This window comes from Bombyx mori, chromosome 13 (assembly GCF_030269925.1).
Source record: "Bombyx mori chromosome 13, ASM3026992v2".
NCBI classification, from domain to species: domain Eukaryota; kingdom Metazoa; phylum Arthropoda; class Insecta; order Lepidoptera; family Bombycidae; genus Bombyx; species Bombyx mori.
Genome location: NC_085119.1, coordinates 9,337,964 through 9,613,645, shown reverse-complemented (window position 1 = coordinate 9,613,645; position 275,682 = coordinate 9,337,964). Strand labels below are relative to the sequence as shown.

General features: G+C 37.4%; 1 protein-coding gene across 1 annotated transcript; it reads right to left on the bottom strand.

The window, feature by feature from the left end:
- Window positions 1-66,520: 66,520 nt before the first annotated feature.
- Window positions 66,521-254,443, bottom strand: LOC110385536 (uncharacterized). Its single transcript, XM_062671953.1, has 8 exons — window positions 254,385-254,443; window positions 253,089-253,341; window positions 185,471-185,711; window positions 160,266-160,403; window positions 159,169-159,282; window positions 157,302-157,460; window positions 70,393-70,492; window positions 66,521-66,614 (listed from the first exon to the last, which is right to left on the bottom strand). Exons 3-8 carry the CDS (start codon window positions 185,691-185,693, stop codon window positions 66,521-66,523), a joined length of 828 nt encoding a protein of 275 aa, XP_062527937.1. The 5' UTR covers window positions 185,694-185,711; window positions 253,089-253,341; window positions 254,385-254,443.
- Window positions 254,444-275,682: the final 21,239 nt, after the last annotated feature.

Sequence of the window (275,682 nt, the reverse complement as noted above, 5' to 3'; positions counted from 1 at the left end):
TATTATTGTTGACTAGCTGACCCGTAGACTTCGTAGTGCCTTAATCTATAAATAAAGGACACATCAAGGGGACACATCAAAGGAAAAACAAAATTGTTTGTTTTTATATAATTCCGAGCTTTTTTATATTTTCTCACCTTTTAAATCTTCCAGGGACTTCCACGAATAATTCAATTCAAATTAGCCAAATCGGTCCAGCCGTTCTCGAGTTTTAGCGAGACTAACGAACAGCAATTTATTTTTATATATAGAGATTTTGATGTACAGGCTAACTTTAAAAACAATCATACCTAGTTCCGGAGTTGCATTAACAAATTTTATAGTTACATTTGAAATAAGACATTCTTAGATAAACCTGCGTTAAAACTGTAATACAGAAAGTATTACACAATATAAACGATCCCCGCGGTAAAGTGCTGCCCGTATCAATCTCTGGTCAATAAATTACTAGTCGAATTGTAGATTCGTTGGTACGTAAAATCACGAACTAACGAATACACCGCCGTATTTATTACAGCAGAACGTTGCCAAGTTTAATGTTTATTATTAAAAAATCCTATGGGTTAATCCAGTTTGTAAATTACCTTTGTGCGAAATTTCATTCTACCCCGTTCGGAGATTTTGCGTGATTTAGTTTAATAGATTAGTCGCATTTATATTACTCGTATCGATGATGATCGCGTAACTCGGTTGAGTTGTTCATTTGAAACCCATTCATTTATGGGATAATCGATTTACGATAAATTAAAAAATCGATTTTTTTTGAATTAAACACAGCCCGGGTATTCGATGCTATCTTGCGACACTGGCTCTATCGCTGGCTTGACAAAAACAAGGTTGAAAAAAATTGATAGAGGAACGTAAATCGGGGCATTTCTATTGAAGACCATGACGCTGCATAACTGTCGTCCGTGATTGTTGTGTGTCACCGCACGACCTCAACTCAGCCGGGTATGCGCCTTCAGATCTAATGATAATCCTACAAAAACGATGGAACGGCTAACCTTCTTACGATGAAATTATTAGTGCTGAAATATGGTATATTCAGTTCCTAAGTCTCATATTTATCAAAGGCTGTAGATAAGTTGTGATTTTTTTATGTGCTTTTAGTTGTCGGAAATATTCTCGGAGCTTTCTTCAAAACTGCTAAAAATTTCGTTCTTACTGATATTTTTTATCTCATATCTGAACATAAGTACGTACATAAGAAAGTACATGATGTTTTTCTCAAAGCATAGAAAGCCTGATTATTATGTATGTGTAGGTATGTATCTATGTATTTATTTTGGCAATGTAACTATAACCTAGTGTTTACTTTTACTCATGTCTACTATAATTCTTTAAATTATCGCCATGTATTAACTTCATCACAGCTACGCACTTCTTGAACCTTTCACTTCATCAACGAAGGTTAACTGGAAGAGAATGCATGCGTGGCGTTAAGTTCGCCTTTGTTCAATCTTTTTGTACAATTTTCAATCAATCAATCAACATACCAAGAAGCATTCATGTAATGGTGTCTTTTTTTTTTTTTTAATTTATTGCCTTTTTAGGCAGACGAGCATACGGCCCACCTGATGGTAAGTGGTTACCGTCGCCCATGGACTTCAGCAATGCCAGGAGCAGAGCCAAGCCGCTGCCTACCGCTGTCTATGGAGAATATGTCCGATATAACACAACGTTTTCTTTTTACCTACAATTTACATTGCATCGTATCGCATATACTGCCAGTGGAAGTGGGTCAATAGATGCGACGTCGCAGTACATGGCTTTCATGTTAAATTACGCGAACATTTATGAATGTAGTCACCGTAATCATATTTGCAATCAGGCTTCCGAGCTTTCAATGTCGTTGGTATATTTTCTAATGTGAAATTCTATTTTCTCATCTGATTACTGAAAGGTTGAAGAGTAAAAGCCTTATAGCAACTCAATTTTCCTTTAGCGATATATATTTATAAAGATTATGTTTAAATAAGTAATCATTACTTTTTCAAGTAAATTTTACAAGTAGTCTGCGTACATTTATATTACTTTATATACACTCACTTATATACTTTGTACTGTGTACTATATACTTTGGATATATAATTCTTTCATTACATACTTTAAGCGGTATTGTACTGTATGATAAAACTTGGATAAATTTTCAACTGAAAATAATTAAATTCTTGTATCGTGTTAAAATGCTAGTACATAATATTAAATTTCACCACATCACAAGCATAAAATCTAGATCTGCTTAATGCAAAAAATCACGCATTTGCACGGATTCGCGTGTCTTTTGTCTTTTTCTTTGAGCCACCTCGACCTCTAGACTAACACTTAATTATTTAATTCAATCTAATATTAAAATAGATGTCTATAATAATTATTTTGGAATTAATTATAATTTGCTACGATAAAATCGTGGATATGCCTCTACTAATATTTACGTTTCTTCAATAGTCTGCTCTATTAATTCTGACGTCTATAATTTCATCAAACAACCGAACGTTTGGATAGTGTTTCTATGAAACAGAGGTGCAACGTCCATTAGGAGGTTCCGTGGGGCTTATTGAATTAGAACACGGTCTTAGTGCTCCTAAATCTAATCACACTTAACAAATAAGGATACGATTTTGTTTAAGTAATAGCATAGCATGAGCATAATATAGATAGAGGCAGATAGAGGCAAATAGCGTAGAGTGGTCCGTAATGGACTCTTGTTGCGAGGAGGTGGTCGCGATCCTCAGTATTGAGGAAACCGAAGCAAGAAGAAGAGCATAAACTTTTTGTCTCTTTAAAAAAAACATATATCATTTGAAGAGTAAGTAGAATAAAACAGTTTAAAATTACAGTTTCATTCACATCTGTTATCCTAAATCTCACATCATAGAGACGGCTACTGAAATGAAACAAAAAAAAATATTAATAATAACACGAACGAGTCTTCATAGAATTGCGTTAGATACGCTTTTTATGTTAAAATTTCAACAATACCCGCTATCATCGGTCCGAATGAATAAAAATGTAATACAGTCTAAAGCCGCTAATCTTTGTATATTCAGTTATTCAATTTCAAAGGTGTACCGTCGTAAAAAGTTAAGCAGCACTCGCATTTCAATAGATGAATAAACCGTCAGACTACCTATACAAATTGTAAAAAATAACTTGTTTGTTCCCCGTGAACAGCTCACCGTTTTAAGAGAAACAGAAGATAAGTGAAATCTTTGATTTATTTATTTATTAAAAAAATCTAAAATATAAATTTACGCATCACTTTAAATGGTTTTTTGATGAATCAAATTTGATTAATTTTTTTTTTGTAGATCCCAACAGTTAGAGAATACACTTGAGATTTTGACCTTAAAAATAACTGCTGAACCAGTGCGTTTCACGTTTGGGTGTCTGGTAGTCTTCCTTAACCTCTTAATTGCAGGTAGACTATATAGCAATAGGGTCCACAGCAATATAAAACAAAAAATGCTCAGTTGCGTTGGAAGAATGACTACTATTCAACAGTTCAGTAACTGCAGTATCTTGAGGAGGTCTAGAATTATTTATGTTGGGATAGGCAGACGAGGTTGCGGCTCATCTGGTAGTGAGAACGGTAGCCTTTAGAAACCGTAACATGAATGCCGCCAGCCACTTATACTATGTAACTTTACTGGAGACCTTAGAACTTATATCTCAAACTGGGTGGCGCATTTACGACGTAGATGTCTATGGGCTCCGGTAACCATTTAACACCGGGTGGGCTGTGAGCTCGTCCACCCATCCAAGCAATAAAAAAAATACCTGAAATCCTCGATCGAAATCTTATACCTATTATATAGTGATCGTCTCCTGCAGGATGTATTGGATAGCACAATGCGTGTTATCTGTTATTGGGAAAAGTTAAATTTTGAATAAAAAAAAAGGTTTTAGGAGCGCATATATGTATTAAAAAAATTGGCGTCTGCCCTATGAGTTTGTTGTATGGAATAGCAATATACATCTTTCGGAATAATAACGTGTACGATTCCCTGACTTTAATATATTATATTATGTTTCTAATAATATTGAACCTTGAGTTGTATTCTAGAATTCACAGAAGTAGGATAGTGTTTAGGTTTATCAAATGTACCTTTTTTTGATTTACGTATACTGAGATACTGAGGATATCAAAATCATGACCTAAAATATCTAACATTTAAAATGATATTACAAAACTACATCGATTTTTAGTGTAAAATATATTTTTATATCTATTTAAAAAAAAAAATCAATCTAATACTGTTTTTTTTTTTTAAAAATCATCTTTTTTTTGGATATTAAAGACAAGTAATAAAAATAGTAAGGGGGTATAGTTAAAGAACCAAAAAAACGTGTCTGAGTCTTGGGGATCACGATAGGCTAATATCAGCCCACTCCTGAGCACGGTTTTCCGCCCACGCAATCTAAAGAGTAGTCCACGTATATTAGTTGGCAATATAAATTTCGGGAGCCAATTTTCACAGGCAGAGAAGTCCGTCTTCACTAAATTGGCCTCACGGGCCATAGATTCGACTCAGACTGATTGATTACAAAAAGACAAAATGATGGCAGGTTAGCGTTACGATTTATGAGGGCACGTATTATTGTGCCGACACTGATTATTCTTTATGGAGATTTGGCGTACTAACGTGCCGCGCCCTACATGCTCCGCTTACGAACACCAACGGGTTGTATGGACGTAAAACTTTTATGCCTCCACCGCGTTTTACAGCGGCCTTTTATTATTTAGTGAAAGGAACGACGGTGATGTCATAAATCTCTGCTCCTGCGTGAACTTTCGCCTCTTATCTCGGCAAAGAAATTATGGAACTTTCTGGCTTCAACTAGACAAAGTGTTTGGCTTTCGGGATCCTGGGTCACTAAAAGCTTTCATAAATTAATAAAGATTTTCAACGCTACAGATCAATTTGAAACGTGAAAGAACAAACAATGTCATTAAGTAGTAATTATTAAAGTTGAGGCGGAATACTGTGTAATCATAAAACGGAATGGAAAGTCTGATAGTGAGAATAAAATACGATTAAGTCAGTAACTGGACATAATCTTGTATCGGTATCGGTATGATTCATTAATCTTATATTAACTAGTTTCTGTGTGGGCTCAGTGACAAGGCTTACATGTAATTAAATTACGTTTAACGTTGACCGCCAACGGACCTATCTCCTTAAATCATAACGTTAATACAGAATATTGGATTTGTGCAAGTTGAGAGAGTGTATGGATTAGTACAACATAATCCTTATTTTAATATGAAATAGATTGTTATTTAAGTTTTCGGTTATATATTTAATAAGTTTTTTGCAATTAAACTTTATCAATGAATTCCTGGGCACATTTTTGTCTTCTAATAGACGGTAATAGGTGATAAGTTTTCAATTCAATCGATCTGTGATTAATTTCAATTTTGCGATCAACTGCTTCACGCTAATGATGTCCGTGATGATCAGTTAATTAATCAACATCAAACAATGAGCCCGTATTTGGGCCTTTGATCACATGTTTCAATATTCGCGGAATCTTTCATTTTATTATTGATATGTAATTATTTTGACACTGGTAATTGCTCGTCATATTGAGCTCTTATCTTCATCTAGGCAAATAAAAAACTTCCTCAACAAAGGCAAATAGGGACAACAATCAGTGAGAGGGTTGAGTTACGAAGCATGGTGAAGATGCTATTAGTTCGTCAAATAAGGCATTTGCGGAACCAAATTTAGGTCAGTATTTTGTTGTGACGCGAACGGAAACCAGAAACTTTGTAATATAAGAAAACCTTGTCGTAATTTTATAAAATACTTAACTATACTTCTATATTAACTGGTGATAAAACCAGATTATAATATAAATGTCATGGATGATACGGTGATCATGTGCAGTAGACTCGCCTAAAGTTCCTACAATTAAACAGATAACATAAAAATAACGAAGCCGACTCGTAAATATAGTAACTTTATTATCTATAAAAGTCACTAATTAATTAATTGAATAATGATAAAGTGTTTTCTTTAGTGATGTCGACCGGACCGCTTGGGTCGCTATCGGCAAGTAAAGTTGCGGGCGTAACGCGGTTGTTGTCACTTTTACCTTATTAATTCTGTTATCTGTGATGTGGGTCCAAAGGAAATGCTCGTTATTTTAGTACTTAAACAAATTAATACGACACCATTAATATTTATAAGCATTCCTGTGACGAACACAATACTTGCATTGTTCATAACATAAATACGGTTATAGGTACTAAATTTTACTTAACTTTATTAACCTTCCGTAAATCGTACGAGAGAGGCGTTTATTATTTAGCGGTATTCGAGGCTTTGTAGCGGAGTAAATCTAAGCGCTTGACGGCACTTAATGCAGTCTACCTAGACTTCGGAGATAAGCTAACAAGCCTCTTTAGCTAAACAAGAGGCGGCCAAACAATAAAGGCGAGTTAAGCGTCGTGAAATATGGCAGAGACGAGACGCGATAACTCAGCTTGTTCGGTGAGGCTTCTTTTTCCCTAATTAGCCATTCAATTCCCGTAATCTTGTTTACTCGTCGGGGCGGCTCGCGCTGCCCAGGTGCGATAATGGCCGAGCTATTTGCATGCCGCCATATTGTTTCCCCGTGTTCGGCTCGCAGCCTCCGATTCCGTCCGATGGTGATGCGACCCCCCGTTGTTTTGGCCGAGCTTATTGGATCCACTAGCGATTACTTTGTATTGATCTCGCCGTCCATTATCCACATTCCTTTATTTTTGTATCAGAATTATGCAAAGGTCTCATTTGTCCAAATCAAATGATGTACTCATGTCGTTTTCTGTTATACTGTATTATTATTTGACTAATATTGGTCAATTAGTGTTAAAGTATCACAAGTTTATAAACGTATAAAAATACGTGTAAAATCTATAAGACCAATATTAAAAATAGCTTAGTATGTCGATGCGAGGAATTATAGTTGGAATTTTGTTTTAAAGAAGTTGGATCTAATCATTTTAGAACAACAATCAAAACTTGATCAAGATTCATTGAGAATATGAGGTAGCTGCAAAACTTGTTTGTTCTACAGACAAAGTTTCTTGCAGTAAAAACTGCCAGTGGCTATTCCAGACATTTAATTCGAATTATCACTGCTTCGGTCTCAGAGCGGATTTTACTAATCTAGGAAGCATATACTGTACACGAAGGAATAAATGAGTCATGAGATTATCTTATATTTATCTCGCCGCATTTATTTATTTCTATTTAATGTCGGCCACATAGGCAGCACTCACAGCCAACCCAATGTAAAAGGCTAACTTTATTTACTCCGAACAACGCGAAAGACCTTAACGTTAAAAAAATGCCTACCCTTGTGCGTCAAATTGCAAATTTCATGCAGATGAAACAGCGAGGCACACCTAGTGCATGATAATTTATTTCAAAGACAATTAAGTAATGTTATGTAAAGATTTTAATGTTTCAAGAAAATTAATTTAATTGAAATCGCGGGTCTAATAATGAAATCAAAAGTGATTCCGCTAGATCCCGAGAACTCTGTACGAAATAGTTGAAGATTGGGTTTTTTTAATGTGTATTTGGTTTGTTAGTGGTGTTAATTTAACCTCAACGCAATAGTCGTAGCCTAAATTCATATACAAGATACAACTTTGTAATATAATAACAACTTGCGTGTATGTAGGTGTATTAGAAAGAAAAAATATCAAGTACATATTATATTTGTGATAGGTTCAGGCACTTTAGTGTTTTCAACAATTTCATATCTGTCAATTACTTATAAATAAAGGGCATGTTTATATATAGGTAGAACTCAATATGCGATAAAATCCCGTGGAAACTATTCAACAAAATTCTAACATAAATACATTATTGAACACGGTTCATTACTTCGCTATCTTCATTCAATCCTATTAGGTGCGTTCGAAACTTTCCTTTCTCGTACGAGCGTTCTGTTTTAGAAGGCCATTTTAAAATATAGTACTAGGGTTGATAATGGGTTTAGCAGGGGCACCCCTTCCGTATCTATGTTAGGTCGTGCCGAGAATTCGGTGAGCTCAGTAGATATGCTAAGCCGGCGGAGCGGTCCGCTGACGCCGCGTCTGGCTTGTCGATGAAATGCGATAATTTAACGACAACGCTCCGAAGAAGATTCTCCTACAAGCGCCGATATTGCCGATATTACGTCCTCTTTCCACGGACCGCGTTTCATAATTTAGACAGCCGTCAACTTGAGCGGAATCACATTTATGCATTATATAAATTTCATGCAAATGTTATGATATTGAAAGGATTTGTCGTTACACGTTGAATGCTTTGAGCTCAGGTGTTGATTTTGCAAGCTTTAGGGTTGCTTCCGCTAGATCAGGATAGATTTTATAATTTTTATAACAGAGTAATTTTTAAATGAACTTTAAGGTTCTTTCTAACGCGATTTAAATGCGTTGTGATATCATATGTGGAATAGAATCTGGGATTCGCATGTCGTTTATTACTCCGCTGTATGGCGTGCATATAGCGTGAACCTGTATAATTAGGGGTGTCAACACAATGCTCCGAGGTATGCACAATATGGCTGCACAAACCACATGTCAATTTAATTTGACCCCTGTACCAAGATGGCGCCTTACCCTCGTCTCGCCGCTCAAATCTCCCGAATGCCGGTGGTTTTCGGTTGCTTACTAATTGACGTGTTTTACGGAAACACTGCATGGTTTGTGTCAGTATGGGATTGGATTTATTTAGATTTTGTTTCTATTTTAAAGTTTAGTTACACGGAAGGCGTATTGGAATGTGGGATGTGAGATAGTATTGAAGTAATCGAATAGAGTGGAAGCATTCACATTCTAAATTAAAATTAAAATGTTAGCAAAAGAAACATTGATAAAATCAGTTGTCTGAAATTTGCAGTCGTAAATTTTTAGAGCTTCTGAGTAGATTGTCGCTTGTAAAAACATATTTGTATACAAAAAGATATCAATTATTAAAACAGCGCTTTGTGACGTATGGAATGAACTCAGTGGTATTCAAGATATATTTAATCCAGTGATGTATACATATTTTTAGTAATATGTAGTCAGTTTTATTTAGAGCAGTTTAAAGATCAAATAATTATTTAAGCTAGTTTTTCGTTTCTTATATAATTTCCTCATTCTTTCATCATTTCCAAACTAAATATAACTTAATCATAATTAATCAAATGTAATCAAGTATTGGTTATTTATTTTCTAATAAGTGTAGATATTAAAAATTTTGTTACTTAGTGACAAAGATTAATCTGGATTTCATATTTTTTTAAATTACTCATTGTATTTTTACTTTTCTAGTTTCAAGATGTTGTCAACTATTGCATTATCGATTGCATCTATAATTAGGTGATATCTGTCATGTACTTATTGACAATTAGTCAATGTTTTGTATTGATGATCACTTTGTTGGTGCAACTAAATAAATAAATAAATACCAAATCACTGTCGTTTTAATTAAGAAAACCCTAAGATGAAAATAACTTTACTTCAAACCGACCAACATTCGCTAGTGTTAGAAGAACGTTATTATTGAAAAGACTATTATAAGTGTCACTAAAATAATTTCCGTGAAATCACACATGCGGAACGATGAAAACCCACGCGTCTTATTTTATGAAGTATTGTATAGCGACGCAACAATATGGTGTCTATTTTCAAATCGAGACCCGGAGGCCGTCAATGGATGCGAATGACATTAAATTGGTTAAATTGCTTCACCGAGCTTGGCTGAGTAATTCCTTTGGGAGGTGTCGGTCTATCGTGACGCGCTTGTTTCACAACACTAAATCGATTCTTATACGTCTCAATTATATTTATCTGAATATTATTATAGAACATCCTTCTCATTCAATCTTATACCTTTAAACGAGCAATTCTTGTATATTAATATATACTTATATAATCTGAATCTCGGAAACGGCTCCAAACGATTTTCATAAAATTTTGTATACAGGGGATTTCGGGGGCGATAAATCGATCTACGATTTATTTTCAGAAAATGTTGTTTTATTCGTGTTTTCAATAATCAACTCTTCCCGACATCTATTGGCGAATAATAATACTATTTTTCTTAATTGAGGGCAACTAACCAAGACGGCGTTATAAAAAAATAAAAAAAAATAAAAAAATAAAACTAGATGATGACCGATGATCATCTAGTACATATTAAAGAGGTCTATTGTTGTAGATTACGTGTGCTGACAGCCCAGCTGATATTAAGTGATTACCAGAGCACACAGTTCTCGCAACGTGGATGTCGTCATTCACCTTGAAACCGGTGTTGATGTTTTTCACATAGGAAGACTTTGTTGGTTTGCTCCAAAAATTACCAGGATAGTGGTTTCTACAAATATAGACCGTAATACGAGCTATCATCAATAAATAAAATAATAAAAATACAATGCAACTAACACACCTACGAAATAAAGGTAGTTTTGCTATGTTTCGCTAATTCATTTTAGGATTTTGTGGTGTTGGACTAAACGCATTAGCCTGGTCTGCTAATAGATAGGAACACGATCCAAACCAATCAATTAGTCCATCGAAGCATCGCACGATAAATGAACTCTTCCCTCTAAGCGTGCGATCCGATAGACAATTACAATCGCAAACCAAAAATTACATACGACATTTAATTTTAACTGTTGGACCCTATTACGTTCCACAAAGCCGGGTCGGTCGCATTCGATCGACGATCTTTGCCGGACGCGGGATTAACTCGCAACGGAACACAATGAGTGCCTCAAGAGGAGACGACTAGGGAGGGGATGTATTAATAATGGCCTCCAACGTGAATAGAGCACTTACACGGTCCGTCGGGAGCTGAATGTGTGACTATCGCGTTAGAGCAAATCGAATCGGTTCGGTCAACTGGTCGACGCACCGAATTCGTCGTTTGACCGGAAATCCCAGGAAGGAACATGAAGCGGAACTGGTCAACATGTCTACTTGTTAGGGCCTTGTTGACCAATGTAAGACATAAATTACACGTTCAGACCTCCATAGTATGTTATTTCTAATTTAATAATTCTTCAATGTAATTCATTGAGTGTCGTTAGAACGGACGGTGCAATCATTGTAGGTATTTTAATATCTACTCAATTGTTATTTTTGTTGTTGCATACACGCGTTATCGAGCTCACGCCTCATCTAATATTAATTGGTTACCGGAACCCGTAGATCTCACAAAATAAATGTCGTTTTTCTCGTTGAGACATGAGGTTTAAATCTTAATCATATAGTATAACTGCTTTTTCCTACCTAAGCTGATAACCTTGAGAGACTATTTCAGCGTAAACTTAACTAGTAGGTGAGCTCACGGGGCTCAAACCTGACGACGTTGCTAACACGAAACCTAGTAAGAGCCGTGCTTCGCAGAAACTACCACCGGATCGGAAACGCGACCCACTGAGAAGATCCGGCGAGAAACTCAGTGGGCTGTATCTGTTGTGCAAGCCCTTGAAACAAGAACGTAGGTATGCCTGATTCATGTATTTCGTGAAGATTTTTTAAGTACATACATTATTACAAAAATTTATACCTGCCTGCGGGATTTGAAAAAAGGTTCGCGTCGCTTGATACGAATGCACTGAGCATGCTATCCCTTAGGCCACGACGACTTCACAATGTTTCAATTAAAACTGTTTTATAATAACAACAACAAACTTAATAAAACTTTACATTGCTGAATAGTAATATGAAAAGAAATCGAATAAGCTAAAACATTAATATTACTTAGGCAGGTATCGGAAAAACGTACAATGTAACATCGGATTCGTCGCAGCTCAAGTTTGTTAGTCTAAAAGGAAAATACGCAAAAAGACGAAGTCCATTGGAAGTCGATTTCCGAAGTTGTATACACTCTAAGGACGCGAACAGCATCGAAAGTATTTGAATGCGCGCTTCTAGCATAGCGCTAATATTTCGACTGAGTACACAATTTTCAAAGAGCGTGTGACGGGATCAGGACAGGAATCAGGAGAAACTAAAATTTCATTTAAATGGAAAATAATATTAATATACAAAACTCTACGTGAATGTGGTGTCGTGAACCCGCAATGTAATATAAAATGAATTTGCGGATCAACGAACCCAGTTTAATTGTAACGGTGACGTCTATAGGATAGAATACTTTGATATCAAAATATAGCTGCGTGACAATAGCTTAGACAAAAAATTATGCACTCAAGGGGATATGTAAATTTCTTGCTTTATATCCAGGCTAATAATAACTATCGTTACTTTTAATCGATTATCAGTATATTACACCAGTTACCAGGACAGTTTAAGGTCCTAATTCCTCCAGAAGGGGCACAGGGCTTCGACAAAATTTTGCCATCGAAATGGGCCTTGAGTTGTACTTCCGGCCAGTTAGCCCCATTGGCTTCATGTCCGCTGCTACAGTATGCCACCAAGTCTGTTTGAGACGGCCTACTGCCCGCTTGCTCTGGGAGGTCCACTCCAGAATTTGCCTCGGAATGTGGGTAATAGATCCGTAATCAGTATAAAAGTAATTGTCGTTCAAGCCATTAATGACGTCAATAAGCGTAAATACAATTTTTTAAGGCTTATAAGAACTGCCGGCAGCGGGCAAGAACATTTGTAACCACATATCGTCTTAATCATTTCCACATAATCTGATAACTCGCATAAGTGACCATCGCGACTTGGAACACGTAGACTTCAGAAATTTTAAGACTGTTATATAGCAGGTGTTATAAAATCATGACCTTCTTCGTAAACATCATAATGTCGCTTATCGGGTACCAGCTCACCAGGTAGGCGGAATACGACCATATCATTGACACCTCAAGATTTAAATACATTTTATATTTCCTTTTTTGTTTTGTTATCGACATTATTTATTGTAGAAATTTAAATTTATATAAAGAAAATCGGTTGGTAATCAGAAGAGAGACAGGTAATGAGCTGTTTTGTCTTTGCCTATATTTGTTTGCAGATTTATGAGTTTTATATTGAGTGTGGTAATTTGTTATCCGCTTTCACTAACAATAACAGCCTGTCATCATTTTCATGAATCTTTGTAACATCTGGAATATGCATTCGATTGGTACGAATCATTTCTGCTTCATTTAAATATCCTACATTCAGAAGCCTTTAAATTACAAATTAAACAAACACTTTTAAGGCTCACACCGGACGTCCAGGTTATAAAGGCCAGGTGCGATGGCCGCGTGCGCTTCCGTTTCCTCATCCCTACTACGCCCTGGTCAATACAGACAGGTGGTCATTGTCAATCGATCAGTACAGCAGTTACTGTTCATTACTTATACGCTTTATTATGCATACAAAATGTCAGGTAATTTTTATTTCGATTGTTATGATAAACAGAAAGTGTACATATGTATTTTATGTTGGTGTCAAAAACGTGATCCCATTGTTTGGGAGGACTAAATTCAGTATTGGTTCTCCTGCACTACGAACCAGAATGTACGGTTGGATCGTGGCAGAAATACGTAGATTTGTGATACCCTTGAGGACTTATAATAAGCTACCAATAAGCTGATAAAACTTTACTAGCATTGAATGGAGTGGCTATAGGCTTGATTATACATATATTGGTGCGCGGCTACATAGTTGCGGGGCGAGAGCGGCGTAGCTTGGCAACACCGCAGACACCTCTAGCAACCATTGAATGAGTACAACTTCAACAAACTTTACTCACTTCAAAGCTAGTCCAAATTACATTTTAATTTACGCTGTTTTATTATATTCTTTTTATTCTTTTTTATTATATTCATTATTTTCATTTTATTCTTTCCAACGTTCTATACTTTACAGTTTTCATAGTCGCAGACGAATGAGGTTTTATTCTTCTACATTTATTGTCTGGTAACTGCGCTCTAAAATTATATTTACGTTACGTTTTTTCCACACAGAAACAATATCTTGAGTTCTTGCAGTTTGTGTGACTTGAGGTTTCTTTATCACGCAGTGTTAAAAATGTGTAATTTTTTTAAATATTTCTAACAAAGAGGCGTGTTTGGATTTTTAAAATTTATTCATTATATCGCTTGTGATAATCGGATACATTTGAGGAATGTATCGGAATAAGCTGGACTCTGGACAACTGGTCAAAAGTTTTTTCAAGCAAAAGCGGATTCATTAAACACTTAAAAGAAACTGGTTAATGTTTAATGAATCTATACTAACGTTATTCATTACCGCTTCAACAGCAAATGATGGAAAAGCTCGCCATTCAATAACCGAAAATGGTCAAGCTTTAGTCTAGTTTTCTTAAAGGATAATACAATTAAAGTTATAATACCATGAAATTACTATGCAATAGTATCAAAAGTAGCATATTAAAGTTATCTGGTTAAGTAATTCGCTTATTTGCTCAGACATTAATTAATTCCTCGATAAAAGTATTAATATGTAGAGGGAGCCGTTTTAATATCTATTTTTATAGGCACTTATTTTGAATGCTTTCTATTTATAGCGTTGCGCATCAGTGTGATTCGTTTTTTTAATAATGAAATTGGGTTGAGAGTGCGTGAAACATGCTCAATTCATTTTTCGTTTTTAAATTCACTGTTTAATTAAATCAGTAATTACGCAGATTTTATTAACTTTGTACATTTAAATTTTTACTATCCAAAGAGCAAGGGATTCGTGGAAACGTGCTAGTTACGGATTTAGTGAGTCGGAAAATTTAATAACTGACGTAAGATTTAAATCCAGGCATATTCATTACTGAATGCGAATACAACCGAACGCGTATTATCAAGTACAAAACAAAACCACCTCGTATATATCAAATATCAAGAAAACGACAATCGTCAAGCAAAAGTTGGAAATGAGAACACAACACACGTTTCACGGAACATGGTCACGTGGTAGGGCGTCTTCATGTTGGAATCGATCGCGCCCGTTTTAATAACATTCCACAGGCTACACAACACGAGTATAGAAATATATTTCACGCAAAGGTCGGGACTATGTACATCACTTAGCCTTACACAATGCTACATGGGGGATTTATTGTGTACATCGAACGAGATAAAGCTTAGACAATGGCCTATCTGATAGAGAGGCGATCGGCGGGTACACGTGTATGCTTTTAGCTCTAGTCTTGGCCACCCAATTACGTAGACGCCCATTGCGGGCATCATTCATCACGGAAAACGAGCGGTTTTTTATAAATTTTGTGTGAAGAAAAAACGACGATCGTTTGATGAGGAAATGATAGCCCCGAAATATTGTTAACGTTTATGAATGGGATTCTTAATATTTGATAACGGCTTCAAAGGTTTTGTACCCGAAAATTGATAACTTTTTCAACCAAAAGAAAACGAATTTCATCATTTTTTTTGTTGTACTTTGAAATACTTTCTTATCGCCTTATAAAAGTACTTCAATTGGGTTTTATTTTCTTCTATACATGTTTATAAACTTCGTTACGTTTCAATTCGTATCATTAAAAATCTATTATAGATAGAAGATTAGCAGATGTTTTTAGAATAACCTAAATCTTGCCGTCGATATTTTCAAGTTCTTTATAACAATATTTGGACCAACGGTTCCGATCAAAAACTCCAGTTCGGTGGAAGTACTTCCGTTCGCCGTTTCCTCCTAAAGTATGTATTAAAACCGTTCCGGAAAACAGAAACAGGTTGTTTGAGGTGATGATTCTTAACACGATAATACTTAAGAGAAAGCGAACGAAAAATTTCATTTTCAATACTTGCACGCAATGTAACTCAAATAAAAGGACCGGATTTAATGCGGGGTGGGCCTAACAGCTGTTTTTTCAATACAACGGGGAGTACACGAAAGTGGGTGGTACTAACCTGACTAATGCTAAGCTTTTTAAATAAACGTTATCTTCCGTTCAAGTTAGATTAGTAATTTACAAGCATTTCAACATCGGACACACTTTGCGACCAGTATATACTTGTTTATTCTCTAAATTAAAAATCTTTTTTTATAATGGATAATAAACCCAGTTATTATTAACAAAAGTACCTTATTTACTATCTTTTACTACGACATCGGGGAAGTGACTAGGAGTAGGTAGGCCTATAAAGTTTTTATATTATTGCGCCATCAAAGTTTATGATTAGTCCCGTCCAGACGCAGCCACTGAAACGAGGCCAGGCCAAATTGTACGGCTTATTAAAATACTCTTGCCTGGTACTCCAGTTTAGTATCCATTTAAATGAAAACAAAAAAATAATTTGAGTATATCTTTACTATGCGTGTTTCGAAGCTTCTATTATATAATATAATAACGCATTAATGTATCTTAATGTTTTTCTACTGTTTAATGGAGTACATTTTTTGATTGTCGTAATCTAATTGGCTGTTTAAAAAACATTAAATGTATCATACGATACGATGCGACAATTAAATACAACCATGCTTTAGTATATAAAATATCTTTCCAATTAACGTAATGCGCGTAACTAATTACGTCATTCATAAAACAAAAACAAAAAACACAAAACTTAACTGCCGACACTCGCTGTCCATCAACTGGAGGGTACAAGTTAATTGTGTAAAGAATTTCATAAAAGCTATAAAACTCGCGTTGTGTTATAAAAAGGTGAAGTTGAAATCGTAAAAAAATTGGGGTGTGAATCCACCCCCGAGGAGTGTGTATCGTCGATGTTATTACCGCAGCGCGTGCGATCTCCGAGCCGCGAATGCGTACGACGAATCAGCCGAGTGCACTTCGTTCACTTCACACATCACTTACTCGAAAAATACTTCCAAACTCTTTCTACTCAAAACAAATAACTGTGTATTAAGGTTTTGGTGAAAGTACATTGACTTAAGTGTCAAATAATCTATACATATAAATAAAATTGGAGTGTCTGTTTGTAATATTGAAATAACCTCTTTATACTACATGCATATGAATATAATATATATACGGTACATACACCAAAATAACATTTTTTACAATTTTTGTCTGTCTGTCTGTCGGTCTGTCTGTCTGTCTGTTTGTTCCGGATAATTTCTGGAACGGCTGGACCGATTTTGACGAGACTTTCACTGATAGGTAGCTGATGATATAAGGAGTAACTTAGGCTACTTTTTTGAGACTAGCTTCGCCTCGCGGCCTCACCCGCGGTAGGGCAATAACCGCGGGTAACATCGCGGGACTCAACTATCAATAATAAAATTTAATGTTTCCGAAGCGAAGCGAGGGCGGGTCGCTAGTATAACATAAAAACTGTTTTTCGAACTAGATCTACTGATTGCGATATTTTATAATAGCGTCATCAGGCGTACTGCGGGCAAAAAGGCATTAAAAAAAAACAAAAAAAATCAATAAGCTCAAAAAGTTACGTAACCTAATACAAAGTTTGAAACAAAAACAAAATTTATCGTCGATGAAGGTTCGATAGCTTGTTATCTAGGGATCAAAAATTATTTTAACTTCTCAAAGTTGCGAAATCAAGTTTGTTAGTTTTGTTTTCAGGGCTTAGATCGTATATTGGATAAAATAATATTTCTTCTTGCTATTTTAGGACTTAAATTTAGAATAAAGCAAAACAGTACAAATAACAAACTGCTGAACTGTAACCTTAAATTTATATGAAACTGATTTTAATCGGTTGAAAGTTATTCGTCGCAAGCTAGATGAAATAGGGTGAGATTTTATTTGTACAGTATGAAAAGTAATATTCAATGGATACGGTCTAGATTTTTGGTATAATTAAATTGAGCACTGTTTAAATTAATCAGCCCGCATTATAATGTAGATACGGTGGAATACAATCAATTTGTTTGTCGTACAAAAATAATAGTGAGTTCGACGCAGGCTTTTCCCATGTGACATCTATCGGAGCGGCATCGTGTGTCACAATGCCGATAGACATCAGTTCTCGTCGCTTCGTAATGCTGAAGTGATTTTTATTACATTCGATTCGGTTGCTTTGTTCATATTCCCAGCCCTTCGGTGGCAATAACTCTTGTGTGGTATTGTACTGGAAAATTGTATCATATTGAGATATTAAATTTTCCTTAACACTGAAATCCGATCTTCGATCGAAACGGTCGACAATGGAAGGTTATTAGTTTCGTTCCGAATAATGAAAACAGCGTAGTTTTGTGAATCTTCTACAATGTTTTCTACTCTTTAGTGTGTATGGTGGCGAACGAACTGCAGTACTGTCGCGTGTCTAGGTGCCATAAGTTTTGCTGATTGTTTGCGCGTGTCAGCTTGCAGTTAGGACAGAAACCTTAAGATTATCACAAGCTGTCGTTTTGTCACACGTGCACCGTATTGGCACATGTTCGATTTTATGTGCAAGTAAAAAATACTGCCACTCTTTCTAAAAAGCTATTGCTGGAGCACAAACGATCTGATTAAAATGATGAAACCGGTTAGCAATGATAACAAAAGTGAGTACATACCTACCATATAACAGATGCGCAAAAATTTCTAGTTGAGCTAACATTAAGCTGAATATCTGAGGTGTAGTTTGAATAGGGAAACGTCTGAAAGTGGCAGTTGAACATAAAGGAATGGAGAACGGTGTGCCTCGAGATAGGCACTCTGAACAGGCTTGTAATTTTAGATATCGAGCCTCCCCGTCACCCGCCGAATCCCCCGGCTCATCCCGACTCCACTACGGATTAGAATGAAAATACAACGCTTTATTATCTTTTCTTTGACCGTATATCTTACCTTCGCTGATCCACTGTTTTCCTCCTTCGCTTGTCGAGCAAGGTGAATGAATTGTTGATTTCTTTTTGTAATCTACTTTTCTGTATTTAATTATCCTCACATTGTTTAGTGAATAAAGAAATTACACGTAATGTAGACAGACACGAAGGTATAACGTTGTTGCGTCTCGGTTTCAGGTGGAGATTTACCTTGATTTTAAATGTCGAAGTGCTGTTGAGGCAAACGGGATGCGACACCGAGCTGTATTTTTATTAGAAGCACGTTCCTACTAACAGTACATCCTGGTACAAGCGACATTTATCTTCCGAACGGTACCGGAGCGCGAGGGCGTCTTTTAAAAACGTTTGCGGATGAAAGATTTTTCTTCCTCTTATTATTTCACATGTAATTTATGATACTTTTTATATTCCCGAATTCTTGGAATAAAAAGTCTTTTGACTCTTAGATACGCATTTTTAATTCTGATGTCGCTTTTTCGGTTCTGATTTTAAATGATATTTAATTGTAATCTTTGATTCCGTTGTTTCCTTCTAGTTTGAAAATAATTTACGGTTCCCGTTTTATATCTCCACAATTTCATGCAAGCGAAGTGCCGAGATCAAAGGGCCTTATGCATTATATTAAAGTTTTATTCGACGCCGCTGCGCGAACCGGCATCCCGGCAATTTCCTTTTCAATTTTGCCTACTTGAAATAAAAATACAATTTTTATTTAGACGGTGGTAATTAAAAAGGGATTCCGTAATGAAAAGGTATACCCGCCAGTTCCGGGCGCTCCTCTCAATTTCAGTTCCGTTTGTTTGTTTCAGAGGACCACGCCTTAGGGGTTGAGGCAAAGGGTTGGTGACGTGCACGCAGTTACGTGCCGGATGTGTCCTCAAATATTCTCCACGTCACCAATAAATTAACGATTTTTTTTTAAATTGTACACATAATTGAATGTGGAAGTTTTTTGATGCTATAACAGCTATCCCACGTATTCAACAGAAATGCATCTGGACCGCTCCGCGGTAGTAATTTGAATGATGGTAGTACCTTCTCGTGCGGGCCTACAATACGTCCTGTAATCAGTAATTATGCAATTTATAAATTTCGCGAGTTTGATTTTTGTTATACGACTAGCTGTGCCCGTCCGCTTCGCCGGGAATTTAAAATTAACATTATTATTTCTCACCCCCACAAAGATTCTCATCATTAACGCCCCCGCAACTGGTGTAGGGAGTCCAACGCTCATATAAATATTAGCCTATTCATTAAGTACATGTATTTTCTACATGGATACCAAGTTTCAAGTCAATCGGATGCACGGTTCAGTAGTTATAACGGAGCATCCGTAAAAAACAACTGTAGATTTATAAATTAGTATAGATGTTATTATATATTTGTCATAAAAGTCGTCCGTGAACACGCTCGGTCAGACACGTATTTCGGAAAATTGATACCTGCAGTTGGGATGGTAGTCTGGTAATGTTGCATCGCTGGATACGAGTACATCTCCTTATCCTTTAGGATTTGACTACTTAAGCATATACACTCAAAGCCCAAAAAGAATTGTTTTTTCTTACATAGTTTTCCTAGTTGTATTCCTCTAATATTCTATAGTATTCAATTATTCTATAGTACACAAGTTAAATGACGAAAAACTATTATTGTTAACGCTTATGTTTAAATATATGTCGGAAATAGCTTCAGCAAAACCACTGACGGATGTTCGATCGACTGAAGACGAGGAAGCAGAATCCAACTTCCGGTGCCAGAGGAAACGTGTTGATTAAAAACTTGTACTGTTGCAGTTCGAACGTGAATAGAGTCATAATCATCCATGGATTGGATTATGTAAACGTATATACACATATACTGGTGGCAGGACCTCTTGTGAGTCCGCGCGGGTAGGTACCACCGCCCTGCCTATTTCTGCCGTGAAGCAGTAATGCGTTTCGGTTTGAAGGGTGGGGCAGCCGCTGTAACTATACTGAGATCTTTGAACTTATATCTCAAGATGGGTGGCGCATTTACGTTGTAGATGTGTATGGGCTCCAGTAACCACTTAACACCAGGTGGGTTGTGAGCTCGTCCACCCTTCTAAGCAATAAAAAAAATATATATATATATATATATCGGTGAGGCTTCCCTCATAATGACCTGTGGTACATACAACGAGCTAGGTCAATAGCATCGGTTTATCCAGGAAACTACACTTTACTTCGTCATTTATTGATTTTCTTTATCATCAATAAACTTGGTGGATTATTTAACTGTGGTCTACGATTACATGGTGTGGTCAGTAGAATATATACAGACTAATCGGCCATATATCTATCAATTTTATTTCTCTTGACTAGTTAAATGCTGTGACTGTTGTTAAATATGTTTATTAAGCTCTTGTAGACGGGGGACGGATCGCCTTTTGTTAAGGAACGTTAATGACGCTATTTCAGAAAATAATCCGCAAGTTACCAGACTCGAGACCTCAATAGTAATTTTACCAGTTTTTTTATTGCAGTCCTCAGACAGACGGTGGGGCCCGATGTTACCCTTGAAGAGTGAAAGTCCTTGATGAGCGTGATAGACACGTATTAACTTAAAAAAAAAATAGTTCTGCTATAATATTTGAGCCGCGCTATGTTCGTATCAAGAAGTCATTCTTTTCCCATCCGTTCCCGCTTAATGTTAGGATAGAAATATTGATACTTCGATTCTTAGTATGGGTAGTGGTATTCATGTCGTGATATCATAGAAATCCAGTAACGGCTTAAAATAAAGTGAGTACTGAGCTTTGCCCATTTTAGATGTTTAAAAATGCTCTTTCAACCTAACATATTTTGGTCGATGAGAAAACATTTTTCTTTGTCTTTGAAGAGTAATACTCTTGTCAGAGTGGTCGTGCACGTCATTCAGTATCATGGCTGTGCCTCGCGAGCAATCGCTTCTTCTCCGGATTTGTGGTTGTGAGCGAGAACATATGATGATGAAAGTCAAGATGTATATCGTGCATTAGGATCATTACAGGCACCTTGAATGGAATTTTCAATGGAATTATGGATTATGAAAATGGTTATTGGTAATAAATAAGTTTTTTAACAACAAAAATTAGAAGAAGTCCTTTAAATTGAACACTCAGCACGGTGGATGTAGCTTTAACCTCAAGAAAAAGTACCTGAATATTATGGGCCGTTCATAAAATATTAGGAGGTAAATTATATGCGTCCGTGGCAAAGAGTACAACTAACGGTGCTCGCGTTCAATATTAATACGACAGTACGAAGGATATAACGTTCAATGTTATTTATGACATCTCGCAAACAGGTCGTCCCACAACGTAAAGGTATAGCTCTCCCTTTGAACTTAAGAGATTAAGCGGGATTAGTTAGGTTTTGCTTATGCACAAATAAGGTTTTATTTCGTTTTTTTTTTAGAATTACAGATTAGGCTTCTTAAATTTTTAAACGCAATCTATTATTCTATTTGTATTCGGAATTTGTTGCATTATTGCTTAAAGTTGCTCGCTCCAAGATATAATGCACGCAAGTCGAATTTTATTTTTGTTGATCTATAGGAGTCGACGGCACGCTTGGAGTTAACACTAATCATACCAACATTTACTAGTACCTGTTTCTAGCGTAGCTGATATATAACGGTACAAGACAAGTATTACTCAAAATAAACAAAACAAAACAAACAAAAAAAGTATAATAACTGTGGATTAATTGGTAAGAAAAGTCATAAAGTCAAATGTGCAGAAGCAATTAGATGATACGTGCATTTTGAATTCAAAAGTTCAAAATGGGTCATTTGACCCGTTATGCATAGTGTTAAAGCACCCAAACATAACAACGAGGATGTTGTAACCGACCTTGGGATCTTAGTCGACGTCTCATTTATATTACGGCCAGCCCGTTATTCAAAGAGGAATACACCACCGCTTCTCGGTAGAAAATAGTTTATCGACTATACAACATTTGAAATTTTGATCAATTTTTTTTTAATTTCTTGAAGTTGTTCGATGTGTGGGCTTATACCACGACTCTAACTTAGACGTGAATACACTGACGATTTTTATGTGTATCAGTTTATTACGCCATTCAAGGCACAAATTCAATTAAATAAAATTGTACATGTTCTAGATATATTGGTTGACCTTACCGAACATCTTATTAATTTTATATCATCCATGAATTGGTAGGAAAGACGTTCGTGTCTAGTAATACGACTATATCGTGGTCCGAATTTTAGAACAAATACCAGTTTTTCGACGTAACGTATCTGTGATATGTTGATTATCAGCTTCCACGATCACTAAATAGTATCATTTAATGAACCCAAATAAGACTAAGAATATTATCGGGTCGTCGCGTTCCCTTACGGGGGCGCGGGACGGGCCTCGGGGCAACCCCTCTACCCGGGCTTGTGACTCTATCTGCCTATTGAGGCAAGGGTGATGCGCTGAAGGTTGGTGAGAGGCAGGCTTGATTTTTAATATAGGTGTGAACGACTTCTTTCTTCTCTCTTGATCTCCTTCTTCTTCTGTCTTCTTTCTTCGTTCTTCGGGGCGGCCGCTTCTCTCCTCCATATTTAAAAGACTAAGATTTGTTAATAAAAGTATATGCATAATTTCAAAATATATCACGCAGAGCGTTCTCAACGAACCAGTCGCTAGCGACGAAAGGCTACGCAAGTAAATTAACCCACAGACACAGCCCATTGAGTTTCTCGTCGGATCTTCTCAGTGGGTCGCGTTTCCGATCCGGTGATAGATTCTGCGAAGCACTGCTCTTGATAAGGTCAGTGTTAGCAACTTCGCCAGGTTTGAGCCCCGTGAGCTCACCTACTCGTTCGGTGACGCTGATATAGCCTCTCAAGGCTATCAGCTTAGGTAGAAAAAAAAACACGCAGAAGACATCACTAAAACTCACTTACGATTTTTATTTAAGGTTTATTCTTATTCGTTCAATTGTACGACACCTAAAAGTTTTTTTAAAAAAATTCAGTAATTCTATTCAAAATTATGATGCTTTATAAGCATTTTGATGTGTAAAGCGAATCGAAATAATTTTATCACTACTCTATTAAGACCTTTTATAATGTAAATACTCGACATATCTTTCATATTACTGAATAGTTTTGACGGGCACTACTAGAGGTTAGACGTCTGAGGTCGCTGACACTGAGATAACTATAGTATTTACGGTTGGTGTTCTTCTTTGAATGTTTTATCGCGAGATGCTGTGAACGCATAACATTGAATTGCAGATTGTCTCAACTTAAAAAAAAACTCGAGTGGAATCAGATACCTATATATTAAGATATATGTATGTATAATATTATCATCAAGTTAGAGCATTCAATTTTTAATACATATTTATAACTTTTATAAAATGGAAAAAAAAAAAACTGTAACTTGATTCAGAGGGATTAAACGAGGAAGGAGTATTGAAAACAAGTTATCTCTAAATTTCTGGTAAATCATACAGTTTTAATCACAAGTGCTTACCTGAACCGAAGGACAATTTATAACAATTTGAAAATAATACTTAATTAGAGGGAAATTAATGTGAAGGTGGGATTAGACGATGACCCTGCAAGACAGCAGGTTTAAGTAGATCCATATTAAACTTTAATTTAGAAATACAATGAAATACTCAACGAAATCTTGAATTTTATGAAGAGATAATGTCCTCGAAACGGCAGCGACCCTCTGGAAATATTCTAAGAAATTTGCGATTCAAATACGTAAAGCCGTTTAAAACGCCTAACAAATTAAAGGCGGACTCGTTAACGCAATTATTACTGATTACATTATGAAATAATACCGCACTGTAGATATGAGAAATACTCTAAACGATTCCAGTAAAAATGTTTCGGGATTATTATTATTTTTTGTTGAGGGAATAAATTTTATAAAGTTTTTGGATGATAAGCTTTTTATTTACGTTTCGTATATATTATACATGTTAAATATTTTGTTAGTCTAAATTTACGTTACAATATTTTGCGAAGGAAAAATAAATAGTGCCCATTACTTTGTTTGTTTGATTATGTTATTACAATTTTCATCGGTATTTGCTTGTGTAATATTTAAATTAACCTTCAAATATAGTTAAGTTTCATTTATGTAGTTTTTTATTACGAAAAATTTGTTAGATTATTTGCCAAGCCTTGTCGTACTGTTTTTGGTAAGCGTAAAGCTAAAATTATACGGTAGAGCGTAGGTGTCTCTCTGTCCCTATATCTGTCTGTCCCTATGTATGCTTAAATCTTTAAAACTACGCAACGGATTTTGATGCGGTTTTTTTTAAATAGATAGAGTTATTGAAGAGGAAGGTTTATATGTATAATAACGTCCATTAAACAGTGGAGAAATCAATAATAAATTACAGTTTCCGAAGCGAAGTGAGGGCGGGTCGCTAGTTAGGAATAAAAATAAACGGGTTCATCTTTCGAGATTTGATCTGTGAACATTTCTCCGTCAGTTTAAATAGAAGTCGCAGGAGACGGCGTCTTATCGGCGCGGCCGGTACCTATTTGCCGAGCCGCAGTCCCCGCCCGCACCGCCGTAACTTCCCTTGTTTGCAAACTCGGATTGGATCCGCGTTCTACTTTCCTGAGGACATCCACAATTTAGTTTTATGACTTTAAAATGTAAGCGCTGCCGTCCTAAACGAGTGCATGACTTTTAATCTTCGTTCTGACTCTTCAACGTAAATTGCTTTGTTTCGTGCAACAATAAATTTGGTTTTTAAATTTTATACTCTTCTTATTCTTTTTCTCCACCTTATCCCATTAGGTGGGATCGGCACAGCTAATTTTTCTCTTCCATTCTCTTCTATTAGCCGTCATCTCAACACTCACTCCTCTCTCTCTCTCTCATATCGTCATTCACACACTCCATCCATGTCTTCTTCGGACGACCTCTTCCCCCTCTACCTTGCACTACCATTTCCATACATCTCCTAGTCACATGCATCTTCTCTCTACGCATCACATGTCCATTCCACGCTTCCATTCCATTCCTCGTATATGTTACGAAATAGATTATGCCTTTCTAAGAAGCTATTGATGTATAGGATTGGCGGGCGGAACGATGTCGGCGACATCACAGTGGGAGTTCAAACTCAACAATGGTATCCAATAGCTATTTCCTCGAGCGCAAGGCGACTATATGAATGCATAAATGACTTTGACCAATTGATTTAACACCGCTTTGTGCTCCGACAGAGACCGATGCGGTGTCATGGTTTCGTTGTATTTACTTATAACATTCAAGACGACTCCGGCCTACATTCGATACGGCTTTTTTTTTCACAACGGGAATCGTATACGTAAACGAACCAAGCTACATTTATTAGGCAACTAAACCATGTGTTTAAAACTGTTTAGCTCTTTATGAGATTTATTTACGTGGGAGGACAGTCAGTGTAAACAGTGAAAACGTAAACAAACGCAGTCGTAGACATATGTTAGTGCACAAGTGCATACGCAGTGTTTACGTAAGGCAGGGCGGAGAGAAGTACGGACCGCGGGAGACGAAGCGAGGGGCCTTTGTTTGGAACATAAAATTATACGACAATAATAAATTCTTTGTTTACCAGCTAAATGCGTGAGTTGTCGACTCGACATTCTTTTGGGTAAATCAACTCTTACGTAAAAGAATACACAAAAAATAATAAACGCGTTTTGTTAAATCGTTATCTAAATGAAGCTTTAGTTCAAAAACGCCCTGTCAAAACACTCGAGTTCACAAAAGTTTAAAAGCGAAATGTCAACTCTTTTTGAGATAATTCCCATTGTCTGGCTTACCTGAAGACGGCTTTGCCCAACAATGGTTACGTTGGCAGATGTCTCTGCAAAACAAACTTTACGAACCTAAATCATAGCGGGAGATAAAAAATCCCGGATTAATTATACCTCATAGAGTTTGTATGTCGGGTCTAACAATAAATCGTCATCAATGACGTGAATCGCGGTACAAAATGTTAATGCCGCTTATTATGTCCTGACAACAATGAAGCATTGTGTGATGAATTCGGGAACCGCATGTTGACGACAAAAATTACAAATGTCGTGATGTTTCTGTGCTTTTTTTTTCTAACCGTGAAGATCCACCGTCGCGACTCACTCTTATTTAAATAAAGTATCAAGACCATTCGTAGGATATGTGGTATTTAGCTTTAGGGACTGCAAGAACATAATTAAGATACGGGAACATTAATGCAGATACTTTATTATGTTAGCTAGAGGAACATACTTGGTAGTGCCAATTCCGATTATTATTTTAGATCTGTTGTGTCCGACCACAAAAGCGCCAAGCCAACTCATATTTTCCCCCGGGTGTCGTAAAATCTACTAAGGGATTCACCGGAGAACTAGTAGTAGCTTTTTTTTTTTTATTCCTACCTAAGCTGATAGCCTTGAGAGGCTATTTCAGCGTAACCGTGGCTAGTAGGTGAGCTCACGGAGCTCAAACCTGATGACGTTGCTAACACGAACCCTAGCAAGAGCCGTGCTTCGCAGAATCTACCACCGGATCGGAAACGCGACCCACTGAGAAGATCCGGCGAGAAACTCAGTGGGCTGTGTCTGAGAGTAGTAGTAGCATTATCTGAGCACTGTATCGCCATACTGCGATAGCCAAGGCACATTTACTAGTGGCAGGGCGTAATTGTTAACCCATACGGGTAAGTGGATGGCCTTGGATGAGTAGTGGTTACAGAAGCCCTTAGACATTATATATAAAATTACGCCCCTCAGTTTTTAGGCAGCAACTTGGCTCTGCCCATTGCTGGCATCCATGAGCGACGGTAACCATTCACCATCAGGTGGGCCGTATACATGTCTACCTACAAGGGCAATAAAAAAAACCGGACCACATGACTGCCTATGCGGTTGGCATAGGCAGGACGATGATACCTACCATTGGCAAAGGTGGGTGACGACATTCATTTAAATCATTAGATTAAACAACCTTAACAAATATAATTATTATATAAAGGTTTACGTTATAAGCATAACAGAGAAGCAGCTCTTTTCAAAAAATTTATATACGGGATAACTTGTAGACGTGGAAGAACATACGTATAATGTATCTATGTATATACCGTGCATTTCGTTCCGCCTACCTGGCGACAGATAAGTTGGTTCTGGCACTTCGAAGGGGATTACGAATCGTCCTTCAGTCGTCTTTATCCTTTAAAGGAACCGATATTGTTGCTTATGCACGGCCGCTCGCCGAGACCCGACTTCTTTCTTAAGATGGATTCCGGAATATTTGATTAGGCAACATCCTTATTTGGCTTTCACGAACTATTAACATTTTCTGCGCTTCGGCGAAAGGGCTTGTTTGGAATGCATTGTGAATGACCATTTAGATCACTTCTTCTCGATTGGTTTGTAGTCTGAATATACATAATTTTATTGTGCAAGATAAGAAGAAAGAGCTTTCTTTTTTTTTTTAGGTTAGCAGCCCAATATTCTAATATGAGGCCGGCCAGCTTAGAATTCGGTATTTCCACAACCAAATATTATTAATCAAACTTCCTACCAACTATTTGTTTCGCATACAACAGAGATTTAAATCTTAATTTATAATAAAATAATAATAATAATACTTTACTTACTAGGTTGTCCAGTCAAATCACTAAGTTGAAAATCTACATAAATATTTTGTACTTTTGGCGAGGCAAAATAATTTAGAATTGTTAAGTCCCTAGTATAGTACTTATTTACAGGTATGTAAGTAAGAATATTACATTCCTGCGTAATGTTTTGGTTGCTTCATTACAGGTTGCTCGTCTTGAAGTTACGGTCATGTTATTAGTTGAATTCGAGCTCGTTTCCAGATGTCGCCCCACTTCTAATGGGTAACTATTACTCTGTACCCTCCGGGCTACGGACGAAAACATTCCAATAATACAGCATAATAATACATCTGTTCTGTATATAATCTTATATTCCTACGAATACTGGGTCGCTGCATGAAATACAAAAGGATTTATCTCGTTAATTCACGTATATTATTTACGATTCGTTTCACCTCTTTAGCGGGACCTACGATAAGATCGATTTACGATACGGCCAATACTGTCTCATATTACTATTGTCGAGAGGATAATCGTAAAATTACTTCGATGGTGGGCGTCGACAGACTATTCGAGAAATTATATCAGCTCAGCAGATGTGAACTTCAATAACATTATACACGACATTGCAGAATATAATCAAATCTTCGAAGAATGATTCTATATTGAAACTCAAACAACAGAAATTGTCTACAACTAAGTGTTATTTGAAAGGTCGCTTAATCACTCAAGGGCACGGCGACAGTTCAAACACAAATATTAATTAATGCGGCGATTCCGGCTTACCTAATTCGAGAAGTTTCCCGTATCTGAATAAACAATTAAACTAGAGAAGTGTTGAGACAGGGATCGGGCGCCGGCAAGGTTCCGAGGTGAGATCCTTCACCATTACATTTACTATATTTTAAAGACATTATAAAATGATGATATGATTTTAGGTTTTGAAAACTGATTAGCAAACTAAATGACATTTAATGTCGTCGATTAAAACTAACTAAAATAATATTCTGTGAAAATTTATTAATGATTTTTACCGAACTCAAGATGTAATTTAAATATTTTTGATAAATGGCTTGTTTTGCTCAACTTATTAATCACATTTAACTTAGAATAATACCTGTATTATAGATACACACTCAACAAAAAATTACGTATTGGTAAATTTACGTATTGGCAACAAGGATGTGACCCCAACAGGACGAAACGTGTGTCTGACGAACCATGCAAAATGATAATTAAGAGAAACCGCTCAGTCATCGTTAATGCGATAGCCGCCCATGTAAATTACATCGACAGGCAGACCCATGTTCATAACAATGCCCGCGTCGATGGATTTCATTAAATTGAACATAATGAAAATGCAAACCGTATTTAGAAATTAATAATTGATTGAATCAGGTTCTCGTTTCGATTTTATTAACGGTATCGACACATAACAGGTAGTTAGATCAATAATAAGTTAGGTTCTACAATAAGAGGCTATAAAATTTTTGAATCTATTTTTTTTGTGATATCGTGTCATAAAGATGTCATGTTCATTACATCCACACAACACGAGTACACGCAAATAAGAATGTTTTACTTAAAAAGGGACTCTGTCGACGCTTTAACGGCAGGGTCCTGAGAATAAAGAGTAATTGCTGCAAAATAACTTTTACAGTGGAAAGACTACTGTCAAGTTCTTTTATGATGAGACGTTTAATTTAAAATGTCAACACAAAAAAGCAAAGAATACGTTGCTTTTAATTTAAAATAAAATTGATGTTTCGTCTGTTATATTTTGTTTAAGTCTTTTTTTTAAATGTATAATTGAGATTAGTTGCAAAACAACGTTAATGACAATAGAGGTATGTAGTAGGAGCATCTTCTTATCTGTTCGAGTGCGTTCAGTTTAATTTAAAAGTAACAAAAATTCATTCAATCAAGAAAATTCCTTTTCCAGATTTGTAGACCCACGAAAATACATTTAATATTATAATTTTGATGATATAAAAAAAACCATAATTTTCATTACAATTGCAGAGCACCTAGGTACACTGACTTCTTGGTTGGCTTTAGTTTGTGATACTGTTGAAAAAGTTTTGTAAGCAACACATTTTCCTTAAGCGTCACATGACCGGTTTGTTTCTTTGGCATATTTTTGGTTTCATGAACGAAGTGCAGAGAGGCTGCGGGGCCGCGCGTAGTGCTTGGAGTGTCATTTCGCCAACACATTGTCTAGCGTCATTGTCTGTCGCGACTCTCTCGTTACAGCGACGTTCAACTTTTTATTTACGCCCAAGTGCACTCCGCCTCTGTCACGACAAGAGCTGAATTAAGTTTCTCAGCGTTGATATGGGATCATTCAACCCGTGGATATCGAATTACGCAGCGCACTGGGCACTTTGTTGTTCACTTGCACGTGATACTCCTATTGTGTTCGAAAGAGAATATGACATTCTCCTCTTATTGTTATATCTTTCTCGACCGTACTAATTATGTGTCCTATTTGAGAAGTGTGGCGGACGCATAAAGTACGAACAAGATGCTGAGCGAAGCTTTGTTCGGCACTTAAAATTGTTCGTCTCTTGATTTTGCTGTAAACTTTTGCTATAAGTTTGCAAACAACTGCAGAGTACAACTAGCAAATTAATTATTGAGAACTTTCTTTCCTCCATAAAAATTAGTTTAAAAAGTAAAGAGAGTTAACTGGTGGTAGAACCTCTTGTGAGTCCGCACGGGTAGGTACCACCACCCTGCCTATTTCTGCCATGAAGCAGTAATGCGTTTCGGTTGGAAGGGTGGGGCAGCCGTTGTAACTATACTGAGACCTTAGAACTTATATCTCAAAGTGGGTGGCGCATTTACGTGGTAGATGTCTATGGGCTCCAGTAACCACTTAACACCAGGTGGGCTGTGAGCTCGTCCACCCACCTAAGCAATAAAAAAAAAGAGTATGATTTAACTCAGATGAACGAATAAATGATGATGATGATGATTCATCCGACCGATTTCGGCCATGGCGACCACTTTGACTCCTATCCGTCGATTTGGCGCTCGTGCGCTCGAAGATGGCTTATATAGCCTATCTTTGCGGCAAAACTCCTTGCGCATTGAGGGCACGTAAGCACGCCGTTCTCATAATTATAGGTTATGGCAGCAGGTGGGCGGGCCTTCAACTGGTCGCGTTTGTAATCAAGGTCAGCTTTACGCTGATCCTCGAGCTCGCGTACTTTGCTGTTCACCATCCTTCTCTATTCTGGCCACTGTGCTGCCAAGCGCTCCCATTGAGAGGGCTTTATATTACATATCTTCATGTGTCGTTTCACGACATCCTCGTACCGCAGGAGCTGTCCGCCATGCTTTCGCTTGCCATCCTGCAATTCAGAGAAGAAGATGCGCTTCGCCACTCTTTCCTCCGCCATGCGTGATATATTGCTGCTATTGATCTCATCATCAAGGTCACACTTGGATGTTAAAGTGTTCCCCAGATAGCGAAATTTATCCACCTGCTTCAACACATCCTCACCAAGCTTTATGGTTAGTGTCTCGTGACCGTGACTGTCCAGGGACATCACCTCCGTCTTATTGACACTAATCTTCAGGCCGAATTTACGGCAGGCTTGGTGAAAAACGGACATCAGCTGTTGCAGGCCGTCTGGAGATTCTGCTAAGAAGCACAAGTCATCAGCATAAATGATCTCAGTGATCAATGCATACGAAACTTTGGTGCGAGCCTTAAGTCTAGCCAAATTGAAAAGGCTGCCGTCCGTACGAAAGCGGATGCGGACTCCTTGGGAAACAGTTTGTAAAACCTCTCTAACTACGACCGCAAAGTACAAGGCGAACAGAGTAGGCGCTAAGACGCATCCTTGCTTCACCCCACAGGTAACGGGGAAGAAGCCCGTCTGTTCACCATCTACAGTGACGCAGCATTGCGTGTCGTCATGCAGGAGTCTAAGAAGCGCCACAAACTTTTCCGTGCATCCGAGTTTCCGTAACACCAACCATAAGGCTTCGCGAGGCATGCTGTCAAAAGCCTTCTCCAGGTCAACAAAACAGAGGTACAGCTGACGACCCTGTTCTCTGCTCTTTTCTTGTAGTTGACGCACAGAGAAGATCGCTTCACATGTGCCTCGATCCGGTCGGAAGCCAAACTGAGTTTCGGGCAGGATCTTTTCAGATAAGTCCTTTAGGCGGTTTAAGAGTACCCTAGCAAATACCTTTCCGGGGGCCGATAGGAGCGAAATACCGCGATAGGAGTCGCAGTCAGATCGGTCGCCTCTGTTCTTATAGAGAGCAGTTATGCGCGATACTTTAAAAGCTATCCGGAACGCGCTTTTCCTCCCACATACGAACAAACAGTTCCCAAACCAACGTGTGCAAATCCTCTCCACCGTACTTGATCAGCTCTCCTGGTATAAGGTCAGCGCCAGCCGCCCTTTTATTTTTTTTCCGTCTAATGGCAGTAACAGCCTCGTCACGCAATAGGGGCTCGTCCAGCTCAAGGGCAAGAGGGAGTTGAGGCATTAAAGCGATGCTTTGCAGATCTGCTGATTGATCCACATTCAGCAGGGCATTGAAGTGCTCTGCCCAGCGCTTTAGTACATCCTCCTTGCTTGTTAAGAGGTGCCTACTATCCAGAGACCTTAAAGGAACCTTTGCATGGTTGGATGTACCCATCAGCTTACGCACCTCGCTATAGAACTCACCGAGCTGGTTTGTGTCAGTGAGCCATTGCATATGAATAGCTTTGTCCTGCCACCACTTGTCTTTTATTTGTCGAGACAGCTTGCGCAATTCGAGGTCACTAGCTTTGACCGCCGCAACGCTTCCTTTACGCCTTCTGTGCTGTCGCAAGAGATCACGGTGTTTGTCGAATGCCGCCCGCAAAACTACATCATTTCCATCAAACCAGTCTTCATTGCGACGGCATTTCCTACCCAGTGCAATTGAAGCGGTATCCATGATATGAGATGATAAAGCTCCCCAGTCAGCATCAACATCACCTGTCTCATTAACTGGCAACAGGTTCTTAGACAAAATTTCAGCATAGTTCTTCCTCACCTCAGGATCTCTTAGCTTCTCTATGTCCAAAGACGCAAGCTTTTTCTTAGGAGATCTACGCGGGCGGCGAAGGCGGAGTCGTAGCTTAGTGACAATAAGTCGGTGGTCAGACCAGCAGTGCGCACCACGCATAACGCGGGTGATCTGCACTTGGCTGAAATCTCTTTGCCTTACGATAGCATAGTCGATCAAATGCCAGTGCTTGGATCTTGGGTGCATCCATGTTGTCTTGTACTTAGCGGCAAGTCTAAACATAGTGTTCGTAATTGCTAGACCGTATTGAGCACAAAGACTGAGCAGCAACTGACCATTGCTGTTCATGTTGCCGACTCCATGTCTACCCAGAACTCCAGGCCAAGCCTCATAGTCCCGACCAACCCTGGCATTGAAGTCGCCAAGCAATAGTACCTGCTCTCCGGCGTTTATGCTGTCAAGGCAAAGAGTCACTTCCCCATAGAATTTGTCCTTAATGTCATCAGACTTGTCAAGCGTTGGAGCATAGACACTGATGACATTAAAGTAATTGTCTTTGTTCAGGTGAACGCGCAGTGTGGTAACGCGGTCCGAGATATGTACAGGGTACTCCTCTAATCGCTTTACTAAGTGATTCTTGATGGCAAATCCTACACCTGAATGTCGCGTTTCAGAGGAAGCGGTACCTTTCCAAAAGAAAGTATAACCAGCACCTACTTCCACCAGCTCTCCTTCATCGGCAAGATGTGTTTCGCTGAGAGCAGCCACATCTACGTTGTAGCGATGAAGTTCCCGAGCTACTATGGCGGTCTTGCGTTCAGGGCAGGCGTTGCCATCTCGATCAAGAAGCGTTCTCACGTTCCACGCGCCAAATGTCATGATAGATGTTTTTATAATACTTCTTTTGCAACGTCGACCACGATTTGACTGATGCAGTGGCAGCCGCGGTTACTACCACTTATCAAATGGGACGAGCAATTTTTAGGGCACCTTTTCTAGCCCCCTCCCCGGCTGAGCGGGGAAAGCAGTGCCTCCCTAAACAGGGCTGCTTTGTCATCTCGGGTGCTGCCAAACCCACGCTGTCGCCCCAAACTCGCAGCGCAAGAACGACCACGGTGTGTACTCACACCCCCGAGACCGCCTATGTGCAGGTATCGGACAAAGCCTAGCTTACATCAGGCTAGACCTCTCTACTTCTACCCATCGCCACAGGACTTTTGCTTATTCGGAGTCCATTAACGGAAGCGGTCAGATACGCAGGATATATTTAGGTGCGCAAACGTTTGCGCTCACGCAGGCGCACACCCTCGTCCTATCCCTTCTTGGATCAGTGGAACGGGAAACCGCTACGACTGAAGAAGGGGTTGGATGTTGTGTCTGGCCGACGGTGACTACATGCCCTCCACCATCGCCCTAGGCCATCCACCTTGCCTTGCTGACCTGCCGAGTCCGCCAAGTCACGTTGCATATCTGCGTTGTGTTGCCTTCCTCGCCAAGTCAGACTTTGTGTGTTAGGCGGGAGGGAGCCGCGTGTAGGGATGGGTATTAAAGAGATGAGGAGAAGAGGGAGTTAGGAGTAGGAAGGACAGGATACTGTAGCCACGGAAGAGTAGGTTGAATAGAATTCATAGAATGAACAGTGAGAGTAGGTAAAACGTGGATGTGATAAAATGTGGATTTCCCATATTATCATTTAGGTTCTAGAGATTTAAGAGTGTAAAATTTCAATACGGACATTGCCCGTGAATAGTGGACTTATTACGCGACCGGCAGCGGAAATTGAATCTGGAGCAACGCACTTTCCGGTTGGCGCCGAGTTTCCGACTTGCTTGCTCCCCAGCCACCCCTCATGTTAGCATTTGTTAGCATTTACCTTTTATTGCGAATTCAAGTGTTTGTATACGTTGATTGTTTAGTGTTTATTGAATTTCTTCTTCTTAATATTTCAATCGGATTTGAAGTTTTTATAACAATTTCTATATATAGCTTTCACGCAGCTTGTTCGCATTTCTCTTGATAAATTTAAACACATAACTATGAAGTAATTATCTGTTTCGTAATTGTAATAAATTTTAGTTGAATAAGTAGCCATTAAATGTTTTGTGGATCTCATATAGGCTCACACGGTCCCCTAAAAGAGTTGCTCAATCCATATATATTATATTTAATACGAACCTATATTAAGCCTGAATTTGTTTCTAAATCACGTTCTAGTATTGTTACACTAAATTTATCAGTTTCATTGTGAATTCACGAATTCTTGGTTATATTGCTAGAACAATTCATCGCAATTGCTTTTGTATTCAATAGCCACGGCTAATTATGCACCTTACGTTCTAAACATTGTATTTGTCTTTAGCTTTAGTACATATTAACAATTACTTTTTTCATTCTTTATTTCGGTACAAATACGACCTGTGGACATCGGTCATTGTTGGAAACTACTGAACCAGAACGATTGCGTAAATGAAGTGCATTTTGTAAATTGATATTATTGTTTGTTGTTTTATTTTAATGTACCTTTGTTTCGTTAAATACTGATGACTGTGATAAATGAAAATATGTAGTAAAAGAGTGCTTTACAAAAATTAAAGTCGTAGTGTAGGTTTGTTTTAGAAAAAAGCAAATGGTCGGTAGAAAATTCTAAATATACAGAGTGTTCCACAGTGGGTAAATAAAACTGAAACTTGATGTAGTACAAGCAATGTAGGCCATGTTAAAGACATTTAAAAAAATCCAAGTCGTAATTAGTAGTTTTTTACAAAAACTAATTTATATAAAAAAATTGTTTAAAAAAAGTACTGTCAGGCCGTTCATTCAACGCTTCAGAACGAGATAGACAAATTGGTTCAACTCGTTTCAAACAATGAATGTGACAAAGAAGAAAAGACAAAAAAGACCTTCTTACTAAATATAATTAGGCTTAAAACTTTCTGCAAATTTCAATCATATTACGACAAATGTTCCTACTAAATTTCACCTATATTGCAAAGGGAAAAGAAGCTGTTTGATATGCCGACACCGTCGAAGCGGACTATCGACTTCGTCAAAGTCTGTCACTGAACCGAGACTTTTGGCGAGATTTGTGTACCGGAACTAGGACTATTATTATTTTACTCTTGTAGATTAGTTGATGAGTTGACACGGCTTACCTATTGTTATGTTGTTACCGTATATATTATATTTTGAATAGCACTGCTTACTTCAAGACACGAGGTCGAAATATCCAGCATCCTATCTTATGTATGAAACCTATTACTTGATACAAGTAAGTACGCCATCTACCCCGATCGGAGTTCGATTTCGTCTAATTAACTAAATAACAAATTAAATAATTTATATATATAAAAATGAATTGCTGTTCGTTAGTCTCGCTAAAACTCGAGCACAACTGGACCGATTTGGCTAATTTTGGTCTTGAATGAATCTTAAGATAAATATGAAAATGCTCGGAATTAAATAAAAATACAAATTTTTCCTTTGATATAGTATCCCTCCCATCCGACGGATTCCTTTTGTTTGTTTTAAGTTTATTCTATACAAAAGTTTAGATCTTTTATTTATCGATTGAGGCACTAAGAAGTCTGCCGGGTCAGCTAGTGAATAATAAATTAAAATAGTATTTTATTAAATTTAACATAGTACAGTAGGCACAAAACTCAATGTTTTATAACGTTTTTAAGAAAAGCGATGCGAATCTACGAAATTCGTATGTTCGTTCTATAACTGTAGTTGCGTATAAATGATTCAAAAGCAATTTATCACAGATGAAATGTTTCCGATACCGGTTTCGGAACGTTGCTGGAAATCGTCAATTTCTCTGAAATAGACGCAATGTGCCTTCGTACATCCCAATACTACGCTGTGACTAGCTCCTGAATGTAAGGGAAAGTGGTGTCGAACTTGGCACAGCGCCAGCACGTCAAAACGCAACTAAATAAATTTATTCCGCCTGGTTTGTGAAATAAAACTCAGAGGATAATTAAAGTTTTTGCGTTCCATAAAATTTGAAACGGCTGATAATTTGTCATAGTGTTGATTGCAAAATATTGTTTATGCGAATACTTTTTTTTTATTGCTTAGATTGGTGGACGAGCTCACAGCCCACCACAGGGGTTGAGTGGTTACTGGAGCCCATAGACATCTACAACGTAACTGCGCCACCCACCTTGAAATATAAGTTCTAAGGTCTTAATTATAGTTACAACGGCAGACTCACCCTTCAAAACGAAACGCATTACTGGTTCACGGCAGAAATAGGCAGGGTAGTGATACCTACCCGCGCGGACTCATAAGAGGTCCTAACACCAGTAATTACGCAAATGATAACTTTGCGGGTTTGACGATTACATTATGTTATTCCTTCACTTCGACTTCGTGGAAGTCAATCGTGAACATTTGTTGAGTACGTATTTCATTAGAAAAATTGGTACCCGCGTGAGATTCGAACATCGAATCATCGCTCAACACGAATGCACCAGACGTCTTATCCTTTAGGCCACGACGACTTCAAAAACAAATACAATTTTATGTCTAGTAAAAGCCAAGTGCTTACTGGAAAAATATGTATATAACGTTGTAACATAAACGTTAATTAACTTAGCATTTAGTGTACAATATTATCACATCTTCGAGTGGCGTTTTCATATTAATTACCTACAAAAATTGGCAGACACGTATATGAATTTCGATTTTGATCCGTGCTTTAATTTAAATTCAAAGCATACAACAATGTGTCGCTGAATCAACAGAATATGTTTGTTTGTGTAGGCCGCGGCGCGGGACTGTCAACACCGCTCGACGCGCTCATCGTACGACCCTGGTACTTTGGCGCAGATAATACCTGGATTTCGTATATGCATCTCGTATATATAGAAAATAAATCGAGATAAGCTGGCGAGACAGCCATTCGTGCTTACTTCGAAATGCAACGTAACGACGCCAATCTATAAAGTATTCATGCACTGATGTCACAGACTACGTCTCGCGAACACGCATCGTTATTTTGATTTCATGTAGACTTATTTTAACTGAATAATACGACCATATCAGATTTGTATATAAAACATCCTTTGAAAACGTACAAGAAAAAGAAAAGTCATTACGATATGAATAAAAAATATACAGCGCTGGCAGTTTTCTATGTTTATGTGACAACGTAACAGATTTCCAATCAGAGTCGGCGGCGCGAAAGAGATTCTAATAACATTCAAAACTCGTCCCGCGGGAGTCGGTGTCAGTTTAATTACGGGCACGGCACAGGCTGGGACATCGCGTCGTCTCGACTGCTATCACAACGGATTTATTTTTTCACTGGGACAAAGGACGATTAAAAAAGTTCGTAATGAAAGCCGTCCACCGAATGCAAAGGGTGAACTCACGATAACAACAGAGAATACTTGGATTTCGACATATTCAAATTGAACGAAAGTTGTCTAGATTTTAACAGAACAAATTCAAAAATGCAGAAACTAAATTATTCAGTACGTTGAAATGAACTTCATTTTGTTTGTTTATTTGGGATACATTGGTAAATGTGCCACATGTTCCAAGATCCTCTATATCATACAGACGACTTTAACTAAAGTACAATTTCTATACTTAGCTCTAATTTAATAACTTTTAAATCGCTCAGGGTCTGAAAGGTGTAGGTGTAGCACTCTATTGTGCTTCGCTCCAAGACTCACGAATGAATTGGCGAATAAATCGGCGCACAATTTACAAAGCTTTGTTGACTATCAAGAGGTGCGTTCAACTTTCATAACGTCGCAAAGCTATTTGCTAATGCGTTAAATTAATTATCATTAATTGGGCTCGGATCGAAATTGACGTCAGTATTTGGGTTCATAGACATGAAACTGCAAACAGAAAAGGAATTTTTTGCATTCTTTTTTCTTTCATGTAAGTGAGTGAATATGAATGTTACTCCATTCAATCGTTCAATATGCTTCCTTCTCTGATTTGTCCGTCGGCGTATTTTGTGTAGTTAGTCGTCTTTTTGCATTTACGAGCAAAGCTAATAGAAATCCACATCAAAGAGATGATTCATGTAGCTAAATTGGTTTGAATTATTTAGATAAATCCCATCCGCCTTGCCGTGTTGCGATAATTTCATATACATATAATATGTTCTCTAAAAATAAATGACAGTGGAAACATGATACCTGAAACAAAAACGCAAAAGTTTAAGGAGCTTATATTTAGGCTTTTAGCTTTAATAGTTTTTTCAACGCATCGTCAGCATGATTCGAGATTATACCTATACTTTTTGCTCTGCTCTTCAGTAGAAAATAATAACAGTATTACGAAATGAGTGGAGGTATTGGAAATTTTATATTAAACCATGCTTTTGTCGAGAAAGAAGTAGGTCACTTGGGTTTTATTGTGTTATTTGAAAGTGTTCTAAAGTCTTTTTAGAGGCTGAATCTTCAGGTCGTCTTTAAGTGCCTCAAAAATTTTCACTTAATTTCAAAGCTACGCAAGCCTTGATTAGAATTCTCTTCATTGCTTGTGTAATGTTTTATTTCACGGAGATGCCGAAATTGCTACTTGAAAGCTCTTTTCGCCAATTCCTTAAGTTTGTTCAATGGAATACGGACAAAAACGTTTTATTGCCTAAATTACGCGAATTTAACTGAAATTTCTTGAGTAAGTAGTTCATTGAAATATTCAGATGTCGTAACTTTTATTCGTTTATGACTTGAAGTAAATGAATTCTAAATTAATGTGTAGGTTGGACATTTATGTTTTAAATAAGGTACCTTCATAAAAATGTCGGACTTTTTTAAAGATATATATTTTAGGAATTCGTGTGTTGACTTCCTACTTTGTTATGATTTATTTTAATATAATTTCAGTTGACTTTTTGGTAAGCTCAACATCAGTGGCTTATTAACAGAAATTATATTCGCTTTTTCTTCGTATGTTCGAATACTTAAGTACACATTTACTGAGAAAAAAAAGGACAAGTTCCAGAATTCGAATTAATTTCTAGAGCTTAGATAGACTCTATTTCAAACACCGAGTATTTCAGTTACAGATGCTCAAAGTTTGTAATTGCTGGTACTACCTCCGAGGAAAGTGTGTGTATAAAGCTTCAATGCTATTTATAAGTCAAGTGTAATTTTAGTTGAATGTAATTAAGTGTAATTTTAGAAAAGGCCTACTTGGAAATACATTTTTATTCAATATGTTACAATCAACTTAATGTAATTTACGATTTTATTTAATTTTGGGCGGCAGTGGATAGATAGCTTCGCGGCTAACAATTTCAATACATACATATGTATTTTTCCTTTCTGTGCAGTAGTTTATATGCATATACCTACTCTTTCCACTTTCAAAAATGATGTCAAAATCTCGGCAGCTTTGTGTCTCGGATATGCCAACCTTCACACTACTAATTTCCGGGATTTTATAGTAGACATTGTTAATGAACTCACTGAGCCCCAACATAGTCGTATCGATTGATACAAATACATTAAGTCTCATGCTTTGGGGAGTGCTCTGAGGAATTTACTGGTGGTAGGACCTCTTGTGCTTTTGTGCTCCCTGCCTATTTCTGCCGTGAAGCAGTAATGCGTTTCGGTTTGAACGGTGGGGCAACCGTTGTAACTATACTGAGACCTTAAAACTTATATTTATCTTTTTTTTTAAATTTTATTGCCCTTATACGCAGACGAGCTTACGGCCCACCTGATGGTGGGTAGTTACCGTCGCCCATGGACTTCAGAGATGCCAGGGGCATTGATTCCATCATCTCGTATATACCATCGCACCGCCCGCCACCGGAGTAGAGTTCATCCATACTACCGGCCACTGCATTCATCCACAGTGCGTTTCCACAGATCTTTTTTGCCACGTACCATCCGGCCGAGCGCTAAGACATGTCCTTCTTCAAACGAGGCTTGTGGAGAGTACTTAACGGTAGGCAGCTGCTTGGCTCTGCCCCTGGCATTGCTGAACTCCATGGCCGACTGTAACCATTCATCATCAGGTGGGCCGTGTGCTCGTCTGCCTACAAGGGCCATAAAAAAATATCAATACGTAATAAATCATACAGCAAATCCAATTATAAACATTGTTTTGATAATAATAAGCTTGGCCTTTTTCCTTTAAAACACTCTTTAGGTCTACTGATGTATCCATATCAAAACAGAATGTTTAAAAGTATTATTTATTGCACCTGTATTTCATCACGAGTTTCCGATGACCTATACGTATATGAATTCAAATAGCTATGTATTAAAAAAAGACGTGTGGCATTCAGGGACTGCCGCGGTAAAGTTATTGCAAAGCATTTTTTATCAACTTATGCAATTACAATTAGACAATAATAATTTAATATTAAAACAATAATAAAAATAAGACCACGCTATATTTATAAACATTAACAAAAGCAAAAAATTTACTGTCCCCTTCACACTCATAAGCTAGACCGCGTGAGAGAGAGATGGGCAGACTTTTCATGATGCTCATGCAGTGCGACGTCACGCCGCGCGCTTATTCACAAACACTACATCAGCGCAACGTGTGAATGTGTTGAACGTGAGCTACATAGTAGGCGTAGTGGGGGTTTCAGGTTCTTTTCGTTACGAAATTTCTTGATTCAGTCGCCGCGCTCAAGGCCCGCGATAGAAGCTATGCAATAGCTTAAAAAACAGATATGCAACAATAAAACTACTCTATATACTTCATTTCATTTTAGGATAAAGTAAAAGATTCATTGACCTTTTCGAGTATTGCGATCATTGCACTCCGTTCTCTCGTGCTGTTCTGTATCTACTAATACCGAAACTTATGAATAATACATCGTACCTCCTTCAGATCAGGAGGATTTGTACATGAATGCGTTGCGAGTGCGCCCACGCGAGTGTGACGACGACGCGACTTTACTTGAGCCGAGCAAACGACAAATGACATAGACGTTCTGAGAACAAACTACCGGGCTTATCTGATACAGCCACTTCGTGACGAGGCTTCTACGGCAATTCAATTTTAGTGAGGCCCCTGCATGACTGAATGGTATAAAGAGGATTCATGCAGATATTTTGCCATTTTTTCGAAATTCCTAAAATAAAGGTAGTTCTCGGAGAAATAATTCACTTGAATTGATTATTGAAACATAATTAGTCTATTCGTTCGTCTATACTAATATTATAAAGAGGAAATATTTGTTTGTTTGGTTGTATTCAATAGGTTTCGAAACTACTGAACCGATTTGAAAAATTTGTTACACTGTTTGGAAGCTACACTATTCCCGAGTGACATAGGTTATAACCTTTTTTGAAAAAGTTAGGGATCCTTATTAAATCTCCAATAACGTAACCCAAGGTGTAAAAAAATTACCTAAAATATTCTTTACATCGCGCGCCCTGCGAAAACTATTGATGATAGAATAAAATAACGTACTAAGATTTTGTAGAACACATTATTATTTAGAAAAAGTGTCGCGACAGCATAATATGTCTAACTATTATAGTTATGCCGCAATAAGTGTTATTTTATTTAAAAAAATAAAACAACGTCAAATATCGTTGATATTTTTGTTAAAGACCCGAGCGGAGCCGGAGCGGGCCACTAGTAAGTTAATAAAGTTACACAACTTTCTCCCAAAAAATCTAATATTCGAAATAACTGGTTAAATTAATTTAATTACAAGCTAAGACTCCTTACTATTATTAGGACGGTAAGTCAGTGGACTCACACAAAGGCGCGTCGCATGCGACATGTTTACGCTCTTATCAGTATTTAAGTCAACACATAAATTAATGCCAAAGCACGTTTATTTATAGCACGAAAGTTGAGTATAGTATGGCACGGACCCTTTTCAAATCCAAAGATAAGGTTGCGTGTAATCCTAAAATGGAAATTTAAAGTATTTTTAATTTAAAATAGAATTATGATTTATATATTTTTATTTGAATAAATTTAACACTCACAGTGGCTATAAAATACCTAGGCGTTTAATGTGAAGCGTATGAAACGTTATAATTTCCTTGAGAAGTCACTTTTTCTTGAATATAGTTGTTGATAAAACTTCGTCGTCGGTTTAAACGAGAATATGAGAAACAATATCTATCTATATATTTTAAATCTACTTCTGTCAAAATATTTCAAGGTTATTATTTATAATATCTTCAAAATAAAAACAATAATTTCAAAGAAAACTTTAGTAACTCTTTCAATCAATAATATTTTTGGCAGCGCTTAACGTTTCCCAGAGCCCATATTAATCTACCTATACTTAAGTTGTAACGTCCACAGCAATGGGAATGGCAAATAGTGCGGTGACTAACCTAGAAAAAATATGGAAAAACTGTAGTATTCGCCATGAGACGGAGATTAGACTGGTGCGTGCGCTCTGTTCTCAATTTTTCTGTACGGTGCTGAGACCTGGTGCATAAAGTGTCGCGAAAGCAATAAGATTGATGCCTTCGAGATGTGGTCCTAGAGAAAGATGCCAAAAAAAAACCTACACCATGGACTGACATGAGGTCCTTTGAATCGATCCTCCAGGAACTCCACATCAAACGATGGCTCTCCACCATTTGCCAAAATCGAATACTCAGCTTTTTCGGAAATATCATGCGATATCCTGGCATAGTCCGAAAAAGCTTGAGTGGTGGAGCGGAAAAGGTGGAGGGAAAACGAGCTAAAGACAGGGCGTCAGCAAAATTGTCGGATACTGTAAGGAGGGCAGTTGCAGGCAGCATTCAACAGGCTGTCCACTTCGCAGCGGAACGGTGTTCATAATTATCATCATCATCATTATCCTGCCCTTCTCCCAGTTACCTGGGGTCGGTGCAACATGTTTTCTCCTTTCATACTCTTCTGTAATATACCATTTCTTCGCTCACTCCCCTTTTACCCATATCGTCTTTCACGCAATCCATCCATTTCTTCTTAGGTCTACCTCTTCCTCTATATCCTTCCACATTCATAGTTAACATAGGTGTTCATAATTATATGATTATCAAAAAGAATCCATTTTTTAATGCAACTGACAATGCGATACAAAATCCCTTCGTTTCTGGATCTGTTAAGCAATGCAAGGCAAACCTTAACGCGTCCGTCGCGCCGGCGATCGTTCAGTTCGTGTGGCATCCACTTATAAAGTTTTTTTTACCTAGCTAATTTGACGCAAATGGACCAATATTATTTTGAAACTAGCGTTGAAAGCTGCTGCTAGCTCAGTGGCAGATTAGTATCGTCAGTTTTCACTATCGCTTTTAATTCGTGGGTGTTGACTTTTATTTTTGGGCGACCACGCGGCTTATTTTGTTTAGATCGAAATTTCCATGACGAATGCTTTCAAACCAATAACGAGTCGTTCGTTCATAATGTTTACTCCGTACACGTTATTAATGTTGTGCCCCGTTTGTGTGACATTGCCACCACTACGGATCTCGTGTTACATAACTACTTGTATTTGTTATCATGTCCGTATTGATGAAAATAATACAAACTAGATGTGGCTAATATAACCAATAACCAATAAATTTACCGGTAAAAAAAATTAACACTTCTATTCGATAAATAAAATTACCCAAAACGGTTAAAAATACCGTTTAACAAACACACTGCGTGTAGTGGCATAGGCAATTATTGGAAATTATATTTATGCAAGTTTCAACTTTATTTCAACACGTAAGATTCATTTTCGCCTTGCAGATGTTTTCAACTTATCATATAAAAAATATTGAATTTTATGATTTCATTGTATGCTCTATACCCCTCAAAATAAAGCACAATATTTAAGTTGGTGTATTTTACAGTTAATGATAATTTTTTTCGTTAAAAAATTGAAATGAAACGATATTTTTACCGAACGCGAAGATGACGTGATTGGTTGATTTTTTAAACGTAATATTTTGTTTGGTACTTGACATTTTGGCGGCTCAGTGCATCTTTTCTATTATTTTGGTAAAGTTGTGTTTTTGTATTTTAAGAGATTCGTACTTTGTGTTTGTGTGTTTTGACTTTGTTTTTGTGTGTTTGAGACTTTGCTTACTTTGTTGTTGTGGATTTTTAAAGTGTATATCTAATTTAAAATGCCGAAACGCAATGCAGAAATATGGGATCATTTCGAAAAGTGCTAGTACCATTCAAGTTTAACATTAGCAAAATTAATTTTTCAACGAAAAGATTTACCGGTATTTTCAACCAATAAAAATATCGGTAATTTTTTTTATCAATTACCAGTTAACAGATAAATAAATTCAACCGTTAACGCCATCTCTAATACAAACGTAGTGAAAACAAAACACTAATCATTAAACAAATGACTAAATTTTAAAATAGAAGTCCATATTTTTTAATTATAATTTATTTAAATGTAGATGTTATTGCTACCCATACATAAATTGCGTTTCAAATGGCCAGTATCCTAAAACGGCAATTTCGTACAGATCTATTATTCATAAAAACACTAAAGTTAATCTGGTGTTCTCAAATATGCGTTTCGGTTTGAAGGGTGGGGCAGCCGTTGTAACTATACTGAGACCTTACAACTTATATCTCAAGGTGGGTGGCGCATTTACGTTGTGGATGTCTATGGGCTCCAGTAACCACTTAACACCAGGTGGCTGTGAGCTCGTCCAACCATCTAAGCAATAAAAAATAAAAAAGTTAACGTAAAATAGAAATTGTGCACACGAGACAAAAATTTTAAACTGAAATTTAAATTTGACTTCACTTGTAATTTAATAATACAAAAACTTTCATGAAAATGGTGACCAAACGAACCGTTGCATGGCAACATAAACAGGATTGGAAGGGCGCAATTTGGTCGGTATTCAGAGCCGCGCCACTGTAAAAGCGCGCTGTATCTAATTATCGTTGGGTTACACTGGTATTACCATGGAAATCTCAAATATTCCGACTCGACCAACAATATTGGTTTATTAGTCTGTAATTTCACTAATTTTACAAATAAATGTTAAATGTTTTCAATTATCTTACTTTCGCTGTAATTCACTTTTAGATCTTAACTTTCGGGTCGTATCTACATACTTATATAATAAAAAAAGATTTTTGAGAATCATTTATCTATCTAATCATTCTTTTTGTATCTGATATTGAAATATCTTAGTAAAAATTAGTCTTTAAAATAACTTGTATGACGTAGTTAATTCGTTTATGCCGTGGTTCAATGAGATTTTGAAAGTTATAAAATTAAGCTAAATCTAAATGCGCAGCTACGGAACATATTATTTATGAATATTTATGCATAAAGACTGTAGCTTGAGCTTAATACATATAGTACTTAATACATATAATATAATGACATGAGCTTAATACCTAAGGTATTTTATACCAAGTTACTTAATTGACCGGTGAATTACATTATTAATTACATTAATAATTTTGAAATGTCTGAAATAATAACACCCTGAGAACTACAATAATCTATACCAGTTTAAGATTTTTTCAAATCGGATTGCTGTTTAACATATTAAATCGATAAATCAGAAAACTCAAGCGAGAACCTTTGAAAAAACAAAAGCTTTATATTAAAAATAACTTTGGTATTTTTGTGATAACTAAATTGCTATAAGCACACATTTCAGCAGACTACTTTTTAAAACGGATATAAAAAAGTATGTTGCAGCTTGAACATACATTTATACTGAAGAAAAAAAAAACTGCTTATCGAATGTTCTTTTTCTCGTATCCACGCGGTTGTGGCAGAGTATGTTCTTGTAGCGACATCAATATTCTATGTACCATATCTGTTATAAAACACCTCTGTCAACTAAAGATGATTTTAGAAAGAAAATGACGGTGTTTTAGTATATACTTTAGGTGCATTTGAATGATTTGAATGGTTACTGATGGCCATAAAAATGCTAACGCGAATACCGATAACCTCGAAGCATGAGGTCCAAGTTTGAATTTTATCGTAAAGCCCCTTCTATCTCTGCTCAAATATGTTCGTATATCTTAACGGCAGAAATATACACAATAGTGGTACCTACTCATGTTATTTACCATTCGAGCATCATGCAAACGTCACTAAATTCCATCCATTCAAATTATTTTTGTGTTTACGATTAGACATTTATTTTATCTTGCTAAAACTACCGGATGTAATCAATCACAATATAAATCAGAATCAAACATCACATCACTAGTGGAACTCGTCTCATCATTGAAGTATTTACACGTTTTACTTATTCTAAATACTAGAGGTCCCGCAGTAGTCGAAATTCGACTATAATTAATTGGAATTGTAAGTTTGTACAGTATTATGATTGTATTTTATACTTCTATAATCACAAATTTCGCCAAGACTACAACTATAAAACTATAAAAACTATAAAAAGACTATAAAAAATATTAACAAAGACAAACCATATTCTATTCTCAATTTGACAACAGACGTCAAGAACAAAAGTTTGACAATAAATAGCATGCATGCGTGTGTGCATCAAATACATGGTATGTAGTGTGTGTAATGTTTTCTTTATTGATTTTATGTATCTTTTATACATTATTGAAAAAAAATATTAGCATTGTGCACTTCTTCTCTATATTCTCTATAAGTGTAGAAAAATTCATAATCCTCCGTCCGCGCAATTTTCTTAAAAAGGGATACAAAGTTTTCGCTTCACGTATTAATATATAGATAATGCGAACAGAGCCACGAGATGTATGTACGTAATCAGCGATAAAGATATTTTCCTATTCTTTAAGATTTATTGATACGCCTCTAAGTCTCGGGGTCTCAGTCTAGGATTTCTAGTGGCATCTAAGGATAGGTTGTTGCGAGGTTCTAGTTACGGGAATATTAAAGGTATTTTTAAATGAAACGTAATTTATTTTATTTCCAAAAGTGTGAATAAGATTTATTTTAACAGCAGTTAAAGGCAGAATGTCTGACGCTCAATTTTATCGTAGTCTTAGTGGTTTATGATTATTTTATTGCTTACGTGGTTAAAAAAGCGCATAAACCCACCTGGTGTTAAGTAGTTAATGGTATCCAGAAACCACAACAACGTAAATGCCGTTCCCCACCTTGAGACATGGGTTCTAAGTATCAGTTTTATGCGGCTGTCCCACACTTCAAGCCGAGACGTATTTCTGCGTCACAGCAGAAATAAGCGGGGTGGTGGAACCTACGCGTGCGGGCTCTCAAAACACTCTACCACCAGTATGAAGATCCTAGGAGTACAATTAAGCCACTCTTCTCTCTCTCTCCCTTCTATTAAAAGTATGTAACGTAGTTTCTTTGAGAAATCTGCGTTACCTTTAAAAAAAATTGTTTTTAGTGTTGTGAGTCTATTTAATAGTACTAGTGATCGCCCGGTAGTCGAAATTCGACTATAATTAATTGGAATTAATAGTTTGTACACTATTATGATTTTATTCTCAAAGACTATTATACTTTTATAATGAAAAATTTCGCCAAGACTACACTATAGAAAAATATTAATAAAGACAAACAATATTTAATCTATTCTCAATTTGACCACAGACGTCAAGAACAAAAGTTTGACAATAAATAAACAGTATGCATGCGCGTGTGCGTCAAATACATGGTAGTGTGTGTAATGTTTTTTTTATTGATTTAATGTATTTTTTAGGCATAATTTAAAAAAATATTAACATTCTGCATACATATTCTCTATAAGTTTCGAAAATTTCATTTTTCTCCGTCCCCGCAGTTTTCGTAAAAAGAGATACAAAGTTTTTGCTTCACGTATTAATATAATAATATAGATAATTATCATTAGTTATAATATTTTCAGGAACGTACACGGAAATCTTTTTCAATATCGAGATTCGATTATTGCTCGCATAAAATAATTTGGGCGAGCGTTTCAATCAATCACTCTTCACCAATTTAGTGTGAGCGTCATTTGGCAAATTCGATTGCGTCTCCCATTGACGGCGGACCGGTAGTGAGAGAATAAAACAGAACGGCTGCCGTTGACGGTTGTGACGGAGCCGCCGCACACCATCCGCCCGTTCTGCGTTTAATTAATCTCTTAAACTAAATTTAAATAGGTATGTAGCTATGCTATTGCTAGCTCGACTCGACGGCACTCGTCCGGCTAAATTAGATCGGGTATTATTCAAGAACTCGGGAGTGCTCGTTATGACAAGCGTCATATATTACCTTCGCACTTCCGTTCTGAATATGAATTTCTGAGATTTCATATTTCATATGATTTGAAAAGATTAGAACGGTTATTGTGTGTGATAGTTCATTAACAAAAAAATGTTTTTGTCGTTTGCAAGATCTTTTGTAATTTATTCGTTATTTTGACAATTATTTTTATATAATTTAATGTCACAATTCAAAATGATTGTCAAAATACTACATGAGTGGCTGACAAAATAAATTTAACTATTCTAGAGTAGGGAAATTTTATTGTTCCAAGAGGTTTCTTTTTCTTGAAAGATCAAATCAGATCTCCTGATAAAGTCAGTATCTGTCAAGTAAGTCAGTATCTAAATTCTGTCAAGAACAGATCATGACTTAGGCAGCTTATTTGGTCGAACGTTCATCCAAATAGAAAGGGCTAAGTACCTAGTATAAGTAAGCGCTGTAGAAGTAAGTAAAAGTGTACCTACCTATTTTTACTAGTAGTCATGCGTTCTAGCTTCTAATAACCTCATTGTAGTGTAAAACATTAACTTCTTTTCTCACCTAACTTCGTCCAATCCTTTCCATTATTCTTATTTTGTCGACATATTGGTAATCACGTTCGCTTTAGTATGGTGGAATTATTTTTGCCGTTAAGGTGTAGAGTTATTTCAAGATGGACGAAAATATTCACGCTGCGACATATAAGGAATTTATTTTAAGATACCAACCGGGTTAGTCATAGGCTCGTCTGCCAATTTAATAAAAAATCACATATATTAATCGCATAATATCATAATATTATGAAATGAAACGTAAACCTATCAGTAGTTATTAGTAAAATATAATAGTGCCACTCATTAATGACTGTTAGAACATAATTTTTCACTAGCTGTGTATCTGTGTATTCACGCTGCGACATATAAGGAATTTATTTTAAGATACCAACCGGGTTAGTTATAAGCTCGTCTGGCAATTTAATAAAAAAATCCCATATATTAATGGCATAATAACATAATATTATGAAATGTAACGTAAAACTATCAGGAGCTATTAATAAAATAGTACACTTATTAATTAATGTTAGAACATAATTTTTTACCGGTTGTGTATCTGAGTACAAATGCATAGTTCCGGTATAAAACATCGGTATTAACGTTGAACTGGCGAAATTCACACGGCTCAGTTGACGGTACGCGCGAACGCCTCCGCAGCCGATCTCATTACTGCGAACCCCTCGTCTCCATTGCCACTGAACAGCAACGATTTTTTTAAAATTGTTTTAAAATATTTTGCTTTTATAACGCCTAGGAGATGTATGGAAATGGTAGTGCAAGGTAGAGGGGGAAGAGGTCGACCGAAGAAGACATGGATGGAGTGTGTGAATGACGATATGAGAGAGAGAGAGGAGTGAGTGTTGAAATGACGGCGGATAGAAGAGAATGGAAGAGAAAAATTAGCTGTGCCGACCCCACCTAGTGGGATAAGGTGGAGAAAAAGAAGAAGAAGCGCTACTATATTTTTGCTTGTCTGAAAACTGAAATTGAAAATCGAATTAGGTTCAGAAATGAGTTAATTAATTTAATGAAACACTTAAAATGGAGCAATCGAATAATATTTGTCTCATATCTAATTCATCTTCGACTCATTGTGTGAGTTCTGATAATTTTGAATGGATATTAAAATTATCAAAAGGTTTTAGTACAATTGAAACTCTGAATTCTGTAAGGGGACAAGGTGACTGTGACCTCACCGTCTGGCTCCTGTCGGGGACATTAAGATGTACTTATTGATACTCCGTAAAGATAAGTATCTCTGGTACGTACCTACCTGATACCATTTAATCCTAGAACATATTAATAATTATAATGGGTAATTTGTTTATACTCCCACTCCAAGATTTAATAACAGAAGGTGCAGGGTTTCTTATTTGAAAAAAAAAAGCACAATTATTGTTAAATTCAAATATTGCACTAGTGAAAAACCTTTTGCCGTTTTTCATAACGTCAAAATTGTATTTTTTTTTTATTACAACAAAAGAAAATTGCGAAATTTCAGTGAAAGCGTTCTAAAGTAAATTTATTACTTTTCTTGGAATAGCAATGTCTGCATCGGATACTGAAATACTAAAGTTGAAATTCGTCAAATAAAAAGCTCACAGAAGTGGGTAATTGCATTCGAAACGTACGAATAAAGAATTCATTGAACTTTAAGAGACTGTGCTTTCTTTGCCCCAAGAGGCTTATTGCAAATAGATGATTCTGTTTTGTTTGATGGTACTTAATTGGACCATATCGGTTGTAGGTAACCAAATCAACACAAAATTTATAGTAAAAACTACAGTTTTAAAACGCAATCAGCTTATTAACATTTATATACAACAAATGAAGTAGTCAAGTATTGAACAATTTTATAATGAATAATGAAACATTTTTGTTGCGATTTTACTGAACGTGCATCATAATCATGAATCATAAGCGTACTTGAGCGTTAAAGCATTTTAAATAGCACGGCTTTAAAAACACGTGCTATTTCTGTGGTTACGACCTGTATTATTAAAACTAGAATATAAACGGAATTGCTATTTAAGTAAAATCCTTTGACATCTTATTGGTAAACAACAAAATATATGAATACTATGCACTTAGCTAGAGTTTCCGATAGAAACTTTGCTGTAAAGCCATAACAGGCGTTTATAGTGTGATACGAAGCGATACCAACGACCTATAAAATTGACATCTTTATACATTGATATGAAATTTCTATGAAAGATTTTATTGGCTCTCTATTTTTAAAATGAATTCTACTTTTATGACTGTATGTGCTGCTTAGATATCTATCTCGCGTATTTATTTATGGACATCTTTAAATCGTTCAAACTATCCATACATATATATGAATTACCAGAAGCTAATTCTAATTTTAAACTAATTCAATACAAATAAAAAAGTTTCAAACTAATTTGACGACGACCTAATTATATATCCAACACATGTGACAGTGTTTTGCTCATGTGCGTAGCGCGTTAATGAGAAAGATTGAAATACAACGCTCAATAAAATATACTAATGAATAGTAATGCCGATATGTCGTGTTGTATCGATATATCGTAGCTGGTCGTATCGACATGATCAAATCGATATTCTAGCGAATCGAAATCACCAAATATTATGGTATTAGGATGGATACAAAAAAAAGCAGTTAGTTTTATCACTACATCAAAATTTCGGTACACATTAGGTATTGTTAGTAATAGGTATTACTGTAATGCGCGAAAATTTTGAGGAATGCAATGAACTGAACTCTACGATTCAACTGGTTCAATTATTGCCACAGTAACAATCTATACTAATATTATAAAGAGGAAAGATTTGTTTGTTTGTTTGTTTCGAATAGGCTCCGAAACTACTGGACCGATTTGAAAAATTCTTTTTCCATTAGAAGCCGACATTGTCCCTGATGAACATAGGCTACTTTTTTTAATTTTTTTTTTTTTTGGTTTCATGTGTGTTTTAATGTTTCCGAAGCGAAGCGAGGGCGGGTCGCTAGTATCAAAATAAATTGTGAATGTGAATAGAATAAGTCAGGGCTTAGAATGTTGGATGGGGCAATTGGCAAATTGGTCCAATAGTCAGTCAAACTGGGTCATAGGCAATTTAAAGTTTTTGTGGAATAAAATGCCAAGTCAAAAATTCTTGCACGCTTACTATACATCCGATACATGACTACACAAATTGAAATAAACTGGGACACAATGAGTTATTTTAAGAGAATAATTTAAGGAACAAATAAAATTGGCCTGCATTCAAGTATCCGAAATGGAAAACAATCGTCTTGTTTGTTTTTCGTTGCAAAAATTAGTATAAATTTCATAAAACACATAAGTAGTCAGTATTTGTTTTAACCTAATAGAATTTTAAAATTTCTTGTGGATTATATACTGCAGTTGGGCAAATGAGCTTGCGGCTTACGCGGTATTAAATGGTAACTGGAGCAAATTTAGTAGATTCACTAAATCAACATGACATAATTTAGAATAAATCACTTGCATAATTTCGTTGGAAAGTTAAGCTACAAACTGTGAAATTAACATGAAAAATAAAGCAGGTTTCCTAAAAGTATGCAAATACATAGTGTGTTCTCGGCGTAACAGTACCACTCTAGATTGTTCCACGAGGGATTTTTTCTTATTTTGGAACGAATAGATTGCCGAAGCCTTGACCCGGAAGCTTTGCCGCTTAACCAGTACAGACTTGAGAGCTCAGTCCGGAGGAAAGTTTTCCAAGAGTTTGCAAATTATCCAGGCACCCCCGGTGGCCTAATAGCTCAAGGGATATTGCTTCGCGAGGACATCTATCACAGGATCGGTATTGTGACCAGCTAAAAAGATTCAGTAGGCGGATGCTATAGAACACATACTGGCAAGCGCAGTGTAAGACGGCCAGCTACCAGATGGACGGACGACCTTTTTTTTTTTATTGCCCTTGTAGGCAGACGAGCATACGGCCCACCTGATGGTGAGTGGTTACCGTTGCCCATGGACTTCAGCAATGGCAGGGGCAGAGCCAAGCCGCTGCCTACCGCTAAAAATTAACCTGGTTATGCTGGATGTAGGTGGCAACGGACCGGCCGCACTGGAGAGCGATTGGAGAAGCCTATGTTCAGCAGTGCAGCAGTGGACAGCTATAGGCTATGATGATGATGATGGTGCTATGGACAAAGTCATGTCACGTTGAAATCTTCGGCGACAATGACTAGTACAGGAATCTAAGCTTTGGTTGTAGCTGGTATTGGTACTAGTAACTTCAAAAATATCTATGGAAACCGATAACGACTTAATATAAATTGGACCATGAGAATATCTACCCATCTATATAATAAACTCGTATATAAAAAAGATTAAACCATCTCAGTAACTTTTAAAATCCTTCAATACGTATTGGCAATTAATTATTGGGCTCTAATGCCATTAATTAATTACATAACTAATTAAATCTGTCTTGTATTTTCAAAATAGAAATTATACTACATAACAAAAAAGTTATTTTAAGGAAAATTAGTCCTGCTACCAACTAACTTGATTTTCAGTTTTGTATTACATTTTAAAAGGCAATAAGGGAAAAGGAAGCCGCTGTTAAAATGTCCTTTGAACTCAACGAATTTTCAACGGGCACCTAACAAAATTGTTCTTTTAGCTTTCATAAATGTGCCCGTGCTTTCCCCCAAGTTTTTTGTAGTATGAAAGTGAGTCAAAGCGTGACAAAGAGACTGCTGTTGAGTTTTCACAATACATTGTGCTGTGAACTGAAAATGGTAAGTACGTTTTATTTTTAAGTTCGAATTTTGTTTTTGTGAAAACGCGAATTTCTTTTGTCGCTGAGCACGCGGGTGGAATTGATAGTTCATTAGTGGTTCCTTTCACCGTTTTAGATTTACTTAGGTTATATATAATATTATACATTTTTTTAAATATTGGAAGTGAATTAATCTAACGTTGCAATTTGATTATTCAAATGTTTTAAAATATCATTTTATCTATTAAGATTATTTCGACTAATCTATACTAATATATAAATCTACAGTGGTTTTTATGGATGTTCGGTTATAACTACTGAACCATGCACCCGATTGACTTGAAACTTGGTATCCATGTAGAAAATACACGTACTTAATGAATAGGCTAATATTTATATGAGCGTTGGACTCCCTAATAATAATGACAATAAATTATAATGTTAATTTTAAATGCGCAGCGAAGCGGGCCAGTACTGCTAGTAAGCCTATAAAATTGTAAACTTCGATAAGATTAATAAAACTCTTATACTTAAGTATTAAATGTTCACTTTGCATTTTCAACCAATTTTCTCCAGGGCTTATTCCATAAACATAAACATTGTGTATAAACTTAATTACCCTATCTCATAATTGCCTTGTTTTGACGTCTACCCTTTGAGAGGCCCTCGCTTATTTTCAGAGTTGTCTAAAGATATTAATAACCATCGGCTGTCTACTATCCCGCAGTTCGGTCGTGTACTGAGTCTCCACCACTCAGTAGGGGCTCGTGTTTTACGCTAATACTCTTTTAGAGATTATAAGATGATGGCTTCACAAGAAGTAATTACCCGGGACCAATTATCGTTATAGATAGATAAATATAGACGAAACAGGGACTCGTAGAATGCTGGAACATGTTTTTGATGAAAATAAATGTATCTTAGATTCGATTTCTATTGCTTTAGATTAATTATTTAATATAATTGTTTTTTTTTTAATTATGGCTGATTATCTAAAGAAAGCTTACTGTATAAAAATCAGTATGGCAGCATAAATTGCAGTATATTGAAGTCGTCGTGGCCTAAAGAATAAAACGTCCGGTGCATTCGTATCTATGAAATACGTAATTCAAAAATGTTCACAATTAACTTTTACGGTAAAGGAATAACATCGTATAATAAAAATCAAACCCGCAAAATTACAATTTGAGTAATTACTGGTGGTAGGACCTCTTGTGAGTCCGCACGGGTAGGTACCACCACCCTGCCTATTTCTGCCGTGAAGCAGTAATGCGTTTCGGTTTGAAGGGTGGGGAAGCCGTCGTAGCTATCTCAAGGGGGGTGGCGGAATTTACGTTGTCGATGTCTATGGGCTCCGGTAACCACTTAACACCAGGTGGGCCGTGAGCTCGTCCGATCACCTAAGCAACAAATATATATCTAAGCTACGTAATGAGATGCTTATTGCTTAAAATTAGTAGTGATAATAATGACTACAATCAAAGTCTGCAAATTATTAGTGAGAGCACAGGACTACGTGGGCACGAGCGAGACGGGGGCGGCAGAGGCACGGCTACTGAAGTGCGCTACTCTGTAATTTCAGGGCTGACGTGCACCGGGCGTTTGCCAACTAATTTGTCATACGAATATCAAATTACGCGCGAAATGGCGCGTAACAGTACACTTTACGCTCCGATACCGTAGTTTTAAAACACAAATTTAACTCGCCGTCTGGTTGCAGCAACGGAATAATTGCGACCTGTGTTCGTCGGAAACTAATTGGAAAGTTAATTTAGTAGAATCGCATTTTGGAAATAACATTTGAGCTTGTCGTATTTAAGCATTCTGTTACATTTGATACGCGTATGAAATATCATTCACTAAATTAAGGCTTTGATGGTACAACAGAGTCCTTAAAAGTCGTTTAAAAATGTGCGTGCACGTGGAATTCTTGTGCAATGCGTGCTCCTTTGAGGATGAAAAAAACTAACAAGGAAACCATGTGATAAGTAAATTACGACTCTTTCTTTATACATACGTTTTTTTTTCAAGCCCTCGTGTTGTTATTACCTCCATGGAGCCATTACGGTACAATATGAGTGCCAAGGGGTCTTATTGGCACAGATCTTACGATGCACTAAGTGAATGCCATCGATGCTATACACGTGCCTATGGCAACGCTATGAGGGGGAACCACATGTAACAAAACGTGCTCTTAAGTAAGGAGATGGTTCCCAAAATGCGATAAAAATGTGGGCGGTTATTACAATTTCAATATATTTTTTCATTAGAAATAGCAATGAATTTAGTAGGAGCAGAATATTTAGTTTTGCCCAGAAACAGCAAAACAATTTATAACAAATATACTAAATGGATAGAAAAATAAGCCGTTCGTTTCATTTGGCACAGCTTTCTGTATTTGAACATCATAAAATATAAGACAGCGATCTATTGTTGTGAGAAAACGATGTTTTATCATTTTTTGCTTTAGACGAATAGACGAACTTACGCCCACTATGTAGTTATATTGTAATATATAAGAGCTGTTCGATTCTTCGAACTGAAGCGTAAGACTGCTTCGTCGCAGAAAAAGGTATGATAATTGTACCTCTCCGAATGCCGGTACCAGTAAAATCTTTCTAGCTTCGGTTTCCTTCGGTTCCCTCTGTATATTGTATCGTATGTTCCATGGGGAGTGCTGTGAGGAATTGTTTGAGATGATCCCCTCATCTCCTTTTTATTATCGCACCTCCCGCTATCGGAGCAGAGTTCATCCATATTATCTGGAACCGCTGCGTTCATCGAAAGTGCCAGAGGTCTTTCTTGCCACGTACCATCCGGCTATGGAATGAGCTCCCCTCCACGGTGTTTCCCGAGCGCTGTGACATGTCCTTCTTCAAACGAGGCTTGGCTCTGCCCCTGGCATTGCTGAAGTTCACGGGCGACGGTAACCACTCACCATCAGGTGGGCCGTATGCTCGTCTGCCTACAAGGGCAATAAAAAAAGAAATAAAAAAGTCTAATCTGAAAGCGGCTTGTAAATGTAACGTAACAAAGTTTAGAATTCGTCCTCTTGCAAAACAAATAAAGGATAATAACGAAGATACTCATTCTTATCATCAGTATTAGGAGTATATCGAGCCCGAATTCGTTCGCAGTTAAGTAATATCGACAAAAATAACGAAATGTAATAACGAAGCATTATGGGGTCGAGAAGCGCGTTGCCAGGGGAACATCGCCCCGGGCCACGGGTTCCGGATTCACACAATGAAACGGCATAAGAAGTAACGACATCTAATTAATAACGTCTATCATATCTCTATTGCTCGGCTTATGTGTTCTTTGTGAGGGTGCGGCTTAACGTAAGAGGATTGGTAGCGGACGCGCGATTTGTTCCGGAGATCGTTAACGATCTAATTTTTTTTTATTCGTTATCACTGTGCATAACAGCGGTAAATGTTAATTTTACTTTGAATCAATGCAATATTTGATAAAAGCTTTACTTTTAAATATAAGTAGGCATGCTTTTGTGGTTTCCAAGCTGTTTCTCCTTTGGTTTACCTGGGTGAATAGACTCAGTATCTAAGGAACTCCTATTCTATTAGACTTAGCATTTATCTATGACAGGAAGAAAAACTTTTATTCTCCATTAACATCGCAACCCGTTTTGACAGTTTTAACAACAACTTCAAACTTAACAGTTGTTTTATTATTGTTTTATTCAAAATGAGCCTCATTTATCACAAACATCAAACAAAAGGCTGTATTAGGTATTTACATATTGTCCGTCATAAATGATTACACAAAAGGTCGATAATTAGTGACACGGCGTAACATCAGTCCAGCTCCAATGCTTGACATGTTTCATGTTAATTGGATCGGCCAGGACAATGGTGGTACAGACAACGCACAGAGGGACGGGTTGCAGTTATTATGACATATTGTTCTCGTATCGAACAATTCTGTGATTTTATCTGACCGAACTACGGTGATGCAGTTTTTTCGGTTTGTTGTTATATAAATTCGAACAAGTTCTGGTGGGTTTTGGACACGATAAAATTCATGTGTGCGGTTTAGTCTTCATTTACATGACAATACAACGCTAATTGCTGTCGTGAAACATTGAATCGTTTTGAATTTTCACACAGTATATTTAAGGTATCAAAAAATCATGATCATTCGAAAATGGTCGAGCACCTACGAATGGAACGACTATTTTAAATTCTATTTCAATGTTCCAGTTTATTATCGCAAGCAATTTCCAGCTGTTAAAGTTAAAGACCGTGATAAAAGCAATTAAAACTTTAGCAGCATCAACAACCACTATACTTCCGATATAGTCGCTCGTATGAAATAAATTTTACCCTTTTACTAATAAAAAAAGTAGTCTATTAAAATATTTAAGTATTTTTTTGTGTGATTAAAACGAAATATCAAAAAAAACAACACCTAAATATTTAAAAAAAAATCTTTTGTTGCTTGCTGTTTAAGAAGTTTTCCATTTCGGAACAAATTTGTTTTTAGCTTTTATGACAGATAATTTGTCAAGGGTAGCTTTGCGCAAGTCAAAGATAATTTATCTGTCTCAACCGCTTTATTTATTACAACGCTTTTGCGTCTTCGTCGAGCCCTTAAAGTTAGCGGTTAATGGAGCTTCTTTAAAACTAAGACATCACTTCGTTGACCGAGCCAAGAGTACGCGGAGAGGGAGACGCCGCATGTGGTCAGGTCCTGAGACGATACAAAAACTCGACTTATTTTTCTTTTCCCCTCACTAGAGACAAGTTAATGGAAAACGAATGGACAGTGACTGTGAGACAGGATCCAGATACACGTGTTACCATTTTGCCGTACCTGAAAAATTGATCCGTTTCATGTTTAAAATAATTAAATAAAATAATAATTATATATGGCGGCTTAATTAATTTTTCCCATAAAAAATATTCCATTTTAAGAAATAAATCTTTTGTTTTCTTCATAAATAATACGGAATGTTCAGAATATTTTCGGGATAAAAGACGTATTTGCTTAGAAAACAATGCTTCATCTCAACAATACAATAAGGGAGGTTTCAGTAAATATATGATTACCGTAATTAAGCTTTTCGTGAAATCCATATTACGGATTATTACTGACAAACGGTTCAATGAATTATCACAGAGGCCTCGTGAATTCTGAGACTGATCTTGAGACATGAGGTCATTATCCCAATTTTATTTTAATAAGAGTTGTTCTTAGTATCTACCACAACAGTTAGACAACAGGTCAGTCGCTTTGGACCAAGTAACTTACCCATTACACTAAGGATACTTCAAAATACATATTACCGCATAAAACATGATATGATAGATTTTCTTCATTCGGTGATAAAAATATTGATTGTATAATTTTGGCAATACACGAAGGAAGGAGCACAATTCATTATTTATATATATTTTATTAACAAATTTACGTTTGTTAAAAAGAAATATCTTCTTTTCTACGTATTAATATTTTACGAATTATAGCAACGCACATTTATGAATATGTTAGAGGAAGTCTGAAAGTGGCACCTGTGACAGAGAAGCTGAGGAGTGCGCGTTTGGGATGGTATGGACATATGATGAGACGAAATGAAAATGAGGTTGGTAAGCGAGTGTTAACTATGAATGTGGAAGGATATAGAGGAAGAGGTAGACCTAAGAAGAAATGGATGAATTGTGTAAAAGACGATATGGGTAAGAGGGGAGTGAGCGAAGAAATGGTATATGATAGAAGAGTATGGAAGGAGAAAACATGTTGCGCCGACCCCAGGTGACTTGGAGAAGGGCAGGATAATGATGATGATGATCAACGCACATTTAACATTTGGTAATTAATCGAATAAAGAACTCACTATATTAAAAACTCTAGCCTTTTCAAAAGAATAATTAGTGAATGAAATTTTGTTAATTGTTTGAATTCATTTAGAGGAGGTAACTGTTAAGGGAGGAATTATGATTGATGATGGAATATGATTCGTTTCCACTTAACACATCGTGAAGGGGTTATTTTATTGCCCCCGGCTCTTGTTCCTGTGAGGTCAGTGACTAATGAACACAATGACTAAGCATTTTCAAAATAGTTGTTTTATTATACGAAGCTTATTTTATTGATAAAGGTAAATTTATTAACCATTGTTGTGAGTGCAACCCTCCCATCCCATGAGTTATGTTACGTCCAATATAAATTGTCGATGTAATTTGAAGCTAAAGTAAATTGATGATTGTTGAAATTAATTTTAAAATTTGTTTATTTTTCAGGTATAATATATTTTATTTTACTTACTTACAAGCAAATCATAACAAAAAACGAATACAAAAAATAAATCAGAGTAGTAACACAATACGTAGGTATTATAGGTTGAGTTTCAAAAGCCATTAATTAATATATTCCTGAAAATAGGAAGTGAATCGGCAAATATTTCAAAGCTGCTTTTCGTTTTAATAATAATTGTATACTTCTAAAGGCTAGCCAGAGTAGTAAGCGAACGTTTGCTAAATTAGTTCTGCTAAAGTGCGGGCTAAAAAAAGCATTGAACAGCAATGTGGTTAATTTATTATTATAACATTGATAGTAAAACATTTGTTTATTTTTAAATTGTTTAGTTTTTCAACAGGATTTGAAAGATTAATATCTTATTAACTTTACAGAACATTTGTTTATTTATTATAAATTAATAATAATAAAAAAATCATAATAATAAGATTAAAATAATATTGACCGTTGACAAAGCCTACGCAAAATAAATTAAGAACGCACATTACCCATGTGAAATCTATTTACTCTCACGATCGACAAATTAATTTTGTATATCTGAAATGAAAAGGTAAATACGGCTAACAAATCGAGTCTTTAAGGACATGTAATATATTATTTAGGTTCAATTTAAAAGCTAACGCGTTCGGAAATAGCGGGTACGTATCGTGAATAAGCAAAATCGGGCATGGGCGGGGAACTTTACCCCTGAATGTATTAATGATCCGTAGGTACCGCGTCCTGCCATTGATGTGTTAGACCAATATATTTAAAGTTTGAAGGGGTGACAGCCGTTATAAAATACAACAGAGGCTTTGATCTTACGTCTCAAGTTGGAAGGCGACATTCATGTTGTAAATCCGGTAACCACTTAACTTTAAGTGAGCCGTGAACTAGTTCACTCATATTTATTATAAAACTACATGCTATTTGCTTCATTAAGCCCCACCAACACTATATTTACGCAAATATATAGATTGTGCGAATTTGATTTTTACTACAAGATTTTTACTTTATTCGTCGATATAGAATTTGTTTGTGAGCATGTTTCGCTACTTTCATAAAAAACTACAAAATAAAAATGTTAACATTTTCTGCGGGATATGAACATTGGCATAGTCGCATCACTTGATACGAGCACATTGGATGCCTTATCATTTAGGCCACGATGAATTCTATTCTTTGACTTTGATTACATACACCAACCCGCACAACTATAACCTCCAGACTATATCTTCCGCGAAGTTACCATATGCCCTGGCTTGAAGTGAAGATACAAAATATATCTCATATTTTTGGTTGTACTTTTTATTGCTTTTAAATGCAAACAGGCGTATGGTCCATTTGATGGAAAGTGTTCATTGACGTTCATCCACATCAATGATTTAATGCCGACTCTAAGCTTACCGAAGCTATCCATATGTATGGTATGCTGTGGTCTGCTGAGCACGCTGGCCTCAAATTGGGACACCGATGAAGATGATACGCAAAACGCCGAATTTATTTGAAAGCTATTAAATTCTGAAAATTCAATTTCGAATTCCACGACCACGTTCATTTTGACATAAATGCGGTGAAAATACGAAAACCGCAATTCCAGCCATTAGAATGCATTCCGTTGCTAATTTAAAGAGATAAAATTTCGTTTCGGAATTTCGCAAAAAGTAGCCAGCCAGTGGTTACGGCGGTAAATAGATTCACTAAAGCATTTTCCGTGTTTCCGTGACGCGCACGGCGGCAGCCTCAAATACTCTGATCTCGTTTCAGTGCAAACCATGTCCAAAACGTGAACACGCTTATTAAGAATGAAAAAAAACTCTCTAATCGGATTTTCCCAGAAATAATTAGCCGACGGAATAAAAATCGTGCGATATTAATAACATGTTGCGAACATGATCCTGATTTGATCCAGTTGACTCATCTCTACTATAACCCTAACATAAAACCGTGTTTGCCATGAACAGTTTTGTACTGGTGGTAGGATCTCTTGTGAGTCCGCGCGGGTAAATACCACCGCCCTGCCTATTTCTGCCGTGAAGCAGTAATGCGTTTCGGTCTGAAGGGTAGGGCAGCCATTGTAACTATACTGCGATCTTAGAACTTATATCTCAAGGTGGGTGGTGCGTTTACGTTGTAGATGTCTATGGGCTCCAGTAACCACTTAACACCAGGTGGGCTGTGAGCTCGTCCACCCATCTAAGCATTAAAAAAAAACCCTCGGCAGACAGACTGCTGTAACATAGCCAGTATGATATAATGTACAGAATATAGGTTAACGTATTACTAGCTAGGCGAATGATTCTACTACTCTGCAATATAAAAAATGTACCCAGTCACTTTTTATTTTACTAAAGTGTAATAAAAATTCAAACCTACAAAAGTCATAATTTGCCTAATTACTGCTTTTTCTTTTTTTTGTTGCCCATGTAGGCAGACGACCCACCTGATGGTGAGTGGTTACCGTCGCTCATGCACGTCAGTAATGCCAGGGCAAAGCCAGTCTAAGCAGTCTACTGTTAAGTACATAAAAAAATAATAGAAAAGCCTCGGTTGAAGAAGTTTGGTTGGTTGGAACAGCTGTTAGATACTTGGACCTAAATGGTGCAAGGTGTTTGGTGAGAAATCGTCTCGGCGCTGTTTCCGCAGGAGCGGGAGGGATTTGTCGCTCCCGCTATGGACCCCCCGTCAGAATACGACGGCGACGTCCCTGCTGAGGTGCCCCATATAACGGGGGCGGAGCTCCATGTGGCAGTGCGTAAAATGTGCGCGAAGGACACTGCACCCGGCCCGGACGGCGTCCATGGCCGGGTTTGGGCCTTGGCTCTTGGTGCCCTGGGGGACCGACTCTTGAGGCTTTACAACTCCTGCCTCGAGTCGGGACGGTTTCCTTCATCGTGGAGGACGGGCAGACTCGTGCTGTTGAGAAAGGAGGGGCGCCCGGCGGATACTGCCGCTGGGTACCGTCCCATCGTGTTGCTGGATGAGGTGGGCAAGCTGCTGGAACGCATTCTGGCAGCCCGCATCATCCAGCATCTAGTCATGGTGGGACCCGATCTGTCGGCGGAGCAGTATGGCTTCCGAGAGGGCCGCTCAACGGTAGACGCGATCCTTCGCGTGCGGTCCCTCTCGGATGAGGCCGTCTCCGGGGGTGGGGTGGCTTTGGCGGTGTCACTCGATATCGCCAATGCGTTCAACACCCTGCCCTGGTCCGTGATAGGGGGGGCGCTGGAACGACACGGAGTGCCCCCCTACCTTCGCCGGCTGGTGGGTTCCTACTTGGAAGACAGATCGGTCACGTGTACCGGACACGGTGGGATCGTGCATCGGTTCCCGGTCGTGCGCGGTGTTCCACAGGGGTCGGTGCTCGGCCCTCTTTTGTGGAATATCGGGTATGACTGGGTGCTGAGGGGTGCCCTCCTCCCGGGCCTGAGTGTAATCTGTTACGCAGACGACACGTTGGTCGTGGCCCGGGGGGGGAGTTTTGCTGAGTCTGCCCGTCTTGCTACGGCTGGGGTGGCGCATGTCGTCGGCAAAATCAGGAGATTGGGCCTCGACGTGGCGCTCAGTAAATCCGAGGCCATGTGGTTCCACAGGCCCCGGAGAGTGCCACCTGTCGATGCCCATATCGTGGTTGGAGGCGTCCGTATCGGGGTCGGGGTGCAGTTGAAGTACCTCGGCCTCATTCTGGACAGTCGTTGGACCTTCCGTGCTCACTTTCAGAATCTGGTCCCTCGTTTGTTGGGGGTGGCCGGCGCGTTAAGCCGGCTCCTTCCCAATGTCGGGGGGCCTGACCAGGTGACGCGCCGTCTCTATACAGGGGTGGTGCGATCAATGGCCCTATACGGGGCGCCCGTGTGGGGCCAGTCCCTGGCCGTGGGGGTAGCGAAGCTGCTGCAACGGCCGCAACGCACCATCGCGGTCAGGGTCATCCGTGGTTATCGCACCATCTCTTTCGAGGCGGCGTGTGTACTGGCTGGGACGCCGCCTTGGGTCCTGGAGGCGGAGGCGCTCGCTGCTGACTATCAGTGGCGGGCTGACCTTCGTATCCGGGGCGTGGCACGTCCCAGCCCCAGTGTGGTCAGAGCGCGGAGGGCCCAATCTCGGCGGTCCGTGCTGGAGGCATGGTCCAGACGGCTGGCCGATCCTTCGGCTGGTCGTAGGACCGTCGAGGCGATTCGCCCGGTTCTTGTGAATTGGGTGAATCGTGACAGAGGACGCCTCACTTTCCGGCTCACGCAGGTGCTCACTGGGCATGGTTGCTTCGGTGAGTTCCTGCACCGGATCGGAGCCGAGCCGACGGCAGAGTGCCACCATTGTGGTTGCGGCTTGGACACGGCGGAGCACACGCTCGTCGCCTGCCCCGCATGGGAGGGGTGGCGCCGTGTCCTCGTCGCAAAAATAGGAAACGACTTGTCGTTGCCGAGTGTTGTGGCATCGATGCTCGGCGACGACGAGTCGTGGAAGGCGATGCTCGACTTCTGCGAGTGCACCATCTTGCAGAAGGAGGCGGCGGGGCGCGTGAGAGACACGCAAGCCCGCCGCCGTCGAGCGGGGGCCAGGGAGGCGGATCTCGCCCAAGCCCTGGCCCTCTAAGTGTTTCGGGTCCCCTTCATATGTCGGTCTGGGGACAGGCGAAGGGGGCCTAAGAAGACGACGTGCAAGCTGCTCTGCACGCGTTTTACGCAAGAGCATCCGGGTGATGGAAGGCCGGCTATCCTCGACCCACGCTGGTTCAGACCCAGCGGGGTATTCCGTAGGATAGACCATTCTAACCGGCGCCATCTAGGCGGGCTCCGGATAGCCTGCCGACCGAGAGGGCTGGTGGTCGTGGCGCCGACGACCGCCGGTCCGGCGTCCCGAGGGGGAGGGTGATGGGAGAGATGTGCTCCGCACTAAACGCTTCACTTTCCCCCCTTTGCCTTTGCATGGGTTCTGTCCCATGCGAGGTTCGGACGCGGGTTGTTGAGCGACAGGAGGTTTTAGTCAGTTCGACTCCGACATGCCCCGCCTTCCATCCCCAGGGGAGGGCGGAAGTCCGGCGATTTCCTCCTGACCAAAAAAAAAAAAAAAAAAAAAAAAAAAAAAAAAAAAAAAAAAAAAAAAAAAAAAAAAAAAAAAAAAAAAAAAGGTGTTTGGTGAAATTCACATTGTAATGTCTATCAGTAACCACTTAACACTGGGTGGACTGTGTGCGCGTTCACTTCTCTATAAACTAAAGAATACTTCATATACCGTTTGTGAACGCAAACGTTGTAGTTTTTTTCATTACACACGTATTTCAGAACGAAATAGCTTCATTGCGATAAAAGCCACATAAAGTCGATAAATCTAAATCAAAAGAGTTCTACATTTAAAATAATGAACGTTGTATAAAACGTATCTTTAAACGAACAATGCTGAGAGTTTATTTTTAACGAATGATAATGTTCGTTTATATTGGAAATTGAACGCACTGTACTGGCATTCGAATTACTCGATTGAATAGATTTTAGAATAGAAATTATTGAAACACCGATAAGTATTTATTTTATCTCGTGTTATAACAGCTCTGTACAGAAACAAACTCGAACTTTCAATTAATAATGAATATTTAATATATTCACATTTTGTGTATTTCATATTCATTGTTCTGTTTATCGTGGTTAATCTGCTTGATGAGTTTCTCTAAATTGATGAGTTCATGCAGTCGAAGACTTTGACATTATTTTACACAAAGTTAAAATATTTAAATATCGAAGTAGAAACAAAAACCTGTGGAAAAGTTGTGCCTTTCATATTAAAAAGTCTATGTTTTTAGGCCTCTGTGGACAGATAAGCGTTTGCTTTGAAAGCAAATATTGCCACGCTATCTTAGCTGTTGCTTATGAGCCTTACGCAGATAGCTAGTTGTGAGCACTCGTAAACACACGCTGTCTACAGAAATGACATTCAGAATAATTGAAGTCGAAGTGTTATCGCCCTAGTTTCATACCATACACCACATACAGAATGCGTGTAGGTATAAAAAACCCAAGAATTTTCTTTCTCATTTTTAAGTCGTTTTTTATTGCTTCAACGCCATACACATCAAAAATGTAAATGCCACTACTTTGAGATATGGATTCTAAGTCTTAGTTCTGTACAACAGCTACCCTACCCTTCAAATCGGAACGCTACTTCGCGGCAGAAATAAACAAGGACGTGATCCCTGACTGGGCTAGCAAGGCGTCTTACCACCATTTACCATAAGTAGGTAAATGGGATTGTGGAGCATTTGGTAAGTTATGTTGAAAGACGTTAACGAACTTCTTTTTTTCCTACCTAAGATGATAGCCTTGAGAGGCTATATCAGCGTAGCCTTAACTAGTAGGTGAGCTCACGGGGCTCAAACCTGATAACGTTGCTAACACGAACCCTAGCAAGAGCCGTCCGCAGAATCTACCACCGGATCGGAAACGCGACCCACTGAGAAGATTCGGCAAGAAACTCAGTGGGCTGTGTCTGAGGGTTAACGAACAAATATTCGTCCAGTCAAAGCACGTAGGTCATGCCTAATATATTCGGTTAACGCTGCAACTGCCGGAGTGTGGCAACGTTGCATGCCCGGCCTCATATGTATATGTATTTCGTACACAATATAGAAAAATACAAAGGCCTCGATTCGCCCTATCTTAATCATAATGAATTATGTAGACTCCACACAACAAAGTGAAATAATCAAATCATTTTGTTTAGTCTGTACCAGGAATTTTTAATGACATTAGAAGGGGAGTGGTTTCAAATTTCGTTATTTTGAACTAAATTATTAGCAGACATAAATCCATACGTCGATATAATTAATCATCAATAAACGTAATATAAACATAGAATATTTCTAAAAGTATATAGATTGTTTTATGCATCGTTGGAAAATGTGCAACTAAGTGTTCTGTGCTAGATTGTGCTGTATCATGGATGCTCATGGGAAACGCTGTATGTTAATTACATAAAATTGTGACGTCACGTGGGAGGACGCGCGGTCGACTTGCACACGTGAAGGTATAACGTATGCAGTTTCACAATTTACCGCTGTTTGGCTGCAATTTGATTTTAAACTGCGAAACGAATGAAAGATACTTAGCGAGTGATTGTACTATTTAAAAAAAAGTGATTTAGTGCCATTTTAATACGCTTTTATTAACTTCAGACGTATGTATGTTAGTATGTAACGGAATCTTTGAACATGATTTTGACCTCCTTCAAAACGTCGGATTTACTCGAAATTTGGTATACCTATTAAGGACCGATGACAATTCAATATTAAATTTTTTTATGAAAAAATTGAAATTCAAACAATAGTTTAGAAAAAATGATGTTATTGTAAAAAAAGCGTGGGATGCACGGTATCGGTAGTTATAAATATTTTATGAACAGATATGAGCGGAAGGGTTTTTTTGATAATATCCTGAAAAGCAACCGACGCTTTTTTACAATAAAATCATTTTTTCTTACACTATTTTTAATTCAAATTTATTAAAATTTATTTTCTATTTTTTAGTTGGGTTTTCTATAAAAGCGTATTTTTTAAGTTTTTGTAAACTATTATTTATTTGCCAAAACATTTCTTCTTATTCGATTGTAGCTATGAGTGTGATACTTTGAGTTTCTCCAAAGTTACAATATTATACTCGTATGTATAAGATTGGATAAAGCAACAATTAAATATATTAGTTATATAGCTAGCTCATCACTTTGATTAATTTAGCCGGAATACGTTCAGTATCCATTGAATAAAAATAAAAATTTATATCTTTCATTTCCCAAGGTTTAAAAGCGTGATAAAAAAATTGTACAGAAGTGGGATGATTCGAAAAAAATATAGCTTTTGAGCTTTTAGTACGCGTAAAAAGCGAGGTTAACTTGGTTACAGTGAAGAAGAGTGGGTGCAAAAAATATTCGCTGAACTAAAACACTTTTGCATTCTTTGAACTGAGCGATGAGGGTTGCATTCTCGACTCGGCTGCTCATGACATTTTGTTAATTGAACCACTCTAGTACCAGCTTTCGTTCAATTAAGCCTTTACTTTAGAAAATTGTCAACGCAAATATTATTAGATTTCGGTACAGCGTTCTTTCTAATATTCGTATTGTATTTATATTTTTTTGTCTTTGAAGTTAGACGAACGAAATCAGAAGATGATGAGTGCTCATCGCTGGTCATAAATAATATCAGGCATATACAATGCGCTATATACAACGAAAAACTCTCTTCATATATCTTTTGAATAAGGATATAGACGGTTTGGTTATGCCCCTGGCATCGTTCACGGCCATAAAGGACGGTGACCACTCACCATGAGGTGGACCAAATCCATATGCCTGTCTACAAAAGTAATAAAAAATAGTGCTTAGGAAACTTCACTAGTACCGAAACTGGATGAAACTTGGGAAAAGCGACCTTATTGACAAAGCACTGAGGATGAAAGCGGTATATTTACGTTTTGGAAAGTGACAATTTTAAAAGGCCAAGTATATATTTCTACTCAACCTACAAATCCGTACACTGGATTCTGTCGATTAAGTTTACAGTCGATTTCATTAAAACGATGTTGGTGAAAGATTCCCAAATGCCGACTAAATGAAAATCGCCATTAACCTTTTAAAACAAATATAATTTAAACTTTCTTAGCAACTTCACAAAAAATAGCGCAATTAAGTAAGCCACTAATTCTCCTTGCTTGAGGTTAAATAAACCGAAGTAAACAGAACTGCGATTAAAAATGTAAATTAGAGTACATTCTCAATTCTAAAGTTTCAAGTATATTCTCGCGGATAAGTTTAAATTAATGTGGACCGTCATAGGCACTTTTACTGGCGTCGGTTCCAGTCTCCGTCAATTTTTTATTAGCTTCGAGATTCTCTTCGAGGAATTTAAGGGCTAAAAGCTATTATATTTAATTAGAGACCACACTACTGTCCTTTATTGAATCTGACACGTCAAAATTTGGCTCCTCGTCGCTCCATTCAATGCGATACCGGTATGCAGGGCATTTACGAACCTTTTGATGAGCGCTAAGATTAATGTCGGGGCGTTTTTTTATGTTCAAAGGAAAATTTAGAAGATAAGTGCATTAATAAAGGTTTCAGATAGGGCACTCGATACCGAACAATGTCTTTATTGAATTTCGTCAGCATTTTTGGCGACTTTATTGCTTTAGAGCTTTTTTTATACAAGATGTTCGGCCAACTTTATTATTTGATTATATCATAAAAGCAATATAAAATACTTTCAAAATGATTCCTATAAAGTATCAAAGTTTACGTTTCGTGTTTATATTTAACAACTTATCGAATGAAAGTGGTAAGAAGCGGTAGTAATCCTTCAACATACAAATGTAAAATCTTGTTACCTACTTTTTCATAAGATTTAAGTTTCCGGTGAGGAAAGAGCATTGCAATATTTCAAACCGAACAAAGCGTATAATGTCTGAACTAATTTTAAACTGCGAATACCTGTGGTGACTGGAGCTCGAGTGTCCTGTTGTAGTACTCGACATTGGTGATCTTGCGGGATAGTTTCCACCGCCAGCAGCGCCTTCAGCCATAACGAAATCTGAAGAAAAACAAAGACGAATTTGGTGTGATTTTATTTATCCTTTCTTTTTTTTATTGCTTACATGGGTGGAAGAACTCACAGCCCATCTGATGTTAAGTGGTTACTGGGGCCCATAGACATCTACAACGTAAATGCGCCACCCACCTTGACATATACGTTCTCAGGTCTCAGTATAGTTACAACGGCTGCACCACCCTTCAAACTGAAACGCATTACTGCTCCACGGCAGAAATAGGCAGGGTGGTGGTACCTACCCGTGCGGACACACAACAGGTCCTACCACAAGTAAAAATTGAAAGTTCAAGTTCTCATTGGAAATAGTCTATATATATAAAAATGAATTGCTGTTCGTTAGTCTCACTAAAACTCGAGAACGGCTGGACCGATTTGGCTAATTTTGGTCTTGAATTATTTGTGGAAGTCCAGAGAAGGTTTAAAAGGTAGATAAATGAATGAAATGCTCGGAATGAAATAAAAATAATAATTTTGTTTTTCTTTTGATGTCCCCCGTCGGACAAATTCCTTTTGTTTGTTTTAAGTTTATTTTATTTATCGATTGAGGCACTACGAAGTCTGCCAGGTCAGCTAGTACTTAAATAAATAAGGTTTCTATCAATAATATCTGAAGTAAGTCTACATTGTGTAATACATACGAACATCTACCGTATACACTAGTTAAGTACTTGTTCAATCGGTGAATAAGCTTTTTGTTCGTCGTGGAGCTGTTAGCTGTTGGACAGACAACGGCGCGGCGCTAAACTATCAATCCTTCTGTCAGGCTATCGACAGAGCATTTGTTTGCTCTCACCATTTTTGTCTCAGTGCTTCCTCGGGCCCCGCTATATTTGTGCGGCGTGCGGCCGGCGCCGGCGATCAATCTGCAGGCTGGATCCCTGAGCATGATGGATGTAACACCGAAGATCGCGGGACTGCCGTAAGTCTCGGTGACAACAAACCATACATTTCACCGAAGGTTCTTTTTCGCTTGACTCTAATAATGCTTTGTCCAATGTTGTCGCGGCGATCTAATGAATAATTTAAATACGCGCACAACATCTTATCCGGTGTTTTTGTTTATTTTCTTTGAAACGAATACTACATTTACTCGTAAATCATTATGTCTCCATCATATTATTTCATTTTACAACTTATGTTCTGAATGATTTGTAAATAAATTGACAATAATATAAATCAGTTTATTTTATAATTGACTACTGACCCGCCCTCGCTTCGCTTCGGAAACATGAAATTTTATTATTGATTATTTACGACATTACATTAGAAACGTCAAAAATAACATTATTTCTCTACTATTTAATATATGTTCTTATACGTATAAACCTTCCTTTTTTTTTTTTTTTTTTTTTATGCTTGAAGGATTACTGGTGGCCCGGAGGCCTTTCCAGTTTCACCAGGACAGGTGGGCGAGCAAAGGCTCAGCCAAGAGGGGTAGATTTGCTAACAACTGCCCGAGCGCCTCCGAAGGAGACCTAACAACTCAAGAGCAATTGTTTCGCGAATGAATCTACTACCGGATCGGAATCGCGACCCGCTGAGAAGATCCGGCGAGAAACTCAGCGGGCTGATGCATGGGTTAGGTTGCACGTCGACCTCTTTGTCGAGTTCGACGAGTACGGTTACCGGGGTCCCTAAGCCTGCCCCTAGTATTAGAGCTGAAGGCATCTAATGCAAAGGTTATTGAATCTGATGGATCCGTAAGGACATGTCTAGGGCGTCGACGGTGACTGGCTCCTGCATGATCAGGATTCGGGGAGTAGTCAGCGGCGGCTACGATAAGGCGATTATCATGACGCATAGCCTTATCGAAGTACCGTTCCGACGCTGACTTCATGTATTTCTGTATAGATTCGAGGCCCAGGTCGTCGTGTAGGTCAACGTTCCTCACGAACCACGGAGCTCCGACGGCTAACCTGCAAAAGCGGGATTGTAGAGATTGAAGGGTGTCTATGTGTGTGCGGGCCGCGTGAGCGAACACCACACTCGCGTAAGTCATGACGGGCCTTATGCAAGTTTTGTAAAGTGTCACCTTGTTCCGAAGGGACATTTTACTCCGCTTACAAATCATGGGGTTGAGTCTACCGAGAATAAACGCGGCACGGTCACGGACTGATTTTATATGCGGGCGGAATGTCATCGATGCATCCAGGGTAACGCCCAGGTACTTGACCTTCCTGGCCCAGGGTATGGATTGACTAAAGAGAGTAATCGGGGGTGTGAGATTCCTCCTCCTAATACGGGAGGAAATCCGTGTGGAGCTTCCCCTCTGAAAGAGCACCGCAGTACTTTTCGCTGGGTTGATGTCTATGCGCCATTTTCGGAACCACTGTCCTAGGGCTAGGGCTGCGCTCTGAAGCTTCTTCGCGATTAGGGACTTGTTTCTACTGGAATAGTAAACAGTCGTGTCGTCGGCGAATAAAGCTAAATGGGTCGGCGGCGACCGGGGAATATCGTTAACGAATAAGCTAAATAGGAGGGGTGAGAGGACAGAGCCTTGCGGGACTCCAGCTGTGAGAGGTCGTGGGGAGGAGCGGGTTCCCTCGACTCGATATCGAAAAGAGCGGTTCGACAAGAAGTCCCGTATGATGAGCACGAGACTATCCGGCACACCCATGTTGAATAGTTTGAAAATCAAACCGTTGTGCCAGACTTTGTCGAACGCTTTTGCGACGTCGAAGAAGAGAGCTCCCGTGTATAACGGTTTTGGTCGATTAAGCCCCACAAGAATGTGCTCCGTGAGGCGGTGCACCTGTTGAACGCATGAGTGATTTGTACGGAATCCGAATTGTTCATCGATGAGAATGCCTTTGGATGAGACGAAGTCTCTGAGGCGTTTGTAGAGCAGACGCTCATACAGTTTGCCTAGAGACATGAGGAGGCTGATCGGGCGGTAGCTCGTCGGATGATTTTTTGGTTTACCGGGTTTATGTATGCCGATAACGTCCGCTTCTTTCCACACCGCGGGAAAGATACAGTTCGCCATAGCGGCATTGAAAATAGATGCCAACATCACGATGAGTTGGACGGGTAGAAGTTTAATAACGCGGTTGGATATACCGTCGGAACCGGGAGCCTTGCGAGGACGTAGGTCTTTGATCAAGTCTTTAACTTCCATCGGGGTGACGGGTGGTAACGCATCAGAGGGTGGCAAGGAGGCTCTGCGTTCTACCTCACTGTCTACTAATTCTACATGAACAGGGTCCACGGATTGAGTGCTGGGCGTACACTGGGTTTGCAATGTATCGGCCAGCAGCTCTGCTTTTTCGTCATCATCGAACGCCGTGAGTCGGCCTGAAGGGCCTACGAGGGGGGGCATAGTTACTACCGTATCCGATTTGAGAGTACGAGCTAAGCGGTAGTAAGACCTTTGGGAGGGCGCGAGTCCTTCTAAGAAATCAGACCATCTGGCATCTCGGACTTCGGCGATGCGAGACTTTACGTCGCGTTGTAGGGCACGCATTCGAATACGATTTTCCGCGGTAGGATACCTGTCGTAGGCGCGTATCGAGGCGTTCTTAGCTCTAAGGAGTTCCCTAATATCGTCGGACAATTTGAAGCGGTGAAGGAAGTCCTCCGCTACAACTTGTTTCGATGACCTATCTAATGTCGAGGTGATGTGTGACGTTAAGATGTCTATGGCTTCAGCGGTATCCTGAGGAGACGGGGTAGAGTCCGGGCTAAACGGTAGCGATGGTGGATCAGATTCAGCCAGGCTGATGCCCAGCGTGTGCCAATCCACCACAGTCCTCGTGACGGGAACGGAATCGGGAGCGCGACCGAGCTTAATAACGACGGGACGGTGGTCTGAATCTAACTCTGAAACTACTTCGATCGAGTGTAAGCGCAGAGTTACGTTTTTTAATAACGCTATGTCAAGTATATCCGGGCGATGCGCGATATTTAGCGGGTAGTGAGTCGGGGTTAGCGGAGCGACGATATCGAAGGCGAGATCATCGACTAACGCGTCAAGCCGCCTGCCATTCGGGGTTGTGGTGTGTGAGTTCCACCTGATGTGTTTACAATTTAGGTCGCCCGCCAGAATGACAGAGCTCCCCATACCGAGCAGCGCTTCGATATCACTGCTCAGAACGATCTTATCCGGTGGAAGATAAACGGACGCGATAACGATCGGCGCGTGTCCCGTCAGTGAGATTCGGCACACTGATGCTTCGATATTAGCGAGCGCGGGAGGATCGAGTGGGACGCAATGCAGGGCTCTTCTATAGTAAATGACGGTACCACCACCACGAGCAGAGAGCCTGTCGTTCCTGACCATGTTATAGTTCGCGATTTTAGGGTCACGGCGCGCGGGCTTAAGTAGGGTCTCCTGCACTAAAAAGATATCAATTTGATGGTCACGCAAAAAGTCAGAAACCTGATCACGCTGATTTGCGAGACCGTAAGCGTTAAAAAATCCTATCGTTACGGATAGGGGCTTTATTCTACTTATATACGCCATTGATTACCGGCGGAGTGAGGGGAGGACGTACGTATTTAATGACGCGTATACGTCGGCGTATTCTTGCACAACGGCGATAAAGTGTTGTGCAGTGGAGGCAGAGCGAATGGCGTCGCCCAAAGCGTTAACGCGCTCAAAGTTGATCGACTGAAAGAAGTCGATCGCTAAAGCGAGATTGTCGGACGCGGTCGGAGGGCAAGTCGCGGGAGAAGGTCGAGTCGCGGGGGCGGGACGAATCGCGGAGGAGGGAGTTGTAGCCGTGTTCATGTACGGCAGCGGTTTCGCCCAGGCCGAGACACTGGGCACCGGCGCCGGAACGAACGCTGGCTTAGCCTGCGACACAGAGGGTGCCGAGGCTTTGATGTCTGGGCCGGAAGCTCGGAGGCGGTTTTGGCGGGCGACGCGGCGATTTATTTTCGGGGCTCGGGGGCATCCGCGGTAATTTGCGGGGTGACCCTGTGTTCGACACAGGACGCAGCTAGGCGGTTCCGTCGCGGTTTTTTGATCGCGAGTGCATAGGGCCGTGGCGTGATCGCCTAAGCACTTGACGCATCGGGGGCGCGCGTGACAGTTACGGGAAGAATGCCCGTATAATTGGCAGTTATGGCACTGGCTAGGTGTGCCTTTCTTGTGTGGGGTTTCGACTGCGATTCCGGAAAGGCTACAGACCGTTCGGATGTTGAATATTTGCTTACCCTCGGGGGTAGGCTGGAGGGCGACGAGAACCATATTATATGGCTCCCTGCCGCGGCCTGTGTGCATGCGGTGTACGGAGTTAACCGGTAGGCCTTGTTCGAGAAGGTCGGCCTTGACGAGCTCGGCATCCAACTCTTTAGGGATGCCACGTATAACGGCACGGAGTTCGCGCTCCTCCTGGAGCGTATATGTGTGGAAACTTATACGCTCCTTACGGAGGTAAGAAGAGAGGGCCCTATGGTCGTCGGATGTTCGAACCTTAATTTGAATGCCGTTCGCGAGGTTACGGGCATTCGTGAAATTGATATTTTTGGCCTTAAGGGCCAGGGAAACTCGTTCCCAAGCTGCCTTCTCTTGAAGGATTACCGGGGGAGGGGTCTGGGCTATATTTTGTGCCACCGGACGCGGCGACGGAGTGGCACGGGCTGGAGGCGCAACGGGAGTCTGAGGGCGGGGGCGCGACGCGTTCGCGGCTTTGCTAACTTTAGCGGCCGCGGGAGCTCGAGACTCCGCGGCACGCTTCTTACCCTTTTGCACCAGGGTGAATCCATCCGTCGATGAGGCGGGAGCGAGGTCGACCTCCATCTCCGAGTCAGAGTCGGAGGACGAGGAGGCGGGCGCAGGTGACCTACGAGCAGGTGTTTTGGACGGCGCGACGGAGGCCGCGGATGATCGCGCTGCTGGAACGGTGACCACGGCGGACGACGCAGCAGTTTTACTCGCCAGTATAGGCGACGCGGGAACGGCAGGCACGACGGAGGCTGCGGTGCTCGATGCAGAAGCTTTGCACGCAGGTACAGGCGACGCAGGAGCAGCGAGCTCGGTGGAGTCCACGAGAGGGCTCGCAGTGTGATCGGCCTTGAAGGCCTGAAACTCGGAAGTGAGCTTTGGGTAGCGAAGCCGGAGAAATTCCGCAAATACAGCGTCCATGATGTCTACGTGCCCAGGTGGGGCTACCCTGGGTCTTAGAAAACACTCGCCTTGCGGCGAGGCCCCAACTTCTCGGACCTGAGCGGTTCTATTGAACACAGGTGGCGATGCGGCACGATTACTGCAGGACAAAGAAAAATCACAACAAAACGGAAATAACAAAAAGAAACAAAACAATTAAACACTTCCAGGAAGACAGTTTGTCGGCAGATGTACCACGAATACGGAAATAACAAAAGGAAACCAAACAAATAAAAACTTCCAGGAAAAACACTTGGTCGGCAGATGTACCACGAACACAGGCCGCGCGAACAATGGCCGGGCTAACAAAAGCCGGGCGAACAAAGGCCGGGCGATCGAGTGGTCGATGAGCACGTCCGCGCGTGACGGGTGCCTCTATCGGAATGATAAACCTTCCTCTTCAATCACTCTATCTATTAAAAAAAACCGCATCAAAATCCGTTGCGTAGTTTTAAAGATTTAAGCATACATGGGATACAGGGACAAATCAAGGGGAAAAAAAATAGGGACAGAGAAAGCGACTTTGTTTTATACTATGTAGTGATATAAATCAATTAAACAATGAACCTTAGACATCAAGAAGCTAGATCGTCCCTAAGCTAAAACTCTATAAATTAAAATTACCGTATCGTGTATCATCTTGCAATTTATGACGAAAGTCTTCCGTTTGTGTATTATGTAAATATGTGATCCGAGCGGAAGGAATGAAAACAAATCCAAGGGGTTCTCTTTATTCATTACATGAGTTGATTTGTTGCGTTTGTTTACGTTTTGGATATTTATAGAAGTTAGTCGTCTTTATGATATTTCGTTTGCTTAATAGGTACCCACGAAGGCTGTGGTAGCTCTTGTCTCTCTTGTAAATATAAATTCCAAAGTACAGCATACTGTATGTGTAATCTATTTTGAGATTATTTTTAGGGAAATTAACAAAATGTTCAGAGCATATAACTTATTATTACAGAAGTAACAATAAAGATAATTGGTTTAGGCTTCGTCGGGACGAGCATTACGTTGAGAATTCATAACTAATTGAAATTAAACTTTTGTGTTGAAATCTTGTATTTGTGTTAAAAGAAATTGTTTTTTTTTTATCGCGGTAAAATAACAAGAACCTCACATATGGATTTATATATAAATAGGTAAAGACGAAACAGTGCCTTTAGTGTTTTCTGCGATTTTCACTGGTTGTAGACTTAATTAAAAGTACATTTTCGGTTTAATCTCGCATTTATTTAATATTTAAGTTGAATAGCTTATATAAATTGCATCTAAATGAAACATTAACAGTATTAATGATAAATTTGAAATCTTTTTAATCCATTTGCATTATTATCGTAATAAAATCACTTATACAGTGGAATTAGGAACACAATAAATCATCGTCTCCTTTAGAGGCATTGATCATCAAGAAGAAATTAATAACAACATGTATCGATATACATATAATGAAACGGTGCATTAAATTATGAAGCCAAGCGTCTTGAGCGAGAGCAACTGATTATTTCCCGTGTCGTCGTGAATTCAAACGGAAATCAGTCCATAATAATAATAAAATCCAAGTATATGAAATAAAATGTTGGAAATAACAAAATGAAAATATTATACCGTAAAAGTATAGTACTTTTAATGATACTAGATGATGACCGAGCTTTTCTCGGTTTTTTTTTGATAACGCCATCTTGTTGTGTCTTTAAAGCGGTTAGTTGCCCGCAATTAAGAAAAATAGTATTATTATTCGCCAATAAATATAATATAGCACTATATGTCTTGTTTTGTCGTGCGCACATAACTTATGTTGCAAGCCAGATTTTGTTTCTTTTTATTTGTGTTTTTTATGTATCTTTAGCTTGTGATGTCTATTGTGAGCCTAATAAAATAAATAGATGTCGGGAAGAGTTCATTATTGAAAACACGAATAAAACAACATTTTCTGAAAATAAATCGTAGCTAGATCGATTTATCACCCCCAAATCCCCTGTATACTAAATTTTATGAAAATCGTTGGAGCCGTTTCCGAGATTCAGATTATATATATATTAATATAATAATATATACAAGAATTGCTCGTTTAAAGGTATAAGATTCAGTACTTTTTTCTTATCTATTAACTATTATAAGTTGAGCTCTGATTTAAAAAGATAATACTAATTCATTTGTCGAATATTTGGCGAAAGCGAAACTGTGCTACTAATGTACTAAGTTTTTAATTTAGAAGATGTAAATATTGAAAGTTTTGCATATTTCCTTAATCACTTACAAGCCGTTCAAACTAACAAGTTTACGAACTGTCCCAAACGTAAGTTGTAACTCAGTAATATAATGGAAGCATAACAACAATTTACAGCTCCAGTATTCGGTGTCCCGAAGAAAATAATTTAATCGGGGGAGAATGAAAATTGATTGTCGCTAACTAAGATAAGTTTGGAAAGTTATGACGGAACGAAAGTGCTTCCGGGAGTCGGGACGGTCCGTGGAAAACAAAAATGCTCCTTACCGATTTAGTTTCACAGTAACTAATTATTGTTCAAACAAGAAACCTAACGAGTGAGGCCATTAATCACGGACCATTAATGTCGTTGCTTCGCTACTAAATGGATACCATCAGTAAACACGAAAAAGGGCGTGTGAAATTTCATGTTTTTTAAATGAAAAGCTTTCTCTTTGTATGGAATCGTAATATATAACGACGTGAGTGCAGCGATGATTAAATTTTTGTCGCAGATATATAATAATGTTTTTTAGGATTTATTTGAGTAATTTATTTAATATTCAAAAATAATTCCTGAAAACATTGCCAACGTACTTTCCATCCAGAACCTTCTTATATAGCACGTGTTTTCTAACATGTTTTTTTCAGTTTGTATCCCTTATGGAAGCTGTAAATATTTTTCAGGAAGAAATCATAGAGGCGTACGGCGTATGTTGGAGCCGGATCAATTGAATATCTCTATTGCTCAACCATCCGCGTCCGAACCTCACTATTGACAGTCATTAGTGCCACCCCGATGAGGCAACATACGTGAGGCCTGGTGTTTAGTTTTAGCGTAGTACACATCTTCGCAGCATCTCACCCCACAGGACGCTGGACTTTTCGGCCTTTGGACCAGAATCAACCTGAATCAGTGATACCGTTACACAGTTTTTATGTTTAAAGATAAATGCATAGCATTTGGAAGGTCTTCTCAAGGCTATGTTCGGTTCTCAGGCCGACATTACCGGAGAGTACTTTATGGTAGGCAGTGGCTTGGCTCTGCCCCTGGCATTGCTGACGTCCATGAGCGACGGTGACCACTTACCATCAGGTGGGCCGTATGCTCGTCTGCCTACAACGGCAATGAAAAAAATGTAAGAAGGCCCGAGTGAACACTTAGGGAGGGCTAGGAGTCCGACATTAATTTCTTCTTCGGACACCCGCTCGATGGCGGTTGATAGAAGCGGAGAAAGGAGTTGTCTTTGTCGCGTCCAGCTTTCAGTTTCGTCAAAATGTGCACTCGCAGAAATTAATGATTTTAATTTGTACGGGAATCGCGGTATGTTCTTGGACAAGGCTAATGTCCTTTCTATTTGTGGAATTCATAGGTGAAGTGTAAGTAAAGGTGAAAGGTAGGCCACCATCATTGACTTCCATTAACGGTGCTTTTAGGCACCACAAGCACCGGTCACCGTCCTTGTCGAACCCGTCGCTTGCGACGAAGGGCTCGACGAGCGAACTAGCCCATAGACACAGCCCACTGAGTTTCTCGCCGGATCTTCTCAGTGGATCGCGTTTCCGATTCGGTGGTAGATTCTGCGAAGCACTGCTGTTGCTAGGGTCAGTGTTAGCAACACTCCGGTTGAGCCCCGTGAGCTCTCCTACAAACGTTAGGGCGAAGCTGAAATAGCCTCACAAGGCTATCAGCATAGGTAGGAAAAAAAATTTTTTTTGACTTGAATGTGTAACGACGTTGCAGCAAAAATAAGCAAAGAGTTACTACCTACCTACTATGTGTAGTCAATACGCGCTAGCACCAGTGCCAATATAATAAAGGATACAAAACATCCCTTCAGTATATTTAGCATTTGTCTTACATTTTCAATTAATATGAGTTAATGATATTAAAATATTAATTTTGTAAGTAAGGGAACGCTTGTGGAAACGCTTTTCCGTAACGTTGTTGAGAAGCCGACAATGCCAGAGTAATTTTGCTTATTTCGGCTTAAATTACTTGATCTCGTTTACGGCCTTTGAAGATTGTACAAAGTTTTCACAAAGTTTGTGTCTAATTTATTGTTTACCGTCACTTTCTTGTATTTATTTAGCGTTACTCAACCGTGTAAAATATTTAAGAAATTTTAATTAGTAACTTAGGTCATGATAATTTACTTTTCGATTTATTTGTTTTCGTTGTGTCTATTATAGGGTGATACTCAGTACACAATCGAAATAGTATATGTCCGATTCAATCGGTGGTTTTCACGATTTAAGAATATAATTGATGTATAATTTATATCAACAAATCAGTTATTCAGTGATTTATTCCGTAAGTATGTATTCATATAATTTATTTAATTTCAATGGGTCGAATCTAATCCGAAATGATTTATTTGTGCAAAACTAGAAATTATTTCTAGAAATTGCAAGACATTCTTTTTTTAAATATGACTTAATTTATTTCTTATATACGAGTAATGAGTCGCTAGAATTTTATATAATTTTTCTGGACTATTTAAGTAACCAAGAGTTCAAATTACCAGACGAAAATGGTAGCTACTATGTAATGGTAGATACTAATTTCGTTTGAGACGTCATTATTTAGTTAATACTGTAAACAATATCGAGATTAATTTAGGGCGAATTTAGAATTTTGTAAACAAGGAAACAATTTATCTTATTACTTATCTTATTTTTCATATAAATTAGTTGCCGTACTTATCATTGCGGTGTTGATTTGTGCAAATATTAGTGCACGAATATAACAAAATGCAACAGTAGCGGATGCAATACGGAGAGCTTATAAAATATGTATAAGTATGGTATAAATTGGATTATCAATTACCAAAAAGGATAAAAAAAAAAATTGCTTATATGTGTGGACGAGCTCAGTGTTAAGTGGTTACTGGAGCCCATAGACATCTACAACGTAAATGCGAGACACACCTTGAGATATAAGTTCTAAGGTCTCAGTATAGCTACAACGGCTGCCTCACGCTTCAAACCGAAACGCATTACTGCCTCACGGCAGAAATAGGCGGTGGTGCCTACCCGTGCGGACTCACAAAAGGTCCTACCACCAGTAATTACGCAAATTATAATTTTGCGGGTTTGATTTTTATTACACGATGTTATTCCTTCACCGTGGAAGTCAATCGTGAACATTTGTTAAGTACGTATTTCATTAGAATGATTATATCGGAGGATATGATGCATCCCTTTACTTTTATTAAATATTATCACTTAAATATGCAACAGCTCTATTGTACCTTTGGTACGTTTGGTACAGCCGAGCGACGGTAAGCACTTGCTATGAGAGGGACTGTAAAGTTTTCTAATATTTCTGGTAATAAAAATAGTTGGACGGAATTACATATATCGATTAAAAAAAGCTATATTTTTGACAAGGTGTCCTTTTGGATTTCGTAAGCCGGCAATGTGATGCAGTTGCAATTTACTGTTTAAAGAAATCAAATCATAATATATTAATAACTAGCTGACCCAGCAGACTTTGTAGTGCCTCAATCGATAAATAAAATACCTAAATTTTTGTATAAAATAAACCTAAAAAAGGAATCCGTCCGACGGGGGAAATATCAAAGGAAAAACAAAATTGTTATTTTTATTTAATTTCGAGCATTTTCATATTTATATACCTTTTAAACCTTCTCTGGACTTCCACAAATAAATCAAGACGAAAATTAGCCAAATCGGTTCAGCCGTTCTGGAGTTTTAGCGAGACTAACGAACAGCAATTCATTTTTATATATATATAAGATATCTATAATATCATAAAATCGTAATCATAAATATCATAAAATACTATTCAGAAAAGCCTACTTTCCATTAAATACAAACAGCGCGTCCTATTTCGAATAAGACGTGGTTATTCAATCACAGTAAGAATTTAATCTTAACTTAAATGAAGGTGATTCCCTTGTAACTTTCGAACACAGTCGCTAATAACGAAACTTGCGGTTAATAGCTGGGGTAAAAGGGGAGGGTGCCGGGGGGCAGGAGGAAATTTCGAGACAATTCAATGGGAAAATCTGCCTTTGTGAAAGTTCTATTGTAGTTATTATATTCTAACTTCGTATTATAATAATGTAAGTAGTTTGATAGAATGGTATTTACGCAACGTTATCGTTGTTCAAAGTTGAGGGTTGTTTTAATTTGATAACAGAACAGATAAGCAATCGTAAAATTAGAAACTATCTAGATTACATTGAAAGATTAATTTGACTACTACAGTAAGTAGTAAGTAACTGTAGGTAAAGTGCACGCAGAATATTACATTTTACTGATCTATTTTATATTATCAAAACGAGCAATTACCGTATCTTCGTGTATTCGTTTCTGTTGCTTAACTTACGTTAAAATGTAAACTTATAGTCGAAAACTGTCTTTAATTTAAATATTTGTTTGTCGTCGAATTCTGTTTTCGAAGTCAGCTTTATATTAATGCCATAGGAATCATTTTTTCAGAATAGATGGATGTATATAGTTACATATAAATGTCGCATTATGCATTTATTATTAGTATTGCTACACTTTAATAATGGAGCACCCACTGATTTATATGTTATTATGTTTATATGCGTTACTTTTAGTGTCAGCTTTCAGGGCAGAACCGCGCCGCGCTAACATATCGAATCTTTACGACATCATTAAACATATTTTTACGAGGACAGCACTATGCTCCGTATTATTACTAGAAGGGAGAGTATCATACTAGCTTTTCATTGGTCAGTACGTCACGGAAGTGAACCTTCATAGGAATCGACAACGTTCGAGCAATAAACCATTTATTATTAACGCGCCCGCAACAAAATGAAGTAAGATATACGTCGACATTAAAACGAATTTTATGCGCTATTATTCCCAATACTTCGCCGAGTTCCTGCTTAAGGCGATTAAGAATATTGTATAAACACTATATCTTATATGTATATTTGATCATTAATTGTTTTGCCTACACATTTAGCACTTAACATTTTAAAGGCTTAAATGGATCATATTTCGCGTGTTCAGTGTCGTTAAAAATGTATACTAATTAGGCGAACGACTTCAAAACTTAGGAAAATTTCCCAAGTCTAAACAAAACACGCAGGGAAGCTGACAAAATGCCACGTCAATTCACCAAATTACGGAGTAATTGAACCGAATTTCTGAGTGAAGCTCATGTAATGAAAGCAGATAAAGGGAAGCGTGGAGAGAGTGAGGGGCTTATTCAATTCGTTCGCAAGCTCAACCTGACACTGACTTGAGTAGATAGTTAAGACATAGCCAGGAGCACCAAGTGGCACCCGCTAATGTGTACTCCGAAAGTAGACTCACCCCAAGAATTGGCCGCTTAAGTATCTACGAAAACTTACCATCCATTAGTTACTTCTGAAAACACATTATAGTTTAACTTTCGTTCCTTTTACTCACTGGAAACAAATATAAAAGCCACAGAATAGGTGAGCGTCGGATCTCTTACAACCAATCTTAAATTTTTTTCGAGAATATTTTATCATTTACCTTAGCGAAAATTTATAATTTTGCCACAATTCATATACATTGCAGTATTTTGATGTTTGGACGTAGAATCGTGAGCTCTCAATATTGCAATATAGCTGGTACCTGGTTTCTTGAAAGCAAGTGAAACAATTCAGCGAAATAACCCACAGAGACACGAGGACACTGAGCACTTTATTTGATTGGATCTGAGGTGGTCCCTCCTTGAGACATCGTTTCCATTTGTAATTCAAAAATGGCTGCTAATGATAGTTGAACTGAAACTACACACAAATGCCCCTTATATCTTGAATTACTACTTGTTGAATACTGAAAAGTGATAGTGATCACTTGGATTGATTGAAGTTAACAAAGATAATTTTTTCGTCAAAAATATGTTTTCGTAAGAAGTTTATTTACAGAGGAATAACTTTCCATATATATTTTTTTTCAAGGATAAGAAACTGATCCCATGCATATCTGATTCGATCTTCATTCGTATGTTTGCGTAAAATCTCGTCTGTAAAGGAATCTACATAATCAGAATCAGCGAGACGCTGACAAAATACGAATCCTTCTGTGCTGTTGTATACTTTCCATGTCATATTTATTCTATTTTTGACAGCCAAGGTCACTACACGATTATCTGACGGGTATGGAATTTAAATCACATAATTTAACGCAAGAAAGAATCTAAAACCATTTGGTACATGAGAAATTTATTCTTTTCTTATTGACGAACGAGTATCACGAGAAATCAATACTCTAACGCAATAAAATGTATGAAGCGGGTATTATTCGCATGATCACATTTCCTAATAAGTTGGATCCCACAACGTGTTCAATGTGGCGAAAACTAATACCCGTTCTCGTTGCTGTCACTCCATGTCTTATCGACCGAGCATTTAGAGAATACAGTCCATTATACGTTATTTTATAGAGATAAATAAAATTACTTACTATAAAATTCAACCAAAATAATGTCATAAAATTAAAGAAAGAAGAATACGTTGGTTAATTTTAAGTTTATAATTTCCAAGGCATTCGTAAATCGTTGTAAATGTTACAAATACGCTGTATCAATTTCGTAATACTTCGCTTTTGTTTTATTGCAAACGGAATTAGGTAGACTGTTGCTTTCTGAGAAATGAGCTATAAATAACAATTACCTCTACGCTGTACCTACAACGCAATTACTTTTTACGCCAAGGATTTATACGCAGAATGGCTAAGAATTAGTAATTTTATTGTAAGCCCGTTCCTTTTTATGACTTAAATTAACGTTAAAAAAATCTTGATTTTCATTATTGGACAATTTGTTTCAATGTAAATTAACATTACATAGTTTTCAAAATACTTACTTTTTAGCTCATGTCTCAATAGAAACTTCATGATTTAGGTTAAATCATAATTTTTTTTACATTACCTTTTTACCTAAAGTAAAATTCGATTATTATGTTTTTCAATCAGTATAACCACAGAAAGCTGAACAAACTCGTGTTACGCCTACAAAAGTAATTTGCTAGTCAATAATCTAAGTAATATAGACGGCACGTGTCATTCGTCACAGATTTCAGAGCATGAAATGACATAAGTTCGGTGGTTTGCGGTGAGGCGTGGCTGTGACAGGGCGCGGTCACTTACGATTACGGCTGTGGCATAAAGCTTAAATTACTCTATTAGTTATTGCCTATTACGTTAACGCTCTATAATGTGCGGTTTTATGTTTGTTTTGGCCGACGTGTTTGTTTTACTAATGTTTTCGCTTGTGCTATCACATGATAACATCAGCTGGCGAAGTCAATCATCAAACAATCAAATCAATCAAAGTTTTCAACACTATTAATCAGAAGATACGATATATCAGACTATCACTTAGTCGAGCAGATGGCTACCAGTTCTCAGTAATATGTACGTCCGTAGTTACAATATGTTATGTCATCTTTTTACAACTGAAGAAATCTATATCAATGTCAAGATTGCTTATATCTCAAACTGGGCGCTGTGTACATTCTTGCTGTGGTATCTGACACGTGACAGTTACTAAAGATTTTCACATTGAAGGAGAAACAAATATGAAATAGAACTAAAATTCAAGAGTTTTATTAGGTAAATTAAACTCACTATTTACAAACCTGTTAAACAATTAGTCTTATATAATTATCGTATTATAGTGCCTGTGTATCTACATATTTCGAGAATGATTTAAATCATTGCATAGTACTTAATACGTACATAGAGTATTTAATAATTGGAGCTAACTAAATTGAACTTTGTAATCGGAATAACTAACTAGGTATTTCATTAATGGCGGTCGTCTGGATACTTAAAACACGTCTTGCTTTTGTTCCCCAACGTGAATACAAATGTCCATTTCAGTTCACGCAAGCCTCGCATTACGGAAGGGATGTCAAGTGTCCCTGTCAATAAGCGATGGATAAAAGAAACATTCATATTGAACATTCAAAATCCCTTGTTTTACATTTACGTAATGCGGTGAGTAATGTTGTTGTGAGCATTATTTATGTGTCACATCAAAGTTTGAAATGATAATTTATTTTTGAGTTTAAATCTCGACAACGTTCTGGCACGTGTAAAGTCGAATCAGGTTATTCCAGTAATAGCTTTATCCTCATGGATATCATAACATGTGGTTTGTCTGTTATTGGTGTTGCCATTGTAATTTTGCGATCATTTATTAAAGTATTTTCATTTCAAGAAGTTGAAATGTACATATATATACAAATCACATTATGTAATCTTTCTTTACCAAATAACACGGACGACCAAACGAACGCTTACAAATGAAGTTCAACTTGTGTTTTTATGTTTCGCTCATATTTTTTATTTGTTATAAAATTTTGTATTGCACCACCCCACGTCTATTTTTTTGCTGACACAATTCATGCTAATAACAGTTTTTGTGACACTAAACACGAAAAAAGCTCTCCCCGTTTAACAGAGCGTAAATGTGTACTCCATGTTACCACCGCCCTTAAGCAGACATTATTAGGAGGGTGTCGTAGGAACGTAAAATTTTGTCGCTATTTTTTCCTCTAATACCTTTAGGCTATAAAAGTGTGGGTCACTTCGGCAACGTAATGTGAGATGAAATTACTGCGGATTCAAAATAACAAAATATTTCAAAACTACAATTTTAATTAAGGTAGGGCATTTTGGAAATCATAAAGGGTAGGGGCTCAAGAGTGCTGGACATACTTGCAGGACAAGACTGCTATACAATACGATTGAGACTTTAATCTCATATGTCATGGGTGACCACGACTTGGTGAGTTTTTATATTCTATTAAACTTTAAAAGGGAATCATTAAAGAAAGAATCATATTTAAACAACCTTTTTTCTTAATATTGAAGAAGGTGATTTAGATTCATTAAAACTAAAAGGTTTATTTAAATTTGTACTAGCAATATTGTGTAGGCCTCTCGAAAATGTCGCAATGGGTTGTCGGCGCGGCGGTACCATGTCAAAGGTCTGTCCGAACAGAGCGTAATACAAAGGACTAAAGGCTTAGATGGTGCCGCAGTGAAAAACCTTTCATTAAACATAGTACAGAAAGCAAGATGATAAAAAAAAATTTTGAGAATTAATATCCAATATAATTTCTAATCAGAATTTGAATGTTAGAACATTGGGCACATACTATTATAGAAGACGACTGTATTCTTAGTGTATCAAACTTGTTTCTTTTATTATTTCCGCAAAAAAGTCGTGTATTTCAAATCTAGGAATAAGATTTACATTTTAGTGATATATAATGATCTTCGCCCTCTTAAGGCCAGATATAATGAAATACAACACAATAGATGAATTATCCTTTAATAAAAATAGACGTATTACGGTCCTTAACAAAACTATTTCCTCTTTATATTGAAACAGAACAATGAAACAGTTGTAAGCAATAAAATTGTTGATAGTGATAATAACAAAGGAATGTACGGGCACCGTAACAAAGAGGGTATTTGCGTAGGGATAAAAGGTTAGAGGATTACTGCCATCAAAAGCACACCAAGTGTTGTTCTTGATATAACAGCGTTAAATAAAAAGCTGTTCTCTACGAACAAAGCGGTACGTGAGGCAAATTATTTATGTATTGCCGGGGTCGGTCTAATTATGTGAGGCCTTTGTTCTTGTAGTCCTCCCGACTGCGGCAACCACACTTTACTTGACACATCCTCGTATACCACAGCAGTTACGGTAGCACCGAGATAACAGTAACATAATGAACGTTACTCAGAGCTAAATGCGAGACTGCGTTAAGTATTCACTGAACCGATAGCGCAGTGATTGAAGTGCTGGAATTCGATTCCCACTTCGGACAAGCACTCATATTTACAACTTGTATGATGGCTCTTTTTTTTCTTTTTTTCTACTCATGTTGATAGGCCTTGAGAGGCTATTTCAGCTTCTCATTGACGTGTAGGTGAGCTCACGGGGCTCAAACCGGGAGTTTTTATTTTATTTATTTTTTATTGCTTAGATGGGTGGAAGAGCTCACAGCCCACCTGGGGTAAGAAGTTACTGGAGCCCATAGACAATCTACAACGTAAATGCGCCACCCACCTTCAGATATAAGTTCTAAGATCTCAGTATAGTTACAACGGCTGCCCTACCCTTCAGACCAAAACGCATTACTGCGGCAAAAATAGGCAAGGTGGTGGTACCTACCCGCGCGGACTCACAAGAGGTCCTACCACCAGTGTTGCTAACACTGGCCCTTACAAGAGCAATGCTTCGCAGAATCTACCACCGGATCGGAAATGCGAGCCACTGAGAAGATCCGGTGAGAAACTCAATGGGCTGTGTCTATGGGTTAATTATTTACTCGTCGAGCCTTTCTACAAGCGACAGGTTCGGCGAGGACGGTGACCAGATGATGGCTCTGTATTTGGGTGTTTAATATCTATGTTCATACTATTATTATTAGTCCGAAAGCAACTCTCGTCTGTCTGTTACGTATCCACGTCTAAACCACTGAACCGATTTTGCAGAAATTCGGCGTGGAGATTATTCGGTGTATTTAAATAGTTATGAACATGTTCACGCTTCTCGCTTGTACGTTCACGGGATCGGCCAGAATTTTATGAGACACGTTAATTTATTTTATCAGCAAGACGTGAAATGCAAAAAAAGAAAACACTACATGGCCACGCTCGGGATAAAAAGTCTGTTTGCGGAAGTGATGTCCTATTTTATTTTTAGTCCGACAATAATAATTATTAAAATTATAAAAGGTGCCAAAATGGAATGCACAGATCATGTAAAAAAAAAACATAAATTCAAAACGTTATTCTGCGTTTCGTTTCACGCTATGTAATTTATTATAAACATTTATCAGATCTAAACTACGTGAAAATTGTTATGTACGCGAAGTAATTTAGCACTAAATATTTTGTGGCATTGATAAATAGTTGTATATAGGTCATAGGAACTCATGAGATGGTATTCAGTAGTATTCACAAAGTTCGTAAGGGCAAGTACCGTCCTGCCTATTTTTGACGCGGAGCATTCATTCGTACCAGTTTCAAAAGCTTCACAGTAATTACACAATACAATTGAGACGCCACCACTTTATTCTAGGTTTACGGCGCCATTTAAGCTGTTATTTCCGTATTCTGTTAAGGGTCGTGAGTTCAATCACACATCTTCGAAAAAAAAAGTATACTTATATTATTTTCGCTCCACATTACTACATATATATTTTCATTCATCTAAATCTCCCCTGTTTTGAGGACTTGTTTTATAGAGTATACATACCGTATAACTTATTTTCCCGATATGCAATCCTGCGTTCTAGTCGGAAAAAATGAAAAACCATTCCCTATTGAGATTCCGCCTTAAGGTGAGTGGTAGCACTCATATTGTAATGTTTAAGAGCTTCGGTGGTCGCAAAACGTGACAGCCGATCTGCCTATATACGTCACTAAAAAAACAAACCTAAAAACACCGTAATATTTTCCCCCTTCAACATTACATGATGTGTGCGTAGGGCGAAGCTTCGCATTGAAACCTAAAGAAAAGAACTGGCATATGATATTCACATGTAATAAATATTAAAGGAGGTGCAGCGATTGTAAGCGCAGGTGCGAAGACGCGCCTTGCTCCACGGAAGACGTAAACTGTGCCCTCCAAGTTTTATATGTGGGACTATTTTCAAAATTTGTCGAGTTTGCACGTTTTTTACGGTATGCTTGAGGGTAGCTTTTTTATTGCCGGTTCTTTTTCATAACAGGAAAGGAAGTTTTTGCGCTTGTTAATATTCGTACTATTGTACCGTTTTCAATTGTGTGTTTCAGGTAAGCTATTCTTTGGATTTAACGAACAGAAATGTATGAAATAGAAAACGGCCATATTTTCAAATGAAAAGTCACAACGACTAGTTAACGCTTTAATATTGTACTTGCTAATAACATACCAGAATTTACTGTGTCAAAAAGTAAATACCCTCCATTTACGGAATAAATTATTTTTTTATTGTTTTCTGTATTAGATTAGTAGTGAATAAAATGAATGCACGTCACGCGAAGCCAAGCCCACGATACTCCTTAACCTAATTCTGGTATTCATTTCGCCAGTTCACTCGTAAAATTTTAATAGCTCAAGGAAATGTCGACGTTATAAGAAGGAAAACGAAGGGTTTAGGGATCACCTTCAAGAAAAACACTTGGCCTTATCAGTTAATACGAATAGCAAATTTAGTAATCGCGTTTTATTACGTTTCCACAGTAAGAGTTGAGAACGGGAAATTGTGATGGGCAGGATATTTTAATGATTAAATTATCTTGTGTCATTTATCAAAAAAATTACGGTTCCTAGTACTCCGAGGAGGTTTTATTTTTCGTGAAAGTATGATTTATGCGTGTAAGTTTGTTAAAAAATGACTATATTTCGTATATTGAAAAGGTTTCGTTGCCATGTATTGGATTTACTAAAAACAAGATATATTTATTGAATGAAATTGTTTCCATGTGTGTGTTTTATTTTTATTATAATTTATTAGTTCTGCATATTTTAATGGAGATATATTTAACTATGAATGTTAAAAATTGTATTCGTTTGGAGTTACTATGAAGAGAACGGTGGAAATCGTTTATCAGGAAACTTCTTGCTAATAGACGCCTAAATGGCCGACTAAGATATAGGAATATAATAATATTATCACAATACATTTATTTATCTTGATTATAACATTTACACAAACTAAAATCACAGACGAACATTACCCCCATTTTATTGTCATGTACGTAAATAAAATGAGTCTGAAATAAATCCGTTCTCCGCTCATTTCTTAATTGGATTCTCAAGTTTATTTTATAGACTGATCTACTTTAAATGGTAGTCTTTGTTTTACGATGTTGAATCTGTTTGCACAGGACTGTTTTTGTTTACGGAATAGGTATTTGATATTCGATTTCAAAGCCGCTCATTTTCAAACGAATATAAGAGGAAATCAATGGTTCTGGCGTTGTGAGGGTAGGTTTAAATTTGTGAAAAGTTATTATGTTAATTTCATAATAAATCTAAATGGCTGATAACTTAAAAAATAGTTTATATTGATCAGACTCTCCGTTTGTAGACCAGCTTAGATTGTTTTGATCGGAAGAGGACTTTAAACATGCGCCGTATATCCGAGCGAAACGTGAACCCTATACGGACCTGCGGAAGTGGCCATAAAGTGGACGTTAAAGCGACGAGTCTTTTTATACTTTATTATTATTGCATGTGAATGCCGCTCAGATTCCTGCGCGATTTACCGCGCCATGAAGAAGATACTCTCTAGTTGGTCGCTTTTTTTTTATCGAAAAATCGATATAACTGATTACAGCCGCGAGTAAACGTCATGGCTTATGAATCGGACTTTACGACAAACACGAAATTGCTGTTTATGGTTATTATGCTGTATTTTTGTAGTAATAGATTTTCTTTGTATTAAAATCGTAACATTGTACACTACACCGTATACTAAAAACGCAGAATTTGTGGATGATAAGGATATCAAATTCATCGTTTTCATATGATCACTTGTCAATTACATTATTATGCTAATAACGTATTGTGAGTTATCGCATTGACGCCCGATGCCAGATCGTGGAGATCGAGTTACGCAAGTTTCGGCCAAGTTTTAAGACCCTGCCGAAGGCCTCTCACTAACTATCTTCCTTAACGCCTTAGTTAAGAAGCGCCTTATGAGAACTTTGACGCCGAGATTGAGGAAGCTATTACGGGATCTGTTCAGATATAAGCAGGATGTCACTTCCACGCTCGACTTTGTGAACTTGTTTACTTTGATGATTCAAACTTTCGTCTAATTTATTTGAAGAGACCGATTTCGTTGAAGCTAAGTTCATTAGGCATCTCGATTGAAATATTTTAAAGTTCACTAGAATGAAGCGTGACTTGATAAAACCCTAAATCATAAAAATCTAGGAGTATGGTATCTATTTACAAGAACTCTGTGATAAGAGCTATTGTAAATAGGATCAAATGAAAGATAATATGGAAGATTAAATATTATGTTGAACAAATATTTGTCTAGTGCACTATAGTTTGGTAGGCGAAGTTAGCCATCCGATCGGGCAGTGGTTGCATCCCACTCTATCATTACTTCCGCTCCGCTCTCAACTGGGGCAATCGATAACGGGAGGCGCGAGGGACGCGGGCCCTCCGAAGGTGGTCGCTCCCTCTGTATAGCTTCGCTACGTTCATGTGGCTTCAGTGTGCACTCGCCCTCAGCTATACTTATCGCTTTCAGTGTTGAAAGCGCCTTAGACGTATTTCCAGTCAACGATATCTAAATAAAATAATTCGTAAATCTATTAACTGAATCTGAGTTTACTTATTTAGTGTTGTTTTTTTTCAGCATGGAAATATATTTTGGTTAATAAAATATTCGAATAAAGTAATATAGTGTTCAAGCTGTATAGTATACCATGATTTACAACTTTAAAAGTGCAGAATCCAATAAACATTTATAAATATATTTAAGAATACAGCTTTATTGTTTATATACACAAACAGACACAACAAAATTGTAAAGGTCACGGAACTCAAAAAATATCAGGTCTTACTGTCGTTTCTTCGAGTTATAGAAACTTCAACCCCATATTCCAAGGTGCGCTTAGGTTAATGAGACTAAAATCAAATTATAATGCATTTTTTTTACATTTGTAAACTGACGATATAATCACAAATCATTTCGCCATTCGTCATTTCGTCATAAATCAGCACGAGCATAAAAGGGAAATATAAAATGATACAAGAATATCAAAGCGAGATTGTTATAATGATCTTTATACTACCTAGCGTTATGGGCATGAAGTCGTCTAGTCGTCCAGTGGAAGTAGCCTAATAGATATCTTATCCATTAGGCCACGACGATTTCATGTGTGTTGAAATCCCACAGGCAGATAACATTTTTTTTCATTAAACTTACGTTAACGAATGACTAGGACGATGAAGGCATAACAAAGTGTAATAAAATTCAAACCCGCAGAAATTGTAATTTGCCTAGTTACGAAACTATTGAGACATAAACCTCAATTCTCAAGACTCCGGTTACAAGTTAAGACCAGATGGACTATAAACTCAGTCACAGGACTACGTAATAAATAAGGAATAATTATATATTATAATAGTAGTGTCTGCGTTGTGCCCTTGGCATTGCGGATAGTTGCAGACAACAGTGACCTGATGATGAATTGAGCCGCAAACCCCTTGGTCTTTTGGGACAATAAAAAGTACCCTCCTTTTTTCTAAGCGTTCTTGTCTACTAATTCAAAAGTAGAACCTGAGAAAATAGAAGAATTCAATATGGAAGTTGGATACCTTTTTGTTTACTTTTGTGCTAAAAGCTGTTTTAGTTGCCAAAGTTGCTTTAATTAATTGTTGCGTTGCTTCGTTGGAAAGTTTTAGGGAAATTTATTTATCACACTCTGCGTTTAATACAATGACACTACGGTTAGTACTCATTAACATTATAATACACAATCAAACCTTTGTAACCACATCGAAAGGTGGACACCGAAATTCATTTTTTGATGCTTAAGGCCTGCGATTTTCACTTAATAACAAATGAGTAATGAGCTTCATCTACTCATCTACATATTAGTAAAAATGTAAAATTTGACCATATCGACGATTGAAAGGCAAACGTGACTAAGCGAAAATGCGTGAACTTTACTTTACAGTAGACTAATTTAAACTTGAAATTCCTGAAAAAAATTATATTTTAACGAATCTAGCTGTAGGATTGAAATGATTTTAATAGACCTAGGAATATATATTTTTTGCACATCGAATATGGTTATTGCCTATCATTTATGTATAAAGCAGCTATTGTCGCTTAGTCACGTTTGCCTTTCAAGCGTCGATATGGAATGTTTTAAATAACTGAATATATTGTTACTAAGCAACGTATTTACAGTAGTTAAAACCCCGTAGCCGATAAATAAGTTAGGTACACGAAGTTTTGTACAGGCCTTCAGCTGTTTCGGGTCAGCTTCGCTGAGGGCTGAACTTGGTATGCGGAGCACGCGTCCCGTTTCTTTGTTTCGCCCGCTTATAACGAGATATTGTGATTCCCCGCCATTACGACACCGCATACACAGGATGATGCGAATATCAAACACCATATTAGATACACGTTTTCTTATTAACAATAACACTGGGTATTACGTGAATAATAATAGCCTTATCGACGTATTCTAGTGATTTGTTTACATTTCGGGGAACTCGCTAAGGAAGAAAACAGAAAGTAATCTCCTTTTACACGTACATTTTGTTGGTATGCGGAATTTTAATGTCGCTTATTTGCCTGATCGGCGAATGATCAATCTCTTGACAGAGATAGGAATTTTGGATGGAATAAAACGGCGATAGGATTGTAACTCTTTTACACATAAGATCCCGCTGTCCTAGCTCATTAATAAGATATTCGAAAGGCTGAAAAATAGGTAAATGAGCAGTCGACAAAAAGCACCACCCATCTCTTATTGTGGGTATCGTAAAAGATGATCTAAGAATTCACCGGAAAATAGGCATTAATGCTTCCCGAGTGTTATACTTGAACACTGAGATCACTAACTGGCATTTACTGGTGTTAGGACGTATTGTAAGCCCGCACATGGAATTACCGTCATCCTGCCTATTTCTGCAAATAATCATCTTTCATTGGGGCATTTCATTCTATAACACGGTTTATCTGGAAATTCACTATAGATTCATTCATGGATCGATCGCCAAACAAAGGCTTTTCTATCATCTATAATAATTCATTTGAAACCCAAAAGATGTAAGTTACATTTATTCGACTGTCTTTAAGTAAAGAGGTGGACATGTATCGGCAACTCAAACACCTTCCCACTTAAAATAACTAAAATACTGAGTCTTTCTGATGAGCCAGACAACTTAAAACCGATTCTTTTTTGTTGCTTTGATTAGTGAACGAGCTCACGGCCCACCTCGTTTAGTGTAATTACGGGAGCCGCTGGACAACACCACGTGAAAGCCGCCAGCTATCCTGGATAGCAAGATCAAAGACTTAGTGATACAGTGTGATGGCTGTTGCTGTCAAATCACGTCCATCAAACCAAAAAGTGTGACTACTTCACGGCTGAAATGGGTAGAATGATGATACCTACCCGTCATGGCTTACAATATGCCTTACTATCAGTATAGCATAATCGGAATCCCGGCTTTAAATTCTATTTTGCGTCATTGAACGAATGATAATTCAATAGTAAATACAACTGTAAGCTTAAAGGATATGTTACACTGTAAGTTCATATTTCAAATAGAAATAATAGTATAAGATATTGATAGGGTTTCTTTACAATGCGGCTTTACATCAAAGGCAACACTGGAGCTTTTCAGAACGACTCGACATTCGATATTTTCACCGTGAATGTTGATTCCCGTTCCCAGATTTAAAAAATTTAGAAACCACGTACTTACTAAAACGATGTCCATTTTAACGAATGACTTGTCTCAAACAACATTTCTTTACAACAATTACTCTAAAGCCCAACATTGTCCGTTATCAAAACAAACAAACTTAGTTCAATATCAAAATTACATCTCAAAACTTTATTAAAACCACACGATGTGGACATACAAAGTCCGGCCGTTTGTTAAGAGATTAAATTCAGTGTGGTTAGTTAGAAGCACTTCATGAGCTATATAAGAAACCAACCAGCCGTCTGTACGTACGTAAGTCTCACCAAATATTTTATTTGTGTCTGCAAAGTCTAGGGGTAACTATACGGTTTATTATCGCATATAAATTTTACTATTTGGATCTAAAGTCTAACATTCAAAGAAATTTAATTATACTAATTCAATAATGTTTGAAATTTTTCACGGCAAGAAAGTGGTATTTAGTAAAAAAAATATTATTAAGCTTTCATAATTTTTTAAATTCTTGTTGAGTATAAGTAGTGCCTAAAGCTTGACTAATCTTGTATACTTTGTAAATAGCTGTTTAAGACATACCCGTGGTGATCTCTATATTAAATAAATATAAATAATAAATAAATATTTACTAACAATCACGCCACGTTAACTGGTCCCGTGGTAATTCGTAAAGAACTTGTGTTACAGGTACCAGATAACGGAAATAAATGCAAATTTTTTATTATACACATACATATATTTAAGATAAATCCATAACCCTGGAAAAGACATTTATATTTATCATACAAATATCCTCCCTTGGCAGGATTCGAACCCGCGACCTCCTTGTGCAGTGACCATGTCACTTACCACTACACCAGACGGCCGTTTTTAGCGTTAATAGCATTAATAGCATTGTAATAAAATTATGTTCGCTTTATATGGATTTTATAATATAAAGTTTAGCTTTAGATAGTACCCGCTAGAGAGTAACCGCTTTAGATAGTATTAAATTAGGTAATTACTGATGGTCAGAAGAGATTTGAGTTTGCACGGTTTGAAACTAGCGCACTACAAAAACCTGCCGAGAAGCAATAATTCTGTCCAGTTTTAAGGGTGGGAGAACTATTACACAGCACTTCGATCTCATGTCTCAAAAATTGGGCACATACGTCCGCTTGGAACCTCTGGGTCTGCGGAGGGGTTTTTGTTCTCTCTGTGCCTATGCCGTATGTTCCATGGGGAGTGCTCTGAAGAATTGTTTCAGATGATCTTATTTCATTTTTATCATCGCACCGGCCGCTACTGGAGTAGAGTCCATCCATACTACCTAGAACCACTGCGTTTATCCACAGTGCGTTTCCAGACATCTTTTTGCCATGTACCATCCGGCTTTGAAATAAGCTTACCTCTTAATGTTTCCCGAACGCTATTACATGTCCTTCTTGAAACTAGGCGTGCAGAGAGTACGAAGTGATAGTTAACGATTTGTCTCTGCTCCTAGCATTGCTGATGTCCAGGAGCGACGGTAACCACTCACCATCAGATACGTCGTATGCTCGTCTGCCTACAAAGGCAATTAAAAAATACAAGCTGTGATGTTTTGGGCTTCAGTAAACAATACCAGGAAAAGCGGGATCGGAAAAGTGGGATCGTTTTTCGGAGGAAGTGAGCAGGAAAATCTAACCAACCCACCTTATCATCAGATAGGGAGGAGTAGAAAATATTTGGTAGGATAGCACAGTAAGGAAATTTCTACTTTGGACGGATAATTGAGAAGCCTCGGGCCCTATCTTGAGTAAGAAATGAATTCTCCTATGTTTGTTGTTTTGGTAAATAACACAGACTACTTATATTACAAATTATTTACTGGTGTGGTTCATGTTACATTTTTTCCTCGTCTACACGATGAATAAAACAATAACCATAGTCATTATTGCGAGTAAGAATAAAGCTTATAAATTAATTTCGTATTACAAAATTCACAAAAGAAAGCGCTGAGCACTAATTATGTATAAAAAGGACTTATATGAGGCTTGTTTTCCGGGATCCGTTGTCTCGGAGTAACGCCACCGTGTTACGTAATGCTCGTTACGCAACTCAGATAAGCAAGGGTGAAATCCTATCTTATTTGCGCCCTCGGATTAATATTAAATTTTATAATACCTCAGCAAATCGCGTCGTCGTGCAGCGCGCTACGGCGCTTATTGTGTGAAACCGTAATTTAATTTCGCTTAAAACCATAATTGTTAACATTGAGACATTGTGGTGTTTTATTTTTAGTCAGTTACCTCGTGTTTTTGTCACAAATCGTTTAATCTTCTTTATAATAATAAGGAAAACAATTTTGTAAAAATTAGATATGTATACATCTCAACAACACGAAGGTATAATTTATTATTTCACGTTCAGCAAATCCAATATACCATCCGATATCTCAATTCTGGGAACATGCGAACTTATGCTCTTATTTCAAGTCAATAAAGGCGAATTTCTTGAATTTCGTCACCGATCACATTATGTCAAAAAAGAGATCCTTTTTTTAAGTATATAATCCAGTACAAGATAAATACGTAATTTGAACAGTGAACAAAGAAGGTAAACATACTGTCTGATAAATATGTTGTTTATTAAACACGCACATGGGTGTAAGTGAAATCACCAGCTATAAATACGAAGCCTCAGCGGGCCGGATATCGATACGATAATAACATGTAAAGACCGAAAAAGGAGGAAAATAAGGCAATCACATTGTATGTATCGCATCCGGGATACACGCCTGATAATTCTCCTTTTGCTGGTATTTCATAAATCATACATCAATACGAGAAAATCTTGTGTTATCGGGAAAGTCGCGCGTCGTAACTTAAGCAGCGTTTGAGCTTCACGAGTTCTTTTATAACATTTAGCAAGCGTATTTTAACATCTAACACATGCGTATTATACGAAAAAAGGTTACAAGTAATTCGTTTTCTCGGAATTTGAATGATTTATTTTCGTAATGCTCATTTAGGAAAATTTTGGAGCTGGTTTATGTTTCAAGAACCACATTACTGGAGTTGAAATTGTTTTTAAAACGATCATTTTTTCTATTACTTAAATGTGTGGATGAGCACACACCCTACCTGGTTGTTAAGTGGTTACTGAAGCCTACAGACATCCACAACGTAAATGCGCCACCCACCTTGAGATATAAGTTCTAAGGTCTCAGTATAGTTACAACGGCTGCCCCACCATTCAAACCGAAACGCATTACTGCTTCACGGCAGAAATAGGCAGGGTGGTGGTGCCTACCCGTGCGGACTTACAAGAGGTCCTGCCACCAGTAAAAATAATGATTACCATTATATAGTTGTTAGAGAGTATCTAAAGTTAGACGTAGTGTCATTTATCGTATATACATTCACACAAAACATTAGTATGGTTTACAGGTGTGAATAAAACGATAAATGTAAATCGTGTTTGGTCGTCTCGCGTGACGGTAAACGGTTCCGAAACGCATTATTAAAGTTCCGCTACCGTTTTGTAACGGGTGTTTTAAATAATGCACAAAAATAATAAAGGAAAACCGTAGCTCCAAACTATTTAAGTTGGTAGTCTTTTGGTATTTCACTTGACTTTCGGCGGTGAGAATTGAGAGATTACACGTTACGCTAAATTGGAAAGCTTTAAAAAGCGCGCTAAAATAACGAGCCCTAATTACTTAACTTACGAAAATACCTTCAAGAAATCAGAGCAGGCTTAAAGTAAAACAACATTCACACTCTGATTAAAAATTTTAAAGACATTATTAAAGAAAATTTAATGGTAGTAAGGCGACTTGCATACCCGAACCTACCTGAGGTATGATCAGATATTTCTGTCGCAAAACAATAATCCATTTCGGCATTTACTTTGTTATCTATAGGCTGTGGCAACCACTTAACACCAGGTGGGCCGTGAGCTTGTTTACAAAACAATTTTTCAATATTTGAACGTACTTACATACTGCTTTTTTTTACATACTACTTTACATACTGCTGTCACAATCTTTCAAAGCTGTTTTTATTCACATATACCTACTAAACTTCAAGTATATTCTCATTGTCATAGTATCACCATTTTTAATCTAGTCTGTTATAACATTCATCAACGGAATGGGAGAAATCTGGTGAAAAGCTAAACTGCTAGCTATATTTAGTGGTTCAAAGAATTTATGCAAAGTGCTCAAATATTATATATTTTGCCACGTACCATCCAGCTTTGAAATGAACTTCCCCCCACGGTATTTTGTCAATCTATTAGATATCCTTATTCAATAGTAACGGCTTGGCTGTATACCTTATATTACTCTCCTCGTTTACCTATAAGGGCGATAAAATATCACAGAAAATGAACAGTACCTACGTCATCAATATCAACCACTTCAACTCCACGCACTCCCACAGCTGAACACAAGACATCAACAACGTCGCTAACTAAATCGGTATAGCAGCCTTAACAGATCCATAGCTACCTACCTATTCCTTATTGCACAAACATGGAGCCTAAAATGTTCAACTTATATAAAATCTCATTCAAAGTACTTCACTTGTCGTCGTCTGTTAGTTGATATTAACTAACAAATTCAGATAAAATAACAAAAATCCATTACGTCATTAACTAATACCGTACCCGCATTATGTGATACATATTTTGTACCGAAAGCCTTTCATTCTTACATTAAAGGGTGTCAAAACTCCGCCACTCAAAGGATCGGTCTTATAAGTGTCCATTAGGGATCTGAGACTGATATCGTGTAATCCTATATGTTTGACATTCGCCGAGAGCCTACTAGAGAAAATGGACCTGATAACGGCGTCTCTTTTATGGTCCCCATATTTATTATCAGGTTATACATTCAACATCCCAACTACTCAGTACAACTTTTTATGTATTAAACAGCGATAAGAAAATCTAGGTAATCATACGATTAGAAATTTCATGTTGCAATTTGATTGAATTTGAAAAAAAAACCAACTCAACTCTATATTTACAATAAGACCTCGGTTTGAAGGGTGGGGCAGCCGTTGTAATTTTACTTGAGACCTTAGAACTTATATCTCAAGGTGGGTGGCGCATTTACGTTGTAGATGTCTATGGGCTCCAGTAACCTCTTAACACCAGGTGGGCTGTGAGCTCGTCCACTTACCTAAGCAATGAAAAAAGACAATTTATAAGTTACTCAAAACGGCTTTAGATAAATGATTGGCTTGATAAAGAAAGTTAAGGTCTCGATTACATTGATACACAGGCTGTCTTACCTTCGAATCGAGCCAAGATTGCCCGACAAGAATAGGCAAAAGTGTAGTTAACACTTTAGTTGGACGCTTTACCGTACCGTAGATAAAAAATCAGGTAAAAATTAGAGACTTAGGCAAGGAAATAGATGACTGTTATTTAGGTGAAACGATCGTAAGTAATTGAAACTTCCTTATTAATAGCTAACTATTGACAAAAACTGAGATTCTTGTGAAATTCATTTCTATAAAATTTCTTCTGCATTTTGAGTTTAATTTCAAAAACAAAACTTAACGGATAAAAAACCCATTACGCGTCCTCATAGAAGGTGGGATTATGGCTTCGTTCCTGCGATAACATGTATTTTGGGCACGGTTATGCTCTGAACGCTAGAGCTCAAAACATTTAAGGCGAACATTGTGGCCACGATAAGCCTCACTCGCAGACGTGACCTTACATCCGACTTGAATGTTCTAACACAACGTTTCGCCAGTGAGATAACCTTTTATTTCAAATAATTTTAACGTTTTTATCGTATGTATATATGTATTATGTGTATATTAGCGGCGTTTAATTGTTTGGTTCACGGTTAACTCTAAAGTCCTTTTCCGCTATCTACCTATTCTCGGACAATTTGCCACTCTCACTTTAACCAGTGAATTCTAGTCTGGGACTGTGTGCAGGCAAAGCAACTACCTAATCTAGTTTGAAGATCAGAATAGCAGTATTCTGCCCTAAGACTTTCGTTACATTTTCTTAGTGACGATCACATACATCTCAAAGTTAAAGGCCAAGCTCGAAGTCTTAATTAGCAGCTATCCTATTCTTCAAACCGATACGCAAGACTGCTTCGCCGCAGAAATATAGTGAACGGTAGACTTTACACGTGTAGATTGCCAATCACACTGTGTTGGTATAGTATTCAGAAAACGCCGCTACCCACTCGCAGGTGAATACCTGAGTCGCCTTTTACGACACCTACGGAAAGAAATGGTGTGAACTACTCTTTGATATTAACAGTATAATATCTGAAGAACCTGATATCTTAAAGTGGCTGGGTGGTGAGAAGTTGATGGTATTCACAGTAAGACATGTATGGTCTCCGGTTTAAGTCAGATAGGCCGTGAGATTATGTGGTTATATATAGAAATAGAAAACATGAAAAGATCAAGAGAAAAAATGTTTGTAAAACGTTTGACATGAATTCTTGAAGCTCTTATAAATAGGAAAAAAACCGTTCGCCTCCAATGATATTAAAAAAAATTATGTATAAGATCTTTAGAAACAAAATAAGGCTACCCAGCAAAATATTACATTTCATACGTAAGCATTTCTTTCCGATTTATTTTTATTTTCAACTTAATGATTTCATAGAAGTTTCTTTTTTAATCTGGTAACTCTTGATCGTTCGTAACCGTGAGGGCTGTAAAATATAAGTAATTTCGCAAATAATAAAAGAAAATACTAAACGCGAGATTAACCGTAAAGTAGCTTTAATTTTTTTTTATTGCTTATATGGGTGGACGAGCACACAGCCCACCTGATATTAAGTAGTTACTGGAGCCCATAGACATCTACAACGTAAATGCGCCACCCATCTTGAGATATAAGTTCTAAGGTCTCAGTATAGTTACAACGGCTGCCCCACCCTTCAAACCGAAACGCATTACTGCTTCACGGCAGAAATAGGCGGGGCTGTGGTACCTACCCGTGCGGACTCACAAGAGGTCCTACCACCAGTAATTACGCAAATAATTACTAAACTTTGTTTATTAATTTTTATAACCCAATTCACACAGCGAATAAAACAATCACAATCCATCACGTAAGGATCAGTTCTTTATCAATCACAGCTGACGTGACCTGGGCAATTCTCACTGGGATTGTCGAGAACTATTTGACGTCATTAGTATTAGTGTATTCCATGGAGATATTTGATAGAAAGCTTTTCAAACACGACCTCCCTTCACCTTTTTAGTAAAAGCTGTTAAGAATAGTGTAAGATGTAAGAAGGTAAGCTTCGTAAAATAAAAAGCTTTATTTACTTTTTATAAACTGAGTTCAACCAAATACGAATGATGACAGAATCTACCGCTCAGCCATCCCTGGCGCGCGCCGACATATATATTACGAAGCGTAGCTGAGCTGACCATCGAAACATAAGTTCTAAGTCTCAGTTTTAACAGTACAACGACTGCCCTACCTTTCAAATCGAAACGCTTTACTGCTTCACGGTAGAAATAGGCCGAGTGGTCGTACTTACCCATGCGGACTCAAGATGTCCTAACACCCGTAATTACGCAAATTATAATTTTGCGGCTTTGATCTGTGTCTTCTAAAATCATATGGACTGTGGAATCTCTCTGCTCATTCAGGGCTACATAAAAACAGGATTCTATCCCTTAATTTTTATTTAAACCTAAACACTGAAACAACGAACGCTTGTAATTACAAAACAAAAAGTTCCGAAATTTTATGGACTTTTTACTCTATGGAATTAGACAGTAATTATACAATTAAATTTAAATCCGAAACTCGATTATCATATTGTCTACGTGAGACATTAAAAATCACGCCAAACTGACATGAATTAAATAAAAAATAGTAAATCTAGCACTTTATTACTAGTGGTAAGACCTCTTGTGAGTCCTCACGGGTAGGTACCACCGCTCTGCCTATTTCTGCCGTGAAGCAGTAATGCGTTTCGGTTTGAAGGGCGGGGAAGCCGTTGTAACTATACTGAGACCTTAGAACTTATATCTGAAGGTGGGTGGCGCATTTACGTTGTAGATTCCTATGGGCTCCAGTAACTACTTAGCGCCAGGTGAGCTGTGAGCTCGTCCACCCATTTAAGCAATAAAAATAAAATAAAAAAATAAAAACTTTTCATGGCGCCCACAGTCCGTATGACACTCGCCATTAGTTTACATACAAATGGGCGTCGTTTTACATAATCCATCGTATGCGATGCGATGTCAGTAATTTGTTGCAAACCGTCTGGATAAGCGAATTGATCGCGGCCTTCATAACGCGTATCCGATGGCGTGTTGGGCGGATAATAAAAATAAAGTTTGATGTTATGTGACGCTTTTATATCGCGCGAGTACGTGTTGTCGGTTGTCGAATTCGGGCACCTATTTCATGCATCGTTTTACGTTATTTTATGACATTAGTTAAAAGTGAAATAGCTTGTAATGTCAGTAAAAAGTTTAGGCCATTTTTTATTTTCCGACCTAAGCTGATGGTCTAGAGAGACCATATCAGCGTAACCTTAACTAGTGGGTGAGCTAACGGGGCTCAAACCAGACGATGTTGCTAACACGAACTCTGGCAAGAGCTGTGCTTCGCAGAATCTACCACCGAATCGGAAACGCGACCCACTGAGAAGATCTGGCGAGAAACTCGGTGGGCTTTTAGGCCATGATCAATATGAGCAGAGAGATAAATGCACCGCTTGTGCGCATTATACTTGGTTTTAATTCTATTAAATAAATCCAAAATCAACGGATAGTTGTTTTGCGACAAAATTAATTCTTAGAGCACAGGTATGTGGATTACTTGATGATTATGATGTACTTAGATTTAGTTTTTGTTTAAGAAGAACGATAAAATTTATAAACAACTAATAATGGCAATGAATATTTAACAACATTTGAACAGTACAACGCAAAAAATTCGATAAAACAATTGTCCGTTTTTCACGTATCGAATTTCCATGGACATGACGTGGGCTCAACGAAAGCGTTGAAATGTAAATATGAATAGGTAACTACGAGGTGCAGGCACAACCGACTAACGAACGTGAAGCAGCCAATATGATTTGTCTGTAGCCGCTGAACGAGACATGTACACAATTTGTCTTGTATTTTATTATGGAGTTGGGCTATTGTATTTTATGGTGAAATATAAAAACAATAAATAAAAAGATGTGTGGTGTCCTGGGACACCGGATAGGAACGAAGTTCCGGCAGTAGTAGTACCATCGTGCGTATTTTTGCAATAAGGCATTTAAGCGTTTGGTTTTGAGATAAAGACAAGCCTTTAAGAACAAAACTTTAGACTTCAACGTCTCAAGGCAGATTGAAGGCCAATGACGCTTACTTTCACGCTGCTGTCTGAGGACTTAACTCAAATTACCACGGAATACGAGATTTGATGAGAAGAGCTGGTAATGAAAAATTATGATGATGAATTTTTTTTTATATATACTGACAGTCCGACTTTCGTTTCTATATGTGTGTGTTTTAGATTTAAGACCTGTATAACAAGCCGGAACACGTATGTAGTGTGGGGACGTCTTTTGACCAGGTGGAGCGATGTCTTGAAAAGGTTGGTCGGCAAGAAATTGATGAGGAGCGCCGGAGATCGGACTTCTGATGACGATTCTGAGATTTCAGAACTCGGTGTTCTTATATTGCCTTTAATATTTTCCGTATTTCATAAAAACATTATAATTGTCTACTAAAGAAATAAACAGTTTTTCATATTCAATTATTCTCAGTTCACTGATGCCCTAACTTTAAGTCATCCGTTAGTATTTGTCACGGCTGCAAGAGGCGATATTTCAGCGCGTCCAGTCTCTGTTTGTGAAAACTTTATTCACGTCATCACGACTCTGTCGGGTCCAGTATAAATTCAAAACATTGTTGTATATAAACTCACCGAACAGTTCAATGCACAAAGAACAACGGAGCATCACAGGAGTTATTCTTCTATAAACAATCCTCCTTTATGGCGGTTAAGCCTTTTGTTTATACTGTATTTTGTGACGTGTGACGATTGTATGACGTATGATGATATAACTGAATACTTATGTATGTATGCATGAGGATTAGCGATGGCGGCGACCATATAAAATACTAGCTGTACCCGTCCGCTTCGCTGGGCATTTAAAATTAACATTATTATTTCTCACACCCACAAAAATTCTCATCAATAACGCCCCCGCAACTGGTGTAGGGAGTCCAACACTCATATAAATATTAGTCTATCCATTAATGTATTTTCTACATGGATACCAAGTTTCAAGTCAATCGGATGCATGGTTCAGTAGTTATAACGGAACATCCGTAAAAACCACTGTAGATTTATATATTAGTATAGACAAGCCTGAAAAATATCTAGTAGCTTCTGTTTCAAAAGAGGCGTAATTACGTTTATACTTTTTTTTTATTGCTTAGATGTATGGACGAGCTCACAGTCCACCTGGTGTCAAGTGGTTGTTACTGAAGCCCATAGACATCTACAACATCGATGCGCCACCCACCTCGAGATATAAGTTCTAAGGTCTCAGTATAGTTACAACGGCTACCCCCACCCTTCGAACCGAAACGCATTACTGCTTCACGGCGGAAATAGGCGGGGTGGTGGTACCTACCCGTGCGGACTCCCAAGAGGTCCTACCACCAGTGATTACGCAAATATGTACCATTCAGTTTATTTAGTAGTAGAATAAGGAAGTATGAAATGGAATTTGAGAAGTATTATTATTTTCAGCATCGGAAATTCATAGATTCACAATTTATTTGTGAACGTAAGCAACGCAACGCCTGCAAACGCGACGTGAGGCAGTCACGTGCATGCCTCGCTGACTCCGATCGTACGCGTCACTATTTTACATATAAATGGACGTCGCTCCATAATCCGTCTAACACAATGGCTTTAATTTGCTCTCTGTATGTGTGCGTAGACAAAAGTAAACTGAATTCGAAACGCAAATTCTCATCGAACTCTGAAAAGTATCACCGTCAAATTTAAATGTGGTCTTAATACATTTTATTTCGGCTATGGAGATTGCGTTGGTTAGTTTGACTTCACTAACAGAGAAGTTAAATTAATATGAGTATTTCTAAATGCAAATCCAGTGCACGTTGAGGTGAAACACGGCACCTGCGCCGACAGTTTGTGTAATAGCACGGAACCACAGAATTAATTTACAAAACTCTGACCTGTCTCCAGCGGAATAGTTTTTGATGCTGCTAGTTCGCTAACTGCTCGGTCGAGGGCTACCGGTATAAGTAGGTTAGTTTTTGAATAATTGTTACGCTTAATTATATCACAATCACTATCAAAAGTTTATAATAACAACATGAAACGATATTTAAAAGGATCAGTTAGTACTACTATAACATGTGCGTTTTTCGGGGTTACTACAATTGTAAGAAATGCATGTACGTTTTACTCTTTTGTTCGTTCAACTCTCTTACCGATTTTGGCTTCGAAGTCACATCATGCGTTGTTACCTTTTAATTTAGGAAAGTATTTCTTACAAGACAATCGACATTTTGACCTCATATCTAAAGGTCAGCGCCGGCAAGATCTCCGGTCATCGTTCTCGTCGAAACCATTGCTTGCGACGAAGGGCTCGACGAGTAAATTAACCCACAGACACACAGCTCACTGAGTTTCTCGCCGGTTCTTCTCAGTGGGTCGCGTTTCCGATCCGGTGGTAGATTCTGTGAAGCACGGCTCTTGCTAGGGTTCGTGTTAGCAACGTCGTCAGGTTTGAGCCCCGTGAGCTCATCTACTAGTTAAGGTTACGCTGAAATAGCCGTTCAAGCTTAGGCAGGGAAAAAAAGGCTAGCTCTACTCTGCTTGTTTCTGTCGTAACATGCGTTCCATATTCAAGAGTGAAAGAGTCGCTGTTGTTTTCAGATTCCAGTAAGCACTTCAACACATCGTACATTAATTCGTGAATGATATAAGTAATTTGAGTTCTATGAAAAAAAAAATGATTCCGATGTATTCCAAGTACAACGATAAATAAAACATAAGGTACGTTGAGATAAGAATGAACATATGAGCTTATTATAAACTTATATTTCAAGTTCCATTACACGAGACAGGTGAACGGAAATAAACAGCATATTTATAATAAGCGATCTCCAGCGAAGCCGCAAGCAACTTTGAAACTGGCCCAGCCATCCAGATGGAGATGACATCTCTTTGAAGATAAAGACGAGAGATAATTTTGCAATTTTCGTGCCGTGATGTTGGCGATATATACCTGTCATGTTCCTCAAATTAACTTTTAATAGCAAACGGGCTGAGTAACTTTTGTGGTGGCAAAATTGTTTGAATTTGTCGAGGGGAATGCGATGAGACAGGTGAGGTACAATTTCCAATTTGAACTTTGATCGACGACAAATTATATAAATTTGTTTTCATTGGCTTTCACGATCAAGAGGAGACTTTCATTTCATCATTTTATTTATACATGAAGTCCTTAAATTAGATTTAATCTTAATTTTGTTAACTCAATATCGATTTCCGTATATTTTAGTGTAGCGAAAAAACATAAAACCCTGAACATCATGAGGGTTGAGGGATGACATTCACCTCTAATCTCTCTCAACCCTGCTTATAAGCGACGCGGTCACACGCACCCACGTCATTCATCGAAAATTCTATGAACTAAGCTCACGTCTACATTAATCCCTCTTGGAGTAATATTTTATGTATGAAAAGCATAGTGCCCGAGACATTTATTTTTTTCGGAATCCTATTTCATAAATAAATAAATAAAGATTAAAAGCACAGCAACAGATTATACATTTAATATTAATGACAATTAATTTAAAATTTCTAGTTGAAGGTAACAGTTAATACATAATAGTTTAATTACGAATGCACATCAACACATATTTTATGGCGTGAAAATACAAAGCGACAAATGTACTTGTCAAAACTGACAACCCTAAAACGCGCATTTGTCACTACGATTATGTCAAACACAAAAATAATCCCGTCATCTATTTGGCATGTGGCGCGCCCCTACCATTCGCAACTTGCAAATTTGGGGAGAACGAAGCGCAAACGGCAGGAACAGAAGATTATAAATATCACTCTATAGGTGATCAGACGTCGCTCATCTCGTGATGTTTTGAAAAGTCGTTGAGGGCGAGGGTCGATGGTTGCCATGGTTAATAATACCCGTACGTTGTATTTAATAATATAATAGATCCCGCAAATGTGACGATGTCTTGGACAATTCATTTTCCTGAGCTCACGCACTGTACCGTAGCAACAGGTCCCCTATTTTCTGTCAAAGGCTTTGGTCTTGTGATTTCGTGTACTTTTAACGTACTCTCTGTACTTAAAAAATGTCAAAGCTTATGCTTATATTTTAGAAATTAATAAACTAGAGACTGACGCTGCATACCGTACGCTGCATAAACGCTGTATACATTTGAAATAGATGTGGTAATTTGAATATTACCAAAGATAAGTCCCGTTACCTTTTTTTTTAGTTATTAAGTGTTTTCTTTTTTAATATCTCATGTTTTGAATTCTGAATTTGTTAACTTGCAAATGCTGTTTTAAAATGCGAACGTGAAATTCAATAAGCGTGTCTTTGTGTCATAAAAATGCTCAAGTTAAAAAAAATATACCTAGATCTAAATTATTTATAATATTCTGAGGATACTTCGAAATATTTAATGAAGCCACACATGCATAGCCGAGCCAAAGTAATCAAAGCGACGTCAACGTCAGAGAACAAACAAAGTTAAAACTTTCTGCAAAAGTGGGTGCAGCAAAATTCGAAGTTTTACATTTTAATCAAACAGTGACCACGCCCGTTTCTGTTATGTCGTCTATTTATGAGTTGTAAAAGGGATCCTTCCGGCGCAGTTCACTTTGCGGGGCGTATGGTAATGACGTGGATATGGTGTGACGTGCTCTGACATGTGTCGGCTCCGAAAATGAAGTCTGACCGAGAGGGCGAATATTTTACAAGCACCTCAAATCGTGTCCGCTTAAACATGCTCTAAATAGCATATGCCCTATCACTGTGGTGAAGTACACTATGTATGTTTAAAACGCTTTAAAAATCGCAAGCGGGATTTCATAGCCACCTTAAAACTTTTTTTTTTATTGCTTAGATGGGTGGACGACTCACAGCCCAACTGGTGTTTTTATTTTTTTTTATTGCTGGTGTTAAGTGGTTACTGGAGCCCATAGACATCTACAACGTAAATGCGCCACCCACCTTGAGATTTATAAGGGTCTCAGTATAGTTACAACGGCTGCCCCACCCTTCAAACCAAAACGCATTACTGTTTCACGGCAGAAATAGGCAGGATGGTGGTACCCACCCGCGCGGACTTACAAGAGGTCCCACCACCAGTAAAACATTAAATTGTACTCTCAAATTCATTGAAAAAAGAGTTCTTTATCCTTGACGTTCAGACATAATTGCGTCGTTGCAAATATGGTAGAACAGTGGTAGGAATCCAGTTCCGACACAATACGCCGAATCAATAGAACTTGATTTTATTTTGGTAGATCGATACTAATGTACTATTTAATGTCTACAGGTCATTATAACAGCATAGTATAGACGTAAATATAGACAAGTCACCATATGTATTTTCTATCATGTTACAGAGGTTTTATTTACACACGGTTAAAGTTTAAAGTAACAGAAGCCGAAAATTAATTCAAGCATGATCGTCAACCGCCTGAGAATATTTCAGTAATTTGCTTTACAATATTGGTTTAGTTTCGAGGCTCAGAGTCTGCCTTAAGATTCAAAGCAAATAAGTGTAATAGGGCGTTTCATTGCTTTTTCACTTGGTTACTCAAATGTAGACAGATGAGGTCGTCTCGTCTACGGCCGGGACAATTGTCAGACATCGCTCAATGTCTCTCCTAATTGAAAATTTTCATCGTCTGAATTTGAATCACTATTGCGCTAATAGAACACCACTTTGCTTGCTATTTTCACTTCAATGAATAAATGTATGCGTGAAATATTTAAAGTTATTTATTGCTTGAAATATTTTACGTGGGGAAACATTTTTACTTCAATTTCAAACGCAAACAGCTCTAGTTATTTATTCTATCTGGTTATATATTTATTTCAAATAGCTCGCTTATTTATCATGTTTTAAGTTGACATTAAACATGCTAACTTCATAAACCCACAGTTGTGAATGGCTTTTGATCTACAAAGCAAAAGCTTATTTTTCTTTAAAAATTAAGTTTGTAATAGGGGCATGTGAGTTCACATGGGTACGTACTAGCATCATATTTATTTCTGCCAATAAATAATGATTCATTCCGATTAAAAAGAGGTATAGCCATTATAGTATATATCCAATTTAGACTTAGACTGATGATGCCAATGGACTGGTGGTAGGGCCGCTTGTGAGTCCGCGCGAGTAGGTACCACCGCCCTGCCTACTTCTGCCGTGAAGCAGTAATGCGTTTCGGTTTGAAGGGTGGGGCAGCCGTTGTAACTATACTTGAGACCTTAGAACTTATATCTCAAGGTGGGTGGCGCATTTACATTGTAGATGTCTATGGGCTCCAGTAAGCACTTAACACCAGGTGGGCTGTGAGCTCGTCCACCCATCTAAGCAATAAAAAAAAATAAAAAAAATAAACTCCGGTAACTACCAAACTCCAGGTGGACTGTGAGCTCGTTAGCATTTCTAGTTCAAACTAGAAATTACAGAGCTGAACACATCTGAACATTTCCTCAATATCAGAGCGGACCTCCACAAAATTCTTAAAAGATTATTTTATGTTCGTACAAAGGTAGGCAATTTAGGTAGAAAACTCGTAGTAAAATAAATTCGCTGTACCAATTAAGGATCCCTTATACCTAAATACCCTTTCAAGTGGATCGGCGGAAGGAAGGGGGCGCGAGCGGAAGAAATTCTCGATAACTGGGAGTAAAGAGTGGAAAATTATAAAACGTTAGAAGCCAGACACTGGCTCGAGTGTATAATATTGTGATTTTTATCGTTCTCTTTGTTGTAATAAAAAAAAAAAAGGTAAAATATGTATCTCACACTTCAATACATACCATACAGTGAAACGCTGTATACATTTGAAATATATGTGGTAATTTAAATGTTACTAAGGATAAGTGCCAACATCTTTTTTTAGTTATTAAGTGTTTTCTTTTTTAATATTTCATATTTTGAATTCTGAATTTTTTAACTTGCAAATGCTGTTTTAAAGTGTGAAGGTATAAGTCAATAAACATGTCTTTTAGTCATAAAAATGCTCAAGTTAAAAAATTATATACCTAGATCTAAATTAATATTCTGGGGATACTTCGAAATATTTAATGAAGCCACACTCCAAGGGAAGATGTTTGTATGATAAATATAAAGTGTCTTTTCCAGGGTTATCGATGATTATTAAATATATGTATGTGTATAATAAAAATCTTACATTTATTTCCGTTATCTGGTACCTGTAATACAAGTTCTTTACGAACTTAACACAGGACCAGTTAACGTGGCGTGATTGTTAGTAAATATTTATTATATTTATTTATTTATTTAATACAAAACAAAATATGTTTTTATTCAACACGAACTAACTACCGATAAGTTATGGATGACAGTTTTCTAAGAAGTAGTAACTTCTTTTCACAAAATGTCCGGTTATCATATAGATTAAATTCACGATCTGGTTTTTTTGTATATAAATAAAGTATAATACATTTTGAAATATCCGAAAGATATAGACAATTTTGTTATTGGGTTACAGTTTACATTAAAAAAAAGTGATTTCCACAAAACAAAATGAGATCAAAATTTATATTCATTCCACAGGGAATTCAGCATTAGTGAAAACGTAGATGTGGGTACAAGGACGAGCCGTATTAAAATATTTTAAACAGGCTATGAATATGCAAAGACACGACGCTCTACGGCGCCGGTTAACGATTTGCACGTTTTTGGACCACTCGCTAATTGCAAGTGTGAGCGAACACTTACACCGTATGTAATTGCTTTCTGGTGATAAGCGATTTCTCGTATTCTTTGTTTCGCTGTATTTAATTCTTGACAAATTTAAAAGCGCTGCAATAAATTTTGACAAGCAATATTTTAGTTTTTTTCTGCCCTTGTAGACAGACGAGCATACGGCCTACCTGATGGTGAGTGGTTACCGTCGCCCATGGACTTCAGCAATGCCAGGGGCAGAGCCAAGTCGCTGCCTACCGCTTAATACTCTCCATAAACCTCGTTTGAAGAAGGACATGTCATAGCGCTCGGGAAACACCGTAGCGGGGAGCTCATTTCATAGCCGGATAATTCGAGGGTCCAACTAAAATATTTTTATTACATATAGGCCAACCGGAATCACGGCCCATTTGGTCTTAAGTGGTAACTAGAATGTATTGTAAATAATATTCACTTCATTACTTATACCTATCAAATTAATATATCAAGATAAAACAAAGGTAACCCCGTTAAAGGTAAGTTTTGTTCCATCATTAGCTATCCATAAAAATGGACGCTCTATCTCTCTGAAGGAAAATGCTCTGAATTGGTTCAAGATCAGGCTAGAAGTGCGATACCGTGTACAATATTAGTTGCCTGTTATTCGACGCTAGATTCTATCTGGGCCTTTTGAAGTGTGATTAAGGTCGGATTGAGGCGAGCAACGGACTTATCTATTCAATTAATGCTCAGTCTGGAGGCAGGTTACCCAGTCCCTCAATTTATATTGCATCAACTCCGTAAATTGCCCCTATTTGTACGTACGTAACTCAGCGCCTCCTCGGGCTACGGGCAGCCGTGACTCCATGCCAACAAATTGAAATATTACCTCTTGAAACACTTATGTTAAGAAAGTTATCCGTCTGAATTCATTTTCCTTTTTATTGGTGTTGTTACGCCGGTAAGAGTAAGGCTGTCTATTGCCGAATAATCAAACGAATATCGAAGGATCTAATAGTATCTAGAACGCTCGAGAAGTACAACGCCATCTATTGTCAGATAGCGGAAACACAATACTCGACTTGTGTGGAATATTCTCGATAACTCTAGGGATGTGTTATCGGCTATAAAAGCATTGCAGAGATGGCGCGTAGTCAGTTAGTAATCGGAACTACTCGAAGCGAAACAGCGAACGGAACACCTGAAGTGAAGCGGATGAAGCGAATTGAGGATTTTAAAGTGTTCTGTGTGTGTTCTAAGTGTTGAATACAGTGTTAGCTTGTAATTCGGTAGAATTTTATTTATCCCGAACCCCAACGCGTAACAGTGTAGTTCGGATGACAAGTTCCCAGCTTGCCTGGTGTTAAGCGGTTTCCAAAGCATTAGTATATGAACGACGACGATGTTATGACATGAGGTCAAAGATTCAATTGAAATTAGAATAATAGTTATCCTACCCCCTAAGCCCGAACTTCCAATACCTGCTAGAGTAGGGTAACAACATGTCCCATTACGTATTAAAAATATCAACGATTTTTAAATTTAGAAGTATTAATAATTTTAAGAAATGAATCAAGAATTATTACTTACTTTAAACACGGACTAACACGCAATATTACTTCTTGAAACAAGAAGAGGAAGCGCAACAGTAAGCACTAACTATTGTCTGACTCTATTCTTCGATAGCATTAAGAAATATTTCAGCAAAGCAGCAATCTCCGCAAATAGTCGGCTCTTAGTGGGCCATTTCGCCATTTCAATGCATGCCCAAGTAGAAATCACTACCATCTATTAAGAGGGGAACAAAACTCATTAATCAAATTAAGAACAGGTACAAATAAAATTTGAACCTTATTTCTCTATATTTGTATGGATTATAACGGAATTCATGACCTGTAATTCCAATTGACGGCGGGACTACAGAAATTATTTTAATTTAATTATTGTATTCCAATGAAACATTGCAAATGTAATAATGTTTTATTTTTCGACGTCGTTTTTAAACAAACCTCCCTCGGCTGTATAAAATTGTGTCGAGCAGCCAAATCCTGGTGAAACTGTCTATAAATCTGACCATAAAAGTAAATCCCTGCAATCAAATCGCGAACAGCGAAAAAAGTAAGGCTGTTTGTTGCTATCTCAGGGAACATACATGAAAATAGCTGAGGAACTATTCCGTTGCCGGATAAAAAGGTCCTCAGACCATGAATATAAATATGTACGGGTGTGGCCCGATGTCGCTTAACTATGTCCCAGGGTTGAGACCGCGGATAAGTCTGAGAGAATTTTCAACATAGATATTGCGTAGTGCGAATTATTTTAAAACACTACAGAATGGCGATTTCGAGTAACCTTTTCTTATATTTTGCTAAGTGGACGCGAGCGGTTAAGTGGTTACTGGAGCCCATAGACATCCACTACCTACGTCAGTGCCGCCGCCCATCTTGAGAGACGAATTCTTAACCTCAATTTTTACATAGCTGTCCTTCAAACCGAAGCGGATTACTGCTTCACGACAGAAATAAGCAGGGCGGTAGCATCCTCCTGTGCAGGTTCACAAGACGCCCTACCACCAGTACAACTACATCGGCAACTACTGCTTGCTGATTATTATTATATATGTACTAAAACCGTAATAGTAAATTTAATAATGTTTATAAGTCGCGAAAATCAAACATGATCTATAGTTGAGTTGAATTAATCCATAACGATTTTAAGCTGCTTAAAAAAACAATGGGAGGTATCTTTGTGTTACTTTGTGTAAATATCCGATAGATATGGCATTGTGTTCGTTTTATGAATAGTAGGGGTTGCAAATTAATATGAGTGATTCAATTTATTTGTGAAGCCCGCCAAAAGAAACGTAGTAATAATAAATAAAAAAGATCTTGATATATTTTTATTAAACGCAAACACGTACTACCTGGAACTGATTATCTATTAGAACTTCCATAGAACCGAGACTTACGAGTAGAAATCATTTCTTAAGGTGGGTAGCGGCAATTACGATGATGGTGGGTTAGAACCACTTAACACCAGATGGATTTTGAACTCGTTCACCCGGACAAGCAATAAAAAAACGATATAATACTTTACAATGGTCACAGGCTACGGTAGCCACTTAGTAGATAAGTCGCTGACATGGCTGTTTTCAATAGCAAAAAATAAAAGAAAGCATGATATCAATTGGTAGCAACCCTATGAGCCTACGGGGGGCAAACAGCAACTGTATAAAGGTTATAAAAATGCAAGGACCGGAAATGAATACGCCCCGGCGCAATATACTTACGTATTGTTGCTGTGTCCGTCCTGATTGCCACCAACATACAAGGGCTCAGAAAATGCAGTCATATTAACCAAACAAATTGAATTCATACTCATCAAGCATCAGCACGAAACGGAAAAAAGAAGAAAACCAATATTTTACGTAAGTTTTCAGTGACATAAAATTATTTTTAGAATGACGTTCGATTTTTCTCAAATGGGGTTCGGAGATGTTTTATCCGGTTCTGTGAGTAATTCTAGTGGAGAACGAGTCAAGCTTTCCTGTTCTTATCCATTAACTACACGTAAGATACTGATTTGTTGAACCGTTTCCCGTGCCACCTTTCGTTTTTCGGCACCATGCCAGAAACTGTTCTTGAAGTGACAACAACAACTGTACAAAATTTCATCGTAATCAGATTAATAGTATAGAAACGTTTCTTAACCATCGGCACTAAAATTGTTTTAAAAGAATCGTTTCGAAAAACCAAGATAATTTTATTGATGTCATTAATATATATATATATATATATATGTATTTTATTGCTTGGGTGGACGAGCTCACAGCCCACCTGGTGTTAAGTGGTCACTGGAGCCCATGGACATCTACAACGTAAATGCGCCACCCACCTTGAGATATAAGTTCTAAGATCTCAGTATAGTTACAACGGCTGCCCCACCCTTCAAACCGAAACGCATTACTGCTTCACGGCAGAAATAGGCAGGGCGGTGATACCTACCCGCGCGGACTCACAAGAGGTCCTACCACCAGTAAGTAATAAAGTGGATATTAATGCTGTATATTACTAATTCCTGTCATGGTACCTAATTATATGAATAAATTAATTTTGTGTATTTTTTTCTTCGAAAACGCGCAATGCAGCACAAATTTGCTGATGTGCGGGTCAACTGGTTATGTGAAAGGGCGAAAACCTTGCAGCTGTCACATTGCTTTAGGTTGCGGGTTCTCGAAATTTGAATTTTCTAAAACGTATTTATGTTTAATTTAGTGATGAAAGTTGTTTTCTGTTTACGTTCGCAGCTATTACTGTTCCGGCATTGGGAAGAGCTTTGTTTTGAGAAACGAATACAACTCAATAGAAAAATATTAACTTTGAATTTTTATCGGGATTTTGATTAATATCTCAACTACGGTTACGGTACTATTGGCATTTTTATCGTCTTATGTGTGTAATCGGCTCATTTCAATCAGATTGAAAAAAAACTCAAATTGATTATTTTGAGTTTCGAGATTTTTTTGTATGAATTTTCTGGTTCTCGTTCTACACATTTTTCCTTAATGTGAATTATTTTTTATTGCTTGTATGAGTGAACGAGCTCACGACCCCCCTGGTGTTAAGTAGTTACCGGAGCCCATAGACATCTACAACGTAAATCCCGCCACCCACCTTGAGATAAAAGTTCTCAGATCTCAGTATACTTACAACGGCGGCCCCACCCGCCCTAACCCAAACCGAAACGCATTACTGTTTACGGCAGAAATAGGCAGGGTGGTGGTGATACCTACCCGTGTGAACTCACAAGACGTTCTACCACCAGTAAAAATTAATAACATTAAACATTAAATCTTTTATTTTAGACTCCACACTCTAAACGCCACAACAAAATATATTCGACAGCTTTGTTAACGTTCTCGAAACAGTTACAATCATACAGTGTGATGCAGTTTTATATTAATACAAATACTCACACATTTAATAGCACTGAAGTTGATTGTATCGGTTCTAGCGTTTGAATTTTCAAAATTATAATACTTTATTTAGTACTGCTACTTTATATAGATATCGATCTTTTATTGCATAGACGTCTGAACGGGCTCACATTCCATACAGGTTCCATTTGATGTTAAGCGGATACCCATATACATCATTACGTGGACGCCACCACTCACCTTGAGACATGAGGTCTAAGTTTTAATCGTATAGTTTGAGACCTGTCAAGTGCTGCCACTCTCAAACCGAACGCATCACTATTTCCTACAGAAATAGACAGGGTGGCGGTGCCTACCTGTGGGGCTCACACGACGCCCTACCACAAATACGACTAACAATATTATGAATTTGTTCGTGAACCCGAAATATTGTTTGTATACTGTTAATTTGATACAAGAGCTACGAAGCTGGACGATGCCAAAATAGGTGTTTACTAGATTTATTACCTTCCATTTCGATTTGTTTACTCAGTTGTTCAGATCCAATTACTTGGCACTGTTTCTGTACTTAATTAAAGGGACGCTTGATTACTCGCCCGCTGTGGGGCTTTGTATAATTGCTATTGTTTAGCAAATGAAGACAAATGAAACTTTAATTTAATGACACTGTCTCATTCAGACTCACGGTAGAAGTCCTGTGTTCGCGCCGAACGATCTCATTTGAACTTTTAATTAGGTAACGTTAAATCTGGCCGTTATTGCCGAACTAATATACCGCGGGTTTGCTAAACATATATATAAGTAGTTCTGAACTAAGTTCAAAAACTTAGATTGCTTAGGCGGTGGTGATATGCAGTTTGAATAACACATTGTAAAACTACCTACTTGATTTTTTTTATATATAAGAAAACGTTTCTTTCAAATCTCTAATTCTATCAAATTCTCTACATAATAAAAAAAAAGCTGTGTGGTGTCGTGGGACACCGGGTAGGAACGAACTTCCTTATTATATAAATATTAATTTTAAGTTCTATTCGAGGTATGCAGAAAATAATTATTCGGGTATACATTTTTAATTATGATTTTTGTATTGATAAAAATAAAAAAAAACTACTTTTCAAAGTTAACAACTTTATTTTATTCATAATGATTTATAAAAAATATATAATAATAATATAAAAAGAAACAGCTATTTATATGAATAATAATAATAACCGTCATCACGTAGACTATACATTAGACACTGTATAGCCATCATACTAAGACTATACATAAATAATAAAATCTTACGTTACGGACGTTTTTTTCCGGTTAGGGTACCCCTCCGCATCGTCTTAAGGAACTTTGTTCCAAAAGAATATTATTTAAAAAATGTTCAACATATTTGTTTAAAAATTTCATGATTTTTACTGTAACCGGCTAATAATGCTTATAGATACTTTGGTAAAAATTTGCTCAATTATTCTAACATTCTTAGTTGCCTATTTGTTTGTCTGTTCCAAACTGTAGTCCCTGGGGGAGGTAACTCGATTCGCCATCCGCACCGGTAGGAGACTGGCATACTTTTAATTGGCCGTAACTACGTTTGCTTGCAAGCGTTATTGAATTACCTCTGAAAAGCGCTCAGGGCTGTGAAACTCCTAGATCTTGCATCTATGGCCATCTATTACGGCACAAGTGCTAAGCAACGTTTGACAGTTAAATGAAGTATTTAATACTACCTAGTAATACTAGCTAACTACACACTTTTTTTCGCATGTTGAAAATCCAATAGAAAACTCGGTTAAATTCCAATCTTCGTCCATGAACGAGGAATACGAAAGCATAAGGTTTATTACACAAAGCGATGAATGTGACCCAACACGACGTCCGTAGATAGGGATAAAATTTTATGACGTCATTCATAACGCAACACGCCACAGCTAAACAAGAAACATGTCCAATCGTTTCATATTCCGAAAGTTCATTCTAAGCCCAGTAAATAGAAGCCACACGTTAAGCTGAGCGGGAGCGATGAGCGATATTGCGTTTGTCGTGCATCGGTCATTGTGTTAGTAGATCCGCTCAGGCGAGCCAACGGTAATTACATCAGGGAATACGGCTCCAACGGCTAAGGACACCCTGTTTTTACCCGTTCTGAAACTGATACCGACACTTTTAGCTTTGCTTTTAGACGACCCAGCGGCAGCCGTGATAAATTACTGATAAATCAATCTGGATAACAGAATAAATAGTTTTATGTAATTTTTCATTAATAAAAAAAACACAATAATAGTTTTATCGAATTAAAAAGTACTTTATTTATTTATTTTACTGTAACATATCTTTTCCTTTTATAATTATTATATTATTCCTTATTCTTATTACGATATCATAGAAATCAATAGTTAAAATAAAACAGTAGAATACCGTGTGTCTGTCATTAAAAGAAAGTTTTAAAACAGAAAGACTTTTAGCATTATTTACGTTCTGATCGTCTTTTTGTTTATTTTTTGCGGATTGTCTCATTAAAAAAATCAACCGTTATTTTTGGAATTCACTTTAATACTGTCAGATATTTGGAAACATTAATATTAAATAATACAAAGGCTGCTCTGTCGGTCACTTTTTCACACCCCAAGTAACTTTTTTTTTGTTTCCACAGGAGAAAAGTGTCGGATCCCCATCCGCGCGGCGAGTGGGGTACGTGGGGAGTTCAACCTCACTAAAAACTCCTGCGGCTCACAGCCGGCGCCCTACCCCAGACCGGTCCGGAGCCCAGTCGGAGTGATTGAAACAGCGGGACAGGGCTTTCGCAGAGCATATTACATCCATTCCGCCGGCCCCCAGATGCCGGACCGGCGGCCGCCGGCACCTCGACCCCCGGTTCCCTCGGTCGACCGGCCGGGAGCCCACCTTAATGGCGCCACGCTGCACCTGTATAAAGCGGGTGGAGCCCGAAACTCTTAGGGGGCCGGGTTACGGATGTGACCCCGGTCCCGGCCCCCTGCTCGGCGGCGGCGGATTTATGCGTAGTAAGGAGAGCTTTGCCTCACCCACCCTGCCACCTCCTTCTGGGTACCCTGGGACCCTGGGAAGCAATTCACAATACCTGCCATTTCATTGCTGAGCATAATTCTCCGCCCACGCGATACAATGCGTACTCTATGCAGACGAAGCTGCAGAAAGATAACCCACACAATGCTTGAAAAATACAAGATGAGAATCTAATATTAATAATACGCTAACAGCCAACGATAATCTGTTATAACGTTTAAAACTAATTAACCTAAGCCATTCAATCAAAAAAGTATTAGGAACGGATGATTTGTTTATGGTTTTAAAATTCTTTTTTTTTGTTAGATTGGCACAACTGTTTTCAATTTTGGTGCTCAGTTTGAGTTGTATCTGTTAATGGGATTAAATACAGTGGCTATTTTTAGTTAAATCATATCTAGTGTGTATTGTAAATTTCATAATGAATAAAAGCATCGAACAAGAGTTTGTCTTAAATTTTAAATGGCCAATAGAATGTCCTATTCGGAGTCACTGAAAATGTTACTTGGTACTGAATACTTACGGTGAATCAACTTTATCAAAAACATGTGTTTATAATTGGTACAAAGCGTTTAAAAGCGGCCGAGATGTGATGGAAGTTGGCTCTGGTAGGCCATCAACGTCTGCAACTAAAGCTAACATCGCAAAAATGAAGGAGATAGTAACTGAAAATTCTCATTTAAATATGATCGAGATCGCCATCAAGTTTTCTTTGTCTCACGAGTCGATCCGAACCATTTTAAATAATTTAAAATAAATGTTTATGAAATATATTGCCGTTCGGCTAGTCCCAAAAAAACCGAATTTTCTCCAAAAACTCAATTGCATGAGAGTAGTCGCTGAGGATATTCTATAACGAGACAATCCCGAGCCAACATTCATAAAAGTTCATATCATCATTCGAGTTTACGAGTTTGACATGCAAACTAATCGACAAGCTTCGGAGTGGCACATTCCAACTGAATTGAAACCGAAAAAAACATGCCGTCGAAAAGTCAGTCATTTTGATTGTTATCTTTGACTATCGCGGTTTTGAGCACTCGAATTTTTTTTTATTTTTTTTTATTGCTTAGATGGGTGGACGAGCTCACAGCCCACCTGGTGTTAAGTGTTTACTGGAGCCCATAGACATCCACAACATAAATGCGCCACCCACCTTGAGATACAAGTTCTAGGGTCTCAAGTATAGCTACTTGAGACCTTAGAAATTCTTGCCGGAAGGTCAAACGATAAATAAAAAATAATATTTGAGCATTAAGCAACATTCAAAAGAGCAAATTGGACAAAAAAGACCAGGATTGTGGAAAAAGAATTCTTAGATTCGGCATCACGATAATGCGTGTTCGCACAAAGCCATCAATGTGACCGATTTTTTGTTCAAAAACTCAAAAAATTCTATCGAGCACAACTTTATTCACCAGATATGGTTCCAGTCAACTCTTTTATTGTTTCTAAATTACTAAAAATACCTAAAAATTACCATTTCGTGGCACTGGTTTTCATTCGTTAGAGGACAAAAATGAAAATTCACGGCGAGAACTAAATTCAATTCCGGAAAAGCATTTAAGTTTTTTTATTAATGGATTTTTTTTATTGCTTATATGGGTGGACGAACTCACAGCCCACCTGATGTTAAGTGGTTACTGGAGCCCATAGACATCTACGACGTAAATGCCCCACCCACCTTGAGATACAAGTTCCAAGGTCTCAACTATAGTTACAACAACGGCTGCCCCCCCCTTTCAAACCGAAACGCATTACTGCTTCACGGCGGAAATAGGCGGGGTGGTGGTACTTACCCGTGCGGACTCCCAAGAGGTCCTACTATCAGTGATTACGCTAATTATAATTTTGCGGGTTTGATTTTTATTACACGATGTTATTCAATCGTCGTATTAAGTCGTATTAAGTCAATCGTGAACATTTGTTGAGTACGTATTTCATTAGAAAAATTGGTAACCGCCTGCGGGATTCGAACACCGGTGCATCGCTACACACGAATGCACCGGACGTCTTATCCTTTAGGCCACGATGACTCGTTGGCGTAAGTGTATCATTTTTGAAGGAGCATACTATGAAGATGATACAATAAATTTAGATGAATAACTGACATTTTGTGCATTATTGATCTTTACTCGGTTCTGTCTTGACAGATTAGTACGTACGTATAAACGCAAAGTACAAATTTAAGTAGGTATATACAATAAAAGTAAAATGAGCAGGGTAGAGACAAGGACTATTTCTGGAATGCCACCATGAATACACAAATCAGCACAAGATTATGTGCCTCATGAAGCTCTTTAGAAGGTCAGTACATTATTAGACGACCGTGTCAGAGTAAGACGTTATGATCACGTCAGTGGGTCGCGATTCCGATCCGGTGGTATGTTCAGCGAAGCACTGCCCTTGTTAGGGTTAGTGTTAGCAAAGCTTTCCAAGTTAAAGCCCGTAAGCACAAACTACCAGTCCACGCCTAGTTGCATTATCCCCGTAGGCTACCAACGATTAAGTAGAGAAACTAAGTGTACCGCGATCTTGGAAAATTTTCTAGAACAATAAAAAAACACTGATTACCAAATCCGCATCAATGTATTATATGCAAATATATAAGCAAATTTCAATTGAATAACTGCTGTATGACTCAAAATTTAAAAAAATATGCCCCGAAATAAACTACCAATATATACAGTTAATTCATGCATTACACTGCTTTGCCATGGCGACTAACTAGGGACAGATATCATTGTACTATCCCCCGCATTGATGCTCACCCTTCGACCATTGAAGAGGATTCAAATCCTCTTCAATAATAAATCAGACTGTGAATAGTTTTAATATGGAACGTTAAACTGATGTATTCACACTATGATATCTGAAAAAAAAAGTATTTTTTTGTTTTAATAAACTAAAAAAACAGTATAAAGTCCGAGTATCATGGCGGGGTTGCATACAAAAAAAAAAGATTTGCTCACACGGGAAAAGTCGCGGTAATGCCCTCATCAAAAACGTATTAAAACGTAGTGCCTGAATTCCTCCGGTACCTTTCGTTCGAATAATGAAAACATCAGTGGAATTTCCATAGAAACAAAAAACCAATTACGCGTTCCATCACATGGTAATATTGGACTAATCCTCCAGGGGTATGTGGATTCGGTAATGTTCTCTCCTGTATTATAAAATATGTACATACACATGGATGTGTTTGCACATACATATAGGGATTGTTTGTTTGTTACAGCAATCATAATTTGTACATATTGACTTTGGCTGTGTGATTTTCGATCTTAATTTAGAAAAATCATAGCTTAGTTATACTTGTGACATTATGTAATATTTTATCCTGTAAGTAATTCTCCTAAGAAAAATTGGATGGACTGGGTGAAAGAGGATATACGAAAGAATGGTATTTTTTTATTGCTTAGATGGTTGGACGAGCTCACCGCCCAACTGGCCCATAGACGTCTACAACGTAAATGCGGCACCCCCCTTGAGATATAAGTTCTAAAGTCTCAGTATAGTTACAACGCCTGTCCCACCCTTCAAACCGAAACGCATTACTGCTTTACGGCAGAAATAGGCAGGGTGGTGGTACCTACCCGTGCGGACTCACAAGAGGTCCTACCACTAGTAAAAAAAGTCAATGCAGATATGACATTTTTTTATTGCCCTTGTAAGCAGACCAGCCTTCGGCCTACCTGATGGTGAGTGGTTACCGTCACTTGTGGACGTCAGCAATGCCAGGACATAGCCAAGTCGCTGCCTCCCTACCTGAAGAAGAAGGCCTGAATAAGATAAGAAGAAAGAGAAGTGCTAGACCGATCCCATATAGCGGGATAAAGGCAAAAAGAAATTTTATTCTGCAAGTAGGTATGACACGATACAAGATTTTGTTAATTTACCCCTAAACGCGTTAAACAGTATGACCATTAATCATAATTGAAACCACTAATAAAATTAAATTTCGATCGATCTCCCTGCGCGATATGAAGTCATAAGACACGTAATGGACACCAGCGAAGTTTCCTCATTCAAGTTTCTGACAACGTTGCTAATAGCACTTGAGAACGGTCCAGACGGAACCTAGGTTGCAGTGCGCTTTCATAAAATTTATATTATTAGTTGCTCTAACAAAGAAAATTACTTGTCCACACTAAACATCAAATTAATGCGCGCTCTCTAATAATTCCATTTCAATTATCATGTTAACAAATAAAAAGTAATTTTAATATGATTCAATTGGATTTTACTAGCCATAGAACGGTTTTATCTTTGCCTGTGTACAAATAGAAAAAAATACATATCTGAACTATTTAAATTGTAATAGTGCTCCTTTTTTTTGTAATTGAAACTTCTTTAGGCACATTGAGAGTAAAATTTAACTCGCGACAGATTCGTTACGGCTAGAGAGAAAAGATACAATTTAGGAAGAGCGAGAGTGAGAAAATAGACGGAGCGTCTCGCGAATCACTCGACCGTGGAAAGAGAGAAAGGCCAAAGCGAGCTAGGTCGTTTCTCTTTTTCTCTTAGACACATCCTGTTTACGGGCGTCGGCCACTAGATGGCTTGTTATTAATTTCTCATTGCTTCTGTAGATTGCAGTAACATATTAACTATTTTATTTTTAACGAAGAATTTAAAAATAATATATTTTTTTCTATATATAATTTAAAATAGGTATAATATACGAATGGTGAAGAGGTCGTTTCTCTTATACACGGCATTCCCTATTACAAGAGAAATTTGATTTAAGGATGAAAAATGAAGAAAACTACAATACTACACACCGCAAAAGAACTTTCACTTCTCGCACGCACACTTTTTATTTATTAAATTAAATAGAAATCCTCAAAAGATATATAAAATCAGCTTAACAAACTAAAATTGTTACGTTTACCATGCAAGTTATTCATGAATTAAACCTCCGTCTTCTTGTCTTTTTAGGCAACGAGTATTTTAAAACTTCATGCCTATTCATTTTTGTTTTATCTTTGTACATACATTAATATTAAAAGACGAACCTCAATCTAACAATTCGTGTGACAAAATTTAGCTGCGACTTGACTTAAATTTCAAGTTCTAAAAATTTGTTTGTAACATAACATTTACATAGGCCGCGGTCGGGAAACGGGAAAAGTTCGTTTGCTGCTGCGGTTTGAAGCGAAAACTTGTGAAAATGACTGGGAATATAAAGTATCTAAATATTCAAACGTGAAGGCAGCGTTGAGCTCGGATTGAGATCATTATTTATTTAATTCACTTAATTAAGCCTAGGTAACAAAAACAATTTATTTTTTTGCATTTCGTTAGATTTAAACGTATATTGATTTATTAAAGTAATTTATATTCGGAGCACATCGTTTCATATTTTAGGGTTGAGATATAATTGGATGCACCGAGTCTGCGTCTGAATGCAGCCTTACGTCTGGCAGAGAGCCACGACTTTGCATAATTTACTGTACATCTAATAAATACAATGGATTTCATTATTGAGATATGTTTTGTGAAACGAGAAAAATACAAAAAAGTAACACAAGCTTTAGCGTGAAAGTAGTTTCGAGTTCAAAATGATTTGGATCGAAGTATAGATAAAAATGTGTACAACTGACGATGAACAATGTTCGTTTAGTAATAGTTCTATATCTTGAAAACCATCCAATCTATCCTCACTCTGGGAACGATGAGTAGAAATGTCATAAATTATACTAGCATTTAACTTTGACTGCAAGCCAAGCAATCAGTCACAATGAGAGAACATTTTATGAATAATATTGCAAGTTGTGCTAAAGTTACTATGACCTATTGTACTTCTAGGCATACGAGCATGGTACGAAGTTCTGTAGAACTACAGGTCGCACTTTCAGGTCCCCCCGTTGTCTTTGGGGGGCGAGGTAGCCTCTGACAGGAGCGGGAGCTGGGCGAACGCCCTTCTGCGTCCTCTGGGTTGGCAGTTCCGATACAGTGCACAGAGGGATGAGCTCTCGCTCTCTCGTTTCGCCGCCTCCTTATTCGAAATGGTGGACTCGTAGAAATAGAGCACGGCCTTCCAGGACTCGTCGCTGCTGAGGACCGTAGGCACGAAGATTAGTAGCGACAAGTCCTACTTACAAGACGCGAACACAGCGCAGTCACAATAGTGGCACCCCATAATCGGTCCCCTCCAGGCGACGCGCTGCAAGTAGCGACCGAAGCTATGGGTGTACCAGTGAGCACTTACATCAACTGGAAGGTGAGACGCCGTCGGTCGTAATTCATCCAACCCGTGAGGATCGGGCGCACCACCTCAATGGTTCGAAGCTGCCAAACAGCGAGAACGTCTCCAGTACACACTGCCGTGATTGGAGCCTCCGCACTTTAATGGCTCTTTCGGCGGGACGTGGCTCTCCACCGTCGCGGAGGTCGCAAAAAGAGAGGCCAAGAATCGACCCCTAGAAAAACCGCGCTCTACTGGAGAGTGGAGCATGGCCATCGTGACCAGTGCATATAACCGGCTTGTTCTCAAAGTAAGGCCGGTAAGTAAAGTAAACCGGTGGAGGTACACGGGGGCTCCGTAGTAAAGTAGTGCCACGCGATCACCAACGTGGGGCGGGTGTCCAAAAACATTGCCAATGCATTTAACACCATTCAAAGCCACTCCGCTCGGTTAATGGCCTCGTCAGGGAAGACATGCATGCACAGAGTCGCGTCGATGATAGAGCGGCCCTCTTTAAAGTAATATTGTTCCGCCGACAGATTGTAAGCCGTTCCGGTCAGGTCCATCCCGGCAGACGATACGACAACGACTCGCTCCAACACTTATCCCACCTCGTTCAGCAATGCGACCCATCTGATCGTGAGTTATTACCGCCGCTCATGGACATCAGCAGTGCTAGGAGCAGAGCCAAACCGCTGCCCATCGATGATAACTTTCCGCAAACCTTGTTTGAAAAAACAAGTGAATACTTTTCAACAGTCAACAATAACTCACCTGTCGATGCAACCAGCCCTGAAAACGAATGGCGCTGAAGCCTTGTGCCCAAACACTACAAGTGAAGAATTCCCTTGAAATGAATAAAAGTAATATTAAAACCTTTAATTATTTCATTTTAACTTAAAATTAGTTGCTAGAACTTATTTCTGAAGTTGAATGTTTCAAAAATGTTCTCACGTTATGATAAACAATTATAAACTACCTATTTTAAACCCAATTTAATATTGTGCACGCAAAATGAATGCTCCTAAATTATTCAATGTCACATTCAGCAACATTTGCTGGTCAGATAGCACACTGTCAATTCGACTACTGTATTATTTGTATGCGGAAATTATTCGGATCTACGGAAATAGGCTATGTATTTTATTACGCTTGTTCTTTGTTAGACTTATCCTAAATTAAAATAAAAACTGTTAATCTAGCAGTCAACAACCAGTAAGTCCTTTGACATGCAAAAGCAAACGATTTGATAAATTTATTTTAATTTTAATAACTAGTGGTGAGCAAAGACAAGATAAACGTCGCCTGTATAGCCTAGAATAGCACTAGTCTATCTCTACGCGCGAGTGTCGTAAAAAGTGATCCCGTGATTCTCAGGTGAATGGCCAGTAGCGTTTCCTGAGTATCATATCAGTGCAGTTCGATCGCCAACCGCCACTTATCGACTGGCCATTTCTGTAGTCATGTGATCCGGTTTAAAATATGGGAGGCCGGTACCCAATACAACTGAGACTTTAAGCTCATATCTCAAGATGAGTGACGGCATTAACATCGTGATGCCTTTGGGTTCCGGTATCAACTTTACATCAGCTCGACTGTGAGCTCGTTCACCCATCTTCGCAATAAATAAGTAAAAATACCAGAAAATTTACTGGTGATAACAATATTGTAAATTTATTCGGTATGACTACTTCGGTATGACGGTTATATATACTACATATAACTGTAAACCAAAATGATTGTCTACCGTTAATTAAATGTATAAAACTTCTAATGTTTCTACTTCTTTTACACAAATTGTTTTGAACTTTACAGGGAAAAAATATAAATAAAATAAAAATCAACCAAACCAAGTTACAGTTTTTTAGTTACAGATTCCATAAAAATACTGCAGAAAGTTCAACATCAAACGTTAAACGATTTGATTCCAATATTCCGAATAAACTTCTCCTTCAGTAGAGATTTTTTCGTTTCTATTCTACATTTTACATAAACTAATTTCCCCCTCGATATTGGTCTTGCGACAGTTCTGTAGGCACGGGCGTCTCCCTCGAAAAGAAACTCCGCAATTCAGGCTTGCGACCAAATCAAATCATTCGACCTTATCGATCACCCTTAGAAAACTTATAAGTCAATTTATTTTGCATATACTTACTCATCTAAAAGTCGAACATAAATTCGTTGAAACTAGCTGATAAATTTAAAGTGATTTTTAACTAGACTCCGTATGTGAATATGATACGACGTTAATCCAATAAAGTCGCTGATTTAACGCAATTGCTGAGGTTGCATCCCCAACGCAGGGCCAGTCACCCTTCCCTGAAGGGGAAATGTTAATATGAGGATATGAGAATTTACTGTTTAATCCAGCTGCAGGCCAATTTGTTAATATTTTCATTCAATCCACTTAAAAGCCTAGACGAATGAAAATTTTATACAGATTGTAAATGCACACATGCGAACATGAAAACGTACATCGCTATGACCTTTGAATGTGCCGAATTTAAAGGTGATCTAGAAAAAAAAATCGAGGGCAATAAATTAGTAATTTTTATTGACTCCCACGAGTAAACCACGAAAATGAAACATTGTTTTAAAGCAAACAATATAAATCATGAAAGGGATTTAACCTGATACTTTTGGGTGTAGGTCGTTTGATGTGGCCTGTTGGAGTTGCCACGCGCCCTTTATCAATTACGACTAAACAAGAAAAATGACCGGCGGTAAGCTTACACGAGACTAATTAAAGCAAGTAGGTAAATTTTAGCCAAAGCCGCCGTCACTGTCCCCTCTGCTTCCCCTCTCGCCCCGCGTTCCTCGTTCCTCCCCCTAGGATCAGGTGCTTAATTTTAGGTAATTTCACTAAGAACAGAATATTTTCTGAAAATTAATACGAATATTACTTCAATATAGTTGACAGAAGTGCTCGTTTTACCTAGAGAATTCAAGCCATAATTTGTCGTATTTCTTTGCTAATTTAAATTACATTATGTAATAATTTTACTCTAAATTTCATCATTATAGCGGCATTATTTATAAAAACTATATAATTTGTCGAAACGCATAGCACATCACGTATTGTACGTTGGTAGCAATGTGCCAGAAACCTTTCTTAAAGTGCCAATAACAACATACAGCACATACATTCAATTCAATCCGATAAACGATGAGCGCATATTATAACCGACAAATTAAGATACAAAGTATGTTCATAGTAATAAAAATTGAAATTAATACTTTTCATAGGAATGATTTAAATAAAAACAAATATGGTGATATTGTTTTTACAAGTACAAGTTTCGATGGCAAATGTATTAAGGATATTTCAAAGCATCTATAAATCATTCACGCTAGATTAAATACTAGTTGACCTCTCCCTCGAGAAGTAAACACCATTTACGACTAGCTTAGGGGCGTTCGCATGAAAAATTCACGCTTGCCAAAAGCATGGTTCACGAATTTGTTATTTAACTCACCTAGTAAGGAAACAAAACTTTTGAATAAGTTAGAATTTATTGTTGATGAAGCTATCTAAATTTATCTCAAATTTCCTAGGAATTTTCTTTTTAGAATTTTCAGAAACACTTTATTTTAAGTACTGTTCGAACATAACGCTGAATTTTACGCTCAAAAGAAGATTTAGTAAATGATTTTGTTATTGTAACTAAATTAGCTAAATTTGGCGTCTCGGTGCGTGCGTATCTGAATGGTTTTAATTTTTGCGATAACGTTTATTTTTTCAGAAATTTCCATTTAATTGTAAATTAATGTTGATGGTTGTGCACGATTTTTATGGTACAAAGCGGAACAGAATCTTTCTATACATGTCTCACAATAAAATTACCTACTTTGCATCATAATCGAGTTTCCACAAAGTAAAACAAAATCACGTCGTCCTATTAATATTCAGCGATAGGGCTCGACGCATCGCCATCAAATTGACGTTTAACATGCAAATTGCGATCTGGAAATCTAGCAAATTGTGTGCAGCTAAATATTTTCAACATCATTAATGTAAAATAGCCTGATTTAATATATCGTTCGATTTGAACTCTAAAATACATTTAAATTTTAAGTGGATTTGTGTCACTAACGCCAAATTAGATCGCACCGCCGACTTTTTTTTTTTTTTTTTTTTTTTTTTTTGTCAGGAGGAAATCGCCGGACTTCCACCCTTCACTGGGGATGGAGGGCGGGGCATGTCGGAGTCGAACCGACTAAAACCTCCTGTCTCTCAACAACCAACGTCCAAACCTCGCATGAGACAAAACTCATGAAAAGGCAAGGGGGGGAAAGTGAAGCGTTTAGTGCGGAGCACATCTCTCCCATCACCCTCCCCCTCGGGACGCCGGACTGGCGGTCGTCGGCGCCACGACCACCAGCCCTCTCGGTCGGCAGGCTATCCGAAGCCCGCCTAGATGGCACCGGTTAGAATGGTCTATCCTACGGAATACCCCGCTGGGTCAGAACCAGCGTGGGTTGAGGATAGCCGGCCTTCCATCACCCGGATGCTCATGCATAAAACGCGTGCAGAGCAGCTTGCACGTCGTCTTCTTAGGCCCCCTTCGCCGGTCCCCAGGCCGACATGTGAGGGAGACCCGAAACACTTAGAGGGCCAGGGCTTGGGCGAGATCCGCCTCCCTGGCCCCCGCTCGACGGCGGCGGGCCTGTGCGTCTCTCACGCGCCCCGCCGCCTCCTTCTGCGAGATGGTGCACTCGCAGAAGTCGAGCATCGCCTTCCACGACTCGTCGTCACCGAGCATCGATGCCACAACACTCGGCAACGACAAGTCGTTTCCTATTTTTGCGACGAGGACACGGCGCCACCCCTCCCATGCGGGGCAGGCGACGAGCGTGTGCTCCGCCGTGTCCAAGTCGCAACCACAATGGTGGCACTCTGCCGTCGGCTCGGCTCCGATCCGGTGCAGGAACTCACCGAAGCAACCATGCCCAGTGAGCACCTGCGTGAGCCGGAAAGTGAGGCGTCCTCTGTCACGATTCACCCAGTTCACAAGAACCGGGCGAATCGCCTCGACGGTCCTACGACCAGCCGAAGGATCGGCCAGCCGTCTGGACCATGACTCCAGCACGGACCGCCGAGATTGGGCCCTCCGCGCTCTGACCACACTGGGGCTGGGACGTGCCATGCCCCGGGCACGAAGGTCAGCCCGCCACTGATAGTCAGTGGCGAGCGCCTCCGCCTCCAGGACCCAAGGCGGCGTCCCAGCCAGTACACACGCCGCCTCGAAGGAGATGGTGCGATAGCCACGGATGACCCTGACCGCGATGGTGCGTTGCGGCCGTTGCAGCAGCTTCGCTACCCCCACGGCCAGGGACTGGCCCCACACGGGCGCCCCGTATAGGGCCATTGATCGCACCACCCCCGTATAGAGACGGCGCGTCACCTGGTCAGGCCCCCCCACGTTGGGCAGAAGCCGGCTTAACGCGCCGGCCACCCCCAACAAACGAGGGACCAGGTTCTGAAAGTGAGCACGGAAGGTCCAACGACTGTCCAGAATGAGGCCGAGATACTTCAACTGCACCCCGACCTCGATACGGACGCCTCCAACCATGATATGGGCATCGACAGGTGGCACTCTCCGGGGCCTGTGGAACCACATGGCCTCGGATTTACTGAGCGCCACGTCGAGGCCCAATCTCCTGATTTTGCCGACGACATGCGCCACCCCAGCGGTGGCAAGACGAGCAGACTCAGCAAAACTCCCCCCCCGGGCCACGACCAGCGTGTCGTCTGCGTAACAGATTACGCTTAGGCCCGGGAGGAGGGCACCCCTCAGTACCCAGTCATACCCGATATTCCACAAAAGGGGGCCAAGCACCGACCCCTGTGGAACACCGCGCACGACCGGGAACCTGTGTACGATCCCACCGTGTCCGGTACACGTGACCGATCTGTCCTCCAAGTAGGAACCCACCAGCCGGCGAAGGCAGAGAGGCACTCCGTGTCTTTCCAGTGCCCCCCCTATCACGGACCAGGGCAGGGTGTTAAACGCATTGGCGATGTCGAGCGACACCGCCAAGGCCACCCCACCCCTGGAGACGGCTTCTTCCGAGAGAGCCCGTACGCGAAGGATCGCGTCCACCGTTGAGCGGCCCTCTCGAAAGCCATACTGCTCCGCCGACAGATCGGGTCCCACCCCGACCAGATGCTGAATGATGCGGGCCGCCAGAATGCGTTCCAGCAGCTTGCCCACCTCATCCAGCAACACGATGGGACGGTACCCGGCGGCAGTATCCGCCGGGCGCCCCTCCTTTCTCAACAGCACGAGTCTGCCCGTCCTCCACGATGAAGGAAACCGTCCCGACTCGAGGCAGGAGTTGTAAAGCCTCAAGAGTCGGTCCCCCAGGCGCACCGCCGACTACCGGGAATTTAATCAGACAAGTGAAACTATGACATATGCGATAGAATATACTTGTACTTTGATTGTCACACACAGTATACACTCTGTTTTACAGGCTATTCAAATATAAGTTTGGTAATAATTATTAGTTCGCAGTTAAGTATTAATTAGAAATACATTTAACATTTCGAACCCTTAAGTATTGACCATAATATTTTATATAAATATTGTATAATTATATAGTATTGGTCAATTTAAGACTAGAATTCGCGTTTAAAGTGAGACAAAACGTCTCGGCTGAGAGAGGCCGAGTGATGGATTCGCAAAATAAATCAGATCTCTGGCACTACTCTACAGTGGCCAGATGCGCTCCCTAACTAATATATTACCGAGGTCAATGTTCTTTTCTCTTCAAATAATATTATTTGCATTAATATCAACTCAAAACTGACACATCCAAGAAAGGAATTAGATTTTTTCGTAAATTAGTTTTTAAACACTATATTCGGACTATAAAGTTTCGTTTTCGACAATATTTCCCTTCAGGATGCAGCAGAATTTAATAAACTAAAATATTCTCACTAGTAGAATAATAAGGCCCAGCGATGAAATAGCCTAGCGGATAAGACTGCCAACAACGTATTATATCGATATTATTAGTATTAGAAACAAGACAGAATCGTATGATCTCAACAATGAAAACTGTATAATTGATATTGTAACAAGATCTTGATAGCAGAATTAAATTCGGTAAATTTATTTGTATATTTTTATTATATTTATCGATAATATTGGTTAAAAAAATAATGAAATTTCAAGTTATGATGATATAATCCAATAATTTAAAATAGCAGAGGAACGTGTAAGTTTAAAGCAATAATGCTACCCGCAGTTCCAGTATTGCATACGTACAAATATAAAAGGGAAATGATTCATTCGTTCCGAATTTCGACATATGCTCGAATTGAAAGGTCGGCTGCGAGTGACGTATTTTTAATTACCTTCCACCGCGTTGTCGGTTCACTTCTATATTGAATTTCTACATTGGACAATAAATAAGTGGAGAGTCACCTCGGTCTCGCGTCTCCTGATAACTATCCGACTCATGTGTGAAACGAGCTGGTAATTAAAAAGTCATCTCTCTGTGTAAGCGCCATTACGGCGCGAGTGATTAAAATCGCTCGACAAGAACTCTACGTTATTATTAATAGCAATATCATTCCAAGAACAAATACAACGAATTTCTAACTGAAATTACTTCGGGGATTTGAACTCGAATTTCAGGCTCATTCGTAGATCCAGGGTATATTGGGGTCGGTCGACAACGTGTTTAGGAAAAAAAGCTAGGCATTTTAATTACCCTAATCTTGATCGAATCTCCGTGCGAGCTTGATTGAATTTCCGGACGAGGCTATCTCTCGTATTTGCGGAGCGCTATGGGTGCCTGACGCGTTCGCTCCAGCTCAGTGGCCTGTGACGTCACACTGTCGATTACATTTTTTTATTATTTGCCACTGAAAACAGCCCCTCATAAAGCTTATTTGGCTCGCTTTTTATAAACACCCTTGATAAAATTATAGAATAAAATAGTTTTCTTTGACAACAATTAGCGAGCACACGCGGATACACAATTAAATGCCTTTCAATGTAACATAGAATCTGAGTGGCATTCAATTTAAATATTATATTTAGTACTTATGATATCTCTAGAGCATATAATATGTAAGAAAAATCTTACGAAAAAATACGAAAATTCTTAAAGAGACAACGGTAAAAATAAATCTAATGGTGTAAAATGCAATACCGTTGAAGAGACTCCGATCGCTAGGTAATCTTACACTAAGGGGTACCATGATGGATGTGACGTGTAATAAGAGCCACAAGTATTGCAATTTGTTTACCCTTATCGCTTCAATATACGTAAGGTGCGCACAAAGCGAACTTTTCGTTTCGTTCGTATATTTTATACCGATCAACAATACAGACCCGAGCGGTCACCGATAATTGGAGGAAAAGTCCCCGAGGAACCAATTTTGCTGAGTCCCGAAACTAGGGGGCAGCTATAACTAGAAATTTAGCAATCCATCACCTTCAGCCGTTGACAAATATAATGTGCGAAATGTTTTTTAAACGTTGACGATGACGACGTATTTCAAGGTATCGGAACTCATGCTTGGAGCTCGACTCAGATGTATTGAAAAAACGAAGCTTCATCGCTTCGAATAAGAGTGTCCCATTGCTTAATGGGTAAAGTAGAACGGATGACAGTAGCAACCCAAGGTGACCCATGATATGTCCTATCAGTATTGGAGAATGGAACGCAGGAAGTGAGTAAGGAAATAAAGGCGAGAATGATTATAGATACATGTAACTAACTAACTGTAGCTGAGTGAATCTAAAGTCGTATGTTTGTCATTTTCTTATTGAATAAACTGCTAACATCTATATGATAGCAGCAGTATAATATCGACGCTTGAAAGGCAAACGTGACTAAGCGACAATGCGTGAACTTTACAGTAGACTAATTTAAAGTTGAAATACCTGAAAACAAAATTTATTTTAACGAATCTAGCTGTAGTAGAATCTAGCTAGTAGCTGTAGGATTGAAATGATTTTAATAGATCTAGAAATATATTTTTATTGCGCATCGAATATGGTTATTGCCTATCATTTATGTACAAAGTAGTTATTGTCGCTTAGTCACGTTTGTCTTTCAAGCGTCGATATATTTTAGTCGGTTATAAGTATTTACTGTATCAAGACAAAAATGTTAATGTTAACTTATTTTTAGCGTGAGATTTTAATTTGATGCATATACATAATATGTATTGAGGGGTAAAAGGCTATTTGGTTTAAGCGATTTTTTCCAACTTTACCGGAGAGAGAGACTTAAAGTTTAAAATTTGGAAAAAATATCATGTTAAAACAACTCCTTCACCTATTTGAATGGGGTAAACATTATTGAAGTTCAATTAAAACATGGAATTGTTGATACTAATGCCAAATAAAACGCACTTTTATTTACAAAGATATATGACGAAATGTCGCTTAAAGCCTTTCACCCCTCGATATGTTGAATCTATCAGATTAAACTATTAAGTTAAACAATGTCCAATAGTATCACAGTAGACAGCTTAAATGAGTATAGGTATCAAAATCATCCTATTTCTGGCTGGCTAAATGCGATCGCCCATGCGGTTTTTTTTAATTGTTGATTGAGGGGCACGTCTGTTTCCTTTAGAAAGTTAATTTTGTCATCCACATTAATGTTAATACTCATTTCAAATAATATCTTTTAATGCAAATTCTTTTTAATCAATGATTAAGTTACAGGCGTGTATGCATTATTATAGTTAACAGTAAGACTAGAAAACATAATAAAACTACAATGTTTTTCAGTAAATGCGTATTCAAACCAATATTCTGTGATCAATACATAGGCTGTCTGTCGGCTTCTCCGGGTCGGCACGTGTTCGTCATAAACCTGCTTTCACTCACCCCATCCCCTTTTGGGTAGGGACATAAGGAACACTATCCTGCAGTAAAAAGTGTCTCGCTGTTAAGAACTTTTTACATTAGTAGTTTCAGCAATTGTCGAGGTTCACAGCCATAAAATAGATTGGAGTAGTGGAAATAGAATCCAGACCACTCTATAAAATTATCTTTATCTAAGAAAATATTTCTAAAATTAATTACATCAGTGCTTTTAGTATATTTACTTCATTCTTATTATTTTGGAAAACTCTTGTACTTATTTGTTAACAAGTTTAGGTAGTATTACGTCGTAGATTTATTAGCATTTACATGATAACGCAATATTAAACGCGAACCTGAGTCACGAGATAACATTGAGGTACCAAGAATTTTCATCGGCGTCGTCTTGCAGCCGCCTCGGCAATATAAACGACACACGACAGAGATAGAAATGTTTTCCCTCACACATCCGACCTTAGCAAGAGGGAAACGACAAAATTATCAAGGGTACGTCTTTAATTTCTTAAGGTTTTATTGCATTCTCCGCAAGCTCAGACGCTTAAACTTTATTGCTGTAGGATTAAAGTAATATTTGCTGCGACAAAATGATGTCGGGGCAATTCCGCTATATTAAAAGCTGTCTATGTTCAGGATGAGGTCAATAGTTTGTTGTTCAGAGGTAGTTTGCGTGGTAAAATGTACGGGGAAGTTTCTGTCGTTCGCATTCTCGTGCGTCGACGTGCGATAACAATAAGTACGTTCCTTTTCAACTATTCACCTCAACTACGTAGTCTGTAGCGTCAGTCAGCATTTAGTTGGTTTCCAACCGGAGTTCCTTAGCGTACAGCACGCTTATAAGAATGCGAATTATTTACCATTATTTACTAAAATTCCGAACACTAAAATTCGGAACTTTATAATTATTTGTTGTCAACTTTTAAACTGTTGATCGGTTGGCATGGCTGTTCATTCCGTAAATTTCAGTATCCTCATTTACGAATTACAGCGCAGGGAACGCGTGATCTGCTCGTACCGACCTTAAGAGTTTTAACACAGTGGGAGTGCTAACTAAGAAGCTTGTCTTTGAACGGGACAAATCTGAGGCAGAATTTTATATGAATGAGTTTAAATTATTTCAGTTCAACCGATTGCGTAATTTCTTCCCAACCAAATCTGGCGATCTGGTTAGCAATGGAAACTAAATCTCTAATGCATCTAAAACGCATCTGCCTTTTGGCAGGCCAAAGCTTTTTTTTTATTGCTTAAATGGGTGGACGAGCTCACAGTTCACCTGGCGTTAAGTGGTTACTGGAGCCCATAGACATCTACAACGTAAATGCGCCACCCACCTTGAAATATAAGTTCAGCTGCCCCACCCTTCAAGCCGAAACGCATTACTGCTTCACGGCAGAAATAGGCGGGGTGGTAGAAAGCTAATAATTATTATCTCATATTTCTTGCATAGGTGAAAATTTTAAAAGAACATTTTCCCATAGAATTACATTAACCCTGCTGCATACACAATGCTTCAGAGTGCAATATGTCATAAAGTGAGAAGGCGTTCAATAGGACTTTTCAGTTGAATGATTTGGTAAAATTTTTCCTACGAAGCGTCGACAGATAGCACTGAAAGTCGACCTCCAAGCGAGACGCAGAAAAGAAATCGTAGTTTTCGCCGAATGCACTTTCTTTTGGTGTCGTATCCGAATGTGATCACTCAGGGAATATTCAACTTTCAATGCACCGGGTATATATTCAGATAGACTACATTGCGATTTTAGTATTTTCTTTTTACTGGAAAATAGTTGATAGTGAATAAAGACGAAGATAATGTGAAAAGTATAATGTGTAAAAATAATTAGTAAAATTCATATTATTACCTATTGAGGTTCGTATACAACAATCTCTGGATTAGCTCGCATAATATTGATTAGTATCTCCCTTATAAGCTAAAAGTCCTAAATAATCATATTAAAATACGCGATGTTGTATCAAGCGCTATATTCCCTTTCCATAATTAATCAAATCTTCTCATCTTCTTTTGATTTCGCACAGTATTTCTTCGGATCCAAGAATCAGAAAAAAGACATGTATATAAATGTTTTATATTAACACAAACTTTTTAAATTAACCCTTCAAAGTGCCACATTAAATACATACAGCTCTGTAAGTAGCTCTCGCTAACAGACATAGTTAAATTGACCAAAGCAGATGTCACTAAGGCCTTGGTCACATGTGCCTTGAATTTCTTAACCACAATGTTTCCAACCGCAAACGCTTTACTACTGCGAGCTCTAGACATGAATTTTGAAACAGCCATTGTATTGTGGTACTTATTTGCATTTATTTGTGGATGATCAAGAATTAAATATAACCCTCAATACTGCAAGTAACAAAATCTCGTTGCAAATACAATGGCTAAAATCCGCTAAGATAAGTAAGGGCTGGCACTCAATCGATCTCCTCACACCCTTCAGATATGATTAGCAGCAAATTGAATCCCGGGGTGAGATCCACAGTTTAGTTTTCTAATTTACGGGCCTCCTTTGCTGGCCAAAGCAAAGGGTAGGGTTTAATTTTATGTACCTCGACAACCCTTTGCGAATAAATATCCAAAAAGTTGATAAATGCGTTTTATGTTTGGTGGGAGGTCTTTGACCTTCACATCGGTGATACCACGGCAATCTATAAAATTACATACATACATACATTAAGAAAAAGTAATAAAACTAGAAAGTGGATAACTAAAAACAACAAAAAATAATTTAGAACAGAATATAGAATGTATTTTATTAAATTCGACTATTTTCGAGTATCGTAGTTAAAAAACATTGGAATTTAATTTTTTACTGTTAGATGTAACTAATTATTTAATATTGATACGAAAGTAATTATATTTGTTTATTACTTTTTCACGCCTAGCTCTCCGAAAGATTGTGACGATATTGGGTGTGGAAATAGTGTGAACACTATGAAATATTATATTATAGGGTTCTTTTCATTCTACTGCTTTGCAGAGGTCTCTACAAGTGCGATAAAAAGTGTAATCCACACCGGTGAAGCAACGGAACACAAATTTTATATGTATTTTAAACGCCTTATCCGCTAATCTGCAGGTAAATTATGCCTTCGTAATAAGGTGACACTCTATAAAACTTGCATGCGTACGGTCATGACTTTTGCAAGTGCAGCGTTCGCAGCTGTACGCAGCAAGTAATACAAGCCGTTTTCTCAGAACCACCGTTGAATCGCCATGGTATGTAAGGAATATAGATTTTCACGGTGACAGACTTAGAACCGATTCGTAAGTATCTGAAGACAGCGTCAGAATGCTTCTTCAGGAAGGCAGCACGACACGATTACCCTCTTATTCCACTGGAAACTCCATGGCTGACTCAAATGACGTGACAGCGAACAATCTCCACTGCCGCAGTCATATTTTTCGGATCCTGTCGATCCCCACTCGGGGATTTTTTTAATTACAAGCACTGGGCGTCATTCTCGTCGAACTCGACGAATAGTCCGACGTATAATTCATTCCACTGAGACATAGACACAATCGTTTCTCGTCGGATCTCCTCAGTGGGTCGAATCCAATAGTACAATCAGCGAAGCACCACACTTGCTACGGCAGATTCTTTTAGATATAGCGTCGTAAGCTCGCCTGCCAGTATCAGTAAAGCCAGAACAGCCTGAGGCTACTGGGAGATGAGTAGGCAAAAAAAGCTCAATGCACTTTTTGGAATTTTTTAATCAATAACCAAAGAGACTAAATCGCCTGAAAATATTGTAAATTAAAATATTTGTTGTCACACTAAAAAACAAGCTTTTGTAGCTAGCCGAACTAAAAAATCATTTAATATAGAGAGTTCGTTCTATGGCGAAATAAGGCGAAGTAAGTTGACTGGTTCGTTTTAATAAAAAAATGTCAAATATGTAATCTCTAAATAAAAATTAACATTTAAACAGCACAATTATAAAAGTATATTATATCTAAAATGACATAAAAGCAATAAAATTAGATTACACGATATCACTAAAAAAAATTCAAATCCACTTTAGAGAAAAATCGAATTACCATGATATTGTACTTTATTTATTCATATTTGAAAATGAAAACAATCATCCTAAGTTGTGTTGCCCTGTATTTATGAATACGCAAATATAAAAAATGATTTTTCAACGTATATTTTAGAATAATGAATCAAGATATTGTGTACGTTTTCCAGAAAAAATATTTGAAAATAAACGTTAGCAAAAATTGTGTACAATCCAAAAGTTTTTTTTAGCTAAAGCCCCTTTTTATTGCTTTGCTAATCGGAGGATTTTTGCATGCAATTTGGCGATAATCACTTTCGACTTCGACTTTGTATTCAGACGGTGTGTTCTGCTCCTCCCCTGTATTACGAATTTGATAATAAAGGGTCCCACTTGTGTGCAGCAGAGATAATGTAAATAAGTATGCAAATTACATGCCAAGTTCCATCCAAATGAACCTTTGCGGCTCTTTAAAGTTTTGCTCAAAGCTAACTCTAACAGTGCGATATATCTGGCAGCCGGAGTTTCACCCTACATTTGAATATTTTGAAATAAGGAAATGATGTACAAACACCCGCGGATTCATGTCGACGAACTTTTCCGTCGAATTCTATTTATGAGTTTGCAGAAAGTCTGCCATCCCGAACATTAAGCAGTATACTGTGAGTAAATATGTGATACATGATATATACAAAGATTCACAACTTTGTATAAATATGATGGTCTACGTTAATATTTGTTATTGTTTCAACCCGACTTCTTGGCTACGTAATTCATGCTATTCGATGTGTACATATACATACCTAGTCAGGTTTAATTCTGTCACATGTTTAATGTAAAATAATTGAAACAAGTTTATTCATTATGTAACCATTCATATACCAAAATGAACTTAACAAAACATAGATTCTTATGACACTAAAGTTTATTCAAAATGACTTCCGTGATTTTGAATACAGGCCTTCAATCTGCGCGGCCAGTCGTCTATCGCAGCACGAACGAGGTCCATGTCAATATCGGCGGCTGTCTTAATCAAGGATGTCTTGAGTGACTCCAAATTGGGATGAGACTTTGAACACGCCTTTTCCTCCAAGTGTTGTCATATCTTGTAATCTAACGGATTCAAATCTGGACTGGAGGAGGGCCAGTCTTCGTGCCGGATGAAGTCGATTTCACGCGCCGCCAGCCAGTCTTGTGTGCTCTTCGCTCTATGAGCTGGCGCCGAATCTTGTTGGAATACCAAGTGCCTGTTATTGAACATGGTATGAGAAACAGGTTCCACAAGGTTCGTCAGGACTGTATTTTGATACACAACTGCATTCGTTTTTACACCTTTCTCACAAAAATGTACCTCTGTTAAGCCCCAATAAGAAACTCCCAACCATACCATGAGCGAGGATGGAAAATGACCTCGTTGGACACGCGGAATACGGTTGCTCGCTTCTTCACTACTGTGTGCGTACACCTTATTGTTTTGTTTGTTGTAGTCCTCTTCTAAGGTAAAAATTTTTTCATCCGAAAAAAGAATTTCCCGATATTTTTTTCCCGCGTACCGCTTCAACAAAGCGCGGCATCTCTTCAGTCTCAGGTCCATTAGACGAGCATTCTAACGATGTCCTGTTTTTCTTCGATATGCCCGAAGCCCTAAGTCTTCATTAAACACCCTTTTCACCGTGTTTCTGCTTAACCCCATCTGAAGGGCCAACAGTTTCTGCTTACGTTTGGGATTTCTTTGAATTCGCGCCTTCACAGCTTTTATCACTGCTGGAGTCCTAACAGACCGAGGGCGACCACTTCTTGACCTGTCATGTACACTATAGTCTTCATTGTATCGTTTGATGGTACGATAAACGAATCTTTTGGTTATATTCAAATTTTTCAGTATGTAAAAAATTTGAATTGGCGCGTAACCGCAACGATGCAACGCAATAACTGCAACACGGTCTTCTTTAAGCGTCCACTCCGTGTTTAAAAATGAGTAAAATTCTAAAAGTATACATTTTTATTTTCATGAACAATTCGAAATTCGAATTCAATAAACTTTTTTGTGGCCAGCATTCTAAAAGAAAAGTTTTTACTGTGTGACAATACTTATGACCTGACTAGTTATATGTACATAGGCTTAATTGGCTTCCCGAAAATTAAGACAGTTTTGGTGACTAGTAAAACAAGTAACATTAACAAGCTGCGTCCAAAGGTTTATCCAATTTGTTTTTCATCAAATCAAATTTATTTATTACTGGCTGAGTCCCGCAATGCTACCCGCGGTTATTGTCGTACGGCGGGTGATGCCGCGGGGCGAAGCTACTCTAAAAAAATCTAAGTTCCTTATATCATCAGCTACCTATCAGTGAAAGTCTCGTCAAAATCTTTCCAGAGATTAGATCAGCCGGAACAAACAGACAGATAGATAGACTAAAATTGTAAAAAATGTTATTTTGGTATTTGTACTGTGTATACATACTTACGCATTTAGTAAAAAGTGGTTATTTTATTATTACAAACAGACACTCCAATTTGATTTATCTGTATGTATAGATTTACCCGTAATCTATTTGCCTAAAACTACTTACATTGCACACAATGAAATTGTATTTAGAAATGAACTGACGAACAGAATCTACGGACATGACAAAGCTAGGAGGGTAGTCGCCAGCTGTTTTTGCATTAACCTGACGCGCGGACTCACACGCGTACACCTTAGTAAAAAGCAAACTATTTGTACCTAGTTTAGTAAATGAATTACATTGGTCTATGTCCACTACTTTAAGATTGTTAATTATTCCCGTTTTAGGTTTCGAGAACGATTTTAATTGACCCTGACTAGCTCTTTTTATTGTTTAGATAGTTGGACGAGCTCATGGCCCACCTGATGTAAAATGGTTACCGGAGACCACAACATAAATACAGCTACCCAGCCTGAGACATCAGTTCTAAATCTCAATTTTATAATACAACGCCTGCCGGTGGTACCAACCCATGCGAACTCATTAAACGCCCTACCAGAAGTAATTACGCAATTTTTTGAGGGCTTAATTTATATTACATGATGCTATTCCTTCAGCATGGAAGTCGTTTCTGAGAGCGAGAGAGAGAAAGAATATACTTTATTGCACACCAAAACACAATTAACATTACAAAACAGTCAACAAGCAGATACAACAAGCAAATAGATAGTAGTAGTAGGACCTGTTGTGAGTCCGCGCGGGTAGGTACCACTGCCCTGCCTATTTCTGCAGTGAAGCAGTAATGCGTTTCGGTTTGAAGGGTGGGGCAGCCGTTGTAACTATACTGAGACCTTACAACTTATATCTCAAGGTGGGTGGCGCATTTACGTTGTAGATGTCTATGGGCTCCAGTAACCACTTAACATCAGGTGGGCTGTGAGCTCGTCCACTCATCTAAGCAATAAATAAAAAATATAACTATTTCTGACGGTATTCATGACCTTTTATTAAGTAAGTATTTCATTACAAAAATTGGTAACTGCCTGCGGGATTCGAACACCGGCACAGTCGCACCCAATACGGACGCATCAGACGTCTTAAGCGATCCTTGAAGCCACGACGACTTTAAAATTGACTGGCTATCAGATGGTATATTTTTCTTTAATATTCTATTTGAATACAGATCCTGAATTATCAAATAAAGATAAAGTTATAAAATAATATTAAGTAACTTCGGACAAATGATGAGCAGATGAGTAGTTGAGAGCCAATAAGTCATTCAGAAATTAGTTATCTATACATCCAAATTCAAAATAGACTATGACAATTTACTTAGTAATTGTTTCATTGATTTTTCTCAGTGCTCCAAAATTCTTTGAAACATTTTCGGTGTTCTCGAAGTGAATGTGATGCATGACAGCGCACTGTGACGTCACGAGCTATCAATCATTTATCCGCAAGTCGCTTCCAACGATACCACAGAAAGCTCTAAAGCAACGCCACTTTTATAACATATTACGTTTAAAACCGACTTTTAAAGGCTCCCTCCCGTCTTTATTATGAGGTGAAAAAAGCGATGCAAACAAAAGTAGATTGATACGATCTCGATAAAAGAACATTGAATTTATTTTTATTTTCGTCAAAGAGAATCGAATTTATGATAAAATCTTTTGCATTAAACAAAAATTTTATTTTATTTTTGCTTGTCTCCTTCTTGGTGATAGTACTATGTATAATTATCGCATATGATTGATGATTGTAATATAATAAATAATTTGTTACTAGCTTTTATTTAACGAACAACGTTTTGTTGGATATATTTACATATATGTATAAGTTTTTTATGTCAATTATTTCTAAAAAATAGCTCAATTGTTACATGACCGTTCCCGTTGAGATTGATATCTGATTGATATACCGTCACATATTACATACACAATTCATAAATCGGTCTACTAAAAAATACTAATGTCAATTTGTATGATATTTAAAATTTAAAAAAAATGTTTCAGTTTTATGAATCGACAAATGCTGTATATCTACTCGGATAACAAGACTCATGGTCGCTATATAATTTCCCCAAAAAAGCCCAGAAGAGGAGCATATGATAAGCCGTAATTTGGTATCGATATTCGGGGACGAGCGCGATCCTTTCAGTTCCGAAACACCGTGAATTGGGTTATCAATCAATATTACTTTCCTATCTTCAATTTATGTGGAAATTCTTTATGTCTCCGAAGCATAAACACGCAACGTTGTTTCCGATCATTGGCGCTCAAAATGGAAGTTGCTGTTTTGTTATGATCCATACATTTATCTTTTATGTTCGGGATCATAAACCACGACGTAGACTAAAGTCCGTGTTTATATTTTTCGCGAACACGATTACTCAGTAAAAATAATTAAATAACGTTTATTTAAGAAGCTAGCTTTTCATGGAAATCAACTTGATAACAGAAGATACAATGATAAATAGTGTACTCATTTTTATATGGTATAACTAATGGAAACTGCTAGCATTTCACTATTAATATTAACAAGTGGATTTTCGAAAACAATCGCTTAAAAAAACTTTATTGTTACAATAATGAACACGATAGGAAAAATAAATCAGCTCAATCAATTCAACCGTTCTTAAGTGATGCTCGACCACACACGACGCATTTTTTTATTGCAAGGCAAATGAGCGTACAGCCCACCTGATGGGGAATGGCTACTGAAGCCATTTACTATAGAACTAAAACTAAGAATTTGTGTTTGAAGGTGGGTGGCGGCATTTAAGTTGTTTTCTTTGGACTCCAGTAACCATTTAACACAATGTGGGCTATAAGCTCTTCCCCCCCTATAAGCAATTAAAAAAATGATGAGTTCGTTCACTCCGCATGTTTTGCATCCACATTCTACTTATGTTAATCCATTGAGTTTCTCGCCGCATCTTTCCAGTGGGTCGCGAATCCGATCTGGTGATAGATTCTGCGAAGCACTGCTCTTGTTAGGGCGAGTGTTAGCATATTCTCTCATGTTGAGCCCCGTGAGCTCGTCTAACAGTTACAGCGTAGCTGTAATAGCCCCTCAAGGTGTATTTGGTAGAAAAAAAGTACGTGTGCAATTAGCACTACCCCAGATTTTTATAGGTAGGTCAACCGTTCTTAAAAATATTTGATACTTCGAACTTTCGTATCAAGATTGACGGTCATTATTAAATAATGTTAATGCAGCATTAGGGCATAAATGATGAACCTTTAACTCGTCTACCTCAAATGGCATTTACCACACCTTTCATTAGATTGACATTCCAATCTTATTCAAGTTTTTTAAATATTTGCTAGTATTTTTAATTTTTTACAAACAAACTTGTAACAAAATAGTTTTAACACTTAAAATTATAGTAATAAAATATGCGCTGACAACGTTTTTACAGTAAAAACAAAAATTAGTTCAATTGTCTGTAGACCATTAAACTGGAAAAATTCCTATACGAAATTCGGTAGGTGACGATTACGAAATTATCCGCGTTAAATATTAATTTGAGAAATGCGCCAACAAGGCTCCCCCAATACAAATCGTGTGTATCGATTAACTGTTAGTAAATTTTGCTATGGTAAAATACAAGATGTATAATTAACACTTTGTTAAATCTCGAAATTTTTAGGACATATTTGACATTTTTATTTATTTCTACAAGCATTTGTCGTCATTCAGCTTATAGTTTAAATAGTTTACTTTAGTTTTAGTAAATAATTACTGATGGTAGGACGTCTTGTGAACCCGCATGGGTAGGTATCACCACACGGCCTATTTCTGCCGTGAGGCAGTAATGCGTTTCGGTTCGAAGGGTAGGGCAGCCGTTGTACTGTAAAAACTGATACTCAGAACTCATGCCTCGGGGTGGATATCTATGGGCTCCGGTAACTACTTAATACCAAGTGGGTTGTGAGATCGTCAACCCAACTAAGCAATAAAAAGTAACTTTCATTTGTAGTATCATAGAAGAAGTACTTATGCTATTTATTAGAAAATTATATGGATTATACTGTCTTCGTAAGCAATACGTAATATTCCAAACAGCCAGTGCAGCCTAGTGGTAAGTGATCATCGTCGGTCATGAAAATCAGCAAGAGCATAACAAAGGCATGGTGTATTGTTAAATACACGCTTCAAACCAATTTTGAAAAATTACATATTATGGCACTCAGGAAATAGTGAAGGAAACTCATTACAAAGCCTGATTGCCATCTGGTAGGTGGCAAAAAAGACTTATGAACACACTTTGTGGATGATTGCATTGCTTCTACGTCGTGAAGATGAACCCTGTTCCGGTTGTGGGCGTTACGATACTGTAAAGGAAAACTCGTAGTCACCCTAAGAACCCTCAAACAATTCCTCAGAGCACTCTCCGTGGGACACACACACGCACACATATACACACATACATACAGAAAAAACTAGACCCTCTGTGTTAATAATATCTTCAACAATACACAAGATAAAGACGTATTTTACCTCAGACTAGTGACCCACCCTCGCTTCGCTTCGGAAACTGTACTTTATCATTGGTTTCTCCACTATTTAATGGATGTTATTATACATATAAACCTTCCTCTTCAATCACTCTATCTATTAAAAAAGACCGCATCAAAATCCGTTCCGTAGTTTTAAAGATTTAAGCATACATAGGGACAGACAGATATAGGGACAGAGAAAGCGACTTTGTTTTATAATATGTAGTAAAGACAGTATAATTGACTTTTCCTATACAATTCGATACTTTAGGTTGAGATTAACAGTTTGTTCACAGAATAATCTTTTAGTTTATTAATATATCCAATACAAAACCCTGTCACGAGCAAATCATCATCAATCAAACAAACTCATCGCATTCTCAAATTTCATTTCTTTTCAAATCAATTTGAAATAAAGGTGACGTAACTAAAATACTCGTATAGACAGGCCGTCTGTAAAGTAGCCTTACTAAATCGCGTTTGAGAGCTCTAGACGACGGTGGGGCTACGAGTGTGGAGTGTGGAGATGGTAAGACGCTAAAATGTTCGAATTTCTTCCACCCACTGGCGGTAAGCGTACATTCTATCGAAGCAAACGATTTGTACACAACCTTGTTGTACTTGTATGTTTATACAAACAAAAAACTGGGTAAACAAATATTTGTGCAGCTACATCGTTTCCTTTTCTCTATAATGAAATTTTTTGTTGAAAGCTACCGACTAAGCGGCTCTGATTTATACAAGCCGTATTGAGTAAAAATACTCTTGGTGGATTCCTGTAATGCTTTAGCCAGTTATTCAACTATATGTCTCCGAGTTTTGCGTTACCGCAACTATTTTTCCGTAAACGTTTGCGAGCAAACAAATTAACCGTTCCCACAGTGAATTTTTTGTAGGATATTTTCCACAGCAAGAATTAGCGAAGACTCGGTTATTCTCCAGATGGTCGTGGAAAGGAAACAGGACTATCTTTATGAAATTATAACGAATTAAATGACTATGCAATACTTATTATTTACGTTGTCCCACACTCAATTAATTAATATTGAAAATTCATCAACCGCCTTTTCTCATGTTTCCAAAAACGAATGCTACTTTTGTTGGTGGAAGAGGTTGACTGGTTACGCGCCTGCACTTACTAATTACTACCATCCTGATTAAACAAAGAAATTGTAACTTGGACCTCATGTCTCGGTTTGTGGTGGCACTCACGCTGTGATATCTATAGGCACCTGGTTAATGGCTCAGTCATTCATACAGTTAAAATAAAAAAAAGACGTGTAGCACTCGGGGACTGCCGCGGTAAAGCTATTGCAAAGCATTTTTTATCAACTTATGCAATTATAGTTAGACAATAATAATTTAATATTAAAACAATAATAAAATAAGACCACGCTATATTCATAAACATTAACAAAAGCAAAACATTAACTGTCCCCTTCACACTCATAAGCTAGACCGCGTGAGAGAGAGATGGGCAGACTTTTCATGATGCTCATACAGTGCGACGTCACGCCGCGCGCTTATTCACAAACACTACACCAGCGCAACGTGTGAATGTGTTGAACGCGAGCTACATAGTAGGCGTAGTGGGGGTGTCAGGTTATTTTCGTTACGGAATTTCGTGATTCAGTCGCTGCGCTCAAGGCCCGCGATAGAAGCTATGCAATAGCTTAAAAATAAAAAAAAAAAACAAAAATCTGATTCAATAATCTAACCCAACCATTTTTCTTTAGATTTAAAATTTGCCTACATTGCAATTTGCCCACAATGCATTCCATTCTCACTATTTATTCTTTCACAGCATTTGTGTACGATGTTGAAAATTTTATTTCTTATTATTTCTATTTTTGACAATCGTGAGTAATTGGAAGGCCAAGTATATTTTAGATTCACTTTGAGTGATCAATGTTTTATAATTTACAATACACTTCTCCGAACAGCATTGTCATTGATATTCAGCTCAAATATGAGTGTGTCGTGAGTCGATTTTTTTTTTCCGAGCGAAAGTTTCAAATAATCCTGATCCATCGTTACATAAAAGTTGTAAGTTGTTCGCGTCTCGTCGGATAATCGAGTTTATACTTGGAGGGCCGCCATCAATCATTTATCCGGCCCCGTTCGCGGATCCGTACCGCGCTACGCGGAAAAACTTTAAAGTGTTCCTTCCAACTTACTTGTGACGTATCGCGCACTCGCTCACTTACTTGCTTGTACGACAAGCATTACAATTGTATCATTAAAACAAGCTTTCAATAATAATTGAGCAGTATCAGGTAGACACTTTACTGGTGGTAGGACCTGTTGTGAGTCCGCACGGGCAGGTACCACCACCCTGCCTATTTCTGCCGTGAAGCAGTAATGCGTTTCGGTTTGAAGGGTGGGGCAGCCGTTGTAACTTATACTTGAGACCTTAGAACTTAAATCTCAAGATGGGTGGCGCATTTACGTTGTAGATGTCTATAGGCTGCAGTAACCACTTAATACCGGGTGAGCTGTGAGCTCGTCCACACATCTAAACAATGAAAAATAAAATAAAAAAGACACATTAAAAATTGGAAAATACGTAAGTATCTGTTCATCGAAACGCATATATCCTCATTCCAATCGAAGTATAAATCGCTTTTATGATATCTCTAAAATTTTAATCTTTGCAAATTCCTTATTCCCTCAAAATGATAGTATCTTCTTTATATAAATAAATAAAGACAAAGCAACTCATAGTCCGGATTGAGTACAAAACGGTAATATAATATGTGTTTTTGTTAATCTAGGATGTTATAAAAGACATGAAATTTCATTACCTAATGCAATAGGGTTAAACAACACATTCGAATGTCAACGAAAGGAATACAAATAATATAAAGGCGCAGGGGGCACGAATCCATATGGATACTTGTGTGAGTGTTTTATGAGCACTTCAATGGTTTCCGGACGAAGGATGTTTAAAACTCTTCTCCCACGAGTATCGCAGTGAATCGAGTAGATTCCACTCGAAACATGACATTGTCTGAGTTGATCGAGAAACGAACACATACGGGCGGATATTTTTCAATGCGCGTCTACTTAATATTATTTAAAGAATAGTCTATTTAAAGAACTACTATAAAAATATATATTTTACATACATTATTAACAACACTTTCTTATTCATTATTATCATTATTCATTATTAATAATAGTTTGATTTTTGCTTCTGTGTTTTATTTTTACTTTTGATCAGTTATGTAATATAATGTAAGCGAGAAACAGGTAATGCTCAATAGCATTTATTATCTTTAAACGTATTTACGTGAAACAAAATACCAGCTCTACGAGAAAATATACTTGTTAATATCATAGAAAACTTATCGTGCTATACCAGTGCGTCTACAAATCCGCCTGTGACTTTGTGGATGAAAAATAAATTCAAAGACCCCTCTATTAGTTTAAATTATAGTTTGAATAATAACAGTATGCTGCACGAAGTACATTGAACTATTCTCTAGTTGAGCTGAACGTCTACGGCTACAGTACCAATTAGTATATGTAACATATAAATACATAAAAATATGCATTCAAACTCGGTTTCAAAGGAGTCCTAGACAATTGGCGGTGGATTGACTGTCCCCGGAACTGTCGACTTCCATGTGCGTTGCTAAAAAAACTTTAGAAGCGTATTGTTCACCAGCTATTGGAGGAAATAAAAAATATATCACTCCTTTTGCGAGGAATACCCCTCTTTGTTCACGAAATCACGAAACACCTTACATTCTCCCGGGATAAATAATTATTTGCCTCACACTTTGGACCATAAATACAGTCGATTTAACATAAACTAGTGAACAAGTGACCCCATAGAGCGCCTTGTGGTTCAGTGCAAAGTAGAGGGCACCATGACCAGACCACGTGGAAAGTTGGCCATGCAATGGAACGTTCAACTGAAGTCAGCAGTTGGCAGTTATTGGAATAAATGTTCACCACAAACCGGGAGAAGTGGCGATTTTTTTTTTTATTTATTGCCTTTGTAGGCAGACGGGCATACGGCCCACCTGATGGTGAGTGGTTACCGTCGCCCATGGACTTCAGCAATGCCAGGGGCAGAGCCAAGCCGCTGCCTATCGCTTAATACTCATAAGACGCGTAATTGCTCATGAGACGCGTAACATCTGCCCAGGGCAATGATACTGACTAACGACCACGACCGCTTTGATAAGAGTGCTACGACAAAAAAGAAGAAGTGAGCAACTTGCAAATTTATTATGACAATAATATCCGATGTTGCTCGGCTCTTGACATTTATTCATAAAATGTATTCTATGTTTCAATCCAGATTTGAGGGTAATTTCATCCAAATTAAATATTGAAACCAGTCATTTTTTTGTGACTGAGTAACAAACATTGCAACATATAAACTTTTATTAAAATTCCAAATTTGTACACTTGCAATTGTCTCCGACTATAATGTCATACATATATAAATAACGGACCGAATTAAACAATATGTACAGCCAACAGACAAAAAGTATGACCCTAAAAAGTAGCAGTCATAACTGTACGAAAACATTAAATTTAATGCACACATTCCACCGCTGGCCATAACTCAGTCATAAAAGTGTATTGTGAAACGAAAACATTCCCAGATTGTCTTTAAATGTCCGTCAAATGAAATAGAAGAGTGCCAACAAAGAATACTCTGAGTTATATCAATTTCACCACGATGTTAAACTGAGTAATAACATTTTTATTTCGCCATCAAGACGGCGCAATGAACATAGGAACGTATAAAACGCGATACGGACGTCTGTATATTATAATGAGATTGTTAAAATGCTTTTTATTTTATAGACACAAAAAAAATGCATGCTAGCTTCTGTGATTGAAGCTAGATCGTTCTCGCAAAGCATTCTCATGTAGACAGTTGTTTAACTTTGCCCCGAGCACTTCTGATGTTCATGAGCCGCATAGAGCACACCCCGTCACTATTACTCATAGATAAAACGGGCCAAATGCTATTCTCTATTATGTTTTCAACTATTAATTCATATTGCTTAAAAAACTAGATTAATAATTTTTGTTTGTCACATTTTTTCCATAATTACGACATGAGATTAGACATCTGCAATTTCTAAAACAAACATACATACATGCAACGTTTAATTACTAAACAAGTTAAACTCTCAGATTGTCAAGACGGTTGTAAATTCCACGTTAATATTATTATAATAGCTAAAGACGGCTGTGTTTTGAGTTTTAACTGCAAACAACGCTTCACGGAAGCTCCGGCAATACGGCATCGTAAAAATTAAATTACGCTGAATCTCAGGGGGAGACTCATTTCAAGCAAGAGACCGGTGAGACGAGACAGCGAGTCCTGGTGCAATATAATATGGAATATTCGAGTAAACAACCAATTGTTTATAACGTAAATTCACCTTATATGAACTATTTTCATAAGTCAAATATTTTAATGTGCTTAAATAAATTTTAGAAGATTCCGTTGTCTAATACATTTTTACAATATGCCTGGCATACGCAGGTTAACTGATGCAAACTGTATCGGGGCTTTCGTATGACTTTCACTGGTGGTAGGACCTCTTGGGAGTCCGCACGGGTAGGTACCACCACCCCACCTATTTCCGCCGTGAAGTAGTAATGCGTTTCAGTTCGAAGAGTGGGGGTAGCCGTTGTAACTATACTGAGACCTTAGAACTTATATTTCAAGGTGGGTGGCGCATTTACGTTGTAGATGTCTATGGGCTCCAGTAATCACTCACCAGGTAGGCTGTGAGCTCGTCCATCCATCTAAGCAATAAAAATAAAAAAAACTTCCATTATGAAGACATAGCTTCGTTTACCACTAACTACTCGGAGTCACTGATGGTAGGACGTATCGTCAGCTCGCACGGCTAGATACCACACTAAGAACAGAGAGACTTCAATCTCGTGCTCTGTTCGGGCCGTTATTCAAGACGTGATGCCTACGAACTCCAATAACCATTTTACACCTGGTAGGCCATGAAAACTTCTGCTCATAAAAATTATACCACAAATGTGATTCGTTTAATTTACGAGCAAAAATGTCGTGGCCGTGTAGATGGAGCAAATTAGAGGGAGTGGAATATAGTTTACTTTAAGTTAAACTTATTACGGTCCTCGAGAAACAAGCGCGGGGAGGTTCGGTCGACGTGCGGGTCAAGTGCCCAATTTGTCACCCGCGCAAACTTCCGACTACTTTGCCGGGCCCCGTTCGATTCCATTAAACTTTCAAGACCTTTTGAGGCTATTTTCTTGTTTGAATCAAGATTTGCTTAATTCATTTCCATGCCTACCTAACTTCAACTTAGCAGAATACAAAGTTCCCACGGTTGTTTAATATTTATGGCAAAAAGTGTTAGTTTTTCTCGAATATTTACTAGCGCCTGTAATCCAATTCGTTTCATAGAGGAAATCTAAGTGAAAGTCTCTCAGGGGCGCTTACAATGCGCTATCATAAAAATTAAATTACGGTAAGAGTTTCTCTGTAAGTGCGCGCCGTTTCAACGGGCCGAGGGCACGGCGGGGAGGGGGGCGAGGGGCAGCCACATCAAAGCGACTCATCCTCTGTCAGAGTCTAGTTCAAATCAAATTTAGCAGCTTTCTTCTTTCGTTACGGCTGAAAAACGCGACCGACAATCTGACCTGTACACTGTTAAACACCTGACTTTGTGATTTTTAGCTCTTTCAACTCTTCTTTTCGAAGTACAGAATTGATACATTTGATATTTAAAAAAAAAAAACTTTTGCTAAGTCATTAAGTACACAATCTCAGACGAAGTAAAACCAAGTATCTAATTTGTCAATGTAAGGAAAGTTGGGGCCGCGTAAAACTCTTAACGTTTTCGATTAAACTTTACATGAAGTAACTACACAATTAAAGGGCTTGCTTAACTAGTATTTTACGACCGCATATAATTTCATTACATTAAACGGGCTAGAACGTGTGCTATCTATATATTAATACGTGAAGCAAAAACTTTGTATCCCTTTTTACGAACATTGCGCGGACGGAGGAGTATGAAATTTTCCACACTTATAGAGAATATAGAGAAGAAGTGCACAATGCTAATATTTTTTTTTAAATAATGCATAAAAGATACATTAAATCAAGAAAGAAAACATTACACACACTACCATGTATTTGACACACACACGCATGTATACTATTTGTTTATTGTCAAACTTTTCTTTGCAATCTGTCAGTTATAATCTGTCAAATGGAAAATAGATTAAATATTTTTTTCTCTTTATTAATATTTGTCTAAAGTGTAGTCTTGACGAAATCTGTAATTAAAAGAAGTATAATAGTCCTTGACAATAGAATCATAATAGTGTACAAACTTATAATTTCCATTAGTTATAGTCGAATTTCGTCTACCAGGGAAGTTTAAATCCATAACGTTTTTTTTTTTTTCCACAGGAGAAAATCGCCGGATCCCCACCCGCGCGGCAGGTGAGGTATGTGGGAGTTGAACCTCACTAAAAACTCCTGCCGCTCACAACCGGCGCCCTACCTCGGACCGGGCCGGAGCCCAGTCGGGGCTATTGAAACGGCGGGACAGGGTTGACGCAGAGCACATTACATCCATCCCACCGTCCCACGGACCCCGGACCGGCGGCCGCCAGCGACACGACCACCGGTTCCCTCGTTCAGCGGGCCGAGAGCCCGCTTTGATGGCGCCGCGTTACACCTTCTCCCAGAGCGGTCGGGGGAACGCGGTCTACCATCAATCCACCACGCTATTCAATTTTACAAGCGTACCTAATACATACGTATTTAATTATTTTCGTATTCTAAGTACAACATTACGGGAATAAACATGTATATTTAGATAATTATAAATAAATATTTATTTCAAAAGTATTTCGATCTAGTATTTAAACGAATATGTACAAGCGCACAAACGCTCGCTGTAAAATTTAACCACATTTTACAGAACCCTTATCTGCAAACTTAGATTAAAAGAGAAGTTTGTTCGGGAAGTTTGTTTTCTTCCCAACAAAGGTTAAAAAATCAAGCGGTTTGCATAACAAAATCACCTTTTCTCTCCTTCAAATATTCTTGTCTCGAATAAAATTTAGCTAATAAGAAAAAAGTTATCTTAACCGTAATTAAAACCGCTTTTACGGCTTAGTCTCGCTTCTAATGTTAAATTGGCTAGTTTAATACAAAATAATAATTACTGGTGGTAGGACCTCTTGTGAGTCCGCGCGTGTGGGTACCACCGCCCTGCCTATTTCTGCCGTGAAGCAGTAATGCGTTTCGGTTTGAAGTGTGGGGCAGCCGTTGTAACTATACTGAGACCTTAGAACTTATAACTCAAGGTGGGTGGCGTATTTACATTGTGGATGTCTATGGACTCCAGTAACCACTTAACACCAGGTGGGTTGTGAGATCATCCACCCATCTAAGCAAAAAAAAAAAAAAACAGTTTTCGTGATCACGCACGATCTACAAAAACTGTCTACGACAGACCACAAAAACTGTAAAGTATTCAAAACGTCAGAAATAATAAAATGAAAATTATAAACGTGAAACTAAGCCGTTAATATAATTTTAATATAATTTTAATGATGTCTCCGACTCGCAAAACTTGAAGAAAATATTATACTAGAACGTAACTTTGACTGTGATAAGTATATTTTTATTACTCCAGTTATTTAGACCTTGTACTTACAACGCAGTAATGAAGTGAAACGAAGTCATAAAAATACATAAAACACAACTATGATGTTAACAATAATAGCCGTCTGCCCTTTTGTCACCTTCTAATGTAAAGTCATAAAAGTTATATTCTACCGACGAATGACGAAGAAAACTCCAATATTTTTAATATTATAATGCCTTGACTACATGGCAGATTTAATCTTATTTACTAAATAAGTGTTTAGAAACTCTTGAGAAACGCGTTTATATTTTCTATATTTCTCTTGATAATTAGGTAATCCAATAACGTGCTGAATTTAGTTTTTATGGTTAATTATCATTGGTATAATGTTCAGAGAAAAAAAAAAACAACATTGATGCGTGCTCAATAGCTCATGATGCATCTTAGTCTTGCACTTGTTTCTTGACCTTTGTACCGAAGTCTTAATGCCCTTTGATGTAAAGGTTAAGAAACCACCTCTTCTTACCTTCAGATAAATAAAGACGATCAGGTTCCGCATTCTGTTCGCAAGGTCGATGGCGCAAAGTGACGTGCAAAGATGGCCCTCTCGGAGGCACTTCGGGAGGAGCCGGCTCAGGAGGTGACTCGCATTCACGCTCACCCTGACCCCCAGAGCTTGAGGTACCTGTATAATTAAATTGAATACGTAATTTAAATGTTTTACGTCCCTAGAAAATTTACTGGTGGTAGGACCTCTTGTGAGTACTCGCGGGTAGGTACCACCACCCTACCTATTTCTGCCGTGAAGCAGTAATGCGTTCGGTTTGAAGGGTGGGGCAGCCGCTGTAACTATACTTGAGACCCACTTATATCTCAAGGTGGGTGGCGCATTTACGTTGTAGATGTCTATGGGCTCCAGTAACCACTTAACACCAGGTGGGCTATGAGTTCGTCCACCCATCTAATCAATAAATAAAAAAAAACATAAATACTATAGTGACTTATTTTACCATTTTTAATCATCAATTCTACTTTGTTGCTTTCAATGAAGTTTGTGGCTTAAAATTATTTAAAATTAATATTTGAATTGAAAATCACTTAAGTTTGTAATAAAATGTTTGAAATTAATTTATATCTTTTTAATAGTATTGAAATCTTATGGTAATGCGTTCCCATATTTTAAACAAAATATGTGTTTGTATTCTAGGTATAATAATTATAAAAAAAAATGTCTAAAGTATACCGCTGTCGACCTTAGACTGGCTGATAAACCAAATAATCAAACCATTAGAGCTTTTCTTAGAGTTTCCGAGAAATAGAGAATGTAAAGGATATATTGAAAAAAGCTCTGAAGTCTGCGAGCAATGAGTAAAACGATACAAAGTTCGTTTTATTCCAAAAAATATGTAAATATTGTGTACAAAGATCACAAACAGGGTTCATCACATTTAATATAATTCCTTCATTGTCTATGGTATTTAGGCATGTGGCAAACACGTGCGTCAGTGAAACTATGCGAAGCATCCTTATCAAAGGCATGCACCCACCTCCGTATTAAGCTTCTAACGGATGTACCTACCAACTGAATGCGATGCTACAATAACTAAACTAGGATCCTTAGAATATGTGTAATGCCTTATTTCATACCTTACATTACTGAACAGTACTAAATTATTGATATTAGGCATTCCATAGTGCCGTGTTTAATAGCTACAATTAATTAACATTCTTCACTGCATTAAGTGAAACCAATGCAATTGCAGATTAGCTTTTATTCCAATTTCGTATTTTTTTTATTTGAGTCTTAAACATAACATTGTTTTAAATCGAACAAAACAAACATAAATCACATTAAGCATGTTTCATTTACGTATTTTAATGCTGAAGTTATAATCGCTGTAATGAATAATGTTTTTTTATAATTTCGGACAATGTACATAACATTTATTCCAACATCACCCGCGTTTATTGTCGTACCGCGGGTGACACCGTGAGGCAAAGCTAGTCTAAAAAAGTAGCCTAAGTTACTCCTTATATCATCAGCTACCTATCGGTGAAAGTCCGTCAAAATCGGTCCAGCCGTTCCAGAGATTAGCCGGAACAAACAGACAGACAAAAATTGTAAAAAATGTTATTTTCGTGTAAGTACCGTATATATATTCATATATTCATATATATTCATATTCATATGTAAAAAGCGGTTATTTCAACATTACAAACAGACATTCCAATTTTATTTATATGTATAGATTAGTAAACTTACTTGTTCGTTAATAATAGCTAACATTTTCTCAAATCAAATCCAACATGAAACTACAACTACAGCGACGTACAAGGGAATACTTCCTCAAATGATACATATTATTTATATAAAAATGATTTCTCAGGCTCACCATTATTGAGGCAAAGACGATTGTTCCGAATGTTATTTTCTTGAACGAAGTCATCTCCGCGTCGACGGCGAGACAGGGTGCCACCGCCAACATCCCCACTAAATATTTCCTCACCTACACAAAACAGTTTAACATTATTTGTAACCGTAGTAAAGCATTCGTGGTAGGCTAAATTTCAGAAATTATCATTTAATTAAATTAGAATATCAAATCAGTAATTTTTGGAACGGAATTCCTTTTCGTAGCGGTTTGAGTAGCTAGATCCGATAAAAATGTAACAATAGCGATGAAAAACGACACAGACACAGTCACAGACACAGAAAAGTAACGTCTTCTTGCAGTGATTTTTTAGGCATCCCAATTTACCTATTCACCTAGGAAACTAGAACATTTTACTACCAAGTCAGCTTGCCGTCTCTGTCGAAAATATACATTTTTATTTTATTTTATTGCCCTTGTAGGCAGACTATATCATACGACCCACCTGATAGTGAGTGGTTATCGTCGCCCATCGACTTCAGCAATGCCAGAGGCAGAACCAGGTCGCTGCTTACCATGAATATGTGAAATATTTTTCTTACTAATATTCCAGAAGTTCTCTATATGTTTTAGTCACACATTACTTAATACAACACACAAAATATATATACCAAAAAGAACTCGAACTCCATTCGCGTGTCCATGTCTTATGGACACCCGAATGTCTCTCTTTTTTTATTCCAGGACAATTAACGAAACGTATTCTAGCACCGAGCCCACTATTAATGATTGTGTACATCAAACAACCCAATCAAGGCCAATTTGACTTTTTTATTAATTGTCAACCAAAGTAGACACCACAACATCTCATGTGCCTTTAAACATGAAATTGGGTTTTGAGTTTTGTAACAGTGAAGACTCTCCAGATATTTTCTGAACTGGCAGTACCGGTGTAATTGAACAATGCCCAAAAGCAAATATGTTAGGTATTTTAGGCTTTCACGTCGTAATGTAGGCCTCTACCAAATTGCTCCTAAATCTAGCAATGTACATGCATGCTGCAGATTTTGTAACAATTGTGTTAATTGAATATCATAATATAATTTTATTTTTATAACCTTTAGAGTTCCTGTTTCTTCTATAATAACGTCGATTGGTGCTCTCTAACGGGAATGGTGATGCTTGTCTTTGAGGACTGCTGACGTAACGAGGAGGATTGTCACCCGCTTCCGAGCCGTAGATTCGTCTTTGCTCATCTGTTAAAATCACAAAATTTTATTTCAGTAATGAAAACAAAACGTGACATAACATCATAAACTAATTTGCAACTGCTATAGCAGGGAGAACGGTGTTGAGATTAATTGGTGATAGATTTATTTGAGGTGACGTGTTTTTTTCAGAGACGGTAATATAAGTGATATTTGTATAGAAAATAATTGAATTTGGAATGTTAACTTTTTAAATAAAAGCGGAGTGAAAATTACGTAGATCTTCGAAGCGATATGGAAATTCGTAAACCCTTTCTAAAATTATTTTTTAAAAACATTCAAAATTTGAAATTCGTGAAAAGTGAAAGTGAAATATTCATTTTGTCTGTATTTTCATACTATTCATTGATAAAGGTAAGGTTGGTAAAGGTAAATGCAATGTAACGTAAATTATTTTTATTTCAACGTTCTTAAAATATCTATACTATGACCAAAACCTTTTTTTCAATCCACGTTTTTACTAATATGCAATATCCATCAAGCGATGAATCTATTTATAGATTCTTATATAGCGCAAAATCATCCGATAGTTTAAAATATAAAACTAGAAAACAATTAGCTAGTTTCTTATAACTCTGTCGTATACGTGCAAAGTTTATAAAGGCACCTTGCATACTCCTCAGTGAACGAGGTAAAGAGTAATAATTTTCAAAGCTTAACACAAATAGGTCAATATAAAAGTTAAGGGCGGAAAGTTCTGAATTTATGAGGCGGTTTGTTTAGGTAGGTAATTCTAAACAATAACAAACAAAATGTTTACAGAGGCTGTAGGCCTGTGGATGCGAGGCAAGAAGCCGCGGGCGCCTTCTGCCTCGAACGTGTGTAAACGAAACTGACTCACATAAAAGGTATTTATATTGTACGGTACAAACCTCATTAATGATGAAATATTGTGTTTGATTTCAGAATTTCACTCCGATAAAATTATAAACCTCTTTTCGTAAAGGAATTTCGTATTGTTCGATGACAACAAAGTATTACCACAGAATAATGAGGTATGTTCAATGACAAATTTACTAAGAAGTGAATTTTACAATAACAAAATCGTATAATAATCCGTAAAACATTCAACTCTATTGCACTGGCTATGATATCACAATATAACCGTGTAATATTAATAAAACATTACAGTCTTAATATTTTAAGCACGACCTACTACTACTACTCTGCGTATTTCTGACGTGTAGCAGTACTGCATTTCGGCTTGAAGAGTGGGGCAACCGTTGGTTTCAAGCTGAATGGCGGTATTGGCTCCGGTAACCATTTAACACCTAATAGGTCGTGATCTCAAAAATAATAATAATTACAAAAAACATAACCTGGTAGAGCTTATCATCGAATTAGGAAATCAATTTGCCATTAATATAATGAAATACAGAGTTCGACCACATACCTAACGGTACAAGTAAATGTTCATGTGACCACTAAGGGATTCAGTTACCAGTTTTTTTAAATATTGCATAGGTGGATGGACAGGCTCACAGCCCACCTGGTTTTAAGTGGTTACCGGAGCCCATAGACATCTACAACGTAAATGCCGCCACCCACCTTGAGCTATGAGTTCTAAGGTCTCAGTATAGTTACAACGGCTGCCCTACCCTCCAAACCGAAACGCATTACTGCTTCACGGCAGAAATAGGCAAGGTGACGGTACCTACCCGTGTGGTCTCACAAGAGTTCCTACCGCCACTTGATAGCTTACCACTAGGTTAACTATCAAGTTGTCTGCTTAACTATAGTACCCAAAAAACTAATCATATTTATTATATCAGTATTTCTTTTACTAAATGAGTATAATTTAAGTGACATTTTTTACGGCTTCAAGAGTATGGGCATTACCGCGCCGTACACACTCCTTGGACCGAGATATACGTACATATACGAATGTACCATGCAGTCTTTACAAGGGGTGTCATATATGAAGAAATAAAAAGGTAAAAATATTGAATAAGACTAATAATTCTGATTACGATAAAAATGTCGACCGTTCCGACCGAAGGTATGGTTGAATAGCAAATGAATTATTAAAATCAGAATCGTATTGTTTAATAAATGAATCATGGCGCCGCAATTCCAAGGAGTATCCCTGCAACCTTCCGAGAGTATCGGGATACTTGGGGTCGACATTTCGAGCGATGTCCAGTTTCGGAGTCATTTGGAAGGCAAAGCCAAGTTGGCGTCCAAAATGCTGGGAGTCCTCAACAGAGCGAAGCGGTACTTCACGCCTGGACAAAGACTTTTGCTTTATAAAGCACAAGTCCGGCCTCGCGTGGAGTACTGCTCTCATCTCTGGGCCGGGGCTCCCAAATACCAGCTTCTTCCATTTGACTCCATACAGAGGAGGGCCGTTCGGATTGTCGATAATCCCATTCTCTCGGATCGTTTGGAGCCTCTGGGTTTGCGGAGGGACTTCGGTTCCCTCTGTATTTTATACCGTATGTTCCATGGGGAGTGCTCTGAGGAATTGTTCGAGATGATACCAGCATCTCGTTTTTACCATCGCACCGCCCGCCACCGGAGTAGAGTTCATCCATACTACCTGGAGCCGCTGCGGTCATCCACAGTGCGTTTCCAGAGATCTTTTTTGCCACGTACCATCCGGCTATGGAATGAGCTCCCCTCCGCGGTGTTTCCCGAGCGCTATGACATGTCCTTCTTCAAACGAGGCTTGTGGAGAGTATTAAGCGGTAGGCAGCGGCTTGGCTCTGCCCCTGGCATTGCTGAAGTCCATGGGCGACGGTAACCACTCACCATCAGGTGGGCCATATGCCCGTCTGCCTACAAAGGCAATAAAAAAAAAAAAAAAAATAATGAAATTCAACACAAATTGAATTTCAAAGGTTGCAATTTTAATTGAGTTTGAGAATTTTCTGAACCAAAATCAGGTATTTAATTTCTGAGAGCTCTTCACAGTAAATTGAACGATACAGAAATCTATATATTAATACGTGAAGCAAAAACTTTGTATCCCTTTTTACGAAAATTGCGCGGACAGAGGAGTAGGAAATTTTCCACACTTATAGAGAATATAGAGAAGAAGTACACAATGCTAATATTTTTTTTAAAAGAATGCATAAAAGATACATTAAGTCAATAAAGAAAACATTACACACACTATATACCATGTATGCATACTACTGCATGTATGTATACACACGCATGCATACTATTTATTGTCAAACTTTTGTTCTTGACGTCTTTCGTCAAATTGAGAATAGATTAAATATTGTTTGTCTTTGTTAATATTTTTTATAATGTAGTCTTGGCGGAATTTGTGATTATAGAAGTATAAAATACAATCATAATAGTGTACAAACTTACAATTCCAATTAATTATAGTCGAATTTCGACTACTGCGGGACCACTAGTTCTACTTAATACTTTAATTGTGAGTTCGATTAAAATACTCTTAGTCGCATTCCCGAAATGACAATAATAAAGTCGATAGTGTTACTTTTAAAACATCACGTTGCCCTCAAATATTAAAATCTTCAATGGCAGTTATAGTGGTAGGTTTACTGGTGGTAGGACCTCTCTGTGAGTCCGCACGGGTAGGTACCACCATCCTGCCTGTTTATACCGTGAAGTGGTAAAGCATTTCGGCTTGAAGGGTGGAGCAGCCCTTGTAACTATACTGATAGCTTAGAACTCATATCTCAAGCTGGGTAGCGGCTTTTACGTTGTAGATGTCTACGGGCACCGGAAACCACTCAACATCAGGTGGGCCGTGAGCTCGTCCATCCATATAAGGGTTAAAAAAAATTGTTCTTTTTGTTATTTTATTAATCAGTAATCGTGATTGCATACTGTAAGCTTGTATTCTAAAAATGTTACACAAGATGGTCTACTATAATGTTAAAGTTACAATTATCATGCAAAAGTAATTTAATATGGAAAAGGCGGCATTGTTTGTTCGTGTTGTTATAGGCCTTCGCCCGTCTTTTGTACGATTGAGTTGTAACTTAGTACAGTTGTTGTTGGCACTTCAAAGAAGGTTTCTGGCATTTACCATCAACATAGTCTACGTGGTGGGCGAGAATTTACAGCAAATCTGTTTATTTTGCACAATATTTCGCTATATACATCCTTACTTTTAATTTCTATTCTATCTTTCTGCACAGAATTTTATCAGCCGTAGTTAAGTAGATTATCGATAAGTTTTAATTCAGAGATACAAAATGTAATAGTTTTCAAAGAAAAACTAAACTAGAAATCTGGTAAATCCGCTCGGAATCGTAAACCTTCAGACCTATTTCAAACAAGGAGCAATAAATTCACAAATAGGATAATATTGTCTTGTTATTAGCAATTCTGGTTCGGTTTATGAAATACAATTTGCAAATGGCCACTTATTTATCCAGGTACGGGGTGCGGTTGAAGTTGGCAGACAATAAAATATGGCCGAATGAATAGCAAGCTCGATGCTTTATGAAATACGTTGCTTATTTATTCCATACTAGTGGACCCACAGTAGTCGAAATTCGACTATAATTAATTGCAATTATAAGTTTAAACATTATTATTGTTCTTTTGTTACAGATTTCGTCAAGACTACACTATACACTATAAATCTATACTAATATTATAAAGAGGAAAGATTTGTTTGTTTGTTTGTTTCGAATAGGCTCCAAAACTACTGGACCGATTTGAAAAATTCTTTTTCCATTAGAAGCCGACATTGTCCCTGATGAACATAGGCTACTTTTTTAAAAAAAAAATTAATTTTTTTTTTGGTTTCATGTGTGTTTTAATGTTTCCGAAGCGAAGCGAGGGCGGGTCGCTAGTATAATATTAAAGATAAACAATATTAACCTTTTTTTTTAAGAGATTTTATGACCTGGTAACTAAGACCTTTAAGTCATGTCTTATTTTACTTTATATTCTTAATTTTATGAAAAATGATAATATGGAGCGAAATTAAATGAAGATGATTAATTTGAAACATTAATCAACTGGGATGAAATTTAATGAAATTAGATGATATGGGATGAAATATAATCGCAGTAAAATGGTGGTCATTTACTGAGATTTTTTCAGTGGACTTTTTGGAGGAACCCAAGAAGTTACGTCCAGCAGCTTTGTTTCATTTTCCCACATTTGTGCACTTTCACAGATATTAAACAGTTAATAAACCACCGTTATTACACATTTAAACCTGAAGAAACACTAAATAGACAAAATAAAACAAATCACACAACTTCACTCCTCGCGTTCCCGCCAAAAAGTCCCAATATTAACCTATTCTCAATTTGACTACAGACTTTAAAGTCTAATATAAACAAAGAGTATATGTGCGTGTGTCAAATACATGGTAGTGTGTATTATGTTTTCTTTATTGATTTAATGTATTTTTAATCCATTATTCTGTATAAGTGTGGAAAATTTCATACTCCTCCGTCCGCGCAATTCTTGTAAAAAGTGGTACAAAGTTTTTGCTTCACGTATTAATATATAGATTTACTTACTATTAAAACCTAGTACAAAATTTGATAATTAAATTAAAACTTGTAATTTTCATATTTAACTTTTGAAAATTACATAAGTAAGTTAATTTAATTAGAATATTAATAATGATGAAGCTCGTCTGGCTCAGAAATTCTAGTCTAGAAGTTTGTAACTGTAGAGTAAATTTTTATTATTGTATCGTGTGTAATGTATGTGATTTTTTTTTATTGCCCTTATAGGCAGACGAGCATACGGCCCACCTGATGGTGAGTGGTTACCGTCGCCCATGGACTTCAGCAATGCCATAGAGCCAAGCCGCTGCCTAGTATGTGAAAGGGAAGTGTTAAGTTGTATTAGACTGTGAGTTTTCAATAGTGTGCCTTAAGTAGGCAGCAACCTTATAACATGGATCGTCGTGATCCCTTGCGGGGGCACATAAAGGGCCTCGTGGCAAACCCCTCTGCCCGGACAGAAGCTTCCTGCCGGCAGCAACCTTGGGACGTCTACGGGATATGATGGGCAATGAGTATCAATCAGATGGCCTGTGAGCTCATTCAACGACCTTAGCATAAAAAATAACTATATAGCCTGTGGTAACTGTTTAACATTAGTTTATGCTATGGACAATCATATATAAGAATATTTTCTCTTAACCTTCACGCATATAATACGAGTATGTATATGCAAAAACAAAACAGTTAAGTACTATAATCTCCTCTGTTCGGCAACCGAATTCCCTTTTTTTTAATAGCTATTGTCGAAATTTTGTATTTGATTTTTTTTAACTACGTATTTTTTTTAACAAATACGAAAGAAAACAAAACGAAAAAAAATGTACTAAAAATGGCCCAAAATGTAAGTGAATCTAAATCTGGACGTATAAATGATTTTGGTCGAATTTCTATCGTTGAACTAGAACTAAAAAAGTGTGCCTCGAGCTATAAAAAAAAATCTATTAACTTAGATTACATACGTATGGGAATAGATGTCTAAAACACCCTCAGCTGATATTGGACCTTAAGCTCTAAGAAATAAAGTTCAAGTAAATAGTGCAAACGTTTTTGTAGAATCAACACGACGCCTCCCCTAGTAAACAACTGAAGATTGAATATGAAAATTTAATCGACTAATTTAATCGAAGAGAGGTATCATACAGCTGTCTTCGCGTGAGATATGATAATACCTTAATAACGCTGGCGAAGTTATTAACTATGAATTTGAGTTTAGAATATATAATATTTGACCCACAAAATTTTGAAGGAATTATGGCGGGAAGACATTTCTGACTGAAATTGACTTTTCTTCTTCTTTGATTCTCGTTATCCGAAACATCATAATCAAATGTTAAAAGTCTTTATCCTATAATAAATTTAATGTATTATTTCTATCCGAACCGAAAACATACTTCAGAGGGTGTCCAAAAAAAATCGAAATAAAACAAAATACAATACAATTTTGTCACGATGTCTAGCACTCATTAGCACAGCTTTAAACTTTGACAAGTTAAGTTGCATTTATATGCCAGAGATGTGGTCGCAGTTTGTCGTCGCCCTCAATGGAATTTGCATTTTTCAGTCTTTTGTCTCCAGCCTTTACAAATGCAGCTGTATTTCTGACCAAGATAAAACGAAGATTTGACTGAAACTAGATGAGCGGGAACTATTTGAAGATTTCAAAAATGATTGAGCTTGAAGATTTCACGTGAAAATAGCCCGTCTGACTTTTAATTCGAAGATCGAACTTCGACGAGCTTACGGCTCATCTGATGGGAAATGATAACCGTCGCCCATAGACATCCAAACTACATCAGTGACTCAGATGCGCTGCCTATCCTGGCCTGGATGGGCAGCCTTATGTATGTTACACCGGCTATCCTGTCCTTCAGACCGGAACACAGTATTACTGTTTTGCGGCAGAAATAGACAGGACGGTGGTACCAACCCGGGCGGGCTTCTATACAGAACCCTACCACCAGTTTAAAATTAATTTATTCATTCATTATTAATAAATTAAATTAAGATATTCGAGCCTTACCTCAGTTTTTGCCTCCTTATCCATTATTATCAATAGTTTCACTTAAATTCCTTTAATCCTTCCTCTAATCTCTATCTTGAACACTGGTGGTGAGATTTATGACACCATACACCTAATAGGTTTAGCGCTGATATTCAAATTCATTTAGGCTTGCCCTCGAATCCGTTTTGAAAATTTGGGATTCTTGGAGTCGATATTTGAATCAGTGTTAGTATCGAATTGGAAATGTGATAGATAAAACCATATAGGTTTCTAAAATCTTGGAAATTCTCAAACGAGTAAAGAGGTATTCCACGCCTTTTTTTCGGGCCGGGGGCCGAACCTCCTACGAGGTCCCCGCGCATAGGGGGCGCGCAATGTAATAATAATAATAATAAATACATTTATTTACTCCACAATACATATACAAATAGCTTTTCAATTTATATGCCAAAAAATTTCTAATTCTAAGCAATATTACAATATATTATACTGACACAGTAGAAATACCTACCCAGTGGTCTCGCAAGATGCCATACCATCAACAATAACCTTTGCTTTACGAAGCATAGGACTTGCCTCGCCTGGATTGTTGTTCCAATCTCTGGGCTGGATTTCCCAAATACTAGCTACTATGATTTGATTTTCTGGATCTACAGAAGGAGTTTGGTTCTCTCTGTACTTTGTGCCGTATATTCCATGAGCAGCTCTGAGGATTTGTTTAAGATGATCCTTTTTACCGTCGCACCGCTCGCCGCAGTAACAGAATCCAATCAAACTATCTGAGAGCAATGTGTTCATCCATAGTGCATTTCCAGATATTTCTTTGAATGAACTTCCTTCCATGGTGTTTGCCGAGAGCCATGTAGGTACTTCTTCAAACAAGGTTCGAGGAGAGTTCTTATGAGTAGGTAGAGCAGGCTCGGCTGTGTCCTTGGCATTGCTGATGTCCATGAGCAATGGTAACTCTATCATCCGGCTGATATCAAATATAATCAATTTTATATAATTACGCGACAGCTAGTAATAACATATACGATTTGTTGTGGTGATGGATATCATAAATTGACATAAATCATCCAATTACCAACTAAAAACAGTATGTAACTAAATTAAAAATGTATTAAAACTCCGTCACGAACGAAACAAAGCAGCCTAGAATAATAAACTTTCACCTCCTGCACGTAGCAACAATGCGAATTAACAACCACTAACAGTTGTTTGCAGAAGAGGGAGTTCTGCTTTACTTAAATTATACAACTTAAACATAAAGCTGAAATAACAGAGGAATATATTTCGCTCATAGCTCTTTGTAATCACAGCAATATGTATGTGTTCACAAGAAATGAATTAAACAGGAACAGGCTTTCCTCGAAAATTGTAGATTGAAAGATGTACAAAGATAATTCAAGCGGCATCTCAAACCGGTAATCTATTTACGAACGCATAAAACACATGCTTAAATAAATAGCTAAAATCTTTTCCTTTTAAGTCGGATTTCCTTCGAATTCGAACGGGTCCTTAAAGCCGGTTAAAATATTTGTTGAATAATAGCCTTCTTCAGGGAAAAATAATAGATTCCTTTACTGTTGCGATGAAAATGACCTGAATTAAATTTTCACATTCAATCGTCGGTTGTTTGCCCGAGAGAGCGATCGCAGCCAGTCCCTCCCCACCCGCATCCGTACCTCCTCCCGACTGTCTGCTGTTTCTCATCATACCTATATTTGTTTTCGGTTTAATATCTGTCTGCATTATTTATTATTGATGGAAGCGAATAGTTTTTCTCGTGACCCACAACGTTTGAGTTTTTTTTTTTTTTATATTCGTGAAGTTTCATTCAATTTACGTTCACCTTATCTAGAATATTGGTAATTTTGTTGTAGATTAAATATACCTTGACTTATTATGTATCTGTTTTTCTAGTTTATTGTCAATTAAGACCGTTATCAAAGCTCTTAAAAGTAAGAAATATCATCTCAGCCTGTCCACTGTCCACTGCTGAACATAGGCCTCTCCAAGTGATCTCCAGTGCAGCCGGTCCGTTCCCACCTGCATCTAAAGTGACCCAGCGGTTCTTACCAGGTCGTCGAAAATAAAAAGAAATATGCATTGTGTAATATTTTTGGTAAAGCGTATTGCATGCCGGCACAAGCAAGTACTTTCTTTTATGCTGTTTCTGCTGTGTTTGAAGCAAGGCACAGCTACCTCACTATTCAATTGAGACTTCGACTTCATACTATAAGGTGAGTGGCGGCATTTACTTTGTTGATGTATATGGGCTCCAGTTAACACTTAACATCAAGTGGGCTGTGAGATCCTCCACCCAACTAAGCAAGAAAAAAACCTACACTTATATCGTTTGGGTACCATCAACTGTTTTCCTGTGTACTGATTATAATATTGGACATCACCTTTCCCTCATAAGATTAGCACTATTTTATAGGAACAGTCTTTCCATACACCAGTTTATTGAAGAATAAAAGTTTCTTCGTATTTCCCATCCCACCGTGTCTCACAATTCCGATGGTATTTCATTCGGTTATATGGCAATGACAAGTGCCTAACGGTAAACTAATTAAAATGCGTATGGGAGATTTAAGTCTGTAAATTACACAAAGTAAACCTTAATGACCCATGTGCTCGATTTCGAGACAAACAAAAGCATAAATCTTAGAACAGCGTTAATTTACAAACTAAACATCGTCATCAAAGTCAGATAAAACGCTAGATCGCACAAAAACCACTTACAGCTATTTCCCTGGGATTTCGTGATAGCAACACTTAATTTACAAGCTCCATTTAATTTGAACTATTTGGAGGTTCAGGCTGGAATTTAAATATCTGCAGATAAGGAGCTCACGCGAATACTGCCAGCCACAGCGACGGAGCGTCGGTAAACTTACACCCTAAGAATTAATGTGGAACACGGATAATTCTTTACTTATAACTTATTAGAGATTGGATTTGAAGGCAAGGTTTGATATCGATAATTTTCATAATAAACATTTCAAATTTTTTGTTTAAATAATCTTTATTTTACAAAAAAAATACACGAAAAAAAAAATGAGCAGAAAATGGTTTGTACAAGTTTAACATATACAAGAGTATTTTAAATTAATGTAAAAAGTGTGTATATACTCGCATAATTACGTTGTAAAATATAATACAAATAAACTTGAAACATAAATATGCACAAATTAAATTAAATATTTGAGCAAATAACACAGTCAGAAAGAGATGCTTGATTTGCCTTTTAAATTGGTTGCAATGCAAAAAATAAATTAGCAACAATTTTAAATAATATAACTTCTTAAAACTAAAATTAATATAAGAGCAAAATGATGAAAAACGCGAGATTTGGCAAATAATACGTAGAACTCAACACAGTTTTTGGTAACGATGAGATATTTCGATTTTTCCCGCTTTTAGTTTTTTGTGTGTACAGTTGGTGTTTGTCGTTTCTCATATTTTTATTGGAGCTCTCGAACAGAGCAAAGTGCTGAGATTAGACACCGGCCCCATCAATTACGCGTAATCCGAGGCACGTGCGTGGCGCTCATCACAAACCTATGGGGATTATTGAAATTCTCTATATCTACATATTTACTCTTTATTTTCACATGGGTACCGTATTGTTGTTATTTATCAGTCCTTTATATTCAGAACAACATTAATTTATTTGTATGTACATACATAATTAAAAAAAATCTTCAGAGCTAAATAGTTAAGAAACGATAACAAACTTGCAGAAATGTTTAAGAAATCACAAAGTATTTTTGTATCAGTGGTTTTATTTTTAAATGACATTGACTTTAAAATCACCGGTTTCTATTTTATTCTAATACTTTATTTTCTTATTTATATTATTTAGAGTATCAGAAACAAGTCAGAGAACTAATTTCAATTGATTTCAATGTGACGTCGCCGTGGCCTAAAGGATACGACGCCCGGTGTTATGCGATGCGACCACGGCGGTGTTCTTAACAGATGTTCACGAAAGACTTCCACGATTAAGAAATAAAAGCATGTTTTAAAAATTTACCACCCCCTCCTCTCCCTAATTTCTGATACATACGAATAATTACAAGAGGCAGGGCGTCTTGTAAGCACACACTTGTAAGTAGTACTATGCGGTCATTTTCTAGGGCACAGTAGAGAATTGCTCTAGTTTGAAGGTTATAGAACCGTTATATAATGAAATTTGAAGATTCGACCACACGTATTAAAGCGATAGTGGCAATCACAATGTGATATCTGCGGACTCTAAGCTGATGATAACTCTTTCACCTATCAAAACAATAAAGAAATAAAATTTCTAGGATTAGACCATTTCCGTTTTAAAAATTTGACTACACAAATATTTACTGAGTGCGACGAGGGATATCAATTTTTTTCCGAACCAAGCACTACCAAAAATTTGTGGTTGTTGTTGTATGTTTAAAATTCAAAACGACAAAACAAAAATCATTCGTTTCATTACCAAACCTTTCAAGGAACACTTTAAAACAGATACAGCGGTTCGTACATAGAAGTCATTAATAAAATGAACATCGGGTCTCTCAAATAAAACATAATTTGAACGTTAATGACCCGTTAAAGTTACTTACCTGTTACTGCCACGCTTGCGGTTTCACGAAGTCAAATGCGAGCACTCTGGTAAAGAGGGTAAATGAGGTTGTCTATGGTGCCCTCCCGTGACCTCCCAATGAACAAAACGACAAAGAGAAGTACGGCAACATTTACAGAGAAAATGGCCGTAGGGCACCGGACCGACCCTCTACCCTTTGTTTTCTTATAGAACGATGCCGCACCGCTCGCACCGAACTTTGAGACCTTCTGCAAAATACATTGCGGCTTTGTCTATATTATTAATGCGAATTCCAAAACATGTTTAATAACTTTCCAGCGCTATAGAGTACGTTCAAATAATTTCCGGAAACATAACAGTTAACAAGTAAATAATTTGTAGGTATTCCTTACTTTGTTTAAACAGTTTCATGGCATGTTTGCTAAATGAAATTATTAATAAAATTATTTAAACAAGATGCAGTGACGGCGGAATGATTAACAAATAATCGCCGAGCGGACGTGACGCTGTGTGCTCACCGCTGGAATTTCTAAATCTTCATAAGATAATGGATTGCTCTGCAAAAGAAAGAACCTCTCCGCCTCGGAACTTCGTTGAATTCTTGACTCGTAATTAATAAAATTACTTTTTGGAAGCTTTCCTCGACTTCAAAGAATTTTAGCATAAAAGAAAAAGTTAAGTAGATGAATTATTTTTGAATGATAAAGGGAATAATTCTGGATATTTATACACTTAGAATCTTTGTTATGTTAAAGGTATTTTTATCGAATTAATCTGACATTTTTTTAAGAAAACGTCTCCCAAGTTTAGAGTATAACAATATCGTTTCTATTGTAGTTTCCACCCGCTTCATTTCCACTAACAAAATGTACTAAAACACAAAGCGTTTAATAAAGCAAACACCTAACAATTTCTCGTCTGTTCATACGAAAAGCTACATCTAAAGTCAAAATCAATAGATTTGTAGAATTTTCTCGGTGGATTTCTAGTCGATAATGTAAGTATGAACTTGCATTGGAGCCGATCTTGGTGATTACTGCCGATCGTGAACCAAGCTAAGCTACTACATACCCTTGAGAACTCTTTTCAAATCTCGTTTAAAAGATCATGTCATAGCGCTCCGGATACTAAATTTAAATCCTAACTTAGGACTGTGGAACATTGCTTATACATATACTCGTACATCGCTTGTTTAAGGCATCTTTCACGTCAGCATATTCTTTGATCTCTACAATGTGAAATTAGTTTTAATTTACAATCTAACATTATATAATCAAACCCGCAAAATTATAACTTGCGTAATTACTGGTGGTAGGACCTCTTGTGAGTGCGTGCGGGTAGGTACCACCGCCCTGCCTATTTCTGCCGTGAAGCAGTAATGCGTTTCGGTCTAAAGGGTAGGGCAGCCGTTGTAACTATACTGAGATCTTAGAACTTATATCTCAAGGTGGGTGGCGCATTTACGTTGTAGATGTCTATGGGCTCCAGTAACCACTTAACACCAGGTGGGCTGTGAGCTCGTCCATCCATCTAAGTAATAAAAAAAAGAAATATATATATAATAATAATAATGTAATATAACATGTGTTTTCAATGTCGTGAATTTCATTAGAGCTCTCTAAATATTGTTTAAATGTAATATTTAAAATAGAACAAATACTCATTTATTTGGATAAGTTATTCGCAGTCGCTTTGATCGAATTATCCAAACTCGTATTGAAAAGATTTATTTCTAAATGAAAAATAAGGCTTATCCTTGAAACATTTTTCGTCTAAGACACATTAATAAAACAAATTACAATAGATTAAATCTAATCATCGAATACCTACTAAATTCGATTATAAGCTTGGAATTGAATATTATAAGCTTTGTAAACTTTTGATCTACGATTGGTATGAATAACAGGACAAGTGGTAGGATAAAGCTTTTCACGAATATTCTAATAAACTTGATGAATATCTTTGAGGTAGAAGTTGGATGGTATTCATCCAGCGGCAAAGACTTCGATAGCTTATATGAATGAGTCAATATTTACAAATTTTAATTATATTATTACTATCAAGGAACCAAAATTTTATATTTTACTAGCGACCTGCCCTCGATTCGCTTCGGAAACTGTAATTTATTATTGATTTCTCCACTAGTTTATGGATGTTATTATACATACAAACCTTCCTCTTCAATCACTCTATCTATTAAAAAAAACCGCATCATAATCCGTTGCGTAGTTTTAAAGATTAAGCATACACATAGGGACAGACAGATATAGGGACAGAGAAAGCGACTTTGTTTTATACTATGTAGTGATTTAAAGGGGAGCTTCATGACTTATCTTTTGAAGTGCTTACACTATAGACATCTTCTGTTTAATAACATGTTTCAAATGTTTCTGTTTAATAATAATCAGTGCACGAAACGTGGCGTACGCGACGTTCAATAAATTTAACTATTTCCTACCTTCAGCCATAGTCACGAGAAGCATGACCTGGATTCAATATTGTCTACTAAATATGTCTTCACTGATTACTAGTCAGTGACAAGTTTATATAATTCAAATTATTATTCTGAATATTGAAATAACACTGTATCGTATAATTTTCAATAAAAGAAAATCATAATATTAAATTGTTGAGTGAAAAGTTTATTGCATTCATAGTAGTAATCCAGTAGTAGGTACAAGGCTGACTTATCTACATTTGCGGCTGCGATATCAACCCGCATGTTCGTTAGTGACAGTTTTATTGCCTATTAAGGGAAATTTACATACAAATATTTTATAAACAACGAAAACTAAAGAATAAATTGTTATTAAAGTCAAATTAAATGCTGTCCATTGCATTGGCAAGTGCATCACTCTAGAACGACTGGGAACAGTTTTTGGGAGTTCTTTTAATGTACGTTTTTTGATTATCATTTGGATAATTAATAAAAAATCTGAAAATTTACAAAACTATTATATAACAAATAAATTTATTTAAATATAATCAGAGCTACAGTATAACAACATCACAACATAACAACAACAAAATAGTCGTTATGGGCACGATATTTAGAAGTGTTTGAAAAAATACTATGTAGTGAAGTTAGTTAATTAAACTAAGTTATAAATTTCATATGACCCTTTAAGCAAGGGTAGTTTATTGTGAATATAGCCTAAAGGTTGTCGCTCACACAGCACCACAACTACTGGTGATTTAATTTGTGAAGCCACATGAATGACTGTTTGATGAGGGTTGGCGCTAATTATAATTAGATTTGAACACGCCTCTCGTCGGCTACAAACTATTACATACTTGAATTTATTGGTAATAAATAATAATAATAATAAAAAAACATTATCACTGTGGTTTTAATGAGTGAAGAGCACATCCGGCTTAACTTTATTTCACAAAAAGGTATACAACATCTTTTTTAGAAATGCTCATTTTTTAACTAGAATAAATGGAAAGAAAACTATAATAACTAGTGGTCCCGCAGTAGTCGAAATTCGACTATAATTAATTGGAATTGTAAGTTTGTACACTATTATGATTGTATTTTATACTTCTATAATCACAAATTTCGCCAAGACTACACTATAAAAAATATTAACAACGACAAACAATATTTAATCTCAATTTGACAATAGACGTCAAGAACAAAAGTTTGACAATAAATAGTATGCATGCGTGTGTGCGTCAAATACATGGTATGTAGTGTTTTCTTTATTGATCTAATGTATCTTATATGCATTAAAAAAAAAAAAGTAATAGCATTGTGCACTTCTTCTCTATATTCTCTATAAGTGTGGAAAATTTCATACTCCTCCGTCCGCGCAATTTTCGTAAAAAGGGATACAAAGTTTTTGCTTCACGTATTAATATATAGATATAATAGAAGCTTAAAGGTAAATCAGCAATATGTGATTAGTTAAAAGTAATGAAAAACGTCTAATATAAAAACGTGATTCCCGCAAAGAAGCTACTGTTATTAATGAATACAAAAGTAAAAGCATGCAAATTACACAAATTTATTGCTGTGTATTTAACGCAAAAACTAAAAAACACCATAGCTTATCATCGTTGACTTCATTTTTTAAATATTAATACAACCTGTCAGGTTGATCCTGTCAACCCTGCCCATATTTATGGTTAACTTCCGTTGCTCAGACACGACTCAATAAAATGTCAATAATGTTAGCAAAGCGTGCCTCTCTCATATACCAACCTTTACAAAACCACCTGTCACGGTGAATACATTTATCATAATTCTATCGAATTTCGTCTCAACCAAAGTTTACAAAACATCCACGATATTCCGCGGTGCTATTTTTCATGACACGTCGTTTTCTAGGTCTGACGCTCAGTGCTCACTAAAGCTTCACCAATTTATGTATAAGATTTAAGGAAATTAATTCATCTCTCGTCCCGCAATGACCAGACTCTAACTTAGCAAGGTTTTTTTCATGCGCGCTTACAACACAGACGTCGGCGTACTTCGCTTAATTGAATAAACCTGCTTATAATTCAGGGAAGGCAATATCAGGTGCCTCCCTTCGCTTTTGAAAACAATAACCGAGGAACACGGGGCGGAACCTTTATACAAAAGAGTCACTCAATGAAGTTGCACGCCTAAGAATTTCCATGCAATAACGGGCCGTATCCTATGAAGATTCTTATGGAACGCGACCGGAGATATTGCTTACTTACTGGGCTTGCCTCTAATAATACCAGCAATATCGTTTGTGGAAAGAAAAATACAAAATAAATGAAAGTTGCTGGCTTCGCCATAGATTCCCTCGTACTTATCTACTCCTGTTTGTTGGGTTCATTACTTTCAATGCAACGCTCTTGTAGAAGTAAGAGAACTCCATTTACGATTTAATTTGATTTATTTTATTATATAGCTAACACCCCAACCAAATATATTTTACAGTGCCTTTCTTTTGCTCACTGTCTAAGAACTTGTGTGGTTGTTTTGATTTTAAAACTATATTCTTTTTTTTACCATCTCTTAGCGCACGACAAAATATAATAATAACAGGATTTAAGCTGTGACTTTTAAGTCATCTCTTAAAATATGTGAATTGTTTCTAAATACAACGTTTGTTTCACTAGATAAAACATTTCCTTTTAAAAAAAATTCTTTGGATTCTTTCTTTGAAGGAAAGCTTTTTTTTTCCTACGTAAGCTGAGAGCCTTGAGAGGCTATATCAGCGTAGCCTTGACTAGTAGGTGAGCTCATGGGCTCAAACCTGGCGACGTTGCTAACACGAACTAGCAAGAGCCGTGCTTCGCAGAATCTACCACCGGATCGGAAAAGCGACCCACTGAGAAGATCCGGCGAAAAACTCAGTGGGCTGTGTCTGAGGGTTAATTTACACGTCGAGCCCTTCGAGCCTTCGAGCCCGCAAGCGACGAGTTGGATGAGAACGATACCCGGTGCTTGAGGTACCTAAAAGCACCGTTAGTGGATCGGGAGGATCCGAAATGACGTGTTTGGGGCGACGTCGACTGCTTTCCATTCTGTCCGCAGGATCGGGAATGTAGCTACCGGCGGCCACGATGAGAGGGTTCTCGTGTCGTGCCGCTTTATCAAAGTGGGAAGGAAAGCATGATCGCATTTTACTACGAATACTATATTAAGAGTAAGAAGTTTTTTTCTGTCATTGATTCTGTCTGAAACAGTGTATGTAATGTATGTCTTATATCAATGGCCTGATACAGAAACATACATACGTCTAATACCAAGCGGAGTATCATAAATTGTACTTGGCTTCATGCCTACTTTGTGTAATGAATGCTATCATGGTAATTCGGTTCACTTTACCACCCACATCATTTTAGTATCACAATAATACTAACAAAGACCGGTACTAAATTGATAAAACAATAAATTGCTAAATTGCAAAAGCTGCTGGCAACATTGCCCGCGTAAACACCGCTCGTACATAAATTAGCTTTTAAAAATTGTAAACCTGTGATTTTGTAAATATAATCACTAAAATTCATTGTACCTGTCCTAAATATACAGTACAAGTGTTTTCGATGACAGAAGATAAATATAAGGGTGTTTCGTAAGAAAGAAACGTTTCGTCAACCTTACGTACAAATCAGCTGATTAACAGCTGTGTGTTGTTTACGTTACAACTAGTGAAGTGAAGTGAAAGAAGTGAAGTGTTTACGCTATCAATGCGGCAGAAGAGTCTGAACTTGGCAGCAATATTGGGTATTTTCTAGCTATCAAGTATCCCCGTAAATCACACATCCATCTTCGTAATAACGGGGTGCATCATTACATTTGACTACAAGATACCGTCGATCAAGAAAATATCAATATCATAGGAACATTCACTTCATATGCAAGCAATACGCCTGGTCTAGCGGTGTGAACAATGAAATCAAGTACGCAGTGAAGGAGTTACCGCGTTCGAGCCCATGGTTATATTCGTCAAAATGTCGTTTTCTAATTTTATATTTTTTTATTGTTTTTTATTTATTTAAAGAATAATTAAGTCAATATTGATGTAAAATTTTACAAAATTAGTTTAAATTTTATTTTTTAATTTGCAAAATTGATTTTATTGACATGATTTTTAGTTATTTTGGAATATTATTGTTATCATTCAAATATATTTTATTGGTATTGTTTTTAATTTGACATATTTAAATGGAATTGTTATAGCTTTATTACTATTATCATTTTCTAATTTTACTTTTCTACAATAGTTATTAACTTAGTTAGCTACATGTTAAAGATTTTATAATATGTTTAAAATAATATGTCTCACTCACAACCGCTACCGCCAAATCCGAATACTTTTCCTGCTGGTCTTACTCAATGTGACGAATGTTTACGGTATTTTAAAGGTAATAGGGGTCTAAAAATTCATACAGGTAGAATCCACAAAGCTGAGTCAGTTCCAAATACCCTATGTCCTGGTTCATCGAGGGATAATAGGGTTTCCGTGGTCCCGTTATGGAAGAAACTGAGCCTTTATAAAAACAATTCGCCGGTTGTTAAACGAGTTCCTCGTGGAGCCAGGGTTATGGTGGCCGAGGAACTTAAAAAAAACATTGATCAAGTTTTACATGACAATAATGTCATAAGTTGGGAAGATCTTTTATCATTTGCATATAGAATTTTGCATGTAGATAAACAGAGCAATAACTCCCATTCACTTACTAAAAAATCAAAAAATTAAGGATAATTGTAAGAATAATTCCAATAAGACTTTGTTGGATGATGGGGTAAATTATGACAAGCAACAGCGTCCATTTAATAAAGTTGCAAAAATTGAGGGGAAAGTGAGTGATGGAGATTTAAAGGGTGCCTCACAACTATTATTTTCATCAGATCCTCTAGCTCCGAATAATGCCGACACTCTTCTGGCGTTGAAGTCGAAACATCCTGCACCTTTAACACCTGTTAATGTGCCGCCACCACAGTCTTCCACAACTTTGCCTCGTGTGTCTCTTGATGACGTTCTCACCACAATTACATCTTTTAAAAACGGTTCAGCAGGCGGACTGGATGGTCTATCCCCGCAGCATTTCAAGGATTTAATCAATGTTTCTGCTGGTGATGTCGGGCGGTCTTTACTTAAAAGTATAGTCTCGCTTGTTAATTTAATGCTGACGGGAAGTGTACCTGACAGTATAGCTGATATTTTGTATGGAGCGAATTTGTGTGCTTTGATGAAGAGAGATGGCGGTATTAGGCCTATCGCTGTTGGCGGTACACTGCGCCGCATTGTATCCAAGCTTTGCTGCAAAGAGGTTCTGCCGATATTGAGTGGGATGTTCCGGCCGATACAGTTGGGCGTCGGTACAAAGGGCGGCTGTGAGGCTGCGGTACATGCGGCTCGCACCTTTCTTAAGGGGGGTGGTGCCGAAGTATTGGTGAAGGTGGATTTAAAAAATGCATTTAATTGTATCGATAGGAATGCTTTTCTTAAAGAAGTGAAGGAACACATACCATCTATCTACCCTTACCTTTATCAATGCTATGGTAATCCATCTAAGCTGGTTTATAAGGAGAACCTTGTGGAATCAGCGACGGGTTGTCAACAAGGCGATCCACTCGGTCCGGCGATTTTTAGTTTGGGAATACATCCAGTTTTGAGGGAGCTGAAGTCCAGCCTAAATTTATGGTACGGTCTTAAAGGATTTAGAATATCTAAAATCTGCTTTGGCCAGTTTGGGTTTAGAGCTCAATTTTGCTAAGTGTGAGCTTTTTATCAATGCCTCTTGTTGTTCCGTACCAGTTTCTGACGTTTTTGCAAAGTTTAATACCGCAGCGCCCAACATAAAAGTTGTTGATGAGAATTCTCTGATGTTGCTGGGTGCTCCCATTTTGGATGGATCGATCGACGCGTATATTGATGAGCAGATTGATAAATTTTCTCAGTGTTCCAACAATTTATTTGAAATTAACTCTCATATGGCTTTGTTCATTATAAGACACTGTCTATTCGTACCTAAATTTACATATGTGTTAAGATGTTCTTTCTTATGGAAACATAATAATAAACTTAATTCTTTGGATGAAATGATAAAAGGTGTTCTGTGCAAAATAATTAATTGTAATTTGGATGACCTCTCTTGGGAGCAATGTGTCCTGCCAGTACGTTTTGGTGGTATCGGCGTACGTAAAGCATCAGCTGTTGCGTTGCCGGCCTTTCTTGCTTCTGCACACGCCTCCTGTCTCATAGTCGGTAATGTTCTCAACCCTTGTATGGGTTCCGTAGAGATTGTGGGTGTGTCGGAGGCTGGATCGGCCTGGCAGTCTTTGTGTCAGGCGGATTTTCCTACTTTACCGCATTTGCAGCGTCTTTGGGACACTCCGCTTTGTCAACGGATACAGCAACGGCTACTACAGTCATATGATAACAGCGTGGACATTGCTCGTTTTCGCGCCGTTACCGAAAAGGAATCAAGTTACTGGCTTCAAGCCTATCCATCGTCCAAGACAGGCACGTTGTTGGACAACAACGCTCTCTCGCTAGCAATTGGCTTACGGTTGGGGGCCCATATTAACGTACCACATTTCTGTGTCTGTGGCGAGTACGTCAATGAGCTTGGACATCACGGACTCTCGTGCCAGAAAAGCGCTGGGCGCATTCCAAGACACGCGTCTTTAAATGATATGATAAGAAGGGCGCTCACTACAGTCAATGTTCCGGCTGTCTTGGAACCCATCGGAATTTTGAGGTCAGATGGGAAAAGGCCCGATGGAGTCACGCTGATTCCATGGTCAGTTGGTAGGTGCCTGGTATGGGATGCTACTTGTGTGGATACTGTGGCTCCCTGTCATTTAGATGGTACTTTGTCCCGCCCCGGTTCAGCTGCAGCTTCAGCAGAAATTACAAAAAAGCGGAAGTATTCGGGTTTGGGGTCTTCTTATTCTTTTTTGCCTTTCGCGGTTGAGACGATGGGCCCTTGGGGCCCTGAAGCAAAGAAATTTTTAACAGAAATCTCCAAACGCTTGAAGGAGGTTACACATGATGCTAAGGCTGGCTGGTACTTTGCGCAGAGAGTGAGTCTGGCTGTCCAACGAGGCAACGTAGCCAGTATCTTGGGGACTGTGCCTCCTTCAAGCGCGTTGGAAGATCTGTTCTACTGTGTGGGTTGAGTTATGTTAAATTATTTTGATTTGACTTTTTGTTAATAAAAAATAAATTTATATAAAACAATAAATTTTCATATGAAAATGACATATTCTAAATTGAAAGGTAATGTAATGTTATTGGTATTTTTTATTGTAACCATATTTATGGATACACTGTGTATACAATGTACCTAAAAAGTAGTTTCCCGCCGGTAATTGAGTGTGCTTTACATATACCAACTTTTTATTGTATTTCGACCTACGAGCTCACTTGTTTGTCTTTAAGTGGTTAGCGATGCTCATAGTCTCCTTGAGAAAGTTAAAGTTCCGAATATTGCAACAGTCATTATCATGCCCTTCAAATAAGAACATATAAACGCTTCACGCTAGAAATATGGCATCCTTCCATATAAACGTTCATGGACATCTTTTAAATCTGTTTTTACCAAGAAAAACTGACTCGGCGGTGCAGTAGTTAGTAGGGTCGTGTGTTCGAGTTTCATATCGGGTAAACATTGTGTGATGAACAGGTTTGTTTGTTCTTTGACTGTATGCTTATTATGTCTATAATCTTAGTGCTTATTACGAAGTCGTTGTGGCCTAAAGGATCAGACGTCCGGTGCATTCGTATCCAGCGATGCAACGGTGTTCGAATCCCGCTGCAAGTACCAATTTTTGTAATGAAATACGTACATAACAAATGTTAACGATTGATTTCCACGGTGAAGGAATAACATCGTGTAGTAAAAATCAAACCCACAAAATTATAATATGTAATGCGTTTCGGTCTGAAGGGCGGGGCAGCCGTTATACTGTAAAAGCTGAGACATAGAACTCATGTCTCAAGCTGGGCAGTGGAATTTACGTTGTAGATGTCTATGGGCGCGTATGTACATAACTATTAATATCACAGTGTTATAACTTCACCGAAAATACTAATCCACGTGTTCTTCTAGGAGGATGTCGAAATGGGACAAATTGTACCTTTTTACACCTATTGGATGGATGTCCTTGGAGTGCATTTTCAGATAAAATTTCTTCTGTGTACTAACAAACTTTAAAATTACCTTCCCTCTGTTATCTTCGGTAATTTACGTGAGGCAGCTTGGGTCCTTGATGTTCACAAGCGTCAAAAATGGGGGATCTAAATCCACTCACGATCTAAGAACACATCCGCTCTTTTATTTAGAATTAAGAGCATAATTTCTTCATAATTTCTAATAGCTTCATCATGACCCGTTGAAAGTGACTTATGTCCACTTAATTAAATGATAAATCTGTCATACTTACAAAACGAAATAATCAATTAAAAACATACCGCAAACCGCCCATTAAAATAGCCTAGAATTCACAATTGACAAAAACAAGTGGTTTTATGAAAACATCAAAAATATACGAATCGCTTCTGTGTATTGAAAATTCCAATGGATTGATGCTAAAAATACTCAACAATGTAGCTGTTATCAATAGCATTCAACATGAAACATAAACATAAAGAGAAGGGCACTTAAGCTGATTTTAACGATAATTATAGGTATATTTTACTTTATCATTCACAGTTCATGGCATGTCCCGATTTTTTACGACTTTAACGTTAATAAATAACTAAGATATCGTTAGAGAAAACTAAAGACAAGATAACGGTGCAAAGTAGTTCATCCAAAGTAGACTTTAGAAATAATTTCTCAAACAATAACTTGACTATGGAGTTTCGGCTTTAGAATACATTGCATTATTTTGGGAAGTGAAATATATTCAAAATTCTCTCTCTCTCATACTCGTCTCTCTCGTAATATTCGTACTAAAAAGATATTACATGAATATAGTGATTAAAGACCCTTATCCGAGTGAATGTCTTTGTTACAGAAATATTATCTACAGGATTTGAGTGTTCTTCTTTCGTATGTCTACACAAATAAAGGCATTAAGATAAGATGCCACTTCTCCAATCAGACTGTCTACTAACATTTCCAATATCCTTTTAGAAAAATTAATAAACGTTTGAAAGTGAATGAAAAAGATCCCTCAACAAAACAAACAAAAGCCTACGTAAGAGACAGAAATAAAAGGATGAACTGAACAAGGGGCCGTGGTCGGAGGATAAAACGGATGCGTCTAATAGAGCTACTTAGAAACGGTTCACAGGACGAAAGATAACGCTATTGTTGTTATAATATGGAGTGAGGCAAAGAAAACTAAGCGAGCAATATCTGTGGCGCAATAACACGAGCCTTTATGATAATATTGCCTCGTTGAATGCCTAGATATACTTTGTGCATGCCGAGAAAATACAAAACTCTACTCGAATGTAAGTGGAATGCATTTAATGAAAATCATTTGTTTGCTTAATCACACAGCCTACGACTGTGTATGCATGTATGGATTTGTTGTTTGAACAAATTTATTTTTACGCAAAATAGAATGTGACATGTGATTTTTCAGATAAATTTTGGCACATTTTCAATTTATCTTTAACGAGACACATTAACGTTTATTTTGGAAAACAAATTTCATTTATTACTACAAGTCTTCATGTAAAATTTTCCCAAATTTATAGTGAAAGTAAATGTTTAATAAAATATTTTCCTAATGCATATTTATGGGGTTAACGAAAAGCAATCCTGAATCCCGTGAAATTATGCATTCTCTATGAGTTCATCAAGGCACAGACGGCCAAAGCTACGTAGGGATTGCGTGTAAAGTTTGCCTCACCGCAGGGTGCTCCCCCATCAATTGGTCCCCCCTCCCCATACATACCCCTCCTCAGAGTGCCACTAATGATGCCACTTGTTAAAACACAATGTGGACCTTCGACCATGTCACTCGGCAAATAACTTTGTCGCCAATACCGCTACGCCGTAGAGCGTAGCTACATCTACGAAAAATCGTTTTAAAAGCGATGGTTTATTTCTGTTAATACTTGCGTTTTCATATTGAACTTTTCTTTTTATAACTACAGTATGCTAATTGTTTTCAATAGTCACGTGCTTATAAAATGAAATACGTTTTGTGAACATACGACTTTATAAGCGCTTTTAAAACTAAAGCATTTGAACAATACGACCAAACGGTGATTCAAGATTTATAGTTAATACACGATTGAAATTAGTAGTAGATTTGCTTAAACCTAATGGTTTTTTTTTATTGCTTAGATGGGTGGACGAGCTCACAGCCCACCTGGTGTTAAGTGGTTACTGGAGCCCATAGACATCTACAATATACTACATATGCAGAGATAGACGCGTTTTATTTATTTATTTTTTATCGCCCTTGTAGGCAGACGAGCATACGGCCCACCTGATGGTGAGTGGTTACCGTCGCCCATGGACTTCAGCAATGCCAGGGGCAGAGCCAAGCCGCTGCCTACAAATGGTAAAAAGGCCTAAAGATTTTTTTGGTAATTATGTTTCTATTTACCGTCAAACTGTTGCGTGGCCTGTGCTAAAAGCGAAGCGAAGACTCTGTCTGCGAGCGGCGGCGGCTGCGGCGGGCGGTCCTCGTCACTACTGCTGTAGCGGTCACCGCCCCACTCGAGCGACCGCTGGCGCCGCACGCCGCACGAGCTTGGCACTCCGCCCGATAATCCGCTCAGAGAGCCAGTCTTCGTGCGTCGCCCTGGCCGCTCCATTCTTGTGCTCATGCCATTATGTTAGCACATCTGTAACAAACAGATCACAATTTTGTTGTAACATACATAGATTTTTAAATTTTTTCTTTTTTTTCTTAGATGGGTGGTCGAGCTCACAGCCCCGCTGATGTTAAGTAGTTACTCGAGCCCATAGACATCTACAATGTAAATGCGCAACCCACCTTGATATATAAGTTCTAAGGTCTCAGTATAGTTATATCGACTGCCCCACCCTTCAAACCGAAACGCATAACTGCTTCACGGCAGAAATAGGCAAGGCGGTGGTTCCCACCCGCGCGAACTCACAAGAAGTCCTACCACCAGTCATTACACAAATTATAATTTTGCGGGTTTGATTTTTATTACACGATGCTATTCCTTCACCGTGGGAGTCAATCGTGAGCATTTGTTGAGTACGTATTTCATTAGAAATATTGGTACCCGCCTGAGATTCGAACACCGGTGCATCGCTCAACACGAATACATCGGTCTTATCCGTTAGGCCACGACGACTTCAAAATTCTATGATTTACTACAACACAATTATCCGTTATAAAACTTAAATATAATTTTTCTCAAGTACTACATTCCGAATTGCGAAATATTTCGTAAACTTTATAACCTTTATTCCATATTTCCTGTTTCGTATTATAAAAACAATTTTCATGCCACGTCTAACGAAATGTATCACAAACAAACGCTATTTGTTGACGGCATTGCCGATAACAAATACAATGAACCGATCGCCGGTAACAAGCTCGTGAGCTGAAAAGAACAACTGTAATAAAGAGCCTACAAGTCGTTTGTTAAGCGAACCGACATAAATAGGAAGTTGGCAGGAGCAAACGGCGTGCGTGTTACGGTACTAATCCATAGGATTGTGCCGCGACGCCGCTCGCTCTGCGTGCCCGCCTCAAACTTTGTACTCAATCTTTATACTATTTACTAGAAGCTTAATATGCTCTATTGCCTTATGCCACTATCTCCCATCTGCGCTACAGTAGCTACTATTTTTAATACACTTTTATTAGCTTCAAACGTATGTATGTTTGTAACGGAATCTTTGAACATGATTTTGACCCCCTTCAAAACGTCGGATTAACTCGAAATCTGGTATACTTATTAAGAAACGATGTCAATTCAATACTAAAAAAATGAAAAAAATTAAATTCAACTAAAAAATTAAACATAAATAATAGCTTAAAAAAACTAACAAAATGCGCTTATATAGAAATCCAAAATTAAAATTTATCAAATTCAATAATTTAAATCAAATTTATTAAAATTTATTTTCTATTTTTAGTTGGATTTCTATAAAAGCGTATTTTGTTATTTTTTTAAACTATTATTTATTATCGATAATATTAAGGGCATTTTCAGTGCAAAGTTCTATACTCAAATTAACTTATTTATAGACTATTGAATTGTATGAGTTTCGTATTTTGGAGAATATTTGTATCGGCTTTAAATTTAATTAATGAATTATTCAGGAAGCGAAAAACATATTTTATGGAATACATTATCTTCTCGTGATTCCTGGACATTCGTTAATTATTTAATCAGAAATTAATTAATAATTTTAATTACATGAAACATGAGACGCCGAGTGCGGTACGAGCAATTGTTAAGGTTTACTGCACTCATTTCTCATTTCGTATCGGCAGAATAAACAGAGGCGGTTTCATTAGAGATTCGCCGACATTCCATAGACATAGAAACAATTTAGACAACAGAAATTTAATAAAAAAATATGTTCGAACAAACTTTTGGACAGGAATACTTTCTGCTGTGTTCACAGCTTATGAATATTACAAATTTTTGTTCAAAGTTAGCTTGTTACGTTTCTTTTTCGTACGAATTTATTATTTGTCCGTGTCACTGAGCATATTATTAACGACTTTTCACCTATTTTATCACTGACGCCTTGGAATCTTAAGAAGTTTGCACAGATTTTAATTTAATGAAATCAATGAAACTTGAAAATTTAAATAAGTACATTTTCCATTAAAAAGTTCATAAAATCATTACAATGTGAATGCAGGTTTTATTCAATCACACTTGTTTTTCTTCATCGTGGAAGTCAAAAGTCAATACACGCTAAGTACCTACCTACTTTATTCCTTATAAAAAGGTGGTTTTTTTTCTTTTCTTAGAACACAGATGAGCATACGGCCCATCTAAGCATAAGCAACCATTAGCAAAGCCAGGGGAATGGCCAAGCCGCTACTTATAATAGAGAGCTTTCCTTAAAGCTCGTTTGAAAAAATGGATTATAGATCTTTTTTTTTTTTTTTTTTTTTATTGCCCTTGTAGACAGACGAGCATACGGCCCACCTGATGGTGAGTGGTTACCGTCGCCCATGGACTTCAGCAATGCCAGGGGCAGAGCCAAGCCGCTGCCTACCGCTTAATACTCTCCACAAGCCTCGTTTGAAGAAGGACATGTCATAGCGCTCGGGAAACACCGTGGAGGGGAGCTCATTCCATAGCCGGATGGTACGTGGCAAAAAAGACCTCTGGAAACGCACTGTGGATGACCGCAGTGGCTCCAGGTAGTATGGATGAACTCTACTCCGGTGGCGGGCGGTGCGATGGTAAAAACGAGATGCCGGTATCATCTCGAACAATTCCTCAGAGCACTCCCCATGGAACATACGGTACAAAATACAGAGGGAACCGAAGTCCCTCCGCAGACCCAGAGGTTCCAAACGATCCGTGAGATCTCAGGAAACGCTATAGAGGAAATGCTCAGGAAATGCTATGCATTACGTACATGGTAAAATATTTTTTTGGAAACATACTGTCTATACATTCAGTGGTTCCAAGTACTAGGGCTCATATCAGTTCTGGTTAAGTACTGCAATTAAGGTATAAGCTTTGATCGTCTTTCTTGAAATTTGCTTCGTGCCATTATAACAAATGTCAACGCTTTATACGAATGCATTAGGTGTTTTAGCAAAACTTATACATATCCCAATCACTTTTCACATTAATATAATTTTCAAGTATTACAAAACGCAAAATCAACCTAATTAATACAAAAATAAAACACAAATCTTATTTAATTTATTTGATAAACTAAATAGAGTAATCACTGCCCTGTCTACGATATAAGTTTTAATGAGATCTGTACGTCGACGCAGGCTAATAGCGCATCTGATGGACCGCTCGGTTTAATATAAAGTAGATTCCCTGTTTACCCGGCTGTGTCGCAGCGTTAATAAATACGCCGCTTCCTTTACAGACGCCCGTCTGTTTCAGTTTTTACTCGTTATTTACCCTCATTATATGAAGCATTAACAACATTGTTTACTTGAGATCTCTCTTAAGGACGCTTCGTTAATAAAAATTGAAACTGAAAATGTATAAGAATACTTTTTTAAAGACAATATGTTTGGTCTTTTAAATCTGATCTCTGGTGAAATATCAAGGTTCTCAGGAACCGCAGAAACGGTAAACCAATTTATTAATTCCAGTAACTTATGTGTGTCTTCGTATGTTTCAATCATATGTAAAAGATTTTCTTTATTAACTTAGACAAAGGCTAAAAGCCTAATTGGGTTACAGAATCCATAGACGCAGTGTGGTGAACATTTCTCGGAAGATTATTACGTTGTAATAGTTGCTGTATTAGGCAGACAATCAGCACGCTAGTGGCACCAACTCGTATAGAGAACAGAACTTAGAACACTTCTTACGACTTAGGGGGATGAATTAATATAATCTAGGTAAGTACAAGATATTATAATTACGGATGAATTAAGGAACCATAACAATAATAATTTAAGCTCACCTTGATTTCATATATTCTTTTCTCATTATCTATATCTTATCTTAATTACAGAATAGACCATAATTCTGTAAGATTCCCTGGCCTCTAAGCTGAATGTGTTCAATCTGATGTTCAAACTGTATCGTTTACCGTTAAGTTGAGATATTGTACCCTTTGTTTGATGTGATACACGTTAAAGCCAACGGAAACTCGATGTTCCGATTACATTATTCAAAAATATTTAAAGGCTTTCTCAGAAGTCGGTAATTTAGTTACACTAAACAACAATACAGATTGCTTGTCGAAATTTCGTTGAATAAACTTGTAGGAAAGACAGACAGCGTAACATTAACATAATAATATGTTAAATACCTCGATCGATTTTGTAAACGAATAAAAGTTATTGACTATTCGAGTATCTATATCAGAAGATTTCGAAACACAATCCATTCGCAACGTGATCGAATTTTCAACGCTTAACCGCGATTTAGTTCAGCATCAGACAATCTCGTCACGTGTGGGATGGGTTCGTAGCCTGATGCCGCAACCCTGTTTGCAGAATACGCTGCACTTTGTGTAACTTTATACAAATTTGTGTGACCTTTATGTGACTAAGTTTCGACGACCGAACGTCGATCGATTATGGTCTATCCCACCACGTCCCATGATGGGCCTGACATATACTTTATAATCTTGAATTAGCCGCTAAAATTTTGGTAGTGATAGGGCGTATTATGTACCTACAATCTACCTGTATAGAATCTACTTCAAAGTAGTCAAGCGTTCTTGTCTGAATAGAAAAAATAGACGGAGTTATATATATGTTATATATGTTTTCCTTTTTTCATACCCTCTCTAACCTTAAACTGCTATCTCTTTCTGAACTTAATAGAATGTTGCCACTGCAACAGGCTTAAACAAAATAAATATTTAAAAACACAAACTGAAAAAAACGTAATAAAAATAACACTCCCCACATATAAACCTATTTTATAATTACTTAACATAAATGGTTAGTTATTATACTTTTAACTTAAATCGTTTTGATCATTATTATCTCTCAATTGCAAACTTCATAACAGATATGCTAGAATAATGGTCTTAGCTTTATGCTCTATCTTACCACAATAAAGGCTTTTAACTATCATTTCACTAAATGGATTTAACATAAAACGCATGCATGCTTTAGCTTTTATTAAAAAATAAGGGAAGTTATTGTTTACCGTGGACGGAAAATTAATTAATTTTAATATAGTTGCACAGATCATGTACTGAGAAGTATAGTCTAGAGAGTCAGACAGATAGATCATTATCATGTAATTTTCTCTTATATTTTAATTTAAAATTCTAGCAAGACATTACTAAAAACAGGAACAAAGATAAAAAATAGAAAAAAAAGAACAATTACACGTATTGCAGACTGTCTTGTGTTCTACCTTTTTTTTATTGCTTAAATGGGTGGACGAGCTCACAGCCCACATAATTGTTAAGTGGTTACTGGAGCCCATATACATCTACAAATACAATCTAAATTCTAAGGTCTCAGTATAGTTACAACGGCTGCCCCACCCTTCGAAACGAAACGCATTACTGCTTCACGGCAGAAATAGCCAGGGTGGTGGTACCTACCCGGGCGGACTCACAAGAGGTCCTAACACCTCCACCTACCTACCTCCTATCACCAGTACCTATTAATATCTACTGCACATCAAACCTAATTTTTTATTTATTTATTTATTTATTTAATATATTTTGTACACACAGCTGTTAGAAAAGACACGTCAATAAGGATACAGAGTACAAGGGCACTACTTATTTCATGCTGAAATCTCTTCCAGTAGACCCGCAAAAGGAAAGAAGAATTAGGAACACAAACCTAGTGCATACAGTAAACATTGCATATAGTAATATATACATATTACAAGATACAAAACAATATATATACATACAAATACACACACACACACACACACACACATACATACATATATATAACATACACACATATAGTTACTTTATATTATAATACATACATATATAATTTATTTAAGATGGTAAGGATAAATAATGTTCCTTAACAGATTTCTTGAACGCTGCTATGGTTTTGCACGCTCGTATGCTTGGAGGGAGGGAATTCCAAAGTATAACTGCTTGTACAGAAAACGATTTTGCGTAAGCATGTGTTTTATGAACAGGGCAATTGAGGAGAGTTTTAATGTGTGTTCTACAAGGAGCAATGGAGGGACGGGCATAGGTAAAGCGATCACGTAAATATTGTGGGTAGTTAGGATTATGTAGGATATTAAATAGGAAGCACAACATTCTAGTATTTCTGCGGAAACGGACTGGGAGCCACTTGAGCTTTTTGCGAAATTCAGAAATATGATCATATTTTTTGAGACCAAAAATAAAACGGATGCACAAATTTTGCAAACGCTCAAGCTTATTGAGAAGCTCCTCAGTGGCATCCAAGTAGCAAGCATCAGCGTAGTCCAAAATGGGTAAAATGAGACTTTGGACAAGAGAAATTTTAGTTTCCAAAGGCAAAAAATATTGGAGACATTTGAGTGAATGGAATGCAAAGTTAACTTTGCTGCTAACATTGTTAACCTGCTCATTCCAGCTTAAGAAAGAGTTAAAGGTAACGCCAAGGTTTTTAACAATTTCACTAAATACAATTGGTTGGCCATTCAATATGAGAGATCCAATTGCAGAATGATTTAATGCACGAATAGCATATCTACTACCAATTATGATGGCCTGTGTTTTGTTGGCATTGAGTAAGAGTCCATGAGACGTTGCCCATTCATGAATGTTTTCCAAATCACAATTAACATCCTTGATTGCTCCATCAATTTCACTAGGTGCGCAGTGATGGTAAATTTGCAAATCATCTGCATAAAGATGAAAATTTGAGGATATCAGAGTAGTGACTGTGTTAATAAACACTGAGAAAAGAAGAGGAGAGAGAACACCACCCTGAGGCACGCCAGCATCAACAGCAACCCAGTCTGAGAAGGATTCATTTTGACGTGTGCGTTGTGAACGGCCCCGAAGATATGAATCAAACCACCTTAGGGCAGAAGTAGTAATGTTATGGGATCGAAGAATACCGAGCAGGATATCGAGATCCACGCAGTTGAATGCGTTACTGAAGTCAAGTAGTACAAGAATGGTTAGGGATTGGTTTTCAATTGCCCATCGAATGTCATCTGTCACTTTCAGCAACGCAGACACCGTGCTGTGTCCCGATCGGAAACCTGATTGAAAGTTGCTAAGAATATTATTGGAGAGGAGGAAATTTTGTAGTTGCTTGTGAACAATGTGCTCCAACACTTTCGAGAGAAAAGGAAGTATGGAGATAGGACGATAATGTGACAAAGACGAAGGATTGCTGGTTTTAGGTAAAGGGATAATATTAGCGGATTTCCAGGATTTAGGAAAGGATCCAGATTGTAAGGAATGGTTAATTATGTTCGTTAAACAAGGAAGTAGTATATCCAGAATGGGGATAAGCATTTTAGAGCATAAGTTGTCACTACCTACAGCATGGGAAGAAATAGATAAAATAGCTTTACGAACATCATTGGTCGATACTGACTGAAACTTAAAGGAAGAATGTTTAGGCAAAGGGAGATTAAGTAACGTTTGCAAAGTTCTCGATTTACGACACTGATCAACTGAGAAAGAGGGTGTAGAAAAATGTTTGTTGAGTGCGTTTAAATCGAGACCGCCGCAGGACGTAGATGATGCTTTTCCTATGCCTACGGATTTCAAAAATTTCCATACATCAGAAGACTTACGATTTATGAGAGAATCATGGAAATGGCGTCTCTTGGCATCTCGACATAGGCGATTGCACCGATTACGTAATAGTTTATAGTATGTTAGATTGCGCTCGGACGGTTGACGTTTTAGCCTCTTTCGAGCTTTATCTCGGCAGACCATCCATTGCTTAATTTCAGGAGTTAACCAAGGCGCTGGCTTATGTTTGATTTTGACACGCTTGATGGGAGCGTGATGGTCGTATAATTCTAAAATCGACTCCGTGAAAAATGCTACCTTTCCATCTATATCCAATTCATTGAATAGCGGCCTCCAATCTATTAAGCCTGCATCACGTCTCAATGCCTCCATGTTAATGCCTTTGTAACTGCGAAGAAATAGAAACTCAGACTTACGCTTAGGAGCCCGCACACGGAGAGATAAGAAAATCAAGTCATGGTATGAAAATGAAGCGGTTATTTGACCATGAGTGTCAATACTACTAGAAGAAGATACCATCATCAAATCTAATAGAGAGGGAGTGCAATTTGGAAAATGGTGAGTGGCTGAAACAGGCAATATCCTGAGATTATGAGAACTTAAAACAGATAATAGTTGTTTAGATCGAAAATCATTCTTCAGCATGCAAGTATTAAAATCCCCCATCACAATGATATGATCGGCCAAAGAACAGTGATTAGACAGCAATTCATCAAGACATTCAAAATAATTAACACGAAGATTAGGACTGTAAAAAACACCTAGTAAAATTCTAGTGCAATGCAGTGTCAATTCGATTAAAAGATGTTCAGCGGATTCAGAATATTGAGATGGAGACACACTTACAATTCTGAACTCGATCCCGCTTCGCAAATAGATTGCTACGCCTCCACAACCTTTGCCCACTCTGTCATTACGAATTAATACAAAGCCGGGAATTGCGTATTGAACCGATGGAATGGATGGTTTAAGAAATGATTCAGAAATCAGTAAAGCGTCAAGAGTATTGCTGCTAATAGATGCCAGAAGATCTGAATAATGACGCGGAATACTTTGAACATTTACATGTGCAATATTTAGGTTGTTAGGGAACGAGGATAGTTCAGCAGAAATCTCATCGTGCAGATGTATTGAGGTACATGAATCATTGCCATCATCAGCACTCAAAAAACTGCTTTCAGACGAAGAGCAGGAGAAAAATGTTTCATAACTAAATAAATTATTATTCATAATAATATGGTAACTTAATAATAATAATAATAATACTTAAATAACATACACTATTAATATAATATAACAAAATGAAAATAATACAATTAATATAATAGGTAAACTAAAAACAAATAAACACGTATATAATATTACTCTTAATCAATAAATTAGCAATTAACTCCCGGCTCAACTGATCAATCAATAAACCTGGAAGAGATTCTTTAACATGTGTTAATTACACAGATTTAGACGTGTAGATAGATACATTAACATCAATGAATTAACTTACATGTTAAAAAAGAATAGCTCACAGTGTAGACAGTGACTTGGAAATGTGTTCTTAAATATAAAATTTTTAGTAAAAGAGCATATTAAAATAAGCAACACTATACTAGATAATATCAGAAATTAATCTATGGATATTTGTCGTAGGCTGAAAGTTTTATACGCCAATGCTAAAAATTACAAATATTAAGGTATAGTCTATGGTCACAACTAAAGCGAAGAATCTATGGATAAGTTACTCCTCAGTGCTACCAACCTGCTAACAAAAACCTAGCCAACTGGACTAATTTTTGCGAATTATGTACTTATTAACCGATAATGTCTTATAACAGAAACATATTAGAGCGTATCGGAAATTGCCTTGCTATGTATTAAATCCCAGCAAAAATAAACATGCACTTTCATAATATTATAACGTTTTTTTTTTCATAACAAAAACCATTGGACCGGCTTATGTATCGATTGCAAAACGCAAACATTTTAATTGATTAAAGCTTTTATTGCGATTAGCTGCGTATAGAGCACAACGTAATCCACAACTAGCGCTATCGATTCTGAAGCCGGTAAACATTTAAACAATTGCTGTGAGTGTCTATATTGTGTTTGTATTCACCTAATAGACGTGCCCCGCAGTTTCGTCTGCGTTAAATTAGTTAATCAGAAAGAATGAAATGCATTTCATTGTCCCTAGATAAAGACTTGCTTGTGTCACTCTCTGGCCCATAAGTTTCCAGTCCTATATATAGGAACAGTTACCATGGCAACATTTGTTATGTATCATAGATAATATACTTATGTTATGCAGATCCGTTACTATTACGTATGCGAATGTAGATTAAAAATTCACTTTGAATAGTATTCATGTAAAACCCGTTCTTAGTGAGCGCCTAAATGGCAAACAAAGTTTTTGTGCTAAATTTAAATTCTATGAAACGGATAGCTTCGAAGATCTCCTGATGAATGAATGATAATCCGTGTTTCGTAGAGTAGATAACACTTGCTTTTTTCTATAGACAATATATTTCACAGGCGTCTGTGGCGTTAGCGTAGCGTAGGAACTACATTTTATACCATTAGTTGCTGATTTGGACGAAGCAGGCAATTTCCTCTAGCTTATTTCAATAAATCATTGAAAATTTATATTCGGATAAGTTCAAAGAGCATTTATTTACTATTGAATTTCATAACTAGCGTTCCACCAGGAACTTCGACTACGCGGACTACACTTTATGTGCCGTGGAGAGCCGTGTTCGGCAGTGAAATGAAAGGTAGTATACATATTATTATATTTTTCCAGAATTCGAACCGTTGCCATATTGAATTTCGTCAAAATAGTTAAATAGTTTGGGCGAAACGTAACAGAGAGAATTACTTTCGTATTACTAACATTATTTGCAATTTAACTTCGGACTTCTGATGTAACAGTAATTTTTTATTGCTAAGATTCGTGGACGAGCTCACGGCCCACCTGATGTTAAGTGGCTACCGAAACCCATCGTGGAAGTCATTCGTGAATATCTGTTAAGTAACATCTTTTTATTATAAAAATTGGCACCTGCCTACGGGATTTAAACACCAACATATTCGGATCGCTTGATACGAAGGCACCGGACGTCTTATCCTTTAGACCATGACGACTTCAAAACCTGGCTATTTGTGAAAACTACATCAAAATCAGTTCAGTAGTTCCAGAGATTATCTGTCCTGATGAAACTAGAAAGGCGTCCGGGTCACAAGTAATCTTACAATCCTAAAAAAAAAATATGTACGCGAACAAACAAACAAACGTCAGATGCAAAATGATCCTAAAAATGACTTGTGTATGTTCCCTAATCGTTTTTTAGTTACTCCATTTTTATTTTCATTATTTTACTCCAATGCATAAATACCCCAGTTTCGGTACCTATAGAAAAACATGTAAGTGTATGATCACATATTCATAGGAATCAATAGGAAAATTGTTATATTTTCTGTTCAAGAAAAGGATATTAATCGAAATCCGAATTCGTGATGTGAATTGCAATTCAATCCAATTGTTATTAATATACCTATTTTCTAAGTATGTAAATCAAGACATAATGGAACATTCGAGAGAATGCGCAAATTGACAGACAACAGTGCGTCCGTGACGCTTATTGTATCAACCGAGACAGATGGACGCTATCCAGAATTTGGAATTAATTAATTTATGACAATTCTATATTGCGATATCCGATAGCAGTTTAAATAGTAAGCGACAGCGGTTAATTCGTTTCCGTAAAACGCGGTTTTCAATTATCATTCAGTGATTAATTGACTCGTTACTAATTCGAAGCGCTCCAATGTATAATAAAAACCGCTTTTTTTTATTCCTACCTTTTCTAGTAACTTCGAGGAGCTATTCTAGATTCGCCAAGCTTATAGGTGAGCTCACGGGGCTCAAACCTGACGACATTGCTAACACGAGCCCTAGCTAGAGCCGTGCTTCGCAGAATCTACCACCGGATCGGAAACGCGACCCACTGAGAAGATCCGGCGAGAAGCTCAGTGGGCTGTATCTGTGGAACGATGACCAGATAAAACCGCTCTGATAAGCGAGCGCAAAACAAAATGCTCTACTATAGACGTCACGCAATGGACTCCATGAAGCGGTACTTTTCACAGAAATTTGGGATGTGCTAATTCGAAAGGATTTCACAACAAATAATTCCATGTAGATAATTCAATTAAGACCTCAGGTTTGTCGCCCGAGTGCACGTTTTATTGGTATCACCAGTAGACATAAGAACTCATTCAACAGGTAAAAAATTTCAAAAAAATTGTCAATTTTTTCTCTCACTAGCAAGTCATCTTTGGTTAGTCATTCGCAATACATTTTTGCAACAATTCCACTAATATACCATTACCGGTATAACGTTCATAATATCAGCATGACATTATATATAGTATGTATATGTCATTGCGATAACTAGACAGTCCGTGATGTTAATACGTTGACAGATCTAATCTGCATAGCTATTGAACGGCGCAGTCATATAATTGGATGCATATTAGCTAATATATAACATAGTATGACGTCCACTAATGTAATCCAGTGGCGGGGAGTTAATCTGATATCGAGTCGAGGCAGGCACGGACTCCCGTGCTTCGTTTAATTGGGTTGCGTTTAATCCTCGCAATGCAACTTAAACTCATTTCCCCTGTCTAATAAAGTTTCCCAACGTTAGCTTTTTTTTTTTTTTTTTTTTTCCACAGGAGAAAATCGCCGGATCCCCACCCGCGCGGCAGGTGGGGTATGTGGGAGTTGAACCTCACTAAAAACTCCTGCCGCTCACAACCGGCGCCCTACCTCGGACCGGGCCGGAGCCCAGTCGGGGCTATTGAAACGGCGGGACAGGGTTGACGCAGAGCACATTACATCCATCCCACCGTCCCACGGACGCCGGACCGGTGGCCGCCAGCGAAACGACCACCGGTTCCCTCGTTCAGCGGGCCGAGAGCCCGCTTTGATGGCGCCGCGTTACACCTTCCCCCAGAGCGGTCGGGGGAACGCGGTCTACCATCACCCGGCTTCCTATTGCGGGTGAGCGTGCAGAGCACGCCACCCCTCGTCTGGGTCCCTCCCCGCACAAAACGGGTGGGACCCCTAGCTCTTAGGGGGCCAGGTCACGGATACGACCCCGGTCCCGACCCCCTGCTCGGCGGCGGCGGGTTTCTGCGTAGTGAGGAGAGCTTTCCCTCACTCGCCCCGCCGGCCCAACGTTAGCTTAGTGACTCTTTGAATTTCTTTTTGCCGTTTAATCTCCTAATGAAATCTTTAAACATAATACGATAAACAATAATTAATGATGTCAGTACAATAAATAGTGATGTTATTTTTTTTATGAAAGAAGAATTATTCGTGGCCCGGTGGTCCTTCCAGCTTAACCAGGACAGGTGGGTGAGTACGGGTTCAACCAGGAGGGGTGGGATTTACTAATAGCTGACTTAACAGCTCCAGAGCAGCTACTTCGCGAATGCGCTATTACCGGTTCCGAATGGGGACCAGCTGAGAAGATCCGGCGGAATGTCTATTCAGCGTTAGGTTGGGCGTCGAACTCTTTGCCAAGTTCGATAAGTACGGCTACCAGGCCTAAACCTGCTTCTAGTACCAGAGCTGCAGGCTATAATAGTGTTTGTGGATGAGATGGAGTCAAGCTATTTTTGAAGACGCGGGTATTTTGTACTTTTTTTTATTTTGATCCCTATAATTAATATTTGAACATTCAAAATAAATAAGGATATTCCGAATTTAAAATTTAAACCTCAAAATAATGTTAGATTCACCCACACGAGCAAAAGTTTTCGGTTTTTTTGTATTTATCAATGTTACGCTTAATAAATGCAATAATGTACACCACAGATTATTCTATTCCTACGTAAATACATGGCCCGTTAGCGAATTTCCTTTGAGAGATGGAGCGTTAGGCAACGCGACGCGAGCCGGCACGTCTCTTAGAACTTTGGAATTCCAATTTTGAAAAGTTTCTCAACAAGGGCCCGATATTGACAGCCAGTGTCAGAGGGCCACTCGGCAGAATGCCATACTTGTCCCCTAAAACAACTTTTGAAGCAGAACACAAAATGTATCGCATATAAATTAGAAATTATAATAGTTCATCTTGAAACGAATGGGTCAGGAACCGACTTTTTTTTTTAACAATATAAATAAACATTTGTTAAATTTAATACAAAATGTAAGTAGGTAGTGTTTTAAAATAAATGCATTAAAATGCATTTAAAATAACATCTGCATTGAATTTTTGATACATCACGAGATTGTCATTATGCCTTTCAAGTTGTAGTATTATAATACTATCCGTATTTTATCCGTTGATAAAAATATAAATTGACTTACTTAAAATCTAAAAAAAATCACTTGCATAATATATTTAACTGATTTCTTTGAGATTGTAAAGTAAAAGAAAGAAAATAAAAGGCCAGCATCAAAAATCATGATAATTTATATTTTTGTCATATTTGTCTACCATAAATACCTACATATTTTATGTAGGTACCAAAAAAATATTTGAAGACTCGTACAAGGTACTTTTAATTTGTAATAGCGGCATCTGTCGTTATTTTTGATAACTACGTAACACGCTGGCTCGCTTCTAGCGCCATCTCTTCGTTCTAGTGAGAACTAACACGATCCCTCGTTCATTTTTGAACCAAGGGTTTGTAATTGGTCGTAACGAACTCTTGATATTTAAACACTTATTAACCTAATAATATCAATCTTACAAACAACAGGTTCTCGATGGCGCGTTATGTATGTCTCTTTTTCTTATAACAATCTTTTTATAAACAATTTAATTTATGATAGATTAATACTAAGTGTGAGTGAAGGAACAACATCGTGTAAAAAATCAAACCCTCAAAATTATAATTTGCGTAATTACTGGTGATAGGACCTCTTGGGAGTCCGCAGGGGTAGGTGCCACCGCCCTGCCTATTTCTGCCGTGAAGCAGTAATGCCTTTCGGTTTGAAAGGTGGGGCAGCCGTTGGTTGTACTGAAAAATGGAGACTTTAGAACTCATATCTCAAGGTGGGCGGCGGAATTTACGTTGTTAACGTTGTTAATGGCTCCGGTGACCACTTAACGCCAGGTGGGCCGTGCGCTCGTCCACCCATATAAGCAACAAAACAAAAAAAAATCTAACATGCTTACTTCAAATTAATTTTACCTAAAGATCTCAAGTTGAGCGACGACTGCCTTTAGACTGCAGCAAGCATTTAACTTAAGATTAGGGATGAGCCCGTTTACCCACCAAATACCACCCACCACATTAAAATAAAATAATACCTAAAGATCTAGACAGATCTTTCGATAATATTAATCTATAGTCTACGTTTTTTTATTGCTTAGATGGGTGGACGAGCTCACAGCCCACCTGATGTTAAGTGTTTAACGGAGCCCGTATATATCTACAACGTTATGCCGCCATCCATTTTGAAATATGAGTTCTAAGGTCTCAATATAGTTACAACGGCTGCCCCACCCTTCAAACCGAAACGCATTACGGCTTCACGGCTGCAATAGGCAGGGTGGTGGTACCTACCCATGCGGACTCCGAAGAGGTCCTACCACTAGTAATACCTAGGTATGTATTGAATAACTGACGCTTAGTATCTTAGCAATTACCGGTGGTAAGGCCGTATGACCATAACGTATCACCATCCTGCCTATCTCTGCAACGAAGCAATCATTAGCTCTGATTAATTTGAAAGTTGACAAAGCTGTTAAATAACTAATCTTAAGCTTTTTAATCTTTTTAAACCAAAATATTGATATTTCTTCACATAAAGATGACACGGTAATATGTGGTAACTTTTGCGAAATCGTCTTAATATTATGAGATATGATACCGCAAATTAATCATTCGCTCTGACTTGAAGGACGGAAAAGCCGTTATAAGAATCCGTAAACATATATCTCTTTCTAAAGCAAAAACATATTTTCAAATCGATAACGTAATAATACGCGAGACTCAAAAATATCATAATATATAATAGTTATACACCTATAGTTATTTTTCTTTTCAATAATTAATTAAGGCCCGCCATTCAAAGGGTACAAAAATAAACGGTCACATAGAATCACTCGAGCAGATGTTTCGATTCGAGTGATTTCCAAAAGCTGCTAAACCAAGCGTGAAGGTTGTAATAAAGACTGTGGCCGAGGCTCAAGATTAATTAAGATAGAGGCCCGTAGAGCTTCAAGAACATTTCCACTGACCACGCCTCGTACTTAGTTCCCCAACATATTGCGGGATTCCGTGTCTAATTAAGTGAAAATGAATTGTTAAATATATTTGCGGGATTATAACTGTTTATATAAGGTTACGAGTTATTGTTATATTAAAAAAAAACGTCATTTTCTCTCTCTCTCTCTCTGTGCTTCAATCTCATTTCGAGATATGTAAATGATTTTTTATTTATTGCGTTGATGAGTGGACGAGCTCACAGCCCACCCGGTGTTAAGAGGTTACCGGAGCCCATAGACATCTACAACGTAAATGCCGCCACTCACCTTGAGATATAAGTTCTAAGGTCTCAGTATAGTAAATCGGTGCACGAGGTCATGATCTACCTGGTATTAAGTGGTTATCGGAGCTCATAGATATCGCAGCATGAATGCCCGTCGTCCACCTTATGGTATAAGAACAGTCTCAATTGTATTGTCTAATCGCTGACCCACAGTTCAAAGCGGAATTCATAACTGTTTCAAGGCAGAATTATAGAGGACGGTGGTATCTATTAGTAACAGTTTACAACACGCCCTAAAACCAGTAAATTTCAGTTTTTGATCGCAGTGTGTGTGGTATAGAATAAGTAAAAAATTAAATAAATAACCGGTAACAAGTCACGCACGGTCATCCCGCCCCAAATTAGGATTCCTATGCTATGTAATCAGAGACTGATATACATAATACAGAGAAAACGCTGTTGTCAATTCTATGTTGAATTCGCTCTCGTGGAAAAAGACGGGGTGGTCATTCTGTGCCTAAATCGTATTAGAATGAACCAAAGATAAGTATAGACTTTAGTAGGATTTAGAGAAACCTAAAACGGAGACTATACATTTTCTAAATAAATAAAATTAAGAGCTTCTATGTCTTGTTCACAAAAAAATTCACCTACTTTCCTTCTTAGATTAGTACTATTGTTGACTTGTATGCTTACTATTACAGTTGATTACATTATTATTAATACAGGAAAAAACATGCGCATAAATGGACCCTTCATTATGTTCAAGTGCGCGTGGATGATGGGGAATAAACAGTTTAATTTTTTCTGCATTGCAAACTATATAATATCTAGTATATGACCAAAGATACCAAACCAAAGATATCTTAAAATCTCTGTAGAAAAGTCAATTAATATACGTTTCCCACATTTTTACTGATGGTAGGACCTCTTGTGAGTCCGCACGGATAGGTACCAACACCTTCTCATCGATGAACAATTCGGATTCCGTACAAATCACTCATGCGTTCAACAGGTGCACCGCCTCACGGAGCACATTCTTGTGGGGCTTAATCGACCAAAACCGTTATACACGGGAGCCCTCTTCTTCGACGTCGCAAAAGCGTTCGACAAAGTCTGGCACAACGGTTTGATTTTCAAACTATTCAACATGGGCGTGCCGGATAGTCTCGTGCTCATCATACGGGACTTCTTGTCGAACCGCTCTTTTCGATATCGAGTCGAGGGAACCCGCTCCTCCCCACGACCTCTCACAGCTGGAGTCCCGCAAGGCTCTGTCCTCTCACCCCTCCTATTTAGCTTATTCGTCAACGATATTCCCCGGTCGCCGCCGACCCATTTAGCTTTATTCGCCGACGACACGACTGTTTACTATTCTAGTAGAAATAAGTCCCTAATCGCGAAGAAGCTTCAGAGCGCAGCCCTAGCCCTAGGACAGTGGTTCCGAAAATGGCGCATAGACATCAACCCAGCGAAAAGTACTGCGGTGCTATTTCAGAGGGGAAGCTCCACACGGATTTCCTCCCGGATTAGGAGGAGGAATCTCACACCCCCGATTACTCTCTTTAGACAACCCATACCCTGGGCCAGGAAGGTCAAGTACCTGGGCGTTACCCTGGATGCATCGATGACATTCCGCCCGCATATAAAATCAGTCCGTGACCGTGCCGCGTTTATTCTCGGTAGACTCTACCCCATGATCTGTAAGCGAAGTAAAATGTCCCTTCGGAACAAGGTGACACTTTACAAAACTTGCATAAGGCCCGTCATGACTTACGCGAGTGTGGTGTTCGCTCACGCGGCCCGCACACACATAGACACCCTCCAATCCCTACAATCCCGCTTTTGCAGGTTAGCTGTCGGGGCTCCGTGGTTCGTGAGGAACGTTGACCTACACGACGACCTGGGCCTCGAATCAATTCGGAAATACATGAAGTCAGCGTCGGAACGATACTTCGATAAGGCTATGCGTCATGATAATCGCCTTATCGTTGCCGCCGCTGACTACTCCCCGAATCCTGATCATGCAGGAGCCAGTCACCGTCGACGCCCTAGACACGTCCTTACGGATCCATCAGATCCAATAACCTTTGCATTAGATGCCTTCAGCTCTAATACTAGGGGCAGGCTTAGGGACCCCGGTAACCGTACTCGTCGAACTCGACAAAGAGGTCGACGTGCAACCTAACCCATGCATCAGCCCGCTGAGTTTCTCGCCGGATCTTCTCAGCGGGTCGCGATTCCGATCCGGTAGTAGATTCATTCGCGAAACAATCGCTCTTGAGTTGTTAGGTCTCCTTCGGAGGCGCTCGGGCAGTTGTTAGCAAATCCCACCCCTCTTGGCTGAGCCTTTGCTCGCCCACCTGTCCTGGTGAAACTGGAAAGGCCTTCGGGCCACCAGTAAACTTTCAATCATAAAAAAAAAAAAAAAAAAAAAAAAAAAAAGGTACCAACACCCTGCCTATTTCTGCCGTGAAGCAGTAATGCGTTTCGGTTTGAAGGGTGAGGCAGCCGCTGTAACTATATTGGTGGGCATGGGTGGGTGGCGGCATGGGTGGGTGGCGGCATTTACGTTGTGGATGTCTATGGGCTCCGGTAACTTACTTAACAGTAGGTGGGCTGTGAGCTCGTCCACCGACCTATGCAATAAAAAAAAATCGTTCCATTATTTCATTCGATTCTGAGAAGTTCGAAAAAGTTGTTACCGAGAATGAAAAATGTAGGAGTTAACCCAATTGTTCACCTAATTTTCGTATGTTACGTAACAAATCATGGTTGAAATTTATTCAAATACCTACACAATTCTATAAGGAATAAAATATTATATTTTACGAATTCGTATTTGACTTTGACAAATGTAAATGTCTGGTAGCGTAGTGAATAATACATCATGTTAGCATGTGAGCCTAGCTCTATGACCTTCCATCGGTCTCGACTAGGCATATTTTCATTTCTTCTTTTCACCAAATCCTAAGTTAAGCCTCGTGTTACAATTCTACTATATTCGGTACATTTTCAGATAAATGAGAATGGTTGGTTACAATACATTATATGTAGGTAGTATGAAACATGATAATAATTTTCGATACAATTGAGGATTCGTCCATATGCCAACTTCGTACCAGACGGGCTCGTTCGCTCATCAATACTAAAACAATAATTATAAGTTACATAAAAAGTCTATTATTTAAAAAAAATCTCAATTCGGTTTCCTAAAGAATTTTGATTTCCTTTGAAGTCGTCGTGGCCTAAAGGATAAGACGTCCGGTGCATTCGTATGTAGCGATGCATCAGTGTTGGAATCCCGCCGGCAGGAACCAATTTTTCCAATGACATACGTACTTAACAAATGTTCACGATTGACTTCCGTGGTGAAGGAATAACATCGTATAGTAAAAATCAAACCCGCAAAATTATAATATGTAATGCGTTTCGGTCTGAAGGGCTGTTCAGCCGTTATACTGTAAAAGCTGAGACTTAGAACTCATGTCTCAAAGTAGGTGGTGGCATTTGCGTTGTAGATGTCTATGGGCTACGGTAACCATTTAATACCAGGTGGGCCGTGAGCTCGTCCATCCATAAAAAAAAAAAAAAAAAAACAGTATAAAATTTCATATAAAACCAAAATTTGATTTTACTCTACTACTAACCACGAACACAATAAGCCTTTCCCAGATTGTGACCGAATGTGAATGTGAATGTGACGAAATCGTTACTTAAAAAAGTTTTATTTTCATAATTTCAGCCTTGATATGGAACGAATAAAGCTCTGCCCGTTAGTTCTTCGTCTGGTATCTCTTAATGCTTTTTAAACATATATGCATGCAAGCCACGGCAAAGAGCCCAGTGAATTATTATCAGATAACAGTGGCCTAATCTCGTTTAACAAAACCCAACTTCGAACTATGTATATTTAACACCGACCCCTTTAAATTCCAATTCCACGGCTTCACTTCGATAGGATTTACAAGTCAACACAAAATATCTCTTGAGAGGTCTGTTATTTTTTTTTTATTGTTTAGATGGTTGGACGAGCTCACAGCCCACCTGGTGTTAAGTCGTTATTGGAGCCCATAGACATCTACAACGTAAATGCGCCACCCACCTTGAGATATAAGTTGTAAGGTCTCAGTATAGTTACAACGGCTGCCCCACCCTTCAAACCGAAACGCATTACTGCTTCACGGCAGAAATAGGCAGGGCGGTGGTACCTACCCGCGCGGACTCACAACAGGTCCTTTAGGTATTTAGAATGAAACTAGTACATCATTAATTTTTCTACCACCACAGCATATAACCTTGACGGATAGATACGACAACCCTGTTAATTTTTGACGCGAAGCAGTACATACGTATCCGTTCAAAAAGGTGAAATATCCATTATGCAATTGAGACTTTAACCTATCTATCTATTGGTGGTGGATCTGATGTTCTAATGGATTTGGTGGTGATCACAACTCTGATAACCGGTTAACACCAGGTGCAGTTACTCTTCTGGTCCTCTGCAATAGTAATAATAATTAAAAATGAGATTGTTAAGACTTCCCTAATATTCCATAATAGATATCCGTTGTGATAATCGTCGTTCGGAAATACACAACTTGTTGAATAACGGATTTTTTTAAACTTATTGCAAGCAAACAGGTCTTTGAAATAATTGGTGTATATTTTCACAGACATAAACTTTTTTTGACCATTTACGACACATTAGGGCTGCCCACATTACGACAAGAAGGCCAATGTTTTATTCTGAAAACTTATCGTAAACCGATTCATCACAGCTGGCATTTAAAAGAGTATTATAGTACTCTATCTCCATGTGTCCCGGAAAAGATTTAGGCAAAAGAAGCTTATTTTTGGTAGGGCTGACAGTGCGATAGTGTAAGGCCCATTAGGGGCAAATTATGGGCGCCATTATTGTCCGTGTGTCCCGCGCGCTCACCGTTCTGAGTTACACCCGCTCTGGGTCAATGGGTTTTATATAAGGAATCTTTCTGACGCTATCCGATGTCCCGGCTTAAGGCGAAACAAACTAAATGTGTATTGTGAAAGCGCTAAGATCTTAGTTACTCCGGAAATCTGCTTTTTTTATCGCCCACTAAGTTTTACTGGTTAAATATATTTTATTACGCGATGAAACTGCAAGTAATAATGTCACTTTCATGAACATTCCTATCGGTATGCAGTCATACTGTTTCATGGTTAAGTAATGCCTTCCTTTCTATTTTTACCGTATTGTCATGATACCTATAGAGCAAGCTCGACTCTATTATAACGTCTGCTAATCTTATTTCCATGCGATAGTGTTTGCTTTAACTCCTATTCAAGAGGTTCTGTAATTTGAAATAGAAGAAATCATTTAATTATAACAATTAAATCTCTTAAAAAAGACAAATTTAATAAAAAGACATAAATTTACTGGGATTAGGACCTCTTGTGAGTCTCTTGTGGGGCAGCCATTGTAACGATACTGAGAATTTAGAACTCATATCTCAAGGTGGGTGCCAGCATTTACATTGTAAATGTCTATTGGCACCGGTAACCACTTAACAGCAGGTGGGCCGTGAGCTGTTCCACCCAATACGCAATTAAAAAAATTTAGAAATCAAAAAAATCGAATTAAATACAGAAAAATTCACTCAACAACTTCAAACAGGTCGTTTGTGTCAGAGAAAATTCAATTTTGCGAATCTAGTTTCGAGATGTAATAACACGTATTGTTAATTAACACCTACGTATTCACGAACCCTTTCTATCTGCAATCTTGCGGACATCACGTACGTAATCTAGTTAAATAAATTATGAGAAAACACCCGGAGCGTACGCCGTGGCGAGTTAACAGGGGGTCCCTGTGCGCCCCGAGCCTAGTCTGACGAAGTTAAACCATTAACAAGATCACTAAATCATTCGCGTCACTATAACTTTGCTTGCTTGTATCTTCAAATTGTTTTAATTACGAAACTCGGCCTAATTGAGTGTAATCCATCAGTCAGGTATCAAATCTATTAAGATATGTCTGTAAATATTTGGTAGTTTTCGCGTGATGCGCAATGCAAAGCTGGCTTCAAATCGGTGTCCCAAGGCGCGTACAAAGCGGCATGCAGTCGATTACGGCCAAATTATTACGATCATTATAGCTGAGAGTCGGGAGTCCGGAGTTCGGTACGATACGGAGTAATCACGCGCCACGATTGTCGCATTCTGATTTCCATTTTGTATTTTCACCTGAATTTTTTAATACGTACTTTTCCGATAGATTATAATAATATAATGCATAATAGTTTGTTCAATACCATATAAATCTCATAACTTTGCATACATTATACTATCAAAAGTCTTTTAACATACATTATACTATCAATTTTTATTAATTTGTAATGCGCGTATTTAAAACGACTGCTGAAGGTTTGGAATTTATTTTTATAAGTTTATTATTAAGTAAAGATACATGAGATAACACAATAAATAAGGAGCTCGGGAAGTCTATCGATGTGAGATATTAGGTTAGTTTGAAACCTCGACCGGTCAGCGAAAGAAAATTACCGCTCGTTTAGGTAACGAGGTGGCCTGATTGACGCTCTCCACACTCGTCTTGATTAGTCTGATCAGTTTTTGCCCCTTATGAAAAGAACTCTATCAACGTGACTATCCCCTGAAAATGAGTTTAGGCATAAAAATTTTGTCGGGATGAAATTACAAGACGACGTGCACGAGTGAGTTTCAAACGTTTTACGCGATTCTGTTAAGAAAAAAGATGTAAAACTTTCTCTTGCCGCGCCATCAAAGTTTATACGTCGTTAAAAAAATGAGAAGCGAATTCGTTTGTTATTATTCCATGAAAAAAATTTTTGTATCTGGTACGAAATTAGTGTAACGCAGACGTATGAGATTAATTCAACTTCGCACTTTTGCAGAAGCTTGATGTAGCACATTTATTAGTCGCGCCAAAGTAAATTGTCTCGAACTCGTGAAGCCACTTAGAGTCATGAAAAGACAGAGACAATTTTACGCATAAGCATAGTTTTTTTTTGCTTACAAACGACGAAACTGTCATTTTTTAATTGAATTTCCCCGCTATACCTGTCGAGTAGCTGATGACGTAAAAAAGGAGATTTGTTGCTCTTTTGGTGTGTTCAATGCATTTATTTTTTTATTCGCATGTATTTGGCTCGATCGAGTTGAATTTTTTTTTATTGCATAAATGGATGGACGAGCTCACGGCCCACCTGGTGTTAACTGGTTACTGGAGCCCATAGACATCTACAACGTAAATGCGCCACCCACCTTGAGATATATATGTTCTAAGGTCTCAATTATAGTTACAACGGCTGCCCCACTCTTCAAACCGAAACGCATTACTGCTTCACGGCAGACTCACAAGAGGTCCTATCACCAGTTCATTTAATTAAACCTAAATACGCTTTGGTGTACTACGCTTTCAACTTTCGAGTATAAAGTAAAGTAAACACTTCCACATGGGTCAAAAACGAATTAAACTATTATTAAAAAATTCAATGAGAAGGAATTAACAAAGTGTGTAAACATAATACAACAACAGAAAGAGATACAATTACATTTTACGATTGTTAAATAAGAAATGTAACCTCTGTTACCTTTGTTAAACAACAGACCAAAGAAATAAGTATTATGAAATATGATCCGAAATACACCTCGTTATTAAACTACTTACGTGCCATCTGTCGGTGTTTTACGGTAATACTGTGTCAAAAGCCTTCCTTGAATTTTTAATAATGGCCGAAAATGGTAAAAAATAATTGGTGTTTGAAATTGAATTAAATTTGTCACACAATCGTGAATTGAAAACAATATGTTGTTAAATCTACAATGTGCCGTCTAACAGAATAGGGTTCGATCCTTTTAATGTAATTGGAACTGTCAACAGCAAGCAAGCAACTAGGTAATTACAGGTTTGCGAGGAGGTAGCGAAAATAACAGAGCGTAGGATACACCGTGCCTTTGCTTTCGTCTTTGTATCATATAATTTGAGTGTCAGTTACAGTCGAAGCGCTATATAATACCGTACAATATTGTTTAGAAGATTTGAATTGAATAATAATTTTAGATAACGCATACATTAAGTAAGTAATGTAATTGAAAAAGCAAACTTAAATACGTCTAAACGGTCTAATTGTAATAAAATAGGCTAAAATTCCGAACGCTTGTTACTATGTAAATATTCAAAAAAAATGTACCTTGAGTCATTTTATGTGAATTGGAATAAAGTATTTTTTTCGATTTTTGCGAGTCGAGACGTTATAAAATCTAATTACCTTTACGACTTAATCTCGCGTTTTTTTAATGTCATCATTATATTATTTCCGACGTTTCAAATACTTTTATACAGTTTACACACAGTTCAGTTAATTTTACAGTTTTCGTGGTCACACTCTAAGTACTGGGTCCCTGAAAATTATCTAATGACAATAAAAAAACGCGGGATTAAGCCGTAAAAGTAGTTTTAATTATGAATTAGAATAGTTTATCTAATCTCGCCCCTTCAGACCGGAACACACAATTTTTATATTTTGTGGCAATAGCTAAACAGTAAAATTGGAACTTCGTTTAAATAGTGGTCCTACCACTAGTGTAGCGGTGTGGCAAAATCGCATAGCAGTTATGCATTCCAGTTATAACGATGGAACAGCAGTTATACGATGCAATCGAGACTTCGACTGTATATCACAGTTTCAATAGCGGCATGCACATTATGATGCTCTGATAAGCTGATAACTTTACTGCTACTTTTATTGAATCCCTACTACCAGTAAGAGCGCAATAATAAAATTAGGCTGAGGAAAGGACGCAGTGATATGTACACCGGTTAGAGTTAAGGAATTTATTATGGATGGCAAGAACAATCGGGTGAACAAGTCACAACAAAGTTTGTCGGAATAATCGGGAAAGCGGTGTAAATGGCTGCGTACCGTATGTTCCATGGGGAGTGCTTTGACGAATTTTCGGGATGATCCCATTATCTCGTATTTATGATCGTATCGCCCGTCACCGGAGCATAGTACCTACATCCATACTACCTAGAACCACTGCGTTTATCCACAATGCGTATCCAGAGATCTTTAATTCTGCCTCGCACCCTCCGGATTTGGAATGAACTTGCCTCCAAGTGTTTTCGGAGTGCTATGACACGCCGACAAGCCATTACTCAAATGAGGTTTTCGGAGAGTACTCAGTGGTATGCAGTGGTTTTGCTCTGCTCTTGTTTTACTGACACCATTAGCGACGCTATCCACTCACTATCCTGGGGGCTGTATGTCCGTCTGCATATAAGGACAATAAAAATAATTATAAAAAAAGTGTGTGTGTCCGCTCCGACGCACGACTGGAGTTTACTGGATATAAAAAATTAAACGAAACAATACGAGAAATAGTTCTATATTACGACAACACGATACACTACAGATTATTAACAAATTAACGAGACACAAAACAAACGACTAACAAATATATGAAAATACAATAATGAGAGAAACGCGCGATCAGTACGAGGCTTTGTGGCGGACTGCCGGCGCAGCAGCCCGGCGTCACCTGCGATAACGCGGCCGCGCGTTGGCTCCTGATTGGCGCGCGCACGCATCACGCAATCAGGAGCCAATCAGGCGCATAACGCATTTCGTGTGACATGCTAGTACGATTTTGGTCCCCATAATTTTCATACCCCGGGCCTATATATGTAAATCGATTCTAAAGGAGTAAACTCCAAAAAAAATTATGTATTTCCTGAAGAAATCCAGTTTATTCAATACATGGTAGACGAGATCATTGGTATTAAAAATTGTCAAGTTTTAAGAAAGAAATTGAGGACAGTTTTCCTTATTGTTCTTCTAAAATAAAGAAGTTATATAAACCGTGATTCTTGTGGGAGTCGCTGAGGCATTTATAATTTCAATTTGACAATCTCTACCGTTTTTAACATTTCAGTTTTCGTGGCCAGACATGGAGCCCTGAGTGAAATATATATATCGGTATTCTATCGGTGTGCAAGGAAATGTAAACATCAGCTATGTAACTAGAATAGCTTGTACGGAACCTATTACAGTACTTAAAATTCAACATTACATTTACCACGCATAACCCAGTGAATCTATATATTAATACGTGAAGCAAAAACTTTGTATCCCTTTTTACGAAAATTGCACGGACGGAGGAGTATGAAAATTTCCACACTTATAGAGAATATAGAGAAGAAGTGCACAATGCTATTTTTTTTTTAAATAATGCATAAAAAATACATTAAATCAATAAAGAAAACATTACGCACACTACCATGTATTTGAAACAACACATACATAAAAATATACTCTTTGTTTACTGTCAATTGGGAAACTTTTGTTATTGTTTAAAGTCTGTGGTCGAATTGAAAATAGATTAATATTGTTTGTCATTAATATTATTGATCTATAGTGCAGTTTTGGCGAATACTGTGGTAATATTATCAAAATATAATAGCGTTTGACAATAGAACCATAATAATGTTGAAACTTATAATTTCAATTAATTATAGTCGAATCTCGACTACTGTAGGGCCACTAGTCATGTATAATAATGTAACGAAAGCTAGAACTTCTTAAAAACATAACGTGAACAATAAGCGAGATTAAACTTTAAAATCCCAACTTTTAATTATTAACCAAATTTTAATAAACACAGTACAATTTACAAATATAACTGTATTCTGTATTTAGAGCATTCATTTGAATTTTGAAGATGAAACTTTTAATGACTTCGCTGTTAATTTCTGTTACGGACATGCTTTATTTATGGTAAATTTTATTCCTAAACTTGGGGAAATTTCCAGAAATAATTAGACGGTTTAGTACAATAATGAAATCATCATTATTGCATGGAAAGATAAAACTCCAAAAGGATAACTAAAATATGGAAAACTCTATGAAATACTTCGATTACTATGTTCTAATAACTATTAAGGTGACTTCTGCTTACCCCAATAAATCAAATTCTGCAAGTATCAGTATACTGTACTAGTTTATGTACAACATTAATTCAGAAAATTCGCACAGTAGCCAAATTTCGTCACGCTCTGTTAAAATCGGTCAAATTGTTGTACAGGGCAAAATTATTAAAACTATCTTTGAGGCTCATTATATGTGCTATATCTTGAACAGCTGATGGTGACAGGAAAGGTAGATGGCAAACGTCCCAGAGGACGCAGTCCCACGAGATGGTCGGACCAAATACGATCTTCTCTGAGTATCAATTTCCACAATGCCCTTCATGAAGCAAAGGATCGCGGCAGATGGAGGGAAGTCGTACGGGAGAAACTGATGCAGCGGGGGAGTCTCGACCCTCAGTAATGAGGAAAACGACGCGAGGAGGAGGATATGTGCTATCTTACTAAATTTTAGAGTTCATACCGTGAATGATCTATGGTATCTTATTCAGAGTTGAGTATTGACAGCATCTAGAGCTATGCCCGAAACGGAATAAATCACGTAACAAACACAAAGAGCCAAGTGTTTACCATAACATCGCACGCGTCCCTAAATCATAACACAATAAAATTTATAGCGAACGGAAGGTCCGGCCTCAAGTGCTGATAAATCAAACACATTTTCTTCGTGCGACTGAAACGGGAAATCTTTCCGGCAAATATAGCGGCACGACGACGTTGTTTATCCTCCTTTACGGGCAAACGTGTACTGGGCCGTGAGCCGTGACACACTTTTTGTTGTGATTCCGGTTAAATTAATACCAAACGAACAATGGAGTTTCGAGATACGAAAAAGTTTTCTGTTGCGAAATTTAATTAATGCCTTCTGTTTTAGTATTCGCCGCCGTCAATCAGGTGACAAGCACGGAAACAAAACTGAAAACATTACTGAGTACTACTGTATTGTTTCAAGAATCGATAGAGCAGTCGATGTTGCCATATTTACACTTAATTGAATCAATAAAAGGCTAATTTTATTTAGAGAGCATTAGCTCCTACAAACAAAGACTTGTTGGAGATGCAATCACTGGACATATATAATAATATATAAACTACAACATTTAAAACTAAGATAAATTTATATAAATAACTAGCTTTTGCCTGCGACTTCATTTACGTAAAAAATGAAAATATTTTTGAATAATAGAACGTTAAGGAGCTATTTAAAGTACCACAATCACGCTTTTTAACCGACTTCAAAAGAGGAGGCTATCGATTCGACCACCATTTTTTATCTATATGTGTTCATCGATTTCTCGACAATGCTTGAACCGATTCTGATAATTCTCTTTTCTGTTTTTTGTAGGGTAGACTTCCCGAATTGTTCTGTAATCATCAAGACCTGATGATGGGATTCTGGAGAAATTCACAAAAATCCACAATTTTCAAGGCCTATCTTGAAGTGATTTGTGTGTTTCTTGTTATTGTTCTTATTCTGTGCATCTGTGTACATTCTATGTACATCAATATTACGCGCTTGATAGTAATTTTGCTGCGATGTTATTTTAAAACTGCGATATCTTCTCATACTCATTAAAATACTCATAACGAAATACTCATTAAAATCAAGTGCGGGTAAATATCCTTTAAAATTAAATACTTGTAATGAATAACGTATTTATAGGGTATTTATAGGGATTAATATCATCTTCATAAAAACACCTTCACAAATACTGCTTTATTTTAGAATAAATTTGGTTAGCATAGAAAACGTTATAGTGAGCCAACCTTAACATATAGGTCTAATATGCTGTCGCAGACTTTTTTTTTATTTTTTAAAGGAGAACAATTCTGTCATACATTACTTTAGCGAAACTTTAACCGTTTCCGCAGTGCACGGAGCGGAAGCTCTCAAAAAAGAAAAAAAACCCGATTTTGAAACAATATTTATTGGTGCTACGCTTGTATTGGTCTTAGCGTAATTTTATATAGCCTACAGCCTTCCTCAATAAATGAGCTATCTGACACTGAAATAATTTTTAAATCGGACCAGTAGTTCTTGAGATTAGCGCGTTCCAACAAACAAACAAACAAACAAACTCTTCAGCTTTATAATATTAGTATAGATTAGTAATTATAGATTAGTAGCAAACGATTCCTTTTACCTGAAATTATCTTAATGTTAAGGCAAACTCCTATCCGTAAAACAACGTAAAAAGGAAACCATAACGATTAAAATATTTTATCGAACCATGAAAACTTTGACCGCGTAATGAATTCCAGCCATTATACAACCCGTCGTTAAAACTTGTTCGGAAATAATAAATGAAATTTAAAAAAAAAAAAAACTGGATAAGAAACACCGTCGCGCGCCGTACGAAATAAATAATTTATTAAGGACAAGTTAACAAGGGTCTCATAAAGAAGGCAAAAGGTCGGCTATTTGTTTTCAGCCATCCGCTCACCCCACTTTGTTATTTAGAGTTTGCAAGAGTTGCAAGACGCCCGACGGCTCGGAACGCAATTCGCGGCCAGCAAAACAACGATAAACACTGCACAATTCTAAAGTGATTATCGCAGATTTAAACCGATTCTAACAAACCAGCAAAAATGGGTTCGTCAATCAAAACATTACGACCGGTTATAATAGTTGTTTTGCTCGTGAAGTACCTGATTGAAGTATCTACATATTAATACGTGAAGCAAAAACTTTGTATCCGTTTTTACGAAAATTGCGCGGACGGAGGAGTTTGAAAATTTCCACACTTATAGAGAATATAGAAAAGAAGTGCACAATGCTAATATTTTTTTTAAATAATGCATAAAAGATACAAAAAAAAAACAATAAAGAAAACATTACACACACTACCATGTATTTGACGCACACATGCATGCATACTATTTATTTATTATCAAAGTTTTGTTCTTACCGTCTGTGGTCAAATTGAGAATAGATTAAATATTGTTTGTCGTTATTAATACTTTTCTGTAGTGTAGTCTTAGCGAAATTTGTGATTATAGAAGTGTAATAGTCTTTGAAAATAGAATCATAATAGTGTACAAACTTATAATTTCAATTAATTATAGTCGAATTTCGACTACCGGGCGACCACTAGTAGTTTTTATTTCATAAAAAGACCAAAGTAATATTAATTTTCTAATAGTTAATAGTAATAGTAATAGTAATAATTAACGAACTCGTTTACGGAAACCAAGGGTATCGTTAACAAAAATCTCTGAAATCCCCTGAATCGTAAGCTATATGACGTCAAAAGCGTGGCTTTCTTATGAAATTAAAATATTTGTTGCGAAAGAAATTCTTTATAGCTAATTTGGGAAATTCCTACGGAAGGGCGCTCGATGTTTATTCTGATGAGATACTAACAACTGAGTGTGTTTTTGAAAGTTAATACTTTAGTAAGCGCTGTAGTGAAATGCAAAAAGTAATTATATCTCTAATAAAAAATTACTCGTGTCTAGTTAAAAACTATTTGGTTGGTGAGTTACTTCTACTAGTTTTTTCAAACAAAGAAAACATTGTTCACCAACTTTAACATGAATTTAGTTGTATTCGAGCTATTAAGAGAAAATCCTGAACTGATTGATTGTTCCTAACTAACAAAACGATTAACTAATCAATAAACTTTCATAGTAAGAAGAAACATGAACAAACTTATACATTGCAATATAAATAAAATAAATAAATAAATATTTACTAACAATCACGCCACGTTAACTGGTCCCGTGATAAGTTCGTAAAGAACTTGTGTTACAGGTACCAGATAACGGAAATAAATGTAAGATTTTTATTATACACATACATTAATTTATCATATAAATATCTTCCCCTTGGCGGGATTCGAACCCGCGACCCCTTTGTGTAGTGACCATGTCACTTACCACTACACCAGACGGCCGTTAATTTAAATCAATATTTGATATTATTTACATTGCCTAATCTAAATATCAATTATGTAGGCATGTACCTCAAATACTCAAGCTTCGCTATGGCAACCACGATCGCTGAATTATGACGGAAACGGTACAACTTCCGTTGAAGCCCTGATACACGAACCACCTCATGCAGCAGACGCTTACCGTGTTTCGGAACAATTCCATTAAGCTTTCAATCGATTCTGATGCGATTAAACATTGACACTTGCGCAATAATTACGGATTATCTCTTCGTTTATAAAGAATTATCAAATACGAGTAAACATTTAATTAAAGCTTTGTTTGTTATGTTCCCAAATTATTTATTTATTTATTTATTACACTTCATGTAAATTTTACATTGGCGGACTTAATGCCTAAGGCATTCTTTACCAGTTAACCAAAGGTAGTGCAGAGTAAATAGTGGTAGGTGCAATGAAATTTATATTAAGTTACGAATACATACACAAAAAAGTATATATATACCTATATACACAATCACAGTAACATATACATACATACATATATACACAGATACATACATAGATACATACATATAATAGTTTATATAGTATTAAAAGGAATATATTAATAAATTTCCTTAACAAATAACTTAACAAATTTTACGTGTTTTCATTTAAAAAATAAGCCCCTTTTGGGTTTGCTTATGAATCATTTGTGTTAAATGAGTTCCTAATAATATTTTAGACATATAATACATAATAAATGTATGTATCATGTCTAGCCTCACATGTCTAGCGTTGACGGGTTAATGAGTTAATGGCTAACCCGGTGTTAAGTAGTTACTAGAGGCAACAGGCTTCACTACGTGACCACCCACCAAACTGCCTTAAAATATGAGGTCTAAGCTTCATTTTCATGATATAATGTTTGACCCATTGCTGCATTGCTGCTGTCGCGGCAGAAATATCTAGGTGCGAGCTTACATTGCCTCACAAATGTAAATAAGCTCGGCTGAAATACTTCTAAAATGTGAGTAATTTATGCAATAAAATTCAGACTTTTTACATGAAGTTTGTGACATAATGTAAGTTATTGTGTAGGTATCCGGATCCTATCATTAAGGTTGTTTAACGCAGAGTGCTAAGAAATAAGCATATTTTGATACGTTAAATTAATTAACATTTAAAATGTTTGGAGTTTCCCGACAGGTAGTATTTTAGCCACTTAAATACTAAATTACATATGCCGTTGGCACTTCTAAAACCTTGCTCGATATGGCTTCGTAATTAAAAGTAATCTAATGAAACACATTAAGTTCCGGTTATTGAAAAACCAATTAGAGACAAATTAAGAGGCTTGTTTCGTCCGAACCGTTTCCGTCGCCGGATGCAAATGACTCCAATAGTGATTTCCGAAATTGATGTCGGAATTCATGAAATGCTCGCCGTTTGTCCCGTGTAATCCTAACTAGCGAATAAGCAAGTCTGTTTGTGTTTACCGATAGAAATGACTACGATCAAAACTCATCGTTTTCGATCTTTTATCTATTTATCTCAATATACGTATAATTGTTTACATTATTAAATTAATAGGGACATGCAGAGGTAAGTGCATAGAATTGTCGTTTTAATAAAGTTAGATCAAATCATTCAATCATAATACAGGGTTCGTATTTTTTTAGAAATATGATCACTCTATGAACAGAAATTCAGTATTTGAGCATGGAAACCTCAAAAAGATATTCCGAAGCGCTGTTAATAAGCGCGCAATAAAGGCATTCCTTCCCTTCAAACCGAAACATATGACTACTGCAACGAAAATAGGCAGGATAGTGATGCCTACCCGTGCGTAATATGTCTAACCGTCCATAAAATAGGAGTATATAAAAAACTTTCTATTATATAATAATATTTTATTCGATTTCCACGAATGGTAGATATAATTAAAACTATTTTAACGGTTAAATCTTGTGTTTTTTACTGTCATTTTATTATTCTTGACGTTTTTAATTCGTAAAAGTATCTATAAATTTTTGTATAATAGTGTATGCAAATTTATCTTAAAATTGTCGTTAGTGCAAATCAATGTAATTGCCGGATTTCTTGAAATCTATAATAGCTACTGGATCGATATAACTCCCCACCGATACCGAAAGTCATGACACTCAATTTAGCGCTGTATTATACTAGAATTAGACTACTGGAAATCAATTGTGATCAAGTTCTGTGAAAATATGAAAAATGAGCCCGTGCTCGCCCACCCGTTCTGGTGAAACTGGAAAAGTCTCAGGACTACCACCAGTAATCCTTCATTCATTAAAAAAAGTTCTGTGAAAAGTTCACGAACTAGGTACTGCCTATTTCTGCCGTGAAGCAGTAATGCGTTTCGGTTTGAAAGGTGGGGCAGCCGTTGTAAATATACTGAGACCTTAGAACTCATATCTCAGGGTTGGTGGCGGCATTTACGTTGTAGATGTCTATGGGCTTCGATAACCAGGTGGGCCGTGAGCTCGTCCACCTATCAACGCAATAAAAAATAAAATATAAAAAACACTGGAGCTACTACATATGTGACAACGCAGCGATAGACTGTAGCGGCGTGATGACGCAGTGAGGTTTCGTAGTACTGTGTGCCTAGTGCGAGTTTTTTAACGTTTTCGATAGCGTAAAAGTTAGCTCATATTTGTATGGAGTCGGAACGTTTGTCTACGTTTGCCGCTAGGGGCGCTGTTCCAACTGCATACAAAATGGGGTTAACTTTTACGCTATCGAGAACGTTAAAAAACTCGCACTAAGCACACAGGACCACAGAGTGCGACGAGTCGACTGCAATAAATCTGTTACGGCTACGATGCTGGGTTGTTTGAATTTGGTTGTGCTGTGGGAAGACAGCAGCTACTATAGTGGAAGTTGAGGACGCTTTAGTATGAATATTGCAATCGTATCATCGCTGATAACTAGTTTCTAGTAACAATTTACTAAGAGAAGCACTTTCACTAAGCTAGTTTATTACTCGGTAGAACAAAGGTCCAGATATAATGAAATAAAACTTGAATTTATTATGTAAGGTTATCATACAATCGTACCTCTGGATAGATGCGTTACACGGTATGAATACAACCGCATGTTATTATGATTGTGCATATTATATGAGTGTGCTTAAACGATGTAAAGCAATTGCTAGTTTGACATGTAGATAGTGGCTTCGTTGCCACATTTAATATCAGGTGGGCTGTAAGAAGACTCAGTTAGGCGCAGTTCGATCCAGGATTTTATTGGCATTCTAACTAATAAATAAAACTGTCATTTACATAAAAAAATACTTGTCTGACTTTTAGTACATTTTTATAGTCATATGCGTTACGTTTCATTATTCGTAGTAACATCCGTATTCGCGAAAAAATGATAGTCATAATCTTGACAACCGAAAAAAGTAATGGCACCTTTTACGAAAAATATTGTATGTACAGACGTTCGACTTGTCAAGGACTATTTATCTTGCAAACTTCGCAGCCGGCGGCGTGTTCTGTAAACGTAATTCGTATGTTGAATAGAAGCAAACATCCGAAATTAACCGAAGAACACGCGAGAGACGCGAAGCACGTCCGACTAGTTTGCGTTCCGGGAACACCGCATTCATAGACCTGCAGCTGGAATGATACACACGTCAGACGTCATCCACACTATACATTCAATATTCATGCCTCGAATATTAAATAGAATCAAGTATTTCCCACGAATGCAACTATGAGTTCTACGCGCGACCCAATCATCAAGTCGCAAGTCAAATCCAAATAAAACCGTCGAAGAAATTTATATGTGAAAAAATGTTTACCCATTTATATTTCTCGGTTACCTACGTTTTTATAAGATTTATTACTTCATAAAGCACCGAACGTAATAAATCGAATAAAATTCGATTACGATTCCTAGTTGACCGTATGTCAATAATTGGTTAAATCGCGAGTAAGGGCAGTGATAAACGTCATACGTACCGACCGACGGCGCGTGGCCACTAAATAATTCAGTCCTTCACCGACAAGCGCGCCCACTTTGAAAAGGGTAAGAACGCAACCCAACCCAACTAATGACTGAGACGTTACGTACCTTCACCTTTCCAGAATTGGACTGTTGTTTAATGTTCAACTAAACTAACTCTCGAGTACTATTAATTTTATTTTCAAATATTTACCTAGATTTGTGGAGTCATCGAGTTTCAGTCGCACCCGAAATAAAGGTGACAGAAGGACGACAGATCCGTTTGCTCTAAACATTGTAATTGCAGACTTCAGTCCTATACATGATCAAGATAAAGATCAGTATATGATTTAAAAATTCACCTAAGCTTAAATAATTTTTAGGTTCTTTACATATTTTTTTTATTGCTTATATGTGTGGACGAGCTCACAGCCCACTTGGTGTTAAGTGGTTACTGGAGCCCATAAACATCTACAACGTAAATGCGCCACACACCTTGAGATATAGTTCTAAGGTCTCAGTATAGTCACAACGGCTGCCCCACCCTTCAAACCGAAACGCATTACTGCTTCACGGCAGAAAGAGGCGGGGTGGTGGTACCTACCCGTGCGGACTCACAAGAGGTCCTACCACCAGTAAAAACATGAAAATAAATATACTTTTCCGCATAAAAACAAAGGAAACACCAGACAGTACAACCTCGCAAATTACTTACCATTGATCGAATCACGACTCTCGACTAATATAACAAAGATATCTACCAAATTAATTCTAAGTATGCAAGATTTAGAAGACATTTCTAACAAGATTTCTCTATACCTGTAACCATTATTCAACGAGCCAACAAAATGAATGGCAACATAAACGTACTAATATTGATACACGACCTTAGTTCATAAGACCCGAATTCGTAATACATTTATAGGTCCATAAATATCACCGCGATGTAAGTATTTCACTCACCATGTGTGTAATATATTACATGGAAACGTTTGCGCCCGTGACGTACACATTACATGATGTATTTATTGCTTACTCAACGTAAGGGCGGAGTCACAATATTCTCGAAGGTGGCCTTAATTCACTTACAATTAAATTAGCGTCACCCGATCCTCTTGACGTTAAATAAATTAGGCCAGAGCCATTAAGCCGCAGGGAATTTATTTCCTAATCTACTATTAGTTCGGTACGTACCTTTCATAAGGTGTGGGTACGCATACACATTAGGTGACGCCGATTCTGAATGTAACTACTAAAAGCATTAAGTCCTCATTTAGAGTCATTAATTCTAATATAGAGATGACAGTTCCCATACGCCACAATTGTATGCTATTTGATTGAAACATGACCTGTTACTGTCCATATTTTATTTATATTGAATTTGCAAAATGTCTCTGAATTTAATGGATTTGTTACCTTAATTCAATGAAACATTGTACACATTGTTTTTCTACCATTCCACATTTTGTATACATAACATTTAAAAAATACTTTTGCAACATAATCAGATACGCCAAAAATTGTAATATATTTCGATTAAAAAACAGTGGAAAACAGAAAAGTAATGCCTGTTAACTATAAAGTTTAACCGAACCTTAAAATTATATTAATAAAGATAAAATTGAGTAAAATCAATAATTTTGTCTATACTACACGGATTAATATAAGGATATTCCCACTTTTTTTTTATACAGAGCATTTACAATACAAACCAACTTATCAGGTGTAAACTTATTAAAATGGTAATTAGAATGTTTGGGATATTACTACAATTCTAGTAGTTAAACAGTTAGTCGCAAAAATGACCATTCCAAATCAATTGCATCTTCTTTCTAATCGTTCACTCATATCAAAGTTGTCATAATAAAGTGGAACCATAAGTGTATGGTACGCACCCTGATATCCGTTTATGCCGTACATATATCCTGGGTTTCCATGTTGGAGTTATTGTTCGCAATTGTTAAGTCACATTTAGTACCACATATTTCAAATTCAAGATACATATTATAGTGTTGATCATAATTAAAATTAAAGATTTGTTATTTCAGTTAAAAAAAAATTATATCGACGGGTCGAGAGCCAAGCTGTCGCATATGGTAGTTGATTCTTGAACCCCAGGAATTTATTGCACAGGAATTTATGATGGATGTTGGAGCTTCAGGAAACCGCGAAATATATAAACTGTAGTGTTTACTTTTCACTATCTTAATTATACAGACGGATAAAATACTTAAACAATCAGATATTGAAATCATGATTAGAGATTTAGAACCGATGGGTTTGTGTATGACCATGCAACTGCTGTCAGGAAAAGAATAGCATGAGTTGATGCTTGCCATGACAATCGCAATTCCATTCGGTGTTACCCGCTCTTATCTAAATTACCGCTTAGTCTAATTCAAAACAATGAAAAGTTTTCAAAATAACACAATAATTTACCCACGATTAAAATAATAACAAAATAAATTATAACTCTCAAAATTAACTGATTTTCATCATTATTTAAAAATGTCAAACGCCTTTAAGTTAAATATGTGAGCAAAACACATAAATTCCATTTGTCTGTTATTTGAAGTAAGCAATAATTTTGACAATACGGGTGAATCCACGTCGTTAATATAAAACGGTTTTACGTTGTACTTTCCCGGATTTCTAATATTTACTTTTCGATCTTCAGTATTCAGCGTACTCGTAATAATGAAAACGAAGGATTGTTCGAAACGTCGAGAAATGTAACATTAACTGCGAGATAGAATCGTACTTTTTAATTGAACTTGAAGTGTCCGTAACCTTTTATTACATTTGAAAAGTAAAGATCAGATTATTTACTTTTTATAATTGACTTTTCGTTCGATTACGTCTTAGAAGAAAAGTAAGGAAATCTAAAAACGACATACTACAAAATTTTCAATGTTTTTCCATGAAGATAACTAAAATTTATTCACAGATTCATACATGTTTATATACAAAACTTAGTCACGAGAGAAACTAACATTTGTAACATTCACAATGATGTACAGTCGTATTAAAGGTAAAAATGTATTCGCAGGAATATTGTGCTGTTGACTGATAATTCAATAACAGATGTTTGCGACTTCTATTTTTTATTTATTGCCGACGGTGTCAGACACGATTACGGCCTGCCTGCTGAACGTAGACATTGCTATGGGTACAACCATTTTGCTATCAACCAAGACTATTCACTTTTCATGTACTTCCCTTAACAAGATATATTATGTCTTTCTCCGTGAAGCTTTCGGCTTGCTCAAACTAATATTGTTTTAGTCATAAAATGGTTTTCTCATACTCACTCATCTCTCTAAAATGGTTTTGTCTATAATTAATACGTATGTATGTTTGCAACGGAATCTTTGAACATGATTTTGACCCCCTTCAAAGCGTCGGATTAACTCGAAATTTGGTATACTTATTAAGGACCGATGACATTCAACATTTAAAAAATATTGAAAAAAAATATTGAAATTATTGAAATTCTACTAAAAAATGAAAAATAAATAATAGTTTAAAAAAACTAACGAAATACGCTTTTATAGAAAGCAACTAAAAAATAGAAAATAAATCTTAATAAATTTGAATTAAAAATAGTGTAGGAAAAAATGATTTTATTGTAAAAAAAAGCGTGAGGTGCATGGTATCAGTAGTTATTATTGGCTACGGTATACCGGCGCAGGACAGTCTCTAAGTCGGGGACGGACACCCGGCCTGTCGGCTGTCGGTCGTTGGAGGCGTGCTGCGCGTCATTTGGCGTACGCTAAATGGAGGGAGCGGTTGCTGGAGGAACTTAATCAAAACTCAGTCACCCGCCGGCGCACCCTCGAGGCACTGGTGCCCTTGCTGGAAACATGGTCAGATCGGCGACACGGCGTGCTCTCCTTCCGCCTTACACAGGTCCTCTCGGGGCATGGCTGCTTCGGGAGGTACCTGTGGTAGGTCTGGAGGAGAGAGCCATATCCGGGTTGTCACCAGTGAGGGCATCCGGATGATGACGCTCAGCACGCACTCGAAGCGTGCCCGCGTTGAGAGCACCAGCGGCGAGATCTCATCGCGGGGCCTCGGAGGGACCTCTCTTTGCGGGCTGTTATTGCCCGCATGCTAGAGGACGAGAGTTCGTGGGAGGCCATGGCCAGATTTTGCGACCTGGTCATGGCGTTCCGCGAGGCTGAGGAGCGCGAAAGGGAGTGGGATCCCTCTTCGGCTCCTCATCGAAGAAGGCGGGGTGGGCGACGCGGGCACGATGCTCCCGTTAATCTCCCGTAGGGACTGCTGGATACCGGGTGCGGGGGCGCCCGGTGCTCTGCTGTCGGTTCCGTGGTGAAGCGGCGCAAGGTAGCTCCTATGCGCCACTCACGGTGTGTCTCCCGAGACGACGTCCTACGGGATCTTCCCGGGGATGGGATCCCGTCCTATTGTCAGGACGGGTACCGGTGATGGCGAGCCTTCGGCACGCACTGTGCGGTACTGTAGGTTTCGTGGAGTCGGAGTGGTGGAGCTCGATGGGGTTTAGTCGGTAGTCGGTTTTGCGGGGCGGGTCCTGCGTGGTAGACGCCGCGCAACGCCTCGCGCGCCTTTCTCAAGGCGTAGTCTCCCGGTAGGAATTGGAAGAAGAGGAAGACTTTGGTCTTCCTCTTCTTCTCTGGAGGCACCGGAGTCCGACATAACCCGGTCTATTACCCCCTCTCGATCGGGTATCCGTAAATGGAATCTCCAGCGTTAAAAAAAAAAAAGGTATCAGTAGTTATAATATAAATATTTTATGAAGAGATATGAATAGCAGGGTTATTTTGATAATGTCCTGAAAAGCACTATTATTTATTAATTATATATTTTACATAGAAGTTAAAAAAATATAATATCATTATTCAATAGGAAAACTTAGTGAATACCTACGTTTTCATGGACTAATGCGACAATGATATGACATTCGTGACGTAATGGTGTTTTCCTTGTCTTTGATGCAAAAAGTCCCAGATGCGATAATAGGTATAGAACAGTAGCAGTGTATTTTCATATATTTGTATATCGTGATAATAACCGTTGTGTAACGTAGAAATTGTATCAAACACGAAAGAATGTCAGATAGGTTTAGCTACACAAATACTTCGTTTATTAACAAGACCGTGCGTAGCTGAACATCCTTATATTCCACTAATTAGTAATAATAAAATTTACATTTATTTTAATATATTTTATATTTATTTATTTGAATAGCCTTTTAAAATGTTATCTCGCATTCATAAAATTCCTCATATAGTTATTGCTGTTCCGAATATTCCAGTCATTACATCAAAAAGTGTTTTAATCATGTATATGACTAGTGAAATGCGTCGAAAATACAACACTTACACGAATCGAACTATAAATAATTGATAAATAGCTACAACTTTATGTAAGGCACGTTTGAATTCGAATAATACAACGTAAGTGTAGCCCTGTCTTGCGAAGTGTGCGTAAGATCGCTAACGTTACTGAAAAACTATCTGACATAAATCACAAACTTATACTCAGCATAGCACCTTGTGCTGTATAAACTAAAGTAATTAACTAAATTAGCAGAATTAATTTCAAAACAGAATTCTAAGTTTGAGTACACATTATTATTATTATTTTTCCCTACCTATTATCTGGTTGCCTAAGGTACTAGTCAAGCGGACCAGGCTCATAGTATTTGTCTTCATTAGCAGAACACATCGACGCGTTTGAGATGTGGTCCTGGAGGAAAATGCTCGGGATTCGTTGGACAGAACACAGAACCAACGAATCCATTCTTACCGAGCTCAAGATTCCAATGCACCTCAGCACTACATGCGCGCGGAGGAGTTTCGAGTTCATCGGACATATCGCCAGAAAGAGAGGTGACAATCTGGAGAAGCTGCTGGTGACAGGCAGGTATGCAGGAGAAGGCACAGAGGCAGAAATCCAATGCGCTGGTCGGACCAAATACGCTCCACTCTCAATACCTCAGTCCACGTTGCTATCCACACAGCCGAGGACAGGCAGGAATGGCGCAAGATGATGCAGGAGAAAGTTATTAGAGGAGGTCATGACCCTCAGCACTGAGGATTATCGACGCAAGGAGGAGAGGAGCAGAACTTTATATTATTGGAGTTAATGAGCATCGAATATCACTTCACTACACTAATATAAGGTAACGATATAATGGTAAGAAAACTAAAAATCTGTTTAACGTATCTATAAAATATTGCGTAGTATCGAATTACTACACAAGTTGAAGAATAAGGAAAATAAAAGTTTTGGTTTCTTGCGCCGTTTTATATTAATTCCAATACCTGCCGTTAAAAAGTTTTCCTATGATTACACTCGAACAATCTTGAGAAATCGTTTTCTGATATTAATGAGCAAATATCGAATGTACTCAGCTAAAATGCGATTTATCTTCAATATTTCATGTAACAATATCTCGGTTGATAGATTTGAACATACTAAATTCGTTTTTCATCCCTACCCAATTTTGAACGTCGTTGATAATCAAAATCTATGAACAACATAACGTGGACATGCACATATGGAGACTGAACGTTGTAAAAATAACGATTTTCTCTTTTTTATAAATAAAAAAATCGGAATATAACGCTTTTAATCTTTAATTCTCTTATTGTTTTTTACACTAATGCCCAAAAAAGCAGTGTAATGTTTTCGGGGTTCAAGTATGTGACTTCATTTTTTATTCCACCATAACTTTTTAATTCCCGAACAGATTTCGTATGTGACATCGTTAGAATCTTTACATCGTCACAAAGGTCACTGGCTATATGTATGTTTATTTCGCAGAGCCGTCTTTTAGAAATATAATAATTATATTGATATTTTTCTCAAAAAATATTAATTACCAAGCAAAAATGAAGTCTCAATTATATTGATTGCTGCGCGACAGAAAATCCAGGATGATGGTACGGGATCAAGCCGTGGGAACTTGCAATATTCCCTTCCATTGCCACTTAGATATGGACTGGGGGATTAAGAATTATAATCAGCTATATTTACTACTACGGATATAGCTGATAGCTATAGCTGAGCTACTACGGATATTTACTACTACACGGACGAAGCAGCTCAGGGTATATACCTGTGTATTCTGACACGCCAATAAGGTAATAACCGGATTGTTTAAAATCACATGGGCACTATGACATTTACTTCTTCAAACGAGTTTTTTGAGTTGAGTCTTCAGCGGTAGGCAGTGACTTCGGAATGCACCCGGAAGTATTGACGTCCAAGATGGACCATGTCGGACCAGACGCTTCGTCTATCTATCAAAGTAATAAAAATATTTTAGGATCATTCTCGCCTTCAATAAACAAGCAAAATCCCTTTCAAGAGTTCTCATTACCTAGACACTTCTATCTCTTGTTTTAGTATAACGTTATGGTTTGGAAAGCTGGTCACTATGTACTGCCATGTTGGTGATTAGTTCGTTTATTTTTAAAAAACTCTTATTTATAAAAAAAAAGACTAAGTTCACTCGAGAGCCAATGCGATTGTGTGGTATAGTAGTTATTAATTAAAAAAAAACTATTTTTCTCTCTAACAGATCCATTCATATTGTGAGCTTGCAAGGTTAGTCATTATATTCGCTCTCATATCATAAGACGAGTGATAGCTTTCATGTTTTTGATGTCTCGTCTACCAGCCTAAAGCAAATAAAAAAGCTTCTTTTAAATAAATTATGGTGTTTGACGTATCCAACAACTCGTTTATTTAATCAACTTCATGTGAATGAAACTTTTGAAACGGTCATCGTAAACTTTAGCTGTAAAAAAACACCGCAGCAAAAATGAAGAAAAACATTTTTTTTTCAGCTCACGTTTCCGAAAGAAGCCCTGCTTTGAAATTCTTAACTTTACGTTCACAGAAAAATATTATCAGAGAACCTTGCTTTTTTTTATTGCTTAGATGGGTGGACGAGCTTACAGCCCACCTGGTGTTAAGTGGTTACTAGAGCCCATAGACATCTACGACGTAAATGCGCCACCCAGCTTGAGGTATAAGTTCCAAGGTCTCAAGTATAGTTACAACGGCTGCCCCACCCTTCAAACCGTAACGTATTACTACTTCACGGCAGAAATAGGCAGAGTAGTGATACCTACCCGCGCGGACTCACAAGAGGTCCTACCACCAGTTGCTTGAGATTCTATTGAAATATTAATACCACACAATACTACAGTTTTTAAATTGGATTTTAAACTATGTTGTTCATTACTTCATGTATTTTAAACTATGTATTTTAAACTATGTTGTTCATTACTTCATGTATTTTAAACTATGTATTTTAAACTATGTTGTTCATTACTTCACTACAAAACATTCAATTTCACTTTGCATCAGGTCAGCATTTATCTATCTTTATAGAAGTAGATTATTATATATGAGTCACATTTCATGAGCTAAGACCATGAAAAGCTGAGATTAGCCGGAAAGTTACACTAACCGGTAATAATTCAAGGCACGTACATCGGAGCCGAGTTAACTGGCCACCGCCACGGGAAGGCTGCCAACTCTCATCATATTAAGGCGAGATGATAATGAACTCTGCACTGCTGCCATTTTTCACGGCAACCGCTACTCAGTATTAACTAAGCTCGATGTTACGATATATTAGGAACCATAAACTATTTCTTAGCCAAATGAGTATGCATTGCGTTTTTTTTTAAATATATGTATTAAACAGCTGCTATGAAAAAAAGTAGCTTTGTTATGTCTTAAAGAATAATAATATTCAACAAAGGAAAAAAAAGAACAGGAATTGTTTTAAAAAAAAAATTATAATTGAAAAATATTATATATATTATTATATTAATAGAAATGTTTATTAGTGTTTTTCTATATAATCGCACCATCTTCAAGAAGAGAAGCCATATGGTATTGTTAACGGATTCATCTTTCAAAGCATGATGGGAGTTAGTGGATAGGGGTGATCACATGAGCATTATACCTTGTGGCTACTGCTGCTCCAAATAACTTCGGTAGAGGTATTTAGCAAAGCACTCGGTGTCATGAGTAACTACGGGCTCTTATCTTACTCATCGATTACGACGAAGAATTCGACAAGCGAACTAACCCATAGACACAGCCCACTGAGTTTCTCGCCGGATCTTCTCAGTGGGTTGCGACTCCGATTCGGTGGTAGATTCTGCGAAGCACTGCTCTTGTTAGCCTGAGAGCTCACCTACCCGTCCGGTCGTAGCTATAATAGACTCTTAGACTACCAAGGAAAAAAAAACTTGTATATTTGGCTGTACTTCAGCGATCAGTGCTCGACTAATACGGATTTTATAAAAAAAAGACTTTTAAATCGGTTCAAGTCCATTGCACACTCTACTTTATTTAAGTTCCATTAGAACGTGTAACTGATCGTTCGACTAAGCGGAAAACAATGACTCTCTGTGTCTCTCGAACTCTGCATTTGAAATTAGGTCGATGAATATTCTGACTCTACTTACCATCTGCTCATTTAGACTTGAACCATAAAATGAACAACATATCCTTCTTGTGTGATTTTAAGCGTTTCAAACTTGTTAGTTTCAGCTATTACTTGCGCTCAATACTGATTTTTTTTTGTGAGTAACAATTCGATTCAATATATGAAAAAATAAATAGACAAAAAACGGTAACTTTTGATATGCTTTCAATGATAATTACAATTTTATTTAAAAAAAACTATGTTTCATACAAACATAGTTAATTTCATATTAGCATTAGTGAGAACTTGCAGTAATTTGCACTCTTAACCATAAAAAAACACAACATGGTTTGATTATAATGTGTAAAATCGTAGCCCGAGATCTAAAAGAGAACTTATTAGTATCATTAAATTATATTAATGAAGTATTTTCTTCAGATTTCACGAATCGTAGATATAATTGAAACCTCTTTTAAATATATATACACTTCAAGAATATAAACGTGGCGTCTAGACATAGTTTTTATATAAACAGTATCAAAAGAAATTTTTTGGAATCATTACTCGGTGGAGAATGCGGTCGGTGATATGTTCATATGGTTAAGCTTAGCATAAATCATGTCTGCAATTCTCTCATATAGCTATCAAATAAAAATAAAAACGTTAATCTTCAGTGGTAGTTATTGTATTGAAGTCGTCGTGGCCTAAAGGATAAGACGTCCGGTGCATTCGTGTGTAGCGATGCACCGGTGTTCGAATCCCGCAGGCGGGTACCAATTTTTCTAATGAAATACGTACTCAAAAAATGTTCACGATTGACTTCCACGGTGAAGGAATAACATCGTGTAGTAAAAATCAAACCCGCAAAATTATAATTTGCGTAATCACTGGTGAGTGCGTAATCACACAATACCTCTTGGGAGTCCGCACGGGTAGGTACCACCACCCCGCCTATTTCCGCTGTGAAGCAGTAATGCGTTTCGGTTCGAAGGGTGGGGTAGCCGTTGTAACTATACTGAGACCTAAGAACTTATATCTCATGGTGGGTGGCGTATTTACGTTGTAGATGTCTATGGGCTCCAGTAACCACTTAACACCAGGTGGGCTGTGAGCTCGTCCACCAACCTAAGCAAAAAAAAAAAAAAATTGTAACGTCACCTTATTTTGTTAAGAAAATCTTAGCTTCTATCAAGACTCTTCGGTCGTGTTGTGAAACCGCGCCGTATTGCAAGCTACCGTATCCATTTCTGTCATGAAGCATGAAATGATTGTTTGATAGAGATTGCCGTTATTCCAATGCCACTGAGGCTTCAAACTCATATTTCAAGGGAGGATTGGGAAAGGCATATTAATGCACGCGTGAATGCATTCGGTTTATCGTCAACGCTAAAAATAATCATAAACACACTCAACTTAAACTAAACTAAAACTAACAAGAAATATAATTTAGTTTTTATCTCTTAATGATCGCTTCGCTTTCGCAAAACAGAACGGAAAGTAAGCAGTTATTGAAAATGTTCGATAAACGTTATTATCCACGCAAAGACATTGAGACTAAAGACAATTTCGATATCCCGAAATCCCAGCAAACCCCTGGCTGACTGAACGACTCTCTGAAAGCTGTAAAGCTCGCACTATCGCAACCAACTAAATTGAAAAACGGAATAGACATTACCACTCTGTTCGCAGAATTTTAAAATAGGAATTATGTTACGAAAAACAGTACACAGTTTGTTGTAACTGAAAATTATTAATACTTTGTAAATTTCCAACGAAATAACATGGAATTTAATTTATCTAGAAGACAAATAAATGGACAATTAAAATACAAAATGAAAAGCTTAGCGATGAAACAGCTCGACTTTACGAAAGAACAATCACTACACTAATTTTGAAATCGATCAATATATAATCTAAACATTTACAACTGTTAAAACACAATGTAGTTACTTTTAATTGCTTTCCAAACTGACAAACTTCATTATTAAAAATGTCCCTGGAATCGAACAATTGTCACTGGTTTTAAAAGTTAAATTAGTTGGGTTAGCCGTTTCTCCGACTGCCGTTTGAATAAAACATAAGACTTCTGGTTGCCCTAATGAGTCTGAAGTTCTTTGTGTGTCCTGGTGACTGCATAAGATGTGAATGAAAGTGGGATCAGCGGAGAACGCGGGTGTTGGATCAAATCGCACTTCATTTGTCCACGTCAGGAGACCGCCCCCGAGTGATGGATGGCAGCAGGCTGCCGCGGCCGTTACGCGCTCTTCTTTTAATTGATATCGTCATTTTTGCATTGACCACTTCCTCCCATATAAATGTTACTGATTTTTTGCGTAAGACATTCGGATTTTAGAATAAAAAATTGACATTAAAATAATAAGATATTAATTTCGGATCTCGTATCAAATAGCGAAATTCAAAGATGACAACTACGTCGAGATCTGCTTAATTACGATTGATAAACGTTTCCAGGGAAATTTAGCTGTTGAGGAGTGTAAGAGACATTTGTTGGGATCACGACCCTATCTCGAACCGTGAATTCTCGAGCTCTCATTTGCGTAATGTGATTACAAAAGCACATCTTTCGAGATAAAAGCGTAGGCTTTCTACGTAAGTAATGAATTTCGCAGTCTCATCTGAGAAATCCGAAAGCCTCATAATTGTAAAGGAAACGCACGGCGACCCACGACCATGTAAACGCTTCTGAAAACTTAACATAAACTCTTCAAAGAAAAAAACAAAATACGTTAAACAAAGAACCTTTGGAACAAAACACTAAAAGTAATAACCAAGCGTACACAAAAATAAGGGACGGGATACATATTATTATTATTTACTAAGCATTCATTATCTTTGTGTAGTCGAGCTCCTTATAATATTTGCGTTTGTCGTTATTATTTTCGTTTTATTTAAGATATTTTAGAGTAGAATAATACCAATACTTTCATATCAATATCAACAGTACAGGTCAAAGGTCGGATATACAGTATTTCAATTTATCAAAATGAACATTTTTTTTATTGGTTTTAGCGTATTATATGATTTTTATTATCATAAGATTGTCGAGATTCCGAGTAAAAGACAGAAAATTACAAATAAAATATCCTGAAAGTGATTATGGCAAAGAGGATGACATCCTTACGCTTTTGTGATCGATTTTATTTAATTTTACTCACTTAATTATTGTCAAACGTTTCAATTAACTTTCTGATCAAATATTTCACTGCAAACAAAACAACTGCTTTACTAAATTTAAATTTGAGTACCACCGAGCCGACGGCATCAAGGAAATGTTGAGATAAAATTTCAGGTGTCGAGCTGTAGGTGCGTTGTCTACAAATTTATTCGCACTCCATTAATACACGTCGGCAGACAGCCGGCCGTGATAGATTGGTACACGGTACAGCGATGGATCCCTAAAAAGTAGCTGGATATGGAAATCATAGTTAACGTCTACATTTTTCGTTACTCTTTTTGAAACTAATTCCTTTTGGGATTTGTTTCATTCTAATATTGATCTTTTCGCTTGACTATATTTTAACATTATGGTATCTGAGCAGGGAAATCGCCTGTATTGTGCACACCTTCATCTTTTGTGGCACCATGATCAAGGGTAGACCAAAGCCTGCGGGAAGGATGTTAGGAGCAGACAAATCTGTCTTCCTCGGGTTATTAATAAAGTTAAAATTAAAATAGTAGTAAGACTTCATTAAATAGAATTGTTTTATAGGTTAAATGTATGGTCCATTTGAGGAGTCGATCTCATATCCGAACTATGTATGAAGGTAACCCTGAGGTAATAAATGATTATCGAGCCCCGTAGACGTTGCACAGTGAAAATAGCCCCCCGTTCTGTGGCAGGCAGCGGTTTGTCTTTGTTCCTAGCTTTTCTGATGTCAATGAGCGACAGTAATCCCCCACTATGAGGTGGGCCATGTGCTCATCTGTCTACAGTGACAATAAAAAAAAAAAGACGTGTGGCACTCGGAGACTGTCGCGGTAAAGCTGTTGCATAGCATTTTTTATCAACTTATGCAATTATAAATCGACAATAATAATTTAATATTAAAACAACAATAAAATAAGATCCGGCGAGAAACTCAGTGAGCTAACTTTCAATGAATCTGCTACACTGTGAGTATTCCATTTTGACCGCGCACTCACTAGAGGGCGCTACATGGGATAGAGACACGCCTTTGGATGCTAGTTCTAACTCTCATTCGCCCAGAATCAGCGGTTTAGCTAGTTTATTTTTAATGCCACTCCAATCACTGAATGAGTACTAGGAGTAGTAATAAAATTCTTCGACTAAGCGATGTGATATAATTTTCTATTTTACAATTCCGTTTGTCGCCGATAGATGGCGCTTGACGCAAAAGCTGAATCGCGCTATCGTTGTGTTACCCACGAAATTATATCACATATTTTGATAGTACATAAATCGGTGTTTAGACTTCTTACTTTAAACACTACAAAAGCGCAACGTGTGAATGTGTTGAACGCGAGCTAGATAGTAGGCGTAGTGAGGGGTGGAAGGTTTTTTTCGTTACGGAATTTCATGATTCCGCTCTCAAGGCCCGCGATAAAATCTATGCAATAGCTTAAAAAGCCTGAGACATAAACTCGAAATCTCAAATATACCGTAACAAACTGTCTACCCAGCAGTGCACATCCGATATTTTTATGTATTTGCCGAACTCTTTTTACGTAAAAAAGAATGCCAAAATCAAATATGAAAAACAGCCTTGTCATTCAAACATACTCTCTAATATTTATGTCGACAAAGTCGGATTGCATTTCCTATAAATTTGGGAAGATACGTCCTGTCTTAATGGGGATGATAAAATATTGCAGACAAGTCGATTATTACTATTCGCCATACAAAGGAAATGACAATACAAGTATACTTTAGTAAACTCTAATATCGAAATGAAGATCATGATAGTTAATGCTATGTCTGTCTATATTCATCGCGAAATAGTCATAATTTTCTGTTTAAAAGGTGCAACGGACAACGTTCTACCGTGCAATTGTTACTTCGACCACATATTTCAAAATCGGTGCCATTCGCGTTGTTCTATCATATCTAATAGCCTCTTAATACCAGGTCGACCGTGACAGCATCGATCCAGTATAACCATAAAAAATCGGGTTGAAATGATCAAAATGCCAACGTTGTAGCAATCGGCTAGAACTCGTAAAGTTTGCCAGACTTTTTACACCAACTCCTCTATAAATTGTGAAGAGAAACAGCTGTGAGATGTAAAAAGTTCGCACAATAAAATATATTTCGTGAACCTTTCTGTCTGTGAACAATTAAAACAAACAATGTAACAGGTAATTTAGAATTAAGTGTTTCGAGGAAAGAGTATCAAATTATTTTTCATAATAAAGATAAATATTCAATTAAGCGAGCATAATTTGTTTTATGAGTTAAGGAGAGAAAGTAATGAATTATAGCTAGGGTTATTTTATGTTTTTTTAAACAATTTAAATATTTATTTATATATTATGTTTCTTTGAAAAATTAAATATTCTATTATAATTATAAGTCGCTTTTGCTAATTTTTACATTAAGTTATTCTTCTGCCACCAATGCTGTTTTTTCTAAGTAATAACATGGTTACTCCCCCGGAAGACTGACGGGCTTAAACATTTTCTGCCGGCCGATCTAGCATTCAGTAGCTGCCGAAGTTTATACCACTTTTTTGTTGGTTTCAGGCAGACGAACATACAACCCACCGGATGGTCACCGTCGCTCATACACATTACCAACGTCAGATAGAATCCGTATGTAAGGTAGGTATTGAGTTGTATTAATTGCTGTCAAATCGGAAGGCTTCACGTCTCGCGGGTAATATTCGGCCTTTTTTTATGATTGAAAGAATACTGGTGGCCTGGAGGCCTTTCCAGTTTCACAAGGACAGGTGGCCGAGCAAAGGCTCCGCCAGGAGGGGTGGGATTTGCTAACCGCTGCCCGAGCGCCTCCGAAAGAGACCTAACAGCTCAAGAGCAGCTTATTAGCCCGTATTAGTACGAATACTGTCATTTATACATTACTAATCCCATCAAAAATTAAATAAATGAGAGCAGTTATCAGAAGTAATTTAACAGCAATATTCGGCGCGAGGCCAGACCAGAGCAGTGTTAGGTTATTCCGCTAAACTATTCAGCTCGAGAAAACCACCGTACTTCAGTCGTTTACAGCACCAAGTTTAACTTTCAGACGATAAAATTACTACTAACAACTATACTTATTGTTACTGTTTCCATACGTGTTGATAGGAACGGTGACTTTTATATTTACGTGTCGGTAATTACGGTTTTATTTATTGGTCCAGTGTATTATGAGTGTGCGCCGGTTCGGTTTTTTTTTATTTTTTATTCAAGTTGGAATCGCCCTAGTTCCGTCTAGACTATGGTAGTTTGTCGCTTAACATCCCGTGTCCGAATCTCCGATGAGATAGAACTCAAATTAACCAGACGGGGCAAGGTTTTAGCGCGGATCGATCCTTATTCTCGACCCCACGGTGATGGGACGACGTCCCGATCACTGGAATAGCTATCACCAATCTCTTCATAGATATTACAATACAATTCGTAGAGACCTAGGAAATACCCTTTAACAACCTTGAGTCTGGAGCGCGTTTATTTAGTACTGGAAAAAAATAGTAAATGTAATATTTACACACGTACACATACATACATACATACATATGTACACGTTTTGTCAACGATTTCAAAACAAAACATGAAGTACGAACACATGTACAAGGAACAATTCTTTTATTCTCATGTGAAATAACAAAGTGAAATGTACCTATTCCCTACGAGAATTTGTACACACACGACATATCCCCGTCCACTGCTTTATGACCGACCTTACACGAGACATAATTTATTTTTAATCTTATTACTCACGTTTCAGCTCACGTAAAACTGCCGACATAAAAGTTCACCGCGTCCAAATTGGAAACTGTTCATGTCGGTTTTTCTATAATTCGTTTTCTTAGTTTCTATACTCTGTGCATTTGACCTTTGTACGTTTAGAAATGTCATTACAAATAGCTTCTTTTTTTTTCATTTCGCGTCACGTCACGTCACATTTTTTCCATTTATATTTGTATTCGTATTATTTGTGATTGTGATAGATTGAAGCAAACAATAAAGAAATGAGCAATGGATGCTTGTGATATTTTGAATATTTTGATATGAATTTTGTTTTTTTTTTGTGATTTTTTGATATTGTGTAAACTGGTGATAAATTCCCTAAAATATTGACCGTATGTGATGGCTATACTGTTTTTAAATTAACGGATACGTAACACTTTATCTTAATGTATTCCTAATCTGTTTAAAAAGTTTCTAAACTTTACGTCGAAGACCAATCTCCTAAACCGGCTGACGGTGAGTCCTACAATGGCAAAACTTACGTGACCGAGATTCGATGCAAACGAGCCACTTGGCCTCCTAATAAGAACCGATCAGTCGGTGAAGACCAAAGCATGATACTGAAGGTATTGGGGATGTCGAGCGAAGTGGCTTCCTCAGAGCGAGCTGTAATACTAATTGACATAATTCTGAGTAAAAACATAATAATATCGTATATGTATTAACAAGCGACTTCCACGATAAAGGAACGTCCATCCTAACTTCTACTATGAAGCAGTTGTACTACGTCCTGATTTGCAAGGAAAGACAATCGTTTATACAAGTTTACCATTCAAGTTTCGATCTCATGTCTCAAAGTGATGTGGACTATATCTATTGGCTGTGTTACGTATAATAACACTAGATTCGTGAATCCGTCTACATTATCATTCAGTTGATTGAAATGAAACCTAAATCCTGAATCCTGTACCATCTAACCGATTGTAATGAAACTTGATACAGCTGTCATTGATAATTCAGGGAAGGAGTCTGTCGTCGTACTATAACAACCACGACTTATGGTGTGCAAATGGTTTCAAGAAATCGTTATTTTTCACACAATAAGTGATTGTCACAATGGAGCGTGACAGAATTTCACTAGTTCGAAATAATTAAAAAATATAAAATCATTAACTTATTTACTTTTGTTTGTATTCATTTTTGTTTTTGTTTTGTCTGTTCCATTCCAGGTCGGTAATTAGCTTTCTTTTTTCGAATCTGAATGTTATGTAAATAATTATGTTGTAAAGCTATTAACTTAGTAAAAATAAAGAATAATTCAATTGAAAAATACAGTAGTAATCAAAATAAAAAAAATTATGCCTTTTCTACTACGAGCTGTCATGTGTGCCAAGTTGTAGAGTAAAATTGTGTAAATACAACAGAGACTTCGAAATCAGGTTATGTCCATGAATTTCGGCAACCATTTCAAAATTACCAGTTAGGCCATTTAAACGAACTGCTACAGCCATCGCCTTCTTCCAATCTTGATACATGAAAACAATAATTCGTTTAAAATTATTGTTTTAACCTTAATTTATTGGAAAACGATTTTATTGTTACAAATAAAACTACGCTAAAATTGCACCAACTTTCGTTTCGCATTGTTTTTCACGAATCCTTCTAAAAACGTTTCCGAAACCACGAAAATATTTTAACACAATAAAGTTGTTTTTGTTTATAGGTAACTTTACAAAGCTGAAATGGAGGTTTCGCTGTTTGCCGTGATCAAAGTACTTTTGCCCGACTTGGCTAACTTCGGAAAAGTTGGCATTGAGTTATAGATTCCCAACTGCCTTCCTAATACTTATTTGTTTTGTTCACTGTGACCGTAAACAAAGATATCCTTTTAGCTATGTGCATATTATGTGAAAGATAATAAAGACACTTCATTTGTTTATCTTTTTTCGCGGCAGTCTGTGCGATGTGACTTATGTTTCGACCCACTTTTCCAAAAATATTTCTAATTCTAAAGCTTTCTTTAATTTCGTAATAAAATTAAATAGATTTGTGTAATCTAAATCTCAAAGATATGCTAAACGTTTATACTATCGCTATCAAAGTAACATAAACCATGAAAAATATAATATAAAACCATGTTTAATATAAACTATTTTAGTGGTGGTTGTCTGGTGGGCGTCTTGTGATTCCGCACGGATAGGTACCAAAACCATTCCCATTTCTGCCGTGAATCATTAAAGCGTCTCGATATGATGGGTGGGGGCAGCCGTTGTACTGTAAAACTAAGACTTAGAACTCATTTCTCGAGGTTCGTAGCGCCATTTACGTTATAGATTTCTGTGGATACGGTAGTCACTTAGCACCAGGTGAGCCGTGTGTCATCCACAACTCGTCCACCCATCTAAGAAAAAAATGTGATACGGCTAACTCAAAAGTTCTAGTATTCCAATTCCTCAACAATCCTGAGTTGCTTAGTCGACTTCGTCTTCAAATTTTTAAATACATCCTCAATTTATTGTTTTACGTTCAATGTTACTGGGAATGAGTTGCTCGCTCCGGGCATTTCAATATTGCAATAATTGTTACGTTATAATACTCATTGTAAAAATGTATATTTAAAAAAAATCTAATATTAAAAAAAGAAAGAAATGACCGCTGAGTTTCTTGCCAGTTCTTCTCAAGACGGAGGCTAGTTTTTGTGAATTGGCGGTATTTCTTTTTGACGTTCAACAAGTATGTACTTTCATTTATGTTGAATAATTTTTTTTTTATTTGACTTGATTTTATTTTATTTGACTACTCAATAAATGAAACGCCAAAACTAGTTTTCTACGACATCGCCTCTTGGTAACTAACATATTTAAACAGCACACTTTTCACTTCCAGTTCTTCAGCACTTCAAGTCGATAAACTAGGTCAAGTTGTTATGTTGGAGACCATTCATGCGTGCGTGATCCACTATCTAAGGTCTCGAGTAGATGAGAGGGACAAATTTAATGTTCACGATTGACTTCCACGGTGAAGGAATAACACCGTGCAATAAAAATCAAACCCGCAAAATTATAATTTGCGTAATTACTGGTGGTAGGACCTCTTGTGAGTCCGCACGGGTAGGTACCACCGCCCCGCCTATTTTTCTGCCGTGAAGCAGTAATGCGTTTCGGTTTGAAGGGTGGGGCAGCCGTTGTGACTATACTGAGACCTTAGAACTATATCTCAAGGTGTGTGGCGCATTTACGTTGTAGATGTCTATGGGCTCCAGTAACCACTTAACACCAGGTGGGCTGTGAGCTCGTCCACACATCTAAGCAATAAAAAAAAAAAAAAAAAAAAAAAAAAAAAAATAGCGTCCTATCATAAAAAAACGCTTGGATGTAGGACGCGGGCAAGTCGGCGCCCGAACCAGTTACCTTCCGTCCTAGTTTATAGACGTGTCCCCCAAACCATAATTTATGAGCTCGATGTCTCTGACCTGTCTCTTAAATTAATTGCTATACTGGGTTAAATTTCCCCGTAAACATATTTATAGGTTGAATTCCCAATTGGCTGGTGTGTGGCTACGAAAGAAACAATATGGGATAACGATCTGTTTATGAATTATGGTTAAGTAAGTTATTCCCGGGTTTTTTTTTTTTTTTTAAAAGCCGGTTGCTCTAATTTTGTTTTTAAAGTAGTCATGTCGTTTGATACCGAGGAATATTTTTAATATATACATATTTTGAAATGGCAAAATAAGAATTCAGATGTCGAATAAACGACTTTTTCCTAGTTCTTTTGGATTTGAGGTTTGAAGTGCTGACAGGAAGTGAAATTATACACCGGCCGCTGGCTGTGTTAATTACAAAAACTGTTTAGTAATTACGTCACGTTTACGAAAGTTTAACTAAGGATTTTAAGGTTTCTAAATTAAATGTAACCATCGTATTCACGGTAAGAAGAAAACTTTAATTATGGGTGCGGCTTTCTGCTTGTAGTGGTATTCCTATTCAGTGGGTGAGACAGACTCCATACAATACAAATGCTACTTCGATCCTATAGTTGAATTTCTGTATATAAATGATTTTAAAGTAAAATAACTGGAAAAAAAAAAGCTTTTAGTCGCCATGTTGCCAATATGGCGACGACAGAGATACGGGGGTCAAAGTGGAAATTCGAAAAAATAATACACCAAAAAGTACAATAATTTTCTTGCTTAAAACTCCCGAAAAGCTTTCTAGGTAACCATTTTTTTTTTCAAACAAATCACTACAAATATATTTCAAGATAGGCATCATGTTGTCTATTGCCTACGTCTCACTACTACCAAGGTAACTCTTGTGTAGCAGGGATCCGCAGCAACGTTCACAGGAAAATACTCTAAATGAGCTACAGGCTAATCCATGAAACCCTAATTTATTTTGGATCCCTAAACGAATTTAATCAGAGGACGATATGGGAAGAAGAAATGTATCTATTATTCTATCCCCAAAAGGCGATCTTCGGCTGAACATGTTAATAATTAAAATAAAGAAATGTCCTTTGAAAATAAACAATTTCGTAACTATATAAATCAGCCCGGTACAGTGACTTGTAATAGATATGAAAAATGTTTGAAAGCCCGTCAAAGAATCTCCGGCCTTGGGTAGACGTTTTTTCGTCCAGTGGGACCGATCCTTTTTCCCAAGATAAAAGCACGCGACCAAAAAATACATGCAAATTTTACTGCCCAAGACAGAGAGATGTAATCCTACTTTAAGGCTTGTATTTTCTTTGACAATGGAAAAAATATATACAACATTTATGGATCTTATCATAGAAATTTTAAACAAAAAAAAATTATTGTTGAATGTGTGATTTTGAGAGTAGAACTTGAATATGTTTTAAAAATATGAATGATATGAATGAACAAATAAGTAATTCTTCTTTATTGAGTGGACGTTGTCAAAATACTTTCAAATTAAAGCTTAACAAGCTGTATGTCATAAATAAATGTAGACAATACAGTCAAAATCGGCCGAAAACGGATAACTAATTTTTACACAAAGGATACAAGTGTATTCTTATGCCTTTTTCTTGTTATCTCAATCTTTAAGGAATAATTATTTGCATCAAAAAATGGACAGAATTAATGTTTTTCTTACAGGTCACATATACATCAATAATACAGTAGAAGCTATTCAGTTTTAATGATTAATTTGGATAGTTCAAAAAACGCATTACCGCTTTTTCCTCTAAAGTAAACATTTTACACGAAAAATTCACACTAACTGTTTTGTTAAGTAATTCCAAATATAGCCCACTGAGTTTCTCGCCGGATCTTCTCAGTGGGTCGCGTTTCCGATCCGGTGGTAGATTCTGTGAAACACGGCTCTTGCTAGAGTTCGTGTTAGCAACGTCGTCAGGTTTGAGCCCCGTGAGCTCACCTACTAGTTAAGGTTACGCTGGAATAGCCTCTCAAGGCTACCAGCTTAGGTAGAAAAAAAAATATATATATATTTTCACTAACTTTATTTGACACATAAAATTATTGCAGTGAAATGGGAAATAGCTTAAGTTGTTAAGCCCAAATCATCAGATGTTAGACCATCATTAAGTCTGAGAAGAGAACTTTGCAATTGCGAACAATTTAAGCACCAATTAAATGAGCAATTTAATGTAGATATACCTTGAAACATTTCTGTAAACAAGCTCATTTCTTATTTGACAAAAGGTAATTATTAAAGGACATAAAATATACAAGTATATAATCACTATCCCGCTGAGTTTGTTTCACCGGTTCGTCGCAGGACTGTGGCTCTTTTTGAAACCGACGATAGAGCTTATTTTAATATTGGATAAGTTTATTAATGAAATCAAATTTGAAAGAATTAATTTAAACTTCAAGTCAAACCATATTAGGTTTTTGTCTTCTTAGATGGGTGGACGAGCTCACAGCCCACCTGATGTTAAGTGGTTACTGGAGCCCATAAACATCTACAACGTAAATGCGCCAACCGCCTCGAGATATAAGTTCTAAGGTCTCTGTATAGTTACAACGGCTGCCCCACCCTTCAAACCGAAACGTATTACTGCTTCACGGCAGAAATAGGCAGGGCGGTGGTACCTACCCGTGCGGACTCTCAAGAGATCCTACCACAAGTAATTACGCAAATTATAATTATGCGGGTTTGATTTTTATTACACGATGTTATTCCTTCACCGTGGAAGTCAATCGTGAGTACGTAAGTACGTATTTCATTAGAAAAATCGGTACCCGCCTGCGGGATTCGAACACCGTTGCATCGATACGATGCACCGGTCTTATCCTTTAGGCCACGACGACTTCAGAAGACAACAGTTTAATAAATATTTCTTATATAAACAATACCTACTTAAACATGAGTGGGTTCAAGTAGCTGTTTTCGAATACATACGACAGATCCCTGATAATTGGATTCATTTATACGCTTGTACAGGTGATATAAATGTTGAAATTGAAAAATCTATATATTAATACGTGAAGCAAAAACTTTGTATCCCTTTTTACGAAAATTGCGCGGATGGAGGAGTATGAAATTTTCCACACTTATAGAGAATATAGAGAAGAAGTGCACAATGCCAATATTTTTTTAAAATAATGCATAAAAGATACAGTAAATCAATAAAGAAAACATTACACACACTACATACCATGTATTTGACGCACACACGCATGCATAATATTTATTGTCAAACTTTTGTTCTTGACGTCTGTTGTGAAATTGAGAATAGATTTATATTGTTTGTCTGTGTTAATATTTTTTATAGTGTAGTCTTGGCGAAATTTGTGATTATAGAAGTATAAAATACAATCATAATAGTGTACAAACTTACAATTCCAATTAGTTATAGTCGAATTTCGACTACTGCAGGACCACTAGTATATATAAATATACATATTCAATTCAGTTGTAATGGAACATAATAGCTAAGCAATCATCATTTATTCTGTGCAGGTAGTGACTTACTAATTCCGCATCTCCGGCGAGAGACTTTGAAAGCGCTCCAGGTCAGTTGGCCACGACACCGAGGGAGGCAGCACGTAGCCTATACCAAATTATCTGCCCCGAGAGAAGGCACCTCGGGCGACCCAAGAAAACATAAAACGAAAATAAGTTACGCCTGAGCCGAGTCCTGAAGTTTTACACAGGACAGCTGTAAATAAAACATAATTTTAAACAAATTTATTGTACTTTATATTTGCCTTCTATTGAATTCTCTGTACAAAATGGAATCGTAGTTTGTAAGATTAGCTTGTTTTATAATTTTGTCACTTCAACTTTTGGCTCTAATGGCTTTGAAGTGGATTGCCGTCATAACTCATCGGTTTTTATTAGAATTTCTCGAACACTACGGTCATGCCTACAAAAAAAAAACAAATTCCATGCGTGGGAAAAGAAGCACAAGCCTCATTATAAAATAAATTTTGTTTCCTTAAGGTCCGTCACGTAATCCTTTTCAATAAAGAATGCATATCCTATATGCTTGATTAAATGTAAACTGATTGTATTTTTCATTATTCACGAATAACCTATCCATAACTTCAAACAACTCTTTAAATATCCCACAAATCTTAACGGTTTGCGATGCAATTTCAAAACGGCTACCTAGTGATTATTATCATCTACAATGTGCCCATAAATTACTAGTAACTTTAATATTATACGTTCGTTCAAATATACATACATTGACACTAACAAACAGGAAACACTAATGATTTTATGCTGTTCATTCAGAAATAAATAATAAAGGCTTACTTCCACAAAGGCATTAGCAGTAAAAACATGTGCCCGATATACGTCGGGCAACCGCAAACTGAACGATATTAAAACTATAAAGTGTCGCGAGCGAACGATTTGCCGACCCCTAACGATTCACGAGTGCTTCCGAGCCGAGCACATATTGTTTTTCACTATTTCATTGCAAATAAATAACATTTAAAAAAAAAAAAAAAAATAGATAAAACAATATTAATTTGATGGAAAGAACAAACAAAATATGAACCAATATGAAGGAAAATGTATTCAAATGGAAGATGGAAAAGGTTATGCGTCTTTATGACACTCCTCGGGGACGCACACGTTGAAGTTCACAGAGCAAGTACATTGCGCAAGAACCGGGTGTACATAAAATGACTAAGTTATCGCTCTCAGAAGACGCGTGCTGTCGTAAAATATGAAACGAAAACTCCTCATATGAAAGTAATCAAGTTAAAATCGATGCTCACTGAATTCCCTGAGCCTACACGACAATTCGACATTTACTTTTATTTGCAAAACAAGTACAGAGAAAGTTAGTTTACCTCAATGCCAATAATTATAAACAAGAAGAGTCATTAGAACTTGTTACTAGGGCTATGTTCGAAATGACCACAGAAACATTACTGTTTATTACGTAGTGTTTCACGTGCAATCACATTTGTTACAATTTATTGGCTACACACTTTTACTAAAGGAAGTTTTGTCATCTGTTGTAAGCGTTAAATTATAAAATTGAAATGATTATATTCTTCAATTCATTAAACTCTGCTTCAGTTACCATCGTCTAACTGTTCCATAAGGACACGCCATGTTTATTGACATTTTCATCAATGACCCTGCAATTATACTAATACCATGATTTTAGTATCATTCAGTATGCAATTTAAACTATGACGTGTTTATAAAATCTAATCGGGTTTGAATGTAACTGGATAGAAGAAATCAGATTTCATTATTTTTGGAGTCGTCGTGGCCTAGAGGATTATACTCCTGACCTACCGATATCAAGCGATGCGACCATGACGGTGTTCAAATCTCGTATGCTCGTACCTATTTTTCTAAGAAAATCCATGCTTTCTAACACGTCGACGCACCACAAAATGAATTGAATGAAATGAAAATGAATTTTAGATTATTAAATGAGTTAGATTAAATGAGACATCGATTGTCGATTCAGATAATATTAATTTTAAATGAAGAACCGATTTAAAACCAATAGGACTCGAAGTATTCGTTATTTATACACTAAATCCGTATTGAAGTGTCGTGCTCTCGCACCCGCTCTTTATGTTTCTCTTCGAATGAAATACATTTCGCCTACGAACAGCCATGTTATCGTTCGGCTTCTTTTCATGTCAACTGGCAATGGTGTGGAATTGAATGTCGTTGACCGGCTACACAAACAACGCCAAGCGGTGATACCCCCTACCCCACTGAACGCCCGAACCTCTGTACAGTAACGAAACTAAGTGTAGCAATGTGTATTTTTGTTTAAAAATAAAAACCGATAAATTACATCTAAAATAAAAAATTAATAAAAAAATTAGTTAAAGAATAAAGACTGACATGACTTTTATTTTATGACTAGCGACCCGCCCTCGCTTCGCTTCGGAAACTGTAATTTATTATAGATTTCTCCACTATTTAATGGATGTTATTATACTTTTATAAACCTTCCTCTTCAATCGCTCTATTTATTAAAAAAAAACGCATCAAAATCCGTTGCGTAGTTTTAAAGATTTAAGCATACATAGGGATATAGGGACAGAGAAAGCGACTTTGTTTGATACTATGTAGAGATAAGCTATGTAAGACCTCGCTTCCACCAACGTTCTTTGTCGAAAATTTCCCCTTGTAAACTTGTTGAATTTTTATGTCTCAATCTTAAATATTTCTAGGATAATAACAGCCAAAATAACATACAGAGAAATTGTATACCTAAAATTCTTGACTAAATCGGTCCAACTGTGAAACTTGAAATTGGGACTTCCAGTTCATATCACAAGGAGGATTTTACGTTGAAACTCAAACGTGTTCTTTTCTAACAATTTGATGAAAAATCACTATCGACATGATTAGGAATATGGAAGATCTCCTTGGCCAAGACACTGGCTAACAACGGATATGGAACGCAATACACTTATTTTGGTCAAATATCATATTCCTTCTAATTTTGGAAATTGAATGAAGATACTATTACATTTCTTTTAAAAATGTATTCAAGATTACCAAAAGTAATTTCTGAGTGCAGCTCTGTTCCAATTCAAACTTATTTACTTACAAAGTCTTCGTTCTCCGCCACTACCTGCTCTAGAAAGTTAGCAATATGCCGTGACTTTCGAATGCTACAGTAACAGAACTTCAACCGCTTCACTGAACTTCCATTCAGATAAAAGTTTAACAATCGTCAAATATAATCATCTGAGATCTTGAACATTTTAATATTTTACGTTATATATTATATACTTAGTGCCAGCCATAAGTTCTGTTACAAATGAAAATGTATTTTTTTTAAATGAAGTAATCTTATTAAAATTTATACCTATACATTTATTAAAGTCTCAGCAAAAAAAAAAAAAGATTATATTCGAAATGGCCAACTTTGGCTTTTTATACAGGCCTTTAATCTGTTTGGCTACGAATCTATCTATGAATTTACGCACCGTTTCCAAGAGAACGCCACTGCTTGCTCCAAAGATCTGTTAAGAGACTCAATGTCGCCGTGTCGTGTGTCGTCGAGAGAGAGTCGTCGTGCCCCCTAAAACTGACCATAATTTGAAGTATAAAGGGTTGAGGTCTGGGCCTAAACAGGCGAAATATATGAAACTATGTCCTATATCTTGTAAACTATATTTCTGGCGAATAAAGATTTTCTTTTCTTTTCTTTTCTAGATGAGGAGCAGTCTTCAGCTCTTACAAAGTCCGCAACGTCAGTTTCAAGTCAGGCTTGGGTAGTTTGTGCTTTGTGACCAGGTGTAGAGTTCTAGCGGAAATCTTCATTTCTCACGATAATATTTTTCGCTTCCTAATGGGGTTTCGAAGAATTCTGGCATTAATGGCCTTTGTAGTTCTACCAGCACGCGACTGCCCTGATCTCTTTTGGTCTTCGACAGACGAAGGGTTTTTTTTTTGTATCTGTTCATAGTATGTAGCTTGTAGCGTGATAGTTTATAGCTTTTAAAGTGTCTGAAATATGAACGAAGGCTCCATACCCACTGTGTGCAAGGCGATCACTGCAATCCCATTTTTTTAACATCCCATTCCATATTGTAGTTTGATAATAAACAAAAAAATATGTAAAATGACGCAAAATCGAAAGAAGTGTTTAAAATAATATACATGTTCCAAATTCAAAACAATTAAAAAGTAGAAAAAAAAGAAAAGTTTTTATGTAACAGTATTTATGGCCAGACTAGTTAGGTATATGTGCAGTTTTATGGTCGTATACTTTTTTTAAACATAACGAAACTGAGCTTCAGAATACAAATATGTATTGAATTTTCGGTTGATTTGGTTTTTTAGTTTGGTTAGAGCAAATATTTCAACAACAATATTCGGTCAACAAATATTCGGTCAGAACAAATATTTTAATTTATAAAGTGTCAGTTAAACGGTAAATAGCGAGTTTCATTGCATGGAAACAGCTGATCAACCTGGACGTCATGGATGTTATATTCGACGTAATATAAAAGATGTCTAGTACATATTAAATGGATAAAATGAAGTGAATCAACGCAAACACTCGATTATACTCATGTATATTATCTTGACACGTCTTTCTGATTCTAATCTTTTAACTAAATCTTCATTTAGGTACTTTGCTATAATAAAAACGAATTAGAGGAGAATGAAAGGAATATAACTTATCTAAAATAGATTATGGGATGTATTTAACTGACATGATATGAAAAAAAAAACGAGATCGATGGAATTTTAGTGAACCTTTTTGAAAGAGCCCGGCAAGCTACGACCAAATATTTTGTTTTATTTTCCCACATTTATGCCATTTTCACAGATGCTAAACGGTTAACAATCTGCTAATATTACAGATTTAAAAATGAAAAACATTACATTAACAAATTAAAATATTTCGTATTACTTCTTCGCGCTCCCGCCAAAATCTGATATTGAAATGTCACTATTGTAACGAAATATATTTTTACCTCTCGTTGAAGATTCTTCAGAGACTGATTATTTAGAACTTAACTATAGATCTACGTACTTTGCATTCTGTATTTTTTGCAATCTTAAGCAACATGAGCAAACACGTCAGAGATCGCAATAAAACTGAAATGAGAAATTCATAAGGAGTTCATTTTAGTCTATTCAATAGGAAAAATCATGATTTTTGCTGATTTTCACAAAAAAGTAATTTCAAAGAGCCGTGACCCTATACAATCTTACCTATGTATTATATATAAATAGATAGTATTTATGTTAAATTTGTTAATAGAATTATTTGAGAATTTGACAATTCATATCTTGCAAAGCAAGAAGAGATCGTTTTATCCACAACAATGTAACAAAAGGTCCCGACAGGTAACCAACTAACTAATAATTAAATGAGGCAGGATTGAACGCTTATAAACATCACGTAACCTCCTGAAATCCTTCCATTAGACGTTGTTTACTAAGTCTGCGCGCAAATCTTGAGCGGTAGACTCACGAAAATGCTCCATGAATATGCGATGACACAAACCGTACACAGTTTTTCCATTTAGATACCATAATGAAATCTTACGCACGCTCTTATTTATTTTTCAATCAGACGTAAATTCAAATTTTGAGTAAATAAAGATTCTCGATTTGCCGAAGATACGTGAACTCGAATGAGTTACGCGATCAGGATTTGTAATTTTGCAATACAAATATTAACAGACTCCTTCAAAATTTCCATTACTTGTTTGTTTGTTTGAATTTTTGTAGAGATTGCGATTAATTCTTTATCATAACGCATTTTTTTTTATTACAAGGAGAACCAATAGCCAACTAACATAGTATAACAATATAATAAACAATAGAAACAAAAAGCCAATTAAGTTCCTCACCAATATAAACAAATTAAAACTCTAGAAAACACTAGAGACCTGCTTTGCTTTACACCTTTCGGTTTTTTTAGTTTAGAGCAACTAAAATGAAGATAAATTTCTCATGTGCCTGGTTTTCAACTAAAGTTTTATTAATAAGTAACTAGTCGACAGTAGTTTAAGATAAAATTAAATATTTATTTTTGTAGTCGTTTAAGGAATTCGGCAGAGACCTAAATCGTGCTAACGCTGTCGACAAAATAAGCTTGCACATAAACTAATTCCAAACGACAAGAACAAGAACGAACCGTTAGTCTACCGAGCAATATTAGCTGTCCGATGGAAGATTATTCCGACGCCATTACCCTAAATCTTCATTTGAAAAATCGCATATTTTTATAATTTTTTTCACACATAAAAATATTAGTTTGGTTGGACAATAACTGTAATTGTAAATTGAAGGATGATCACTTTTTTTTACATCAATATATCATTATTAAAAATATTCTAATTTGAAGTATTTAAATTGTAAAGAAAGAACGATATTAAATATGCAGATAGAGTTTGTTTAAATTTTAATTAAAAAAAAAAGAGACGTACTCGTAAATTTAGAATATTAATTCAAAACTAGTTTAACTTATCACGTTTGCTTTTAGCATATTATCGTAAAGATTATTGTCACGGAACTATACGAAAATCCAATCTGCATTGTACATGCAAAACTTTATTCAAAGAAAACGTACTTTGCTGTAAATAAATGATGTCTTTGTGAAGTCAGGCCACAAATAAGATTGTAGAAATCGGCTGAAATGCGCAAAGGCTTTAAAAATTAACGCAGCTTTGAAAAATGTAGACTCACCACTGATTGCATTGCTTAGTGCGTGAAGTAAAAAAGGTTTTCTTGAAATCTGATTAAGGTCAGTTACTCATAAATCATTTTATATTTAAGTATTGTGTTTCAATGTATCAAACATGCACTACTTTCACTTTATAACCGACTGATTTTATAATTGAACAGATAATTCCTACTCTAATCATATTAAAAGGTTAAATATGTCACTAGGATTTCAATGAGGTGTTGAGTAAGTTTTATGCCAACTATCTATGTTTTTCTTTTCACCCTTAAAAAAATTCCATTTGTTAGTATCGGCACAACAGAGTTTGTTTTATTTTAGTTTTACGATAAACGCGAGCAGGATACATTTTATAAAATTTTATAAAAATGATTTTAAGACACTAGATACAAATGTTGATAAAATGTAATAGTAATAACTCAAAGGGACCTCTGTCACATACCATTTGATTAAAACTAAATAAATATCAAGTAAAAACACATGAAAAAGATAAATAAAATGAATTTTACCAAAACACAGTGACTATTGTATTTTTTGTAGTACAGTTTGACATACGGGATGGAGAACAATTGGTCGATAAATCTGTATGTAATACAAATTAAGGCAGTCGATCAAAAGACTAGCGCAAACGATGGCATTTTCCCGGTAGCCAGATGCAAGGCGCCTTTCAACAAGGCAATCAAACCAACAAATACGTTGAGCACCATCTAAGTAAGTTTTCACTTTCATTAATATTTATTAGGCTACATATTATATTGGTAATTAATTACATATAATTTCTTTTATGCCTATATAAATGAAAATCCTTATCACAAATTCAAAACGTGTTTCGCGAAAATTATATTACCGAGACTTTAATACAATTTCTTTGAACGAGCACTGAAGCACCAAAAACTTTTGAGAAACGTTAAATTTTTAAACCTGTCCAATATCAAGAAAAAGTCTCATAAAGTTACCCGAGTTGTCCTTTGACGAGAAGTAAATACTTCTTCCGAAAACAGGGAATTTTTAATACCGACCATTTATAAGTTTTCTACGTGCAGTAAAATATTCCATAGACATTAATAACAGTCATTTTTCCTCGTCCGAAATATCGTTGGGAAACCTTTTAAGGAACATAATCACGTTTCGCTGACTTCTTTTTAGATTTTCTGTTATTTACAAGCGAGAAAAGACAAACTAATGAAGCGGACACTTCATTATTTTTGTTTCAAGAAAATTTTTACTTCATTCGTTTACTTTTATCTGACATATCCTATTTGGATTTGAGCGTGCCAACTTTACTCGAAAAGGCCCGAATAAAAAGCAGGTATTTTAAACCGCCTCGCATCCCATCCACACGAGCCATTGTAGGTGGCTGAATGCCAAATGAGTTTTGTGATGGAGTCCCCTTGTGAAAAGGCAGATAGTGAACCACGTCTCCTAGACTAAACAGCAATGTGTTTTAAGGTTTAGCACCTTGGGCCAATAAATTTTCATGGCATTAACGAAAAATAACTATTTTTTACAACAACTTTCTTGTGAAGTCACTTTTTACAACAACTTTCTTGTGAAGTCACTTTTTACAACAACTTTCTTGTGAAGTCGTCGTGGCCTAAAGGATAAGTAAGACGTCCGGTTTATTCGTGTTGAGCGATGCACCGGTGTTCCAATCCCGCAGGCAGGTACTAATTTTTCTAATGCAGTACGTACTTAACAAATGTCCACGATTGACTTCCGCCGTAAAGGAATAGCATCATGTAATAAAACTCAAACCCGCAAACTTATAATTTGCGTAATTACTGGTGGTAGGACCTCTTGTGAGTCAGCGCGGGTAGGTACCACCATCCTGCCTATTTCTGCCGTGAAGCAGTAATGCGTTTCAGTTTTAAGGGTGGGGCAGCCGTTGTAACTATACTGCAACATCAGAACTAATATCTCAAGGTGGCGCATTTACGTCGTAGACGTCTATGGGTTCCAGTAACCACTTAACACCAGGTGGGCTGTGAGCTCATCCACTCATCTAAGTAATAAAAAAAAATAAAAAAAAAACACAATGTCATGCACAAAAATAAACAGATCATAGATTTTTTTTACGTACTCTGACCAGCTATTAACGATTCTTGTACTGTCTTCTCATATTTTGCCTTAGTAATAGCAGCAGCAATCTTATCATGATTACTTTCTCTGCTCTGGCCTCTGATTCCAATCTGAAGTACTGGTGGTAAGGGGAAACTGTGAGCACGCTCAGATTTGTTATCGTCCTCCCTATTCCTTAAATAATGGAGTAAAATTCAATATTTTTCTTTCTTGTCATACATCTTAATGGGAAATATGAATTGCAAGTTTTATTCATATTTATTTTTGTCACAAGTACAATAATTATCCACTTGGACTGGTACCCACTTGACATCAATGAATATAATCTGAAATTTATTTTGCAATAATTAATTGTACAAGAATGAAAATATGTTTTTAAACAGTGCACTTACTATAAAATTATAGTTTTATTTTTTATATGCTAATCCATTATATTGCTAGCATTTCAATATTACAATATTGCTCTTAGCATTTATCGAATTATATACTTTTACGGTAATAAAATTTGTATCTTACCTTCTAAACCTTTTAAAGCAATAAAACACAGATACACTCACTCAGAAGTTATTATGGCATAGTGAATTTTACTAAACAACAACTCAAACAAGAAAAGATAGTTTTGTATTAAACACTAAATAGTATAAGTTTTTTTTTTTTTTATAGTCTAAACTCAATTACATTGGGATCCAAAGTATTCTGATTAGCCGGCTGCAGTCACGCAAATGTCAAGTTTTTTACCATACGCATTATTACACCGAGCACCCCATTTCTGAAACAATTTAATAATATTGTCATTTAATTAATATTGTCTGTATGGAATATGGAAATATGGAATAAGCGGTACCACGGTATTCCCGAGCGCTATGACATGTCCTTCTTCAAACGAGGCTTGTGGAGAGTATTAAGCAGAAGGCAGCGGCTTGGCTCTGCTCTGGCGTTGCTGAAGTCCATGGGCGACGGTAACCACTCACCATCAGGTGGGCCGTACGCTCGTCTGCCGACAAGGGCAATAAAAAAAAATAGTAATAATTTTTCGAACTTAAACAGCTTAATGCCGAATAAATCATAAAATTCCATTTAAATTGATGGACCTTGAACTATCCTTCCATGTCGGCTAAACTAATGCTTATTGAATTACTAATACACAAAATTAAGTTTCTATAACCTTGGAACCTTAAATAATTGTACATAGTAATTAATGTTTAGAAATATAGATGTGTTAAATCAGCAACGCGCTCAGTTCAGTAATCGAATGCTATCAATGACACATTTCTGAACATAAAAATTAATTTTACGAGGATTTAAAAATAAACGATTTGGATGACACAGTTGCCTAAGTTCAGTGTCATTTAAAATTTATATATTTTATAGATTCAGCCAAATTTAGCGGATATTTTGTGTTAATGTCAATATTACCAAGTCCGCAAAGTATGTAAATTTTGATTTATTTAAAAATATTTTTTCTGACCATCCTAAGTCGCATGCGCGTTGCAAATCATATTATTATGCACCCAAGTCCCTTACAGCCAATCACACATTGTCTTCATCCTGGCATCGCTGTCTTGTTCATTCCATCAGCATATAAAAGTTATGGCGTCAGAGTTAGTAAAAAAGAGGAAAAAAACAGAAAATTTTCAAATTCAAATTCAAATTCAAAATCAGCAATAAGAAGACTAAAGAAAGCGGGTAAGTTTTGGAGTAATGGATTTTTGGAAACAAGGTTATGCTTGGCGTCTGCGAAGTCGTAGTGTTCAAAAGAGCTGGACTACTTTGTTTACGAAAACTAATAAATTGAAAATAATATGTACTAACCGAGGAAATTTAAAAAACAATTCTTTTTTAAGATAATCTTACGTTTGCACAATTTCTGTTTTACTCGTACAAGCAATTTGTATTCAAATCTTGAAATACGAGATGAAATCGTAAAAGCAATTTGTGTTTTGTATGTACGTATATGAAAACTAAAAAATATATATTATACTGTCATTAATCACGAAGAAAAAAATTAAGTTTGAATTTAGAAACGAACTCTTAGTTATCTATTTTTAAAACAGAGGAAGCAAAAAAGGGACATTGTATTCGAAACTTCTTGAAGCACATTACTCGTAACGAATGATCTAGTCCAGGTCTAGTATGATTTAAAATAGAAAGATTTATTAATTTGTATAATTTTAATAGAGTTGCGAAAAAATAACTTAAAACCTATAATTCAACATGAACATGAACATACAAAAACAGAACATTGCCTCGCAGAACATATGACGCTATCAGAGTGGTAACAGAGTTAGTTCTAAGTTATTCTATTACAGAGTAACGAGACAAACTTAATGTACAATAATCTGGCGCGCCAACACAAGCTGTCGGAGTCCACAGCATTTCCATTATTTACCGTGCCGGTTCGCGCTCGCTTCCAGACAAATGAATCGTACAATAAACGGCAACCATCCGTCAACTTTCCTTGTGAAACTTTTTGATGATAAACCCAATAAGAGACCCAGAAAAGGCTTTTTGTTTCTTGTTACTTGTTCTATTGCTTATTTTTTTGAAATAACGAAATTAGGGAGGTACATCCACTCTCCAAACAAATGATTCGTGTGGAATGGCCTAAAGTTTACAGTAGTAAAAAAAAACTTCTTTTTCATAAGAAATTTAGTACAAAGTTCAGAATTTTTCAAGCAGCATTTTGGTGTTAGTTCTGGTAAAGAACCGGGGCGATGATAGAATTTAACCGTCGGCTGAGCCGATTTGGCGTCATCATTGAAATACTTCATTATAATTTTTTTTTATTGCTTGTATGGATGGACGATCTCACAGCTCACCTGGTGTTAAGTGGTTACTGGAGCCCATAGACACGTTACAACGTAAATGCGCCACCCACCTCGAGATATAAGTTCTAAGGTCTCAGTATAGTTACAACGGCTACCCCACCCTTCGAACCGAAACGCATTACTGCTTCACGGCGGAAATAGGCGGGTTGGTGATACCTACCGTGCAGACTCCCAAGAGGTCCTACCGCCAGTGATTACGCAAATTATAATTTTTGCGGGTTTGGTTTTTATTACACGATGTTATTCCTTCATCGTGAAAGTCAATCGTGAACATTTGTTGAGAACGTATTTCATTAGAAAAATTGGTACCCGCCTGCGGGATTCGAACATCGGTACATCGCTACATACGAATGCACCGGACGTCTTATCATTTAGGCCACGACGACTTCAAATTCCCGATTCATTTCATTCAATTCATTCCCGATATTCGATCTAATAACTTAAGCAGCGGTATCTATGCATATAAGTAATTCAGCCCTATTAGTTTAAAGCCTCTATAGAGTACATCGAGACGTTGATAATAAATAATAAATATTTTGTATGATAGTAAAAAATCGGAAAAAATATTATGCTTATAAGAAGTGATTTCATGGCAATAATGTTATATATATATAAATAATTATTAACGTTCATATTCTATACTAAGCACTTCACGTCATATTATTTTAACAGTGTTTGTGAAAACCAATAGCCAAATAATTATAAAATATAGTTGGTTTAAAATAGATGAAAGTCAATAAAGGTCTTTCGAATTGACGAATTAGCTAAACAATTTTCTACGAAACATAAACATATTGATAGTATGAATAAATTGGACAACAAAATCCATACCTCTACTCTACCTATTAGTTGAAACGCAAGGAAAAACATTATTAAATGTTAATACCTTTTGAGATATTTTTTTAAAGCAAGTTATTGCAATTTAATTTTTGGATGATAGAATAATAATTTCAGTATTAGAGTTTGTCGTTGAAATTCAAAACGGTTAAATTGTTTTATTGTTCTCGCCATATTATATAATATGACATTTCATCTCTTTTCCAACAGCTAAAATTGAATTTAGGAGCTATTTAATGATCACAATACTTATTTTACATGAAAATCAAATTTACACCGGGGCACAACGTTAAAATCGGCATTAGCATTACAAAAGAATAAATGAAATGTTACACTAAAAAAACGTGTTCAGCTATTCCCGATTTATTTTAGTAATACATTTATGCTTCATATTGGGTGTAGCAGAAATTGATTGATATGGGTAGCACGTCGTTGCCAAAATGATATCTAAGAAATCCTAGACACATCTGTTCACACCGAATATTATTTATTATATAAATCATGAAGAACTATGCTTGTGAAATGGGCACCCTTACTTTTAGTTTCGTTTCCTAAAGTAAACCCGTTCCCCGAAAAGACTCGCTCAGTTTATCGTACGTACTAAAACAAGAGCTGCACAAACATAATTGACACGCGAACGCACAGAAAACAAATAAAAAAACGAAATAAACCAACAACTAGTCATTAATTTTTTAAACACAAACAAAACCTCCAGTAATTTAATTTAAGTTCCAATATTTTTGAACTTTAACGAGATAAATTAAAATGCAACTTAGAAATTCTAATTATAATCACACGTATACTGAACGGAAATTCTAAAGAAAAGTTTGTTTTACTGTAATAATAATTATCGAGCAACAAAAAGTTCATTTAACCTTTTTTACATTATACCTCAAAACTCGGAGGGGAAGGAACAGAGGAAATCAAAGGTAATGATGATGTAAATTTTGAAGATATGCAAAGACACCTTTTCATTTATTCGCTTAAATATTTTGTTTCACCCCTCATAAGTTGTGTCACAAAGCATGTACAAATTCTTAATTAGAGTTTTATTGTGGTAGTTCTTCATTGTGTATTTCATGCTTAGCATAAATCATTCAAATTTTATTCTGTATTCACTCTATTTTGAACTAAAAGTGGAAAAATCTTCCTAAGCTTCTATAACCTTAGCTTGCAACTTAAAAACAAACAAAGAGATAATTCTGTTAAAATGTCTCGAAACAAGCGAAAGACACTATGTTATGCAAAAGTTTTAACAATTTTAGCATCTAGCACTTTTCTTGAGAAAATACGAAGTAGGTAAACCTTTGCACTAGCTTTATTTTTTTTCTTTTCACTGAATAAAAGTTATGACGTTATAACAATTAAATAATACCTATTTTTTGTGTTTTACTATATCAGTGCAATTTCTTTAAGAAAACATATTTACATTATTCCGTATTTTATATATATTTTGTGTTTGGAACAAATGACTGTTACATATCATGATAATTACAGTCGTGATATGATATCGCAAACCGGCAGAAAAGGTAGTACCGGCGGTTAGAATAAAACAAGAATAAAACTTTTAATATGAATATTTAAAAAAATGTAGCATTTCCAGTCTATCAATGTGCTTATAGATTTTTTTCTTTTTTCCACAGGAGAAAATCCGGTATGTGGGAGTCGAACCTCACTATAAACTCCTGCCGCTCACAGCCGGCGCCCTACCCTGGACCGGGCGGGAACCCAATCAGAGCTATTGAGACGGCGGGACCGGGCTTACGCAGAGCATATTATATCCATCCCGCCGTCCCCCAGACGCCGGGCCGGCGGCAGCCATCGTCACGACCGCCGGTTCCCTCGGTCGACGAGCCAAGAGTCCGCATTGATGTCGCCGCGCTCCACTTTCAAAGCTCGCCACTGAACCCGATCTTCAGTTCTACGTATCCGACTATTGCCAGCTGCCTTGCGCAGGTCGTCGCTCCATCTAGCAGGAGGGCGTCCTACACTACGTTTGCCGGTTCGTGGTCTCCACTCCAGAACACGTCTACCCCAACGGTTATCGGTTCTGCAGCATATGTGACCAGCCCACTGACACGTCAGCTTACTAACTCTGCGAGCTATATCGATCACCTTGGTTTTTACCCGAATGACTTCATTGCGTATTCGGTCTCGCAATGACAAACCAAGCATAGCTCGCTCCATAGCTCGCTGAGTAACTTTTAGTCGGTGGAATAGTCGCACGGTCAGCGTCCACGTTTCGGCTCCGTAGGTAAGCACGGGTAGAACGCACTGGTGATAGACCTTTGTCTTAAGACATTGTGGTATGGGCGACGAAAAGACCTGACGAAGCTTCCCAAATCCCAAATAAAGTTAATTTAAATAAAATAAAGTTAAATTTCCTATATCTATCAAAAAAATATTTTTATAATAATTGTAAATGCATAGAAATTTATATATTTTTACTATAACAACAATACATATTATTATCACGTTCGGATATTTTTAGAGACAGGAATAACAAAGCTGTTAGTGTCGGTCTAAAATAGCACTCCATCTCTTCCCGTGGGCGCCGTATAAGGCGACTAAAGGATTCACAGAAGAATGGGCACCAGTGTTTTGAGTATCACACTAGCATACTGACGACTCCAACCGGTAGTCACTAGTGGTAGGACGTATTGTAAAGACTGACGCGGTGGTGCAGTAATTAGCGCCCCTAACTGTTGCGCCGAGGGTCACGTGTTCGACTCCCACATCGGACAAACATTGGTGTGATGAAAAGGTTTGTTTGGGTTTTTGTCTGGGTGCTTATTATCTATATATGTATATATTTAAACATATACAAGTATGTATATTAATATCTGGTACCCCTAACACAGCGAAACCTAATTTGAGACCGGATTATCACGCGCGATTTGTTCCCAGTTAGTTATATATTTATTATTGTAACCCGCTCGGATATCCGCATTTTGTTTATATTAGAAACCAGAGTGCGTAGTACGATTTTTTTAACGTTCTCGATAGCGTAAAAGTTAACCCAATTTTATATGCAGTTGGAACAGCGCCCCTAGCGGCAAACGTAGGTAAACGATCCCATTCCATACAAATATGAGCTAACTTTTACGCTATCGAAAACGTTAAAAAACTCGCACTAAGCACACAGAATCAGTCACGCATTATGGTTGTAATTCAATTTAGACTTCCACCAAATGTCTTAAGGTAGGTGACGGCATTTACATTGTGATATCTATGGGCTCCAGTCACACATAGGCAAAAAAAACTAGCTTCGTATAGGAGGAAATACACCACTCGTAAGCATCGACTAAATATAATTCGAATAATACTAACAAGACTATCAACTATTTTGTTCAGGAAAAAACAAGGCAAGCCATGAGGAATGGATCCCTAGCTTAAGTCCAATTTAATTAGAGCTTTGCGAAGTCATCTATAAGGTATCTTTGATAAAATGAAGTATGAAATATAAGTGGAACAAACTAATGACTTAGGAAACGAAAACAGAACGTTTCTTTCGTGAAATAAGCGCTCGTGCAATTTGCCGCTAATTAATTAATAGCACCATTTCACCGACTCCGTTACAACTGAACATAATGGCTCACTCTATGTAACGTTGGGTACACGGGTCGCATTTCCTAAATAACTTTTAAATAGACAATCGCAAAGAAATACAAGGAAAAATTAATTCAACGGAAAACAGAATTCGGATTATTTTACTTGTATACGCACAAAAATGATTGATGTCTGGGCATTGTTAATTGTGCCTGTATTACACAGGAATATCGGTAAATGTGATACATTTGTCAGGCGTGACGCTTCTAACAAATCGAATTTGTATATTATGTGGCACCGATTGATTACTGTCATTATTTGGCTATAGAAAGTGACAGCATATACAGAATGACATAATCCGAAAGCGCTTCCCGAACCATTAATTAATAAATATATTTTTTTGTATGTAAATTCAATTATTATAGATATTTTTGAGTTATATTCAACATTATAAGCCATAATTATGTGTCGTACGAACCTCTGTATCTCAGTCGAGACCATTCGCTTTATTTCCGATTCCCGTCACTGTCAGATAAAATAAATACAAGATTCGAAGTGTAACTTTAACACAAGAGTAAAGTTTCGTCAAAATTTATTCGAAACAAACAGACGGGACTAAAAGAAGAATCATAAATGGTTTATTTTTTTTGGTTTATAGATGGAAACGGTAATATAAAATTTTACTATTAATATTTCTCTACCGACTTTACCATCCTACACAATATTTAAAAATAAAACTTTACAAAAGTTTTGTGCATATTATACGGGGCCGCTCAAACCAAAGCGACAGATACTAACTAATACATTTAAAAAGAAACCGAGCGCTCTTTCAAATATTCTTGCAACAAATATGCACTACAAAAGTATTACTTGTCTTTAAGTATAATAAATTTAGATGTTTCAAAAAAATTACATAAGTAGTTTTAGCTTGACGTATAATTACTTAAGATTTCATTTTATTCATACGACCCGAATTGAGAACCTTCTCCTTCCTTTTAATTTGAATTCATGTAGTATATTAACGATATCTGAATATGCTCTCTCTCTCTCTCTCTCTCTCACTATTTTTCATGCTTACGCACTACAATTTCAATCATCACTCTGTTACACTCTCGAGTGACGACTAGATCGCTTTAGAAGCTTAACAAATACTGAACTTACAGTAGAAGAATTAAAAAATAAGATTTAATAAACCACCGCCCATATTGGGTCTGCCTTGGATTTGAATTTCGGTCATTCAGAGTCTTCGAAAATCTAGTCTATCGTACTTTGCCATAAGGACTTTGAATTCCACTGTGTGGAACCACCACTTCCCCGGGGAAAAAGAATGTAGATGAAGGAGACGGTCATGTCCGCACCGAAGCAAACCCTTTTCTTTTCTGTGCCTTGAATCACCTACCAACCATGCAATGCGTTTTTAGGGATAATCTCTTCTTCGTATCTTAAAGCTATCGATTTTCTATAGACTCTGCGATAGAAAAAAATCCTAATAAAAGCACTGTACCTGAGACAAGTGCCGTTTCAGTTAAACATAATGGATTCAAATAGCTCGTTGTATCACATTAAAAGCACGAAACATAAAGAAAATCTCAAATCACATGCACTGAATTACACGTTAATGATTCTAGCATACGACCAGACTGCGAGACCCATTCAACTTACGGCAAACAGGATAAGCAATGAGAACGACCACCCGAATCAGGGCCATCCCGAGGGACCTAGCACTATGTTCTTTTTGTTTACAAAAGTGGCTCTTAAAGTCTTAGACACTAGTGGACTGTGTCAGCAATTGAAAGAAATCATAAACGAAGGAAAAGTCGTGACCGTAAGGTCAGCAGTTCATTTTGATATTTATGAAGCAACACCCAAAGCTGTGGCCTTCTGTTGGAGGTACTCGAAAAGTTGAGCTATAGTTGAACAATTGAGTAGATATTTCCCAACCAAAATTACTTATAGTTCGAGCGATACTCAGATCACGTGACAACAAAGGCTATGACGCTGTAACACAATTAGCTTAAATTTATTGGATATTTGGTTACGGTACTTTTTATTATTCTGGAAATGATTTCATTGCTTTTTGTTTGCCCGCTTTTTTCATATGGAGAAGATTTTTTTTACCTTTGCCTACATACTCTTAATATAAAAATTTGATATTAACAGGCATTTTTTTCCGCATTTCGGAAAATGATAAAGCTATTCAATTGAACGCGTGCGGTGATTTCGCGCTTTATAGACAAGGATACGCCTCACTGCCGGCAGCCGGCAAGTACTCTAGCAACGGTAGAAAAAGGCATCGGCTCCCGGATTTTATTTTAAATAAAAGAAAGAATATAAGTGAAGTTAGTGATAGTTTAACTATATTATTATGTTCTTATTATTGGACAGTTTGCCCCGTTCAGGTTTGTGTTGCTTCTTTTATTGTTTGCTCCAAGAAAACTCATTAATGTGTTATGCTCGCCTTTCTCTACGATTTTTTTTTTTGTAATTTTATATGATATAATACTCATATTTTAGTTAGTAGTATTTTATGCACCATAAAGAATAAAGAAAACAAACTTTAAATTTGGGCCTTAGTTTTGTGTTCTCAGAAATACAGTTTAGTTTGTATACGTCAAAATTTCATCGTGTAATTAGTTTTTGGATGACTTAATAATTAATTTATGTACGTTGGGTGAAAATGACGATGACGATTCCGATGACGCGGAAAAAGTACTAGATACACTACTATTGCTAGTAAAGTATTAGATAAAGGGTGATTTTGCGTCAGATTTTTTTTCATTAGCTACAGAGATTTTATTAGAAAATACCTAGTCAGGTCATAAATTCTGTCACATGTTTAATGTAAAATAATTGAAACAAGTTTATTCATTATGTAACCGTTCATATACCAAAATGAACTTAACAAAACATAAATTCTTATGACACTAAAGTTTATTCAAAATGACCTCCGTGATTTTGAATACAGGCCTTCAATCTGCGCGGCCAGTCGTCTATCGCAGCACGAACGAGGTCCATGTAAATATCGGCGGCTGCCTTAATCAAGGATGTCTTGAGTGACTCCAAATTGGGATGAGGCGTTGAGCACGCCTTTTCCTCCAAGTGTTGCCATATCTTGTAATCTAACGGATCAAATCTGGACTGGAGGAGGGCCAGTCTTCGTGCCGGATGAAGTCGATTTCACGCGCCGCCAGCCAGTCTTGTGTGCTCTTCGCTCTATGAGCTGGCGCTGAATCTTGTTGGAATACCCAGTGCCTGTTATTGAACATGGTATGAGAAACAGGTTCCACAAGGTTCGTCAGGACTATATTTTGATACACAACTGCATTCGTTTTTACACCTTTCTCACAAAAATGTACCTCTGTTAAGCCCCAATAAGAAACTCCCAACCATACCATGAGCGAGGATGGAAAATGACCTCGTTGGACACGCGGAATACGGTTGCTCGCTTCTTCACTACTGTGTGCGTACACCTTATCATTTTGTTTGTTGTAGCTCTCTTCTACGGTAAAAATTTTTTCATCCGAAAAAAGAATTTCCCGATTTTTTTTTCCCGCGTACCGCTTCAACAAAGCGCGGCATCTCTTCAGTCTCAGGTCCATTAGACGAGCATTCAAACGATGTACTGTTTTTCTCCGATATGCCCGAAGCCCTTAGTCTTCATTTAACACCCTTTTCACCGTGGTTCTGCTTAACCCCATTTGAAGGGCCAACAGTTTCTGCTTACGTTTGGGATTTCTTTGAATTCGCGCCTTCACAGCTTTTATCACTGCTGGAGTCCTAACAGACCGAGGGCGACCACTTATTGACCTGTCATCTACACTAGAGTCTTTATTGTATCGTTTGATGGTACGATAAACGAATCTTTTGGTTACATTGAAATTTTTCAGTATGTTAAAATTTGAATTGGCGCGTAATCGCAACGATGCAACGCAATAACTGCAACACGGTCTTCTTTAAGCGTCCACTCCATATTTAAAAATGAGTAAAATTCTAAAAGTATACATTTTTATTTTCGTGAACAATTTGAAATTCGAATTCAATAAACTTTTTTGTGGCCAGCATTCTAAAAGAAAAGTTTTTACTGTGTGACAATATTTATGACCTGACTAGTTATATTAAAATAGATAGATTCTGTAGTGTCAAACCAAAATAACACCACCGCATAGGTGTCATATAAGGTGCGATCAATGGCCCTATACGGGGCGCCCGTGTGGGGCCAGTCCCTGGCCGTGGGGGTGGCGAAGCTGCTGCAACAGCCGCAACGCACCATCGCGGTCAGGGTCATTCGTGGTTATCGCACCATCTCCTTCGAGGCGGCGTGTGTGCTGGCTGGGACGCCGCCTTGGGTTCTGGAAGCGGAGGCGCTCGCCGCTGACTATCAGTGGCGGGCTGACCTTCGTGCCCGGGGCGTGGCGCGTCCCAGCCCCAGTGTGGTCAGAGCGCGGAGGGCCCAATCTCGGCGGTCCGTGCTGGAATCATGGTCTAGGCGGCTGGCCGATCCTTCGGCTGGTCGTAGGACCGTCGAGGCGATTCGCCCAGTCCTTGTGGATTGGGTGAATCGTGACAAAGGACGCCTCACTTTCCGGCTCACGCAGGTCCTCACTGGGCATGGTTGCTTCGGTGAGTTCCTGCACCGGATCAGAGCCGAGCCGACGGCAGAGTGCCACCATTGTGATTGCGACTTGGACATGGCAGAGCATACGCTCGTCGCCTGCCCCGCATGGGAGGGGTGGCGCCGTGTCCTCGTCGCAAAAATAGGAAACGACTTGTCGTTGCCGAGTGTTGTGGCATCGATGCTCGGCGACGACGAGTCGTGGAAGGCGATGCTCGACTTCTGCGAGTGCACCATCTCGCAGAAGGAGGCGGCGGGGCGCGTTAGAGACGCGCTAGCCCGCCGCCGTCGAGCGGGGGCCAGGGAGGCGGATCTCGCCCAAGCCCTGGCCCTCTAAGTGTTTCGGGTCCCCCTCATATGTCGGTCTGGGGACCGGCGAGAGGGACCTAAGAAGACGTCGTGCAAGCTGCTCTGCACGCGTTTTACGCAAGAGCATCCGGGTGATGGAAGGCCGGCTATCCTCTACCCACGCTGGTTCTGACCCAGCGGGGTATTCCGTAGGATAGCTCACTCTAACCGGCGCCATCTAGGCGGGCTCCGGACAGCCTGCCAACCGAGAGGGCTGGTGGTTGTGGCGCCGACGACCGCCAGTCCGGCGTCCCGAGGGGGAGGGTGATGGGAGAGATGTGCTCCGCACTAAAAACTTCACTTTCCCCCCTTTGCCTTTTCATGAGTTCTGTCTCATGTGAGGTTTGGACGTTGGTTGCTGAGCGACAGGAGGTTTTAGTCGGTTCGACTCCGACATGCTCCGCCCCCCGTCCCCAGTGGAGGGCGGAAGTCCGGCGATTTCCTCCTGAACAAAAAAAAAAAAAAAAAGATGTCATATAAGTAAAAGGAGACTTCACAGAAAAAAACGGGTCCCTCTTTCAAGTGAAATAAGATCACATGATCTTTGTGGACCGGACCTCAAAACGAAGATATTTTTAATAATAACTCTACCTTTTTTTATAAGTGCTTAACAACAAACGACAACATAGCGCTACTACGATCGCACAAACAACTCGGGGCATTCAACGTGATATTTGAAACAGATTACAGGGACCAACACAGTATAATACACGAATAATTATATGTATTAAAAGGTACGAAGCTATGATGATATGTACGAGTATATTATGATATATAAAACTGCACACAACCCCATATTAACGTGATATTGGCAAAAACTAAACAATAGAATAAATTTTACAGCTCTAGGCATACGCACCAACATCCATAACAGTTTCGATGTGATATTAAAGCCTCTAGGTTTACATGACATTATACCCAATATATGCTGAAGTTAAACATAGCTTTGACTAATCTGCGCTTAAGCCAAGCATCGTTACTGCAAAAACAAAAAACCCTTTTGTCGGAGCATACGTTTATTTTGTGACCAATAAAACGTGAAAAGCGAATTCTTTATGAGAAAAAGGGCGGTTATGATAACCTAATAACCTCAAAAGGTTCAGAGTAAGCCCGTTTCATGACAAGACGCAATTTCCATGAACAAAAGTCAAACGAGAAAGCGTAACCAATCTTAATGCCTTTTCAGCATGCACAAATATTGGATTGTTGCAAAAACGTTTACACATCAGTACTGTGTGGATCTTCTGCAAATGCATTTTTTAAATGTGAAACAACAGCCAAAATATATAACGTTTCTTCTATAAGTGCCTAAAACAAACACATTTTGAGTAGGTGTCACGTCATTTGAGCATTTTTTAAATAAGAAACAGCAAAAATATAGAACATTTCTTCTATGAGTGCCAAAAACAAACACATTTTGAGTAGGTGTTACGTCATTTGAGTCCAAAATAAATGATCGTACTCGATACAAGCATATATTATACCATGTATTATGATTGTTGTTAAGGGCTAATACTAATACTGGAGTTAATAGATTTCGTTTCACGTCTTAGTGTTGTACATTTTATAGAATGAAATTAAAAACTTCATTATTTATTTCAGGAAAATTAGGGATTTATTGAAGATCGTTTTAATTTTATTAAGTACACTTTAAACTTTTTTTTTTTTTTGGGTTTTCAATTGATCTTGACTATTTAAAATTTACGAAAAACATCTGTAAAAATACGTAAAAATACTATCGAAACATATTTCAGTTCTCCGTAACGGGAATGAAGTCAGAAGGCACGGCCTACTTATTAATCAAGATGTCATATCTGTTTCAGATTTAATCAATCCAGTAAACGATTTTCTCTTCTCAAATGTAATTTGTTTGTTTACTCAAACGAAAATCTTGACCATTTCATATCAAGATTTAAACACAATATAACATAAATTAATCTCTCTACGCCTTATAAAAAGTACTCTCTGAAAATGGTTGTGTAAGCTACCTCTTTTTTATATTTTGAATACTTAATATTTATTTGTTAAAAAAAAATCAGTTTAAGTTGTCCATTGGAATTTTTTTATTTGTATTCTATTACAAAGGCCTAACTAGCACAATATAACGCATAGCTTTTAAAAGCCGATACAATAAATTAGATCTTTACTTACGAAATTGCCGTTTAATATAGAGAAAGTTTTGTTTTTTTAATTTAAAACTTATTTCTATCAATCAAAATATGCACCCATGGTATCAATGCATCTCGGCCAGTGCCGTGGTCATTATTCAATAATCCTTCTTGAAAAAGCAAACAAACTCTTCAAAGGCCTTTTGTATTCCTCTCCCTTATATTCCTAGCCTCTCGGGTATTGAGATCCCTGCCAAAAAGTTGTCCAAATTTTGGAAAAAGAAGAAATCCTTCTTCTTCTTCTCGATTCATCAGAATCTCAGAGTCGAAGTCTGGTGAGTACGGTGGATAACGTAAAAACTTCCAACCCCAGCCTTCGTAGCTTAGAGACTGTCTGTTATGCCGTATGATGGCCAGGGTTCTTATGTAGAAGCACCGGGACCGCCTATTAACCAAGGCTAGCCGAAGATTCACGAACTTCTTCATCATTTTGTCGAGTCCTTTACAGTACACATCCGTGGTAATTCTGGCAGCATTAAGTAAGAAGCTGTGATGAATTATACTGGCACTAGACCACCAAACAGTGACCATGACTTTTTAGGGGTAAGTTTTCGTTTGAATTTCATTCGTTTTAGTTTCATTACCTATCAAGAAGAATCCGTTTTTCATCGCAAGTGACAATGTGGCGCAAAATGCCTTCGTTTCTGTGTCTCTTAAGTAACGAAAAGCATACCTTAACGCATTCGTCACGCTGGCAATCGTTCAGTTCCTGCGGCACCTACTTATCCAGTTTCTTACCTTGCCAATTTGACGCAAACGAACCAATATTGTTTTGATGCTAACGTTGAAATCTGCTGCTGTCTCAGCTCTAGATTGAGTATCGACAGCATCCACTATCGCTTTTAATTCATTGCTGTTGTGTAACACATTAATAATAGATGCACAATGTTAAAGCGACCCGTGAATTGGCGTGCACTACATTGTAGTGGTTCTAGCGGCCCGCGCTTGTGTATGCACTGCATCGTAACATCTTTTGTCCCCACTTGTATAAAAACGCGTGCTACCGCTGCATCCAGTCGCCCACTGAGTTTCTCGCCGGATCTTCTCAGTGGGTCGCGTTTCCGATCCGGTGGTAGATTCTGCGAAGCACGGCTCTTGCTAGGGTTCGTGTTAGCAACGTCATCAGGTTTGGGCCCCGTGAGCTCACCTACTAAAGTTAGGGTTACGCTGAAATAGCCTCTCAAGGCTCTCAGCTTAGGTAGGAAGAAAAAAAAAAGAAAAAAAAAAAAAAGCATCCAGTCATTCAGAAGCCGCGCTAAACAGTTGGAGGAAAGGTCAGGTCTGTACTCTTTAATAATTAACTGTATACGAATGGTAACCATTCAAGTTAGTTATTAGTGCCCGATTTGTGATATCGCTAAGTCTTTAATTGTTCACGTGTTCAATCTTTAATGTTTCTTGTAACTTACTATGAATAATTAATGCATTATAGGGTTCCAATGGTCCCGTCAATCGCGACTTTATATATTAATTGGAATACTCTCCGTGGAACGTCCCGGAATCAGACTCTGAACCTAATACTTCTCAACTGATGCCAAGGAGCTGGAGTATCTTCGATAGACCCCAGGATCCTAGACTTATGAATCACCATATTTTAAAAGATACGTAATACTCTTTAATTGTAATATTTCGCCACAACCATCATACGACTTACCCTCAATAATTTGTAATTATAATATAAATTTGTATTAATTTAGTTAAGTTAAATAAGTGTTTTTTTTATATAGTTGTTTTCTTTTTTGTATATGTGTGCTTTAGTTTAATATATATGCTGTTTTGGCTGCACTTCATTTTTATTATTTTATGGCGCCCTGAGAATTGTTTAAGACCTTGTACTCTCCACTGTGGCTACCGGATGCTGTAACGCTTACCGTTACAGTTGCTTTAGGTTTGGGGCGACCATGGGTTTTTTTTTTCCAACTTTCCATGCCAGAAACTTTTAAGCCAATAATATGCATTGCTAACATGAAGGAACTCTTGTCCCATAATTAATATTTTAATCGTACCCATATTGATGGAAATATACAAAGGTTGTGAAAACACTAACACTAATCAATAAACAAATAAATAAATTTGGAAATGAAATCCCATACTTTTAAATTAAAATTTCATTTGAATTTAGATTTTATTGCCAGCCATACATAAATTACGTTTCCAGTGGCCAGTATGGTAAAACGCCAAATTCATAGGTAAACACCTCTTATATAAGTATAAGTATACATTGTGCCAAAACCGAATTTTGATTCGTCCATTAGGACGCCCACCACTATTTTTGAAGTACCAGAAAAGTACAAGCTACTCTCGGCATTGAACAAATCCCTATTTGAAAAAAGAATAAAGGAACAATACTCAAACACAATCCACAGTCGCCGGTTCATTCGATAATCGTGCGGCAAACTGATACAGATCCACACCCACGGTTTTAAGCAGGATTTACAGAAACATTTCAAATCAACATTCCTTTCATTTAAGGTTTTCTAATTACACAATTCAAATTGTTCTTAGGTCAAATATAGATTATAAATAATTCTTATTAACAAAATGTTATGGTTTTAAAAAAATAAAAAATAAAGTATAATTAAAAAAATAATAATAAGACACGTATTTTACATATCTATGTAACTATTTGAAGGATAATATATTTTTTTACGATTGTACAAAAATCAAAAGATAAAAAGCTTCAGAGACTATGATCATTTCGAACACTAGTTTTTTTAAAAAAAGTGAACTAAAAATTGTATTTCGTAGTTGAGACATCGAATGTAAAAAAGTACATTCGTTTTTCTACCGTTGAAATGTTCACCTGTATAGCTCGTTCGTTTTAACACGCCAATCTCCACAATCTGTCGACCAATTTGAATGTGGTTTTCTTTCTCTTCTCTCTCTCTCTCTCTCTCTCTCTCGAACTTGTACTAAGAATGTTTGGTTTATATAAACAGTTTTCATGGTTCTAAGTAATTGGACATGTTACGTCCCACATGTGAAATAGTTACTGAAACATAGTGTTGTAGACTGACATGTCCTGACTGCCACCTCTTTTGAGACATGAGCCAAAGTTAAAGTTGAAAACAACTAATCATTATAATTAATCTAACAAACACAATATTGTATTATAGAGAAAAAACAATTATTAGGTCTTCGTAGATTATTCGATGTCTTTGAAATCTGAGATTCTTTATTTGGTGATAGCTGTCGACGTTCCGAACCTGTTATACTCTGGAATTAAATTATCAAAAATAATATGGAATAAATAAACTCGAATTTTACAACCCTTGTTTCTGTCTGTCTTTTCATCTTCTTTTTCTCCACCTTATCCCACTATGTGGTGTCGGCACAGCTAATTTTTCTCTTCCATTCTTTCTATCAGCCGTCATCTCAACACTCACTCCTCTCTCTCTCATATCGTCATTCACACACTCCATCCATGTCTTCATCGGTCGACCTTTTCCCCCTCTACCTTGCACTACCATTTCCATACATCTCCTAGTCACATGCATCTAGTCTGTCCTTTCATAACCACGTAATTAATTTTATACTTATACCAGATCATAAAACAATCTTGTCTCTTCTCGAATTTACGTTTAATTACGAAAGTGTTCGTCTTAAATTAATCTGGCACTTATTAAAATTGCTTGTGCCGACTAATATTAAAACAAGCTGCTTTAATGGCGTCTGAAACCTTCGATAACATTTACGATTAAATATTGTACAGAAAAAAGAAAAAAAAACGCATTCGTATTTTTATTAAAAATTAATTCCTATTTAATTCCTAGGCTATATTTTAGTAACATAGATATGCAGACGACCTCACGGTCTATCCAGTGTGAATACCACCTTTCAGCCTGGGACACAAAGTTAAACTTATAAATGTAATGGAATCAGCTCTCAGAAATACTCTAAATACTTAAAGCTACACATCATAGCTCACGATCCATGCTTAATGAACCCATCATAGCAGGCCATGGTAAATGCAATTAATAGATAATGGTATCAAAACCGACGCAGACTTAAAATCCGCCCGACCACCCATAGTCTAGAAATCAAGATCAAAATTCGGAGAATCAGGTAAAAATATAAAGCTATTTACTCCTATCGGATGTAGATAAGCCTTAGGCCCTCCTGATTGTAAGTGGACTCTTTTGTCCGGGACATGAAATAAGACAGAATCTATCTTACCTATTTCTCTTACCTAAGATACATAGATAATATCTATATATTACATCTATATACATATATCATAAATGTTCACGATTGACTTCCACGGTGAAGGAACAACATCGTGTAATAAAAATCAAACCCGCAAAATTATAATTTGCGTAATCACTGGTGGTAGGACCTGTTGTGAGTCCGCCCGGGTAGGTACCACCACCCCGCCTATTTCTGCCGTGAAGCAGTAATGCGTTTCAGTTCGAAGTGTGGGGCAGCCGTTGTAACTATACTGAGACCTTAGAACTTATATCTCAAGGTGGGTGGCGCATTTACATTATTAATGTCTATGGGCTCCAGTAACCACTTAACACCAGGTGGGCTATGAGCTCGTCCACACAACTAAGCAATAAAAAAAATATGGACTTCAGTTACTAACTGAAGTTCAGCGTGACCGTATACACATCCACTGATTTATGAATGAATAAATTAATATAATCTAAGACCCTTTAGCTTCAACTTAAAACTCCAACATTTAATGAAAGGACAATCGTGTGATTGCTATCTCGTTTAGTAAAATCTCATATTTCGTTGGATACAAAAATATATTATGACTGTAGATTAACACAGATTATGCATAAAAGAAGAGCTGCGATAGTAACTACGAAAATAGAAAACAAAAAATTTGGTAAACACTACAAAAAAAAAACTATTTTGTAATTTTAAAAGTAAAAAAATTACAGAAGTTGCATTATTATGCTGTGACACGTATGTATGTACATATGTAGAAATGTTTAATTGTAAAAGTTTACGTTCAACGATATTGAAGTCGACCCAATGTATTGTTCTCAAAAATCATTCACGTGTAGAAAGCGTTTCCAAAAATTTTCAAACTACAACTAACAACAACTTTGAAAAGTGGCTATATCTAAAATTTCGCATACCGTTTTCGTGGTCGCGCTAATTATTCAGCCAGTGTTATTTCTGGTTACACGTAACTGATGTGGCGGGAACCACGTGAGCTCAGTTTATGTGACACTTAATTATATTAACGGGCGATTCGACAGTGGCGGGTACGGCAGACACGTATATCGCCCGCAACGTTCGCTCACGGCGGCGTAGCGACCGATACTGCCGAACCCCCGCGCGTCCCTCACTTATCATCCCTTAAGTTCATTGCTCAGGATCCTTCGCATTCGCACCTATAAAATACAATTTACTATTGTTACTGCTGTCAGACTAATTATTCAAAATAGAAATACAATATCCGTATTACATTCAGCTGATCAAGGATCACGATTCCGCTTCGTGCTTTTTGACAGCACTAGAATAAATTTACTGTGTATTTATTAATACTAGTATGCTTATATAATCACAGGCTTCGCCAAGACTACACTATAGAGATAATATTATAGATTAAACAAATTTAATCTATTTCCAATTTGACCACAGACTTTAAACAATAACAAAAGTTTGACAATAAACAAAGAGTATATAAATAATATGTATATATGTGTTGTGTCCAATGCATGGTAGTGTATATAATGTTTTTCTTATTGATTTAATGTATTTTTATGCATGATTAAATAAATAAATAAATAAATTTTCGTAAAAACGGGTACAAAGTTTTTGCTTCACGTAATATACCTAATATATAGATATTGTATCTAATAAGAAAATGGAACACTATTTATAAAAATTCCTCGTAGAATTAGCTACGACGTAGCACTGTTCGTAGTCATTCAATATTTACCCTGGAAACGATTAGATGGCAAAGTGAAAAACTACCATTCAATTAATTTGTTTGAACGAACGGACAGTCTCTATTTTTTCGTAAATGATCACGATAGTGAACGGCGGTATTCTATCAACGGTTCAAAGACTTTGCTCTGAGATTTCTTGCACGCACAGGTCTAAATTGTTATTTTTTGCTAATTTATGCCAATTGTTTTTGAGGGACGGTAAATGAAACGAGATAAAAATGTCAAGGATGAATATTTTTGACATATTTTTTTAACGGCTTTAAATGGACCAGACCATTTTATGACCCACTAATTCTGTACTATTAGTTGAATTAGTGCTCATAGATCATAGCATCAATCACAATACAAATACCGTCAACCATTTAAAAACTTAATGCCGGAATTGTCAATTGCATTGAAAGAACGACGTTCCTTTTTTCATTGCTTAGATGATGGAAAGAGCTCGCGGCCCACCTGATCATAGGTGATTATGGAAACCCATTAACATCACAATGTAAATACCACCATCTACCTTGAAACTTAAGGTCTATATCTCAATTGTATAGTAATTACGCAGTTTATATATGTAATGTGGATTTGATTTTATTCCATCGTCGTGTAAAACATTCGCGAACATAAATTAAGTACGTGTTTGATTAGCGAAAACCTGCATGCGGAATTTGAACAACGGGCATAGTCAAATCGCTCGACACTAGTACATCGCGGTCTTATCTTTTAAGCCACTGTGACATCTACCTATCGACCCCGACAGAAAGAAGCGGAAATTTTACGTACATAAGTACCCGGGGTCACTTTAGCTTTGGTTCTGATTATATAATATACTCCTTCACCGTAGCTACCATTTATAAACATCATGGCATAGTTCTCACTACATTACATAACGTGTGTTAGTTACACGTTTTTATACAGATATCCTCGTCTTAATTTTAATCCTGGCATGTACAAATATACGTGGGATCGTAGCTATTAAGCAACAGATGCTTTACAAGTCTAATTTACACAATTTCAGTTGTTATTTAACAGGAAAAACGAAACGACCAACATTACTGCACTATTTATAAACAGTGGACACCTCGCGCGAGCCACCCACGGCTTCGCTCGTTTGAATCACTAATGGCCCGGCTTGGTAATCTAATCTTTTATTCGCAACGTTTTTTTTTGACTTTCAAGAAAATCTGTGTAGAATAATTATTCTCATCCATCACTACATCAATCAAGCTGTAAGTTGAGCCGCTTACTCTAAAGCCATGTTATTAACAACTTAACATATTTCAATATTAACTATTCATACACTTGCCACTGATCGTGATTCACGATTTTTAACGTATTTTTTTAAAACATACTTTACAATTTAAGGTTTTTTTTTTGTAATGATTTGATCTTTAATTAAAAAATTATCGCCAACGATTAGTATGCTAATTAATTATCTTTTGCATAGCATCTATGTTAATTAATTATCACGATTATTATCTTTACCTGTTAGTTGTAAATTTTTAATGGTTCCACATCATGTCGCTTTTCATTATTGTGGTTGGACCTGATTTAAATTAAAGAACTCCACATTTTTTTGTTTTTTTTTTTTTTTGCTTGGATGGGTGGACTAGCTCACAGCCCACCTGGTGTTACTGGAGCCCATTGACATCTACGACGTAAATGCGCTACCCACCTTAGATATAAGTTCTAAGGTCTCAGTATAGTTACAACGGCTGCCCCACCCTTCAAACCGAAACGCATTACTGCTTCACGGCAGAAATAGGCGGGGTGGTGGTACCTACTCTTGCAGACTCACAAGAGGTCCTACCATCGGTAAAAGTTCTGATAAATATAATAAAGATCAGCAGTTTTTTAGAATTTGTAATTAAACTTATAATATCGCTCATAACTGTATCAGATCTTACTTTGATTGTTGGTTGTGATCATATTTAAAGCTACACGATATGTGGATATGCTTGACTTTATCTAATTTGTGTCTAGAATCCATTTGTGTCTAGAACATATTTGAGCTTTAGGTCTTTCAGTATCGAATGCTAAGTTTTAATTTATTAATACTATAATTCTAATACGTAATGATTAGGCTAGATGAAATAAAAAATCGCAATAGGTGATTTGCTAAAATTTAAAAATACTCATAAAAAGACCTATAAATAAAATCGAATTAAAAATTCAAAGTAACGTGTACTTTTTTTTATTTAATGAAGATTTCGTTCTTACTTTTCCTTCGGCCAGGTAGACGGTCGATAACCTACCTATATATTATGTATACACGGGCAAATAAAATTTGGCCGCCAGACAATCTGCGCGACCGCATTGGCGCGTAGACACGCTCAATCCCAGATAAATTATCGTTACCTGTAACAACGGACGAGACACTTCTATTTCGGTGCCAAATCGATTGAGCCAAATGATATTTAGTTCGTACGATACCACAATGGTTTTGTACTAACATACAAACTGCTTCACCAATACTTTGTTATAACGCACCAATCCCAAGGAGAATCCCTGTAACCTTCCAAAAGTATCGCGACTTTAACTTTTAAAATATTGATAATCCTCAATATATCGCGCTATATACTTGGGCACCATCAGAGGCTTCCTTCAAACATGGTTAAGTACAAACGACCGAAGCATGTATCTGTAGCGAAAAACTCTCTGGGGAGGGTTTCCGAATAGAATAATTTGTATTACAATTCAACCTTTTGAAGACACGTGTTGACGCGTTCACTGCGAAGAAGGAAGTGGTGCCGCTTTCCTATAAACTTTTAAAATGTTCGGAGTCCACACGCTACTTCATCCCTGGCGAAAAAGCTGTGTTTTACAAAGCTCAGATTGAGACTTCGCGTGGAGTGCAGTACTCCTATC

Excerpts from the sequence above, each read along its gene's own strand:
- LOC110385536 (XM_062671953.1), bottom strand. The coding sequence starts at position 185,693 with ATGAGCACAAGAATGGAGCGGCCAGGGCGACGCACGAAGACTGGCTCT. Across the intron at positions 159,283-160,265 it reads AAGAAACAGGAACTCTAAAG|GTGAGGAAATATTTAGTGGG; the intron begins GTTATAAAAATA and ends TGTTTTGTGTAG. Across the intron at positions 70,493-157,301 it reads TCGTCTTTATTTATCTGAAG|ATTTCGTTATGGCTGAAGGC; the intron begins GTAAGAAGAGGT and ends GTTTTTCTTCAG.